The sequence below is a fragment of the Heterodontus francisci genome, chromosome 37 (assembly GCF_036365525.1).
Source record: "Heterodontus francisci isolate sHetFra1 chromosome 37, sHetFra1.hap1, whole genome shotgun sequence".
Taxonomy (NCBI): Eukaryota; Metazoa; Chordata; class Chondrichthyes; order Heterodontiformes; family Heterodontidae; genus Heterodontus; species Heterodontus francisci.
This window is the reverse complement of record NC_090407.1, coordinates 12,446,245-12,734,602: the sequence shown is the minus strand read 5'-3', so window position 1 is coordinate 12,734,602 and position 288,358 is coordinate 12,446,245. Positions and strand designations below refer to the sequence as shown.

The 288,358-nt window shown below is 43.3% G+C and overlaps 2 protein-coding genes across 6 annotated transcripts; both read left to right on the top strand.

Annotated features, from left to right (window-relative positions):
• Positions 1 to 78,320: 78,320 nt before the first annotated feature.
• On the top strand, positions 78,321 to 182,784 carry ttc34 (tetratricopeptide repeat domain 34). The gene is made up of 8 exons (XM_068016761.1): positions 78,321 to 78,511; positions 92,536 to 94,182; positions 95,891 to 96,116; positions 108,846 to 109,038; positions 141,718 to 141,884; positions 161,301 to 161,571; positions 162,037 to 162,251; positions 181,499 to 182,784. The coding sequence occupies exons 2-8, from the start codon at positions 92,591 to 92,593 to the stop codon at positions 182,018 to 182,020; spliced, it is 3,186 nt and encodes a 1,061-aa protein (XP_067872862.1). The 5' UTR covers positions 78,321 to 78,511; positions 92,536 to 92,590; the 3' UTR covers positions 182,021 to 182,784.
• A 6,921-nt stretch (positions 182,785 to 189,705) lies between these two features.
• On the top strand, positions 189,706 to 286,535 carry mmel1 (membrane metallo-endopeptidase-like 1). Of its 5 annotated transcripts, XM_068017128.1 has the most exons (25): positions 189,706 to 189,881; positions 190,035 to 190,199; positions 205,987 to 206,263; positions 226,645 to 226,808; positions 239,912 to 239,971; positions 243,694 to 243,855; positions 244,348 to 244,428; positions 248,080 to 248,175; positions 250,252 to 250,370; positions 254,945 to 255,010; positions 257,578 to 257,712; positions 260,127 to 260,216; positions 260,781 to 260,917; positions 263,446 to 263,539; positions 270,574 to 270,702; positions 271,833 to 271,931; positions 272,461 to 272,544; positions 274,474 to 274,577; positions 276,199 to 276,257; positions 277,742 to 277,861; positions 278,742 to 278,875; positions 281,657 to 281,722; positions 282,714 to 282,809; positions 283,566 to 283,642; positions 285,509 to 286,534. In XM_068017128.1, exons 4-25 carry the CDS (start codon positions 226,655 to 226,657, stop codon positions 285,606 to 285,608), a joined length of 2,262 nt encoding a protein of 753 aa, XP_067873229.1. In that variant the 5' UTR covers positions 189,706 to 189,881; positions 190,035 to 190,199; positions 205,987 to 206,263; positions 226,645 to 226,654; the 3' UTR covers positions 285,609 to 286,534. The 5 variants fall into 5 exon arrangements, with proteins under 5 accessions (XP_067873229.1, XP_067873226.1, XP_067873228.1 ...); XM_068017125.1 differs by lacking the exon at positions 205,987 to 206,263 and having other exon boundaries at positions 190,035 to 190,222; positions 285,509 to 286,535; XM_068017127.1 differs by lacking the exon at positions 205,987 to 206,263.
• The last annotated feature ends 1,823 nt before the right edge of the window (positions 286,536 to 288,358 follow it).

Here is a 288,358-nt window from a genome sequence, read left to right as displayed (position 1 = left end):
CTTCTACACTGGAGGCCCTTGTTTCTTTTTCAGCTCACTACTGAAACTGAATGGCCTTATCACTTCCTGAATGAGACTGGCAGTGATTTCATACACACCGATACTGATACAAGCGAAAATTAAAGTAGTGGGATTCCTGAAACATGCCAAGTCAGGTTTTCGTGATTCTTCCACTAAATAATCAGTTATTTAAAATAAACAGGGCAGCAAGATAGAGGAGCCAGGATATAATATGACAGACAGGTGGTTTATATTTAGTGGTATGAATACTAGGTTTGAAAGAAGTGTAAAAAGTAAAATTAGCATTTCTCCTTGGTATGTTTCCAAGTTCAATTTACTTGCCATACTGTCTAAACAGTAAACACTAAAATTAGGTACTATGTGGCGTATAAAATACAATTACCAGATGTGCAATACTGGTGGATTTGTGTGCAGTACAATAAATTTAAAATGCTAGAAATATTATTAGCTAGTAATTGAGGCATGTGGCAGCTTTGTAGAAAAGGGATAGTAAAGGTTCAACACTGAGTGCCATTGGACAGGGGTCAATCCAGATGTTGAGTCCTGTTCCATTGAGTTCCTACTGAGATTTGTGTTAGGCAAAGAGCCGCCAAGCAGACCATGCGTCCTTTTCCAGTATGGTTACCACTTCTCAAATGTTACCCTCCTGTTTAAATTGTCCAGTTGCTCATTGCCCAGGATTAGGTCAAGAATGTGGAACAGTATCTCAGCATGAGTCTATGCCCTCAGGACAGGCAGAAAAGAATGAGTGATGGGGGAGGGGGAAAATTAAGACATAATGAATAACATTGTTGATCGGAGACATCTGCATGCCTGTTTTCCCTAATTTTGATGGTTATAATCTTTGATCAATGGTCGTGCCAACTTGATTATCCTAATTCTAATTCCTAAATTGATTTGAGTTTGGATCGAAGCCTGTTAAAGTGTCAGGGATAGTTTTCTAACTTTACACCAATTTTGACCTTTTGAAGGTCATGAAATGTGTGGGCAGCGCATGTCCGAATCTTTGAAATGCGCTGCTGATGGATGAGGCTCCTCATCAGCAGCACGTACTAGCCGAGATCTCTGTGCTCCTCCAATTCTGGCACAGCAATGATTTCTTTTGCTGTACCATTGACAGCCATGCCTTCAGCTGCCAAGGCCCTAAGTTATGGAATTCTCTCCCTAAACCTCTCCATCTCACTACCTCTCTCTCCTCCTTTAAGATGCTCCTTAAAACGTACCTCTTTGACCAAGCTTTTTGGTAGCCTGTCCTAATATTTCTTTATGTGGCTCAGTGTCACATTTTGCTTGATTATGCTCCTGTGAAACACCTTGGGACATTTTAAGTGCTATATAAATGCAAGTTGCTGTTATTAAGATGGTATCCCTGACATCCTATATGCCTATCCAGCTATCTCATGCATTTCGTCCCATGCCAGTATGAAAAGGTTCTAAACTGAAGAGAAAATGCCAATGTTAATTTTCATCTCAGTGTTACGTGTACATAATCCAATGATCTGGTTTGATACAACTTATGCATTTGGGTCATTGGGATGAGTCATGCAATACTCTTCCTTAGTTCTCTATTTTAACAGCATTACTTCCCCATTACTTTAAGCAGGTTAACACTTTTATTGATTATATTATAGGAATTTCATAATGATGGCCGGCACGGACATGATGGGCCGAAGGGCCTGTTTCTGTGCTGTATGACTCTATAATATGCTTATGTGCTTTTTTCTGGTTTTGCACAATGTAATTTCAACCCATCTATGGTTTGTAAACAATTTTTAAAAATTATTTGTCTTTTTTTATAAAAGTAATGTTCCTTTCACAGGTTTTAGGTACAGGTTTTCACACAGTGAGTAGTGTGGTGTACTTTATTATGTATATGATTAGCCAGAACCTCTAGTCTAAACAGTGACTTTAAAATACCAAGTTTTTATTCTATATTCACTAGGAAACAAGAGTAGATTTCCATCCATTTAAGGTCAATGGATAGAAAACCCAACTTCAGAGATACAGCAGACTAGGCAGGAGGATATGTAAACCAACTGCATTGTTTTTACATGATCCAAATCTGTCATCTGTTCACATTTAATGCTTAATCTTTGTTGTTACACCCTGATATTGTTATTTGTGACTTGTTTGTGTTTCTACCCTTCCCTGAGGAATATCTCAATGTTCCCCTAAAGACTGAGTTAGGCCATAGATCAGACGCCCATGTATTTGATAATTGGATCCATCTTTCATACATCTCTTGCAATGGTGTTAGCCGAATACAGTAGTCATGGTGATGACCTAGGCACCTGGCCACTATGCTGAGCATGCAGTCTTTGGCATCACATACTACCATGAACATTGATATTATGAAGTAGTTTCCTATTACTGGAAGGCAGCTTCACGCTTTGCAGCAATGCCAATGTGAGTACACTTCAGGACAAACAGAATGTGTGGCATTTCACTGAGGTAAAAACAAAATCCTGTGTTGTTGTTGCACAAGATTAGACAGGGAGAGACGTCGGCTTTGTGCTTAACCAATGGACATTACAGAACTCTGAAATCTGCATTGAGATAGGTAACTGACAGACTTTTGCTACATCATATGGAGATATATAAAGAAGCCTGGCCTCCTGAGTGCTGACATCAGGTTGACGTCAGTTACCTGTCTGTTCTGATGCCAATTTATTGAAAAGCCTGATATTGATTTCATGTATTTTTCTGATGCCAATTTCATGTGAAATCTGATGTCAATTTCTTACACAGATTCCAGGGATTACTCTTTAAAGATAAACCCTTCCAAAAACTCATTGGCAGGATTGTACCTTCATAAAATCTCCAACCTCCCCAGAATCATTTTCCAAAAGTATGTATCAAAACCCTTTACTTTCATATTCCTGGGTCAAGACAACAAGTTACACTTTCCCCAAAAGAATAAGTTGTTACTTACACATAATGTTACTTACAAAGTATTGTTTACTTTCTACTACTCCAAACTTTCTGCTCCATTTTCTAAACATTAAGTCATGTTTCCACTTTCTAGAAAATCTATTTTATGCAAAGACTCTCCGCTCCCCTCCTCTGCACTTGTGTGCATAAAGCTGATTTCCACACATCACTCCCTACATCACTGTTAGGCAGATCAGAAGCTTGCTAGAGATAGTTGGCCACCACTGAGCACCTGCGAGAAACATTCCCAACTGTCAGGTAAGTGTGTCAGGGAGGTCTGGAGTCAATTGCAGTCGGGGGAGGGAATCCCAGAGCATGGGAGCGGGGGACACTAGTTTCCTTTGTGGGACCTGAAGGAGAATTTAAAAAAAATTAAAAGCCACATTCTCAAGCCTCTTCTGCGCCTACTCCTCTTTGGCAGCAGATTTCCCTGGCAAGGGTGGCACAGCACCAAATGTGCAACTGATGATTAAATTTGTATTTGGGTCTGAAGGGTGTCATGAGACCACAAAACCTAATTATTGATGAATGTTACAACCTCAGTCAAGATCGTGAACTTTAAAACAAGAAATATGGGACTGCATTTTATTCCTGCAACGGAGATCCCGGCAGCGAACCGGAAGCCGGGCAAAGACCCCACCTTGGCACTTCATCTGTCCCTGAAGCGAGCAGGCAATTAAAGGGACAAGCTCCTGCCTCCAGAGCTACCGGCCAATTGGAAGGCAGGCAGCTCCGGAGTACCAGCGGCACCACTGGGAGCAGTGCTGATTGCCGGTATTGCAGGAGACCCTGCAACACTGAAGAAGAAGGAGACCCTGGGAAAGGTGAGTGGGGTCGGAGTCGCCGGGGCTTTTCAGGCAGGCCCTACTGAGGGGGTTGGTGTTGGTGAGGGTGGGGGGTGTCTTCCCAGGGGGTTAGCAATTGCCGCTTGGGGGGCCCCTCCAAGGGCCCTGGATTGTCCCTAAAGGAGGGACCACCCCGAGCTTGCTAGGAGGTCGCCAGGTTTTACCTGACGGGGTCTCCCGGCAGCGGTGGGCCCCTTCGCCTTCCTCAAAATTGAGATTGAGATGGGAAGAGGCCATTAATTCTGCCCATGAACACCCCAGACCAATTAAGGAATTACATGAACAAGATTTCATGTTTTAAGACTTACTATAATGTTATGACCGAGGTGGGAGGAGTGCACTGTTTTTTCTAATTCCACTTCTTCACAGGTCACAACATATATTTAAATGTTTACCCAGTTACCAGTCAATCATAGACTCTATTTTTATCTCAGAATAACATACATCAACCAGGTTTCTTTAATAAATAACAAAATTATCAGTTTATTATAAAACAAGACTTAACCAGTAATGAAGCAAAGCATTAACACACAGATTGAAATTGAAGGTTCCTTTTATCTTGGCCCTTCACACACATGCACTGGTTAACCGAAAAATAAAGAGATTTTCTCTTTAGAGCTCTGTTACAAAAAAAAGACAAAAAAGAATACTTCAGCCAAATATTTGCTAAGTCTTGAAGAAGAAAGAGAAGATATGGAAAGATGTCAGTTGTCCCTTTTTGATTTGGCATCCCAAATGCACGTAGACAGCTGTCATTGGGAACTTTCTGTTCTATTCAAATGATATTGAAGATCAGTTTGACAGGCTTTCCAGAAGAAATATGGGATCAGGGTTTCTGGCAGGCTTTGCAGGAGAAATGCAGTATCAGTTACTCTATTCTCAGGAAGTTCTCAAAGAGATGGAAGAGGGTGCCAATGGTGACTACTGTCTTGGTTGGTTTTCTCCAACTGCCTTCAAATCAGTTCATACCCCAACACACTGTCCAAAGCAAAACCAAAAACAATATCTCATGAGTCAAGCCTCCTGACCCTTATAAATCTTGACTGTCACTTCTCTGTAAACATCTCCCCCAAGTCAAAAAGCCCCTGCTGAGTATTTATCTGAAGGCAGGTGACTTCCAGTAAATGTTGTTTTCAAACAAGACCTCTCAGTGTCCTTTCAATGACCCCAGTGAAAAAACATACATGGAATCCTTTCCCATTTTACCAAATAAAACAATATCCATCATTCTAAAATACATGAGTCCTCATAAAAACTTAACAAAAAATGTAGAAACACCATCATAACAATAACAACCAAACTAAAAATCAACATTAACTAAAGAGCACTTAGTAGGTGGCTAATACACTAAATTATGGACAAAGGTATTTTTCATTAACTTATTAACACACTTGAAAACCCCACACCACATTTATATGTTACACAGTGTCCTCAGCAAAAAAGGTATCCTTTTGGTTAAAGGTCCCAAACTCCTCTCAGTTACAATGGGTTGGATCTCCCAGTCCTTCTTAAAGCCAATGCCCTCTTCACTTACTTCTTCCGATTACATTTGACCTGGACTTCTGTTAATAAGGTAATCTCTGGTGACCCCGTTGGTCTTTTCACCTCCACAAACCTTAAGGGATGAATTTTACCTTAGGTGGTTGGGAATTCGCCACCAACGTGCAAGTCGGTGGCGAACCCGCTTCTGCCTAGCCTGGGGATCTGTCCCGTATTTTATGGGTCCCCAGGCTTTAATTGTCCCGAGGCGGGACCTCCACCCACTTGAGGGAGGAGGTCCCACTTCAGTGAGCTGCCGGCCAATCAGCGGGCCGGCAGCTCTTAGTCCCAGCAGTGCCACCGGGAGCAGTGGCCACTGCTGGGACTGCAGCCCAGCCGCCGCCATGGACCCTGGAGAGTGAGTGAGTTGGACATGCCTTACCATGGATCAGTCCTTCCCTGGTGAGGCTGGAGTGGTAGTTTGGGGTGGGGGCCGTCTTGGGTCCCGTGGGTGGGTTGGGAGGTGGGGGTGGCCCTCAATCGGGCACCCTGTGCCCGACGGCCATGCCCCCCCAGGGCGCAGAAAGGCCGGCAGCTATCACTGGGCGGCCTTTCACATCCATAGCACGCCCGCTTGCCATGGGTAAAATAACCATGGAGGCGGGCGAGGGCTGTTACGTAGCCGTAAGTGGCCACTTAAGGGCCTTGATTGGCCTCGGGGGGGGGGGGGGGGTGGGCCGTTTTCCCCACACCCAACCGCCATAAAATTGACCGGAGGTGGGAGCGGGACGGGTAGGCCTCCCGCTCAATTTTACGCCGCCCCCACACCACCAACTGACCGGCTGGGGTGGCGTAAAATTCAGCCCTAACTTTCGAATCAGGTTTAAGTCTTAGCTTTTGCTGTATTGATGATCTGACAGCAGCTGTTTCTCACTCTGTCTCACTTCTGAGGCTGCCGCTAACCTCTTCCTGGTCTTCCTGTCTTCTTTACAGCCTGTCAGACTTAGGAAAGCCTGTTGAATTTATCCAGAACAAAAAGTTAATAGTCATTTGCCTTTTACAATCCTCAGAGTCCATGGCCGAAATTTTACTCTCCTCCCAACCCCCCCCCCAACCCAGCCCCACAGGAGCAGGTTGATGGGGTGGGTGCGTAAAATTGAGTGGGAAGTTGCAGTGTCTGTTCCCGATGTTTTCCCGCCCCTGTTGCAATTTTACCAGGGGCGGCGGCAGTGAGAAATGGCCTGCCCACCCTAGGCCACTAAAATAAACACCTCCCCCACCCAACTGACACCCGACCCCCACCCCCCCCCGCTGCCTTGCCTCAATGGGGCCTGGCCGATTATCCCCAGCGAGGCCCCAAAACTTACCTTCCTTCCGGCGCCGGCATCCCTCAAGCTGCCGATGCTTTTTTTAAATTTCCAAAATATACTTTATTCATAAAAATCTGTGAAAAATACATGACAAAACAGTCCTAAACAGCAACACGTCAAAAAATACAAACAGTGCAAAGGAGATCAGTTTCCTTCAATACAGGAGTGAGTTGCCTCACAACCCTTCCTTTTCATTTCTCATGCCATATACATTTTACAGCAAACAAATATTTTCCGGATACAGTTCGAGGGGTTTCCCATGGATCCAGCCCCTCAGTTCAGCTTGGTGGGGGGCCCTTACATTGTGGTCTTTCCCCATTGAGCCTTTGCTGCGGCTGCCCCAAGCTTTAGTGCATCCCTCAGCACGTAGTCCTGGATCTTGGAATGTGCCAGTCTGCAACATTCGGTGGTGGACAACTCTTTGCGCTGGAAGACCAGCAAATTTCGGACAGACCAAAGGGCGTCTTTCACCGAATTGATAGTCCTCCAGCAGCAGTTGATGTTGATCTCAGTATGCGTCCCTGGGAACAGCCCGTCGAGCACAGACTCCTGTGTTACAGAGCTGCTTGGGATGAACCTCGACAAAAAACCACTGCATCTCTTTCCACACCTGCTTTGCAAAGACACATTCCAGAAGGAGGTGGGCAACCATCTCTTCCCCACCACAGCCACCTCGAGGGCATTGTGAGGAGGGGGTGAGACTTCAGGCGTGCAGGAAGGCTCTGACAGGGAGGGCTCTTCTCACCACCAGCCAAGCTACATCTTGGTGCTTGTTTGAAAGTTCTGGTGATGAAGCATTCCACCAAATGACTTTGGCGGTCTGCTCGGGGAACCATCCGACAGGATCCACCATCTCCTTTTCCCGTAGGGCCTTGAGGACATTCCGTGCAGACCACTGCCTGATGGATTGGTGGTCAAAGGTGTTTTTCCGCAGAAACTGTTCCATGAAGGATAGATGGTATGGCACAGTCCAACTGGATGGAGCGTTCCACGGCAATGTGACCAGGCCCATCCTTCGCAACACCGGGGACAGATAGAACCTCAGCACATAGTGACACTTGGAGTTTGCGTACTGGAGGTCTACACACAGCTTGATGCAGCTGCACACGAAGGTTATCATCAGGATGAGGGCGATGTTGGGTACATTTTTCCCACCCTTATCCAGAGGTTTGAACATCATGTCCCTCCGGACCCTGTCCATTTTGGATCCCCAGATGAAGCAGAAAATGGCTTGGGTGACCGCCACAGCGCAGGAGTGGGGTATGGGCCAGACCTGTGCCACGTACAGCAACAACGTGAGCGCCTCGCACCTGATGACCAGATTCTTACTCATAATGGAGAGAGTTCGCTGCTCCCACATGCTCAGCATGTGTTGTACCCTGGCTACTCGCTCCTTCCAGGTTTTGGTGCACGCCCCGGCCCTTCCGAACCATATCCCCAGCACCTTCAGGTAGTCTGACCTGACGGTGAAGGGGACAATGGATCGGTCAGCCCAGTTCCCGATGCTGCCGATGCTGGGTGCAGTCCCAGCAGTGGCCACTGCTCCTGGTAGCACTGCTGGGGCTAAGAGCTGCCGGCCCACTGATTGGCCCTTATCTGCCTTATGGTAGCCAAACCTGCAGGATTTCCCAGGAGTCTTCAGGAATTGAAGATTGATCCCCAGAATAATGCTGCAAGGAATTATGAAGAAAAATCATTGGGACATTAAAAAAATCATGTGGTTTGTTTTATTTTCTTTGAACACTTTTGCTTAGTAATTATAAAAACAATTGAAGATGGGAAAAAGTTTAACTGAAATTGAGAAAAATCCAGTTGAGTAATGAAGACTTTGCTGACTTCTCAATTGCCTCTGGGAAGGCGCTGTGAGGATGAGTGTGTTGGTAGATCAAAGGCTGGGGCAAGGCTATTGGAGGCAGGAGGTTATTTAATGAAACCTCCTGGAATACATCCAACCAGAGTTGGTAAACCTAGCCTGGCTCCGATGAGGGTCTCACATTCTGTCCCAAATGGTCCTGTAAAAATGCGTGTGGAGGGAAGGGCATTTCGTCTATTTTAAAACCCTCACAATTGACAGGTGCAAGGCCTAAAATCAAGTGTTACATTTTCCTTCACTTCATGGGGTGGCTTGGTAAGGGGTGCGGCACATGGGCGATGCAAGGGAAAAAAGACAGAGGTGATGCTTAAATAAAACCTGAAATAGCTGGAAATGCACAGCACGTCAGTATCTGAGAAAGGATACAAGGCTCCGGGCCAAGTGCTGGAAAATGGGACTAGAATAGTTAGGTGCTTGATGGCTGGCACAGACACGATGGGCCAAATGGCCTGTTTCTGTGCTGTATAACTCTATGACTCTATGATAAACTCACCTACAGCAAAGGGAAGCAGGTACGTCTGAGAATTTTTCCACTCTGTGACCAAGGGCATGCTAAGGCTAATTGCAGTGTCCCCCTTAACCCTACCCAGCTGAGATTCACCAACTCAGCACAGACTGAACCTGGAGCCTTACTGATCTTTATGGCTCAGTTCCACATTGAATGGCTCACGCACCAACCAGTCTTTGCGGTGGATCAGGGAATCTTTCATTTCCATTTCAGTTGATCTGTTGAAGTATATACTTTCTAAATTTATGGGGCGAAGTTCATTAAAATGATATTAGTAGCACAAATGTCCTTTATTATCAGCAATATAGAAAATCCTCTATGGAGAGACGCAGATCTTGAGTACATTTTTGTTGCTCAACAGTCGCATATTTGCATAATTTATTCAGGATTAATTTCCTTCCCCACTTGATGCCTAGAATTGGCCTATGTTATTTTAATAATTTGTCTCAGCTTGAGCCTGAATTTCTGTCTCTGTAGCTCATTGGCATTGTAAATATTTTAAGACAGCAATTTGGGAAATAAGTGAAAGAGTGGCCAAGTTACCAGTGGTTAGTGCTATGGCTGCCTGTCAACAGCAGTAAGGTGTGTTTATGCCAATAAAAAAAAGACTGTGAGAGCTGGAAACTTAAAGGGACATTGTCCTGGTCAGGACTGAGGAACAACATAAAAGCAAAAGAGCAAGTTTGTTCACACTCATTCCTGGTTGCTGCATTGAATGACTGGCACGTGTTCTTACCTATCAATCACTGCCAGAGGTTGCCAACTCTGGTTGGATGTATTCATGGACATTTCATCATGATGTGTCAGCTCCATCCAACTCACCCACTCAAACAGCCCTTTTTTCCTATTTCCAATATTTTTATAACCAATAAACTGGTGTTCAATGAAAATGAAAATAAATGCACTATTGTTAACACCCCTGTAATTTTGCTCCAGGGGCTGCTCACAATAGCATCCAGAAGATTAACTTTTAATTCTATGAGATGCCAGGACAATCCTGGTGGCCTGCAACCCTTGCACTATGCTCCAGAAAAAAAGTATTATGCATTATGGGATATTTTGAGGCACTTTGGGATATTGTGTTCCCCTATGGGATGGTTTGATGAACTACAGAAGTGATGGTGTATTCTGTTGCTCCAAGTGGGAGTGGCACCCCCATTGAGCATGGAGGAATTCACAGGTTGTACCTCCACAATTTCCCAAGATGCATCCCCTTATGGTACTGTTTCCTGGTGAGAGTACTGGTCCTATGGTGTGTAGTTTTTGTTGCAATAATGTCACTTGTAAGCAATTCACTAGAATGATAACGGGGCTAAAAGGGTTAGAATATGAGGACAGGTTGCAAAGAGTAAATTATATTTCTTAGCATATAGAAGATGAAGGGGTAATTTAATTAAGGTGTTTACAATTATTAAAGGATTTGATAGGGTAGATAGAGAGAACATGTTTCCTTACGTGGGTGAGTCCAGAACAAAGGGGCATAACCTTAAAATTAGAGCTAGGCCCTTCAGGGGTGATGTTAGGAAACACTTCTTCATACAGATGGTAGTGAAAATCTGCAACTTCCTTCCCCAAAAAGCTGTTGAGGCTAGGCAAATTAGAAATTTCAGAACTGAGATTGATAGATTTATGTTAGGTAAGGGTATTCAGGGTTATGGAACCAAGGCAGATAGATGGAGTTAAAATACAGGTCAGCCACAATCTAATTGAGTGGTGAAACAGGCTCAAAAGGCGGAATGACCCATTCCTGTTCCTATATATTTATGCAAAGACCTTTTTCTTTCAATCCCCAACCCTTCTCTACTGATGGTTTGTACTTATGTTTGGATAATGTGGTATATTATTGATAGCATTTAAGATGCTTGGTTGAGCTTTGATTACAGAAATCTCAGAGTCTGTGCAGGTCTAAATAATAACTCGTTTATTGCATTTACACAGCAATATACACTCTCCTTAAGTATGTCTCGCTAGCACTTCTCATAATGCTTCTTGCTTCTTCCAAGCCTATTACCCATGTGACTACTACATCACCCTACTGTGGGAGAGGTTACTCTCACTGTCTCAAACATTAACCCTTTCAGACCCTTATACTGCAGGTACTCTTCCACAAGAACCAGGTGTCATTCTTTACCTTCCTCAAACAGTCATATTTCATGTCATAATATATTGAAAGTTGACACAAAGTCTATAACCAGGAGGTTTGGGCTCAAACTTAAATGATGGAATGTGCACAGACACTTTAGATTTAGAATCACCGAACCTTTTAGCACAGTAGGAGGCCATTCAGCCCACTGTGACTGTGTCTGCCCTTTGGAAGAGCTATCCAGTTAGTCCTACTCGCCCACTCTTTTTCCATAGTCCAGTTCAATCTGGGCCCATAACTCACATCATTGGTAGCTATCCTTAAGGAGGTCACAAGGATGGCTAGTGTGAGAAATGGAGCATCTAAGATTGGGGTTGGAACATTAGACAAGAAAGCAGGAAATTCTGCTTTTCTTTGAATAGTGCCCTGGGATCTGTTCATCCATCTTGAAAGATGGCAGCTCTGACAGTGCAGAACCCCCTCAATCCTGTACTGAAGTGGCTAGCTTGGATTGACTTGTTCTATAGAGTGGTTTCAGCCTGTGTCTTTCTAATTCAAAGGTGAGAATGCTACGAACAAGTTAAGTTAAACTAGAAGAGTGTGTACCTGCATTTAACCCAAGACTGTACCTGACTTGGGTTGTTTTGTAGAGCACTGTAGTGGAAGCTTTATTCTGCATTAACTCTTTGATATAGGTGATCCAGGAATACTTGATGGGAGCTTTACTTTGAACCTAAACCATTCTGGACCTCATTTGGGAGTACTTGATGAGACAATGCTGAGGGGCTTTACTTTGCATCTAATGTGTAGTGTACCTAGCCTGGGAGTGTCTGACCCTGACACTGGGTGCAAAAAGTGGAAAACTTCACTCTGCTTGATGGTGAAACACCCTCACTTTGATCTGCCTAAAACTCACATAAAAGAAAATTAAAGCTCACAGGAACTTTAAACTGCATTTCTTTATGTAATGGACTGAGTCCACATCTGCTCAGTCTTTGCATTAGATAGAAATCTACTAAATATACAATTTCAAAATAAAGACTATAAGAATGTTATTGTACTGTATCAGATGAATTGGGAGTTATATTTATAAATCAGTTTCATATCATGTGATTAATATTACAAAAATAACAAATTTAATATGACTAAAGTTTAAGCAGATGATAATTACATTAAAAGGAGAGCAGAAAGGACAGACCCAGCAGACTGACTGGATGGCATTCATCCCAGCTAAACAGGTTTGATGAGCTCTATAGCTGTCTTCCTCCATTCTGTGTAAATTTATATTCCTCGTCCAAAACCTTTAGCTCAAAATATGAGATACCATTTCAGTCTGATGAGGAACACTGCTGTGAATGTTTTCATTCAGTTTAATCCATTAAGCAGTGACATCATATCTGACACCAGGCCCTTTATGCATTTCATTCACTTTGATGGTATCGCTGCCTCTATGCTTAACTGTTGTGGGGCATTAAATTTTGAAGTAATTCATAAAACAGGATAAGGAAGGATGGTAAATGAGAGACAGAATGGGGAATGAAATCTCTCACAGATACATATACATGAGTGTGCATGCCTTACCAACTAAATTAAGACAAAAATAGGAGGATTTCTCCATTTGCTCGATTTGTGGGATATCAACATGAGTATGAAGCGGACAAAGCCATTCTATACTCTTCAATTTTTTTGTTGTTAGTTAGTGTAAGGAAAATGCACCCTTATAAGTATACTATAAAGTATATCTTGTGATTACATGACCAACGTGGGAGCAAACAAACAGCAAATCATAGTCCATGTGAACATGATTTCCCAATGAACTGGACATTTCATGAGCAATGTGCGATCAGATCATTTACCTTTAGATATTGTTCAACTGAGTAGTATCTTTCTTTAAATGTTTCCCTCGTATTTTATTCTTCCTCTGCCCTCTATTCCTGAAAATGCTAGCTCATTTAGGAACCATTTCAGGACACTAGGGGCAGGATTTTATATGAGAAGGTGGTGGCGCAGAGGTAATGTCACTAGATGGGCAATCTAGGGCCCAGGCTAATGCCCTGGGGACATGGGTTTGAATCCCACTATGGCAGATGGTGAAATTTGAATTCAATTAATAAACGTGGAATTAAAAGCTAGCTTAATGGTAACCATGAAATCATTGTTGCTTGTTTGTAAAAACCCATCTGCTTCACTAATGTCCTTTAGGGAAGGAAATCTGCCATCCTTACCTGGTCTCCATGTCACTCCAGACCCAATGTGGTTGACTCTTAAAAAGTGGCCTAACAAGCCCCTCACTTCAAGGGTGATTAGGGATGGGCAATAAATGCTGGCCAAGCCAGTGATGCCCACATCCCACAAAATGAATTTTTAAAAATTCGGAGACAGAACCCTGACCTCAGGATCAAATGCAGGTCCTGACCCTGCACTGTGTTGGGAATAATCACCTGATAATGCTTTTTGCAAGATTGGCCAATTAATGGCTAGACCGCGTGCTCGCCATCCAATTAAGGATGCAGGTGGACTCCGAAGGCTGGAGGGCTAATAGGATGCCCTCCAGTGATGACATATCAGCAGCCACACCAGCCAAAGTAGAAACTGCCGATTTCTACATAGAGACAGGGTCACTCAAGATGCAGGTGCCTTCTGAAGATCAGATAATAAAATTTAAATTAAAAAAGACCACAGCTGCCTGGTGTGATCATGGAGGGGCAATCCCTCCACTGGATGGCCAGTGGCCACAGCTGTGACCAAACAGCCATGACGGATGCGAGGGAGAAGCTGAGCAGGGTGAAGTGCGTCCCACAAGCCCCGCCAGGAGGCCGCCTCGTTTAACTGGCTGTGTTTCACCTGCAGTGTGCAGCCAGTCTGCAACTGGAAAATTCCAGTCAGAGCAGGAAAGAGGCCTTAATATGCCCCTTAATTACCTCAATTGGCTACTGGCTGCTTATGGTCGGGTAGCTGTTTTGCATTCAACTCAGCCTTCTCGAAAATGGCTCTAGGATGGGTACAACCCAGTGGCTGACGACAGGAAACTCCGGTCCCGTGCCATCGGGCTTTGAAAATCCTGCCCTAGGAGTCCTTCAGTACCTCACCACCTAAGTGGCCACGCCTTGGACTGAATTTAATCATGCCAGTGGGGCTCCCAGCGTAATTCAACGGCACTTAAGTGCCCGGTGCCAGGATCCCCGTCCCCTTAAGAACAGGGATCCCACCTCTAAGAGATGCCGGCCAATCAGAGGGCCAGCAGCTCCAGAGTATCGGCAGCACCACCTGGAGCAGTGGCCAGTGCCAGTACTACAGGAGGCCTGGGACCAGGACCATCACTGGAGGCCCAGACCAGAGGTGAGGAAGACGGGTTGCTGGGGCCAGTCCAGCAGGCCCAAGTGATTGGTCGGGGGGTGGGGGGGGGCAATAAAAACGGGCATCGTTACCAGAGGTGCGGCTTTTTCCACCAGGGGCCCTCTGTGGGCCACAGAGTACCCACGGAGGAGACCCCCACCACCCCCCTAAGCATGCAGGGAGGCTGCTTTGTTTTACTGGGCAACCTTGCTGCATGATGGAGGCCCCTCCCCACCACCACCGCTGGTTTAATTACAGCAATGGCGGGAATAGGCCTTTAAGTGGCTACTAATTGTACATTTATGGGCTTCAATTGGCTCTGGGTGGGAAGGCCATCTTTAGCCTTTCCTGACCTGACTTAATTGCAGCACAGCAAGAAGGTGACAGGCCCTCCGCACATCCCCCCACCCGCCGTCTTCCATTGCATTTCCATGGGCTCCCCACTTCCTTGCCCCCGTCTCTGGTGGGGGTGTGGGGGGAAGGCCATTAAATTCCCCCCCTCATGTGCAAGTCTCCACAATGAATGGTTGCCTTCACAGCCCAGCTCAGTGTCTCTTACACATAGGGGGAGTTATGGCTTTGGGTGATGGTGTGAAATGGGCAATATCCAATTTCTATAATTTCCATGGAACTGCAAATAGGGAGAGATATACAATGGGCGGCTGGTTCAATATCACCCATTTTACATGATCTGCCCGATGCACTTTCCAGCAGAAAGCAATGAGTAGCATCAGTTAACTTTAATGAGGTCAGCTGTGCCTCACAAACTCCTCGCCATAGTTTTTAAAAAGGTGAATAAGTATCTGAAAAAGAAACATTTACAAGGATATAGGGAAAGGGTAGTGGAGTGGAATTGTGGGCAACTTTCAGAGAGCTGGAGCAGGTGCAAAAGATTGAATGGCTTCCTATTGTATTGTACAATTCGATGATTCTATTCTATGAACCTGTAACTTTGAAGAAATTTATCACATGCTACACGTGCTCAGAGAGATCTGGCTGGGTTTGAAATTTCCTATGGAGGCTCTTTTAATACCTCTCTACAAGAAAAAACTTGTTAATTGTTAAAATGATCCTTCTATTGTCTCCAACTTCTAACCTCTCTTTATATCGGAACCTCCTGGGACTATCATTTTATATTTTATCAGTGCTCTGTTTATTGCTACTCAGAACTGTTCCTCATGTTGCTCTTAGGTTTCATCCTACATATTCTTCCTCCCCTCATTATCTTCATTGTGTTGAAGTCAAGACTCATCACACAATCTCCTACTCTAGCTGGTTGTTTCCAGGAAGCTGAAAACTGTGGATTTCCTCAGCTCCCTCATTCATCTTCCCTTCCCCTGAAAATCTAGAGGTGTACGGGACCCAAGCTTGGTGTCATTTAACCAGTACTGTTTCATCTTCTTAGACTTTCTGTTTGTATCAGCCTTGATGAGATCTTGCCCTGTGGACCTTGTCTCATTGTTCATGTTTCTCACTAGAAAGTAAAAGTACATTAGGTGAGCACTGGATCCAGGTTGATAAAGAAGGAACACAGGAACAGGAGTAGGCCATTCAGCCTCTCAAGCCTATTCTACCATTCAAGTAGATCATGGCTGATCCGTATCTTAACTCCATCTACCTTTAATGGTTCCATAACCCTGCTTTCTTTGTTTAACAAAAACTATCAATCTCAGTTTTGAAATTTTCAATTGACTCCTAGTTTCAGCAGCTTTTTGGGGAGAGAGTTCCAGATTTTCACTACCCTTTGTGTGAAGAAGTGCCTCCTGACATGAATGGCCTAACTCTAATTTTTAGGTTATGGCCCCTTATTCTGGATTTCCTCACCAGAGGATATAGTTTCTCTCTATCTACCGTAACAACTGTTTTAATCATCTTAAACTCCTCAACATGGAGCGCTCAGTTAAATGTAGAGTAAGTTAATTGGGTAAAAGGAAGCCTTTGTAGGTTAAAGCGGAAAAAACAAAACTCTTAAAGACAGATTTACAGTCATATGTCAGCGTCCTTGTGCATGCAAATCCCATGCTCTTCATTGACTGGAACCATATGTGAGGTTCATATACCAATAGTATGCTGGTCTATGCTCAAACATCAGACATCAAGAAATATTTTAGAGTTAAAGTATAGCATTTCTATGCTTGGAGTTATTGTTCTGGCCTACCTCTTAGAGAATGTATCTGACGTCTAATCATGAATTTCCTGTTAAAAGAGTGTAATTGTTCAGCCCTACATCCTGTACTGTAAATGTGTTACCCAGGTTATTTTCTTGAAGGGAAATTGCTTTTATGTGCATAGTTGTGACCTTTGTAGAAATTTATGAGTACTGCCCATTCAAACAGTAGCCATTGTACTGAACAGGCCAACCTGGCTATTGGACAATGTTCCGATTATTCCCCATCACTTCAAATTAAATATTGTCAATGCCATTGGTATCAGTCCTGGAATAGGCCACATTACATGGGCTTGCAGGAGTTTTTACCAGTGTTTTCAGGATCATTTTCCACAGTTTTAGGCATGTGCAATTAAGTACAGTGAGTGAAAAAGTAAAATTCCACATTATTTTTTACATGGGATTCTAGCATTTCTACCAGTTTTTTGAGGATTACATTCCATAACTTTTCCCATGAGTAAACGCATGAGCCTTTGGCCTTGAATAGAGTACCTGAAGAATGGTATATAGTCCATCCTACAGTTAACTAGGCCCTAAGCAGTGGAATTCCCTCCCAAAACCTATTCACTTCTGTACTTCTCTCTGCTCCTTTATGACCCGGCTTCTAACCTATTCTTTGATCAAATTTTAAGTCACCTGTACTAACTTCTTTGGCTCGGTGCCAATTTTTGTCTGATTATATACCTGTGAAGCATCTTGAGACATGTTGGGGGTTAAATTGGATAGCCCCCAAAAACGGGCACGGGGATTGCGATGCACGATTAACCCATGCCCGTTCAGTGTAATGCAGGCAGCATGTCACCTTTGTGCTGCCTGCTCATTATGATTTCTGAATTCAACCAGCACTAACCAGATGTATATTGGCTTCTCACATTAGCGGGGGGCTCAATATCGTCAGTAACTTGCACTACTTAAAGCAACCCTGCACTGCTTAAAGTCAGCCTGTACTGCTTAAAGCTAGCCTGCACCTCTTAGAGGGGAGGTGTGTTGTGGGTGGAACAGGTGCTGGGAGTCATTCTGCAACTGATCATTTCCTGATGACTCAGTGTAAACCCAAACCCCACGGGCCAAAAACCTCAGACTGGGTGAACTGTCTGAGCCAGGCTAATGGCAGAGGGAAAGTACAATTGTCCTCAATATTCTATATCCAAGAACCTACACAGTGCATATTGGCAAGCAATTTGAACGTGAGGAAGGGGGTCTAAACTTGTTTTCACTGAAACATGTGTACAGCTCTGAATGGTAATCACTGTGTCCTTTGTACCAGCCTCTTCCAGTTAAAAGGCCTGCCACATATTTGAAGCCTTCACTGTGGACAGATCAAGGCTACATGATTCGCCTTTGAGATTCTGTAAGAACAAAGAGAAAACCAATTCTCACATTCACTTAAATATAAGTTTTTAAAATTAATTGCCTTATAATACAGTTGGTCAAATCATCAATCGATTGTCCAGAAATTCCTTCCCCTCACCCACACCACCCCCACCGCCTCCATCCTGCATACCTTCCCTTCCCCAAACACATAGGGAACCTCATATATCACTGCATGAGGCTCTGGGCTATGGAGAGAAAAATCAGCCAGAGATCCCCTTGCTAGGAAGCATCTGTTGGTAAAGAAAGGATAAGGCCACAGGTAAATAGCCTGATAACACTCACTGAAGAATAGACACTTTAATGAGGTTCTGGTAGGCATCCATGAAGCCATATCTCAGCATGGATCAACACCATTAAGAGAGTGTGGGAGAGAAACAGGGCAATATAACTAAACAGGGGAAAGTATCCTTTATAATATGTAATGTGGCTTAACTTAGGCTTATAGATAAAACATTACTTCGGTTGCTTTACTCTTTATAACTCTGTTCTTCAAAAGGCAGTGGAAGCAGAGTCTTTAAATATTTTTAAGGCAGAGATAGATAGATTCTTGATAAGCAAGGGGATGAAAGGTTATTGGGGGTAGGCAGGAATGTGGAGTCAAGGTTACAATCAAATCAGCCATGATCTTATTGAATGGCGGAGCAGGCTCAAAGGGGCCGAGTGGCCTACTCCTGCTCCAAATTCGAATGTTCGTATGTAACCTTGGAATGCTTTAAAGAACAACTGCTTACCTCTTACACCAGCTACATCTCATTTTAATGAGCAGCCTAATATAAAACCCAAGCCGAATGGGACAACATCACAGACACCAGTTTCTTTAAATGGGTTGAGTTCTCTGAGACCATTTTCAGTACAATGAACAACACTTACTCTGTAGTCCATGTGTCTTAGTGGCCAAACCACTTCTCCCAGAAACAATGTGTTGCACATCTGCCTTTGATTGCCTCAAGAGCTCTGAGCCAGACCATAGTTTGTAACATGTGCATCCCATTGCCAGAGAATCACAACACATGGCCTGTATGTGTAGGCACAGTCTACAAGCAATTAAACAAACACTAAGGTGAATCTGAGCAAGACACTAGTTCTCCCTAATCCATGTCATATCCGTTTACTCTCGTTTGATTTTTAACTTTGGCTGAGTGTTGACCCTGTCTGTAATACACTAACATGGCATGGTAAGGGAACCTATGGTTTTGATGTGAAATATCCAACGCCACAGGCTATTTGATTTGATGTGCAAACTTTAACCAAACAGGTTCTCCATGCATGTAGTGCTGGGTTAAGGTGCTGCAAGGTATACCACTGTGACCTTTGCACCAGCCTCTTCCAGTTAAAGTGGGTCACATATTTTAGACCTTCACTGTAGAGACATCAAGGCTACATGATTCGCCTTTGTGATTCTGCAAGAACAAAGAGAAAACCAATGCCACATTCACTTAAATATAAAGATTTTTTCAATATTCAAAGTGGAAGACATTAGAAAAAAGATCACATTTTAGCCAAGGTACATTCAAAATGTGTGAAGCTCAACAGGCCTTCAGAAATCCACAGAATATTTTAGTAAGTGAGACTCATAAACTCATTACTGCCAATGACAATATACTGGTCAATGAGACTTGCTAAGCCTGCCAGTATCGATGACAATAGACTGGTCAATGATTCTGCTCAAGCTTGCATATTTCAATGGCAATATATAGGGCAGTGAAAGTAGGTAGATCTGCCAAGATGTCAAATATTTCACTATGTTAGACTCAAAGCCTCACAATGACAGTCACAATATATTGGTCACTAAGACTTACCAAATCTGCCAGCCCAAAGATAATATATTGGTCAGTGAAACACCTTAAGCTTGCAAGTACTAATATATTGATGAGTGAAAAGTGACAAAACTGCCAATATCTTTGCTAATTTACTTGTAAGTTAGTCTTGTCAAGCCTTCCAGTACCAATGACAGTACTTTGGTGGTTGAAATTTGCCAGCCCTGCCGAGACCCATACCAAGTTATTGATGACCAAGACTTGTCAGGACAGATGGTGGGTAAATGTTCAATATGTCACCCAGGAATAAAACTGGCATTGAGGAATTGCCACCTATTAAAGAAACTATCACAAGTTTTACAACTTGGCAAGTTGCTAGTCTACCTCATAGTATTCATGCTAGTAAGTTGGAGACCGTAGACAAGGCAGATTAATGGGTCAGTAGGTAATTCTGGTGTTTATTGGTTTCAATTTAAAATTTTGTAGCTTGTGTCATAAGCATTCACAGCCATCTCACTCCAGGAATATAGATGGAGTACTTTATACATAGGAAATAACATAACAAAATATACACAATTAAAAATACTTGCGATAGAACCACTGGAATGGGTTGAAGTTGAAACTGAAATGAAATGTGTGATTGACCTTTCTCACTTGTCACACCAAACGTGAGGGGTTAAGTGGAGATAATAAAGCAACTGGTGATGCTAGTTTTAGTTGTAGAAAGATGAGAAGGTTTGATATAGGGGCAGTAAGTCCCACCCTGTAAACCTGTGAGACTCACTGCTACTGTTTTCAATCCAACTCCACCCTGTCCATGTCTGGGACTCTGTCCCTGTTATCCACCTTATTTTTATTAGTTGCTGGGATGTGGGCATCGCTGACTAGGCCAGCATATATTGCCCATCTCAAGGGCAATTAGGGATGAGCAGGTTATTGATGAGTAAGTGCCACTTGATAGCAATATTGATGACCCCTTCCATCACTTTGTTGATGATTGAGAGTAGACTGATAGGGTGGTAATTGGCCAGATTGGATTTGTCCTGCTTTTTGTGGAAAGGATATATCTGGGCAATATTTCACTTTGTTGGGTAGATACCAGTGTTATAATTGTACTGAAAAAGCTTGGCTAGAAGCATGGCTAGTTCTGGAGCACAAATCTTTAGCACTGCAGCCAGGATGGTGTCAGGGCCCATAGTTTTTGCTGTATCCAGTGGACTCAGCTATTTCTTAATATCACATGCAGTGGATTGAATTGGCTGAAGACTGGCTTCTGTGATGGTCAGAACCTCAGGAGGAGGCTGAGATGGATTATCCGCTTGGCACTTCTGGCTGAAGATGGTTGCAAATGCTTTAGCCTTGTCACTTCCACTCGCGTGCTGGGCTCTGCCATCATTGAGGATGGCAATGTTCATGCAACCTCTTCCTCCTGTTAGTTGTTTACATGTCCACCACCATTCACAACTGGACATGGCAGGACTGCAGAGCTTTGATTTTACCATAGGTTGTGGGATCACTTAGCTCTGTCCATAGCTTGCTTTTAGCCTGAGCTGTACTTCTTCAGGTTGGGACTTCATTTTTAGATATGGCAGGTGCTGCACCTGGCATGTTCTTCTATATATCTCAATGAACGAGGGTTGATCCCCTGAACTGTTGGTAATGGTAGAGAGAGGGATATGCTGGCCAATGAAGTTACAAAGTGTAGTGGAATACTATTCTGCTGCTGCTGATGGTCGCAGTGCCTCATGGATGCCCATTTTTGAGCTGCGAGATCTGTTCTGAATCTATCCCATTTAGCACAGTGGTAGCCCCATACAACATGATAGAGTGTGGCCTCAGTATGAAAATGGGACTGTGTGGTGATCATTCCACCAATACTGTCATGGACAGATGTATCTGTGTCAGGTAGATTGGTGAGGATGAGGTCAAGTAGGTTTTTCCCTCATGTTGTTTCTCTCATCCGCTGCCACAGGCCCAGTTTTGTCCTTCAGGATGCAGCCACCTCAGTCAGTAGTAGTGTTAACAAGCCACTCTTGATGATGGACATGGAATGTGGGCGAATCTGGCTAGGACATTGAAATCACCCACCCAGAGTACATTCTGTGCCCTTACGACCCTCAGTGCTTCTTCCAAGTGGTGTTCAACATGGAGTATTGATTCATCTGCTGTGGGAGGGCAGTAGGTGATTATCAGGAGGGGAATTTTCTTCCCTGTGTTTGACCTGATGCCATGAGACATCATGGAGTCCAGAATCAATTCTGAGGATTCTCAGGGCCATTATTCCCTTCCAACTGTAAACCATTGTCCTCTGGTGGGTCTGCCCTGCCAGTGAGAAAGGATGGTGATGGAGGAATCTGGACTTTGACTGAAAGGTATAATTCTGTGAGTATATCTATGTCAGGCTGTGCTTGACTATTTTGTGGGACAGCTCTCCCATTTTAGCAGGTCCCCAGATATTACTGAGGAACTTTACAGGGTTAACTGGGCTGGGTGTGCCTTTGTTGTGTCTAGTGCCAGATCAATGCTGGAGGATCCGTCACGTATTTTTTTTAAATTATTCATTTATGGGTTGTGAGCATCGCTGGCAATACCAGCATTTTTGCCCAACCCTAATTGCCCTTGAAAATGTCGTGGTGGGCTGCCCTTTTTAACCACTGACCCAGTTATAGTGAATTAACAATTAGATAGTTCCAAGTCAGGATGTTGTGTGACTTGGTGGGGAACCTGCAGGTGGTGGTGCTTCCATGCATTTGCTGTCCATGAACTTCTAGGTGGTAGACTTTGTGGGTTTGGAAGGTGCTGTCAACAGAGGCTTGGTGAGTTGCTGCAGTGCATCCTGTAGATGGTACACACTGCTGCCACTGTGTGCTGATGGTGGAGGGAGTGAATGCTTAAGGTGGTGGATGGGGTGCTGATCAATCAGGCTGCTTTGTCTTGGATGGTGTTGAGCTTCTTGAGTGTTGTTGGAGCTGCACTCATCCAGGCAAGTGATAAAAGGGGCATTTTCAAGTTGGCCAGCAGGGAATAGTGGTGTGCCGTGAGGATCAGTGCTGGGGCCTCAGCTATTTACAATCTATATTAATGACTTAGATGAAGCGATAGAGAGTAATGTATCTAAGTTTGCTGATGATATAAAGGCAGGTGGAAAGGTAAACTGTGGGGAGGACACAGAGGCTGCAAAGAGATATAGGCAGGTTAAGTGAATGGGCAACAAGATGGCAGATGGAGAATAATGTAGGGAAGTGTGAAGTTATTCACTTTGGTCCTAATAGAAAGGCAGAATATTTTTTTAAAAATGTGAAACTTGTAAGTGTTGATGTTCAAAGAGACTTGGGTGTTCTTGTACAAGGAACGCAGAAAGTTAGCATGCAGGTACAGCAAGCAATTAGGTAGGCAAATGGCGTGTTGGCCTTTATTGCAAGGGGATTAGAGTACAGGAATAAAGAAATCTTGCTACAGTTGTACAGGGTTTTGGTGAGACCACATCTGGAGTACTTGCATTTGAGGCAGTACAGCGAAGGTTTACTAAATTGGTCCCTGGGATGAAGGGGTTGTCCTATGATGAGAGGCTGAGAAAATCCAGTCTATATTCTCTGGAGTTTAGAAGAATGAGAGGTGATCTCATTGAAAATACAAGATTCTGAAGGGGCTATATAGCGTAGACAGTGAGATTGTTTCAGCTGCTGTAGGAATCTAAAACACGGGGGCACAGTCTCAGGATAAGGGGCTGATCATTTAGGACTGAGGTGAGGATAAATTACTTCACTCAACGGGTTGTGAATCTTTGGAATTCTCTACCCCAGAGGGTTGTGAATGCTCCATCATTGAATACATTTAAGGTTGGGATAGACAGAATTTTGGTCTCTCAGGAAATCAAGGGATATAGCGAGCAGGTGGAAAAGTGGAGTTGAAGCCTAAGATCAGCCATGATCATATTGAATATGTTACAACCAAGGTGGGAGGAGTGCACTGTCTTTTCTAGTTCCACTTCACCACAGGTCAGAACATATATTTAAATGTTTACCCAGTTACCAATGCTATCAATCATATACTCTACTCTTTATCCCAGAATACAATACACCAACCTGGTTTATTTAATAAACAACAAAATTATCAGTTTATTATAAAACAAGACTTATCCAGGAATGAAACAAAGCATTAACACACAGCTTGAAATATGGAAGTTCCCTTTTTAAATTCCCCTCACATACACTCAGACACACACTGAAAAAAATACAGAAATTCTCTCTGTAGAGGTCTGTTACAAAAAAAAGACTAAAAAAAGAATACCTTGGCCAAATAATTGCTTGCTAATTCTTGAAGGAAAAAAAGATATGGAAGGAAGGCAGTTGTCCCTTTTGCTCTGGCGTCTGGGTCTATGGAGATGGGTCACTGGTTTTTCACTTTTCAGAAGCGATTCATTCTGGAGATGCCAAGAAATCGTCTGGTAGGCTTTCCAGGACATGTGGCATCAGGAGTTTCAGCCAACACATTCTTGAATCGCAGGGATTTTCCAAAGACAGGAGAAAAGAGGAGCTGACACACTGGCTTTCTCAGGGTCTCTTAGAGAGGTGCAGGCAAACTGAGCTGGGGTTTCTTTTTTCTTGGCAGGCAAAACACCAATTGTCATCAAAACAGTTCATACCCCAACTGACTTGAAAACAATATCCAAACCCAAACAGAAAGGCAACTGCCTGACTTCTGGTTGGGTACAGCTGTAGGACTTGCTTTCCTGGCAGCTGCCATGATTCCTTCATTCTCCTCCAGTCCAGGCTGCTGCAGAATTCCACTTCAACCCCCAAAGTGTGTGGATGGAGTTAGGAGACAAGGGATATCCCTTGAAGAGATGGCTACTGACTGCTGTAAAGTAGCCCCAGACAGGGGCACTGAGGCAGTACAACCAATGCTACCCGCTCACTAGGTCAATCATTGAGCAGGCCATTGGGCTTCTGAAGATGTGATTCCGGAGCCTGGGCCAGTCGGTTGGTGCCCTGCAATAACCTCCTGCAAGGGTCTCAGTCATTGTGGTGGTCTGCTGCTTTCTCCATAACATGGCCCTCCAGGGAGGTGTAGACCTTGAGGATGGTGAGGCCCTGGAAGGAGACAGCTCACTGGGGGATGAGCAGGAGCAGGAGGTGAGCGAGGGTGAGGAAATGGATGTGGAGGAAGATGCTGCTGCATAGAGAGGTGCCCCAGCTGCACAAAGAGGTAACCGGGCATGGCTCGGGGCACAAAGGGCTCATCAGCATGGGCTGCATAATTAGAGATATTGAGTACAAAAGCAGAAAAGTTATGCTGAACCTTTCTAAAGCTCTGGTTAGGCCACAACTGGAGTATTGCATCCAGTTTTGGTCACCATACTTCAGGAAGGATGTGAGGGTCCTTGAGAGGGTGCAGAGGGTATTTTACCAGAGTTGTTCCAGGGATGAGGATTTTTAGCTACAAGGTTAGGTTGGAAAAGGTGGGGTTGTTCTCCTTGGAGCAAAGGAAATTGAGGGGAGATTTGATAGAGGTGTACAGGATTATGACCGGTTTAGATAAGATAGGCAAAGAAAAGCTGTTCCCATTAGCTGATGGTACAAGGACTAGGTGACACAGATTTAAGGCTTTAGGCAAGAGATGCAGGGGGAATTTGAGGAAGAACATTTTTATGCAGCGAGTGGTAATGACCTGGAACTCGCTGCCTACAAGGGTGGTGGAAGCAGAAACTATGAATAATTTCAAAAGGAAGTTGGATGGGCACTTGAGGGAAATAAACTTGCAGTTGTACAGGGATAGAGCGGGAGAATGGGACTAACTGGATTGCTGTATGGAGAGTCGGCATGGACTCGTTGGACCGAATGGTCTCCTTCTGTGTCGTAATGACTCTGACTCCATGAACTGTATGAATGTCAGGGATTATCTCATCTCAGGAGCGTTTCACTTGGGTCCTTCTGACACAGGTTAAGGGTTGTGGCATGGAAATGAGTCTGAGATACTTGTGCTAACACATCCATGCAAGATGCAGCCTGAAACATCTAATCACTTACTGCTAATGACGGAAGCACATCTGCCCAGAGACTTTGCTGTCACTGTGGACTGAGACTTTGCTGTCGTTATCTCCATCACCACCTCATACTGCCTTTCCTGTCACAGCAGCAATAAAACGAGTCCCCGACTAGTGGCATAAAGTGTCGTCATTTACACAGTGAAAACAGTGGAAAGAAGTGGACAGACAGTAAGAATACACCCCAGTGACCCTCTTAGTGTTCCGCGCAATGTGGTGGCCTCAGCACTCGGCCACTTCTACACAGTGCTCCCCTTGTGGCCTCGGAGGAAGTGAAAGCTGCCTGATCACTCATCTCGGCTTGTGGCAGTCTTCCTCGTCGTGGAGGTGCCTGTGGGGGGATCTCCAGAAGCTGCTGCACCTGCAGCATTGCAGGGGCAGCCTTTGACACTTGGCCTTGCTGTACAGATGGTCCCTCAGTGGAGCCAAGTACACCGAGGAAAATGAGGGCGCCCTGTGAGGGGTGGCACCCTCATCCTCCTCTGTGACATCCTCAGGTGCTCTGGATGCCTGGAGAACAGCACCAGCTGGGGCAGAGCTGGTATCCCCTCCAAAGATCTCTGCACCACCAGCACCACTGACCAGTCCATGCGACACGGCGTCTCATGCACCCTGTGGACGTCAGTACACCGTTCCCGCATTCACTCCAAGTGCTGCTGCATATGGCTCTCCAAGAGGCTGACCATTCTCTCTATGGAGGAGTTCCTGCACCCATAGCTCTGAGCCATGGTGGCACACATGAGCTGGATGGACTCATACATCCTCTGCCCAAGACCCCGCACTGCTTCAGGGAACTCCAACATATGGGAGCACATCTCCTGCTGCTGCTCAAGGTAGAGGATTATTTCATGTGACTCCTGAGGCTATGTACATGGCTGTCTCCTCCATTGGGGTAATGTGGTAGAAAAATGGCACCCCTCCTCCCATCTGGGCCCTTTCTTGGGCATTGGGACAGATTTTATCCCAGCGACAGGGGATCCCAGTGGGAGCCAGAAGGCAAGGGGCAATGCCCTCTGTGAAAATCCACAGCAGGCAGCCAATTTACGACTTGCTGTCGGGAATGCCATGCCTTTAAGGGACAAGCTCCCGCCTCCGATTAGCCAGCAGCTCTGCAGTACCAGCAGTGCCACTGGGGGGGTGGCCACTGCTGGTACTGCAGGAAGACTGCTTTGGCGAAGATGTTGGAGACTCCAGGAGGCAGTTAAGTGGGTTTAGGGTCACTGGGGCCAGTCAGGGCAGGCCCCAGTGAGAGGTGGGAAGGTGTTTGGTTTGGGTGGGAGGGCAGTCTTGCCATGGGAGCAGTTATCACCACCAGGGGTCCATGCATGGGCCATGGGTTGCCCCAAAGAAGGGAACCTCCCCCCCCCCCACCCGGAGCCCACTAGGAGGCCGCCAGTTCTCACCTGGTGGCATCTCCATGCGGTGGCCCCTCCAGTATTGGTAAAATCAAAATGGAGCCGGGAAGTTGACCTTAAGTGGCCCAATTGGCCTTCGGCGGGAGGCCCATCCTCCAACATCCCTGCCATGCACAAAATGGCATGGGAGCAGGACGACATCGGGCACGCTGCCCAACACCACTCCTTGCCATTTTGTGTGGCCCCCCCACCTTCATTCCCGTCTCCAAAGGCAGGATAAAATCCTGCCCATTATGTGCCTGTTTCTCCTGCAAGGACAAAAGGGAGCGAGATAAGGCACTGCTGTCCTGTATCTACTGTCATGTGCCTCAATTCATTAGAAGGTGCACATATCAGTGGTTACAGGTCCTCAGCAGCACTATGGCTCTGAGCCATTCTGAGAGGTGAGTGAGTGCCCTGGGCACACACCCCTCCCATGTCCAGGAGCAGCATGCACCATGATATTCCTCAGGTGAATACAGGGGAGACGGTGGCACACTGGTATTGTCACTGGACTAACACCCCAGGGTATTGCTCTGGGGACATGGGATTGAATTCCACCACAGCAGAAGGTGGAATTTGAATTCAATTAATAAATCTGGGATTTTAAAAAAAAGCTAGTCTAATGATGGCCATGCAACCAATGTTGTAAAAAAACCATCTGGTTTATTAATGCCCTCTAGGGAAAGAAATCTGTTGTCCTTACCTCGGCTGGACTACATGTGACTCCAGACCCACAGCAATGTGGTCGACTCTTACATGTACTCTGAAATGGGTAAGCCACTTAGCTGCATCTAACTGCTATGAAGTCAATAAAAAAAAGAATGAAACCGGATGGACCACACAGCATCGACCCTAGGCACAGGAAATGACAGTGGCAAATCCAGCCCTGTCAACCCTGCAAAATCCTCCTTACTAACATCTGGGACTTGTGCCAAAGTTGGAAGAGCTGTCCCACAGACTAGTCAAGCAACAGCCTGCCATAGACATACATACGGAATCATACCTGACAGACAATGTCCCAGACACTGCCATCACCATCCCCGGATATGTCCTGTCCCACTAGCAGGACAGAGGTGGTGGCACAGTTGTATACAGGCGGGAGGGAGTTGCCCTGGTTGTCCTCAACATCGACTTCATACCCCATGAAGTCTCATGGCATCAGGCCAAACATGGGCAAGGAAACCTCCTGCTAATTCCAAGTACTGCCCTCTCTCAGCTGATGAGTCAGTATTCCTCCATGGTGAACACCAAGGGTGCAGAATGTATTCTGGGTGGGGGACTTCAATGTCCATTACCAAGAGTGGCTCGATAGTACTACTACAGACCAAGCTGGCCGAGTCCTAAAGGACATAGGTGCTAGACCAGGTATGCGGCAGTTGGTGAGGGAAAAACATACTTAACCTCATCCTCACCAATCTGCCTGCTGTGGATGCATCTGTCCATGACAGTAGTGGTAGGAATGACCACCGCACAGTCCTTGTGAAGACCCTCCATCATGATGTGTGGCACTACCACTGTGCTAAATGGGATAGATTTCGAACAGATCTAGCAATGCAAAACAGGGCATCCATGAGGCGCTGTGGGCCATCAGCAGCAGCAGAATTGTACTCAAACACAATCTAACCTCATGGCCTGGCATATTCCCCACTCTACCATTACCATCAAGCCAGGGGACCAACCCTGGTTCAATGAAGAGTGAAGGAGGGCATGCCAGCAGCAGCAGCAGGCATACCTCAAAATGAGGTGTCAACCTGGTGAAGCTACAACACAGGACTACTTGCGTGCCAAACTGCGTAAGCAGCATGCGATAGACAGAGCTAAGCGATCCCATAACCAACGGATCAGATCTAAGCTTTGCAGTCCTGCCACATCCAGTCATGACTGATGGTGGACAATTAAACAACTAACTGGAGGAGGTGGCTCCACAAATATCCCTATCCTCAATGATGGGGGAGCCCAGCACATCAGTGCAAAAGATACGGCAGAAGCATTTGCAACAATCTTCAGCCAGAACTGCCAAGTTGATGATTCATCTCGGCCTCATCCTGAAGTCCCCTGCATCATAGATGCCAGACCTCAGCCAATTCGATTCACTCTGCGTGATATCAAGAAATGACTGAAGGCACTGGATACTGCAAAAGCTATGTGCCCTGACAACATTTCTGCAATAGTACTGAAGACCTGTACTCCAGAACTTGCTGCGCCCCTAGCCAAGCTGTTCCAGTACAGCTACAACAGCGGCATCTCTCCGGCAATATGGAAAATTGCCCAGGTATGTCCTGTACACAAAAAGCAGGACAAGTCCAACCCAGCCAACTATTGTCCCATCAGTCCACTGCCAATCATCAGTAAAGTGATGGAAGGTGTCATTAACAGTGCCATCAAGCAGCACTTGCTTAACAATAACCTGCTCAGCGATGCTTAGTTTGGGTTCTGCCAGGGCCACTCAGCTCCTGACCTCATTATAGCCTTGGTTCAGACATGGACAAAAGAGCTGAACTCGAGGTGAGGTGCGAGTGACATTAAGGCAGCATTTGACTGAGTATGGCATCAAGGAGCCCCAGCAAAACTCAAGTCAATGGGAATCGGGGGGAAAACTCTTCGCTGGTTGGAGTCATACCTAGTGCAAAGGAAGATGGTTGTGGTTGTTGGAGGTCAATCAACTCAGCTCCAGGACATCACTGCAGGAGTTCCTCAGGGTAGTGTCCTAGGCCCAACCATCTTGAGCTGCTTCATCAATGACCTTCCTTCAATCATAAGGTCAGAAGTGGGGATGTTCGCTGATGATTGCACAATGTTCAGCACCATTTGTGACTCCTCAGATACTGAAGCAGTCCGTGTAGAAATGCAGCAAGACTTGGACAATATCCAGGCTTGGGCTGATAAATGGCAATTAACATTTGCGCCACACAAGTGCCAGGCAATGACCATCTCCAACAAGAGGGAATCTAACCATCTGCCCTTGACATTCAATGGCATTACCATCGCTGAATCCCCCACTATCAACATCCTAGGGGCTACCATTGTCCAGAAACTGAATTGTAGCCATATAAAAATACTGTAGCTACAAGAGCAGGTTTTGACTAGGAATCCTGCTGTGAGTAACTCACCTCCTGACTCCCCACAGCCTGCCACAATCTACAAGGCACAAGTCAGGAGTGTGATGGAATACTCTCCACTTGCCTGAATGGGTGCATTTCCAAAAACACTCAAGAAGCTCGACACCATCCAGAACAAAGCAGCCCGCTTGATTGCTATCCCATGCACTCACATTCACGCCCTCCACCACCGACGCACAGTGGCAGCAGTGTGTACCATCTACAAGATGCACTTCAGCAACGCACAAAGGCTCCTTAGACAGCACCTTCCAAACCCGCGGGCTCTACCAACTAGAAGGACAAGGGCAGCAAATGCATGGAAACACCACCACCTTCAAGTTCCCTTCCCAATCACACACCATCCTGACGGAACGATATTGCCGTTGCTTCACTGTCGCTGGGTCAAAATCCTGGCACCCTTCCCTACAGCACTGTGGGTGTACCTACCCCACATGGACTGCAGCAGTTCAAGAAGGCAGCTCACCACCACCTACTCAAGGGCAATTAGGGATGGGCAATAAATGCTGGCATAGCCAGCAACGCCCATATCCCATGAATGAATAAAAAAAAACGAGGCCTGTTCTCAGGGTTGGGGATTGCACTCAACGTTGCCAGAGCATATGAAGTCATTGAACCTCTTCTAACCCTGGATCCATGTCCTTCTAGCCATGTTCCAGCTGCCCAGTGTGGCTGCCACCTTCACCCATGTCTCCTTGGTCTGGATGGGTGGCCTCTTCTGGCCTCCCTCCAGGAAGAGGACCTCCCTCCTCTCCATCATGGCCTCGAACATGACCTCCAGGCCCGTATCTAAAAACCTAGGGTCAGTCCTGCGCCCAGCAACCACCCCGCCACCTCCTCGCCTCCCAACTCAGTCAGGCTTCCGGTTTCCCCTTGAAATCTAGCTTGACACCATTGCTGTCCAAGGCTCTGACAATCTATGCAGCGTTCCTCCTTCATTCAAACAACAGCCTCAGTAATAGCTGCTGTAGTGAGTTTAAATTGGGCCCGAACTTCCTCTGACCCACCTCCATTCTCGCCCCTGTGGGCTCCAATTGGACACTAAACCCATCTCCATATAAACAAAGGGGTCACTCCCTTGAAATTGTAAAGTAAATCAGTGTCCCCCAGGGGCAAGTTCAGGACCTGGAAACAGTCCCGTTTCCCACCCCCCGACACGAAAATTCAGCCGAGAGAGTCCCTGATGGCCAAGTAAGCAAGAGACACTCTCATTAGCTTAGTTTGTCTCCAAAAGGAGGGTGTGGGGGGAAAATCCCTTGGTTGCTATCTAATGGATTACTAATACTATATTTGCATGGATGGCAGGTGAGGGCTGGATTAGGCTCTGCCTTCCAGAGCCAAATTGCCTGCTCACACTCACTGCCTGGGCTCATATATTAGGAATGGCTACTTGAATGAGGTCTTGAAGGGATGAATTCCCTGGTGGAACCAGGCACAAAAATCACAGGAGAAGAAAGCCTTAGGGGCTGAAATTCATCTTGGGTAGTAGCATTGACCAATAGAAAAGGAAATTGGGACGAATATTAGATAGGCATCTGGCGTCCTACCACCTGAGCTGAGATCAGCTAACTCAACACAGTCCAAGGATTGGATCTGGCATCTATACCACTTTGAGCTGTGCATTTACCAACTGGCCTATCAGGGCTACGTATCCGTAGAGTGTTTTTATTTTATTGTACTAGTCCCACTGACACCTTTGCACGGTTAGCACAAAGGAGTGATGCAGATGCTGGGAAAAAGAATATTTTAAACATGCTTTTCTCTCCCTCACTGAAACTTACAACCCACTATTAATAGGATCTGTTTGCATAGCAAGCTGTTTCTCATTCCTGCCTGTCATTCTCTATATGAATCAGACTAGAAAACATAAACCATTTTGACATTGTATGCAGCAGATAGTTTCTCTTGCCTAGTTCATTAAGGAACATTTACTTATGGGGGCTGCTGTTTGAGTTAAACTCATCATTCAGTCTCTTGTATTGTATTTGAAGACACACATGGTTTTCCCTCTTCTGCCTGTTGCCTATCAACAGAAAAGGCAGGCATTGTCCCCAATCAGCTGCCTATTCAGATTGGGGTGGATGCAGATATGCACAAGTCATAACCGTTGCACTTTTAGTCTGTCACTGAAGCCATAGGGATTCTCTTAGGCCTCTGCATCTTACTAGTTCTGTTTAACATTTTCCCTCCACCAGCACAATGATCAGACACTCTGCAAGTACTGAAATGTACACCGTGTAATTTATTCTCATTACGTTCTAGGTCTAGCCTTTCAACAGCCATTCTTTGCTACCTTGTATTGAAATTGTTGGTATTTGGGTGCAATCTGCCTTAATGGATGGTCTGTAGACTGAGGAGAGTAGGTGGTTGTCACTAGTTCTACTGGTGGGGGAATGAGACTGATAAACATTTAACATCAAGTTATAGATCCTGGGTCTGCTAAATTTGATGTTCTCCAGAGTCAAATAGCTGGTTTTCTAGGTTAGCACATCAAGGCCAATTGGATGAAACTGGTGGATGGTGAATGTTGCTGTGGGGCCTACCTTCAGGACAAAAGGAGGAAAACAAAGAAAATTCCCAGGAGGCTGATTCTTAACTTTCTGAAATTCCATTTAACGGGGCAGTAAAGGCCTCAAAATGGGGTGGGTAGACTTAGCACCCAGTTAATGCCAGTGCTACAGTCATAGAACTCTTTTAAAAATGACAATCACTGGGCAGCCAAACGACCCACAATGGCCCCTTCTAGTATGCAAATTTTAGTATGCAAAGATTGCTATTTTAGGATAGAACTGGTCAGGACATGTTTTCCAGCCAGTTTTAATGGTGATAGAGCTATTCTTGATACATGAGCAACATTGGCAAGGCAGTTTTTATTGCCATTTCTAATTGTCCTGCAGGTAGTAGAAATCAGTCACACACTGGGACTGGAGTTACATGGAGGCCAGACCAGAGGTAAAGGTAGGAGATTCTAAATCCAACCCAATTTTTCTGATGCCAGTCCAATTTCAAAAATTGTTATGATCGGACATTTTTACTAGTTCAGTATCATAATCATTAGGCTACTACCTGTTGTTTCCTTGCTGCTCCTTGTCTTTTCCTTAGTTTATTCCTATACTGCTACCTGACTTCCATTATCCCTCTCTCATTTTCTATTAAAGCCAATGGAAAAGAAAATCAGGCAGGATGTGAAACTGTCGATTTATGATCACCCATTTTGTACTACCTCCCCATCCGGCGATGAATTTCACCCCAATTTGTCCTGAGACTGAGCAGAGAATTGCACTTGCAGCCATGGTTTTTATTGCAACATTGTCATTTTATTATATTATTGGTAGAGGAAACCACAAAATAAATTCACTTGTAGTAAAGTGCAGAATGTCCCTATTTTCCCCGTAGGAGCAAATACAGGAATTGCCAGACCTGAAAAAGAGAAACAGCCTTCGTTACTTTTGAGTGAACCTCAGAGCTTCTCATTAGTACTGGCAGTTAGTGAGCATGGAGCTACATGTGGCATTAATAAGGTTCATTATTTTTCATATGAGGTTTCATGCATCTCCATTTTTACCAGCTCACTTACTGCCCTACTTCCCAGAACACCCAGCCAAAATTAATTGAAGATGAGCTGATCAACCTGTTTAAAAAGGAGCTAGAAAGAGGTCTGATTGGAAACAGGCTGGGGGACATGTCGACTGGGACAATTCAACATGTCAAGGAATATGCTGGGCAGGGAGGAGTGGAGGGTAAGGATAATGCAGAGAATGGTTACGTGGGAAATACATCAGGGTTGAAAAAAAATGGATGAATACCCTGGAGTTTTGCTTGATTACTTTTGTAGGTCAGGGAGTATTTATATAGAATGTTCCCTCAGGAGACTGAATGCTTCCATGGTTTTGTGGAAGTAGTAAGCTCAATAGGTTGAATGGTCTCTCCCCATTCTGCTAGTTCATCTTCATGCAAGTGATCCATTCAGTTTAAATTGAGCCTTTTAATTTATGCAACCGCTCCTTTAACTTTGCCAAGCTGCTTTGTGTGACAAGTGCCCAACAAAAATACACAACTTGAATTGCTTTGTATAGGATTGCTTCATCTGTGTGTCTTTCAATTCCAAGGCTGCATGAGCTCATTTGAGACGCTGGGCTGGATTTTAACTACCAGGTGACTGACCAGCACTGTCGATGGAAGTCCTGGTCCATTTGGCTGTCTGGTCTCATTAGAATAATGCCAGTGGACTGATAGCAGAAATGGAGCACCCCAGGGCAGCCCATCAGTTCTGGGCCTGAAGCAGGCAGGTTGAGAGGTTGCGCAATCCTCTTTGGCAGGACCATCAGCTGATACTGGGGGGGAGCATGTTCTACCCAGTAAAAAGGAAGAAGACTTGCATTTTCATAGTGCCTTTCCTGAGCTCGAGACATTTCAAAGCACTTTACAACCATTGATTTAAAAGTGTAGTCACTGTTGTAGTGCAGGATATGAGGCAACATCAGCAAGCTCCCACAAAAATCTGATAATGAGCAGATAATCTCGTTTGGTGAAAAATATTGGCCAGGACACAGAGGAGAACTTACTTGCTCGGCTTAGTCACAAGGGATCTTTCACAATCACCTGAGAGAGCAGCAAGGGTCTTGGGTGTCAGCTGTGGCTTGGTTGGTGGCATTCTTACCTGTGAGTCAGAAGGTTATGCGTTCACTCCACGACATAAGTACAAAAATCAAGGTTAATGCTCTAGTAGACTACTGAGAGGCAACTGCACTATCAGAGGCAAAAACAAAAAGTGCTGGAAATACTCAGCAGGCCTGGCAGCATCTGTGAGGTCACAGGCCCGAAACATTAACTTTGCTTCTCTCTCCACAGATGCTGCCAGACCTGCTGAGTATTTCCAGCACTTTTTGTTTTTGTTTCAGATTTCCAGCATCTGCAGTATTTTACTTTTATATTATTGCACTATCAGAGGTGCTGTTTTTCAGGTGAGATATTAAACCAAGACCCTGTCTGTATTCTCAAGTAGACATAAGATCCCATGGCACTGTTTTGAAGAAGAGTAGGGGAGTTATCCCTGGTGTTCTGGTCAATATTTATCCCTCAATCAACATCACAAAAAATACAGTTTGTCTGGTCAGTATTACATTATTGTTTGTGGGCCCTTGCTGTGCATAAATTGGCTGTCATGTTTCCTACATTATAACAGTGACTACACTTCAAATGCTTTGGGATATTCTATGCTCATGAATGGTGCTACATAAATGCAAGTTTTTTTTAAATTTAATGTCGCTTTTGAAATACTGCACCTCTGACAGTGCAGCACTGCCTCAGTGTTGCAAAGAAGTACCAACCTAGGCTATGTGCTCAAGTCCTTGAAATGGGACTCGAAACCACAACTTTCTGACTCGAGTGATAACACTGAACCAAGTACTCTCCTAAAATGGCTCCCAGGGTCCGATGTACATCAGTTGTATTTCATATGGATCTACTGCCTGAGTTGGAGGGAGGGGGTGCTCCAGCCACCCACAGTTGGCCCAGTGGTGAGGAGGAGGGGGGCAGAATTGCCACATGTTTAGGGTCAATGGTACCAAAGCGGTAAGTACTGCCCCAACATTTAAGCCAGCAAGAAGGCCTCAAAATAAACTCCTTTACATGTATTTGCTGTCTCATTTAGTAATCAGCTATTTTTATCAAAAAAAAAGTTTCAGGACCACTATAATCCTTTCTCAATATGTTTTCTGCCAAGCTGACTGTAATTCATAACTACGGAAGTAAATTAAGACAAAATGGTTTCCTTTCAATTAAGTGTGCAGTAGCCTCAAGTAACCAGCTGTAATTCTATTTAATGAAAAAATTAAATTATTCTCTCCACTTCATTGCCTTTTGTGACAGACACAGAGCGTGTGTTCATTAAATGGAGTGGATTTATTTAATCCCCCCGAAAAAGCTTATTTGGCTGATAAAAGAAAGGGACTGGTAATTAATTGAATGTACAGTTGATTACTTCTGGTGGATAATCAAGTGCGTTTATAAAAGTATTGATCCAACAGTTGGCAGGCAGATTTATAAAATGAATCGTTAACATTAAAATTTGTGTCAGTGCAGCAAATCTTTTATAAAGTAATTATATATTGGGGGGAAATGTATATATGTGCTGATGAGTAAATTGTATGTCTTAGTCTTGGCTACGGGTTCTCTTCTTAACCAAGCACAGAAAATGTATTGTTGAGAGTTTGAGCCCAATATCTGGCTGCACTGAGGGCCAATCTTTATATCTTCCATATTGGTCTCAGTAGAAATGTGGTGAAGTGAAAGGGCAAAGTTAAGCCTGGAGAATCAAGCTATGAGGTACCAAAGATGTACAGAGTCTTCAAGAAGACTGAATAAACCTCTGTACCCTCATTCTTGTGGAAAATGTAGATTTTAAATTTGAAGGATTGCAATGTGTGTCTTTTAGAGAGTTTGCATGTTGTCAAGGTTGAAGCTATTATTTTCTGCAAACCCTGTACAGCTACTTTCAACAAGTCCTCCGTCTCAGAGGGCAGTTAAGAGTCAACCACATTGCTGTGGGCCCTGGAGCCACATGTAGTTCAGACCAGGTAAGGACACTAGATTTCCTTCCCTACAGAACATTAGTGAACCAAATGGAATTTTACAACAATCTAGTAGCTTTATGTTCATCATTTCTGAGACTGGCTTTTATTCCCGATGTATTTAATTAATTGAATTTAAATTCCCTTGTTGCCATGGTAGGATTTGAACTTATGAGTTCAGTAACATAACCACTTTACTACCACACTCTATTAACCAAAGCACACAGATTACCTATATAGCAGCTAAACAGGATGTAATGATCTCAGAACATCCTTAAAGGAACAGAAATAATATACTGGACACTATAAGAACAAGGATGTTGAAAGGAGAGTGGAACATAATAGACTTTGTACAAGAAAGATCAGTCTCAAGTGTTAAAAGAAATATAACATTGGAAAATCCTACTGATTGCAATGGGTTAAAAGTTATATTGTTGGGAAGAGAAGAGTTGAATGTTTAGAAGCTGAGTATAATATTGCACATAATGACCTGTTGTGTGTCACATCCTACTAAGGCTAAAATCCACTGGAGTTGGGATGTTGAGTCTCAGCGGTAAAACCCAACAATCTCCATGATGAGTTAATGGATAAGTGGCTATTACTTTGGCATTGGGATATTTCAGGCTAGATTGGAAAGACCCCACAATTACTACAGTGAAAGGAACACTGAAAAAGCAAGAGGTTAGTCACTGGGGAGGAGCTAGCTGAAACAGGCTGGTTGACAGGCTGATTGGATAAAGAGATGGTCTCTCTGTTTGAAAATAGTGCATAAAAGCTGGGTTAAGTTGATGGACCAATTCCATACATAGCTCTTTCCATTTCAACTGTGTCCAGGAGAGAAACCAAATTTTCTTCAAATTGGTTCCAAAACCAATTTTCCTCAGCTTGCTGGTGACCTTTGGAGAAAATGGGGGACTATATTCTTTTGGCATCTGGTGTAGCTTCTGTCATGTAACAGCCCATTCATCCAAACGGTCTTGGTTAATTGTACATGGAACTTGGTTTGCTGAGACAAGATTATGTGTATTGTTGATTGTGATTCCAACATTGCATATGCTGTGGTTCTGATGACTGCCAGACTGTGACATTGCAACAAACTGCTTTTGTTTCATTCAACGGTCCAGCACTTCATACAAATTTGATCAAAGAGAAGACTGTCAATATTTACATTAAGAGTTGGATTATGAAACCACAAAGACCACTGTTAGAAATATAAAGAAGCTATTGGCTGAGTGTTGGCTCCTGTCCTTGTTCAGATATGTTCCCATGGTCCAATTTTCTTTTAAAATTGTTTTTGGCACTATGGGATAATTGAGGTAAAATACCAATCTGTCCCAAAACTCAGGGGCCTCAGAAATTTAGTGAGTTAATTCACCATTCGATATGCTACTGAGCAATGGAAGCCTGAAGGAATCCCCAGATTTGATCGCTGATCTTTGACAAATTAACTGGCCTATTTGAGGGTGGCATTTGGGGTCCTGCACCACTTCTAGGCTAGGCAACAGAAAAATCAAGTGGGCTTTTTAGAGAAGTGCATGTGCAGGGCCATCAGGTCGACAATGGATTAAGTTCAGCGCCAGCTGAATATCCTACAAACTCGTGAATAATGGGCACTTATGTGAGATATCAAAGAACTGCTGGCATCTGTTGAATTATACAGAGTCAGTGCCTAGAGCAGGGGAGAATATTAGGGAATGGCATCAAGATTTGATCAATTTAGAACATGTTGTCAATTTATTGTAGAAGAATAAAACTGCACATACATTCCTTATGGTTCCCACTGCCTTTTCCAATGTACAGTGGGCTGGAAAGAGCTGGTTTGATAGGATTTGGCTGAACTCATTTACTTGCAGGTGTAGTGTTGGGCACTGGGTGGTGCAATGAATTACAACAGTATTAGAACGTTACCCTAGGAGTTTGAATTTCCTCAGGGCCTCTCCTGTTCTACCATCATAACTTTGAGGGAAATCCCTTTACAAGTGTAAATAGGGGGCTGAATTTTTGTCATGGAGGTGGGAAATAGGAGCTGTGTTTGTATTTGGTCAGAAACCGCCTCAAGTGGGAAACTGATTAAAATTCAGATTTTTGTGTGGGAAAGCCCTTAATTAGTATGGAGACAGGTTTCCTGTCCACTTAGAGCCACTGGAGTGGGATCGGAGGCAGGTAAGATGAAGTGTGGGACTCATTTAGATTCCCATGGCAGTCATCACTGAGGCTGCTGGTTGTCCTGAGGGAGAGATCTGTGGTTTGTGCCAAAGTCTTCCACTGCACCAGAGGAAAGTGAGATGTCACAGGGGAGGAGGAGGCCTGGCACCTGGGGCAGGGCAGCCCTTTGCTTCATTGATGCCAACCTGGATCTAATGCTGGAGGGCATGAGGCAGAGGTCCTCTTCCCCGAAGGTGGCAGGAGGAGACCACCTCATCATGCAGCATGGGCACCTCTCTGCAGGGATCGGCACTAACATGTTGCACCACAGACACTTACCAAAATTATTGACTCAGCCACAGACATGGGGGCAATTAATCTGTATATAAAGTGATAGCCAACTTAATGCCATCAAAACACAGTCCAATTTAAAACACATTTGTCCCTATAAATAAAGTAGCTAAGCATACAAACATCAATGGAGAGCAGCACAACTGTATTAGCTAGCTAGCAAGCAAAACAGTATGTAATGCCAATGCGAATTATTTTGTAGATAGTATAGAGCTAGCTACACCATGTGCTAATGCTGTGTTAGCATGTAGCCAACTAGCTAAACCATTACATGATAAAAACCAGAACTGAGAAGTGACTTTCTGTCATTCAAACAGTAAAACAGCAAATAATTTTCCACACTGGAAAAAGCGATTGGATAGCTGTCCTAGTCAGCTAGCAAGCTAATAATAATAAATTCAAGTCGCTCTAATGTTTTCGAAAGTACCTCGCTGTCACAGCTACAAAACAAATTCTCTTTCCCAAACTTTATATGAATTCGACGCCATGTTTTTTTCCCACGGATAAGAAAAAAACACGAAAAATGCAAACATAACTAACACTTTGTCTGATTGGATAACAAAGCTTCTTTGGTTCAGTGTCATCAAGATTCTACAGTAACTATTGTTACTGTTAACTGTTGTTACCGTAGAATCTTTGTGTCATTGTCAGTTTGCGGGTGAAGCAGAAGCCAAATTTGGCCCATCTGCATCACAATTGCAATATGTGCAAAGACAAATTATGTCTTTTATCGACAGTTTATAAGTCATAAGTTTTTGAATAAATTACCACAGATCTCAATTTTTACTACGGACACCGGTGTCCATATATGGACATGTTGCCAACCCCTACCTCTCTATTCAGCGTCATCTCCCTCTGCTTCTTCCTCCTCTCGCATCTCCTCCTCCTGCACAGATGAACTGACTCCTTCCAAGGCCTCATTGTCCTCAAGTCCACACATCTCTGGAGAGCCATGTTATGGAGAGCACAGCAGACCACCACAATGACCGAAACCCTTGCAGGAGGATATTGGAGGGCATCACTTGACCAGTTCAGGCACTGGAATCGCATTTTCAGAAGCCCGATGGCCAGCTCAATGGTTGTCCTACTGACAGGTGGCATTGGTTGTATCGCCTCTGTGCCTCTATCTGGGGCTCCTGCAGAGGGGTCAGTAGCCATCTCTTCAAGAGATATCCCTTGTCCTCTAGGATCCATACATGCACTTTGGGAGTTGGACTGAAGATCTGCAGCAGCTTGGACTGGCACAGGATGAAGGTGTCATGGCAGCTGCCAGGAAAGTGAACACACACGGCGGAAGCTCTTGTTGTGGTCACAGACCAGTTGGATGTTGAGGGAGTGGAAGCCCTTCCTGTTGATGGATCTGATTGGCTGTTCATTGGGTACCTTGATGGCCACATGGGTGCAATTGATGATGCTCTGCACCTGGGAGAATCCAGTGATGGAGGCAATACCTCTATCGCTGTGAAGCTCGGTGTTGTCACTAAATGAATGTGCTGTCCAGCTCTGGCAAAGAGGGCATCAGTGACCAGAGAGATGCAGTGGAGTGCAGCCATTTGCGAGATGCCACTAAGGTCTGCAACTGATCCTTGGAAGGAGCCAGAAGCAAAGAAGTTCAAGGCCACAGTGAATTTGACGGCCACTGGCAGGGCATGGCGACCAGTGCTGTGAGGTGCGAAGTCTTTGGCAATGAGGGCACAGATGTCTGTGGCCATCTGCCTGGAGAGTCGCAGTCTCCTGCAGCACTGATTCTCATCCTTCTCCAGGTAGCTCTGTCTTCAGCTGTAGATCCTGTGTTGAGGGTTTGGCCTCCGTTGCCTTCCTGCCCCTCTTTCTTCTCCCAAGCTCTCCTGATACCCAGGGTTCTGCCCTTCCTATGGAGCATGTTGCCTATCATTGCCAGCTGGAGCCTTCCTTCTGGGGAGGCAGCCACACAATTTTCCTTGGCAGCCTTGTCTCCTGCTCTTCTGTCCCTGTAATGTCAGGGGGGTGCTGACCCCATTCAATGCCTGGGTGGTGCATGCCCACTTTCCCTGCCACCTGCACTGTGCCAAAGGCATTCACTTACCAAGAGCTGAGTCCCCCTATGCCTCACTAACCCTCTTTGGGCCAGAGTGATGCCCTGGAGCAGCCATGACTATCTCCACACTCTGTACCTGCCTCCTCTCAGCTGATCTGTTTCAGAAGGGAGTGTTACCTCTCTGCCCCTTGAAAAATTTGAACTTCAATCCTGACAAGCTTTTAATGAGCTTTTCAATACTATTAATTGGCCTCAATTGGGAGGAGAGCAAGATTCCTGCCTTGCCATCCCCCAGCCCCGGTGATTATTGCTGGTGCCGGGATCGGCATCTTGAAATTGACAAGCTGCCCAGCACCAGTCTTTTCGGCCCTCCCAACCACCGCCCCCGCCCCCACCCCACCTCTGTTCCCAACTTCGGGGCCCCAAAATATTCAGGCCGGGTTTCTGACAACGTTCTGCCAAGGTGACATCAGTAGAGAGGGAGAAGCCATGAGGAAATTAATCCCTTCATATTTTGGCCTTTCATTGATGCCTCCTCTCTATGCTGACTATATAAGCTTTTTAGGAGATAGTTATAAGGGCAGTCTCACTCAGTTCTCAGAAATTATGAGCCCACAGCACAAAAGCAACCATAAATTCATGAATTGGCCATTTTACTCATTTGGACTCTGTGAGCTGATGCTCTGCTGAGGTTTGTGTGAAGGCACGTATCGTGACAGTAGAAGAAGCTTTAGTTTGCAATTGGTCATTCTGTTACTCAACTGTGAATGCCCAAATTCTGACACTGAGTGGAAAAAGGTCTCCTAATTCCCAGCCCTGACATCCTCCACCTTGATAGGAACATTTTTTAGAATGTCACTGGTTGGGCTAAAACTTGAAGAGACCTAGCTCCTCCCAAAGAAAATGAGGTTATGGCAATGTTAGGTTTCTGAAACACTGCAACAGTTAAGTGCACACTCCAGTCAATGTGCTTGTTATGCCTGTAAAGTTAGTCCCTTTTCAAGTGTGTAATCCCCTTTCCATGGATTTTTATGCACTTATCAGGAACATATGTATAAGATAATTCCTTCTGAAGTATTAAAAGGTATTACGTACTAATAGTACCAGTGTAACAAAATATATAGGGAGCCTCACAACTACGACACATTGCTTGATAACTAACAGACCTCCAGGGCCTGCATCTATGCTTATTATGTTAAAGTTTAAAATTAAAATACATATTCTGATACCATGATCTTTCTGAGAGATTTTTGTGAAACCATTGTCTTTCTGTTAGCTATTAAATTCTATAAATGTGTGGTTTGTTTTAAAATGGAACTGACCTGGTGGTGAGTTGGATTAGCACTCTGACCTTCCCTGCCTGAGTTGTGTCATGGACTGCAAAGTGACCTGCAAACTAACTCATCCACAGACACAACACCTAACTCCTAATGCAACTGGATCATTGCAAGGCATCGATCTAGAGTGGATAGATGTATCAAATAAGTGATGGATACCTCATTTACTCAAGAAAATAATTTAATCTCCTCCTATGGAAAACTGGCAGCAGCATCAGAGAATTTTACAGTAACCTATAGTCAAGAGTTTATAGATTGTACCCATGTGGCACAATCTGTTGCACAAATTGTACATGACCGAGATAACTCACAAATTATCCTACTCCCTGAATGTTTAGCTTGTTTGCAGCCATCCTCACAGGATTATGTAAACCAATATATTGTCTCAGGTAGATCTCACAGTGCTTTCATTTTAAGGCCATCCATCATCCCAACAAAGTTAACCCACAAAGACAAGTGGCAGGGTAGCTACTGGGTGATCATGACATCTTTGCAACATCCAAGATCACCAATTAAAACTGTTCTAATTAGGTGCTGGCACCCATCAGTGTAGTTACAGAGCACACCACTGACATGCTGAAACAGGGCTTCAGGTACTTGGATAAGTCTGGATTATTATCCCAGGAGTTTAACCACGACAATACCATATCAGTTGGTTATAGAACCACAGAATATTGCAGCTCAGAGACAAGCCAGTGGGCCCATCGAGTTTGTACAGAGGTTTTTCTCTCCATGAGTCAACTATTCTGATCCCATTATTCTGTTTGATCCCCACACCCTGTAATATTCCCACTTTTCAAGCAATTATCTAATTCTCTTTTAAAGGAATTTACAGCCCTCCATGTAAGGTTTTTCTTTCTAACCTGTCCTTTAATTCTTTTTATGATTATTTGAAATGTGTGCCCTCTTATTACTGTCTAGCTGACCATTGGAAACACTATCATTATTTATCCTAACAGGGCCTCTATTAGGTCTCCCCTCCCTGAAAATCGCTGACTTCTCAAGTGACTCTTAATAAATGTAGCCTCCCTCATTCCTGGTAGCCTCCTGGTAAATGTACTCCACACCTTTCCCATTGCATTTACATCCTTCCTTGGATAGAATTACAAAATTTATCATTTCACCTGTAACATTTTCCAGTTCTGACAAAAGGTCACGGACCTGAAATGTTAACTGTTTCTCCCTCCACACGGGCTGCCAGACCTGCTGGTTATTTCCTGCATTTTCTGTTTATATTTAAGATTTCCAACATCCACACTATTTTGTCTTTGCCAAAATCTATCATTATTTTCCTCCATATAAAAAAAGTAACTTTAATAAAGAATTTCAGTAACTACTTGCTAATGAATGAATCACTTTTTTTTTGTCTGTTACATGTTACATTGCAGTTGATCCAACCCAAGTCTCCAACCAAAAAAAGCACTAACATTGTCCCACTTGTTGCAACCAACCTCAATGCACCAGCACCCTCTGCAGGAAAATTACAAGATTACCTATTATTTCAAATGAGAGCCCACAACCCCAGTTCAAGGCTGCTGCAGCAAAGTGTCTTGTTTAATAAATTGGCTTCCAGTAAAGAGCCTTTCAGGAGCTGGTTTGCTCAGTTGGGTAGAGTGTGATGTGGATTAACACCAACAACATGAGTTCAATCCCTGTACTGGCTGAGTTCTTGGGGCCTACCTTCTCGCCTTGCCCCATAGTGATATATGCTACATAGAGAGAGAGGAAGAGCCTTTCACCAATCATAGGCAGCAAGATTTGGTAAAACGGGGATGGATCTTTCCTGGAGTGCTTTCTTAGATTATCTTATGTTTTCTACAAAACTGAAGTATTCTGTTGATTTGAACATGAAAATATGACAATGGTGAATTTCCTCGGAACTTCTCCTGTTCCACTCCCATACATTTGGAGGAAAGTTCTAAGGCAACTTTCAACATTGGTGGGGGACTAAAAACTGGCGCTATCAGATTGGTTGCCTGTTTGTACAGCCTGCTCGATTTTTCTGTTCTGTTGAAGCCAATTGAATAGTAAATCAAGCAGGATGAATAATGAGCAGCCAATTTGATGCTGCCAGTCTAAGTGAAAGCTACCCATGGGGCTTCAGTGCAGTTTCCAGTGGGAGAACGGGGAAAGCCCTGAGAAAATTTCTAGCATAACAGTCTTTCCAATGCAGTGACTCACACATCTTTCACTGCCGCACTTGCTTCATAGGTTCACAGAAGGAGGCCATTTACCCATCATGCTTGTAGCAATCCTGGCTCTTCAAGAGGCGCTGCCCACTCTAAATCCACTCACTGCCTTTTCCCCATATCAGTGATCAAATGTTTTTTTGAATCTCCCTCAATCGGCATTTCTAAGGGCAAAATTACTTTGAACCTTGGTGCTATTTGAGGATGTGATCTGGTTCACATCTTCATTGATCTAAGGGCTGGTAAAAAGAACTTGCATTTACTTAGTGCCTTTCATGTCCTCAGGTTGTCCAAAGTGCTTCACAGCCAATGAAGTGCAGTGCTTAATTTAAAATATACTCACTGTTGTAATATAGAAAAACGCAGCAGTCAATTGGCCCACAGTATGATACCACATACAACAAAGAGATAAATAACCAGATAATCTGTTCTTAGTGTTATTTGAGAGATAATTGTTGGCCAAAATTTCAGTAGAACGCTCTTTTTTTTATTGTGCCATGGGATCTTTTATGTATACCTAAGGCAACCTTGGTTTAGCAAGTCCAAAACCTGTCATCTCCAGCTGGAGTGTCAGCCTGGATTAAATGACAGGTTGTTAATTGATGACCCTGCACAGGAACAGATTAAACTCTGTTCAAATTAACACTTTGACATTTTTATGAACTTGAAGATCCTTATGAACAGGTAAAGGCCATAGCTCAACAAGCCCATTCCCTTTCAGGGACCAACCTCAGTGACCCACCTGCTTATTATATCCCACAATCCTTTATGTTCCCTTGCCTTAATGAAGTAGAACAAAGAAGCAAGTTGACTACATTCAAGTGAGTTAAATACTGAGGATATTTGCAGCAGAATGATATGTCAGGGTTTGAAATCCAGATGAACTTTCTTCCCTAAAGTTTTACATATATTTTTGGCTTTGGACATTATTCTCCTCAGTTGTTTCTCTTGGATTCCTGGAGACTTTCTTCCATTTCAAGAAAAGTGGACAGCTGAGAAACAAGAGCGGTATGGACCTGACTATTTTATGTAGGATAGCCAGCTTTGCACATTTGGTTGCCAGGATCAGGCAGTGGGGTCTTCATCTGGGCCTTTCCTTTTTCAGCTCTGTAGTTTTGCATTGAACCACATTAGAAATTAAAACACATTTTCTAATTTTGGAGTATTTCACTTATTTTGAGAATATGTAGCTCTCTGTTTCCTTCTAAATTAGCCCCCCACCTCTTCTACTCTTCCTAGGATGGGTACCAATCACTGTCAGTAGGTCAGACAAGCTACGTGAATCCAGGATTCCACTAATGTCATCCTTCAGAAAATACACAAAAGTAGCAGATATCATATAAAGCATTATTTCAAAAAGAGCAGGGGAGTCCTGTCCAATATTTATCCCTCAATCCAATATCACAAAAACAGATAATCTGGTGATTATCACATTGCTGTTTGTGGGTGTTTGCTGTGTGCAAATTGGCTGCTGCATTTCCTACATTACAACAGTGACTACACTTCAAAAATAATTCATTGGCTGTAAAGCACTTTGAGATGTCTGGTGGTCATGAGATGCACTATATAAATGCAAGTATTTTTTTATTTTTATGTACAGATTTTTAGTTAAATAAACTCCCAATCTAATCCCATTCTGTTCTATGCTTTATTAGTCTCCTATATTTATGCATAATCTTCATTTTCATGAAGTATTAAAATAATTTAGTTTATTTTGAATGTGTTTATTGGAACATATATATTAAACAACTGCCATTAATTTATATTTCTTTCTACCACAACTCCTTGCTTTTTAAGTCAACCTAGAAATCAAAGCACATAAGTGTTCATTATCTTATTTTAAATTAAATCCCAGGGAACTGTAATTACAACTTTTCTGATGACATTTTGCGATAATGTGGGAGGGAGGGGGCAACAACTGTCTTTGCCAAGTGTCTGGCCCCTAACCTCCCATCCTAGATATCAGATCTATTGTATGATTGTAATTTAGTTTGGAATTTGCTCTTGGGCAGTATGGGAATTTGCACCAGAATTTACTCCTTTTAAAGCTTAGTGATATTGAAGCTTTGAGCAACCAATTATGAAAAGTCTTCATTATGGCCAATTGCATAGAGCTGGCAGGGAATTGAGCTTACTTTGCATGATATGCTTGTGGCCTGACATGTTATAGAGCAGTGAATTCTGAACAAATAAAACCATTGTATTTACATCCACCTTTTACTGTATAAAAGAGGCTGGCTCCCTTAATTAGGCTGAATAATATCCCTTTGATTGCTGCCAAGATTGCCTCACTCAAACCTGAAAGACAGCCTGTCCATTTTACTCAGAACTGGAGGCATCCTGTCCCTTCTGTTACTCATTATGATTAAATACTTACTGATACACAGAGTGCCTGTTTGGTGCACAGAGGAAGGGTTAATCTTAGTTGTAGCAGTATTTGAAATAAATAGCTTAGTGCAAAATCTACTTTGGTGTAATGTTATCAAAAAAGATCATGAAACAGTAAAAGGGAGGCTGTCTGGACAGCTTAAAACTATTTACTGGCTCCTACAGGATAATACTGGTAATGTAGAAATCCAGCCAGAGGTAAGCACTCTGAGTAAATGCCAGAGCAGAGTTTAGAGGGTGGAAATGAGATAGTGCTGTCCTGCCAATACTAACTGGGAACACAGAACAATCTCTGCATTAGAACAAGCAGGCCCAACTGAAATTGGGTTTCAGGCCTCGTTTAAATTAGATCAGGAGATGTAGATGCATACTTAGCACCTCCAGGCATCTTGTCAGTAAACCATAACTTTCAGGCCAACAGCAAACCACAGTTAAGTCCCAGGAGTGGGGTTGGAATGGGCTATGCCGAGGAATAGGTTGGATGTGGTGACTGCGATTAAACTCATCTTCAGTTGATGGTCACAGGGGGCACTGATGAAGCCTGTCCTGATGTCTGTCCTGCTCATCAAAATCAAATTTCTCCAAGAAGTCCTTCAACTGGCATTGGGCCTCCAATTAACATATTCAAGAGGCCTAATGCTTGTTTTAGGCATCTGCCTGGGCTGCCTAAAAATAGGCCCCTCGCCATTCCATTTAGGCACATTGTGTGTCCCTTGTCTTTTCTGGATTTCTGGCCCCTTCTGCTGACAGCTTCCAATTGAAACTTGAATTCCTTTGAAGGAATTTTCTTTTAGTATTTATTCACAAGATAGGAAGAGACATTTGGAAAAGGGTGTGGGGGGGAGGGGGGGAAGAGGTTGAGAAATGAGTGCCTGTTTTTTTTTTTCTTAGCCTATTTGTCAGGCAAATCTGAACCTGCAGTTCCTTAGATTTTTTGCAGATAGTGCATTAGAAGTGATAGAATCATCACAGCACAGAAGGAGGCCATTTGGCCCAATGAGTCCATGCTGGTTCTCTGTAGAGCAATCCAGTCAGTCCCACTCCCCTGCCCCAGCCCTGTAGCCCTGCAAGTTATTTCCCTCAAGTGCCCATCCATTTTCCTTTTGAAGGGTAGGAATGCTGTAAAATATTTTAACATTACACAGAGGGGTTTACTGTGATTGGTATGTGTAGTGATGTCATAAAGGGCGGCGCAGTGGTTAGCACCGCAGCCTCACAGCTCCAGGGACCTGGGTTCAATTCTGGGTACTGCCTGTGTGGAGTTTGCAAGTTCTCCCTGTGTCTGCGTGGGTTTCCTCTGGGTGCTCCGGTTTCCTCCCACATGCCAAAGACTTGCAGGTTGATAGGTAAATTGGCCATTATAAATTGCCCCTAGTATAGGTAGGTGGTAGGGAAATATAGGGACAGATGGGGATGTGGTAGGAATATGGAATTAGTATAGGATTAGTATAAATGGGTGGTTGATGGTCGGCACAGACTCGGTGGGCCAAAGGGCCTGTTTCAGTGCTGTATCTCTAAATCAAATCAAATCAAATCTAGCAGTGGGACCAACACCTGTATAGGTGCTAAATTGGTACATTTTGTGCCCGGAAAATGGGTGCAATGTATACCAATTTCTCCCCCTATTTCTCCTCAGCACCCCTAAATGGTTTCAATTAGAAATGGCAAAGCCTGTCTCAGATATGGTAGATGGTTCAGAGTTCAGCCACTACCAACCGGGGATTGCACAGGAATTTTATTTTGACTGCGAAACCAAGGCCTTCACTATATAGGTTGAAAACAAGAAAAAGGCACAATTTCTGTAAGGGAGGAAACCAAGATGCTTAGGAACAGTGTTATCAGTGGAGGGGATTGGTATTGTGTCAATGTTGAAAAGAAGCTGAAGGTGGAGTATCCTAACTGGCACCAAGTCCCATTCACCCTTTGTGCTCGCTGACTTACATTGACTCCTGGTCTATTAACACCTCGATTTTAAAATTCTCATCCTCATGTTCAAATCCTCCCATGGCCTCACACCTCCCTACCTCTGTAAACTCCTCCAGCCCTACAACCTTCCGAGTTTGATCTCTTGTGTATCTCGCTCTTCCTTTGCACCACTATTGGCAGTTGTGCCTTCAGCCATCAGGGCCTAAGCTCTTAAATTCCCTCCCTAAACTTCTCTGTCTCTCCACTGCTCTCTTCCTTTAAGCTGCTTCTTACAACCTTCCTCTTTCACCCAAGCTTTTGATTACCTGTTATAATTGTCTCTGTCTTTGGTTCTGTGTTAATTTATTGCTAATTACCCTCCTGTGAGGCTCCTTGGGACATTTTATTGCGTTAAAGATGCTACATAAATGCAAGTTGTTATTGTTGGAATTACATCTTAGGTTTTTCATTACAAGATGCTGACATCTTTTGACTCTTTTATAACCCTCTTCCCCAGCAGATCCTGAATGTTAACAAGACCAAGCAATAGAGTATGGAAGGAACACAAATGTGCTTTTAGTCAACATCAACAGGTGTGTAGAGGTTTAACCTCGTATCTGTCACATCCTCAGAAAGATTGAGAAGAAAAATTAAAAACACTGAGGTTAGACATTACTGAAAACATCGCCAAGATCCTTCTGTACATATAGAAAGATGATTTGCAATATCGAAACCAGGTTATCAATCACAAGGAAATTCACTTGAGGGTTGTACCAAATCCACCTTGTTCATTACACACAGACCTCAATACAACAGACACCACACCAGGTTATTCATTAGACAGGGGCTTCCCACAAGAATTAGCTTGTTTGTTAATTGCAGGCCTCACTGTAAACTATTACTTGTTGTATGTTGCCATACACTTTATAATGGCTTGAAGATGATATTGCTAATATTGCAATACAACCCAAAAGATGCATTTATAAAAGGCTTTTGTCAAACTTTACGATCTCAGGTAGGGTTGCCACCTTTGTCAAGCCCAAATCTGGACAGGAAGCAGGACAGCGGTAAAGTAAGTTGAGGGGTTGTGTGGGGTGGTGTGGGGGTGGGGGGGGGGGGGATGTGGGGGGTGGTGGTAGTTATGGCTTGTATTGTGATATTTGTTTTAATGGTATAAATGAATGGAACATCATTAAATAAATAACATCTCCACATCAGAAGATATAAGTGGAATAAAAGGGATTTAGCGGTAGAAATGCATCTGATTTTTAATACTGATTACCGATATTTAATTCCATTGACTGCAATAGAGCTGAGTGTCAGGCATTGTGTTTAATGGGCAGCCGATCCAATACCATCCTTAGTCAAATTTTTACCCCTTAAAGTTTAGATATCAGACCTTGGGAAGAACTTACATTTATATGGGAAGTTTGTAGAAGGAAGTACCCTGAAGAGAAAGTCGCAATTGCTAAGACAGCAGGAAGGTGAACCATATCAATCTACAGTCAGTAACAGCTTCAGAGATTTGCTATGTTTTTAAATATCAGTGACTTTGCAATCAGTGAATTACTATTGAAATTTAGTCTTTTGTTATTAAGCCAGCAAACACAGCAGTCAACAGCACACAGCAAGGTTCATAGGCAGCAAGCAAGATGAATGATGAGTAAATCTGCTTATTTTTGGTCCTGTCAGTTAAGGTTGGAATATTATTTAAAACACCAGGAGAATCTCAAAATTATGGAATCTTTTATAATCACCTAAACATGGAGATAGGCCTTTGTTAGACAGCACTAAGCTCTAGATCAAACTCGAAGCTTTTGTGACTGCTTTTTAAAGAATTTTTTGGTCAGCTCAGTCAAGATGCAAATTGTTCAGTTCAAAACTGTGATGGAAAAAGACCACTCAGTTCCTAATCTACTTTAGTGTCCACTCCTGATAAATCAACGGCATTTTTTGTGCTAAACATTTTTGAATTATCAACGTTTATAACGCGATGAAATAAGAATTTCGTGGTAGAAAATTGAATCAATTAAATTAAGAGACTTCAAACAAAGAGGAGTAAACTGTATCAGGATTTCTGCATTGAATGTTTTTTGTAATGAACTTGTTTCATTTAACCCTTGGATTTAGTGATCTCTAAGCATTTCCCTCAATTGTACAACTGTGCCAGGATGATACATGGGCACCATGCCTGCAGCCAATGCATAAAACTTCTAATTATCTGCTAAAATGTAGGATTCTGAGATTATTATTTAAATGGTCTTTCAGCAAAAGCTTTGTAAGATGGGGGCTTAGTCAGCCATCTTGTCACCTCAGCTCTGTGTTGAAGATTTAACATGAGCATCCATGCTGATCTGGTTTAATTTTATGCATACTAATGTATCACGGTGCTTTGCAATTTCTTGTAAAAATGATTAAGCTGCTAATTAAAGCTGTTTATAACCTGTTTCTCTCGATCTAAGCCAACAGCCGCCATGATAATTAACATGCAAATTACCTCAGGGGAACAAAGTCACAGGGGTCCTCCGCTCTCAAACGTCTGCAAACTGATTTAATTAGTGCCTGAATACCAAAACATCACAATTATGAATGGTGGCATTTGTTTTAATGGGCAATCAGATAATTATCCAAATGACATTTTGGGAAAAAAAAACTTTTTTAGTTTAATTTTTATAGCTAGTGGCTAAGATAATGAAGTTACATCAAACATTTTGATGTGCAATTTACTTTATCCAATGATGATAAACTCTGTGGTATAATAATTGGGCTTCAGATAACATCCAAGGGGCACATCTTGATTGAGATTAAAGACATTGCAGCTACATTTGGAATGAAGGGCACTTAAACACTCCAGCATACACAGGCAGAAGGAAACTACTAAAGGTTGAGGGTTTGATGATGAACTCCATAAAAGTGGTGATGGTGAACCTTGTAAATAATTGTGGCTTGTGATTTAGATTGACTGTTTTTTAAGTCTCTTTTTTCTTGCGTCTGAGTAACGTACAAAGTAAAAAAAACTAATTATCTCTGAATTGATCCCAGGTTTTTGGGGTCGATTTTTCCTCAGTTATTTTCTCCTATTTTTACACTTAAGGGCAATTAGGGATTCTCAGTATCATCTTAATAGCAGGCAATAGACTTGGTATCTCTTCAATAGATTTTCCCATGACTTGTTTAACTATCGTGGCTATTGTAGAGGTTACAGGATGGGAGGGTAACTGGTCTGAACTAGAATCTGGGCCCAAACTAGTCAAAAGCATGAGGTGATAGCCAAAGTTCTAAGTTCTGCATTCCATACACCATCAACATTCTATATTAGCAATCTTTCGAGGTTGTAATTATGCTGAAGTTTTTACTTTTCATTATAAATACTGGCCTTGCCAGTGACACCTACACCCCATAAATAAAAAGAAAACTAAAAACAAAATGTGAAAAAACTCTAAAAATTAGGCACAAAAACTGAATGAACATTGTATGTTTGCCTCCTTAATTTACATTTAAATTTGTATCAAAGTTGTACAAATAATTTTCATGTCAAACTGGAAAAAATTGAAAACCCATAATCCAGAGAAAGACCCAATGCAACCTCAGTAAATCCACAGATAGATCAACCCACAACCAAACTCAAGAGTCAGATACAACTCAACTCATCAAACTCAGAGAAATCTAAAATCTCCAAACCCAGACATAAATCCAGCAACAAGCTGGCCCAAGGTTAGTAAAGTGAAAGATAGAGCTGACCTGAGGTTATCAGCTAATGCAAAGATAAAACCAACCCGGGTTCAACAGGCTCAGAGTCAATCTCACCATAATCATTGTTTATCTGAGTAGTTTGAGATAACCTGAAATGAGGCTCTGGAACTGCTAAATTGTTATTTATTTGGGAGATAAGTACACATAATTATATAGAATTTACAGCACAGAACACAACTCAAGCAGTCTCTGTCCATTCTCATTCATCCTTCCAATGCCATAGCGCCCAATGCAAGAGGGCCATGAGTCATGGTCAGCCCCAACCCTGGCATAAAAGTCCCCCAGCAGGAAAAGGTGTTCGGTGTTGAGGATGCTACTAATGATATTATGGAGTTCCTCATAGAACTGGTCTTTAGCGTCAGGTGGGGAGCAGAGTGTTGGTGCATAGATGCTGAGTAGGTGTACTAGACCAGAGGCGGTGAACAGTCGGATGGACAGTATGCGTTCCCAGCCATTTGAGGGTGGCTCTATCATGCTGAGCAAAGAGTTTCTGATGGCGAAGCCCACTCCGTGCTGTCTTGGTTCTTCAGGATCCCTACCCTGCCAGAAGAAGGTGTAGTCTTGCTCTCTTAGAGATCCGCTTACAGGGAGGCGTGTCTCCTGAAGTGCCGCAATGTCCACATTGAGTCTACTGAGCTCGTTGTTGATGATGGCGGTCTTCCGAGAATCGTTGATTTGTGTAAAGTCTTCCGACAGGCCAGGACACATGGTTCTGACGTTCCAGCTTGCAAAACGAAGGGCTGGTACCTTCTTTCCTTTTTTGGTCGTGCTGTTTGGTGCGGTGTTACAGTCCACTTGTCGGGCAATGACCCTGAGCTCCAAGACCCATTGAAGCAGGTGGACTGTGGCGGGACAGAACCTTACTGACCAGGGGCTGCCCGGTTTGAGGCGGGCGGTAGCTGTCCAGTGAGATGCGATGACCTCTCCCACCGTCAAAGGCCAATCTCTACGCCAATTGAGCTGGACTTATAACCCGTAACTGCTGCCTTCCGTGTTGATTTGGTCGCTGTGAGGCGACTATGGAGTGACCTCTCCATGGCACATGCCTGGGCGGATGTATGGAGGTTGTGAGTTGCCCAAGTGACAAAACTCCTCTCTCGGCCTTCCTGGTGGGGTCCAAAGGAGTGCAAAGCACGACGTTTGGCACCAGTGTGGCTGCAGGAACTGCTGGAAACATGCCAAAGGTGACACATGACCGCCTTTGGGGTTCCGCTCCGGATTTTCTGTTAGGGTTGACTCCCTTAGCCTTGGTCTCTCCCGCGACACCCACTAGGCAGTGGGGTTGATGGGGCCCCTACACAGGAGTAGGTGGATGCCGGTGGGAGGAGGTGGAGGGAAGGGGGTGGCGGGGGGGGGTGCGAGGAGGAGGAGTGCGGTGGGAAGGGGTGGAGGGAAGTGGGTGCAGGGGGAGCTGAGAGGGGGGCTGCAGGGGGTAGGGGAGAGGGGTGCGGGGGAAAGATGGTGCAAGGGGGGAGCTGGGAAGGGGGTGCGAGGGGGGTAGGGGGAAAGGGGTGCGAGGGGGTGAGCTGGGAGCAGGGGGTGCAGGTAATAAAACATTGCATCAGCTCCCACCATTGTCCTTTTCACAATGGTGCTCATCGTAGAAATGCTATATTCATCAGCTTCCATTCCCCTTTCCAGCCGCCCATGCTTTTAAATAACGAGTGATGCAGGCAGAACAGTTAATATTCTCTACAGTGCAATATAGAGTCCACAGCGTTACTCGTTCTTAAATGTCCAATATAATTGAAATTGATTGACGAGTCGCCGAGTGAGCGGGAGCTGCTGCCGGGACCATGTGGCCGCTCCTCCTCCTGATCGTCGCCATGGACGGGCTCCCCGAACACAACCAAGTGGCCTTCCAAGCTTGGCCACAACTGGCAGGGTCTTCATCAGCAGTCCTTACCCGGATTGCCAGCCGTTCACCCTCTCTCTGCGGTGAGTTCCTCTCCCGGCCTTACTCGACCACCGTCCTGGACGTCGCCATCTTATTTGCCTGTACCTTTTGATCAACTTCACTATCCAATTCGCTGTCTGAGCTCATAGAAACAACTTCCCTTGACTTAGGCATGTTGATAAGAGGTTTTTCTCGCCAGCAGTTTCAGTGCTCACTCACACACAGACGCGCACACACACGCTTCTTGAGTTGTGTACCTATCATAACCTCTGCATCACCAACTCATTCTTTCACACTAAACCCTGTCACCAGGTTTCTTGGAGGCACCCAAGATCATGTCGTTGGCACCAGCCGATCCTCATCATCACAAGGCGAGCCTCTTTAAACAGTGTTCAAGTCACACGCAGCTTCCACAGTGTGGGCTGCGACACCGACCATCCCCTGGTGTGCAGCAAGGTTAGCCTCAAACCAAAGAAGCTGCATCACTCCAAGCAGAAGGGCCGCCCACGCATCAACACTAGCAGAATTTCTCATCCACAGCTGTCACGCAAGTTTCTAAATTCACTTGAAAAAGCCCTTCAAAACACTCCCACAGGGGATGCAGAGACCAAGTGGGCCCACATTAGAGACGCCATCTATGACTCAGCAATGACCACCTATGGAAATTGTGTGAAGCGGAATGCAGTCTGGTTTCAATCTCACATTGAAGAGCTGGAACCTGTCATAGCCGCTAAGCGCATCGCACTGCTGAACTACAAGAAAGCCCCCAGAGAGTTAACATCCGTAGCACTTAAATTAGCCAGAAGCACTGCACAAAGAACAGCCAGGCGCTGCGCAAATGACTACTGGCAACACCTATGCAGTCATATTCAGCTGGCCTCTGACACAGGAAATATCAGAGGGATGTATGATGGCATTAAGAGAGCTTTTGGGCTGACCATCAAGAAGATCGCCCCCCTCAAATCTAAATTAGGGGACACAATCACTGACCAACGCAAGCAAATGGACCGCTGGGTGGAGCACTACCTAGAACTGTACTCCAGGGAAAATGTTGTCACTGAGACCGCCCTCAATGCAGCCCAGTCTCTGCCAGTCATGGATGAGCTGGACATACAGCCAACAAAATCGGAACTCAGTGATGCCATTGATTCTCTAGCCAGTGGAAAAGCCCCTGGGAAGGACAGCATTACCCCTGAAATCATCAAGAGTGCCAAGCCTGCTATACGTTCAGCACTCTACGAACTGCTTTGCCTGTGCTGGGATGAGGGAGCAGTACCACAGGACATGCGCGATGCCAATATCATCACCCTCTATAAGAACAAGGGTGACCGCGGTGACTGCAACAACTACCGTGGAATCTCCCTGCTCAGCATAGTGGGGTAAGTCTTCGCTCGTGTCGCTTTAAACAGGCTCCAGAAGCTGGCTGAGTGTGTCTACCCTGAGGCACAGTGTGGCTTTCCTGCAGAGAGATCCACCATTGACATGCTGTTCTCCCTTCGCCAGCTACAGGAGAAATGCCGTGAACAACAGATGCCCCTCTATGTTGCTTTCATTGATCTCACCAAAGCCTTTGACCTCGTCAGCAGAAGTGGTCTCTTCAGACTACTAGAAAAGATCAGATGTCCATCAAAGCTACTAAGTATCATCACCTCATTCCATGACAATATGAAAGGCACAATTCAGCATAGCAGCGCCTCATCAGACCCCTTTCCAATCCTGAGCGGCGTGAAACAGGGCTGTGTTCTTGCACCTACACTGTTTGGGATCTTCTTCTCCTTGCTGCTCTCACATGCATTTAAGTCCTCAGAAGAAGGAATTTTCCTCCACACAAGATCAGGTGGCAGGTTGCTCAACCTTGCCCGTCTAAAAGCGAAGACCAAAGTCCTCATCAGGGAACTCCTCTTTGCTGACGATGCTGCATTAACATCTCACACTGAAGAGTGTCTGCAGAGACACATCGACAGGTTTGCGGCTGCCTGCAATGAATTTGGCCTAACCATCAGCCTCAAGAAAATGAACATCATGGGACAGGACGTCAGAAATGCCCCATCTATCAATATCGGCAACCACACTCTGGAAGTGGTTCAAGAGTTCACCTACCTAGGCTCAACTATCACCAGTAACCTGTCTCTCGATGCAGAATTAAACAAGCGCATGGGAAAGGCTTCCTCTGCTATGTCCAGACTGGCCAAGAGAGTGTGGAAAAATGGCGCACTGACACAGAACACAAAAGTCCAAGTGTATCAAGCCTGTGTCCTCAGTACCTTGCTCTACAGCAGCGAGGCCTGGATAACGTACATCAGCCAAGAGCGACGTCCCAATTCATTCCTTCTTCGCTGCCTCTGGAGAATCCTTGGCATCAGGTGGCAGGACCGTACTACCAACACAGAAGTCCTCGAGGCGGCCAACATCCCCAGCATATACACCCTACTAAGCCAGCGGCACCTGAGATGGCTTGGCCATGTGAGCCGCATGGAAGATGGCAGGATCCCCAAGGACACATTGTACAGCGAGCTCGTCACTGGTACCAGACCCACCGGCCATCCATGGCTCCGCTTTAAAGACGTCTGCAAACATGACATGAAGTCCTGTGACATTGATCACAAGTCGTGGGAGTCAGTTGCCAGCGATCGCCAGAGCTGGCGGGCAACCATAAAGGTGGGGCTAAAGCGTGGCGAGTCGAAGAGACTTAGCAGTTGGCAGGAAAAAAGACAGAAGCGCAAGGAGAGAGCCAACTGTGTAACAGCCCCGACAACCAATTGTATCTGCAGCACCTGTGGAAGAGTCTGTCACTCTAGAATTGGCCTTTATAGCCACTCCAGGCGCTGCTGCACAAACCACTGACCACCTCCAGGTGCTTACCCATTGTCTCTCGGGACAAGGAGGCCAAAGAAGAAGAAGACAGCACAGAAACAGACCATTCAGCCTATGGCCATTCAGGTCCACGTTGCTGTTTATGCTCCACATGAGCGTCCTCCCACCTCCCTTCATTTAACCCCATCAGCATATCCTTCTAGTCCTTTCTCCTGTACTTATCTAGTTTCCCTTTAAATGCATCTATGCTATCTATGCACCTCAACTACTCCATGTGATAGTGAGTTATACATTCGTACCACTCCTTGGGGAAAGAAGTATTGAATTCTTCATTAGATTTATTGGTGGCTATCTTGTATTTAAGGCTCCAATTTTGATATTCCTTATAAGTGGAAACCATCTTCTCTACTTACACTTTATCAAATCCCTTCATAATTTTAAAGACCTCTAATAGGTCACCCCCAGCCTTCTCTTTTCTCGAGAAAAGAGCCCCACCCTGTTCAGCCTATCCTGATAAGTATATCCTCTCAGTTCTGGTATCATCCAAAAACACAACAGGTAACAAAAGATGCAAAATGATGAACTAGCTAAACTTCTAATTTACACCAGTCAAACAACATATGAAGTTTAGTCATTGGGCTAGCTTTCTTCATTATTTATCATTTATTTTTCTGAAAGGCTCCCCTCTTGTCCTTCCTCTTATTTGACCGCAACAGGGTTTATTCCTTTTTCAACAGTGGATGTGCTTACCACTTCAGTGAGTGTTTTACTTTTTACCATTGTTGTAATCATAAAAGACAGGTTTTCTTTAGTTTAAACAAGAAAGAGGTGAGTTTATTATACATAAAAATCTAAACCCGATCTAAATAAAAATAATAAAATTAAATTACACTTTCACACACACGCACACGAGAATCACACTTGCACAAATAGAGTACAGAATGATGAGGAATAGATTTGTGTTGGATTAAAGTCCAGAACAAATAAAAATAATACAGTCTGTGTTGTCTGGTGACTTTAGTGGTCTTCTGGTTGAACTCATGGTCCTAAAATTCTGCATTGATGTCATCCTTGGAGACAGTTGAGCAGAGAGCTTCCTTCTCAGTGTCTTTGTCTTGGATCTAGCAGCTGGCAGCTTGGCTTTGCATGCCCCACCAGGTCTTCTGGAGAGAGAGACAGGGAGAGAGATAGAGAGAGAGAGAGAGAGAGAGAGAGAGAAATAGCCCTTCTGGCTTCTGCACAGATTGAGTCACTGGCTTGTCTGCTTGTCCAAGGGAAACTCTCCACTTTCACAGAGATGGACATAACTGTCTCAGTGTATTCTCTGGTACCTTCTAATAAGATTCAAGTTTAGGAATTTCCATCTCTCAAGCCTCATGGTGCCAATATTTTCCATTGGGGGTTCGCCCTTTCAATGTTAATGTCCCAGGATGGCTTTGAATGTCTTGCTAATGAAAGCAATCTCAGGTAGATCAATCAGTAGGGCAAGCCATTGTTTCGGGTACAGGCTAATCAGACATGTGTCTCCGCTTTTGAAGCCTTGGAATGTGCAAGGTTTTCAAATGCAAATGGTGGCAGCCATTTTTAGCTGTGGCAAAGTCTTTGTAAAAGTTGTCTGTAATATACCAGGTTTCCTTTTTAAGTTTAATGTAAGTGTCCAACTGATGAATTAAAATTCCACATTTGGCATAGCATGTTTTCTTGACACTTTGCATTTAAATTTGACCGTAACAACAAAAATTGCTGGAATGTGGGATCAGGATTGGCAGTGCCAGTGGAAATGCAGTGAGGGAAATATCTTACTGAAAATCACAATAACTTTCAGATCAGGTATTGTGTGCCTTTGTCATATTGAAATTGGTCCATGGCTTTTTCTTCTGCTTAAACTAAGGTTTGCCAAACACTGATCAAGTCATCAACCTTTTAAACTGTGTATTTTCAACCTGTTTGATAATAGCTGTATAACTTAATACTACTGATTTTAATTGTTCTTCTATTGGTTGTAACTATATTAAGAATCAGTTGCAGATTCTATGAACATATGAACATACAAATTAGGAGCAGGAGTACACCATTTGGCCCCTTGAGCCTGCTCCGCCATTCAACAAGATCATGGTTGATTTGATTGTAACCTCAACTCCACGTTCCTGCCTACCGCCAATAACCATACAACCACCTTCCTTATCAAGAATCTATTACCCCTGCCTTAAAAATGTTCAAAGATTTTTTATCCCCAATTTTCTCACCTCTCAAAGACACTGACCTTCACTGCAGGACAGTGTAATTTTTCGTCTGATATCTCAAATAGGCATTCTTCATGTGTGAGTCCAGACAGTGAGTAGATGGCTATTACATGATGATGGGGCAGGAAGAGTGGGCAGGGGGGAGGGAGGGATGCTGTGGTGGCATGGGTGGACAACAAAGCTAAGTCCAAGCCTATCCTCACCTGATGTCCACACAGGCACAACTCCTGCAGGGTGGCGATTTGGAGAATGATTCCCAGGTGAATATTTATTTTCCCTTCTTGCTCGGGGGAAATTAGGCAAATTGTTGTTCCCTCATTGCCACCCTGGCTGAGATCAACTAACTCAGCACAAATCAGGACTTGAATTTCAGACCTGTGGTTGTTCATTGCCTTTACCAACTGAGCAATTGGACAAGCTTGTGAGAATCTATTTAATTAGATGATAAATCCTTCATCTCTGATCAAAACCCATAGCATAAAGGAGTTGCAAGCTCAATGTAGATAATAATGAAGGGTATGGGTTCCTGTCTCTGGCCGACTATAGATTTCTCTGGTACTGTGATGCCACATAAAGAAGCCTATGATGTCATCAAGCAAAAGGATTTGGTTCCAATGATGAAACAATCTTACACCGCGACATCATGAAAATATATCAACTGAGATTTTATGTTGTGAGTCACTGCAATTTCCTTTTATTGTACCAGCTCAATGTGATTGTTCTTAGATTTTGGGAAAGGCAGGGGAGTGGGACTAGATGAGTTGCTGTTGCAGAGAGCTGGCACAAACATGATGAGCTGAATGGCCTCCTTCTGTGCTCTAGCATTCCATGATTCTATATAGATCCATTTCATCAGGTGAGATGAATACCTAACATGGGTAGTGGCGTGTTTAAAGAAATTCACAGTGTTAACTAGATCAGATCATAGCGGCAAAGCTTGGCAACTATTTTTATCTAAAGGGAAAAATCACAGTGGGTTGAGAGAGATATTGGAGTGGTCAACAATGAAGCTCTATCCAAAATGTAATTCCTACGTAGACATCAACCCAAAAAGCTGCTAACACTAGAGCCAATTCAGAACAATTTAAGATGCTTTAAAAGTTGTTACATTTTTAAAGGGGCATGAAATAAATATTTGGCAATTTTTTTTGTGCATGGTGTCGAAGAAGAGCCATTGGTCCTTTTGTTCACAATGACATCATGCAGAATTGTGTAATGTTTCAATATGTCTTCAGGCTACGTGTCATATGCGTGATTAGAGAAGGTTTGTCAAACTATTTCTATTTAGGTGGTGCACCCTTTTACTACCTGCAAGAGCTACACAATTTCATTGTGAATTTCAATTCACAGCAGAGATCTATGGGACAAATTCACCCATTTAGCACTCTCAGCACAGAATGTCACATGGCAGGAGCACAAATCGGAATAATGAGCCCAGAGATTGCTGCTCCCAATTCACAGCCTGCCTGACTTTCCATCCAATTCATTTTAAGGGGTGAAATATGAAGTAGGGTCAAATTCTTCACCTGCATGCTAATATTCCAATTAGTGCTTTTATCACATAGCTCTCCAAGCCTGGAATGTGAAATGGTAAAATCTACCCCAGAGAATCTGGTTGAAGAGTACTGCAGGATATGGTGATTGGGAGTAAACCGATTTAAAATGAAGCAAATCTGTTAGAGTGCATTGAAATTAGAGTGCAGCCTTTATAAAACCTGTTCTGACTAAAGATTACAGCAGCAGGCTGGGGCTGGGTGGGAGCAGTAGATAAAAAGGAACAATTTATCAGAGGATGATGATGATCAAGAGGAGAGACACAACTACCTCCGTGTGAACTATGATGATAATGAGGAACGCAAGAAGAAAGATGATGAACAGGAAAGTGAAGAAGGAAAATTTAGACTGGAGCCCACCCGTGAGTTCCTGCAACCCCCTCCACTGTGTTCCTCTGCCTCGACACCCTTCAAATTCATACCTTGCATCACTTGTTTCTTCACTTCCATGCACCAACTCAAATACTTTCTCCTGGGGTGGAAATTAGATAGGGTTTAGTGTGGATGTGGTACCAGGGGATTCACAAAGCATGAGGAGGGTGTAGAACATAGTTCAATATGTGCCATTTTACCATGGGAGGCTGCGGGAATAGGCTGTGGCACTCAAAGAATTTAAATATTAGGCACAGAGATGAGGAATTTGTGACCTACTTGATATTTCTTGGGGAGACATGGGAACTTACCTAAAATGGATATCAATGGACTGGTCAGGTGGACAGAAAAGTGAAAAATGGAATCCAACTCAGAGAAGTGTGAGGTGATGCACTGGGGGAGGTTAAACAAAGCAAAGGAATACACTGAGAGGTGTAGAGGAAGTGAGGGACCTTGAAGTGAATGTCCACAGATCCCTGAAGGTAGCAGGACAGGTCGGTAAGGTGGTTAAGAAGGCATTTGGAATCCTTTTCTTTATTAGCCGAGGTATAGAATACAAGAGCAGGGAGGCTATGCTGGAACTGTATAATCATTAGTTAGGCCACAACTTGAGTACTGTGTGCAGTTCTGGTCACCTCATTACAGAAAGGATGTAATTGCACTAGAGAGGATACAGAGATTTACAAGGATGTTGCCAGGACTGGAAAAAGGCAGCTTTGAGGAAAGATTGGATAGGCTGGGGTTGTTCTCCTTGGAACAGAGGACGCTGAGGGGAGATTAGATTGAGATTTACAAAATTGTGAGGGGCCTGGATAGAGTGGATGGGAAGGACCTATTTACCTTAATAAAGATGTCAGTGACTAGGGGGCATAGATTTAAAGTGATTCATAGAAGATTAGAGGGGAGATGAGGAAACGTTTTTCACCCAGAGGGTGGTACTCACTGCCTGAACGGGTAGTAAAGGCAGAAACCCTCAACTCATTTTAAAGGAGTCTGGATATGCAGCTCAAGTGCCGTAATCTGCAGGGCTACGGACCAAATGCTGGAAGGTGGGATTAGGCTGGGTGGCTCGTTTTTCAGCCGGCTCAGAGACAATGGGCCAAGTGACCTCTTTCTGTGCTGTAAACTTTCTATGATTCTATGAGAGATTCAGCAATAGTAGTCAGGTCTTCAACTGCCTAGGCCCTAAGCTTTGGAATTTCCTCCCTAAACCTCTCCATCTCTATCTTCCTTTAAAATACTTCTTAAAACTAACTCTTTGACCAAGCTTCTGGTCACCTGTTCTAATATCTCCTTATGTGGCTCAGTGTCAAATTTTGTTTGGTAATGCTCCTATGAAATACCGTGGGATGTTTTACTACATTAAAAGCGCTAGATAAATGCAAGTTTCTGTTGTCACTGTTTGATGAACATTGTAGCTACAGGCAGATTTTGAGGTCAGTTTCTGAGGAAGCACAGCAACAACTTAAGTGCCCAACTTCTCATTTGGGGCAACATCTGGAAAGCTTTTACTTTTATCACTGTAGACATCAGTGGAATCTGCAGCAGGTGATCAAATCTGATAGGTGGTCAAGGACCTGTCAGTACCTACAACTCCATGGAAATACAGATCACAGCTCTGTTGGAATAGGGAAGAGAATAGTCATCATGATAACCATGGTGGCCACAATGCATGCTACTGTCTCTCAGGTATTTCAAGATCTGAGAACAGTCGTTCCAATGATCAGTGAAGACACAGATCCAGGAGCTACTGGAATGGTAATGGCTGGACTCCACATGCCCGATACTGTCAACTCTTCAGAGAGCAGTACATGTCAGGCCTCTGGCTTTCCCTCAGAGCACACCACCCGTGGAATATGAGAGGTAACATCAGGCTGGTCATGCATAAATTCCAGAGATATAGCTGGCATCAGCACCCTGCCAGGAGTAAGCTGCCACAAGAAGAGTTCCATAGTGCTTTTGTACAAAATGAGCAACCTAGGAGAAGCACTAGATTAGGTGAAAGAAAGAGACATATAGACACCCAAGGGAAGCATGATGTTAGGAAAAAATAGATTGGCTTGTGTTCACTTCAGACATTCTTGTATTAAAATAGAAGCTGCACTTATGTTGTACAAGATGGTTAGTTGTACAGGAAAGGGTGCAATTATTGATGCTGACTTATTCAATCGGGTAATGATTATTGGCATGTTCATGGAGGAACATAGATGGCTGACTTATGATTATGTTTGAGACTACCTACTCGATTTTGGATTTTTCCTTTATTTGAAGATGAAGAAGAAGGAAGTGATGCACTGGGGTTAAAGATGAACAGTGTTAAACGGAAGAGTTCAGTGATGAGACATGTTCTGATGCTTCTTGCAGCAAGTCACTGAGGAAAGCTCTCTGTGAAGGTCATGGTGATGCTCTCCTCCATGTACTTCTGCCTCCAAAGCAGCTAAGGGCAGATCCCAAGCACTGTCCCTGTGCAGGTCTTTTTATGTAGCAACATTGTGCAGGACGTAGCAGGCTTCACCTTTGCAGGACACATAAACTGTAGCATATTGCAGAGGCCCTTCTGACTTAGCAAGGTAGCAAAAACACCCTTTGCAGACCCTAATGATCGTCTCATTGACCATTCTTGGCGTAATGCTCCTCTGCTACTGTTCAGGCTACTCTGAGTGGGCCATCCATCTTGTGGATGAAATTTTTAACCAACATTCTGTTTGCCTTCTCAGACAGATGTAAATGATTTCGTGGCACTATTCCAGGAAGAGCCAGGGGAGTTCTTCTCCGTGTCCTGGCCAACATTTTTCCATCAACCTTCTTCTTCTTTAGCCTCCTTGTCTCGGGAGACAATGGGTAAGCGCCTGGAGGTGGTCAGTGGTTTGTGGAGCAGTGCCTGGAGTGGTTATAAAGGCCAATTTTAGTGACAGGCTCTTCCACAGGTGCTGCAGATAAAATTGGTTGTCGGGGTTGTTACACAGTTGGCTCTCCCCTTGCGCTTCTGTCTTTTTTCCTGCCAACTGCTAAGTCTCTTCCACTCGCCACACTTTAGCCCCGCCTTTATGGCTGCCCGCCAGCTCTGGTGATCGCTGGCAACTGACTCCCACGACTTGTGATCAATATCACAGGACTTCATGTCGCGTTCGCAGACGTCTTTAAAGCGGAGGCATGGACGGCCGGTGGGTCTGATACCAGTGACGAGCTCGCTGTACAATGTGTCCTTGGGGATCCTGCCATCTTCCATGCGGCTCACATGGCCAAGCCATCTCAAGCACCGTTGGCTCAGTAGGGTGTATAAGCTGGGGATGTTAGCCGCCTCGAGGACTTCTGTGTTGGAGATACAGTCCTGCCACCTGATGCCAAGGATTCTCCGGAGGCAGCGAAGATGGAATGAATTGAGACATCGCTCTTGGCTGACATATGTTGTCCAGACCTCGCTGCCGTAGAGCAAGGTACTGAGGACACAGGCAACCATCAGAAAAACATGTATTCTCGTCATTAATATTTATCTATCTATGTATCGCTCTCTCTCTCACATCACTCAATTACTGGAGTTATTTTTTTGATTGTGTTGCTTGGAGGTTGGGGGGTGTCTCAAGGAGTGAGGGACAGACCCCTTGATCGTAGATAGATCATCTTGGAAATTAGGACAGGATTTCCCACGCATTAAAGTCAATCCTTTCATAATCATAGGCACCGCGAGAGGTGATCTCATTGAAACATACAAGATTCTGAAGTGGCTTGATAGGGTAGATGCTGAAAGATTGCTTCTGCTGGTCGGGGAATCTAAAACATGGAGGCACAGTCTCAGGATAAGGGGCTGATCATTTAGGACTGAGATGAGGAGAAATTACTTCACTCAAAGGATTGTGAATCTTTGGAATTCTCTACCCCAGAGGGTTGTGGATGCTCCATCATTGAATATATTTAAGGTTGGGTTTTTTGGTCTCTCAGGGAATCAAAGGAGGGCAGGCGGGAAAGTGGAGTTGAAGCCCAAAGATCAGCCATGATCCTATGGAATGGCGGAGGAGGCTTGACAGTCCATACGGTCTACTCCCACTCCTATTTCTTGTGTTCCTGTGAATTTCTTACGTACATTGCTGGCATGTGAAGTTCATGCTGGCAATACAAAGTTGGAATGTTACACCCAGTGCTTCTGATTTGTTAATTAGATTTCACTAGCACAGGCGTGATGAGCCAAATGGCCCCCCTCTGCGTTATATGATTCTATGTGGAGTTGAAGTTATTTTTATGTTTTTTGCTGTGGTTTAGTTTCTCCTCTCTTCTCCGGAAGGAGCAGTATAGCTCATAGGCGTTAGCAACACTTCAGTGCCTCGCTCAAGTGGCCATTCCCTATGTATGAGCCAGGACACTGAGTGCCACGATGCTATTTGATCTGGGTGGGTATCACAGTCGAACCTAATTCTGTCCTGACCCAATATCATGGCTGAGATTTTACAGGCCCCCCTGAGGAAGGGTTGGAGGTGGGGAGCACGGCGAGTCGGGACAGGTAGCACGGTGGGGGGCGGGGGGGTGGAGGGGTGGTTGCAGGAGGTTGCAGGCCTGTCACCTCCTGTTGCCCAGTGATCTTCCCAAGGGCAGATAAGCCAATGACAGCCTTCCCGCCCAGAGGCCAATTGATGCTCTTAAGTGGCCTATTAAGTCTCTACCCGCCTCGGCTGGGATCTTGCCAGCAGTGGGGGGTCCTCTGCCGCACAGGGAGGATGTGCAATTTGTGGCTGCGAAAGACCACCACTGGAAACAACTTTATCCCCTAGGACCCCCCTCCCCCTGGACTGAACAACCACCCTTCCATCCCACCTCGCCTGGGCCTTCCAGACTGACCCTGGCGACCACGCCTCACCTACCTCTATTCCTGGGTTCCACCCCTGGGCCTGGAGCCAAGGGCTTTGCAGGACCAGCAGTGGCCACTGCTGTGGTGGCGCTGCCAATACTGATTGGCCAGTAGCTCTTGGAGGCAGGATTCCCATCTCTTTAAAATCTTTAAAGGAATGGAGATCACACCTCCTAAAACTTTGATTCAAAACGGCCAGAGGATCACTCTGGGGGGCACAAAAAAGCAGACGCAGGGCTCCCCCCCATCTTTTCGGCCCGGTGCGGGAGCCCCGTCTCCAGCACAAAATCCAGCCCCATGTGTACACGGTTCTTAGATAGTGATCAGGAGTGAGATTGCTGACTGAATTTTCCTCTTTGCTTCCCTAGTCCAGGGACTGAGGCTAATTATAGTTCAATAACTATTGGCCTGAGTGAGATCAATTTTCAAAAATAGTTCTTTTCATTCTATTTTTTCTCAATGTTAACCATTCACCATGATTACATAATGGAGAACATGTAAAACACCAGCAAGTACATATCATGGCTCACTTAGTAGCACTGTTGCTTCTGACTTTAAAAGTTGTGGGTTCAAATCCCAATTGAACACAAAAAACAAGACTAATGCCCTAGTGTGGTACTGGTGGCAGTGCCAACCTTTGGTTATGACCTTAAACTGAGGCCCTGTCTTCTTTCTCAGGATCCCATAGTCTCATTTTGAAGAAGAGTAGGGGAGTTATCCTCAGTGTCCTGGCCAATATTTATCCTCAATTGACATCACAAAAACAGATTATCTGGTCATTCTTACATTGGTATTTGTAAGAGCTTGCTGTGCGCAAATTGGCTTCCTATGTTACAACAATCACCAGGGAAGTGGTACCGAGCAAATTGTTGGAGCTGTGGGCTAACAAGTCCCTGGTTCCTGATGGGCTTCATCCTAGGGTCTTAAAAGAAATGGCTTGTGAGATAGTTGATCCGTTGGTTTCAATTTTCCAAAATTCCCTAGACTCCAAATGTTCCATTAGATTGGAAAATAGTGAATATAACTCCTTTATTCAAAAAGGGAGGGAGACAGAAAGCAGGAAACTACAGGCCAGTTAGCTTAACATCTGTCATAGGGAAAATGTTAGAAGCTGTTGTTAAAGATGTTATAGCAGGGCACTGTGAAAAATTCAAGGTAATCAGGCAGAGTCAATGTGGATTTGTGAAAGGGAAATCATGTTTAACCAATTTATTTGAGTTCCTTGAAGAAGTAATATGTGCTGTGGATAAAGGAGAACCAGTCAATGTACTGTACTTAGATTTCCGAAAGGCATTTGATAAGGTGCCACATCAAAGGTTAATGCAGAAAATAAAAGCTCATGGTGTTGGGGGTAATATATTGGCATGCATAGAAGATTGGCTAGCTAACAGGAAAAAGAGAGTAGGCATAAATGGATCGTTTTTTGGTTGGCAAGATGTAACGAATGATGTGCCACAGGGATCTGTGCTGGGGCCTCAACATTTTACAATTTATATAACTGACTTGGATGAAGGGATCGAAGGTATGGTTGCTACATTTGCTGATGACACAAAGATAGGTCATAAATTGCTGAAAATAGAGACATGTTGTCAAAGCTTTTCGTCTTGCACTCATCAGGACACTACGCAGGAATAACCAATGTAAGATAAATCAACAACTTATACTGCACGAGAAGAGAGTGTTGATTGGTTGGCAAGTGAACTCTGATTGGTAGAGGTGCTGCCATGGAGAATGCACCAGTTTACAGTGACTGACAGTTAACTGTCAAGCTTTGTTTGAAATTTAAGCCAGGCAGCTTGACTCTAATTGGTCAAGGCAAAGGGATATAGTTAGCTAAGTGAGTAGGCAAAAATCTGACAAATGGAGTATAATGTGGGAAAATGTGAAGTTGCCCATTTTGGCAGGAAGAATAAAAAAGCATATTATCTAAATGGTGAGTGATTGCAGAGCTTTGAGATGCAGGGGGATCTGAGTGTCCTAGTGCATGAATCGCGAAAGGTTAGAATGCAGGTATATAAGTAATTAGGAAAGCTAATGGAGTGTTATCGTTTATTGAAAGGGAATTGAATACAAAAGTAGGGAGGTTATGCTACAGTTATATAGGGCATTGGTGAGACCACACCTGGAGTACAGTGTACAGTATTTGTGTCCTTATTTAAGGAAGGATGTAAATGCATTGGAAGCAGTTCAGAGAAGGTTTACTAGACTAATACCTGGAATGGACGGGCTGTCTTATGAGGAAAGGTTGGACAGGCTAGGCTTGCATCTGCTGGGGTTTGGAAGAGTAAGAGGTGACTTGATTGCAACATAGAAGATCCTGAGGGGTCTTGACAGAGTGGATGTGGAAAAGATGTTTCCTCTGTGTGAGAATCTAGAATTAGGGTCACTGTTTAAAAATAAGGGGTCACCCATTTAAGACAGAAATGAGGAGAAACTTTTTCTCTCGGAGGGCCTTGAGTCTTTGGAACTCTCTTCCTCAAAAGGCGGTGGAAGCAGAGTCTTTGAATATTTTTAAGGCAGAGGTGGATAGATTCTTGATAAGCAAGGAGGTGAAAGGTTATCGGGGCTAGACCGGAAATCAGATCAGCCATGATCTTATTGAATAGTGGAGCAGGCTCGAGGGGCCGAGTGGCCTATTCCTGCTCTTAATTCATATGTTTGTATGACTACACTTCAAAGTACTTTGTTGGCTGTAAAGCATTTTGGGTTGTCCTACAGTTGTGAAAGGTGCTATATAAATGCAAGTATTTTTTGATCATTAGTTTGAGATTGGCCCTTAATGGCAGGGTATACTGTTCAGTGCATTTTCATCTAAAACCTAAGTGATCAGTAAGTGCTATGTGTAAGCATTCCTGTGATCATCTAACGATGCAAACATTTCAGTGGAACACCTGTCGCGGAGCAACTTGGTGGAGAAGGGGGACCTTTAAAGGGGGCAAGATTTCAGAAAAATTTTAATTCAAGATCTCAAACTGGAAGGAGGCCTTTCAAGCAAAGAGGGCTGGGAGTCATTGTAGAAGGAGAGATTATCACTACTAGGCCCTACCTCTTCTATCGTTAGACCAGCAACCACTGCCTCAGCATGTGCCCCCACTTTTTGGTGATCCTTTGGGTCAGTGGTTGGAGAGATGGGAAATAAGGTGGTCAGCTGGTTTGCCTAGCCCAGCCCACTCCACTGCTTTTAAAATTCAGTGGGACAGTATGGGGTCAAGAAGCAGAATGGAGTGAATGTTTTTTTGTTCGGTAGCATTGTGGAGTGGTGGGGTGGGGGGTGGGGGTGGAATTGTTGGCTGGATGATAGCAGACCAAGATTAGGTTTTAGGTATGTAAGGGTGATGAATATTCTGGATTTTGTTCAATTACCATTGAGGATCAAGGATTATGTTTGAAGAAGTATCGCTCAGGGAGATTACATGCATCGTGCTGAATCCATGTTTGGGTAGATTGTCCATGGCATGTGGAAGTAGTTTGATGGGTCCAAAAGCCTTTCCTTGTTGCATCTTTTTATATTCTAGATAGGGTAGTGTACATATCATATTCCTTTTAACCCAATGTATATGACAAAAGAACATATTTCCCCTGACAACTATGTTTATTTTCAGGTGAATGGTGGAAAACATGGGAACTTAAAATCCAGGTGGTGGACATAATCATTGAAGCCACAACTATCAACAGGATCATGAGACTGCTTCCAATTTTCTACCTACATGCTTTGTATCTGTTGCTGCGGTTCCAAAGCACAAGAGTGGAAAGGTTAAAGAATCCGACTATGATTAGCCATAAATCAGTTGTAGGAGTACAGGAAGGTCACCAATTTACAGCACTGTGCAGTTTAAGTGAGACAGTATCAGAATCAGGCACCTTTGATATTGAGTGGGAACGAACCACAGATGACCACACCTTGGAGAGAGTGCTCCATCACTCATTCAGTCCCAATGAGGAAGTAGTCCAATATCTGTCTGAAAGGCTCAAAGCAAGAGTGCGTGGCAGCTATCTCAATGCAAGTTTATCCATCTTGAACATTAACCCAACAATACTTGAGGACAGTGGAGATTATTTTTGTTATGTTAATGGGATCAAGAGCCTCGCTGTTACTCTCTTTATTTGTATACCATTCAAGGACATTTTTGTAGACTATGAACCCAAAGAAGTAGTGGAAGGAGACAAAGTATCAATAAACTGTGCGGCTAAGGAAGGGTTTCCTGAGCCTCTTGTTCAGTGGATTGCTGCAGGTGATGACATTACACAAGAGGCAAACACTGTTACGGAAAAACAACGCAACGAAACATATGACGTAAAAAGTTCTCTTGTGGTCAGGGTCAAGAAGGGAGTAAAGTACATCTGCAGTGTTTGGAATCAATACATTGAAAACTTCTTGGTAGATTCAGTGTTGCCTTTGCCAAGTGTCACAGTCTCTACACCATATAAGGATATAGTGGGAATAGTTGGAAGTAATGTTGAACTAATATGTGATGTTTCTATTCCGGCGAGCGATCCGGTCACCATTGCTGAATTGGGTTTCTACTGGGTCAACAAGGATTCAAATAGCAAGGAGTATTTGGTCTATTCTTTCATAAATGAAGAGGAAAATCTAGTTGATCAAAATCCAAGATATGTGAACCGGGCTTTCCTGTACTGGGAGGACTTTTTGCATGGATCTCCAAACTTGAAGATAAAAAACATCTCAATTGAGGACATGGGAGAGTATATCTGTAGGGTTAAAAAAAAAGAGAAGTTAATTGGTGAAGCTCTTTTGGAACTTCGAGTAGCAGCACCCTATAGTAATCCAGTAATCACATATGGAAAACACTCTCCCAACTTCCGCAATGTGTTTCTCATCTGCCACACTGAAGGAGGGTTTCCCCTCGGAAGCATCAGTTGGCTAGCAGATAATGGCAAAGACATCACCTCTCGCTCAAAAACAGTCATGAAGTTGACAGATGAATATTTCAATTTCAGAAGTGGCCTCTATGTTTCAGTGGCTGAGGGAACTCGGTTCACCTGTGTCATATCTAACCCTTGGCTGCCAGACAAATCAAGCTCAACAGTAACTTTTATTAGTCAATAGATAGCAACTGCATCTATATTTACTAGGTTGTGGAATATGTGTTTGGAAAAATATTGTATGATTTGTTAATAAATGATTGAAAATGCTGTCCCTTGTAGAATAAGAGCATTAGCTGCCATGGTTCATTGATTCTTCCATTCACATTGCATTCCTTCAGTGGACACAGCCACAGATTCTCATGCAATGTACTGGCTGAATCACCACACTTTGATCCTACTAATGCCCTTCAATGGACAATGAAAATCATGTTCAATCCTCCACAGAGGTATATTTTCAACTTGCCACCTAGGCATGAAACTGGCACTGCAGACAGCCGCCTGTTATAGCAACCACCCATTTCCATTGATTGGAAATGACAGTTGGATAGTTTCTATAATATGCAGCCAATCCACCTCATCAGTTTCACTTCCAGGCAGCAAGTTGAAAATCTAGCTCAGTTTCTTTGCATCTCTCCAAGTCTAATCATCATTCCCACGTGGTTCCACTTTTCATCATTCTCCAGTTATTGATATTTTTGGCCTCACTATGTCCTCTAACTTCACCTCCTCCATTGGTAAAGCTTGATTTCCTCTTTTCCCCTCAACATCGCTTAACCCTCTATAAAACCCAAACCTTAATACTTTTGCCATACACGGAAAGGTGTTTCTAACATCTATCTCACACTATGGGATACAATCAAAATCTTGTCTTCTGATAGATGATCCCTTTCTCATCTCCCCCACCCACCCTCAACCTCTTACTCTCTATTGCAACCTATTCTATTAATATCACTGGTTAATGGTCTTCTGAATTTCTTCTATTGTTCTTCCTAATCTGCAAATACACGATTCCTCCTTTGAACATTTTGTGTAAGAAAACCCTGCACATATACAGCACCTTTCATGACTTCAAGACATGCCAACGTGCTTTACCAGCCAATGCAGTACTTTTCAAGTATAGTCACTGTTGTAATACAGGAATTAATCTTTTCGATATTCTCATTGTATTGACATGAAGACTCATCTCACCACCTCCTAGTCTAACAGTTTTTTCCAGCACCGCAAAATGGTAGAACCTCTAACCTCCTTGAGTCTGCTTTTCCTCCTACAACCATCAGGTTTTAAAATAAAAGTTTATGATGGCATCATCACTGGGTGTGCATTTATCTCATCATTTCCTTCACTCCTCAATGTTGATGATGTACTTGGACATTCAACCAGGTTTCTCATAATGATAATAAAGAATTATGACTGAAAGAATTTCCATTATAAACATTTGTGACATAAAATGGAACCAAGGAACTAACCTAAAATGAAAGTAGCAATAAAAGAGTGGATAATTAGCAGCAACAGAATGATCATGAGGAAATGATAACAATAGCTGATAGCAAATATTGTCAATAGGAATTGAGAACAGGAAGGAACAAGAGAGGACAGAGAGCAGGAAGTGATAACAGAAAAATTTTTAGGTAGTAGTGATAATGATAGAGTGGATAGGAAATAACTTTAAAAGGGTGACGGTAAGAGGGATGACCCCATTTTTATAGGAAATAATCCTCAACCCTTCTGAGAATTTACCAGTTTCTCAGAAGTCTAATATACTGTAATAGTTTATTTGCAAATCTTTCATGACCACTCTGTAACCTCTTCCAAATCTATGTCCCAGTTCTCACTAGCTAGTCTTTCAACTCTGGTCCCTTTTCCATACTACCACTGGCAGAACCTTCGCTTATCATAACTCTGAAATTCACTTCCTAAATCTTTCCACCTTGCTACATTTTTCCATAACTTCATAAATCTCCTCCAAATCTCCCTCTCTGACCTAGCCTTTGGTCTTTGCTTCTAACTCCTGCGTGGTATCTGTTTTTTCCACCTTTGAGTGAAGCATCTCAGCATATTTTCGCCAGATTAAACATACAAGTTGTTGAAAGGTCGTGGTAGAACCAGAACACGGATATCCTGGAAATATCAACAAGGTGATACTTTAAGTGCCATGTCTGTTATTTATTTTTTAGAAGAAGTCTGGTTCTGGCTATGTTGTAAACATTGATTCCACAGGCTCCTACTTTACTGAATGGGGGGAAAACAAAAGAATCAGCTGATTGGTGCACTACATTCTTAGTTGTGCTAGGGCATACATTTCATGGTCTGTATGAAAAATGCAAGGGCTGAGTGGCCAGCATTGACACCAGTAAATCCAATTTAAAAGCATTAAGTTACAAGGGTAGCTTGCATGAATTTTTCAGTGGAATAAATCACAGAGGAATGACATTATAAGATATGGTTGCATATGTATTCCAGTACATGTAACTGAGCATTCTCAATACTTTGAAAAGAGGTAACCTTAAGATTACTTAATTGATGTTTTCAAGGTCATATAAAGAAAATCTGCAAATGTTTTGATATAGTAAAGGGTTTTGAAAAACAATTGAAAATGAGGATATTATGAGTGAGAGGGGATGTTACGTCAGGTCAGTTGTTTTACCAAGGGGTAATAGATTTGTCGAGTAAGTTACAAGGGAAGTGAACAATATAAGTGGTTGTGTTTCTGGCGAGAGGGGATTGAGGGATACAGTAAGAAGAGTAGATTGAGTCAATCTAAGAAAAATGCCTAATGGTCTTTAAGTTCTTGTGGACTCACATGCCATAACCAGATAGGGCAGGTAAACCCTCACAACCCAAAGAGATGAGGTCAATATAATGATTAACAGGAGTTGTAACAGAGTTACATCCACAAGGTTGCTAACTACAGACAGGCAAGTTGGAGAACCTCCTCATAGGTCTGCTCCTGGGACTAGATAAGGCGGCCATCTACAGATCCAGGATGGACACGGCCCATGGGAGTGGCTACTCTGGCTGTCTGCTTCTTGTCTGTATCTGGGTCGACGTGGAGAAGGAGAATGCAGTGCCCTTGAGGCCTTCCACAACAGGTGGACACTGCAGGGACTGCAGTGTATACTGAACACTGGAAATACTATTTAACTTTATAAGTTTCCTTTGTTTTATGATTTTGTTCCTTGTTAGTTGTGCCCCTCTAAAAAGGGAACACTTTTGTTTGATGACACTGGGCAATCCAATGCCTCCGTATTGGTTTATTTAGAATTCTGTCTTTCCCACAATGACCAGTATCTGTTTCTTTTTTCATTTCATCACATCTTTAATATGCAAATATAACCAACACTTTGTATTATCAGATGACAGATTGTTTCATACAATTCAAAGCTGAAAGTTTTATTTCAAGCCAGACAAAGATAGTGATGTCATTTGTTTGATCTTCAGGACATTTTTATGCAGAAAAGCAATTGAGAGCCAAAAGTCTGTAGTGACACAGCCTGGGAGAAGGTTGATCTCTCAATCTCTGCCTGCTTTCTCAGCCAAATGAACCTCTGTTTGCATGTTTGACTCTGTTTCTGGCTCCAACTGAATCCTCAGCATTGCAACTCGCTCCAAGTAAATGACAGTTAGCTTGGTTCAGGGTGACAGAAGTATGGTGGAGTCTGTGAGAGCCTCGTAGGAGACCTCCTGTAGCACTAAAAGAATCCCACCAAACTGTAACTATAGGAAACTGCCGGCAGACCTAGACATCCACTGCAGCTCCCTGCAGTGTTGAATCTGCATGATCACAGTGAGAAACTGTTTAAATTATAAATAGTTTTCTGTTATTATCTTGACTTTACTTCACTGTGCTGGGAAGAATATTAAACAACCTTAAAGTGATATTGTCATCTTTATAAAATGGCTTGCATGCCATTCTTTCAGGGTTGTAACAAGTAATGCAATGCCATCATCGTAAAGCCAATCATTTTTTCCATTAAACATTTTGCAGTTTTCCCCTTTCCCAGTTTCTTGGCATTCCTCTCCTAAAGGCACTGGTTCCTGTTGAGATATGCTTGTACTCGAGTTGGCTATTGTGCCACACCTCAACTAAGTAGTTAGTCTTCTCTTGTGAGCTTAGACGGTGAGTGTGGTGGGGTATTTAAATATGGAGCGCATCACAATCAAGCCCAATTCTGTCCTCATCTGCCACAGTGCAACTTTTGTCCACTGAGTGCTAAGAATTAAAGGGATACTGTCTTCATTGAAAAGGTTTTTTTCTGGCAAAAACTGTAATGTGATGATGCAGTTACCTACAAATATTTCACTGTGGCTCAGAGATTAGTGTATCAGTTGGGGCATGATCCCCTTGCAACACAAATGATATAAAGTGGCTTAAGCTCCACTCTCTTAGTTCACAAAGAATAGTGCCCCTTTAATGATGTGTTACATTGCCCCTATAATGTGATATGCTGCCCCTTTAATATCATGTTACATTATCCCTTTAATGTGTTACACTGTCCCTTTAACATCACAAGCAAAATACTGTGGATGCTGGAAATCTGAAATAAAAACAGTAAATGCCAGAAATGTTCTACAGGTCAGGCAGCATCTGTGGAGAGAGAAACAGAGTTAACATTTCAATGACCTTTGGTCAGAACTCTATTGTTACATTACTCTGCCATCTTAATGCCATGTAAATCCTACATTAAATTATAAGCTTCAAATTCACTTTGGATATTTATAATACAAAAATGTATTTTGCTTGGTTGTCACATCATTGTAGTAGGTTTATATTAATGTACCGTGGATTACAGAGAAGCATACACAGCATTGCAATAAAATCTGTTGTGTGATATATGAGAATGGCACTTGTGTCTATGTTTTTAAAATGCAGTTTAGTTTCCCTCTTTTCCCCTCCCAAACCCACCCCAAAGAGTCATATTGTTTCACAGTACCACAGATATTCTCCATTTGCCCTTTCCCAACTGTACCTGTGAATCTAGACAGCGAATGCTAGCACACTGTGCCTATATAAAGTACCTGTTATAAAAACAAGAAATGCTGGAACCACTCAGCAGGTCTGGCAGCATCTGTGGAAAGAGAAGCAGAGTTAACGTTTCGGGTCAGTGACCCTTCTTTTCCATGCATGGAAGCTCATCTTGTGGTCAAATAGGACATCAAGATTGGGAACAGTCTGATTCAGCCTCAGACAGCTGCCAGGAAGAAGGATAGTGTCAGTGGCGAGGGAGTGGATTTTGAGGCAGGAACTGAATAGCTTCGGTCTTCCCAATTGGAGGAAATTTCTGATCATCCAATACTGGATGTGAGATAAGAAGTCTGGCAATTTAGAGACAGTGCAGGGGTCAAGAGAGGTGGCAGTGATGTAGAGCTGGATGTCATCAGCCTATACATGGAAACTGGTGTTGTGTTTTTGAATGATGTTGCCAAAGAGCAGCATGTAGATGTGAAATAGAAGGGGGCCAAGGATAGGTTGTTGAGGGACATCAGAGGTAATTGTGGGAGTGGGAAGAGAATCTATTGCAGCTGATTCTTTGGGTATGATTAGATAGATAAGAATGGAACCACGTGAGTGTAGTTCCACCCAGATGGAAGACAGTGCAGAGGTGTTGGAGGAGGATGGATGGTCAACCTTGTCAAAGGCTGCAGACAGGTCACGAAAGATGAAGAGGGTAGCTTACCTTTCTCAGAGTCGCATAGGATGTCATTTGTGACTTTGATAAGAACAGTTTCGGTACTGTGGCCGTGTGGAAACCTGATTGGAGTTCCAGGAAAGATTGGCACAAATTTGGGAGGATTTTAGAAAGCAAAGGGAGTTTGGAGATGTGGCAGTAGTTTTCAAGGACGCATGTCTGATGGGAACTTGGAAGAGATACTGGAAGGAAGGCTTCTATGGAACTTGTATCCAATGAGTCAGCACTTTCAGGAGGCCATGGGAAGGCAATAACTGTCATTTTTCATTTTTTTAAAACCAAGCTGTGGTTCAGTTTGTAGCACACTTGACTCTGAGCCAGAAAGTTGTGAATGTGGCTTACTCCAAGGCTCCAAGGATTTGAGCACGAAGTATAGCCTGACACTCCAGTGCAGTGTTGAGGGAGTGCTGCACTGTCAGAGGTGCCATATTTTGGATTGGACGTTAAATGAAAGCCCCATCTGCCGTCTTAAATGGTCGTAAAATATTCTGTGCCACTATTCGAAGAGCAGGGGAGCTCTCCCCTGTGACCTGGCCAATATTTATCCCTCACCCAACATCACTGAAACAAGTACAAGAAATGCTGGAATCACTCAGCAGGTCTGGCAGCATCTGTGGAAAGAGAAGCAGAGTTAACGTTTCGGGTCAGTGACCCTTCTTCGGAACAATTACCTGGTCATTATCAAATTGCTATTTGTGAGACCTTGCTGTGTGCAAAATGGCTGCCAGGTTTCCTACATTAGAAGTGACTACATTTCAAAAATATTTCAAGGACTGCAAAGTGCTTTGGGATGTCCTGAGGTTGTGAAGGGCGCTATATTTATTCATCCCTGTTCTTTTCTTTCATCGACCAATGTAACTATAGAGGAAGATGAGTTGTCATTATTTAATTATAGAGACTATGATCTTGTTCCATTAGGATTCTGATGGCAGACCCTCAACTTGGCTCAGCCAGGAAAGCCAGCGCAGCTTTGTGTTTATTTGTAGCCAAGGCAACGACAGGCACGTGGTGCTGAAATCGATCAGCTGGCTGGTTGCAATTATGTATCGGAGCGAAAGGGGTTACAACGCGCGACAGGGAAAACCCCCGGTAGCAAGGCACCTTACATCGGATTAGCTCCGGAATCGAGTCCGAAGTCTGCAATTTAAAAAAAACAAAAACACGTTGCACGCAGCTTCAAAAGATAAAGGCGGAGCCTGTCCAGGAAAGCCTCATGTCGATGGAATTTAAACACCCTCAGCTGATCTGATCCAAAGAGGTAAGTATTTATTTTTTTAAAAACTTAGCAACTGCAATTGGACTGCAGAAACGACACCCTGTTCAAATGGAGATAACGTCAAATCAAACAATCCCATTGACATACTATTCATTGATACAAGTTCTAATCAGAAACCGGTTACCCAGACATAACGGATATAAATGGGGAGTTACTAATTTGCTTAGTGTAGGCAAGGGAGCAATGGAATAACAGGCAATGTATTAGCACTACTGCTGCTCGGTGAATATTCTGCTTTAAGGAGGGTGGCCATTAGACCGTGTAATGCTCATTATTGTACTGTTCAGCTGGAGCTGTGTGAAATCTGGTCTGTCCCTTTAACCCGATAAGGTTCTCCTGCTTTGAATAGACACATCTTGACATCAACTAGCGATTATGCAAATTGAGGGCAATTGTGCGTCTCTCCAGATCGTCCGGTGTTTAAATACCCAGCTGCTCCTCAAAGTTAGAAAAACCAGCAGGGCATACACATACATACACTTGATATGACAGCTAGCTAAAATTCAAATATTTTACAGTATGTCTAATTTAGTAAATATTTTACAAACTTTGCCCATGAGCAACATAATGGGAGGTGAACGCAGTAATTCTGTGATCCCGTGCGCCCCTGGCAAAGAGCCGCTCTCCAGTATCGATGCTGTTAAAAGCATGAATGCTGCTTATTTAATTTCTGTGTAACAGTTTAAAAGATTTATCAATCATATGACAACCATTCTGTGCTTATAAAGGGATTTTATGTAATGCTGCTTTTTGTAAATACTCATTAAAATGGATGAGTTGCAAAGTGGCTTCTGACTTGGAGCCAATTTGTAATTTCTCATATTTATGTGAATTGGCTGTATTTAATTAGCCCGATTAGGCACTTCGAACACACAGGGGCCTACGTAGCTGGTGAAGAGTGTACAATGCTCGAAAGCTTGAATATAAACTATTTAATTATATCAGCAACTTTCTGCACCCAAATACAAATCACCCTTTAGAATTAAGCACCTCTGTCGTATCCTAACAGTGTAAAAAACGAATAGGGATACATATGCATGAGGTACAATCTAGTGAGATTGGACAAAGGCCGTCGTTTACTGCCCACCCTTTCACCAGTCCCCAGGTAAATTTCCTCTAATGATCATCCCCCGAGTCCTCGCTCTCAAAATTCCTCACCCCGATCCTTGCCGAGCTTTATTTGTCCTCCAAGCCCTTGACTTCAAATTTCCCCCATCTCGCTAAACACTGCTTGAGTGCCGTCGACCCAACCTTCAACTCCACCCTGGGTTACTACTTCCTCCTCTTCACTATTAATAGCCAATACTAGTAACTCTACCCGTGCTCTTTTGAATTCCCTGCTAAAAACTACGTTGCCCCCTTTCCCTCCATCAAAAGCCTTTAAAACCTATCTCAACCACATTAAAAGGTGAGATATAGACTCAAGAGTGCAACAGGTCATCCTATTGTAATAATGAGGTTTCACCCCTTCCCCCTCCCTCCCAGAACTGCGACATTGTTCACCTTGTCTTCACTTTCCACCCACCAGCCTCCATGCCAAAAGATCATCTGCCACGACCAAACACATCTTCCCCTCCCGTTCTTGCTATAGAGGGAGTGCAGTGAAGGTTTGCCAGACTGATTCCTAGGATGGTGGGACAGACATATGAGGAGAGATTGAGTCGGTTAGGATTATATTCGCTGGAGTTCAGAAGAGTGAAGGGGGAATCTCATAGAAACCTATAAAATTCTGATGACTTGACAGGGTAGATGCAGGAGGATGTTCCCGAATGTGGGGGAGTCCAGAACCAGGGGTCATAGTCTAAGGATACAAGGTAAACCTTTCAGGACTGAGATGAGGAGAAATTTCTTCACCCAGAGTGGTGAGCCTGTGGAATTCACTACCACAGAAAGCAGTTGAGGCCAAAACATTGTATGTTTTCAAGGAGTGAGATATAGCTCTTGGATCTAAAGAGATCAAAGGGTATGGGGTGAAAGCGGGAACAGGCTACTGAGTTGGATGATCAGCCATGATCATAATGAATGGCAGAGGAGGCTCAAAGGGCCTACTCCTGCTCTTAATTTCTGTGTGAGCATTCCAAAAGTGTGTGTCCCTCCGCGACACCCCAATCCACTCCTCCATCACCCTGACACCTCTTCCCTTTCCCACAGCACCTTCCCATGCAATCATAGGAGGTGTAATACCTGTCCTTTTACCTTCTCTTCTACCATCCAAGGCCCCAAACACTCCTTCCAGGTAAAGCAATGATTTACTTCTACTTCTTTCAATTTAGTATATTGTATTTGCTGCTCACAATGCAGTCTCCTCTATATTGGGGAGACCAAACACAGATTGGGTGACTGCTTTACAGAACACCTTCGCTTGGTCTGCAAGCATGATCCCAAGCTTCTAGTTGCTTGCCATTTTAATTTTCCACCTTGTTCCTATGTCCACATTTCTGTCCTCGGCCTGCTGCACTGTTCCAGTGACCATCAATGCAAGCTTGAGGAACAGCACCTAATTTTCCCATTGGGCACTCTACATCCGTCAGAACTCACTATTGAGTTCAACAATTTCAGACCATGAGCACCATTATTTTTTGTTTATTATTTTTATTTACATATAAATTTTCAAATTTTATTTTTAAACCATGTGCTAGTCTTAAACTTATTTTTAGTGTTTTTACTTTCATACAGACCTGTTCATTATTCTGCCATTATTACTCTCTCTGGACTTATCTTTGTCTTTTGCTACAACTATTTAGCACTCCATTTGCATTCTGTTTCATAACATCTGTTAGAACAGAAACCACACCTGCCAAATGGAAACATTAATTTTGGCATATGGAACACGATTTGAACTTGTACTGGACATTGAACATAACTTGTTTTAAAATAGCTGAAAACATGGCTGCACATTTGCATTCTGAGGGACAGTTGCCTAGAGAGACAATAAGAGTGCTCCCTGATTCAATTAGCCAGATGGGTTTTGTCAATATTGATGATCAAACGACATTGAGAGTCACTGTCCATGTAAGAGCCAGCACCACACCAACCCCCCTCCCCGCAAGTGTGTCTAGTAAGCTTTGATGAACAACTCTTGGAGGTGATACTGGGTTAAACAAAGAGCTAGTCACATGACTAACCTGCTGGCCAACCTGGGAATTGACTGAATTGTGCATCACAAAAAAGTTGAGACAGACTGCAATTTTAAAGATCAAAGAGAATCAAGGTCTCTCTCTCTCCCTCTGTCTCTTACTCTCATGCAAAGTTCCAGGGACCCATGGAAGTAACTTAAGCCTCAAGACAGAAGACCCCGTCTGGGCGTCACAGTGGCGCAGTGGTTAGCACCGCAGCCTCACAGCTCCAGCGACCCGGGTTCAATTCTGGGTACTGCCTGTGTGGAGTTTGCAAGTTCTCCCTGTGTCTGCGTGGGTTTCCTCCGGGTGCTCCGGTTTCCTCCCACATGCCTAAAGATTTGCAAGTTGATAGGTAAATTGGCCATTAGCAATTGCCCCTAGTATAGGTAGGTGGTAGGGAAATATAGGGACAGGTGGGGATGTGGTAGGAATATGGAATTTAGTGTAGGATTAGTATAAATGGGTGGTTGATGGTCGGCACAGACTCAGTGGGCCGAAGGGCCTGTTTCAGTGCTGTATCTCTAAACTAAACTAAACCCTGCAGCCTTCTGGTACCAGCGAAGCACGTTTGAAAGTGTGCACTGGGCCCCAATGAGAGCTGTAAGACTGAACTTCAATCAAAGATTTCACAGCAAAACTAAAGAAACAGTAACTGAATTCCATCTACTAGTTCAAACCTTCCCCCGTTAATTCTTTCTCCTCCTCTGTATCTATTTGTGTTTATCGCGTATGCATGTTAGTATTGTTGCATAGCATATTTTAGAGTGTTAAGGTTAATAAGCTTACAACTTTCTTGTATAAACCTGAGAAAGCCTGTCTCATTGGTTCCTTTACAATTAGAGAGCAGTGAGCAAGGACTCACTGAGGGGATGCTAAAAGCAGTCTTTTTAAAAGTTAAACCCTGTAACAGCCATACCAGAGGGCAGCCAGAGATCCCTTCCTCACCTGGTCGTAACACTGCCATTTAACCTCCCTCCCCTCCGCTCTATCACAGTCCTTACTTCTTGTTCTACTTACCCCCTCTCACTTGCTTAAAGACTGCTGCGTTTCTAACTTTTGCCTAACCTGAAACGTTAACTCTGTTTCTCTCTCCACAGATGCTGCCAGACCTGCTGAGTATTTTCAGCACTTTCTGTTCTCCTTTTCATTAACCTTGTTTAAAATGAAGCGAGGGAGATTTTTTTTTCTGCAGTTAATGTTACAAGCCCCTCCACCTGCATTAAAATCAGCTGATTCAAATTACTCGTATTCTGCAACATGGCTCCATGAGGTTGAGAGCAATCTTGAATCTCTGATTTCAATGGGTGAGCTCACTGGTTTTGTTAACTGACGCCCTGTCACCTAAGAATCCTACGTTCCCTGCCAATGCAAAAGATAGAACTCTCCCTCAAACAGTAAATTCAAATTATGCAAAGCATCCCGGTCAACTCCTTTCACTCAGAGAAAAAATATCAAGAATGTTACCTTCATATACATCCAAGTTTATGTGCAGAAAAGAGGGAGGAGGGATTGGGGGTGGGGTAGAGTGGTGGTCACTGCTCTGTAAGTTAACGGTTGGTAAGTTAATTACTGTTGTGAGAATCTGCGCATAATTCCATCATATTGTAGAATGTGCTATTCAAGTGCTAATGTCTGCATTAAAAAGGGAATGAAAAAATGATAGCATCTGAACAGACATTACTTATAGACTCAGAGTTATACAGCACAGAAACAGGCCCTTCGTGTCTGTGCCGGCCATCAAGCACCTAACTATTCTAATCCCATTTCCCAGCACTTGGTCCGTAGCCTTGTATGCTATGGCGTTTCAAATGCTCATCTAAATACTTCTTAAATGTTGTGAGGGTTCATGCCTCTACCACCTCTTCAGGCAGTGCATTCCAGATTCCAACCACTCTCTGGGTGAAATTTTTTTTCCTCAAATCCCCTCTAAACCTCCTGCACCTTACCTTAAATCTATTGACCCCCTCCACTAAGGGAAAAAGTTACTTCCTATCTAACCTATCAATGCCCCTCATAATTTTGTATACCTCAATCATATCTCCCCTCAGCCTTCTCTGCTCTAAGGAAAACAACCCCAGCCTTTTCCGTCTCTCTTCATAGCTGAAATGCTCCAGCCCAGGCAACATCCCAGTGAATCTCCTCTGCACCCTCTCCAGTGAAATCACATCCTTCCTATAGTGGTGCCCAGAACTCTACACAGTACTCCAGCTGTGGCCTAACTAGTGTTTTATACTGCTCCATCATAACCTCCCTGCTCTTACCCTCATTATTTGAACTTTACAGTGAAGGGCATATACATTTATATACAAGTTTCACACCCCATCAAGGCCCAACATATATTTATGAACAAACTCGCTATTTTATGTCAAATGTGATTTTATTTTTATATTTAGTTAAATATTTAGCATGTATGCCTTGCATTGGATGGGGTTGGTGAAAGTTTGGAATAAGTTGGTAGCGTTAACTTTAACACTGATTAAGACTGGCTTGCTATTTATAATTGGTTCGGGTTCCATCACATGATCAGGATCAGCCTGATGGGAATAAAGCACAGACAGTAATAAGACTAGGTATGCAGTAAACAGGAGCGGATCCTCTGTGGAAATGGGGACGGGGCCTCAGTCGGTGAGAATGGAAGAGAAAACAGCATTTTGAATGACTTTTCCTTTGATAATCGTGCTACTTGGGGGGGGGGGGGGAAAGAGAGATAAAATTATACTATTGTTAAAAGGAGACAACTTGAACATTTTTCACATGACAGCAGAGTAAGAACTTGCCGTAATCACTGCAGTTTCCTCTTTCTCCCACCCTCCCAAGTGTCAGTTTAGCTCTGATTAGTAGCACTACAACCTCCAAGTTAGAAGTTTCTGGATTCTAAACACCATTCCTGATTTGAGCTTGTAATTTCGGCTGATATTTTGGTGTAGCTTTGTTGGATATACTGCCTTTCAGATTAGAGATTAAATTGGTACTGTCTGCTGGTTTTGGTGGATGTTAAAAATCCCGTGACACAATTTGAACAGGGTTCTCCTGGTAGCCAAGTCTAATAATCGAGGAGGATATTGAGCAAATTAACCACCAGCACTCGCCCCCCCACCCCCCCCGAAAAACAGATTAACTAATCTTTCAGTGACGCTTCAAAAATTTGTTCATTGTGTAGTGACTGAAATGTTTTGGTGGCGTGATTAGGTGGCTAAATAGATTCAAATATTTCATTATAATCGGCCTCATCACTTCTCGTTTCTCTTGTTAGCTCAAGAACATTCCCCTCCCCTCACACATACACACCAATCCCTCCAACTAATTGTGAAAAAGTATACTGATGGTATGGCTCAAACTCTTTCAGCGTGCAATCAGGAGTACAAACTCAGAAACCTACGTGATACAGCATCATCGAAATATCCACTTGTTTGAACTGGGGCATCATCTCACCCCACTCGTATACCTTGCTGACCAGCCTGATCTGTTGTTACAACCAAGGCAGGAGTAATGCACTGTTCAGTCCCACTGCTCCACAGGTCACAGCATATTAGTAAATTTCCCACCTACTGAAAAAAAAAATTAAACGCTTTATTTATCCCCAGAATAAAGCACATCAAACCAAGTTTCTTTAAACAAAATTAATTAATAAACTAAGTTTTAAACAAGAATGAGAAATCTATATGTATGAAAAGATTTTATAACTCCTTATTCTCCTAACCCTCTTACACACACATACATTCAAAAACCAATAGTTAACCGGTTTTAAAATACAACTGTTTCTTAGGAATAATAAAATAATTAGTTGTCATAGTCTGGTAGGAGATTTCTGGATCGGTGAGGTGTCCCTGAGTCAAATAGTCGGATGCCACTTAGTCTCTCCAGGTGACATTAATGAACAGTCTGTGATGAGTAGGTGTTCAAGGCAATCCGTCTGCAGCAGGCATCACAGATCTTTCAGCAAAAATGTGTAAAACAGGTCAACTTGGAATTCTAAGTAGCAGTCTAACAGTTGAAACTGAGATTTCAGGATCTCCCATAAACACAAAGTAACAGGACTCACTCTTGAGACAGGGATTCTTGAGACTGGAGGCAACAGCAATCTGCCACACCCGAAACACAAGGCTGCCTTTCTCCAAAGCTGTGTTCCTCCACAGAGTGTAGCAACTCTTCTTTTCTTGGGTCCTTTCTCTTCAGGCAGGTCAAAACCACACCTCAAATGTAGTATTTCATTCTAAGAGATGAAAAGCTTCTGTTGCAGAGAGAGTAGGTCTTTTCTCTAGTCTATTAGAAAATCACAGCCACAGTACCCTGCCAGCTGCTCCCAGCTCCCTGGTCTGTTTCACACTGCAAAACTGAAACCTTGCAACAATCAAGTCACAAGACAGTCATAAATCTTCCTGTTTCTTGAATACAAGTTTTACAGCCTGCACACTTCAAACACAAAGTCAGCATTCAGTGTTCACAAAGTCCTTTTTTCTCAGTCTGAAAGGCACACAGACCTCTTAGATTTAAAAAAGCAAAACACTTGACATTGTCATACCCTAAAAAAAAAATCACTTCAGCACGATAATCTAGATATAACACAACTGTAAAAGTTAACTAGTACAATTTAACCATGGCGATTCAGAAGGTGAATTGTTCCATTTATTGACCTGTTACTGTTTGTTGACACAGATGTTGCTTGACTAAGTCTTTTCAGTATTTTTTCCAGATTTCCAGCATCTGCAGTGTTTTGCTTTTGTTATAGTTGTTTGAAGATGTATATTGTGATTGGAGGTACTCATTTAACATATGAGCACATTAAATAAACAATTGGAAACAGGGTCCTGCTAATGGGCAAATGGCTAAATATAGTGTTGTACTAGGTCAGACACAATTGGTAGGAGATCTGACCTCGTTCATTGAAGCAGTTAGAGAGCTAGATCTGGGACTACATGCCCTCAGTTAGTTGGTCACTATCTGTGGTCCTGGTCCTTATCCAGACTCCTTATTCCACTGGCTGGAAAGCAAATGCAAACATCAATTGTGAACAGGATTAAGTTGAGCTGTGATCGTCTCCACAGTTGAATAGTCTGCCCATATTCACTTTCTAGTCCCTTGCATGATGAGCAATCACTTGAGATTCTGGAGACTGGTGGATGAAGAACCATTCCCCAAGTTGGCAGTCCATGCTACTGGGAAAAGAATGGAAAAAATTGAGAAAGAAGAAAGCATTTTTTTCCTAGTTGGCCATCCAGGAGCTAAGACACAAGGCCTTAAAGTTTTCTTAAACTAGATTATTAGTTCCAGTTTTCTTTGAGGGAGGTCTTAAAATATAAGAATGCATTTGGGGGCATTGTCTTTACAAAACATCTGGCAAACTGATTTTAATTGGAGGTGGAGATTAACTGAAAGAAGGTCCATATGTATCAGCACAGTAATAGCAAGCAAAATTTAAAGTGATAGTGTCTGAGAAAGTGTAACAAACTTTCTCGACATACTGAATGACACGAATGGCTGCTTTTTTGGCTCTTCCTCAGTGAACAAATTTGTCAAACACTTTTTCATGAAAATGTGCCCCATATTAATTATAATATTTGATAATTTAAGAAAATGCTTGTGATTTTATCTTTAATTGAAGGATCTGGCTCCTTTTTAACTCAAAGATTCTTTGGTGTTTGTCCAAATTTTATTGTTTCCCTACCATGGCTATGAAGGTTAGTGAAAATGATGTGCTATTGTACACACAAGTGGACAATACTGTTACTGACTTGAGGTTTATTCTTTGCTCTTACACTGTATTTAGTCGCAGCATCAGGACTTTGCAGATAAGGTCAGGCAAATGTGCCTCAGGAGGTCACTCCCTGCACCAGCGTGATGTTTTTTGTTGCTGCATCTCCAATAGCCTAAGATTCTTGGAGCGCTGAACTAGGACAGCTTTAAGCTGCAGGTACAAATCTGCTTGTCAACTGCATTGAGGGTGCTCTGAATTTAACTCCAGATGTAACTATTCCAACTCCCCTGACTGAACTTTCATCTTCCACCCTCTGTAAACTCAAGCTCTTCCAAAACTCTGTTGCCCATATCCTAACTTGCGCCAAGTCTTGTTATTCCCATTACCCTGTACTTTCTGATCCAGCAACGCCTCAATTAAATTTCTCAATATGTTCAAATCCCTCCATGGCCTTGCATTCCTTATCTTTGTAACCCTACAACCCTCCAAAAATATTGCATATCTCCAATTCTGGCACTTCCTCAATCACATCACTGGCAACTGTCTGGGACCCAAGCACTGGAATTCCCTCCCTAAATTTCTCTGCCTCACTCTTTAAGACATTCCTTAAAAGCTACCTCTTTGATCAAATTTCTGGTTATCTGTCCTAATGTCTGTTTATGTGGCTTGGTGTTATATTAAATCTAATAACCTCCTATGAAATGTCTCGGGGTGTTTTAATACGGTAAATGCATTATATAAGTAAGTTTTTTTAAATAAGTAACATTGCATTTGAAGTTCCCGTTTCAGTGCCATTTAAACCAGAACAGCAGACAAGATGACTGGATTAAGCTGCTGTGAAAATTTATCTAATTGTTTGTCTTGGAAAGAACATTTGTGTCAGTGTCAGGAGCTGTCAGTGTGTTGCTGGGTGGCGTTGCTGTGTAGACAGACTGTATTGTATACGCTGTTTATTGTATGATATAGGTCAGATATTTTAACTTTGCAAACTCCTTATTTTTTAACATATGCATAAACATAACACTAAGACAAGTGTCTGAGACACAGAGGGGTCTGGGTGTCCTACATGAATTGCAGGAGGTTAGTATTCAGGTTCAGCAAGTAATTAGGAAAGCTAAGAGAACATTATCGTTTATTGCGCGGGGAATTGAATACAAAAGTGGGGAGGTCACGCTTCAGTTATACAGGGCATTGGTGAGACCACATCTGGAGTACTGTGTACAGTATTAGTCTCCTTATTTAGGGAAGGATGTAAATGTGTTGGAAGCAGTTCAGAGAAGGTTTATTAGACTAATACCTGGGTGGGTTGTCTCAGGAAAGGTTGGACAGACTAGGTTTGTATCCGCTGGAGTTTAGAAGAGTAAGAGGCGGCTTGATTGAAACATGTAAGATCCTGAGTGGTCTTGACAGGGTGGATGTGAAAAGGATGTTTCCTCCTGTGGGAGAATCTAGAATTAGGGGTCACGATTTAAAAATAAGGGGTCGACCATATAAGACAAAGGTGAGAAATTGTTTCTCAGAGAATCATGAGTATTTGGAATGCTCCTCCTCAAAAGACAGTAGAAGCAGACTCTTTAAATATTTTTAAAGCAGAGTTAGATAGATTCTTGATAAGCAAGGAGCTGAAAGATTATTGGGGGTAGGCAGGAATTTGGAGTCGAGGTTACAACCAGATTAGCCATGATCTTATTGAATGGCGGAGCAGGCCTGAGGGCCTACCCCTGCTCCTAATTCGTGTGTTTGTATGTTTTGATTTATGTGATCTCCTGGACTGGTTTCAATCACATGAAGGAGTCAGACAGGAATCTGAGTTTTCTTTGCCTCTCCTAGCAGTATTGCTGGTTTGGGGGGGGGGAAAGAGAAAGAGGGGCATGTTCGCCATGATGGTTGAGGCATCACAGTGTGGAGTAGGCTTGATGGACAAGCTGGTCCTTTCCTGCTCATCAATTTCATATGTTTGTAATACAACAAGGATGGGAAGCAAACAGAATTCAGTGTCCACAAGTTATGATGTTACTGAAGTTTAAAAATTTGCATTTATATAGTGCTTTTCATGATCTCAATCCCAAAGCTCTTCACAGTCAATTACATAGTTCTGAAGTCTAGACAGTTGTAGGAAATGTAACATTGCACACAAGGTCCCCAACAAAACAATACAGAGACCAGATAATCAGTTTAACCAATGTTGGTTGAGGGGTAAATATTGGTTAAGACATCAGGGAGAACATCCCTGCTTTCATCGATATAGTACCATGTGATCTTTTCCAACCACCTAAGGGAGCAGATAGGGCCTCTGTTTAAATGTCTTACCTGAAAGACTGCTACTGTTGACACCTACTTCCTCAAAGATCAATTGATTTATTTAGTTCGATTGAATTATTAAATGATTTCAAATAGAGCAAGTTTATGTTTATCAGTTAATTAGTGACCGTTGGTACTAGAAGCTTGGACAAGTCCATATTTCAAATTTATATGGAGGTTGCAACCCCTCTTTGAATATTTAAGGACGCTGCTCAAGTCTTAGCTGCACTTCAGCCCCACATTCCTGATCTTTGGACACCCAGTGTGGAGGGGAGGGGGAGCGGGACAGGGATCTCCTTGTCAGTCTGCTCCTGGGCCTGACCAAGGTGGCAATTCACTGGTCCAGGCAGCAAGCCATCAGGGTGTGTTCACCCTGACTGACTGCCCTTCTAATGAGGTTACGTTCATGCCTGGGTGTCCCTTGAGAGGGAGCATGTGGTATCTGCCAGTTCACTTGAGGCCTTCCATAATCAATGGGCGCTACAGGGGTGGAAAATTGAATTTTAACTTAAGTTTTATTTCTTGGTTTTATTTAAAATACACATAAAAGGGGACCTGGGGGAATAAAGGCTCCCTCAACAAAATAAAAAGGCCTGGGGTACAAAGGCCAAAAAAAGTACTAGAAGCATTCTGCTGTTTCCACACAAAATGTGATCGGGATATGACGTGCATTACTACCAGTGCCCAATTCAGTCGAATCAATCATTCAATATAGCTTCAGTTTTAAAGGGAACAGGCAAAGAGATTTGAATTAATATCTGCAATGTGGAGTTAGCACCAACACAGGCATAACCAGCTGAATGGCCACCTCCTATATGGAAATGTCTAAATTTATGAAACCCCTTTAGTTTCTCCCATTATCCTGTCTTCCAGAGATTGCCCATCTCTTACAATAAAGAGGCAGGCTAACTACGGGACTAGCAAACTAGAGGTCTTGAGTTTAAAATCCCACAATTTGAGAGACTGCATTCAGTATATTTGGTAAATTGTTATTTTTCATCCTGTCAGCCCACAATTTAAAGCTGCCAGATTGTCATTTAAACTCAAACCAGTTCACTAACATCCTTCAGGGAGGCCACCTCTATTGCATGCCATGCTCTTAATGCCCTCTGAAGTAGCCTAGCAAGCTGCTACTCAGTTGTAGAATTGTTTTTCAAGATGAAGGCTTATTACCACCCTCTTGGGGCACCTAGGGCCAATAAACATGGCTTTGCCAGCTTCACCTACATACCAACAGTAGATTAAATTAAAAATGCCCAATATAAAATGTACTGGTTGGGAGCTACGATCGTGCTTGGAAAATACATATTGTTTGCTGGCCTTTTATACAAATGACTCTGATACACTGACTTTGGTTAGTATTTGTCCTTTTGAAGTTTAACCTTGTCTGCTATCATTCACGAAGAAGGGTCACTGACCCGAAATGTTAACTCTGCTTCTCTTTCCACAGATGCTGCCAGACCTGCTGAGTATTTCCAACATTTCTTGTTTTTATTTCTGCTATCATTCACCTTGTTTTGTAAATGTAGAGTTTGCAGAGGAGGAGCAGCACCAGTTGTCTATTTTAAATAAACCAAAAGGGTTGACACAGAGGTGCTCCAGTGTCACTAAAAGAGGTAACTCACAAGTGCTTCCTTCAAATGGAGTTGGCACCACTAATATAATTAACCAAGACATAATTACTGTTGTGGGTATTTCAGTTCTCTTTGCTAGCTTTTAGTTTAAACTCAGCCAAGACCTCAAGTCTGGCTTGTAAAGATGGGTGAAAGTGCGAAGTTGGGAGTGATTCTACTGTGGAAGGTAGGAAGATTACAGCAATACTGTCTCTCGCCTGTAATGTGTGACTTGCAAAGCTCCAGTGGTGTTTTGGTGATACCGTTATCATGTGTCATCTGGAGACAGTTCCGTTCTCAGTCATTAATTCCCACATATGATTGCTACACAAGTCTTGAAGGCAACACTGTCTTTCACTACCTGACTAATGCCGATAGACGGTAGATCTTGTAAATGCTTCAGGCTTGCAATCCTGTGATAAAATTACCACTATCCAGAATCAAGGCGCTCTTCTGATGCTCAGTTATAAAGGCCACTGCCTCATGAGAAATTGAGCCAGAGAAGGAACGTCTCTGTTTCCATGTCGGATCTGTTCAAAATTAGGTACCCCGTCAGAATTCAGGCTCCCAACCCATCCCATGGAAGCTGTGGTAGTGACCCGGAGTTCAGCTCAGAGAACTCTGGTCTACATTTAGCTCTATAGCTCAACTGGCCATGTGAACAGCTTCAGAGGGCATTAAGGCTTCCTCATTTAAAAAGTTTGTTTAATAGCCGATTTCCCCCTCTTATCTCTAGCCTCCAATCTCACTCTGCTGTAAAACTTTGTCTCCGTTATGGTCAATGCTGTAAACTGTGATCTCCTGTCCCTTCTAATCGCCAAATAAAGTGCTTTGCATTCCTCCTCCTCACTGTATTGAAATTCAGAATCTTCAAAAGTTTCATATTCTAAGTCCGTTCTTTCTCAGGATCCCAACCTAGTCCTCCTACAATCTACAGTTGTTTTTTTTTTAAAAAGGGCGTCCCTTGATTCCCGCTCACTGGGATCTTTCCTATTCTGCAGTGCTGTGGTGTTATGCACTACGGGTCTTGCAAATACGGTATCTTTCCATAAACTAAACTTGCTGAATCAGTAATCAATCTCACTCACGGGCTGGGAAACTGTCGCGCGATCGAGTGGAAAGCCGCTTTTTGGGTCGCCCACGACTTCAAAGTACACAAAATTTGAGCGGATCATAGTCGATCCTGTTAGTTGGTCGAGCAGCGGATTAGGTTAAAATTGCTCCGTGGTTGATGTCTCTACCGATCTAATCTCCAAATTTTGCATTTTTCTTTTCCAGGTATGGATTAACTTGCACACATGTAAATCACTGGGATGCCAGCTCAGTCGCGGTGATGTCTGAACAGGAACAACCCGCTCAGCTCTGCACCAAGGGGGACCAGTACCTTGCCACCGGTTGTCTGGCCGAAGCCACCGCCTGTTATACCACAGCTTTCAGCCAGAGCGCCGAGGCGACCGTCCAGCATGTCAAATCCTTGGGGGAGAGCGGCGTGAGCGACGTGGTGACCGTGTTGGAGGGCTGGTGCGCCAGCCAGAGCTGGGTTCCGACCCAGGCCGGCGGCGAGCCCACGGGCAAGGCGCCCGTCAGCGTGGGGGTGGCCGCTGTGTTCCTCTCGACGTTAAGCCCCAGCAACCTGACGGCCTCGGTGCTGAAGATGGAGGCGCTGCTGAGGAGCGGACGGTACGAGGAGGCGGTAAGCCGCTGTAACGCCTTACTCAACGCGCACCCAAGGCACTCGCTGGGCCTGCTGCTTACCAGGGCTCTGGCGTGGATCCTGTCCGAAACACACTCGGGCAACGGAGTGGTGGACTACCTGCAGGCATTCGTCAAGCGGCAGGAGGAAACCGTGGCATTCGTGACCACCCGGCAGAAGAAAGACTTGCCCCAGATTATCAGAGCCTTCGGTGACTACATGTGGCTGCACGAACTGGGGCAACAAAATGGCGGCGTTGACGGCCGGCTGAGCGATTGCCGCCGTTTCCTCTCGCTCGTGGCGCCTCATGACGTCAGCGCGTATCGCACATGCGCCACGCGTCTTTTCGAAAAGCGGCGGTTTGAGGAAAGCGCGGGAAGCTGCAGGGCGGCGCTCGAGCTGCTGTCGGGGCATGATGAGGAGGAGGTTTCGCTCCTCGTCGGCCGGGCTGCTGCCCACTTCGTCATGGGCAACCGCAACAGGGAGGTGATTCATGACTTGGCGTCGGCCTTTGAAAGCAGCCCGGAGCTTGCCAGGAAACATTTCGAACAGCTCTTCCTGCCGCACAGCGTCGTGGAGCGGGCCAAGCAGTTTATCGAGGCCCAGTTCTCCGAGTACAAGGAGGCGGTACGCTGCCGGGCTGAGCTGCGGTCTGATGGGGGAGCCGAGCTCCTTTGGTCCGTCCTCGAAGCACTCCAGCTGGTGACCCATATCGAGCCCGAGGCCAAGCGGGACCTGAAGATCCGACTGGCCGAGTGCAAGCTCCTCTGCGGGGACGCCGAGGGCTCTCTCCGGCTGTGCCAACGCCTGGTCGCTTCCGATCCGAATACCTACCACAACACCATACTGGTCCTCCGCGGCTTCTGCCACCTGCACGCTGGCAACCTCACAGAAGCCCTCGAGGACTTCCAGTCCATCCTGGAGCACGACCTGCCACACCCCGGGAGCTGTGTCAAGGCCCTGTGCGGCCGAGGCCTGGTGCGAATGTTGGCCGGGAGCCCTTACCTGACGGCCCTAGACTACATCACCGCCAGTAGGCTGCGGCTGGACGAAGCGGCGCTATTTGTCAAGTCGTATGTCCCCTGGAACCAGCGAGGCCTCCTGTATAAAGTGCTGCAGGAAGAAGGACAAAAAATCATTCAGAAAAATCCCTCCAGCCCCTCAGCCAGTGAAGTGTTAAGGAAGAAGAAAAATGCAGAGCATGGAAACCAAGGCTATTTTTTCAAAGAAGGGTACAGCCTCGTAATAAAAAAAATCAATACATTATCATTTAAACCTGTATCATTCAAGTTGGATTTCTTGCAGTAAATAACATGTTGGGATGTAGGGTATGAGTAATTTTGAGACATGACGTGGTAGGTGTAACATGTTTAGGTCTGAAGTCGCCTTACCTGTCCAGTGGTTCCCAAAGCTTTCCATCACTGGGGGTTCCTTGTTACCATGTCTCGGTCTGTTGTAGACTAATTAATACAAATTGGGTGGCATTGTGACTAAATTCCCAACAAATTGTGAAACTGCTTCTCGTGGCACATGATCCTATAATGTGAACTGATTTCTCGCGTTCCAAATTTACTCCATTTTATTGCAGAGTGGATTCGGAAATTGGCTGCAACATCCAAATTACTATTTAGGTATGGTTGGTACAAAATTGCACCTTTACCATTCTGCCAGTGGATCTTCCTCAATGCTAGGCATAGTCCTGCAGGCTACTAATCTGAAAATCACATTGTTGGCCTGTATGAACCCCATGGCACTGCCTAGATAAGCAGGGAGTTCTCCCATCAAAAACAGATTAACCGTTCATGCACCTGATTGCTCTTAGTGCAATTATGCTGCGTGCTAAATAATTGCTGTGTTTGCCCACGCACCAACAGTGATAGAGAGATACAGCACCAAAACAGGCCCTTCGGCCCAACGAATCCACGCCGACCATCAATCACCCATTTATACTAACCCTACATTAACACCATTTCCCTCTCACATCCCCACAATTCTCATAGCACCTACCTACACTAGGGGCAATTTACAATGGCCAATTTACCTATCAACCCACAAGTCTTTAGCATGAGGGAGGAAACTAGAGCACCCGGAGGAAACCCACGCAGTCACAGGGAGAACTTGCAAACTCCACACAGGCAGTACCCAGAACCAAACCCGGGTCACTGGAGCTGTGAGGCCGTCAGCGCACTTCAGAGTAATTCCTTGCAATTTTTATTGAATGTATTTATTTAGAACTTAGAAACATGAAACATCTGAAAGCAGGAAGAGACTTACTCTAATTCACCTTGCTTGTTCGTAACAAATGTTTCTCTTCAAGGTACTTGACCAATTTGATCTTTGTAGAGTGTCAACTATGGCTTAGTTGGTAGCACTCTCGTTTGAGTCAGAAGGTTATGGGTTCAAGCCCCACTCCACGACTGGAGCACGCAAATCTAGGCTGACACGCCGGTGCAGTACTGGTAGAGTGCCACATTGTCAGAGGTGCTGTCTTACAGAAGAGACCTTGAACCGAGGCCCCATGCAGCTCTAAGGTGGATGCAAAGATCCTGTGGCGCTATTTTGAAGAAGACTATGGGGAGTTATCCCCAGTTGTAGAATGAATAATAGCTGTTTGCCATTGGTTGCTGAAATCAGTGATCGAGACTATCTCGCAATAGTGTTCCATGCCTCTGGGGGTATATTCAATGTCTCCTTTATATGCACCATTGCCTCTCTGGCAGCACTGTAATGGAAAGTGTTTCCCTGGCATAGAGCCTTGTCTGCTGGGAGCATACTGTACAATAGCATGTGCTGGTTACACTTAAAGTGTCCGTTACAAATATTGGACTTTTATACTTGATCCAAGGCCCATACAAAAAACAAGTTCTGATCTGACATTTGATGAGTTTTAAAGGGAAAAGGCCTTGATTATTAAGTCTGAACACATTTGTTTTCCCTTAGAGATGCTTTGGGTGTTCACTACTTGGCCTTATTGCTGCTGGAGCTGGAGCCATCAGATGAGGTTTCCCGAATTCTGTCTGCAGATGCCCTCTACCAACTTGGCCGAATGGAAGAGGCTCACAAGACATTGCTGGTATCTCTTGGCAAGAACTCTCAGCATTCCTCAGTCCTGGCTCGGCTTGCCCTGCTTCAGCTGAAGAAAGGCTTTCTACATGATGCCAACCAGGTATGATAATTGGGGTGCTGTAAGAAGATGGAATCAAGGTGGTTAGCATAAGGTGTCCGGCTTGGTATTCCCTGGTATCAGTGATTTGTTGTTGGGAAAGAGGGAATGCTTCAGAGATGACCTAATCAAAATTTTAAGCAAATTGTTGATGCACAAATCTGTAGATATTTACAGTACAGAAGGTGTTCATTCATTCCATTGTATTTGTGTTGGTTCTTTTCTAGAGCAATCCAAAAGTAATTGCACTACCTCACTCTCCGTATGTCCCTGTAGCCTCCTCTGCTTCAAATGTTTATTTGCTCTTTAACAATGCTATCTGCCTTTACCACTCTTTATGATCTTCAACTAATGAAAATATGAAAGATTTTCCTAACCCCTCTTAGTCTTTCAGATTAAAATAAGATGTTCAAATCATAAAAACACAAATTAAAACTCTTAAAATTTGTGCAAATATTGGAAGTTGGGGAGGGGGCTGTTGCTTTTTCACCCAAAAGGCAATCAAGTCCTAGAATTGAAGGAGATTGAAGCAAATGATATAAATGTGGATAGAGATGATTTGATGTGTTTGTGGAGAAACAAGGGATTGATGGACATGATGAGAAGAGAGGGGTAGGTGGAGTTTGACCTGCAAACATTAAACAGTCTCATTTGAGCCTCATGATCTTTCCCTTATTCTAAAGTTTCTCATGATTTTACCTTTGCAAAGCTGCTAGTTTGGAGATTTTATGAGGAGGAAATTGTGGAATGGTATCTCCAAAGCTCTGTTTAAAATCTTGGAATTGCACGTGATAAACATAGGTAGTGATTTATTCATTTATGATGCATTAATAGCTTTGGGGAGATGAACCTGAATCTTTTTAACCACACGGTGGCAGCAAACATCAGGTTATTTCGGCAGCCAAAAATAGATTTTTTTCTTAATTGTTTGAACTTGTATATTTAAATAATCAATTCTGATCTTTATCAATAATGCAATATTCAAAGTTTTTGGAAGACTTTGACTGTGAAATAGGTTAACTGGAGGGGAGGCTCATTGGCGAAGTGGGTATAGATTGCAGATTTTCGTCAGTATAGCATGCAGGTAGTTGGCCTTCTGACTGAAGGTATGAACACCCATCAATGGTATTGAGGGGAGTATACAGTATAGGAGCTATGGGCCCTGCAGCGGTGGTACTGAGGAGTGGGTACAATATAGGACAAGAATGACTTGTACCTTTCATGACCTCTGAACATCCCAAAATGCTTTAAAGCCGATGAAAAGTGTTTGAAGTGTTGCACTGTTGTACAGGCATGCATAGAATTGTACTGAGGGGTGTGTAAAATGAGTATGGACACCTGTGGAAATGGCACTGTGGGGTGAATTGTACGTTCCCCGTCACTTCCAGCTGGAAATCTGAGATGGTGGAGGGCAGCAGGGAGCCAGCAGAGTGACTCCTGTAGAATTTTCAGCCCAGTTATGTGCAGCTCAGGCCACCGACTCCAAGGCTCCACATTGGTCATACTGAAGCTCCCCACGTTATTGGCTCAGCAACATTAAGTCTTCAATGGACTGCTCAGGCTGTACCTGTTGATGTGCAGCTTTGGTGTTCTGCTTGGCAGTAACTTACCATCTACCCCATGTAAGGATAGTCTGTTCTTACACCTCCATTACTTTGCTTGTATCTGTCTCTAACTGTTTCTCTCTACTGGTGAAAATCTAACCAATACTTTCACTTCCAGGGCTTGGGCACAAGAATCGAGGCTGACACGCCAGTGCTGTACTGTTGGAGGTCAGATGAGATGTTAAAACCAAGGTCCCATCTGCCTGCTTGAGTATATGTAAAAGATGCTATGGCACTATTTCAAAGAAGAGTTCTCCCCAGTGTCCTGGCTGATATTTATCCCTCAATCAACAACATAAACAGATTATCTGGTCATTATCATATAGTTGTTTATGGGCGTTTGCTGTGCTCAAATTGGCTGCCGCATCTCCTACATTATGACAGTGACTGCACTTCAATAATGAATTGCTTTGGGAAATCCAGTGGTTGTGAAAAGCGGCATATAAATGCAAGTCTTTTTTTCTTTTTCATTCGCACTCCTCTGGCCTCCTTCCTCCATCTCCTAGAATTCTCATTTGCACCAAGTACCAAAATCACATAACTTCGATCCTGTACTTGGCATTCCTGTACCAAAGATTTTTATCCAATCTTTTGAGTTGCTTTACTACCTAGCTGCATCTAATCTGAAGGATCATCTCCATTGAAAGACCAAGCCTGACCCTTTACTCTGCATTACTATTTTTCCCCCTTTAAAGTCATAAACCTGCATGCTTTGTAGCATCTCCAGTCAGCCCTGTGCCCTCTGTCTTCTCTTCCCTGTTTCAAACACCTTCTTTAAAAAAAACTCATCCCTGCAACCAGACATTCACTTTCATCTCACCATAAACCTTTGTTATGTGCCCCCTGTCCCCAACCATCACTTGTATGGTCTTCCTGAGACATCCTTTGACGTGAGGGAAACCGTACAGACTGATTTGGGTGCGCCCTGCTGGAAAACCTGTGCAAGTGAACAATCTGTATGATGTTACACTTTATAGTCACAAGAGGGCTCTCTAACCATATCACTGCATTCAGTGCTGGTGCCAAACTAAAATTGCTCGGACATCAAAGCAAGCTGCCTAAGTCTTGCTGACCTGGCTAAACTGTCTGTGGCTCATTGCTATGAATGTGCAGACATGGTGGCTCTTTCCCCACACAATGGCCGGAATTTTACTGTTATCTGTGGCTCCGGGGCAGATGCGTCTGAAGCGGATGAGGGCTCCGATCCTGCTCTGCATCTCCTGGCCACCGGCATCACATGCCAATTAGCGGCCCCGCAGCGTATCTGAAGTGAAAGGGCGCGCACAGACGGGATGATATTCAGCATTGGGGGTGGGGCCACATCCGGGAAAGGCTGATGTAAGCCCTTGAAAAAGGTTTACTGCAATGAAAGACGTTAAGACATCAGTGTCATTAGGTCTGGAGTATTAAAGGGCTCTACATCTGCAAGGAGAGAAGGACTGACACAGTACAGGAGAAGTACAAGAAGTGATGGAGGGGAGAAGCATTCGCTCAGCCCCCCGATTTTCAGATGATTCACTGCAGGTCCTCCTTCAGGCGGTTGAGGAGAGGCGGGAGATCCTCTTCAATCCAAATGGTAGAAGGCAACCCTCCCAAGTGACCAAGAGGGCCTGGCTGGAGGTCGCGGAGGCTGTCAGCAACCGTGGTGTTGTAAGGCGCACATGGATCCAGTGCCGCAAGCGCCTCAATGACCTGCTTCACTCTGCCTGGGTAAGGGGCATTCCTCATTGATCTAATCATTAATGTGTCAAGGGAGGGTATATGTGTACTCATGATGCAATGTGGAAGCCCTGTATGATCATTGCTTGGCTGCTGCCTTGCATTGGGATGCAAGATGGGCAAGTCTGAGATGAACGGTGATGCGGAGGTGTTCAAAACACGCTCAGCACTGGCACAGCAGTGAAATGCAACATCAACCCCTTTGGGTGACTGCGTGATACGCCAATAAATATGTTTAAATAGAGTCATGGAGTCGTACAGCACAGAAACAGGCCCTTCGGCCCACCGCGTCCATGCCGACCACAATGCCTATCTATACTAATCCAACCCGCCTGCATTAATTCCATATCCCTCTGTGCCTTGCTCATTCAAGTACCTGTCCAGATGCCTCTTAAATGTTGCTACTGTTCCTGCCTCCACCACCTCCTCTGGCAGCTCATTCCAGATACCCACTATTCTTTGTGTGAAACGTTTACCCCTTTGATCCCCTTTAAACCTCCCTCTCACCTTAAATCTATACCCTCTAGTTTTAGTCACCCCTCCCTTGGGAAACAGACTCTGGCTATCTACCCTATCTATGCCTCTCATAATTTTATATGCCTCTATCATGTCCCCTCTCAGCCTCCTTCGCTCCAAGGAAAACAGACCCAGCCTATCCAATCTCTCTATAACTCAAGCCCTCCAAACCAGGCAACATCCTTGTGAATCTTTTCTGCACCCTCTCTAGCTTAATCACACCTTTCCTAAAGTGCGGTGACCAGAACTGCACACAGTATTCCAAATGCGGCCTCACCAACGTTATGTACAACTGTAACGTGACATCCCAACTCTTGTACCCAGTGCCTCGGCCGATGAAGGCAAGCATGCCATATGCCTTCTTCACCACCCTGTCTACCTGTGTTGACATTTTCAGGGAACTATGTACTTGCACCCCAAGGTCTCTCTGTTCAAGAACACTCCCCAGGGCACTGCCATTCACTGTATATGTTCTGCCCTGGTATAACTTCCCAAAACACATCACTTCACACTTGTCTGCGTTAAATTCCATTTGCCAATCCCTTGCCTACTTTCCCAGTTTATCTATATCCTGTTGTAACCTTAGACAACCTTCTTCACTGTCCACTATACCACCAATTTTGGTATCATCTGCAAACTTACTAATCATGCCCCTGACATTCACATCCAAGTCATTTAATATATATGACAAACAACAGAGGGCCCAGCATCAATCCCTGCGGCACACCGCTGGTCACCGGCCTCCAATCTGAAAAACAACCCTCCACTACCACCCTCTGTCTCCTATCACTGAGCCAATTTTGTATCCAATTGGCTAGCTCACCCCGGATCCCATGTATTCGAACCTTCTGGACCAGCCTACCATGCGGGACCTTGTCAAAGGCCTTGCTAAAGTCCATGTAGACAACGTCCATCACCCTGCCCTCGTCAATCTTCTTGGTCACCTCCTCAAAAAACTCAGTCAAATTCGTGAGACATGATTTCCCACGCACAAAGCCATGCTGACTATCCCTAATCTGACCTTGCCTTTCCAAATGCATATAAATCCTGTCTCTCAGAATCCCTTCCAATAACTTTCCCACCATTGATGTAAGGCTCACTGGCCTGTAGTTCTCTGGCTTATCCCAGCTGCCCTTCTCAAATAAAGGCACAACATTAGCTATCCTCCAGTCTTCCGGTACCTCACCCATACAAAAATCTCTGCCAGGGCCCCAGCAATCTCGTCCCTTGTTTCCCATAGCATCCTAGGATACACCTGGTCAGGCCCTGGGGATTAATTCACCTTAATGCGCTTCAAAACCTCCAACACCTCCTCCTTTGTAATGTTGATATGCTCCAGGATATCTGTGTTCCCTCCCTAGAACTCACTAGCTTGCATGACCTTCTCCACGGTAAATACAGACGAGAAGTATTCATTTAAGATCTCGCCCATTTCTTGTGGCTCCACACATAGATTCCCACACTGATGCTTAAGGGGACCTGCTCTCTCCCTAGCTACCCTTTTACTCTTAATATACATAGAATCTTTTACGATTCTCCTTTTATCTTATCTGCCAGGGAAATCACATGGTCCCTTTACGCCCTCCTAATTTCCTTCTTAAGTGTACTCCTACATCCCCTATACTCCTTCAGGGATTCGCTTGATCCCAGCTGCCTATACCTGACATATGCCTCCTTCTTTGTCCTGACCAGACCCTCAATATCCCTCGTCAACCAAGGTTCCCTAAACTTGCCAGCCTTGCCCTTCCATCTAACAGGAACGTACCGGCCCTGAACTCTTCTTATCTCACTTTTAAAAGCCTCCCACTTGCCAGACGTCCCTTTACCTGTAAACAGCCTCTCCCATTCAACTTTTGAGAGTTTCTGTCTGATGCCTTCGAAATTAGCCTTCCCCCAATTTAGGACTTCAACCTGAGGACCAGTCCTATCCTTTTCCATAACTATCTTGAAGCTAATAGAGTTATGGTCACTGGTCCCAAAGTGCTCCCCTACTGACAATCAACCACCTGCCCATCCTCATTTCCTAAGAGGAGGTCAAGTATAGCCCCTTCTCTAGTAGGGCCATCCACATACTGCTTCAGAAAACTATCCTGGACACACTTAACAAATTCTTCCCCATCTGATCCCTTAGCACTAAGGCAGTCCCAGTCAATATTAGGGAAGTTAAAATCACCTACTATTACAACTCTATAATTCCTACACCTATCTGTGATTTCCTTACACATATGCTCCTACAATTCCCTCTGACTATTGGGGGGCCTATAGTATAATCCCATCAAAGTGATCACCCCTTTCTTATTTCTAAGTTCTACCCATATGGCCTCGCTGGACGTTCCCCTCGGGATATCCTCTCTAAGTGCTGCTGTGATGTCCTCCCTAATCAAGAGTGCAACTCCCCCTCCTCTCTTACCTCCACCTCTGTCATGCCTGAAGCATCGGTACCCTGGAACAGTGAACTGCCAGTCCTGCCCATCCCTCAACCACGTGTCCGCAAAAGCTATAATATCACAATCCCATGTACCGATCCATGCTCTGAGTTCATCTGCCTTCCCTGTAAGGCTTCTTGCATTAAAGTAAATGCAGTTTAGCCTACCAGACCTTCCACGCTCCCTATCCTGCCCCTGCCCGGCCTGTCTACTGGACTTGCTTGCTTTAACCTCCACATTTGCCTCAACTGTCTCATCGGAGAGACTACTACTTTGGGTCCCACCCCACTGCGAGACCAGTTTAAACCCTCCTGAGTAGTACTAGCAAACCTCCCCGCAAGGATAGTGGTCCCCTTCAGTTCAGATGCAACCCGTCCCTCTTGTATAGGTCACCTCTGCACCAGAAGAGATCCCAATGATCCAAGTAGCTGAAGCCCTCCTGCCTACACCAGCCACGTATTCATTTGCCTTATCCTCCTATTCCTACCCTCACTAGCACATGGCACAGGGAGTAATCCTGAGATTACAACCCTAGAGGTCTTGCTTTTTAAACTTCTGCCTAACTCCCTATATTCACTTTGTAGGACCTCATCTCTCTTCCTGCCTATGTCATTAGTACCAATATGGACCACGACCTCTGACTGCTCACCCTCCCCTTTCAGAATGTCCTGCAGCCGCTCCGAGATATCCTTGACCCTAGCACCAGGGAGGCAACATACCATTCTGGAGTCTTGTTTGCGGCCACAGAAACGCCTATCTGCACCCCTTACGATAGAATCCTCTATCACTATAGCTCTTCCACCCCTTTTCCTTCCCTGCTGTGCAGCAGAGCCCTCCGTGGTGTCACGAGCTTGGCTGTTGCTGCTTTTCCCTGAGAGGTCATCTCCCCCCCCCCAACTGTATCCAAAGCGGTATATCTGTTTGAGAGGGGGATGGCCACAAGGGGACTCCTGCACGACCTGCCTGCACCTACTACTCTAGGGGCCTTGTTCTACCCACTCCAATCTAAAGTCCTTAATAAGCTACACTGAATTTTAAAAAAGCACTTTAGTAGTACTCACCTTGTAAGTACTTAAAAACTAAGTATTTTCGTTTAATTAGTAAAAGAGGGTACACAATGCCCGAGAGAGGTCCCGTACAGGTGGTGGCGTGGCCAGTCAGGCATACCTGAGTAGAATGGAGGAAGATGCTTTGACGATAGCAGGGGAGGAAGGAGGACACGTCTTTGCAAATGGCGAGGCCGGTGGACCTGGCTGTGAGAGTGAGTGATCTAGAATGTGGTGTAAGAGTGTATGTGGGGGGGATAGGGGAGCGGTGGTGGGCCAATGGTGTGGTGATTGTCTGAGGCACTGAATTGTGCCCTCAAATGTTAATCACAGAGATGTGACCTTAATGGAGTCAAAAACGTGCTTAAGTCTGGATTGCTGATCAATATGATTTTCTCAACAGGTTAAACACAGCATGAGCCAGGAAGCGTCTCCGTTGCCCGACCATCCACCTCTGAGGTGGAGGGGGGCACCTCAGAGGGTGCACCGTCACATCCTCACAACGCACCAAGTACCAGCACAGATACTTACACCACGGTAGGGATTAGCGTGTCTGGGGAGTCAAATTCACATACAGGTGTGAGCACAGCACAGCTGCCGGGCCAGCCACCAGAGGCAGAATCGGCCGACACCTCACACACTCGGAGGAGTGTGGGATGCCAGGCCAGTGCAGAGCCGCAAGCTGATGACGTGCCTCTGAGAACATCTATTCGTCGGGAGATGTTGCAGGTGCAACAAGCGGTGCCTGGAAGTCTGGCGGAGTTGCCTGAGGCGCTCATAACTATGATACATACTCTGGAGACATCCATCCAGAGTATGAGTTCAGCAAACTTTCAGGCATTTGAACATCTGGCTTCCCCCTTTGAAAGACTGGCGGTTGCAGTGGAAGGGCCAGTTCTGGATGCAATTTGTGACCTCAGAGCAAGTGTGGCCTCCCTGGACTAGAGCACCAGAGAGCAGAATATGATGCGCTGGCGACAGGTCGAGGCCGCTCATTCCTCTGTCACCATTGAGGACCAGCCGAACCTCAGGAGGGCACGGGCAGCAGATCGCATATGGGAGCTCCTCTCGGCGCATCCTGCAGCTCCTTGCTCCTTCTGCCAGGGACATGTGAACCGCGAAATCCCAGGGTGTTAGAGGGTGCTGATGATATTTATCATGAGAACCCTGAGATGCCATGGCCCTCACGGCCGCGGACGTCCGCCAAAGTCATCACAAGCAGGGCGGCAACCTGATCAGCCACCTGCCTCTGGTGATTCTGGTGGCGAGGGATCATCCACCCGCATGAGCACTCGCATACGAAATAAGAAATCACTTTAACATCACTACTGGTTCACTGGGTTACTTGTAAGTTATTTATTTGATTTGTATAAGAAAAATTTGTAACAAATTTTGTGTCTTGACTATTTGACATGTCATTCCTGAAGTCACACCCAACATCGTTGCTCAACACAAGTAGTTTTAAATGTGAGGTCAAACACTTCGGTTGCGTTCCTCATGATGTGAAAGATTGCATCGTCACATTATCTTTCCCCCTGAAGGTGAGTGAATTTGCCCTCTCAGATCCTCACAATGACTCACAAAATTGATATTGCCGTATGGGGAGGCGGTGGCATAGTGGTATTATCACTGGACTAGTAACCCAGAGACCCAGGGTATTGCTCTGGGGACATGGGTTCAAATCCCACCACAGCAGAAGGTGGAATTTGAATTCAATTAATAAATCTGGAATTAAAAAGCTAGTCTAATGATGGCCATGAAACCATTGTCAAATGTTGTAAAAACCCATCTGGTTCACTAATGTCCTTTAGGGAGGGAAATCTGCTGTCCTTACTGGTCTGGCCTACATGTGACTCCAGACCCACAGCAATGTGGTTGACTCTTACATGCCCTCTGAAATGGCCTAGCAAGCCACTCAGTTAGGGCCATTAGGGATGGGCAATAAAATGCTGGCCTAGCCAGCAACGCCCACATCCCATGAATGAATAAATTTTAAAAAAAGATGAAAATTTATATCCTCTCAATGGAAACACCTGCCTATTAGAGACTCCCTGGTGTCTCCAGCACTTAGAGCCAAATTACATTCAGCTTCCGCTTCCTGATCATCATGTGACTGATGCCCAGCTTCCTCATCAGAAATGTCATCATCAACTGATGACGCATCACGCTGACTTTGATCAACCTCCAGGGCCTCTCCATTTTCAATCACCAGGTTATGCAAGGCACAGCAGACGACAATGATTCTTGAAACCCTCGATGGTACGTACTGCAGTGCCCCACCAGAGCAGTCAAGACACCTAAATCTCATCTTTAGTAGGCCTATAGTTTGTTCGATTGTCACTCTGGTGGCCGCATGGCTTTCATTGTATCGTTCCTCCGCATTACCCCTTGGGTTCCTCACTGGTGTTATAAGCCGTGTCTTCAGAGAATAACCCCTGTCACCAAGTATCCATCCCTCCATTCTGTCAGGAGGACTGAAAAGTACAGGCAGCTGGGAGTTTTGGTGAATGAAAGCATCACGACAACTCCCAGGGTAGCGTGCGCACACCTGCATGATTCTCTTCCAATGATCAAAGATGATCTAAATTTCATTGAATGGAATCCCTTGCGGTTCATGAATGCCCCCGACTGACCTGCTGGTGCTCTAAGGGCCACATGAGTACAGTCTATCTCGCCCTGTACCATTGGGAACCCAGATATAGTGCTGAAGCCTCTGGCTCTCTCAACCTGACTAGTGTTGTCTGTCTTGAACGTGATGAAATGGTTAGCACGTTGGAACAATGCACCAGTCACAACCTTTATGCAGTGGTGCGCTGCTGCTTGTGAGACACCGCACAAGTCTGCTGCTGAGGCTTGGAACGAGCCACACGCATAGAAGTTAAGAGCTATTGTAGCTTTAGAGTGAACGGCATTGGATGGCCAGCGATACAGTTTGAGGCAACATCCACTGCCAGCATCTCACAAAGAGATGAGACAGTCCAACGTGACAGCCGTAGTCGTCTTCTGCACTGGCATTCTGACAGCTGCAGGTAGCTCAAGGCGCGGTCGGTATGCCCTTCCTGCTGGGTAGGCACGTTTCCTGACATGCGTTTGTTCCCAGGCGACTCTGCCACCTGATCTCAACATTACGAGGATGCACTGGGCCAGCTGGTTGCACGTTCCCCTGCCCATTTGTTCTCTGCCCCTCATTGGGGCACAGTCCTCCTCATCTGATGATCCACCTCCAGATTGAACAATTCCCACTGTTGTACAGCAGACCAGATGCAATGACCACAGGTATTAGCTTCCATCTGTTAGGACCGGCTCATGAAAGCCTTTCACACAATAACTCAGAGCAAATGGGGCCCGAGCATCAGTGAATAACATTTAGATGAACCCTTCTGCACAAGCTGCAAGTAACACCCCTTGTTAGGACACACAAATAACGTCAGAATTAATAAAGAGCAAAAATAAAATTTGCACCTCCAACTCCTTCATGAATCAATGTCTGCCGCCCTTTTAAACCTGCCGGGTTCCCGAGATGCTCCACGACCTTCGATTTATGGCCGTAAAATCAGACGGCGCACGTAAAATTGCTGTCAACTGCTTCTTCAAGTACTTTAATGAGCTTTCAATTGCTTATCGTCGGGCAGCGAGTGCAGACTCGATCTCACTCGACTTCCTACGTTGGTTAAATGGTGTCTGCGCGTAATGATGCTGGGGACCTGGCCCGACGTCATCGTGCTCCATTTTACCTTCAGGATGCCCCCGATGGGACCCAATTCCTGAAGGTAAAATTCCGGCCAATGGGTAAGGGATTGTCAGAAGGCATCTGGAGTGCCCATTGTATGTAGTTTTATAACTGCAACATTGCAGTAAAGACATAAAAAAAAACTTTAAGCTCTTTACATTTAGTCACACTCAACCCATTGCTTAAAATTCTCTTCTTCCCACTTTCTTATATACTTTTACTTTCCTTCTGAAAGTAATGTAATCAATTGATTCTTGCCCCCTTCTCTTTTTAAAAAAAAATTGAAGTGGAATTGCTGGAGTAGATTTTCCAGTGCTGTTTCTGTACAAGGATTTAACACATCTGCACTAAATGTTTCTCAATGTTCTTGTTAAAAAGAAATTAAACTGACTTTGGGATTTATAAGTACATCATACATTCTTTAAAAAACAGCACAAGTCAAAATATATCCTGTCGGTTAAATCTTTTTAAGGATGAACTGAATAGGCCACTTGTAGAAATTGAATGCTATGAAGAAAAATGCACTTGTCTAGCACCTTCGAAACCTTTGGGATGTCCTAACGTGCCTTATTTTTATTATGTGGACAAACAGTAACCAAATTTGTGCAAAGCAAGATCCCCAAGGAGCGATGAGAAAAATGAGCAGTTAATCTGTTTTGGTGATGTTAGTTGAGGATGGACGCTGAAAGATCCCTGCTCTTCTGCCAAAAATTGATTTTTTTTTATGACCACCTGAAGAGGCAGACAAGGTCCCGATTTAACACCTTATCTGAAACTGAATGCATCACTCCCTCAGGACTTTACTGTCTGGAGTAGGGGTTTAATATGGGAATATGAATGAATACAGAGGCTGTCTGGCTCGAGTCTTGCTAAGACCATGGGAATGTCACCTTTAGAACACAACTGGTTGGACTTGCACAGTATTATATTTATAGTTTTATGTCTTTTGGAAATCTAGGAAAAAATCCAGCTTTTTGAGGGAGAATTATTTTATGGCTTGTGGTCATTCATCCCTTTTAGGATTTTACATAAATTACAAAAGGATTGGATAAGTAATAAACATATTGCTATGGATTTGTTTTTCTCACTGTTTTAAGGATAGTATTAACCTATTTATTTTAATTAGCTGACATAGGGAATTGATCAGAAGAATTATTACAGCATGATTTCAATCCAGAACTCGTAAGAGTTATTTATAAATCTGGGACATTTCAAAGGGATTGGAGTTGCATGTAGACTAGAGCAGGTAAGAGTGGCAGATTCTTTTCCATCCCTGAAGGTCATTCAGTGAAGTGGTTGGGTTTTTGCTAGTTTTATACTGTTGCTCATTGGGATGGGATTTGAACACTCAGTCCTGGGGTTTTAAGAGAAGCTGTACACTATTTAGAGAACTGTGTATTACAATTTTCAGAGAGTGGATATAGTATGGAAAGAACATACAAAAAGCTCCCACTGCCTCCTTTGGATCAGCAAATTCAGGAAAATTGGATAAGTATTTGGAGGAAAGATTTGATAGAATGGTACAAGAGGGATTGTGAGGTAAAATATTTACTGGATGCTGGGACTGGCCAGATGGTCTTTGGTGTATGTTCCGGTAATTAATCTGTGCTATTTTGGTGAGAAAGTGTCATTGAATGAAAGGGCCTGCACCCAGATCTTGAAGTCTCACAAAATGTTTCTCTCTTTTGTAGCTAATTAAGAAAGTTATTGAGATCGGTGATACCTCCTGCCTCCTACCCATAATGGACATCTTTAAGTCAGAAGATCGAGATCTAATGCAGAAACACTGTCACTCCAGTGCCATGTCAATCCTACAAAATAAAGAAGGTGATACATATGTAAAGGAAGCAGTGGCCTTTCTTTCTCTGGCCATCATTTCATCAGGTTAGTGGCCGTGGTCTCATTTTTAGACTCGACTCAGTGAGATGAAATTTGGAGCATTAGCTGAATCCTGATCCAAGAATGACTGTCAATGGAGGTGGGGGAAAATGAGGAATCTAAAAATTCTTCTTCTTTTTCTAAGAAGAATAGATTCAAGAAGTTCAAAAACAGTCCATTGTGGCAAATTTAACAACAGTTCTTAGGCAAAAAGGTATTCTTACTATTCTTTCTTGGGCACTGTAAATTGATCAAAAATGTAAGTATAGTAATAGAATATTCACCCCTCAGGCCTGAATTGCCATTCAATTAGATCATGGTTGATTTGTGCCTCTACTCCATAACCCTTGATACCATTAGCTAACAAAAGTTTATCGATCTCAGTCTCCAATTTTCCTAGTATTCATAGCCTTTAAGGTGGGAAGGAGAAGGAAAAGGAAGAACATTCCAGATTTCTACTACTCTTTGTGTGGAAACAGTACTTCCTCATTTCCCTCCTAAATGGCTTAATTTTAAGATTATGACTCTTGATTCCCCCACCAGAGGAAATAGTTTCTCTGCATCTACCCTATCAAATCTTTTTTTTAACATTTTAAACTCCTTTATGGAGATAAGAAATGGTTGTGAGCCATTTGTAGTAATCTAGAGAGAAAAGAGTTCAGTGAAAGGATCACCTAAACTTTCATTCTATATCTTAAAATTTTAAAGAGGAAATGAGCCATCCAAACCTGCACGGACCCAGATGTATTTCCTGGGCTATGCTGAGTTAGATGCCCTAAGCTGGGGAAGTGGTAGGGGATCTACCATTGACTTTGGTGCCCCCTGGCCATGGTAGAGGAAGAAAATTTACTAAGAGCTCTCAAAGTGTATGTGCTTTTTGGGCAAGAACGATTGGACTTGGTTGGCATGCTTTCATGTCCTCCCAACCCATAAACTAATAACTGCTAGAATTTCCATGTAGCCTGGCACATGAAGAGTAGCAGAACAAAGTACCAGAGCTAGAGCTGTACCCCACGAGGGTCACTGTTCAGAGTTTTAAGATTTCATGTTTTTGTTTAAGGTCTTAAATAATAATAGAATTACAGTTGAGGCCTGAAATAGCTAATTTAATTTTGAACACTCTTTCAGCTGTTATTATGTTATTATTTGCTTTGCGTAATGGATTTGCATATGATTCCACGTTATCTGTCATATGATCATTAAGATTACATTTACAGATGGTAAATGCAGTGTTTACTACCAAGACCACCAGTGAAACTGTCGTCTTCCACCTCTGAAACATTGCTATTCTTAGCCCCATGCTGCTAAAACTCTCATCCATGCTCCTGTCACCTCTAGCCTCTTCCAACCTCATCCTTTCCACTTCTAAGTTCTACCCTACTGCAACTCTTAACTACAAAGGACCTCTACTGTCTACACCTTGTCTTGTTCATCTATTGCCACACTTTTTGCCTACCTTCACTGGGACCTCATTCCTCATTGGCTTATACTCCTCTTCAAATCCATTTAGAAAATTTGCATCTTCAGTAGAGAAGGTAAATTCTGTTTTTGTATGGGGGTATAAAATGATAAATTTTTTTAGAATCATAGAATGCTTACAGGACAGAATGAGGCCATTTGGCCAGAAGAGTCCATGCCAGCTATCTGTAAGAGCATCCGGCTGGTCCCACTCCCCTGCCCTTTCCCTGTAGCCCTGCAATTTTCTCCCCTTCAAGCACTCATCTAATTCCCTTTTGAAAGCCACGATTGAATCTCCCTCCTCCACCTTTCAGGCAGTGCATTCTAGATCATAATTACTCACTGCATTAAAAAGTTTTTCCTTGTGTCATGCGTGGTTCTTTTGCCAATCACCTTAAATCAGTGTCCTCTGGTTCTAGACCCTTCCACTGATGGGAACAGTTTCTTTCGATCTACTCTGTCTAGACCCCTCATGATTTTGAACACCTTTTATCAAATCTTCTCTCAACTTTCACTTCTCTAAGAACAACCCCAGCTTCTCCAATCTATACACGTAATTGAAGTCCCTTCTCCCTGGAACATAGTAAATATTTTCTGCATCCTCTCTAACACCTTCATATCCTTTCTAAAGTTTGGTGCCTAGAATTGGACACAATGCTCCAATTGTGGCCAAACCAGTGTTTTATAAAGGCTCACCGTAACCTTGCTTTTGTACTCAATGCTATTTAAAAAGCTCAGAATCCTGTATGTCTTTTTAACTGTTCTCTCAATCTGCCTTGCCACCTTCAATGATTTGTGAACATATATCTACAGGTCTCTCTGTTCCTGCACCCCCTTTAGTTTATATTGCCTCTCCTCTTTCTCCCTAACAAATTTCATCTGCCACGTGTCCACCCGTTTCACCAGCTGCCTGTGTCCTCTTGATATCTATTTCCATCCTCCTCACTGTTCACAACATTCCAAGTTTTGTGTCACCTGCAAATTTTGAAATTGTGACCAAATCCAAGTCATTACTATATAACATGAAAAGCAGTAGTCCTAGCGATGACACCTGGGGAACCCCAATGTATACCTTCCTCCAGTCCAAAAAACAACCGTTCACCACCACTCTGTTTCCTGTCCTTTAGCCAATTTTGTATCCATGCTGCCATTGCTGCTTTTATTCTATGGGCTACAATTTTGCTGATAGACTCATTATGCCCTTGCCTTTTGGAAGTCCATATATACCATATCAACTGCATTGCCTTCATCAGTCCTCTCGGTTACCTCATCAAAAAACTCAACCAAGTTAGTTAAACTCAATTTGCCCTTAACACATCATGCTGGCTTTCCTTAATTAATCTACACTTATCCAAACGACTTGTTAATTTTTTTCCCACATTTATGTTTCTAAAAGCTTCCCCACCACCGAGGTTAAACTGGCCTATATTTGCTGGTTTTATCCTTACACCCTTTTTGAATAAGGGTGTAACAATTGCAATCGCCAGTCCTCTGGCATCACCCCCATATTTCAGATCATCGAAGATTATGGCCAGTACCTCTGCAATTTCCACCCTTATTTCCCTCAGCCTCCGAGGATGCATCCCATCTGGACCTAATAATTTATCTGCGATAAGTACAGCCAGCCTTTTCAAATTTTACCCATCCAGTATCTCAACTACCTCTTTTTACTATTTAATATGGAAGAAGTTTTCTTCGCCACAGTGAGTATTTGTTACTTAATTTCCTTAGTGAGAGCAGAAAAAATATGCAGAAGATATTCCAAAATACAATGTGGTCACATAAAACATCTCTGCTTGTAGCAGGGCTATGATAAATGGAGAGTGTCTATTCTATTATTGTTGGATACAATGAAGATCTGCTTGCCAGGACTCTAGAGCGAAACAAGCTTTCATTTGTAACCAAGAGTTTGGGTATTCCAGTGTCATAAAGCATGTCTGCTGGTTATTTTGAACAAATGTTTTCCTCTTTCTATGTTCCACTCTGTGTTGCACGTGAAAATGTTTCTCTGTAGCTTTCTTTAAAGGCCGCCCTGTGTCTTACTTAAAAGACGCTGCATTTTATTAATAAACCATGAAGATTTTTGTTTTTAAAGAAACCTATTTTATTTTTTTATTTTATTTAGAGATACAGCACTGAAACAGGCCCTTCGGCCCACAGAGTCTGTGCCGACCAACAACCACCCATTTATACGAACGCTACAGTAATCCCATATTCCCTATCACCTCCCTACACTAGGGGCAATTTACAACGGCCAATTTACTTATCACCTGCAAGTCTTTGGATGTGGGAGGAAACCGGAGCACCGGCGAAAACCCACGCAGACACAGGGAGAACTTGTAAACTCCGCACAGGCAGTACCCAGAATCGAACCCGGGTCCCTGGAACTATGAGGCTGCGGTGCTAACCACTGCGCCACTGTCCCGTCCAAAAAAACCTAGTTGAAGAACTATGACTGATTATTGCCAGATTGCATCGAAGTTGAAAAGAGTAGGAGAAAAGATGGGACAAATCTGGAAGTAGCATTTAAATGATGCCCAGCTTGGGTTTTATCCAAAAGGATAGGTGAGGGGGAGGAAAGAAAGAAAAGATAAAACTTCAGAGTGATTATCAAAATGAGACATGGGGAGGGAAGGTTTAAAATAGTGTTTGGCCACTACCATACCTGACAGACAATGTCCCAGACACTGCCATCACGATCCCTGGGTATGTTCTGTCCCACCGGCAGGACAGACCCTGCAGAAGTGGTGGCACAGTGGTATATAGTAGGGAGGGAGTTGCCCTGGGAGTCCTCAACAACGACTCCGGACCCCATGAAGTCTCATGGCATCAGGTCAAATATGGGCAAGGTAACCTCCTACTGATTACCACCTACCGCCCTTCCTCAGCTGATGACTCAGTACTCCACCATGTTAAACACCACTTGGAGGAAGCACTGAGGGTGGCAAGGGCACAAAATGTACTCTGGGTGGGGGACTTCAATGTCCATCACCAAGAGTGGCTCGGTTGCACCACTACTGACCGAGCTGGCCAAGTCCTAAAGGACATAGCTGCTAGACTAGGTCTGCGGCAGGTGGTGAGGGAACCAACACGAGGGAAAAACATACTTGACCTTGTCCTCACCAGTCTGCCTGCTGCAGATGCTTCTGACCATGACTGTATTGGTAGGAGTGACCACCGCACAGTCCTTGTGGAGACGAAGTCCCGCCTTCACATTGAGGATACCGTCCATCGTGTTGTGTGGCACTATCACCGTTCTAAATGGGATAGATTTCGAACAGATCTAACAATGCAAAACTGGGCATCCATGAGGCACTGTGGGCCATCAGCAGCAGCAGAATTGTACTCAACCACAATCTGTAACCTCATGGCTCGGCATATTCCCCACTCTACCATTACCATCAAGCCAGGAGAGCAACGCTGGTTCAATGAAGAGTGCAGGATGCCATGCCAGGAGCAGCACCAGGCATACCTCAAAATGAGGTGTCAACCTGGTGAAGCTACAACATAGGACTATCTGCGTGCCAAACTGCATAAGCGGCATACGATAGACAGAGCTAAGCGATCCCATAACCAACGGATCAGATCTAAGCTCTGCAGTCCTGCCACTTCCAGCCATGAATGGTGGTGGACAATTAAACAACTAACTGGAGGAGGTGTCTCCACAAATATCCCCATCCTCAATGATGGGGTAGCCCCGCACATCAGTGCGAAAGATAAGGTTGAAGCATTCGCAACAATCATCAGCCAGAAGTGCCGAGTTGATGATCCATCTCGGACTCCTCCTGAAGTCCCCAGCATCACAGATTCCAGACTTCAGCCAATTCGATTCACTCCGCATGATATCAAGAACCAACTGAAGGCACTGGATACTGCAAAAGCTATGGGCCCTGACAATATTCCGGCAATAGTACTGAAGACCTGTGCTCCAGAACTTGCCGTGCCCCTAGCCAAGTTGTTCCAGTACAGCTACAACACTGGCATCTACCCTGCAATGTAGAAAATTGCCCAGGTATGTCCTGTACACAAAAAGCAGGATAACTCCAACCCGGCCAATTACCGTCCCATCAGTCTACTCTCTATCATCAGTAAAGTGATGGAAGGTGTCATCAACAGTGCCATCAAGCGGCACTTGCTTAGCAATAACCTGCTCAGTGACGCTCAGTTTGGGTTCCGCCAGGGCCACTCAGCTCCTGACCTAATTACAGCCTTGGTTCAAACATGGACAAAAGGGCTGAACTCAAGAGGTGAGGTGAGAGTGACTGTCCTTGACATCAAGGCAGCATTTGACCGAGTATGTCATCAAGGATCCCTAGCAAAACTGTGGTCAATGGGAATCAGGGGGAAAACCCTCAGCTGGCTGGAATCATACCTAGCGCAAAGGAAGATGGTTGTGGTTGTTGGAGGTCAATCATCTGAGCTCCAGGACATCACTGCAGGAGTTCCTCAGGGTAGTGTCCTAGGCCCAACCATCTTCAGCTGCTTCATCAATGACCTTCCTTCAATCATAAGGTCAGAAGTGGGGATGTTCACGGATGGTTGCACAATGTTCAGCACCATTTGTGACTCCTCAGATACTGAAGCAGTCCGTGTAGAAATGCAGCAAGACCTGGACAATATCCAGGCTTGGGCTGATAAGCGGCAAGTAACATTCGCGCCACACAAGTGCCAGACAATGATCATCTCCAACAAGAGAGAATCTAACCATCTCCCCTTGACATTCAACAGCATTACCATCGCTGAATCCCCCACTATCAACATCCTAGGGGCTAACATTGACCAGAAACGGAACTGGAGTTGCCATATAAATACCGTGGCTACAAGAGCAGGTCAGAGGCTAGGAATCCTGTGGCGAGTAACTCACCATCTGACTCCCCAAAGCCTGTCCACCATCTACAAGGCACAAGTCAGGAGTGTGATGGAATACTCTCCACTTGCCCGGATGGGTGCAGCTCCAACAACACTCAAGAAACTCGACACCATCCAGGACAAAGCAGCCTGCTTGATTGGCACCCCATCTACAAACATTCACTCCCTCCACCACCGACGCACAGTGGCAACAGTGTGTACCATCTACAAGATGCACTGCAGCAACACACCAAGGCTTCTTAGATGGCATCTTCCAAACCCGCGACCTCTACCAACTAGAAGGAGAAGGGCAGCAAATGGTTGGGAACACCACCACCTGCAAGTTCCCGTCCAAGTCACACACCATCCTGACTTGGAACTATATCGCCGTTCCTTCACTGTTGCTGGTTCAAAATCCTGGAACTCCCTTCCTAACAGCACTGGGTGTACCTACCCCACATGGACTGCAGCGGTTCAAGAAGGCAGCTCACCACCACCTTCTCGAGGGCAATTAGGGATGGGCAATAAATGCTGGCCTGGCCAGTGACGCCCACGTCCCATGAATGAATAAAAAAAAAACTACAGGCCATAAACGTCCTCTGAAAATTAGTGCCTGAGGTCGTCTTTTATATTCATGGGTAGATCTGCTTGAATCAAAGGTATAGAACCTCCTTAACATCTGACTCTAAAAGTAACTGCTTCTCCTTCCTATAGTGCATTTTACGTTGTATGCAAGGATAAGTTTTGCAACGGTATGCTACCAGTGTACCCCCTCATCTGCTGGGAGTATTTTCTGGGGAATCGTGCATCCCCCCCCCCATCCCATCCATTTTAACGGCTGAAAAATCTTGAGAGGTGAAAAGATGGGGAGATTCCCATTCTGACTCCTGGATGGTGCGGTTATACACTGGGTGTGAATTAGTAATCAGCTTCTGTGACTGATAATTGCCTTTTGCTGCAGACACACCAGCTCATCTCATCCAGAATATTGACAGTGGATTGTGTTTGTCTGAACTGTTAGTTTGAAAGAGCAATATTGCAATTTTCCAAGCTTCAAGGAAAATGAACGTACTCTACAATAATACCCACGGAAGTGAGACTGCCCCAACAGATGGGAAACCAATCCCATCCGATTGAATGAGACATTGATTCACTGATTGGGCAGGAACACACTCATAGCCCTTACTTAATTTAAATAAACAAATGCCATTTGCTATTTGTTTTTAAATTAGGAAACTGAAGCGAAGGTTCAAGTCCATATTTCAGGATGCCACCAAGGTTCCAAAGATAGACATGAGGTGAATCAAGGAGATCGTGATTAGATGATAGCGCAATAACCCATTCACAGAGCACTAAGGGTTAAATTGCATGTATACTAAAATCCCCACCTCACTCAAGCCTTGAGTGGCACTGAGTGCGCAGCCTGTTTTCAAGAATTCACATTGGTATTTGTCAGCCTGACCTCTTGTTTCATAACTAAGGCCCTACCAAATTCATGGTCAAATTTCACAGTCACAGCATTTTAAGAATCATGAATTTCATAATTTCATGTATTTATATCGGAAATTTCACTTCGCAACAAACCATGAAAATGATCTATTTAAAACAAAAAAAAGACAAGGAAGGTTTCTGGTTTCCAATGTCATTTATTGTATACTGAAAGACTGTTGTAAAAAGCTGATTATAAACTGGTCACATTACTTTCTGAAGTCAGTGGTTGAATGTGAGCATGGAGCAACCTGCAACTGTCTTTTTCTTCATTCTCTGTCTCTGTGCTGTGAACACCTGTCTGTGTTTAGACACAGCTCTCGCCATGTCCTCAATTGGTTGGAATTGTCAGACAGTGCTGTGCTAACCTTGCAAGTTGGGAATTCTGCATTCCACAGAGTTCCAAAACTGCAGCATAGGTAAAGTACAATCTGCTTCTTTTGTAATGTTTATATAAGTAGGAATCTCCAGCCTACAGATCTTATCAAAGCCAGGAATCATGTCAAACGAGTTTAAATCCACCATCAACAAGTGTATTTGTGCATAGTCAAAAATATGCACAGTTTTCAGGAATGCCGCTGAGGTTGTTGAAACCTCTGAGATGATTTTTCTTCACTGCTTGACTCTTCTCATTAAGCTGAGTAGCATTTAGAAGGGTTATAATATCTGTTAAAATCTGTGTTTTCTGTCGCAGTGTGAGCTCTTCTGAGACAAAGCCTCAATAGTATTTCATGTGAGCTGCATGATACTGTGCTGCCTGAAATCAAGAATTCCAACATGTAATTACTGGCTCTAGAGGAAGGGCAATGTCTTGTTCCCCAATTTCAGCGGCATTTGCAATGTGTTGCCTGTATCGAAGCTTTTGGCTAGGGCAGTGTTTGAAGATCTTTTGAATGTAGCTGACCAGTTTGTCAACTGTACCAAACACGCTTTTCCACAGCTCACTGACCAGAAAAATATGTGCATTACATGTAATATGGGCAGCATTAGATATTACACCTTGGAGCTCAGATTTGAAAGACTTTGCCATGTACGTTGCATTGTCACCAATGAAAGCAGACACTTTGTTGAAATCTGCACCAGAGTTTAAAACAGTTATGATTATCACTTGGGAAACTGGTGTAATTAAGAGCTTCTAAGTCGAAGTAGTCTGCGAGTGCTGTTAGTTTTCCTGACTACATCTTCGGCCTTACTAGACATAAAATCAAACAAACATACAGCACATAGTTGTCTTGCTCATCGGTGGGCTCATCACAAATAATTGCAAAAGACTCACATGTGTTAATCTGAGACTTCATCTCACAATGTGTTGCAAAAACCTTCAATAGATAGTGCTGTCGTAGTTTATTTGCACTTGGCAAGCAACCACCATTGTGCACATTACGTTGAATGAATACCTGCAGCTTTGAGCGATCAAGTTTTTCCAATAGTAGGTTGATGCTTGCAAAAGCATTCACAACTGTAACCAACTTCTTCTGAGCTCTCTGTCAATTTATTGAAAAGAAATGAAATTGTTGCGTGTTCGTTTTCCAGCAGTGCAGTGTCGGATGCTCTCTTTCTGCTACAGTGGCTTTCGGACTCTAAATGGTGTTGAACCATTGCCCGCCGTGTGTGATCCAATGAAACGCTGCAGCTTGCATTGCAACATTGGCATGTAGAATTTGGCTTCCATTTTCTTTCACTCAAGGTGCTGCTGTAATGGTTGTGGCTGTTTTTTGATTTGCTTATTCTGGCATTCTCACTTGCCTACTAATACTTGAGCCTGATCTCGCAAAACTGCACCTGAAGCCCTCCCTTGTCTACCAATCAGTGAGTTGAGTCTTGTGTCAATGGCTAAAATGCATGATTTTCACAACATGCCCAGCAATCAGCGAGGTGAGCCTTGTGTCAACCACTAAAATGCATGATTTCACAGAGGACCTGAGATTTCATGGTCCATGATGCATTTTTCAGCCAGCATGCTATTCAACCATGAGAATGACAACAACCAAGCTAAATTCTGCCCTTACTCAATGTCCTTATGGTAATAGTAATTCTGTGCTCCTGGCATGGTGTTGTGCTGACAGTGAGTGCAGTTCAGAGAATCGACTGCTGTGTTGTAGCCCTCCCTCTGATCTTTGTTACATGTGAGTATAGCTCCCACTTCTAGAGCAGGATCAGGGAATGTCCCTATTGTTTCTGATTAGTTGCTGGGTAGTTATCAGAAGCAGGGCACAGATGTTTTTTTAATCCTGTTCTGTCTAGGGGGCTGAGACTAATTATATAGCCATCAACATTGCTCCTCTGGTTTTGGTTAGGAAATTCCAGAGACAAAGCATTGAATCTAGGACCTCCTTAGAGTGCATGTTCTCCAGTGAATTTGCCAAGTGAACCTAGTTCAATATAAACGTATGTCTTGTTTATAATTTCTCCCAACCCATTTTCGCTGAGACCTTGTGTGTGTGCCCCTAACTAGTTAAAATTTAGTGCCGAGTCATACTGTTTAATCAATCATACTATTACATCTGCAAAATAGCTGTGTTGTTATAACTGACCTGTTTGATCTGGAAGATTGCTGGACTAATTTAATCCCTTTCTAATTGATGTGTTTATATAAATATAAAGGCAACGACTGAATTCTAAATAGATAAGTGAAGATTAACGTTGGCACCCTCAATACTAGAGGTAGGCAGGAAAGTGAAAGCTGTCAGCATTTGTTTAAAACAAATGATGGACGCAAATGGAAAGAGGTCCTTTGTTATATCCTTATATATATCCTATGCAAACCTGGTCTAGAGATTGTAGTGTTACGCCAGTGTGCTTTGTTTAATGATAATTTTCTTTAATCCACTGACTGGAAATCTGAATTTATATTTTTTTTAAAGACTAGCTAAATGGATGACTTGCTGGCAGCTTAAGATGATCACCTAATTTGCAACACTGTATCCTATGTTGCAAAGGACTGTGAGGAGGGAAATGAAATGGTTGCTTTTCCCAGCAAGAAGTAAGACCAGGAAGTTTAAGGGAACTGCATTTTCTTTTTCTTCTTTGCTATGTTTTGAATCACTGAATGACTATCGTGACAAGCCCAACTTGAAAGCTTTCAAATCCTGCCTGTTGACTTGACCACCTTTGCATGCTCCAGTTACAGTCAGAAACCCTGTTGGAGGAAATCATTCGCATCGCTGTCTCCAAGAGCCCAACCAAACCAGTCATCTACCTCTTCAAACTAAAAGCCTCAGGACCACTGAATTCAGCTAGAAGCCAACCGAATCATCAAACACCAGAGACTGCATGCCCCTTTTTTCTATGGACTCTAACTCAATCAATCTACCGTTCCCCACTTTGTAACCCATTTGTGTGTGTGAGCGAAGTTGGTGCGCCGTTTATTATTTTATTAGTTCGGTTTAGGTAAATTTAATTAAGCTCTTTGTTAACTCAAGAGAACCTGCCCAATTGGTTCTTGTTATGATCATAGTTTCATGCAGGCCCCCACCTGCCAAGACTGAGGCACACATTATTTTGCCCGATGAACATTAAAACTTAAAATTGTGGCTGGGAAGAAAAGAGGGCCTATCACAAGGAATTGCCAAGCTCCTGACTGGAAAGACATTTGCATGCTGGCAGACAGCATTGGAACAAGGGACCCAGTCCTTGCTTCCTCAATACACAGAAGTGGTCAGACCTGTTTTAGTCACATGACTAACTGACTGTTGGAGTTTTTTGAATTTGAACTTGCTGAGAAAAAAAAACTCAGAAAGCTGTTCACTCCTGGACTGGAAAAGGCCTCTCTCCTGTCTCCTCTCATCATGTTCTCACCAGCTTCGGAAACCACTGAAGACACGTAAACTCAAAGAGAGAAAAGTCTCCTACTTGAACAAGGTTTAAGAAGAATACTGGGCCCCAATGAAAAGTAAGAGCTGTCTACAATCAAAGACTCTACGGCGAGCTGGAAACACAGAAACAGTAACAGGAAACCCCCTTCAGAGACTGCCTCAAACCTCTATACTTAATTTTTCTTTTCTGTCCCTATTTGCATGTGTGTATCATGTGTGCATGCCAGTGTGGGTGTATCGTATATCCGTAGGCGTGAACCGAATTAGAGTTTAAGTTTAAGGTTTAATAAATTTCACTTTTCTTCTTTAAACCTAAGAAAACCTGGTGTGTTCATTTCTTCGCTTTATAATTGGAAAGTGGTGAACAAGGAGGGGGAGCTCGAAACACAGTGTGTTTAAAAATCAAACCCTGTTACAATAAGACCAGAAGACAGTAAAAGACCCCGAGATATATTTCTCACCTGGTCGTAACAATGGTAAGTAAGTAATCAAACGCCTGCTGAATTGGCCAGTACATCCACTTTAAGAAAGAATTAAACTTGTTGTGGTCAAACAAGGAGAGGGAAAAGAGGGAAGCCCTTCGACCCCTTTGCTTTACACTAAAGGATTGTGAGAATGATGAATGCACAGCCTCAAGTTACCAGATGCAGAATCAATTGAGATGTTTAAAAGAGAAATGAACAATTGCTTTGGAAGTAAAGGTTTTAGGGGATCGAGAAAGAGAGTGGGAACTGGGACTATCCAATAAATAGATGCATGTTTGGAGGGCAATAGAAGTTTATAATACAGAATGTGATCTTTTGTCCTCTTATTGTTGTATCAACTGTTTTTAAGAGTAATTTAGAACTAATCCATTGGCCTGATTTTCCTCTGCTTCAAATATTCAGTTATTTTCTTAAATGGTGTCTGCCTCCCTGTAGCAAAACATTCCATGTTCCAGCAGCCTTCTGTATAAGAAACAATTCCCTTAACCTCTCCTCACTCCCTTAATGCTTTAAAATTGATTTCCACTTGCCACTGTTTCCCCAACTAGAGGAAGTAGTTTTTCCCTATTCACCCTTTAAAAAGCTTTCATTTAATTCATAAAACCTCTTAAACCTCCTCTTGGCCTTCTTTGCTCCAATGCAAATAGTTCCAGCATCTCAATAGCTATTATCTCTGATCCCTTATATCATCCTGGTAAGCCTTCATTGTCTGCTGCCTTGAATGGTCGATTTGTCAATGTCTGGGCTCACACAGAAAACATACCCACTTTGGAGAGGGACAGGAAGGCAATCAGTTTCCTGGGGAGCCATCCTCCAGGATATTGGATTTGTTCTCTGGATGTGGGTGCTGCTGGCAAGACTATTTATTGTCCATCCCTAGTTACCCTGATGTAGTATTGGGCCTTCTTTAACGCCGCCCTCCTTGCGTTCATGGTGAACAGTGTTTGGGTAGTGAATATCAGAATTTTGACTATGTGATAAAGGAATGACAGATACATGTTTAAGCCAGAATGGTGTGTAACTTGAGCAGGAAGTTGGCAGGTGATCGTATTATAGAATGACTTAAAAAAAATCAGGAGGGAGAAACTAGAGCATGAGAAAGCTAGCTAGAAATATAAAAACAGATGGTAAGCGTTTCTACAAGCATTTAAAAAGGAAAAGAATAACTCAAGTGAGTGTTGGCCCTCTGGAGTGAGTGTCTGGGGAATTAATGATGGGTAACAAGAAAATGGTGGAAGTGTTGAACAGGTATTTTGTGTTGGTCTTCACTGTAGAAGACACAAAAAACATGAAAGGTACTTGGTAAAACAAGAGGTAAAAGGGAGGGAAGAACTTAAAACAATCTCAATTACCAGGGGAAAGGTACTGGGAAAACTATTAGAACTAAAGGCTGACAAGTCCCCAGGACCTGATGGTCTGCATCTTAGGGTCTTAAAGTGGCTGCAGAGATAGTAGATGCCATTAGTTGTGATCTTCCACAATTCCTGAGATTCCGGAAAGGTCCCAGCAAATTGGAAAATAACTAATGTAACACCTCTATTCAAGAAAGGAGGGAGGTAGAAAGCAGGAAACTATAGGCCAGATTTCAGATTTCCAACATCCACGGTGTTTTGCTTTTAGTTAAGTTGGTATGCAGGTACAGTAAGTGATTAGGAAGGCAAATGGAATGTTGTCATTTATTGTAAGGGGAATAGAATATAGAAGTAGAGAAGTTTTGCTGCAGCTGTACAGGGCCTTAGTGAGACTACATCTGGAGTACTGTGTACAGTTTTGGTCTCCTTACTTAAGAAAGAATAAAATTGCATTGGAAGCAGTTCAGAGAAGGTCCACTCAACTGATTCCTGGGATAAAGGGGTTATCTTATGAGGAAAGGTTGAACAGTTTGGGCCTAATATCGTTGGAATTTAGAATGAAAGGTGATCTGATTGAAACGTACAAGATCCTGAGGAGACTTGACAGGGTGGATGCTGGATGGATGTTTCCACTTATGGGAAAGAGTAGAACTAGGGGACGGTTTAAAAAATAAGGGGTTTCCCATTTAGAAGGAGATGAGAATTTTTTTCGTTTGAGGGTTGTTAGTCTGTGGAATCCACTTCCTCAGAGAACAGTAGAGGCTAGGTTATTGAATATATTCAAGGTTGAGTTAGATAGATTCTTGATAGACAAGGGAGTCAAGTGTTATGGGGGGCAGACAGGAAAGGGAAGTTGAGGCCAAATTCAGATCAGCCATGATCTTATCAAGTGGCAGAGCAGAATCGAGGGGCCTTACTCCTGCTCCTAATTCGTATGTTCATGACGTTGATATTTAGTGGAGGTCTTGGAGCTACGAGGTGCTGTTTAAGTTAGTGAGTTGCTTTGTATCCTGGAGGGACTGTGTGGTGGAAGTTGAGTTAGTTGCTGTAGAAACCGATCAGATTATTTGACCTGGATGGTGTCAAGCTTCTCGAGTATTCCTGAGTCTGCGCCAAATGAGTTCATGCCTTTAAGAGAAATGGGAAGAAGAATTGAGCTGAAAAAACCTTTTATATAATGAAGTATGAATAGAATATATGATGGGCAACAGAGAGTTAGTCAAAATTTCTATGATCAGCTAGCCATAACTTAATTGTACTTTTATCGCTGGTATGTAATGCAGCCAGACTTCCTTGTGGAGGTATGTATTGCATCTTAGTATGTTTAACTTTCCTTTTTTTTAAAAAAAGAACGAATGACCTCATCAAATTGAGGAATGTTGATGCTAGGAAATGAAACACTTTTTCCTATTTCAGGTGCCCAATTTCATCAAGGACTGCCAGGTCACCTCCTTGAAGCAATTCTCATTGTGTTAAAAGTTAAAACTTATTGCACCATTCTTTCCCAGGACGTCAAAACTGTGGATCTTCTCTTCCATCTATAGTCTACACACTTCTTGAAGCCAAGCTTCTTGTCATCTGACTACTATTACTTGATTTGTCTTGACTTCTCTCCAACTCTTTTCAACTGTGTGGTGCCTACACTACTTTTTAAATAACACATATTCCAAGCAGCTACAAAGTAAAGTTCCCACTGTTTTGTCCCAGTCTGATAAAAGCACCCCCACTTCACCAGTGTGAAGTGTCCACTGAGTTCACTGAAAGTGCGAAACAGCAAGAGAGGAGCAGGACATAAAGAGCCCGGAAGAGAGAAAGAGAGTGCACTGAGAGCGGGAAACAGCGAGAGAGGAGAGGGGCTAGCCACCGCCGCCGCCACCACCAGGTGCTCAGCAAGACAAATCAAGGTGTGACATCACAGGAAAGTCTGTAGGTAATTGGTGAGTATTTCTTGGTTATCTAAACCAGGAAATAAACTGATGTCATTTTTTTAGGTAAGGTTTATTACTACTAATAAATCCTACTAATACTTAATAAACCTTATTAATACCCTTATCTGTATTAACAGTAGTAAGATTTATTAACAAGGTTTATTAGTATTGTTAAAGGTTTATTAGCAGTAGCAAGGTTATTAACTAATAGATAAAGGAATTGCAGGGCTGCTCCAAACTCTAGAGTGCACATCCTGTGCTATGTGGCAACTCCAGGATTCTTCTCGTATCCTGGATAACCATATGTGCAGCAAGTGTCGTCAGTTGCAGCAACTTGAGATCCAGGTTTCGGAACTTGAGCAGCAGCTGGCATAACTGCGGTGCATCCGTGAGGTTGAGAGCTTCATTGATAGCACGTTTATAGATGTGGTCATCCTGCAACTTAAGAGTATGCAGGGAGAGACTGAATAGGTGACTGCCAAACAGTCAAGAAGAAGCAGGCAGGTAGTGCAGGAGACTCCTGAGTGCAACTCACTCTCCCAACAGGTATTCAATTCTGAATACTAGGAAAGTGATGATTTATCTGGGGAATGCAGCCAGAGCCAAGTCTATGGCACCATGGGTGGCTCAGCTGTACAGGGAGGCACAAGGAAGACTGGAAGAGCGATAATGGTAGGAGATTCGATAGTCAAGGGAACAGACAGGCATTTCTGTGGCCACAGACATGAATCCAGGATGGTGTATTGCTTCTCTGGTGCCAGGGTCAAGGATGTCACTGTATAGCTGCAGAGCACCCTGAGTGAGGAGGGTGAATAGTCAGCAGTCGGGGTCCACATTGGTACCAATGACGTAGGTAGAAAGAGGAATATGCTCCTGCAGAAAGAGTTTAGTGAGCTAGGTAAGAAATTAGCAAGCAGGACCTCAAAAATAGTAATCTCTGGATTATTCCTAGTACCACGCAAGTGAGTATAGAAATATGATGGTGCAGATGAATGCGTGGCTGGAAAGATGGTGCAGGAGGGAGGGTTTTAGATTACTGCAACACTGGGACCAGTTCTGGAGAACGTGGGACCTGTACAGGCTGGACTGGTTGCACCTCAACAAAGCTGGGACAAATTTCCTTGCAGGGCGATTTACTGGTGCTATTGGGGAGGGTTTAAACTAACATGGCAGGGGTGTGGAAACCAGGAGGAAATGTCATAGAGAAATAACAAGGTGCACAGAATACTGGGCGAGATAGATAGCAGTAGAATAGTAAGTTATTAGGTGGGGTCAGAGAAAGGGAGAAAATAATAAAGTCTAAACCAGGGTTAATCTGCATGTATATGAATGCAGGGAGTGTTGTTAATAAGATTGGTGAATTGCAGGTGCAGACTGCCACGTGGAAATATGATGATGTGGCTATAACAGAGACCTGGCTCAAAGAAGAGCAAGACTGGGTATTAAATATTCCTGGGTGCAAGATGTTCAGGAAAGGGAAAAAAGGGGGAGGGGTGATGGTATTGATTAAAGAGAGCATTGCAATGCTGGAGAAAAAGGATGTCCCAGAGAGGTCGAGGGCAGAATCTGTGTTGTGTGGCACTATCACCGTGCTAAATGGGATAGATTTCGAACAGATCTAGCAATGCAAAACTGGACATCCATGAGGCGCTGTGGGCCATCAGCAGCAGCAGAATTGTACTCAGCCACAATCTGTAACCTCATGGTCCGGCATATCCCCCACTCTACCATTACCATCAAGCCAGGAGACCAACCCTGGTTCAATGAAGAGTGCAGGATGGCATTCCAGGAGCAGCACCAGGCATACCTCAATGAGGTGTCAACCTGATGAAGCTACAACACAGGACTAATTGTATGCCAAATTGCTTAAGCAGCATGCAATAGACAGAGCTAAGTGATCCTGTAACCAACGGATCAGATCTAAGCTCTGCAGTCCTACCACATCCAGCCGTGAATGGTGGTGGACAATTAAACAACTAACTGGAGGAGGTGGCTCCACAAATATCCTCATCCTCAATGATGGGGGAGCCCAGCACATCAGTGCGAAAGATAAGGCAGAAGCATTTCCAGCAATCTTCAGCCAGAAGTGCCAAGTTGATAATCCATCTCGGCCCCCTCCTGAAGTCCCCAGCATCACAAATGCCAGTCCTCAGCCAATTCGATTCACTCTGCGTGATATCAAGAAACGACTGAAGGCACTGGATACTGCAAAGGCAATGGGTCCTGCCAATATTCCGGCAAGAGTACTGAAGACCTGTGCTCCAGAACTTGCCGGCCCCCTAGCCAAGCTGTTTCAGTATAGCTACAACGTTGGTATCTACCCAGCAATGTGGAAAATTGCCCAGGTATGTCCTGTTCACAAAAGGCAGGACAAGTCCAACCCGGCCAATTACCGCCCAATCAGTCTACTCTCAATCATCAGCAAAGTGATGGAAGGTGTCATCAACAGTGCCATCAAGCAGCACTTGCTTAGCAATAACCTGCTCAGTGATGCCAAGTTTGGGTTCCGACAGGGCCGCTCAGCACCTGACCTAATTACAGCCTTGGTTCAACATGGACAAAAGAGCTGAACTCGAGGTGAGGTAAGAGTGACTGTCCTTGACATCAAGGCAGCATTTGACCGAGTATGGCATCAAGGAGCCCTAACAAAACTGAGGTCAATGGGAATTGGGGAAAACTCTCTGCTAGCTGGAGTCATACCTAGCGCAAAGGAAGATGGTTGTGATTGTTAGAGGTCAATCATCTGAGCTCCAGGACATCACTGCAGGAGTTCCTCAGGGTAGTGTCCTAGGCCAAACCATCTTCAGCTGCTTCATCAATGACCTTCCTTCAATCATAAGGTCAGAAGTGGGGATGTTCAGCACCATCTGCGACTCCTCAAATACTGAAGCAGTCAGAGTAGAAATGAGACCTGGACAATATCCAGGCTTGGGCTGATAAGTGGCAAGTAACATTGCTGCCACACAAGTGCCAGGCAATGACCATCTCCAACAAGAGAGAATCTAACCATCTCCCCTTGACATAAAATGGCATTACCATTGCTGAATCCCCCACTATCAACATCCTAGGGGCTAGCATTGACCTGAAACTGAACTGGAGTAGCCATATAAATACTGTGGCTACAAGAGCAGGTCAGAGGCTAGGAATCCTGCGGCGAGTAACTCACCTCTTGACTCCCCAGAGCCTGTTCACCATCTACAAGGCACAAGTCAGGAGTGTGATGGAATACTCTCCACTTGCCTGGATGGGTGCAGCTCCAACAACACTCAAGAAGCTCAACATCCAGGACAAAGCAGCCCGCTTGATTGGCACCCCATTCACAAACGTTCACTCCCTCCACCACCGACGCACAGTAGCAGCAGTGTGTACTATCTACAAGACGCACCAAGGCTCCTTAGACAGCACCTTCCAAACCCGCGACCACAACCACTTCGAAGGACAAGAGCAGCAGATGCATGGGAACAGCACCACCTGCAAGTTGCCATCCAAGTCATACACCATCCTGACTTGGAACTATATCGCTGTTCCTTCATTGTCGCTGGGTCAAAATCCTGGAACTCCTTTCCCAACAGCACTGTGGGTATACCTACCTCACATGGATTGCAGCGGTTCGAGAAGGCAGCTCACCACCACCTTCTCAAGGGCAATTAGGGATGGGCAATAAATGCTGGCATAGCAAGCGACGCCCACATCCCATGAATGAATAAAACAAAATCTATTTAGCTAGAGCTAAGGAACAAAAAAGTTGCAGTTACATTGCTCGGTATTGTCTATAGGCCACCAACTGGTGAGAAGGATGTAGAGGAACAAATTTGCAAGTAAGTTGCAGAGGTGCAAAAATTATGGGTAGTTACTGGAATAGTAATAATGTAAAGGGCAGTGAGAGGGGTGGGAGTAAAAGAGGAGGTGGCATTACACTGTTGATTAAAGGGATGATATCTTGGAAGGTTCCTCTAATGAGGCCATATGGGTAGAACTTAAAAATAAAAAGGGGGCTATTACTTGGCTGGGAGTGTACTACAGGCCGCCAAATGGTCAGGGAGAGAGAGAGAGGAGCAGATATGTAGGCAAATCTCAGAGAGGTGCAATAATAATAGGGTAATAATAGTAGGGGATTTCAACTTCCCCTATATTAGAGGGGATAATATTAGTGCAAAAAGCTTAAAGGGGGCAGAATTCTTCAAGTGCAGATTTTTCCTTTTCAAGTTTCTATCCAATTCCGTTCTGAAAGTTACTATTGAATCAGCTTCCATCAACTTAAAGGCAGTATGTTCCAGATAATCATAACTTAGAATCATAGAATGGCACAGAAGGAGGCCATTTGGCCTGTCATCTCCATACTGGCTCTCTGCAAGAGCAACTCACCTAGTCCCACTCCACCACATTTTTCCCATAGCCCTGCAAATTTTTTCTCTTTATATAGTTATCCAGTTCTCTTTTGAAAGTCTCAATTGAATGTGCCTCCACCACACTATAAGGCAGTGCATTCCAGATCCTAATGACACTCTGTGTAAAAAAGAAAAAAGGGTTTTCCTCATGTCGCCATTGCTTCTTTTGCCGATCACCTTAAATCGGTGCCCTCTGAATCTGGATTCTTTGGCCAATGGGAACAGTTTCCCCCCCCCCCCCTTCTATTCTGTCCAGACCCCTCATAAATTTGAACACCTCTATCAAATCTCCTCTTAATCGTCTCTTCTCCAAGGAGAACAGATCCAGCTTCTCCAACCTATCCACATAACTGAAATTCCTCATCCCTGGAACAATTCTTGTTAATCTTTTCCATACCCTCTCTATCCAATGACTTAACATTGTCATGCCACTTACTTTGTTGAATAATGAATTTCTTTAATCCACTGACTGGAAGATCTGAATTTATATTTTTTGAAGAAATTTTAAAAGAACAGATAAAAAAAGATGACTTTGCTTGCAGGTTAAGATGGCCACCTAATTTACAACACTACATTGCATGGCCTGTGAGTAGGGAGACTAAATGTCTGCTCATTCCCCAGCAAGAAGCAAGACCCAGGAAGTTTAAGGGAACTACCTGTTCTTTTAGCAAGAAGAAATACTGCTTACTGCTATGTTTGAATCAGAGTGACTGTCATCTGACAAGCCCCTCCCCATCTGTGGTTTTAAGCCTGTGTTTCTCTGCAGCAGAGGGGAAGCTTCAGGATTCTGACATGTGCAGACCCAAGTGGAGGTCTCTCTCTCTCTCTCTCTCCCCATTTCAACTTACAAACTTCACTTTGTGTCTGATTAAAGCATAGCTACCCAACCCGAACCCAAGCAGACTCGACGACGTGTCGGGTTTGGGTCGGGTCTCTCTTCCGGGTCCAGCATTTGGACTCTGGTCGGGTCAGGCTGGACGTGGACATTGCTGCCTTTCTCGGGGAAGTAATCTTCAAATGAACGTTCAGGACATCAAGACGGGAAATGTGCAGTCTGGACTCTGTACTCTGCAGTAAAGCCTAGCTTACCTGACCAAACCTGACTACATGTGTCTGGGTCAGGTCGGGTATTTAAAAAAATTAAAGGACTCCGGGTCGGGTTCGGGTTGGCTATTGTCGGGTTTTAATTTTAAACCCGAGCCAGGCTTTAGGTCTGACCCCCTTTGCATGCTGCGACTAGAATCAGAAACTCCGTTGGAAGAAATCATCCACATTGTTGTCTCCAAGACCCACCGAATTAGTCATCTACCTCTTCAAACTAAAAGCCTCAGGACCACTGAATTCAGCTAGAAGCCAGCTGAATCACCACAGACAGTATACCCCTTTTTTATCCTTTGGACTCTAACTCAACCAATCTACCTTTCCTCACTTTGTAACCTATTTGTGTGTGTGTGTGAGTGAAAGCTGGCATGCAGTTTATTATTTTCATTAGTTTGGTTTAGGTACAATAAAGTTAACCTCTTTCTTAATTAAACTCCAGAAAACCTGTCCGATTGGTTCTTATGATCATAGCAAGTAAGTAAACAAACACCTACTGAATTTGTTAGTACAACCACTTTAAGAAAGAATTAATCCTGTTGTGGTCAAACAAGGACAGGGAAAGGACCCCTCCTCACTTGACCGTAACAACATCCTTCTGAAAGCGTGGTGCCCAGAACTGGACACCATACTGCAGTTGTGTCCAAACCAGTGTTTTATGCAGGTTCAACATAACTTCCTTGTTTTTGTACTCTGTGCCCCTATTTAAAAAGCCCAGGATTTCATATGCTTTATTAACTGCTTTCCCAACCTGCCCTGCAACCTTAAATGATCTGTGCACATATACCCCTAGGTCCGTCTGCTCCTGCACCTCCTTTAGAATTGTACCCTTTAATTTATATTGCCGCTTGTTCTTCCTACCAAAATGAATTACTTCACACTTCTCTGCATTAAATTTCATCTGTCACCTGTCTATCCATTCTACCAGCCTGTCTATGTCCTCTTAAACTTGTTGCAATAAAAATAAAGTTTATCCTCCTCTCCCTTCTGGTTCTTTTACCAATTATCTTAAGTCTGTATCTGCCAGTGGAAACAGTTTCTCCTTATTTACTCATACACCGAGATTATAAATATTGATAACACGCATGGGAAGCAGGTGTCACAACAACAACAACTTGTATAGTGGCTTTTATATACAAAACATTTCTTATTCAAAAAAAGGTGTAAATAAGCCCAATTGAGGCCAGTCAGTTTAACCTTGGTGGTGGGAAAGCTTTCAGTACTGATAATCTGGGACAAAATTAACAGTCGCTTCGACAAGTATGGATTAATTAGGGAAATCCAGCATGGATTCGTTAAAGGCAAATCGGTGTTCAACTAACTTGATTAAGTTTTTTTTTTGATGCAGTAACAGATGGTTGATGAGGGTAATGTAGTTGATGTGATGAATTTGGACTTACAAAGGTCGTTTGATAAAGTGCTACATAGACTTGCTAGGAAAATTGATGCCCATGGAATAAAAGGGAAAGCAGCAGCATGGAAATGAAGTTGGCTGAGTGACAGGGAACAGGGTAGTGGTGAAAAGTTGTTTTTTGGACTGACGGAAGGTATACAATGGGGTTCCCTGAGGTTCAGTACTAGGACCACTGCTTTTCTTGATATATATTTATGACCTAGACTTGGGTGTGCAGAGCAAAATTTCAACATTTGCAGATGACACAAAACTTGGAGTTATTATGAACTGTGAGAGGGATGGTGATAGAGTTCAAGAGGACATAGGCTGGTGGAATGGGGGGACTTGTGGCAGATGAAACTTAATGCAGAAACGTGTGAAGTGGTATAGTAGCAGGAAGGATGAGGAGAGGCAATATAAAATAAAGGATACAGTTCTAAAGGGAGTGCAGGGACAGAAAGTCCTAGGGGTATATGTGTACAAATCATTGAAGTGGGCAATAAAAACGAAGTACTGGAAATACTGAGCAGGTTTGGCAGCATCTGTGGAGAGAGAAACAGAGTTAAGGTTTCAGGTCTGTATTCTTTTATCAGAACTCAGGTGACAAGGTGGGTTGAGAAAGTATTTAAAAAGGTGTACAGGATCCAGGGCTTTATAAATAGAGGTATAGAGTACAAAAGCAAGGAAATTATGGTGAACCTTTATAAGACTCTAGTTCAGCTTCAACTAGAGTTTTGTGTGCAATGCTGGTAGTATTCCTGAAATGTTAACTCTTATTTCGTAGATTCAAAAAGTTTACAGCACAGAAAGAGACCACCTGGCCCATGGTGCCTGCGCCAGCTGAAAAACAAGCCACCCAGCCTAATCCCACTTTCCAGCAATTGGTCCGTAGCCCTGCAGGTTACGGCACTCAAGGTACATATCCAGACACCTTTTAAATGAGTTGAGGGTTTCTGTCTCTACTACCCTAAAAGACAGTGATTTCCAGACCCCTACCACCCTCTGAGTGAGAAACTTTTCCTCATCCCTCCTCTAATCTTTCTACCAATCACTTTAAATCTATGTCCCTAGTCACTGACCTCTCTGCTAAGGTAAATAGGCCCTTCCCATTCACTGTATCCGGGCCCCTCACAATTTTGTACATCTCAATCAAATCTTCCCTCAGCCTCCTCTGTTCCAAGGAGAACAACCCCAGCCTATCCAATCTTTCCTCATAGCTGCATTTTTCCAGTCCTGGCAACATCCTCATAAATCACCAACCCTCTCGACTGCAGTTACATCCTTTCTGTAATGAGGTGACCAGAACTGCACACAGTACTCAAGTTGTGGCCTAACTAATGATTTATACAGTTCCAGCATAGCCTCCCTGCTCTTGTATTCTATACCTTGGCTAATAAAGGAAAGGATTTTATGTGCCTTCTTAACCACCTTATTGACCTTTCCTGCTACTATCAGGAATCTGTGGACATTCACTCCAGGTCCTTCACTTTCTCTACACCTCTCAGTATTCTCCATTAATTGTGTATTCCTTTGCTTTGTTTGACCTCCCAAATGCATCACCTCACACTTCACTGAGTTGAATTCCATTTGCCACTTTTCTGCCCACCTGTCCAGTCTGTTGATATCTTCCTGCAGTCTACAGCTATCCTCCACGCTATCAACCACAGCCAATTTTTGTGTCATCTGCAAACTTCTTGGTCATGCCCCCTACATTTATGTCCAAATTGTTAATATATATCATAAAAGGCAGGGGACCTAGTAAAGGCCTGCTACCGGACCCAACGACGTGTCAGGGTCGGGTCGGGTTGCACTTCCGGGTCCAGCATTCGGGTCGGGTTGGACACGCTCTATCATAGGTAAGTGGCTCCACTGTTAATATAATTTTTTGACTAGGAAGATGGTTTTGCTACAGTTATTTTAAGCTTGTGCAGATCAGCAACAAGGGAAAAATGGAAGGTAAGTTAACTGATGGTTGGGTCGGTTTAGGCGCGGGAAAAAATGGAAGGACTCGGGCTGGGTTGGGCTCAGGTCGGATGTGGTTCTGTCGGGCTCAGGTCGGGTTTTTTTTTTTGCAGACCCAAGCAGGCCTTTAGGACCTAGTACTGAGCCCTGCGCAACGCCACTGGGAACAGCCTTCCAGTCGTAAAAACATCAGTCAGCAATTACCCTTTGTTTCCTGCCACTGAGTCAATTTTGTATCAAGCTTACTACATTTCGCTGGATCCCATGGGCTTTTTTTTTTAACCAGTCTACCATGTGGGACCTTGTCAAAAGCCTTGCTAAAATCTATGTCGACCACATCAACTGCACTACCCTCATCAATCCTTCTTGTTACTTCTTCAAAATATTCAATCATGTTAGTCAGACACGATCTTCATTTAACAAATCTATGCTGACTATCCTTGATTAATCTGTGCCTTTCCAAGTGACAGTTTATCCTGTCTTGCAAAATTGATTCCAATAATTTGCCCACTGCCGAGGTTAGACTAGCCTGTAATTATCCAGTCTATCCCTCACACCCTTTTTAAACAAAGGTACAATGTTTGCAGTCCTCTAATCCTCTGGCACCACACCTGTATCCAGTGAGGATTGGAAAATGATGGTCAGACCTTCCACTATTGCCTCCCTGGCTTCTTTTAACAGCCTGGGGTACATTTCATCTGGCCCTGGTGATTTATCCATTTTCAAGGTTTCTCCATGGATGCTGCCAGATCTGCTATTTCTGGCATTTACTGTCTTTATTGCATATTGGAAATCTGACACAACAGAGGCAATGGAAAAAGATAACACTGGGTATCATCAGCATAGGTGTGAATGTTGACCCCCATGCCTATAGGTAATGTCGCTGGGGCAGCATGTAAATGGGGAAAGGGCCCAGGACATGGAGGTGATGGAAAAGCACTTGCTGTTTTTAGTTAAGTAAAATTATAATCATGCATGGAATTACCATATTGTTTGGTGAGGGCAGGTGTTCGAAAAGGCATGGTGAACAGTGTCAAACACTGCAGAGATAGAGTTACAGGGGATATAATTTCTGATTGTGGCCATAATCATTTCAGTACAGAGAAGGCTGAAAGCCAGAATGGTGCGATTTAAAGAGGATTTCAGAAGAAATGGTCATAGACTTGGGAGGTGACAACGCATTAAAGACGAAAGTGAGATCCGAGAGTTGATGGTATTTTAGTAAGGATAAGTTGGTCAAAGGTTTTTTTTTAAAGAGGGACATGCCTGAGGAAAGGGAGCCATTGGCAGTGTCCGCTACCATAGGGCGCAGCAAGAGAAACTAAGGGTGGAGTTTTATGCTCTTCCCCCGTGGCGGGTTTGGAAGCAGGGAGAGTATAAAATTGGGTGGGTGGTGAAATTTAGTCCGTGGCAGGAGGGCTTCCCACAGAGGCCTGCTCAGGTCGGGAAAAGGGAACCCGACCGAACTACAGCGGATCCGAGCCTGACCCGGCCCGAGTCCTTCCGATTTTACCCCGAGCCCGACCTGACCTGACCCCGCCCCGACTCAACCTGACCCAAGCCCAACCCGACCATCCGTTTACTTACCTTCCTGACACCGAACCTGCAAGAAGCTGCAGCGCATGTGTGATGTCACTCGCTCACTGCGCAGACTCAGTTTCGTCCCGGACTCCCAGCTCAGGTAAGTTTTTTAATTTCAGTACTTACCAACAGAGCACTTACCGTGTGTGTCTGGCCCGACCCAACTCAACCTGGACTCAGCCCTACCCGACCCAAGCCCGAAAGCCAGATCTGGAAGATGGGCCCGACCCGACCCAAACCTGACACATGTCGTCGTGTCCCTTCAGGTTCAGGTCAGGTAGCAGGCCTCTACTTCCCACTCCGCCACCAATTGAGGCCCTTAACAGGGTAATTAACCCCTAATTAAGGGCCTCTTCCCGCCACAGCTGCAATTACCCGTGCAGCGAGCGGCCCTTCGCCGCACGGGAAACACAGCACGACAAACTGCGGGCCGCTTCCCGGCTTTGTTGTGGGGGGTAGGGGTAGCGGGCAGAGGTAGGTCCTCATCCTAAGGCACTTAGTGCATGAACAAGGGACCCAGCATTGGGAAGAGGGGGCCTGCTGAGGGCCACCGCACTGCCCTTGCTTCCGATTACCCCTTCTGCCCCGACCTACCTTGTGCCTGGTTCCAGGACTGCTCCTCGGTGTCTGGTCATTGCAGCAGCAGCCACCATCTCTGCGGTGGCATTACAGCTGCTGGCTTCTGATTGGCCAGCAATTTTGCAAGGTTGGGACTGTCACATCAAGGTCCTAAATCGTACGGAATGTCAACCGCTGTCCAGTTAAGTGCCTGATTGGCACTAAATTTGGCGGGCCTTCCGTACAAGAACCAACGCGGGGATCTCGGTGTCTGTTTCCCTCGACGTCGAGACACCTGCCATCAGCACAAAATTACGCCCTAAGTGTACCGAAGTTGAGTGAGGAGGTGACCCAGGCAGCAGAAGATGGATTGCATGGACATGATAACCCATCTCTGCCCTTGCTGTTTCAAAGCTTAAATGATTAAAGACATGGAAGACCCTGAGCTAAAGTGAGTGGAAGATTGATGAAGATGGAAGTGATGGTATTGGAAAGGAAACAGGTGTGCAGATTGTCTCAGTCTTGGATATACACGAGTTTAGCAGCTCCTCACATTGAAGGTTGAGTTGAGAATAGAGGTGGGTGAGGTAAAGGGCTTGGAAGAGATAGTTTGTTATTGAAAAAATTAACCTAGATGGTCCTACAATCCAGTTCAGCAGAATGAAGCATGGTAGTGCTTGAACAGGCATATTTAGTTTTTGTCCATTTAACTTGGAAACAATGATAGGGGCTCTAACAAGAGTGGAAGATGGTGACTAATTTGCTGGGGACAAGAGCACCGAAGGAAGAAGTGATAGTGCAATTAAGCAGGCCAACAGCAGCAGAGATGTCATGGCAAGTTAAGGCCAAAGGCAAGGGAGTTAGGAATATGAGGGAGCTGGAGGGGAGTCTTTTCCATGTGTGAATGCTGAGAATAATGGTTATTGGAGCAGTATCAGTGGAGAAAAAGTATTGGAGAAACTTCAAGGACTAAAATCTGACAAATCCCCAGGACCTGATGGCCTACATTCTAGAGTTGTAAAAGAGGCAGCTGCAAAGATGATGGATGCGCTGGCTATGATTTTTCCAAAATTCCCTGGATTCTGAAACAGTCCCAGCAGATGGAAAGTTATTCAAGAAAGGAGGAAGAGTGAAAACAGGAAAAAACAGGCCAGTTGACCTGACATCAGTCGTTGAGAAAGTGGTGGAATCTATTTTTGAGGAAATCTTAATGTGCTTAGAAAATCATAGTATGATCAGGCAAAGTCAACATGGTTTTATGAAAGGAAAATCGTGTTTGACAAATTTATTGGAGTTTTTGAGGATGTAACTAGTCGGGTAGATAAAGGGGAACCATTAGATGTAGTGTACCTGGATTTCCAAAAAGGTATTTGATAAGGTACCACACAAAGGGTTAATAGCCAAGATAAAGGCTCATGGAGTTGGGAGTAATATATTACCATGGATAGAAGGTTGATTAATGGACCGGAAGCAAAGAGTAGGTATAAATGGGGCATTTATGGCAGGCTGTGACTAGTGGAATGCCGTAAGGATCTGTGCTGGGGCCTCAGCTATTTACAATCTATATTAATGACTGAAACAAAGAGACAGAAAATAATGTATCTGCCTTTTGCTGATGATACAAAGGTAGGTGCAAATGCAAGCTGTGAGGAGGTCACAAAGGCTGCAAAAAGATATAGACAGGTTAAGTGAATGGTCAACAAGGTGGCAGATGAAGGATAGGGCTGGATCTTGTTCTCCCCCAGGCGTCAGGCTCCAAGGTGGAGGGGGGGTCCTGAAGATGGCTCCGGATGAGGCCCACCACAGACCTCGACGCCCTGAGGGCCCAGCCTGATCCTTTCTGCCGTGGCGAGGCTCCATGGCGGCCCCCCTGCTTCTGCGCAACTGGACCACAATTAAAGTATTCAAATCAATAAAATGAATGAATTAACATACACTTACCTGTGATCTTGAGGGCCTACTGTGAGTTACGGCGTGGCAGCCAGCACTCCTGTGCCTTCAAATCCCCATCTGGGGAAAGGCAGCACCACACTGGTGGGACTTTGTGATTTGAGATATAAATTGAGATTACAGAGGACACTGCAGAGTAAAGGGCTGCTCAGGCCACGAAAAAAACCCAACCCGAACCTGACAGAACCACATTGGACCTGGCCCGAGTCCTTCCATTTTTCCCGACCCGACCACTGGAATGTTCCCTTTACCTACCTTGCAATTCCCAATCTGCAGGCAGCTGCAGCATGAACGTGATGACGTCATAGAGATGCTCACTGTGCAGACTCAGAGTTTCCTTCTTTGACATCCCGGACTCCCAGCTCAGGTAGGTTCTTTACTTTTAGCACATTGCTGTGTGTGTCCGACCCGAGCCCGAAAGCTGGACCCGGAAGAGCGACCCAACCCAAACCCAACACGTCATCGAGTCCCGTTGGGTTCGGGTCGGGTAGCAGGCCTTTACTGCTGAGGCTGATGAAAGGTGAGTAGAATGAGTTAAGATACAACAGGCTTGAGAGTCTGTATGGCCTACTACTGTTCCTAAGAGAGGAGGGAGAACAGCTCAGTATTTGGATTGAGGATAGTAACTCAATGAGGATTTAAGAGGCCTGAAGGATGGAAGAGTGAGGAGTTGAAAGAACGCGCAAAAGGAGTCGGTGTACAGGCCAAGGTGAGATCAAGTGATGAAGGCCATGCTGTCGCCATGATAGTTTGGGTGGTGCTGGTTGTGACTATCAATGCAATTGAGGGGCTTCTATAGAGATGAAGAAGCTCCTAGTAAGGAGCCACATTTTTTTCTGAACTTGTCTTTTCTTTGCAAAATGCATATCGGGATTCAGCATCAATGCCAAAACAGCCATAAGAGCAAGGCTGTTGAACAATGGTACTCTACAATTGTGGCAGTAATTAAAATAAATACATGCTCTTAACCTTCCTGGTTTCCAACCTGTTCTCAGTAGTGTTTCCTGTCAATCAGTCTATTATAGCCATGTTGAGAGTGGATTTTATCACCAGATTTCTGAGTACCTGATCCAGTCACCCATTTTCCCCCATCTCCCCCATCCCTGAGGTAGAAGAGGCTGAGAGGGAAAGGAGCTTTTGTTGCATCTATTGCCATCGACCAAGCTTAGTGCAAGTGTACAGGACATTGGTTTCTCACTGACCTCTGGCCTTGGTGCCATATAAATGATGTGCCAATGGATATGAAGGTCATTGTGCCAGAGACAAGCTGCTCATCACATACAACAGTTAACAACCTATTTCTATAAAGCAAGTTATCTGTCCATAAACTTAATGATTTGTGAAAATTAAAGTACATGCCTTGAATAAGCAAAAGATAATGTCAGTCATGGTTTTGTTGTCAGTAGAGGCCAGATATTCACAGGTGACTGTCAATCCTTATCCTTATCAGCTTTCCCACATGTTCTTCCAACAGCAAAATATAATCAACTGTACCAGAATATTTTTGTTGTTGAAAGAATAGCTTTTATTTTTGTCAGATTTGCAAGTCCCCTTGGATAACAGGATTTGATTGTGCTAAATCGGTGAGATTCCATATTTATTCAAATTAAATTTAAATATGGCTTTTTGCCAAGGGCAGGCATGCAGGTTTCGATATCCTCTTGGAGGTTTATAGGAGGACTGCATGACAAATTAAGTCAATGTTTAAAATTAGAAATTGGATCCTAGTATAGCAATAAGAAGGAAAAAAATTCTAAGTGACCTCAGTTGTGGCGAAGCTTGGTTGGGAGGTACTTGAGATACTTGCTTTACACAGTTAACACTTGTAATTATCTATTCAGCTCGCTGGGCTGTAGATGTCTTCACTACTCCTGATAATATTGCTGCATGTGTTGTATTCAAATAGGGAAGGGAAAAATGTTGGAAATCGGGCTTTCCACTACAAGCCAAGCATTTCACAATTATTTTTGCTTTCATCTTGGTATGGCAGCATAAGTGTATGTATGTGTGTCTCTCTCGCTCTCTATCTATTGTTTGTGTGTTTCCACCTAGCTTTACTTATTTTTTTCTTCTATCTCCTCTTTCTACACTGTATTTCGAGAGTCAGGCACAATGATCAGTCTGTTGTCACTTTAAATGGGGCCGACTGCTGGGTGGCCAAGGCTCTTGCCTGTTCGAAGATGCACCATGCACACTCTGGCTCTGACGCCAATGAAACTGGGCACAGAAGAACTAGGAAAGTAGGTTTTAAATTTTTGGGGGGCTTGGTGGAGTGGAACTGAATTCCAAAGCTTGGAGCATAGAAGACTGAAGGCACAGCTGCCAATCATGGGGTGAAGGAACTGGGGCATGCAGAAGGGGCTGTTGTATGACTGCCTTTAAGAGTAATGTCCCTTTAAGATCTTAGTATGCTAGTGAATAAAGTAACCAGATATCGTCTTGTGACTACAAGCCAGAGTCACTCTGCAACTGTAACACCTAGAGGCAGGTTCTGAAAATAGTTTGCTCTGTACTGTATATAATAGTTTAGTTGTAATAATCCTGTTTGAGTTCTTCAGCATAACTGGACTCCACGCATCTCATTTATGTTGCATCAGACAACATAACACATTACAGAGGCAGGAGTTGGAGAATTCTCAGAAAGTAGTAGGACTGAAGGAGGTTAAAGACAAGAAGGATGAGGTGAGAGGCCATGAAGGGATTTGAACACAAGGATAAGCATTTAAAAATTGAAGTATTAGTGTACTGGGAGCCAGTGTTGGTTAGCGAGCACAGGAGTGATTAGTGAATGAGTCTTGGTGGGAGTTGGGATATTTTTAGCAGAATTCTGGATGACGTCAAGTTTATAAAGTCATAAAGTTATTTACGGCACAGAAGGAGCCATTTGGGCCATCAAGTCCATTTTGGCTCTCCACAGAACTATCCAGTCATTCCCACTGTGCAGGACGAAAGATGTGAGGCCAGCTAGGGGAGCATTGGAATAGTCAAGTCACCATCCCTCAATGCTCTAATCAACTAGAGCAATAAATTGCCCAATCTCTAGTGGCTGGGCCACAATCTGTCTGCTGGCTGAACATAGCAATTGAATTGAAAACATTTAAACAAAACAGAAGCAGCATTATGGAAATAGAAATGTTCTCTTATCTGCCAATGCCAGTCATTATGGCCTTGTTTCAGTTTGAGTAATTTTAAAAGCTGGCTGTTGGGATAGATGCCTTAGTTTTTCGAATTGCATCTCAGCTGTCTTGAAAACTTACGAATGCTGATGAATGCAATAAATTTGCTGCATTGAATTATGGAAATACCAAACTAACAATTTCTGTATAGCTCTAGGCTTGATGAGCTTAATTTTGGTGTAAATACATGATTAACTCTCTAGTATTCGGTCCATTATCTTTGGTAATTCAAATCTTTTTATAATGGATCTTGTGTTGCTAAAATGAAGATTCAGAAGTTGGCATTCTGAAATTCACTGAATCTTTACTGTTCCATTGTATAAATTAACCGCGTGATGACAATGTGGATGGGCCATATCATTTGGTAGTTCTTAACTCAAACTGTATCCATTTAACACAATGACTGATGGTTAATTCAGAATGCTACATCAAATTAAACTAAAACAGTACAACATGTCACAGGTTCAAACTGGTGTCAGTAATTTGTTCTCGAGGTAGATTGTAGAGGCACAGATTAGATTAGTTAGACCCTTACTATCTTGTAATATGTCTTTCTGCTTCAAGTGTGGGCCCATTGAATTGATCCTACAGTATTCAGTTATAAGCGCACTATCTTCAAAGGAACATTGTATTGGAAATGGTTGAAAGCAGAGCTAAAAGGAACATGAGATTCAAACACAGCATACTTTTGGGAGACTGATTAAAATCTTCATTTTTGCAGTGGAAACAAATTGAAGGTTGCAGTCTTTTAAACTGATGAAAAAATATAGATGTAGCTGTAAGCAGGTCATTAAGCAAACTCACCACAGACCAGGTAAAGACAAAAATGGCAAGTCTGAAGTGATGTTGAACAATACAGTCTTATCAAAAATAATGAATGTCATGTAAGGTCCAGTGGTCATTCAGATGCATGTTTAATGATTCCATGGCACTCTTCAAAGAAGAGCAAAGTGCCCCCACCAGTGTCCTCACCAATTACATAAAAAAAAAATTAATTGCTCATGCTTTTTGCACCACCTTAAGCATCCATTTTCTCCACCACCGACGTACCGTGGCTGCAATTGTAATATCCACTGGTTGCAATTTGTAAAGGTTGTTCAACGGCCTTGCTCATGATGCCCATATCCTGAGAATGAATTTTAAAAAGTAATTCATAGTGTAAAGCTCTTTGAAGTGTTTTTGATATATATTTATTATCATTCTAGGAGGCACTGATGAAGCCTCGCTCCTCACTAGAGCTCGATGTTATGCACATCTTAATCAGAAGAAAACCGCCATCTTTGATTTTACCACCATTTTAAAGGCAAGACCAGCACATGTACAGGCACGATGTGGACGAGCCTTCATGTATGTGGTCCTTAATAAACAAAAGGTAAATTTGTGTTCTCTTGTCATTGGTGACTGCATTGCCTGTATTATTCCTAGGGATGAGAATAATCCCAACCCATTGAAACAGTTCATGTTTCCTAAGGCTTGTGTCATAGTTCCTAACAGCCAATTTGAAATTGAGATCTTGAGGTGCAGTGTAGAGTTAACAATCCATGTCTCCAAGCAACTACTTGCATCATATTTCTGCCAGCATTATTTTAGAGCACACTGACTAATTGAGCTCCAGGCTTGTAAATGTTATACTTGTGCCCTCCATTCCAATGCTATTCCAAATTGCTTAGGTTAAATAGCTTGCTTGCACTTCATTTGTATCTTTCGTTATTTTAGAAACCTGTATCATTTCTTCCCTCTGTATTTCCTTCAGGGAAAATAAGTTTAGTTGCTTGAGTCTTTCTTCATAACTGAAGTCTCCAAAAACCTGTAATCATTTCTGTTCCCTGGCCTTGCTGCTGCATTTACATCCTTTTTTGCCTAGGGGGAACAAACTGCATGCCACGCACCAGAACTGATCTCATCAAAGAGCACAAACATACACAATCTTAACAGTATACACATAAAGACTGCATATACCTCTGATATAACCATCGAGGACTGTGAATAATTTGCAGTATAACCAATATACACATAACAGACTGCATATACAAATACACACACCCTTTATTCATCCAATTTTTAATGCAGCTGATCAGAGCTACTGATGGCTGTTTATAAATTGGATGGACTGTTTATACCTGTTATAAATCAATATACACAAAAAACTCAATATACTTGCAGCCTAAATGAGATGCAGATCACGTATGGTGTATACTTATTCTGCAAATAGTATACACCATGGATTGCCCACCCTTTTTAATTAAATATATTTACTTGGTACTGACTGATTTATATTTGTTGTATAAATATGCATATTGGGGACCTGCATAACCTATAATGCATATGGTTTGCACATCAGGGAGTGGTATATATTAGTTCCCCCTTAGTGAATCCTTGTTCACCACTTTTCAGTTATAAGGCAAAGAAACCAGCACAAACAGGCTTTCTTAGGTTCAGAGAAGAAAAGTTTAAATTGATTTAAACTTGAGCTTAAATTCTATTTCAGCTAACGCCTATGGATACACGACACACCCACGCTAGCATGCATACGTTATACACAACTACAGGTAAAAACAGAACAGAAGAAATGAAGTGGAAAAGTTTGAGGTAACCTCTGAAGAGGATCTTTGAGCTCAGAGTAGGGCCCTTTGTAGGTAGAACTTGCTTTTCGCTGGGGCCCAGTATTCTTCTTAAACCTTGTTCGCTGTAGGAGACCTTTCTCTCTGGTGTTCACGTGTCTTCAGTTGATTCAGAGGCTTGTGAGAAAGAAATGAGAGCAGACAGGAGAGATCTTCTCAGTCCAAGAGCAAACAAACACTCAGTTCAAACTGTACAATTCAGAAAACCCCAGGTTGCCTAGCAGGATAGTCATGTGAGGAACTGGTCTGACCACATCTTGGATTGTATCACCTTTAGTCTCTGAAATGCTCCTCTTACACACAATTCCTGGTGATCAAGGTCCATTGTGGGTTGAATGTGTCAGGGAGTGGTCCTGTGTCCTTCCAATCAGCATCTGTTAATATTCAGATGTCTTTTCCAGCCACGGCTGATCTGTTTAACAAGTCCTTTCTTCACCCCAGTAACAGTTTAAAATCAATGTTCATGACAAAATTAATGTGCCACATCTTTGGCAGGTGGGGGCCTAGCATGACATAATGGTAACGGGTTGTTTGCCCAAAAGTCCATGTTGGTGTTTATTCTCTCTCTAAGCAATAGTTCTCATCCCCTGTGCCTGCCTTGTTTACATTTCCTGTTATTCCCCTTTCCTTCAACTACCTACATCATTAACTCTTAATAGTTGGCACAGTCTCTGCTTTACTTATTAAATTCATTCCACAACCTCACAAACCTCTGGTTTTTAAAAAGATGTGGCTTTTCCTGCTCTCTGTCCTATATTTCTTACAGTTAAATCTTTTATCAGTGTCTCTTGTTCTCGACCATATGTTTCTGTCTACACTGCCCTATTCCTTCAGAATTTTAAACACCGTCATCAAATCATCTTTTCTTCTCCTCTGTTCAAACAAAAGCAGTCCCCAATTTTTCAAGTCTTTCTTTGCATTTCTAGTTCCTCATATCAGACACCACCCGAGTGAATCTGCGTTTGCGCTCTCTATTGCCTCAACATTTTTCCTATAGTATGGAGTCCAAAATTGCACACTACTTCAATTGTGGCTTTTTACTAAGTTACATCAGGCTAAACCTGAAAATGGGCAGGGGAATCACAACGCATGATTAACCTACGCCCCTTCAATGTAATGCAGGCAGTATGCCAACTTTGTACTGCCAGCTCATTTGAATGATTACTGTGTGCAGACAGTGGTAACCATGCTGTTCATTGGCTGCAAGCATCAGTAAGAGAGCTGAAATGTTAACTTCCTAGTAGCACTTAAAGCTATCCTGTGCATTTTAAAGGAGACCTATTGTGGCTGGAGCAGGTGCTGGCAAGTGTGCAGGAGGTGAATCTGACCTAGGAAATGGTAAAGAATGGCACAATGTAGAACAGGTTTCAGGGTTTTCGCATGCTGCACTGGAGGCCTTTCTGGAGGAGATGGAATGTAGGAGAGATGTCCTGCATCTGCAGGGGGCCAGGACACCCTCCAAACATAAGCTGAGAAGGAAGTGGGAGCAGATAGCCCTGGAGGTCAATGAGGAGTCAAACCCTGAGGACCTGGATGCAGTGCTGCACGAAGTTCAGTGACCTCACATGAGTGGTCAAGGTCAGCAAATGCTTCAAATGCCATATCCTGCCAACTGCACCACTAACCTCTCACTGCTCAAATCACCACACTCCCAGCACTCACCTACCAACAATCTCTATCAATCAGATCTCATAATTAACATTCATTGTCTTTTACCTCGTTCTGACACACTTATCACTGTTACAAGCCTCACACCACATCTCTCAACTAGCACACATTGCTGGCTATTCAACCACATCAGCCAAGCAGATTGCTCGATGCACAATGACACACTTCCTGTCTTCTGCAGACCAATGTGGTGCACATTCGAAGGCAGCAAGAGCTAACAGGAGGAACAGGCAAGCCTACATGTCCTAACCGCCCCGCCCATGGAGAAGACTGTTAGTCATTGGGGCGGCGCAGTGGTTAACACCGCCTCACAGCTCCAGCGACCTGGGTTCGGTTCTGGGTACTGCCTGTGCAGAGTTTGCAAGTTCTCCTTGTGACCACGTGGGTTTCCGCTGGGTGCTCCCGTTTCCTCCCACAGCCAAAGACTTGTAGGTTGATAGGTAAATTGGCCATTGTAAATTGCCCCTAGTGTAGATAGGTGATAGGAGAATTGAGGGAAGGTGGGGATGTGGTCGGGAATATGGGATTAATGTAGAATTAGTATAAATGGGTGGTTGATGGTCAGCACAGACTCGGTGGGCCGAAGGGCTTGTTTCAGTGCTGTATCTCTCTATGACTCTATAATGTGACTGCTGACAGAACCCAATAATGTACATGATATTTGTGAGATGCTGCCCGTAAACTGTATCCCATGTGCAACTACTTGCATTCCAATGACCAAAAGATCATTATTTATTTATTTATTTATTATGTTCTGTGTAACAAAAAAAATCAAATCGCCAATCTGCTTTTTAAAACACATTGTTGTTTTTGACGCACAGTATTAGGTACAGTAGGAATTATAATCTTTATTGTTTTAAGCCTGCACATCTGACACAGCCTGCACTGGTCCTACATACCAGGCTTTTTCCTTAAACTTCTAATTTTGGTGCAATTTAAGTTTGGACACGATAACTCTCAACTAATCTGTTTCAGTCACTAATTATTCTTCAATGCTTCAAACCTTTCTGAGTACAAATAGCTGTAGTTGCCATGACAAATGTTTCAAAACCCAGACTGCAGCTGGAGCAAATGAGAGAAAAGTGACCATACTGCTAAAGGCATTGATTAACCATTCAGACAAAATAATAGCACTGACACCTTGATGGCTCATTTAATCCACCATCTGAGCCAAGTTCTTTAGTAATCTTTATTTGTAAAGAATAATTGAGAAGGTCTTGAAGACCTGGCTTTTTCTGCACAATTTATTCCCTGTTGATAGAAATGAATGCTTTATTTTGACCTTGTTACTATCTGTTCCCCCACCAATTTACTCCCTTGTTTGTGGGGTACAATTTTACAGACAGCAGACACTGACTGGTGCCTCAGTCAATCTTTTTTTATATGCAGGTCAGCTGGGTTTCTGACATGTACAGACATTTCTAACTGTGCTAAAGAATCCCCAAACCAAGTGAGTTGAGAAATCTAGTTAGTTTCTGTTTGCCTAATATTGAAGGCACCTTTACCCCAAGATGCCAGAAATACACACTTAGCCCAGAGAGCTTAGGCACAAGTTAACAAAACTGGAGGCTTAGGAACTCACAAGTCTACGTAAGTATATTACTGGAGATTAACCAACTAAAACTGCACATTTTACCAGCATGGAGTACTGATAACTTTTCCACTACTGGTCCAGTTGAGATTACCCTACCTCTTCGGACATTGGTCCAAAGGGTTAGCTGGAGCAGAGGGGGAAGAATTCTAGTCCCAATGATTTCTAATCTCAAAGTCTCATTAATGAGTTGGAATGATTGGTCAATAGTTAACAGTACCCTGGAGTACTGTGAACTGCCTGGTTCAAGTATTAGATTGCCATGTATGCTGTAGATTTTTATTTTATTTATTTATTTAGACATACAGCACTGAAAAAGGCCCTTCGGCCCACTGAGTCTGTGCCGACCATCGACCACCCATTTATACTAATCCTACATTAATCCCATATTCCTACCACATCCCCACAATTCCCCTACCTATACTAGGGGCAATTTATAATGGCCAATTTACCTATCAACCTGCTAGTCTTTGGCTGTGGGAGGAAACCAGAGCACCCGGCGAAAACCCACGCGGTCACAGGGAGAACTTGCAAACTCCGCACAGGCAGTACCCAGAATTGAACCCGGGTCGCTGGAGCTGTGAGGCTGCGGTGCTATCCACTGCGCCACCGTGCTGCCCGTTTGACTTTGTTCCCCCCTTCCGTCACTGTCGCCTTGGAGACACTTTGACTCCTACCCTCCCATCTGTAAGGAGGAGAGTCATTAGTTGGTTGTTAAGCAACTAAGAAATGTGAATTTAAGCCCTTGCCTTATGAACAGTGGATTGTTAAGAGCAACATGATGAGCACAATTCGCCATGAACTGCGTCAGTGTATTGTCACCATCATCCTGACTACACATAAGCACGTACTGCAGCCTCACAGCTCCAGCGACCCAGGTTCAATTCATGGTACTGCCTGTGTGGAGTTTGCAAGTTCTCCCTGTGTCTGTGTGGGTTTCCACCGGGTGCTCTGGTTTCCTCCCACATGCCAAAGAGTTGCTGGTTGATAGGTTAATTGGCCATTATAAATTGCCCTTAGTATAGGTAGGTGGTAGGGAAATATAGGGGCAGATGGGGATGTGGTAGGAATATGGAATTAGTGTAGGATTAGTATAAATGGGTGGTTGATGGTCGGCACAGACTTGGTGGGCCAAAGGGCCCTTTTCAGTGCTGTATCTCTAAACTAAACTAAAACTACCTCAATGAACTGTGATTCCACCAGTTGGAGGTGTATTACCTCAGGAGCAAATCAGTTGCCTCTCTGCAACTCATTCATGGTAAATACTAAACCTTGATGTATCTAGCACATGATCTCCTATCCAGTCTCCAGGTAATGTCATCCAGTAGTTTCTTGCCAAATTTCTAGTTTCCTCCTCATCTGAATGTTGGACAGCTGCGTCAGTATAGTGAAAGGACCTATAACCAAGGCAACTCACCAAGGCTCCTTCACCAGCACTTTCCAAACCCGTGAGCTCTGCCACCTAGAAGGACAAGGGCAGAAAAGCATGGAAACACCATTGCCTGCAAGTTCCCCCCCCCCCCCTTCCAAGCCACATACCACCTTGACTGTGAACTATATCATCATTCCTTCACTGTTGCTAGGTCAAAATCCTGGAACTCTCTTCCTAACGGCACTGTTGGTGTACCTACACTTCAAGGACTGCAGAGGTTCAAGAAGGCAGCTCACTACCACCTTCTCAAGGACAGTTAGGAATGGTCAATGCGTGCTGACCTAACCAGCGATGTCCACATCCCATGAACAAAAAAAAAATGCAGGGAAGGTTACAATTTGCAGCCAACTTGATGTACTAAGTCCAGTGTCTCATACCAAGCTTACTTGTCGCCAACTGCTTAAATCAAATCTTTACATGAGAGGCTTTGGCAAAGTGACATGCCTGCTGTGAGGCTTATTCCTCAACACAAGTGACAAATGAGGTCAATTATAACAGCTCCTAGCAGAGGTCTGCTAATTCAGCACACATAGGGCATTACACATGGGCCTACCAAGCCTGTGTAGCTCTGTTCCACACTGAGTCACTGCTAGCACCTACCTCCTTCAGCATGTTTTTCTCCACCATGCTCTCCGATGCCTTCCATGATGGCGATCCTGGTGTTGAAATCAGCTGTCACACAGACGGAAAGCTGCTCAATCTGAGATGACTCTGAACAAAATCCAAGGTCTCCAAGGACATTCTTCGCGATTTCCTGTTTGCTGATGACTGTGCCCGAATTGCCAGTTCAGAGCTGGGCACGCAATATAGCATGGACCTCTTCTCCAATGCTTGCGACAGCTTCCATCTTACGATCAGCGCAAAGAAAACTGAAGTAATGTAACAGGTTGTTCCAGGAAAACTCTGTCTCGAACCCAAGGTTTCAGTGCATGGCCAGAACCTGTCAGCAGCAGATTAGTTCACCTATCTCGGCAGGATGCTCTCAAGTTGTCTACATCAATGACGAGACATGTGCAAGAATTGCCAAAGCAATTGTAGCCTTTGGCAGACTTTTAACATCAGTCTGGGAACAAGCTGCCTACCGAACTGAAAGTCTATAGAGCAATAGATCTGCCCACTCTGCTGTATGCATGCGAGACTTGGACTGTGTACCAGCGTCATGCCAAGAAACTCAACACTTTCACTTGAGCTGCCTTCTGAAGATTAGATGGCAGGACAAAATACCAGACACTGAGGTGCTCAAGCATTCACACCATATTGAGACAGTCACAGCTGAGTTGGGCTGGTCGTATAGCTAGAATGCCTGACACTCGCTTACCGAAGCGAATCTTATATGGAATGCTTGAGTCTGGGCTGTGCTGTCATGGCGGTCAAAGGAAGCACTACAGGGAAACTTTAAAAGTTTCGCTTAGGAGTTTTGATATTGATCCTGAGTCCTAAGAGAAGCTCGCCCAGGATCGCTGCACCTGGCACAACTAGACAAACGGTGCGGCCTCCTATGAAAGCAAGCGAATGTCGGAGGCAGAGAGAAACCACAAGGAGAGGAAATTCCGAGCCAACAGCTTGTCCAAAGCTCAGTCATCTGCAGTATCCTGTCCTATTGGCAGCAGAACGTTCCGGGTCCAGATCGGCCCTAGCGGTCACCTATGTAACCACCGGAACCCTACCAAAGCCCCCCAGATGGTGGACGTGGTCATCTTCGTCTCGAAGGATAAACAACAACAGTTCAGTTCCACACTGCGTCACTGAACATCTGAGTTATCGGAGGGACTCCATTTCCTATTTTAAAGAAAATGTTTGAAGAGGTAGTTGTGAGCATCTGCAGCAAAAATATATGCTGGCATAATGTTAGCTTATTAATTTGCAGACTTAAAAGTAGGACGTGTATCTGAGAAAACAACATATTTGCTGTTTTTAAGCAGCAAGGTAATGCTCAACTTCATAAGTAATGACCTCTAACAATTCTTCACTATCTTTTGTCCTTATCTCGCTTTCTGTAGGATCTAATTAGATGCTCCTTGCTCTCTCGAGCCTGCATTAGCTGAAAGTCTAAGCAGCAAGGGATTGAAATAAAAGCAAATGTTTTTATAAAAAACAAAAACAAGTTCCCCTTTTCTACAGTATTTTATGTTGTTAAGGATCTTTAAGTGGTAACCTTGAGTGCCATCCGAGGTCCAAATCAAAGATGTATTGACTGTTGTTAGGAATGACTGAGTTAATTCAGCTGGTTCAAATTGAATGAGTTTCTCTTAATGACCAGAAATCTTATTTAACAACCTAATAAAAACCAAAGAGGAATTTTAACAAAACCATTTCTCTTTCAAAACATTGACATCTGTTGCTTAATAATTGCAAAGTTGCTGCCCTGAAGTTGCTGGAGGTTATAGTTAATGATAGACTGGTGTGGGTGCCTGTTGAGTGTGCTGATTCAAATACAAAGTAATGAATTGTGATTGTTGTTTTGAACTGTACTTCATGCATATTTGAATTATCAGAAATGATATTCTGATAGAAGAAATCATAGATCATTAAAGTAAGAGTGTTTCAGAAAGTGGTCGGCATCCTTCCATCTGCAAAAGATGATGGACACGCAGCAAACAATCCATTTAATTGGGGTGTCTTCTCTTGGTGCACCTTTGTTGATTGGTGTAAAGGCCAATCCTTGAGAAGCAGGTTCTGTCACAAGTGATGCACGTGAAGCTACTAAGTGACGCTGTGAGTTGTTGTTTTTGACTTTGGTGCCTGTTGCCAAGCTGCTGTAGTAACTGATCATCATGGTAGTACATGCCAGTCCACAGGATGTGTCGCCATTTCCTTCTTTCGCCAGTTAGTGACGCCCAAGTGCAATAGTCAACATTTAGGGTCGTCATGTTACGCTTGCAGGCATCCTCGAAGCAGAGCTTTGGGCACCCCACTGGTCACCTGGCCCCAGCTACCTCACCATACGGATGTCCCTTAGGTATGCAACTGTTTTCCATCCTGCGGACGTTTCTGATCCACCAAAGCCGCCTCTGTTTTATTAGTGCCAACACGCTTGGGAGTGCTGCCTTTGAGAGGACTGCCACATTTGTGATTTTGTCCGGCCAGGATATACCCATAATGTGCCATAGACAGCAAAGTTGGAAATTATTGAGCTCTTTTCCAGGTATCTATAAGTCACCCATGTTTCACAGCCATACAGCAAGGTGCTGAGAACACAGGCCTTATAAACCATCAACTTGGTCCTAAGGGTCAGCTTGGTGTTTTGCAAGTTGTCCACAGGTGGTAGCTGCTTTCCTTATGCGTGTATTGAGTTCTGCATCAAGGGACAGATTGTCCTTAGATCCAAGGTAGCAGAATTTTCTAACCACTTCCAGCGGGGTGTTATTTAGTGTGATCGAGGTGGAGATGCAACACCTTGTTCCATGACCACAGTTTTCTTGATGCTTATAGTTAAGGAGAACAGGTTACAGGCATGGGAGAGACAGTCGTAGCTGAGTTTCCATGTGAGCAGCTAGCACAGCATCATCAGCGTAGAGGAGTTCTCTGATCAAGACGTGATGTGTTTTTGTCTTCACTTTCAGAAGATAGCAACTCATATTAAACTAAACTTGCCTAATGTCCTTATCACTCAAACCCTTCTGTGCATTCAGAAGGAAGAAATTCTGCTCTGTTAACATTTTAATTGAGGTCAGCTAGGTTTAAGAAGTGCCTAGCAGGTTCATTGACAGCCCCTCTACCCAAAATACTTTCCAAATCAGGATTGACGATGCACATGGATTGACACTTCATGTGCTGTTAGATTACTGCTCGATAGAGTGTCAATATGGAGCCAGGTTCACAGCAGGATTTCACAAAGTTGTTACCTGCATAAATGTTGTCAATGTTTACTCAACACTCTTAGTTATTCGGATGTTTGGGAACCCACTAACAAATTGCTCCTAAGTGGTCATTTTCTTCTCAGATTCACACCAGTCTTGTTTTGGTTGATTGACTCAGTTTGTTTTCTTTTTGAATTAGCTGTCTATTTTTATTTTTAATGTGAACTAAGTGGTAATCTTCCACTCTTCCAATTTTGTTGCAGTTTACACTGAAGATGCATTTACATTGCAAGTTTACCATCAGTGCAAAACAATTTTAACTTCACATCAACATTTTCGATTTACAGCATAAATCTGGAGTTGGCACTCAACCTGACTCCAGAGCAAGACTTACTGGAGCTGTCAGTTTAACACCAGATGGAGTATAAAGCCATGTGTGCCATCAAAGCAGGTTTACAAAATACAATGGAAGAGGTTTATTTCAGCTCCTGGACACTTTTTAAACGTATCTGTCCTCAATTGAAATATGTAGACCAGGTATTGTCCCTTCTCTGCTCTCAAGGCATTTAAGCTTCTCGAGAACCTCTCTTCTAAGCAGGACAGTTACAGATATGGTCAAGCAAAAGCCTTGCATTCTTAACATAGTTTTGCCTGGCTGGTATTTGAACTTCAGTTGTTTGTATTTGTTTCATGGGATATGGGCGTTGTTGGCTAGCATTTGTTGCCCATCCTTAATTGCCCTTGAGAAGGTGATGGTGAGTGGCCTTCTTGAACTGCTCCAGTCCATCTGATGGTGCTCCCATAATACTACTGGGGAGGGAGTTCCAGGATTTTGATCCAGCGACAGTGGAGGAACAGTGATATATTTCCAAGTCAGGATGGTGTGTGGCTTGGAGGGGAACTTGAAGATGGTGGTGCTCCCATACGTCTGCTGCCCTTGTCCTTCTAGATGGAAGAGGTCGAGGGTTTGGAAGGTGCTGTTGTCGGAGGTGTGGTGAGTTGCTGCAGTGCATCTTATATATGTTATATACTGCTGCCACTGTACGTTGGTGGAGGAGGGAATATTTAAGGTGTTTGATGGGGTGCCTATCAAGCGGACTGCGCTGTCCTGGATGGTGTCCAGCTTCCTGCATGTTGTTGGACAGGCTTTGGGGAGTCAGGAGGTGGGTTACTTGCTGCAGAATTCCCAGCCTTTGACCTGCTCTTGTAGCCACAGTATTTATGAGGCTGCTCCAGTCAATGATAACCCCCTGGATGTTGATGTTGATTCTGTTACTGATCTCTGATCCAATAGCTGCAGTGTAAATTCACCCTAAAATATAAAGACTGATACCATAGATGCTGAACTGCCCGGGCCTCATCATGAAGATCATTAATTTCTACTTCTTGCTGGTGATAATCAAATATACACGTGTATAATGAAACCAGGCAATGGTTATAATTATTTGCCTTTATATATTTTTAAAGGGTTATTTTCCTAATCCTTATACTGCTCAGCTTTGTCTGGCCCCAGACTGGAGATGGGAGGAAGGGGAAATGGAATGAGTTGGAGAAAAGCAAGGTTGATACCTATACATTTGGACTTGGTTAAAGTGTTAACCACACTTTCCTCCCTTTTCCACATTTCTCCACCTTCACACCCCCACCCTCCCCAACCTCAGTTTGGGATCAGACTCTCCAATGTGAAAAACACACCAGCAGAGACATGGAAACAATGGTTTGTTGGAATTCTGTTGCCTTGGAGGGTTATCCAAAGATTACTGTTCTTCCCAGTATACAGCTTCTTAGCAGATTAACACATCAGAGACAAGGATCAGGAATGCAACTTCAGATTCAACTTCATAAAAAGCCAATACTTACATGTTGGTTCAAGCCAATGGCACCCTTTCTTGAAAAGAAAGCACAGATTTTAAAAGTATTTAGCTGGATTTGCCTTTTGTATTTTTATGAGACATCCTCCCATTCTCTACCTGCATAGGGGACATGCCCTAAGAATTACCTCAAAATGAAGTCAATCGACAAATTCAATGTCAAGTAAGGAAAAAATGCTGATGCGAATGAAGTCATGAAGGCTTATACAAACAAAACATTTAGCATGTGGCGGCACAGTGACGCAGTGGTTAGCACCGCAGCCTCACAGCTCCAGCGACCCGGGTTCAATTCTGGGTACTGCCTGTGCGGAGTTTGCAAGTTCTCCCTGTGACCGTGTGGGTTTCCTCCCACAGCCAAAGACTTGCAGGTTGATAGGTAAATTGGCCATTATAAATTGCCCCTAGTATAGGTAGGTGGTAGGGGAATATAGAGAAGGTGGGGATGTGGTAGGATTAGTGTAGGATTACTATAAATGGGTGGTTGATGGTCGGCACAGACTCAGTGGGCCGAAGGGCCTGTTTCAGTGCTGTATCTCTAAAAATAAAAATGAATAGAAAACAAACTATCAGATCCGCACGGCCTGAAGATGGCTTATTAAGACAGGGCATCTTTATATTTGCCTTATTTGGACATGTGTGAAACCCTTGTTTATCAAAGACTCAAGAACCTAGAGTAAGTACACAATCTGGCATGTCTAAAAAAAAAAAATTTTATTCATGGGATGTAGGTGTCGCTGACTAGGCCAGCATTTATTGTCCATCCTGAATTTCCCTTGAGAAGGTGGTGGTGAACTGCCTTCTTGTACTGCTGCAGTCCATGTGGGGTAGGTACACATACAGTGCTGTTAGGAAGGGAATCAGGATTTTGACTCAGCGACAGTGAAGGAATGGCGATTATAGTTCCAAGTCAGGATAGTGTGTGGCTTAGAGGGGAACCTGTGGTGGTGGTGTTCCCGTGCATCTGCTGCCCTTGTCCTTCTAGGTGGTAGAGGTTGTGGTTTTGGAAGGTGCTGCCTAAAGAGCCTTGGTGCGTTGCTGCAGTGCATCTTGTAGATGGTACGCACTGCTGCCACTGTGCGTCAGTGGTGGAGGGAGTGCAGGTTTGTGGATGGGGTGCCAATCAAGTGGACTGCTTTGTCCTGGATAGTGTCGAGCTTCTTGAGTGTTGTTGGAGCTGCGCTCATCCAGGCAAGTGGAGAGTATTCCATCACACTCCTGACTTGTGCCTTGTAGATGGTGGACAGGCTTTGGGGAGTCAGGAGGTGAGTTATTCGCCGCAGGATTCTGAACCTCTGACCTGCTCTTGTAGTTGGTGCTTCATTGTTTTAGAGGTCACCGAGGCTGTCAGCAGGGCTTTGTGAAGTAATTGACCGCAGAAAGGCTAAACTCCTCTTATGTGTCACTCAGATTGGTCAATAGAACTGAGGATATTTCTTGAGAATTGAAGGCTGTGTTGGATGGTAGGACAGCTTCCTTGAGATGTAGGGAGCTGAAGTTTAGGCCAGCTAGTCCAGATAGAGCTACCAGTGGGATGGTGAATTTACCCAGTAGCAGAGCCTCTAGGAGGATTATATAGCACCTCCTGAGGTGGAGGTTCAGAACTGACATTTAAAAAGGTTTAATACCATTCTCCCAGGGAAGGCAATACAATCAGTTCATCAACACCAGCTCTTAGAGATAAGAATGTATAAATTCTGGAAACATTTCCAGCTACAGTTATATAGACTTTAATTTATTCAATAGACTGGCTGTCTAATGTTGCTGACTGTTGGCTATCTAAAGAGTCTACTTCCAAAGCCGTCTCAATCAGTTTATATCTATCTTTGACACTGATCTCAGCACAAATTTATAATCATGTAGATAATGCTAAATTATTGTGACACAATAGAACTGCCTTTGTAATCTGTGGAGAGAGAAACGGGGTTAACGTTTCAGGTCATTGATTCTTACCTGAAATGGTGGGCTGAACTTTTACTTACGTGACCCACTGGGAGTGGGTAGGTCAGAAAGTAGTGGGAAACTCAGAAATAGTGAATCCTGTCCATGCTGGAGAGTTTTAACTCCACAGCATGAGCATGACGTCATTGATTAGTTCTTCGCCTGGAAGCATAATGGTGGGATTAGGGGATAGGTGGTGGTGGGGGATTGAGGGGAAGGTTGTTGGTGTAGTTTCCCAATCATGGAGACTCCTTGGGCAGGCACCTGGATTCAGGAGGTAGGCGTAAAGGCACTCACAGGTTCTCCGATGCTCAAGAAACCTGGCTGACAAGGGAAAAAGTTGAAAAACTGAATGACAGTGAGGCCTGCAGCTTCATTACCATATTTGAAGTTCCAGCCCATCTCCTTGGAGTGTGTTGGTTATCTGCTCACCTTCCAGTCTCAGTTAAAGCTGGAAATGGATGAGCTGGAGGCAGGTTTGGGTTGGGGAACAGATTTTTCAGACTTTCACCCTCCACCGTTTCAAAGCTGCCCTTGTTTTTAGGTTAAAATTCCCCTTGCTAACTGTTTATCTCTCTAAAATACTGCCTTGTCTCCTGAATATTTCCAGCATCTTCTGTTTTTATTTCATTTCCAGCATCTGCAGTGCTTCGCTTATGCCTGTGTAATCTGCATATTTTTGGTGCCAATCCTAACGCAAGTTGATCGTGTAAATGATAATTTGAAATGGTTGATTTAAGACGGTACTACAAGCCAAATTTAGACGTTATTAACTACCAAGCATAGACTGCATGAAAAACTTCCTACAGTTCCTTAATGAGGAGTTGAGATGTTGGATTAATGAGGAATTTCTTGTCAGGGTTCTGGCACCTAAGTCTTTGATTCCACAGTGTGCATATCGGATGACACACTGTCATCTCTTGGTCAGTTCATGTGAAATTCCTTTATCTTGTTTTTGCAGAATCATTAACCTGTTTATGATAACTCTTAAAATAAGGGCAAAGAAATTTTGAAGAACATAATAGGTGCTTGTATGCTAATATTTTTACATTGTTAGATTTCAGAGTAGATATGAAAAAACAAGAATGCCATGGGATCACGAACTGCTACTAAGGTCAGATATGTGAATGAAAAGCAGTGGTGATACCCCTTTATTCCAGTGTATCTCTTAGGCTTTTCTTAAAACAGGTGGATACACGGATAGGGTTTGATAACGCTATTGGGGAGGGTTTAAACTAACTTGGCAGGGGTGTGGGAACCAGGAGGAAATAGCAGAGAGGAATACCAAAGTGCACAGAATACTGGAGAGATGGATAGCAGTAGAGTAGAGAATAGTAAGTTATTAGGTGGGGTCAGAGTAAGGGAGAAAGTAATAAAGTCTAAATGAGGGTTAATGTGCAAGTATGTGAATGCACGGAGTGTTGCTAATAAGATTGGTGAGTTACAGGCACAGATTGGCATATGGAAATATGATGTTGTGGCTATAACAGAGACCTGGTTCAAAGAAGGGCAGCACTAGGTGTTAAATATTCCTGGATACATGATGTTCAGGAAAAGTAGGAAAGGGAAAAAAGGGAGAGGGGTGGCGGTATTGATTAAGGAGAGCATTGCGGTGCTGGAGAAAAAGGATGTCCCAGAGGGGTAGAGGACAGAATCAATTTGACTAGAGCTTAGGAACAAAAAAAAGGTGTTGTCTATCTGCCACTAACTGGTGGGAAGGATGTAGAGGAACAAATTTGCAAGGAAATTACTGAGAGGTGCAAGAATTATAGAGTAGTTATAATGGGGGACTTTAATTATCCAAATAAAGATTGGGATAGTAGTAGTGTAAAGGGAAGTGAGGGGCAAGAGTTCCTTGAATATGTTCAGGAAAATTTTTGATAGCAGTATGTTTCTTGTCCAACGAGAAAGGGGGCACTGCTGGACTTGGGAATGAGGTGGGCCAAGTGGATCAAGTGTCAGTAGGAGAACATTTATGGGATAGTGATCATTGTATCATAAGGTTTAGGCTGACTATGGAAAAGGACAAAGAACAAGCCATGCTAAGAACAATTAACTGGGGGAAATCCAACTTCAATGGGGTAAGAACGGATCTGGGACGAATAAATTGGAGTTAAAGATTGGCAGGAGAAACGGTAGCTGAAGAATGGGCTACCTTCAAAGAAGAGATAGTTTGGGCACTGTCAAGTTATGTTCCCTTGAAGGGGAAAGGTAGGATAAAGAAATCCAGAGCTCCCTGCGTGACAAAAGAGATAGAGATTAAGATAAAAAAGAAAAAGTGTGCTTATGACAGATGCCAGATAGAAAATACTATTGAGAACCAGGCTGAATATAGAAGGTTCGGAAGGGAAGTGAAAAAGCAAATAAGAGAAGCAAAGAGAGAGTATGAAAAGAGACTGTCAGTTAAATAAAGGGAGGCCCAAAGTTTTCTACAAACATATAAATAGTAAAAGGGTGGTAAAAGGAGGGGCGGAGCCGAGTAGGGACCAAAAGGGGATTTGCACATGGAGGCAGAGGGCATAGCCGAGGTATTAAATGAATACTTTGTATCTGTCTTTACTAATGAAGAAGATGCAACCCAGGCAATGGTGAAAGAGGAGGTAATTCAGACATTAGAAGGGTTTAAAATTGATAAGGAGGAGTTATTGGATAGGCTGTCTTTACTTAAAGTGGATAAAGCACCAGGACCGGATGAGATGCATCCAAGGATACTGAGGGAAGTGAGAGTGGAAATTGCAGAGGCACTGGCTGTAATTTTTCAGTCTTCCTTAGACTCGGGGTTGGTGCCAGAGGACTGGAAAATTGCAAACGTTATGCCCTTGTTCAAAAAAGGGTGTAAAGATAAGTCCAGCAACTACAGGCCAGTCAGTTTAACTTCGGTGGTGGGGAAAATTCTAGAAAGAATAATTCGGGAATAAGGTAACAGGGTTGATGAGGGCAATGCAGTTGATGTGGTGTACGTGAACTTTCAAAAGGTGTTTGATACAGTGCAGCACAACAGACGTGTGAGCAAAGTTATAGCTCGTGGAATAAACGGGACATTAGCAACATAGACACGGAATTGGCTGAGTGACAGGAAACAAAGAGTAGTGGTTAGTGGATGTTTTTTCAGGCTGGAGGAAGGTTTGCAGTGGAGTTCCCCAGGGGTCAGTGTTGGGGCCCTTGCTTTTCCTGATATATATTAATGACCTAGACCTTGGTGTACAGGGCACAATTTGAGAGTTTACTGATGATACAAAACTTGGAAGCGTTGTGAACTGTGAGGAGGATAGTGTAGAACTTCAAAAGGACATAGAAAAGTTGGTAGAATGGGCTGACAGGTGGCAGATGAGGTTCAATGTGGAGAAATGTGAACTGATACATTTTGGTAGGAAGAACATGGGGAGACAATATGAAATAAAGAGTACAATTCTAAAGTGGGTGCAGGAGCAGAGGGACCTGGGCATATATGTGCATAAGTCATTGAAGGTGGCAGGACTGGTTGAGAAAACGGTTAATAAAGCATACAGTATCCTGGGCTTTATTAATAGGAGCATGGAGTACAAGAGCAAAGAGGTTATGTTGAATTTGTCTTAGACACTAGTTCGGCCTCAGCTGGGGTATTGCATCCAGTTCTGGATGCTGTGCTTTAGGAAGGTTGTGAAGGCGTTGAAGAGAGGATGCAGAAATGATTTACGAGAATAATTCTGGGGATTAGGAACGTCAGTTATGAAGATAGATTGGAGAAGTTGGGACTGTTTTCCTTGGAAAAGAGAAGGCTCAGAGGAGATTTGATAGAGGGATTCAAAATCATGAGGAGTCTGGACAGATTGGATAGGGAGAAACTGTTCCCACTTGTGAAAGGATCGAGAACGAGGGGGCACATATTTAAAATAATTGGTAAAAGAAGCAAAATCAACATGAAGAACAACTTTTTCACGCAGCATGTGGTTAAGGTCTAGAATGTACTGCCTGAGTGTGTGTGGAGGCAAGTTCAATTGAAGCATTCAAGAGGGAATTAGACAGTTATATGAAAAGGAAGAATGTGCAGGGTTACGGGGAGAAGGCTGAGGAATGGCACTAGGTGAAATGCTCATTAAGAGAATCAGTGCTGACACGATAGCCCAAATGACCTCCTGTCACAATGACTGCTGTAATAATTCTGTGATGCTGTGGGTGGTTGAGCTTCTGACCGTATACCTACATCCACCTCCCTAACATCACCCAACTCCACTGTTGCTGAAATCTTCCCCCATTCTGTTGTTACATCCAGATTTGACCATTCCAACACACTCCTGGCCAGCCTCCTATCTTCCACCTTCCATAAACTTTAGCTTATCTAAAACTCTGCTGCTCGTATCCTAATTCACACCAAGTTCCGTTTACCCATCACCACTGTGCTCACTGAGCTACATTGGCTCCCAGTCTGGCAGCGTCTCAGTTTTAAAACGTTTCATTCTTGTTTTCAAATCCCTTCATGGCCTCGCCCCTGTATATCTCTGTGACTTCCTCCATCCCTAGAACCCTTCAAGATCTCTGCGCTCCTCCATCTCTGGCCTCTTGAGCATCTCCGATATTAATCGTTCCACCATTAGAATCATAGAATGATCGCAGCACAGAAGGAGGCTGTTCAGCCTGTTCTGTCCATGCCAGCTCTCTGCAAGAGCAACTCACCTAGTCCCACTCCCCTGCCTTTTTCCTGTCGTCCTGCAAATGTTTCCTCTTCAGATAATTATCCAGTTCTCTTATGAAGACCTCGATTGAATCTGCCTCCACCACACTCTCAGACAGTGCATTCCAGATCCTAACCACTCGCTGCATAAAAAAGGTTTTTCCTCATGTTGCTGTTGCTTCTTTTGCCGATCACCTTAAATCAGTGCCCTCTGTTTCTGGATCCTCTGGCTGATGGGAACAGTTTCTCCCCATCTACTCTGTCCAGACTCCTCGTGATTTTGAGCACTTCTATCAAATTTCCTGTTAATCTTGTCTTCTCCAAGGAGAAGAGACTCAGCTTCTCCAACCTATTCACGTAACTGAAGTTCCTCATCCCTGGAACCATTCTTATGAATCTTTTCTGCACCCTCTCTAATGTCTTAACATCTTTCCTGAGGTGTGGTGCCTAAAACGGGACACAATACTCCAGTTGAGGTCGAACCAGTGTTTTGTACAGGTTTATCGTAACTTCCTTGTTTTTGTACTCTATGCCCCTATTTATAAAGCTCAGTATCCCCTATGCTTTATTAACCATTTCTCAAGCTGCTCTGCAACCTTCAATGATTTGTGCACATGTACCCCCCCCCCCCCCCCACCTCCCCCCCGCCCCCAGGTCCCTCTGCTCCTGAATCCCCTTTAGAATTGTACCTTTTAATTTATATTGCCTCTCCTCATTCTTCCTACCAAAACGAATCACCACACTTCTCTGCATTAAATTTCATCTGCCACTAGTCCGCCCTCACAGTTCACAATACTTACAAGTTTTGTCTCATCCGCAGATTTTGAAGTTGTGTCCTGTACACCCAATTCTAGGTCATTAATATAGCAGCTGTGCTTTCATCTGCCTAGGCCCTAAACTCTAAAATTCCCTCCCTTAATCTCTCTGCCTCTCTACCTCTCTCTCCTCCTTTAAGATGCACCTTCAAACCTACCTCTTTGACCAAACTTTTGGTCATCTGCCCAAATATCTCTTAACATTGCTCACTGTCAGATTTTGTTTGATAATGCTCCTGTGAAATCCCTTGGGACAATTTTACATGTTAAAGATGCTATATAAATACAATTTTTGGGGGGGCAGTAATACCAATTGTGAGAAGTCTACATATTAGAGTTTCCATTTCCCAAGCTTTTGGAACTGGTAGATCTATCATTCTGTCCATTTTTTTTGCTAACAGGAAGCAGTACAGGACATTGCATTAGCCCTACAGACAGACCAAAAGTTGGCAATCCAAGAAATCTCATCTCTGAAGCATGATGCTCAAAGTCTAATCAGCCACTGGATGCGTGCTCACTGTGTGAACACTTTAAATGGAATTGCAGAAGCCAAGGAAAAGGTCTTCAGTGACGAACTTGTTAATCTTCCTGCAATTGGTCAATCTCTACACCTGATCAATGAGAGAGATTCAACCTGCCACATCCTATATGTTGATATATTGATTGCAAAAGGTAAAATTCAAATGTTTACGGCAGCTTAATGCTTCACAGAATTGTGGATTCTTTGTTCTCTATACAGTTGGGCACTGATAATATGGCTTATTTATATAAAGACAGAATCGGACTGACAGGGGACCAAACAGACAGAGAGAGAAAACTGCTTTAGAGGTTTTTGTCAATTTTGTGTTTTTCCTCCTCAATGTTCTTGGAAGAAAATTTAACTTGAGCACAAAACTCCCAGTGATGAGAAAATGCTGCGATTAAGCCAAACTAACACAACAGTATACAAATTTAGATTACATCTAATGTACTGCAGATGTTCCCTGGAACTTCTATGATATTTCAAAAATTGTGTTTTGGAACAGGCTATTTTGCAGGAACTAAACCTGATTGGGTTTAAATGCCCTCATTTGGGAATGATGTAAATCATTATCCCAGATTTTGGAAAAAACATCTCATGCCTTGTCCTTTCTGCAGAAATGTATGATGATGCCTTGAAACATCTGCAAGAGATTTTTGGACAAGTTCCTAACGATGTTGCTGCCACGGCCAGGTATGGACTCATTCAGATGAAGAGGAAGAATGTCCAGCTTGCTGTGCAGAATCTGAGCATTCTCGCTGAAGAGAACAACAAAGATTTGGAGTTTCTATTACAGTTCCTGGAAAACAAACCACGCCATCATGTGGCTCAGGTAATGTTTTGTGGTTCAAGAAGGCAGCTCACCACCACCTTCTCAAAAGCAGTTGGGGATGGGCAATAAATGCTGGTCTTGCCAGCGACGTCCACATCCCAATGAACAAATACAAAAAAAAGGAACATAAGAGCAAGGATGCCTTGCTATTATGTAGGGCTTTGAGACCTGTGCACCGTTTTGATCTCCTTACCTAAGGAACAATATACTTGCCTTAGAGGGGTGCAATGAATGTTCACTATATTGATCATTGGAATGAGAGGGCAGTCATGTGAGGGGCGATTAAGTAGAATGGGCCTATATTATCACTAGTTTAAAAGAATGAGGTGATTTCATTGAAATCTATACAATTCTGACAGATGACAGGTAGAAAATACTATTGAGAAACAGGCTGAATATAGAAGGTCCAGAGGGGAAGTGAAAAAGCAAATAAGAGAAGCAAAGAGAGAGCATGAAAAGAAACTGGCAGCTAGCATTAAAGGAAATCTCAAAGTTTTCTATAGGCATATAAATAGTAAACGGGTGATAAAAGTAGAAGTGGGGCCGATTAGGGATCTGAAAGGGGATTTTCACATGGAGGTAGAGGGCACAGCTGGGGTATTAAATGAAGACTTTGCATCTGTCTTTAGCAAGGAAGAAGATGCAACCCAGGCAATGTTGAAAGAGGGGGTAAATCAGACACTAAAAGGGTTTTAAATTGATGAAGAGGAAGTATTAGATAGGCTGCCTGTACTTAAAGTGGATAAAGCATCAGGACCAGATGAGATGCATCCAAGGATACTGAGGGAAGTGAGGGTGGAAATCGCAGAGGCACTGACCATAATTCTTCAGTCTTCCTTAGACTTGGGGGTGGTGCCAGAGGACTGGAGAATTGCAAATGTTACACTCTTATTCAAAAAAGGGTGTTAAGATAAGCCCAGCAACTACAGGCCAGTCAGTTTAACTTTAGTGGTGGGGAAAGGTCTAGAAAAAATAATTTGGGACAAAATCAATAGTCATATGGACAAATGCGAGTTAATTAAGGAAAGCCAGCATGGGTTTCTTAAGGGAAAATCATTTTTAACTAACTTGCTGGAGTTTTTTGAGGAGGTAACAGAGAGGGTTGATGAGGGCAATGCTGTTGATATGGTGTACATGGACTTTCAAAAGGCGTTTGATACAGTACCGCATGGCAGACTTGTGAGCAAACTTGTAGCTCATGGAATAAAAGGGACTGTAGCAACATGGATACGAAATTGGCTGAGTATCAGGAAACAAAGAGTAGTGGTTAATGGATGTTTTTTGGGCTGGAGGAGGGTTTGTGGTAGTGTTCAGTGTTGGGACCCTTGCTTTTCCTAATATATATTAATGACTTAGACCTTGGTGTACAGGGCACAATTTTAAGGTTTGCAGATGATACGAAACTTGGAAGCATTGTGAAATGAGGAAGATAGTGTCGAACTTCAAAAGGACATAGTCAAGTTGGTGGAATGGGCAGATAGGTGGCAGATAAAGTGCAATGCGGAGAAATGTGAAATGATTCATTTTAGGAAGAACATGGAGAGACAATATAGAATAAAGGGTACAATTCTAAAGTGGGTGCAGGAGCAGAGGGACCTAGGTGTATATGTGCATAAGTCATTGAAGGTGGCAGAACAGGTTGAGCGAGCGGTTCATAAAGCATACAGTGTCCTGGGCTTTATTATGAGGGCGTAGAGTACAAGAGCAAGGACGTTATGTTGAAATTGTATGAGACACTAGTTCGGCCTCATCTGGAGTATTGCGTCCAATTCTGGGCGCCGCAATTTAGGAAAGACGTGAGGGTATTGGAGAGAGTACAGAAAAGATTCACAAGAATGGTTCTAAGGATGAGGAATTTCAGTTATGAAGATAGATTGGAGAAGTTAGGACTGTTTTCCTTGAAGAAGAGAAGGCTGAGAGGTGATTTGATGGAGGTATTCAAAATCATGAGGGATCTGGACAGAGTAGATAGAGAGAAACTGTCCACTCATGAAAGGATCAAGAACGAGAGGGCACAGATTTAAAGTATTCGGTAAGAGAAGCTAAAGTGACATGAGGAAAAACTTTCATGCAGCGAGTGGTTGGGGTCTGGAAAGCTCTGCCTGAGTGTGTGGTGGAGGCAAGTTGAATTGAAGCATTCAAAAGGAAATTAGACAGTTATATGAAAAATAAGAATGTGCAGGGTTATGTGGAGAAGGCAGGGGAATGGAACTAAGGGAATTATTCTTTCAGAGAGCCAATGCTGACACGATGGGCCAAATGGCCTCCTTCTGCACTAAGGATTCTGTGAATTCTGAGAGGGCTTGATAGGATAGATGCTGAGATACTGTTTCCTTCAGCTGGAGAATCAAGAACTAGGGTGCAGATTATACGGATAAGGGGTCGGCCATTTCAGACTGAGATGAGGACTCATTTCTTCATTCAGAGGGTTGTGAATCTTTGGAATTCTCTACTCCAGAGAACTGTGCATGCTCAGTCTAGAGCATGGCTACCCAACCAGACCCGACGACATGTGTCGGGTTCAGGTCGGGTCAGGTCTCTCTTCTGGATCCGGCATTCGGGCTCGGGTCGGACACAGTGCTGCCTTTTGGTCAGGGAGGGAAAAGCTTCCAGATTTGAACAGCAGGACATCAAGGCGGAGAACGTGCGTCCAGACTCCGCACTAGGCTGCAGTGAGCGATTCCATCTTTAATATAATCAACTTCATTCCGGTGGACGGGTTGGGCGCGGGAAAAAAATCAAAGGGCTCGGGTCGGATGTGAATCTGTCGGGCTCGGGTCGGGTTTCAGTTGCAGACCTGAGTGGGCCTTTAGCTCAGTCATCAAGTATATTCAAGATTCAGATCAGTAAATTTTTGGGCAGTAAGGGGATTAAGGTATATGGGAATATGGCAGGAAAGTCTGGTTGATGTAAAAGGCCAGGTATGATTTTATTAAATGATGGAGCAGGCTCGAGGGACCTACTCCTCCTACTTCTTATGTTCTTAAAGTCAATAAAATACAAGTGAAGCTACTATTGTTACGTAGGCACATGTAGCCACCAATTTTCACACAGAATGAAGCAAATAATAAGTTAGTCTGTTTTAGTAGGAGTTAGTTAAAGGATGACTGTCAGCCAAAATACCAGAAGAACGCCCTACCATCCTTTGGAAAAAGTGGTGGGATCTTTTGCTTCCATTTTAATATCTTATCCAAAATATGGCAAATCAAACAATGCAGCACGTCCTTACTACTGCATTGAAATATACACCAGGATTATGGGTAGGATTTTTCTGCGGGTTTCTGAATCCCACCACCAGGCTGAAATGGGGGTCAGAAGCCCGTACTGTGTGGGAAACAGTCACTCATCTTTGATTTTTCCCAAATTAGCCAATTAATGGCCAGAGGGCGGGCTCACCATCCAATTAAGGACAGTGGGTGGGCTCTCTAAGCTAGAGGACCAGTAAAAGGCCCTCCAGCTTGAAAACAGCAGCAGCAGGATGCCATGGCAAGTATGTTTGAGAGAGGGAGGACTGCCCAAGATGGCCTTTGCAGCCAGGCCGCTACTGTGGGTGGAGGGTGCCCTCCATAGGGTGGCCTGCTGCTGCTGAACCCAGGCAGGGAGGACCTCTACACCTGCTTGGAGCACTGTCCCTCACCGCCTGCGGGGTTTTAGAGGCCACTGGAGACCTCAGTAGGCCTTTAATTACTTCAGTTGGCTGCCTGCCATTTGTGGGCAGATAGCCCTGCCACCCCACCCTCCTGCCTCTGGGAACACCCTCAACCTTCAGACTCAAGCAGCAGAAGTACTACCAATTGAGTCAAGCTGGCACACAATGTTTGTTTATCCACATCACCAACTCAACATATCCAAACATCGTTGCTGCTTGAAAATGTTATGGCTGGTGATATAGTTTTCCATCAGGAAAAGGTGTCTTTTAGTTCCTATACCTAGACTGTATTTTAACAATTAGTTTACTGAGGTGAAATTGACTTTTCCGGGTAAGGACAAGTTCTCTGAGTTGCCAGCAGGTTTGCTCAGGTGTAGGCAGTTCTTCCTGTTTTAACCTGTTGCATATCAGAGATTGATATGGCAGCATCATTGACTGCAATTACCAGTTTGCTGGGTTTTGATGGACCCAAAAGCAGTTGTATCCATTCTAAGCCCAATTTGTTTCCACTTCCAAACGAGGTAAATAAACGGTTTAAACATTACTTTATAGAATAAAATGGACAAATATAAACAGATGGAGCTAAGTAAATAAAGAAATAAAAATTTGATCCCTAATCTATACTGAGTGGGATGATCTCAGAGTAGCAATGCACAATGATAGGACATTCATGGTTTCAGAAGGAGAAATCAGCCAGGAATCCAAATCACTATCTTGTGACCCCTGCTGGAAACCGGGGCGGTGGGGGAGGATTTTATGTGGGTGACAGGGGTCTCAGCCACCAGCCGATGCGCCAGCTCGAGCCCCTAATTGCCTCCTCTGGGGAAGGCTGGCCGCATTACATGCCAATTAGGCACCTAAGTGGACAGCAGTGGGCTTTCCCCGGATTATGGACACCGGTGACAGAGGTCCCGCTTACTGAGAGCAGCCAGCAGGTCTTTTACTGAGCAGCGCTATCGTGGAGGCGGTGGCTGCTGCCAGTAATGGACCGACTGGAGGTGAGGGACTCAGACCACAGGTAAGGGCTGGAGAAATTTCACGGGGAAGGGGTTACAGGGGGTTTGGCAGCAGGGGCGTGGCTCTCGGTGGCCTCCCCCCAACCTCCCTTGCCAACGCCGGATCCTTCAATCAGGCACTGTGCCTTTTAACAAGGGACCCCCCCCCCCCCCACTTGGAGCTGGCAAGCAATTCGGATGGGTTTGCTTGGCATGCTCCCCGCATAGTGACACGCCTGCTCGCCGCTGGGCTAATAACAGTGGCAGTGGGATGAGGCCCTTGATTGGACATTAATTGCCCACTTAAGGGCCTCTTGGTGGTGGGATGGGACTGGCCTTCCCGCCACTGACTTAATTGGGGTGGAAACGGGAAGATGGCAGGTTCCCCACCTGCCACCATCCACCCGATTAATTGCTCTCCCCACCTCCAAACACGCCACGAAGAGAGCATAATATTTCCCCTTGAGTGTGTGAATGAGGACAAGATTATGCTCTGTTGTTTCCCTAGACCCCCACCCCTGAGCAGTCATCCAATAATCACTGTAAAAGTTCACACATGAATAATGGCCCTTGGCCATGGTGCTGCAAGTAACCTTCACTTATATAATAAGACCCCAGAAAGGATTGAAACCCTCAGAAGACAAGGGAGAAAATTGGTAGAAACAAAGTAGAGCGCGCATAGGAATGGAGAGAGAATGGAATAATGGGTGTAGGGTGCGCAGAAATAAAATGCCAAATGTTCTGTTGTTCAACATTGTGCCTTCGTTTTTTGGTGGGGGGCGTTTTAAGTTTTGTGAATCCAAAGCTCAACTGCCTGCCAGCCCTATCACCTGATCCAACTACTTAGGATACCAGTTATATCCATTGAATGAAGTTATAGCGGATCAGTGTGCTACTCATATGGATAGGGCTGACATATATGGGTGATAAATGTTTGTGACTGGTTTAATCTATATCTAAAAAAAATACAATCAGATGAATGAACCAGTGTTTAGTCTGTTTTTTAACAGACCTTTTTACCAGGCCTTCAGTCATTAGGGGAGGCGGCGGCGTAGTGGTATTGTCACTGGACTAGTAACCCAGAGACCCAGGGTATTGCTCTGGGCACATGATTTCAAATCCCACCACAGCAGAAGGTGGAATTTGAATTCAATTAATTTTTTAAAATCTGGAATTAAAAGCTAGTCTAATGATGGCCATGAAACCATCGTCGATTGTTGTAAAAACCCATCTAGTTCACTAATGTCCTTTAGGGAAGGAAATCTGTTGTCCTTACCTGGTCTGGCCATCATGTGACACCAGACCCACAGCAATGTGGCCCTCTGAAATGGCCGAGCAAACCAATCAGTTGTATCTAACCGCTACGAAGTCAACAAAAAGGAATGAAACTGGACGGACCACCTGGCATCGACCTAGGCACCAGAAACGACAACGGCAAACCCAGCCCTGTCGACCCTGCAACGTCCTTACTAACATCTGGGGGCTTGTGCCAAAGTTGGGAGAGCTGTCCCACAGACTAGTCAAGAAACAGCCTGACATAGTCATACTCACAGAATCATACCTTACAAACAATGTCCCAGACACTGCCATCACCATCCCTGGGTATGGCCTGTCCCACCGGCAGGACAGACCCAGCAGAGGTGGCGGCACAGCGGTATACAGTAGGGAGGGAGTTGCCCTGGGAGTCCTCAACATCGACTCTGGACCCCATGAAGTCTCATGGCATCAGATCAAACATGGACCAGGAAACCTCCTGCTGATTACCACCTACCGCCCTCCCTCATCTGATGAGTCAGTACTCCTCCATGTTGAACAGCACTTGGAGGAAGCACGGAGGGTGGCGAGAGCACAAAATGTACTCTGGGTGGGGGACTTCAATGTCCATCACCAAGAGTGGCTCGGTAGCACCATTACTGACTGAGCTTGCCAAGTACTAAAGGACATATCTGCTAGACTGGGTATGCGGCAGGTGGTGAGGGAACAAACAAGAGGGGAAAACATACTTGACCTCATCCTCACCAATCTGCCTGCCGCAGATGCATCTGTCCATGGCAGTATTGGTAGGAGTGACCACCGCACAGTCCTTGTGGAGACGAAGTCCCGCCGTCACATTGAGGATACTGTCCATCGTGTTGTGTGGCACTATCACCGTGTTAAATGGGATAGATTTCAAACAGATCTTGCAATGCAAAACTGGGCATCCAAGAGGCGCTGTGGGCCATCAGCAGCAGCAGAATTGTACTCAACCACAATCTGTAACCTCATGGCCCGGTATATCCCCCACTCTACCATTACCATCAAGCCAGGAGACCAACGAAGAGTGCAGGAGAGCATGCCAGGAGCAGCACCAGGCATACCTCAAAATGAGGTGTCAAACTGGTGAAGCAACAACACAGGACTATCTGTGTGCCAAACTGCGTAAGCAGCATGCAATACACAGAGCTAAGCGATCCCATAACCAAAGGATCAGATCGAAGATCTGCAGTCTTGCCACATCCAGCCGTGAATGGTGGTGGACAATTAAACAACTAACGGGAGGAGGTGGCTGGACAAATATCCGCATCCTCAATGACGGGGGAACCCAGCACATCAGTGCGAAAGATGAGGGTGAAGCATTTGCAACAATCATCAGCCAGAAGTGCCGAGTTGATGATCCATCTCGGCCTCCTCCTGAAGTCCCCAGCATCAAAGATGCCAGACTTCAGCCAATTTGATTCACTCCGTGTGATATCAAGAAACGACTGAAGGCACTGGATACTGCAAAAGCTATGGGCCCTGACAATATGCCGGCAATAGTACTGAAGACCTGTGCTCCAGAACTTGCCGTGCCCCTAGCCAAGTTGTTCCAGTACAGCTACAACACTGGTATCTACCCTGCAATGTGGAAAATTGCCCAGGTATGTCCTGTACACAAAAAGCAAGACAAGTCCATCCCGGCCAATTACCGCCCCATCAGCCTACTCTCAATCATCAGTAAAGTGATGGAAGGTATCATCAATAGTGCCATCAAGCGGCACTTGCTTAGCAATAACCTGCTCAGTGACGCTCAGTTTGGGTTCCGCCAGGGCCACTCCGCTCCTGACCTCATTACAGCCTTGGTTCAAACATGGACAAAAGCGCTGAACTCAAGAGGTGAGGTGAGAGTGACTGCCCTTGACATCAAGGCAGCATTTGACCGAGTATGGCATCAAGAAGCCCTAGCAAAACTGTCAATGGGAATTAGGGGGAAAACCCTCCACTGGCTGGAATCATACTTAGCGCAAAGGAAGATGGTTGTGGTTGTTGGAGGTCAATCACCTGAGCTCCAGGACATCACTGCAGGAGTTCCTCAGGGTAGTGTCCTCGGCCCAACCATCTTCAGCTGCTTCATCAATGACCTTCCTTCAATCATAAGGTCAGAAGTGGGGATGTTCGCTGATGATTGCACAGTATTCAGTACCATTCGTGACTCCTCAGATACTGAAGCAGTCTGTGTAGAAATGCAGCAAGACCTGGACAATTTCCAGGCTTGGGCTGATAAGTGGCAAGTAACATTCGCGCCACACAAGTGCCAGGCAATGACCATCTCCAACAAGAGAGAATCTAACCATCTCCCCTTGACATTCAACGGCATTACCATCGCTGAATCCCCCACTATCAACATCTTAGGGGCAACCATTGACCAGAAACTGAACTGGAGTAGCCATATAAATACCGTGGTTACAAGAGCAGGTCAGATGCAAGGAATCCTGAGGCGAGTAACTCACCTCCTGACTCCCCAAAGCCTGTCCACCATCTACAAGGCACAAGTCAAGAGTGTGATCGAATACTCTCCACTTGCCTGGATGCGTGCAGCTCCAACAACACTCAAGAAGCTCGACACCATCCAGGACAAAGCAGTCCGCTTGATTGGCACCCCATCTACAAACATTCACTCCCTCCACCATCGACACACAGTGGCAGCAGTGTGTATCATCTACAAGATGCACTGCAGCAACGCACCAAGGCTCCTTAGACAGTATCTTCCAAATCCGCGACCTCTACCAACTAGAAGGACAAGGGCAGCAGCTGCATGGGAACACCACCACCTGCAAATTCCGCTCCAAGCCACACACCATCCTGACTCGGAACTATATTGCCGTTCCTTCACTCACTGGGTCAAATTCCTGGAGCTTCCTTCCTCACAGCACTGTGGGTGTACCTACACCTGTTGGACTGCAGCGATTCAGGAAGGCAGCTCACCACCACCTTCTCAAGGGCAATTAGGGATGGGCAATAAATGCTGGCCTGGCCAGCGACGCCCACATACCAGGAATGAATTTTTAAAAACTTCTTAACAAGCAGGGGGCTTTCCTGCTACTCTCCATGCACACATTGCAGAGTGTAAGAAAAATTGTGACTGATAATAATGGCCAAAAGATCTTGTTGAATTTAATCACTGGTCGATCATATCTATTTCTCCATTACATTTAGCCACCATTGCAAAACATATCCCATGGTTTTCAGTTTTGCTTTCTCTTATGTTAAATGGGAATGCTGTAATCCATTCCAAAACTAAGATTGGCAATGTGGTAAAATTTCCATTTTGCAATCATAAATGTCTTCCAGCAATTTTTCTTTCTATAAACATTTATTTTTTACAAAGATCAGCCCTTTTGTATTGAGTTGGCTAGATAGTCGCATCATGTAATGTTGAATCCTTAAGTCAGTAACCTGCACACAGTCCTATCCTGACATTGAACAAGAACTCACAGAACCACCTATGTGGCCCTCTGCTTAGTCATAACAAAGGCTGAAACTGGTACATTAGCCTTAAACTGATGTGCTTTTGTATTTGCTCCCATCCCAGTGCATCCTGTCAACAGTTTGTAACAAACAGAAATGATGAAAAGTACGTTATCTGGCACAGTGGTTCAGCGCATTAATAGAAAAGCTGACAGAGATTTGGTTTCAATAACTGCGGTAACTCTTAAGAGCTTTGTTCCATTATCAAATCACAACAATTCAGCCACTCCAGCTTTTCCACTGCTGGTTGAAGCTAACTGAGTTAAACTATATTCCAAATTTTCTTTATTCGGCTGGAATGGTGGCTTGCAAGGAGTTGTCTCAATGATGACATCAATGACAGTTGTATTTTGTCTAAGAGGTACTAGCTGTGAAGTATAATGGACTATCGCAGTTTGTCGAAGGTAAGGTGCTATATCCACAATGTGCTTAAGAAATGCATCAGTCATGTACAAGCCAACAGGTTTCATATGTGATTAGTGGAGCTAAATGCTATTTATTTTGCTTCCCTTTCCTTAAATGATTAATTGTGAAGTGAGGGGAGATAAAGAAAGGCTTGAATTTATCTAGAGCCTTACCATTGTCACTTAGAAATGTCTTGTGTTTAAGCTTTGGATGGCTGCTACTTCAGGCAGCAATTCATCTCACTACTTTAGTTGAAGGTTGTTACCTCAGGACTAAGTCATGAAAATGGACTAGATGTAGTCTTGATCGTGGGGAAGAATTTTCACTAACTGTAATATTAAGCAGTAACCCAAAACCCACTCCATCAACTATCAGAGTTTAAAACCTACTGCTTGATCAAGCTTTTGGTCACCTGTTCTCCTAGCTCCTTATGTGGCTCAGTGTCAAATTCTTTTTGATAAAATGTCTGTTCTCTGCCTACATTAAAGATGCTATATAAATGCAAGTTGTATACAGAAGGCTCTAACCCTTAATATCTAAAACAACTTATCTTCTGCTCCTTGGGTGGTGTAAGATGTAAGTTTAGGTGGCGATATGGTGAATTGGCCCTTCTCAGGAAGTATCTCACCAGTAAGGATGGTAGTTCTTGTACTTGGTATTGAACAGCACTGTTGAGACTTGAGGTAAATTAGACTTTTAAGCTATCTGATTCATTTCAAGACTTTGGATATTTTTAAACAATCCTCACAACTCGTGTTCCACATGCTGTGTAACTTACCTTTATATCAGTCCAAGTCATATAAGAGAGAACCTGGCACATAAGCAAGTTCTTAGCTTTGACGTCATGGATACACAGAGGGAGGAATAATAATAGGAAGAAAAATAATTTTAATACTTTGGTCATAATAACAAACTAATTTGGCTCCTATCAAATTATTTGGACAGTCTGGCTCATAGTTGCCCCTAAATATAGTGAGAGGTCCTTAAACTAGAACAAGAGAAGTGATAATGCTGATCAAGATGAGAAAAATGACTGCTCGCATTATTTGGGAGACTAATTGATGCGGGCAAATAAAAGTATAGCAAGATGATGTCATGGAATAGGCAAATATTCATTTGTGAAGAGAACAGAAAGTATTGGGTGTTCAGCTTGCCAACCTTGACAATCGAGTACACGAAAGAGCATGATGGAACATCACAAACTAGATTTTGAGTATTTGGAGACACTTACTATTCACTCACTGCTTTTCTTCCATGATAAACCATGATAATTAATAAAGCAAACTTAAGAAAGTTTACGAGAACATAGCTGTAGTCTCACTACACCTCCATCACTTCAGGTCTTCACATTGCCTCAATCACAACTGAAATCTTTTTTTTTTCTAATGGGACCTATCTAGCATTAGCTCTTCAGTATACAAGTGGAAAGTGAGTGCCAAAAACATGTAGGCCAACTATTTTCTTTACCATAATTTTTCCTATGCCAATGCAGTGTGGAGCCATTTTTTAGCCTCCCTGTTTTAATTTATATAAGGAACCATGTTACAGCAGTTCCTATATTTAAAAAACCTCAGTCAGAGTTGGGACAGGAATTGTAGAATTGTACAGCACAGAAGGAGGCCATTCTGCCCATCAGGTTTGTGTTAGATGTTTCAAAGAGTAAACCACTTAGTCCCACTCTCCCGTTCTTCCTCATGTTCTTGCAATTTTTCCTCCTTCAGTATTTATCCAGTTCCTTTAAAAGGCTACAATTGAATCTGTTCCACCACTCAAAATGATTTTCCTCATATCCCCTTAGGTTCTTTGCCTGTCGCCTTCTGGTTTCTGGTTATAAATCATTCAGCCTTTGGAAATAGTTTCTCTTTATTTACTGTATTTAAATCCTTCATGATTTTAAACACCTCTATCAAATCTCCCTTTAGTCTCTGCTCTAAGGAAAAAGGATGCAATGGATTGGCACAGTCCAGCTCAGGCCTTTCACCCTATGGGTAAAACCACCCTTTGGCAAAGTTTCAACAACAATAGGCAGAAACTTTTAAAAGTAGAGTAGAATTTTCCAGTGCCACCGTAGAATAAGCCAAACATTAAAGATGCCATGGGCATCTGACTCAGTTAATTACACATGCAGCAGTTTTGACTTTGTGTATTTATACAGCAGTTGTATTTTGTCTAAGAGGTACTAGCTGTGAGGTATAATGGACTATTGCAGTTTGTTGAAGGTAAGGTGCTATGTCCACAATGTATTGTGCTCAAGAATTGTATCAGTCATGTCCAAGCCAACAACGACTGGAGTTGGCCTTGAACTCCCTATCTGAGAGATCGTACCAGGACTTTGTCATTGACCTTCGGCTGGAATTTAACAAGAACAGTATGCAACAGCGCATCCGTCTTCCTGAATCTCCCAAGTTCAGTGAACATGGGAAAAGATTACAGGCCTGCATCGTTTCAAGTCTTCACCCTGTGGAAAAGCAAGTTTAACAGAGAACTCTTTTAAATCATCAAACCTAACTCATGCTATCTTTATAATCTCTATCATTTCTTGAATGTGTGTGTATCTGTACGAGTGTGAGAGTGGGTGTTGTGAATATTTTAGGTTTTGTATAATCATTTGTCTTTCTTTTAAACTTACGAGAAAACCTATCATTTGTCTGTTCTTGACAATTAAAGCACTTGGGTTAAAAAACAACTTTTTAAAAAAAACACGCTGTCTCAGTCAGTCGAGAGGTGAAAAGGGAGGAACCATCCCTATCATCTCACGCCTGTCCGTAACAATGAGAATAAAACCATGCACAGTACTTTAGGTGTGATCTCGCCAATGCCCTGTACAGTTGTAGCAAAACTTCCCTATTTTTATACTCCAATACCTTGCAATATAGGACAACATTCCACTTGCCTTCCTAATTACTTGCTGTACCTGCATGCTAACTTTGTGTTTCATGTACAAGGACATCCCTCTGCACCACACCATTCTGTAGTCTCTCTCCAATTTAATAATACTCTGCTTTTCTGTTCTTCCTACCAAAGTGGATAACCTCACATTTTCCCACATTATACTCCATCTGCCAAATATTTGTCCACTCTCTTTAACCTATTTATGTCCTTTTGCAGTTTCTTTGTGTCATCCTCTTAACTTGCTTTTGTCAGCCAATTTGGCTACAATACACTAGGTCCTTTCATCTAAATCATTAATATAGATTGTAAATTTTTGAGGCCTCAGCACTGATTCCTGAGGCACCTCAGTAGTTTACAAACCTGAAAATGACCCATTTATCCCAAGTCTCTTTTCTGTTAGTTACCCAATCCTCTATCCATGCTAATATATTACCTCCTTTACCATGAGCTCTTATTAGTAATCTTTTATTTGGCACCTTATTGAATGCCTTTTGGAAATCCAAATAAAATACATCTACTGATTCCCCTTGTCCATCCTGCTTGTTACATCCTCAAAGAACTCTAATAAATTTGTCAAACACCATTTACCTTTCATAAAACCACGTTGACTTTGATTGATTGTATTATGATTTTTGAAATGTCCTGTTACTACTTCCTTAATAATGGATTCAGCATTTTCCCATTGACAGATATTAGGCTAACTGGCCTACAGTTTCCTGCTTTGTGTCTCCCTCCTTTCTTGAATAGGGGTGTTACATTTGCCATTTTCCAATCTGCTGGGACCTTTCCAGAATTTAGGGAATTTTGGAAGATTACAACCAATGTGTCCACTGCAGGGATAGGCACCAACATATTGCACCACAGACATTTGACAAAATTATTGACTCAGCCACGGAAATGCGTGCAATTAATCTGTGTATAAGGTGTATAGACAACCTAATGTCATCAAAACACAGTCCGATTTAAAACACATTTCTCCCTATTTAGTGAGATACCTGGCATTGTTTTAACTTGTACAAGTAATCAATGTCTTCCCGCACACTTGAGCGATGCAGAGAATTCAGATAGATGTCCATCTGTCAGGAGTGATATTGATCTCTTTTTTCTCTCTCTCTCCATCTCACCTCTCTGTGTTCTCCCTTCTCCTCTCTGTGTCCCCCTCTCTCTCCCTCTGTGTCTCTCTCCTCCCTCCCCTCTATGTCTCTCCCCCTCTCTCTGCCCCCTCCTCCTGCCTCTTTACCCCTCCCTCTCCCCGTCACCCCTCCCTCTCCTGCCTCTTTACCCTACATTCACTTCCCCTCTGTCGCCCCATCCTCTCTCTCTCTCTCTCCGCCCCATCCTCTCTCTCTCTCCTCCCCCCCCCCCCCCCCCCCCACCCCAACACCAATGTACCAGGAACTGAAACACATTGCTGCTCAGCACCGGCCCCACACTCTCAGAGAAACCAGGGTGTTTGGAGAGCTGAGAAAGTGGACTGTCTGCCTAAAAAAAAAACTTGCTGTGTCTCAAAGAAGCATTGCCTTTCCAGTTCAAGCATTGCTTTCCTGTGTGCTATCCTATCTGTTCTACTCTCACCAGCACTCTCCAGGGCTGATTCCGCAAGTCAGACAAGGGCAGGGAGAGCTTGATTGACAACATCAGTCTTTCCAGCGAGTCCCGCCTCCCCTGCACTCTGATTCAACGGAGATCTGCGCGCAGGCAAGCCATTTGAGCTTTTGATTGGCTGGCCAGATACAAAACCTTGACCGGCGGTAGGAACTAGCCCGATGCCCCAATCCTTTTTAATATGTTCGCTCCTGATAATTATAAATGTCTTGCGCTAAGCCCTTAAAATTTTTTTACCACGGACACTGGTGTCCATGTATGGACACGTTGCCGACCCCTGATCCCCTGTCTGCAGCCACTTCTTTTAAGACCCTAGGATGCAGGCCAACAAGTCCAGGGGACTTGTCAGCTTTTAGTTCCATAAGTTTGCCTAGTATTTTTTCTATATGGTAATGGTTGGTTTGTTTTTAATTCCTCCCTCCCTTTGCCTCCTGATTTTCTACTATTAATGGGATGCTTTTAGTGTCTTCTACCGTGAAGACAGCTACAAAATAGTGTTCAAAATCTCTGCCATTTCCTTTTTTCCCATTATTAGTTCCCCAGTCTTATCCTCTAAGGGACCAACTTTACTTTAGTTACTCTCATCCTTTCATATACCTGTAGAAGCTCTTACTGTCTGAGAGTAAATTAGCAAGAAATATAAAAACAATCAGTTTTCTCTTTTTTTAGTCATCCTTTGTTGCTTTCTAAAATTTGCCCAATCTTCTGGCATACCACTAATATTCGCAACATTATATACCTTTTCTTCAATTTGATACCATCTTTAACTTCCTTAGTTAGCCACGAATGGTTCATCCTTCTTGTAAAGTATTTCTTTCTGAATGAAATGTATTTTTTTTGAGAATTATGAAATACCTCCTTAAATGTCTGCTATTGCTTATCTAAAATCTTAACCTTTTAATCTATTTTCTCAGTCCACTTTAGCCAACTCTGCCTTCAGACCTTTGTAATTGCCTCTATTTAAGTTTAAAGACACTAGTTTCAGATCCAAGTTTCTCACCCTCAAATGGAATGTGAAATTCATGTTTTGATCACTCTTCCCTAGAGGATTATTTACTATAAAATAATTAATTAATTTTGCCTCATTACATATTACCAGATCTAAAATAGCTAGGGATAGATCCTCGGAGGAATCTGAATGTTATGATGTAGATATGAGAATAGAAGCCACTGCTGATGATGCTGCTACTACCAGTGTATAGATAAGAAGCGAACCAAGTGAAAGTTATGCAACCAAGATGGACAACCATAGCGAAGGTTGTGTAGTCAACCATGTTGTACGGAGAACAGGGCATCATGGTCACAGTCGATGAGAATTTCATTTGTGACTTTGGTAAGGGCTCTTTAGTGCTGTGGGATGAATGCAAAACTGAAGGGAAACAAACAGGGAGTCGCAGTAGACATATTTACAGGTTTGTGAACCAGTCTCCCTTGACCTGTACTTCCTGTTACAGTCCATAGACTTCGAAAACTCAGCTTGGCTTCATCATAATACCACTAGGGTTAGAAAACTTACTTGATGAAACACTTGAGCCAATTAGCCTCTGTGGTGACAACAGACAAGTCGACGTTTCGGGTATAACCATTCATTAGAAGTTGACCATTTCATTCCATACTAAGGGAATCCTGATAACTTTTTGGCTCTTTCAGTTATTGAGGAGAAAATACTGCTGCAGTTAAACCACACCCACCTCCCCAAAAAAAAATCCCTGGGTTGAATAGTGAAAATTAATCAAGAGATCTTGCCTGTTTGCCACAGTAACTGTCAACCTCTTTTGGACAGTTTTGTCTCCCAAACTTTCTGGTAACTAATCACAGCAATGAATAGTTTGAATACAAGCAATGGTGATTCCCTTATACTATCTCAGCTATGCAAACAATTTTTTTTAAAGCTTCAGTTTCCTGCCCCCACCCCTTGCCCCATCCATCCCCTAAACTGGCATGTATCATTGTCCATTTTGAAGAGCCCAAGCACATTCTATCTTCATTGCCCACTACCCCAAAAGCAAGAACAGGAGTAATCCAGTCCCATTTACAGGTCCTGTTCAGGGCAGCTGGAGGAGGGAACTTGGTGTTGCACATCTGGCAGATTGGCATTTCTGGCTTTCCCCCACCCCACCCCTACTTCTGGAATCACATTACAATTTTTTTATAGTAAACATATGAATGATTTGGGTGACAGCACATACATTTTATTAAATTACACATTAAACAACATATTGAAGAACAGGCCATGGAAGTTTTAATGTGCTGTCAGTATTACATCATTCTCATTTCACAGTCACATTCCAGGCAATAAATATGCTTCAGAGTATTGTAAGAACAAACGTGCTCACCTTATTTAGTGCGATGTGTAAGCCTGTTTGTAGAGGAGCACTGGCTCCATTTCATTTTCATGAATATTTTTCATCTATTTACCGTTGAGACACATACCAGAGAGATTCTTGCGTTGTATACTTGTTCATGCACTTGCTTGCATGCTGGTGTGTGCTTCCTCCACATTTACTGCTCTCCTCTCTCTCTCTCTCAACAATGCCACCTCTTGCTGAAGTTAGGTCTCATGGACACCAAACAACTGTCCAAATTACTATTCTTTGTGTAGGCCAAGACAGTGAGTGAGCAGGCTATTCAAATGTGCAGTGTACACCAGCTGAGTCCCATCTGGTTTTCACATCAAAAGCACACATGTGCAATTTGTTGATGAGCTGCAAGCAAACTTTCTTTTCCCCCAGTAGCATTTCCTTAATTGACTTTGAGAGCAAAGAGTTAGAAGGGTTTTTATACAACTGTTCTGTATCTTTGTCTCAGCACCCTGGGGTTGATGAACCTCTAATTTGCAGTGAGGAATTGTGATCTGGAATACACTGACTGAAAGGGTGATGGAAGCAGATTCAGTAGTAACTTTCAAAAGGGAATTGGATAAATACTTGAAAGGAAAACAATTACAGTACTATGGGGAAAGAGAAGGGGAATGGGATTAATTAGATAGCTCTTGAGTCAGAGATGTTATCCATCCAATGACGGTATTTTTAAAACAAAGGCCGGAATTTTACATTGGGTAGGAGGCCCTGCCCACCAGCTGAAAAGTGGGTGGCAAGCCTGCCAGGTCAGGATTTTTCACTGCCCAGGTCCATAATTGGTCTTGAGTGGGACTTCCACCTCCTTGAGGCAGGAAGTCCCGCCTAATGGAGCTGCATGCCTATCAGCGGGTCAGCAGCTCTTAGTCCCAGCAGTGCCACCGGGAGCAGTGGCCACTGCTGGGACTACACCCAGCCGTTGGAAGCAACGGGAAGGATGGTTCCTGAACTCAGGTAAATTTTTAGGGCCCTACCAGGGATAATTGGCTGGGCCCCAACCAGGCAAGGGGGCTCAATTAGGGTGGGGGAGTTTTGTGCATTGGGGTGGCCTTCTGTGGGGCACAGGGTGCCCAATCAGGAGGGCCATCCCCCCCCAGCCCACAAGAAAGCTGCCTGGTTTTACCAGGCGGGGTTTTTGGGGCCTTTGCTGTCTGAGCACCACGGGTAAAGCACCAGTGGCGGCAGGAGGAGGTTCTTAAGTGGCAGTTAATTGGCCATTTAAGGGTCTTGATTAGCTTGGGGCAGGCAGACCATTTCTTCCCACTGCTGCCCCATGTAAAATTGCAGCGGGGGCGGGAGGGGCTCGGGAACGGCCCACACCAGCCTCTCACTCAATTTTACGCCCCCACTACCAGCCTGCTTGTTGGGGGGCTGTAAAATTTCAGCCATAGTTTTATTGTTATTCTAACCTTGCATTACACTCTTACTGTTGCCATTTCATTTTTATTCGTGCTACTCTTTTTTTTAATGCAGAGGCGCCAGTCATTTACATATTGTTGACAGATACAAAAGATAGATTGTTCCCAGAGCAAAAAACAAAACAAGCTGGGCTGGAAGAGTTATGAAGGCTTCTCCTTGTTTGGAGAAGTTTAAAGTTTATTCTCTTTAATTCTTAAACAGGATGGGATTCTTTGGCAGGAAGATGTGAGACTATTGGATTAATTGCTCCCTAAGCAGTAATTATTGCGATTCTGTGCAATTCGTGATGTGGTAATGGACTGTGGACAATTGTAACTTTTGTAAATATTGGAATAGAACACCAGCTGGGTGCTGTAATTTTGAAAGGTTTATAAATGAGCTGACTATATATAGCACATAATAGGCAGAATTGGTGCTAGTAGTCACACTTCTACATGTTACATAGGCAGCCATTTTTCATCTGAAAGCCTAGGTACATTTGACAGGTGATTCAGTTTGGGTTTTGTCTGATATCCTCTCACTTGCACACCCTTCTCTGCTCCCCTCCTCCACTAGTCTGATACAACTTGAAGGATAAACTTCAGAAGGAGTCTAAAACTGTTACAGTAGAGCAATGGACAACTGAAGATTTTACGCTCCATTAATGATTTTAGGCTTCCAGTCAGATGACCTACTAGCTTTAGCTGCAACCAGCTATCCTGATAACCCAGTAGCTTTAGGGGCAGAGTCATAGAACTGCTGATATTTTTGATTAGAAGTTGATCAGTGTACATCAGGTTTTCACTGAGACGGAGATGGGATTCTAATGGAAAAGTTAAAATCCCAATCTCTAGTATCATTTCAACTTAATTTCTACCTGAACTTAACTGTAGATGAGGCTTTATTTTCATGTTAGACTGCACCATGATGAGTGAAAACTGCCAGGATCATCCATACCTTACAGAAATAGATTTTCTGACAGCTGGCTATAGTGTGAAAACTGTGTCTATGGAGAGGTCCATGTCCTAATCATCCTGATCATAGAAAAGAAAGGTGGGAGGAGTGCAGCAATAGCGTCCCAATGGAAAGGCAGCTGAAGTAAGAATAGTTTTGTCCTTTGTTTCAACAAAAGGTTTCAACAAAATGAACTAATGATGCCTCGTTTGCCATTTTGTTTTATAGGTGGCCTCACAGGAAGCCAGTACTTTGGCTAAAGGGAATCAGCTGGAGAAAGCTCTAAGATACTACACACTGGCTGTCCTTGCAAGTAAAAATAAAGCAAAGTATGTCCGCGCACGTGCAGTGTGTCTGACCAGATTAAAGCAGTACGAGAGGGCACTAAAGGATCTGCGTGAGGTCATCAAAAGGAGCACCTCCAGCAACTCCCCAGAGCTGGTAGAGGATTACTGCTCCACAGGGCATATCCAACTCCTTATCCTGAAGGATGAAGAAGCTTGTAAAGACTATATAAAAGCTCTACAGTTAGACCAGTCTGTGGCACTAACCAACATCTCCAGTAGGCCAGGGCGGCTCAGCTTGTCTCAACACTTCCAGCGAATTGTTCTTCGTTACTTTGAACAGCAGCTTTACGAAGAAGCGTGGCATTTAGCAGAATACGGACTGATAATTGATGAAAGCAATACTGAGTTAAAGAAACTGAGAGCTAGGATCAAACGAGACGCATCGGGGTGTGTTGTTCATTAGCATTGTATGTCACATATGAGTGCTTAAGAAATGCTGTGGACAATATACCTTGCAGTGAAGTTCAGAGGATGAAAACGGAACAACATTGTCTGGCATCATTTTCTGCGTTGCCTAGGACTGACAGCAGTAGAGAGCTAATACTATTTTATTCATTCGTGGGATGTGGGCGTCGCTGGCTAAGCCAGCATTTATTGCCCATTCCTAATTGCCTTTGAGAAATTGGTGGTGAGCTGCCTTTTTAAACTGCTGCAGTCCTTGAGGTGTTAGTACACCAACACTGCTGTTAGGAAGCGAGTTCTAGGATTTTGACCCAGTGACAGTGAAGGAATGGCGATATAGTTCCAAGTCATGATGGTATGGGGCTTGGAAGGGAACTTGCAGATGGTGGTGTTCCCATGCATCTGCTGCCCTTGTTCTTCTAGGTCACAGGTTTCAAATGTGCTGTCGAAGGAACCTTGGTGAGTTGCTGCAGAGTGCATCTTGTATATAGGACACACTGCTGCTTCTGTGGTGTAGGGAGTGAATGTTGAAGGTGGTGGACGGGGTGCCAATCAGGCGGGCTGCTTTGTCCTGGATGGTGTCGAGCTTCTTGAGTTGCACCCATCCAGGCAACTGGAAAATATTCCATCACACTCCTGACTTGTGCCTTGTATATGGTGGACAGGCACTGGGGAGACAGGAGGTGAGTTACTGGCCGCAGAATTACCAGCTTCTGACCTGCTCTTGTACCCACAACATTTATGTGGCTGGTCCAGTTCTCTTTCTGGTCAATGGTGACCACCCCCCCCCCCCCCCCCCCCCCCCGCCAGGATGTTGATAGCGGGGGAGTCGGCAATGGTAATGCCATTGAACATCAAGCGGAGATTGTTAGATTCTCTCCTGTTTGAGATGGTCATTGCCTGGCACTTGTGTCGTGCGAATGTTACTTGCCACTTATCAGCCAAAGCCTGGATGTTGTCCAGGTCTTGCTGCATATGGACATGGTCTGCTTCAGTATCTGAGGAGTCATGAATGGTGCTGAAGATTATGCAGTCATCAGCGAACATTGCCACTCCTGACCTTCTGGTCACACGACTGGATGTGCAGGACTGCAGAACTTTGATCTGTTCCATTGGTTGTGGGATCACTTAGCCCTGTCTATTGCAAGCTGCTTCCGCTGTTTGGCACACAAGTAGTCCTGTGTTGTAGCTTCACCAACCTGACACCTGATTTTAGGTATGCCTGGTGCTGCTCCTGGCATGCCCTCCTACACTCTTCATTGAACCAGGGTTGGTCCCCTAGCTTGATGCGAATGGTAGAGTGGGGGATATGCTGGGCCATGAGGTTATAGATTGTGGTTGAGTACAATTCTGCTGCTGCTGATGGCACATAGCACCTCATGGATGCCCAATTTTGAGTTGCTAGATCTGTTCAAAATCTATCCTATTTAGCATAGTGGTAGTGCCACACAACACGATGGAGGGTATCCTCAATGTGAAGACAGGACTTTGTCTCCACAAGGACTGTGCGGTGATCACTCCTACCAATACTGTCATGGACAGATGCATCTACAACAGGTAGATTGGTGAGGACGAGGTCAGGTAGGTTTTACCGTCCTGTTGGTTCCCTCACCACCTGCAGCAGACCTAGTCTAGCAGCTATGTCCAGTAGTGGTGATACCGAGCCACTCTTGGTGATGGACATTGAAGTTCCCCACCTAGAGTACATTTTGTGCCTTGCTACCCTCAGTGCTTCTTCCAATTAGTGTTCAACCTGGAGAAGCACTAATTCATCAGCCGAGGAGGGGTGGTAGGTGGTAATCAGCAGGAAGCTTCCTTGCCCATGTTTGACCTGATGCCATGAGACTTCATGGAGTCCAGAGTCAATGTTGAGGACTCCCAGGGCTACCCAATCCCAACTGTATACCACTGTGCTGCCAACTCTGGTGGTTCTGTTCTGCCAGTGGGACAAGACATATCAGGGATGGTGATGGTCATAGAGTTATACAGCACAGAAACAGGCCCATCGTGTCTGTGCCAGCCATCAAGCACCTAACTATTCTAATCCCATTTTCCAGCACTTGGCCCATAGCCTTGTATGCTATGGCGTTTCAAGTGCTCATCTAAATACTTAAATGTTTTGAGGGTTCCTGCCTCTACCACCTCTTCAGGCAGTGCGTTCCAGATTCCAATCCCCTCTAAACCTCCTGCACCTTACCTTAAATCTGTGCCCCCTGGTTAATGACCCCTCCTCTAAGGTAAAAAGTTTCTTCCTATCTAACCTATCAATGCCCCTCATAATTTTGTATACCTCAATCATATCTCCCCTCAGCCTTCTCTGCTCTAAGGAAAACAACCCCAGCCTTTTCAGTCTCTCTTCATAGCTGAAATGCTCCAGCTCAGGCAACTTCCTGGTGAATCTCCTCTGCACCCTCTCCAGTGCAATCACATCCTTCCTTTAGTGTGGTGCCCAGAACTGTACACAGTACTCCAGCTGTGGCCTAACTAGCGTTTTATACAGCTCCATCACAACCTCCCTGCTCTTATATTCTGTGCTTCGGCTAATAAAGGCAAGTATCACATATGCTTTCCTAACCACCTTATCTACCTGTGCTGCTGCCTTCAGTGATCTATGGACAAGTACACCAAGGTCCCTCTGTACTTCCTCGGGTCCTACTATCCATTGTATATTCCCTTGCCTTGTTAATCCTCCCAAAATGCATCACCTCACACTTCTCAGGATTAAATTCCATTTGCCATAGCTCCGCTCATCTTACCAGCCCATCTATATCGTCCTGTAATCTAAGGCTTTCCTCCTCACTATTTACGCCACCACCAATTTTCGTGTCATCTGCAAACTTACTGATCATACCTCCTATATTCACAACTAAATCATTAATGTACAGTACAAACAGCAAGGGTCCCAGAACCGATCCCTGCGGTACACCACTGGTCACAGGCTTCCACTCGCAGAAACAACCCTCGACAATTGCCCTCTGCCTCATGCCACTAAGCCAATTTTGGATCCAATTTGCCAAATTGCCCTGGATCCCATGGGCTCTTACCCTCTTAACCAGTCTCCCACGCGGGACCTTATCAAAAGCCTTACTGAAGTCCATATAGACTACATCAACTGCTTTACCCTCATCGATACATTTTGTCACTGCCTCAAAAAATTCAATCACATTAGTCAGACACGATTTCCCCTTGACAAAGCCATGCTGACTATCCCTGATTAATCCCTGCCTCTCCACGTGGAGATTAATCCTGTCCCTCAGAATCTTTTCCAATAGTTTCCCAACCACTGATGTTAGACTCACCGGCCTGTAATTACCTGGTTTATCCCTGCTACCCTTCTTAAATAATGGTACCACATTCGCTGTCCTCCAGTCCTCTGGTACCTCTCCTGTGGCCAGAGGTGGTATTAGAATTAGAACATTACAGGCCCTTCGGCCCTCGATGTTGCGCCGACCTGTGAAACCATCTGACCTACACTATTCCATTTTCATCCATATGTCTATCCAATGACCACTTAAATGCCCTTAAAGTTGGCGAGTCTACTACTGTTGCAGGCAGGGCGTTCCACGCCCCTACTACTCTCTGAGTAAAGAAACTACCTCTGACATCTGTCCTATATCTATCACCCCTCAACTTAAAGCTATGTCCCCTCGTGTTTGCCATCACCATCCGAGGAAAAAGACTCTCACTATCCACCCTATCTAACCCTCTGATTATCTTATATGTCTCTATTAAGTCACCTCTCCTCCTTCTCTCCAACGAAAACAACCTCAAGTCCCTCAGCCTTTCCTCGTAAGACCTTCCCTCCATACCAGGCAACATCCTAGTAAATCTCCTCTGCACCCTTTCCAAAGCTTCCACATCCTTCCTATAATGCGGTGACCAGAACTGCACGCAATACTCCAGGTGCGGTCTCACCAGAGTTTTGTACAGCTGCAGCATGACCTCGTGGCTCCGAAACTCGATCCCCCCTGCTAATAATAGCTAACACACCATCTGCCTTCTTAATAGCCCTATTAACCTGGGTATCAACTTTCAGGGATTTATGTACTTGGACACCAAGATCTCTCTGTTCATCTACACTACCAAGAATCTTCCCATTAGCCCAGTACTCTGCATTCCTGTTACTCCTTCCAAAGTGAATCACCTCACACTTTTCCGCATTAAACTCCATTTACCATCTCAGCCCAGCTCTGCAGTCTATCTATGTCCCTCTGTACCCTACAACATCCTTCGACACTATCCACAACTCCACCGACCTTCGTGTCATCCGCAAATTTACTAACCCACCCTTCTACACCCTCTTCCAGGTGTCTGGGACATTGTCTGCAAGGTATAATTCTGTGAGTATGACTTTGTCAGGCTGTTGCTTGACTAGTCTGTGGGACAGCTCTCCCAATTTTGGCACAAGACCCCAGATGTTAGTAAGGAGGACTTTGCAGGGTCGACGGGGCTGGCTTTGCCTTTGTCGTTTCTGGTGCTAAGGTTGATGGCGGATGATCTATCCAGTTTCATTCCTTTACTTAGATTTTTTCGCGATTTGATATGACTGAATGGCTTGCTAGGCCATTTAAGAGTCAACCACATTGCTGTTGGTTTGGAGTTGCATGTAGGCCATACCAGCTAAGGATGACATTAGTAAAAAGCAAAATACTGCGGATGCTGGTAATCTGAAATAAAAACAGAAACTGCTGGAAATACTCAGCAGGTCTGGCAGCATCTGTGGAGAGAGAAGCAGAGTTAACATTTCAGGTCTTTGACCAATTCTGATTTCTGATGACAGATTTCCTTCCCCAAAGAACATTAGTGAACTTGATGGGTTTTTACAACAATCGAGAATGGTTTTATGATCACCACTGGACTAGCTTTTAGTTCCAGAGTTTATTAATTGAATTCAAATCCCACCATCTACCATGGTGGGATTCGAACCAATGTCCCCAGAGCATTAGCCTGAGGCTCTGGATTACTAGTCTTGAGATATTACCACTACACCACTGCCTCTCCCAAGTACTGGGAATATGGACTGAGGGAAAGAAGAAATCGTTAAAGGAGCAGTGCCTTTGTAAATTGCCTGACAAATTCTTTCTTTTGGTAAACACCCAGAATTTCCGCGGAGCTGTTGCCACTGCTGTATCTGATCCATGTTTCTGCCACAGTTATGGCAGTGGAGCTCCAAGGAAATTTTCCATAATGTTACAACAGACTGACATAATGAGTACAGTTCAGCTTCAAAATGTTTTTAATCTGTATGGCCTTGGTAGTTCTAAATAGCCCAAGGAATATTTGAGGCTGCCTCTCCCACTCAGTAGACCTGCTGCTCTATGTGCCTTTAGGCTGCTAGTCAAAGCCTAAATTGATTGTTAGATATCTGACAAACTGAGATCCAGTGCTGTTGTCCTTTGCTTTGCAGCATAAGTAGGCAAGGGAATGCTATAAGCAGACGGGGCTACACAAGCCTTTGTAGAGTAGATGGAAGTTCCTTTTTATAAATTATTGGTCTTGTAATTTTAATTTTTCCTCTTGTGTTGAAATGTCTGACCTCCACTTTACAAGGGTTCCATTGGTATGATTGAAATCAGGAGACTCTGTGTGGTGAATATGCAGCCTTCTAAGAGAAAGGCTTGAGCAAGTCAGTAGTTGGGATTGCATCCATGACGATATATTGATAAGCAATATTGTATGCAGACAGACTCCTTATTTAAAACTGTTTTCTTCCTGTGTGATTACTGTATGTTTTAATCCTTTGCATGTGGGCCATTTCATAGAAATCCAACTCAGTCACCATCCCTCGCCAACTATTTTTTAGGCTGGGGATGAGATTGTGTATATTACTAATGTATAAAGGCAAGTTCACTTTTTTCTTATTCAGTATGTGGCATTTATTTTGTATTAAATTATAATTTGTACAGGATTTGTAATTGGATTCTGAAATTCACCACAACCAATGAATAAATGTAATTTGGCAAATATTAACCACTGGCAATCAAGTTACTGGAAGTTACAAGTAGTTTAAGTGAAAATTGAGGTGTCAGGATGGCTGATGATTAATCTTGTGCTGGATGTTTAAAAGTGATTTATCATTACCAGAAGCTCCCAGTAATTTTCCATTATCCTCCTTTTAGTTTCCCTCTGTCCTCTCTTCAGTTTACTGAACTTTGGGGTTTAACTCCACAGGTACCAGCAGCACTCAAGATCCTCTACCATGTGGCCATTCTTCATATGTCTGTCCAGATACAGCATTGGCTGGACATTCAGTCATGCAGATATTGCAGCCTGGCTTAGTCCCAGCCTCGCTGAAATGGTCACCTACACATATTTTACAGCAGGGGTCACTGGCCAGCAATCAGTTGCTCAATTAGCAATCTGGAATTTTTATTGACCTTGGCAACAGGGAGAAATTTCAAAGTACTTGACCTTGAAAGATTTATCCACGATTGTTTCCCTCCCTTGAGAGTCCAAATAAATATGATGGAATCCATGTTAGGGAAGATTGTACTGTAAATGGTGAGAAAAAGTGGTCTTAATGGACCTAATAGTTTTTCAGATTGACATTTCCTGCAACCATCTCAACTGTGGTTAACTCTTACATACCCTCTGAAATGGCCTAGCAAGCCACTCAGTTGTACCTAACCGCTACAAAGTCTATAAAAAGGAATGAAACCGGACGGACCACCCAGCATTGACCTAGTGTGAGAGCAGTTTTGCTGAGCTTTTGCTTCTATAACTGTTATTTGAGTAAGTAGATTAATATAATCCTAGTGAATATGTATTCATATATTCTTTCATATATGAGTTGAAAGTATAGCTACAAATTGGTACAAAATGGAGTTTTTGACCGAGGCATTGTGGGACAGATTAGTTAGCTCACAGTTGGAGCTTGGTACAGCATAACACAGACAACGAGAGGGCCCCCCTTATCAGTGTAACTGCAGACTGCACGAAGCACTCAGGAATGCAGGCCCAATTAAAGTGACAGTTGGAAGACTCAAGGATAATTGATAGGGCCTGAGCTCATCAATTGGTGATCAGGGACTGCATGAGCTGATCACGTTGCCACATGATGCCTAATCAGTAATCTAATTGGTACTATGTGTAATGTATGTAATCAATAACCGTTCTGATTGGATTGTGTCCAGCTGGGATGGGCTGAGTAACTGTATATCCGTTGTGGATTTCCTTTGTTCTGTGGAGTGGCACTGGACCGCTTTTAGGTAAGTTGTGCACCCCATGATATCATGAATAAAGTGTTTATTCTCAAAGTCTGAGTCCGGAGAATTTGTTAAATAATTGGGCATAATCTGGATTTTCTCCAACAGTTTGGCGTAGTCGGCAGGATCCCTGAGTTCACGGGATCCAAAAGAACCTAGTGAAGAACTAATAGACAGGATCAGGGGTAAGTCAACTTTTCCGCAACTCTAATGTCTCAATCACCCAGCCTGAGCCGGAATTAAGAGGGCGACTGGGCCCCACGTGAAGGCCAGGGTTAACTGGGAGAGGGGGACTAGAGGGGTCAAGGAAGAATTGGCTGAAATCTGATCAGAAAAGGTCTAAAATTTTCGACGAAATCCAGTAAAATTTGGCGAATTTGGTGTAGTGGTAGTACCAAATTCTGGGAATTTGGTGATCCTAATTTGAGTTTACACAAGCTGTTCCTCCACCGGGTGGAGTAAAGAGGCTGTGGGACAAAAGGAGTTCAGACAACCGTCTGGGACGGTAAACGACTAAGGCTGTAACTAAATTTAATACCAAATTGACCCGACAGGCACATGATCGTTGCTCCTGAGTACACGAGCCGGGATCTGGCCCTAGAGAGAGAGGCTGTGAGACGGAGGGAGAACGAAAGAGCGTTGGCCTGAGATACAGGGGTGAGCCGGTTAGCTGACCTTGAGAATTTAACATTAATTGCGCCTGTTTGTCTCCTTGTGTGTGGTTCGTCCTCCTTTGTTTGTGTTACTGTGTCTATTCGTTTTCTTGTGTCTTGTTCATTTTCTTTTGTTTTAATGCTACTTGATTCATAGAAAAGAACTCGTAAGTGAAGAAGGTTTTTGAGAATGTAGAAGGAAATCTGGACTCAACGGCTTCCAAGAGGGAAGGGTCGCCCCCGGGGACAAGTAATTCGTGTCCTCGGGAGAAAGGCGACCCACGTCCGTTTGCCCCCTCGAAGGAGACGCAGAAGCGCCACGGTAAATATGTGTTTTAAAGATAGGTATGTTTTAGAGTAAAAAACAAGTTACTGTGTCTTTGATTCGACTGTGAGAATGTTGGAAGCTTCCGCGAATGAATTGAATGTCTGGGATGTGCAGCTTGTGTTCTGTACAAATTGTGTTCCGTAGAACTGACTGTCGTTAACTCTTTGTTATCTGGCTTTAAGGTTGAAAGCATGAGTCTATTAAGTTGTTTGGAATTGAATGAGTGTGAAAAGTGATTGTTGAGTGTGTTCATTTCAACTTAGTGTTGTACACCAAGGAATGGGATATAAAATTGATTTATATTTTAAGTTAAAGTTTTATTTTTTTTAATTGGTTTTGCAACTGTGAAAAGGCAATGAATAAGTTTCTAAGAGATAAGCTTCAGCCTTGAAGGTCTGAAGATGTCTGGCAGAAATCCAGTTAAGTTCAAAACATTGCCTTAATTGGAAACTCTGCTATTGTTTTATTTTACAGTCTAAACTTGAAGACATGTTTTACTGACTGTTTTTAAGCAGCAAATGTTAAAAGATTGAATATTGTTTTAAGAGAGAGAAGGAAAAAAAAGGAGATAAAGGGAAAGATTAAAGTTTGTGTAAGGACCTAGTGTTAAATCTTTTGTTGTAAGAATGTTAAATAACTTTTTCTTTAGTTTTTGGTTTTATTACAGCCATTTGAAAGGCGCCTGAAGAACAAGAAAAATGATGTAATTTACCTATCTTTTAAAATAAGCACGTGCTATTCTGTTCTGTGTGTAGTTAATAAGTAGCATAAGTTAATAAGTCTGAATTGAATTAATACTGTTACAGTTAATTGACCTGTTTAAGTTGAAGAACTGGAAATTTCATTTGTTGCCACAATGAACTTTCAAGTTTATTATGTCATGTTTTGGAGGAGTCTTCAGTTCCGGACAGAGGACTCACTCATATAACATTGGCAGTTTTGATTTTTAAATATTATTGCAGTGAATTGGAATTTGGAATAATCTTTGTTTAAAAAAAATAATAATCCTTGGATTAGAAACCTCTTATAAAAGATGAAAAAAAAAGTTTGGAAACAATTGGAGTTTAGTTCTTTTCCATTAAAACAAAAGGGTTACGTAAAGCGACGCAGCGGAGAATGCTTTGCTCCGCCCCCTTGGAGACAAGCAAGAAATTAACCCTGCTGCAACTATCTTTATCAATGAGGCAAAGTGCTTGAGAAGAAGAGATAGTTGCAAGCACTTCTGTCTTTAATGTACAAAAAGTGCAACCAAGTCTGGGCATAAGAAATTGGAATCAATAAACAAAATTTAATTGATCTGGGTGGTTATTTAAAGCACTCAAAGGGAAATTTACTGTTATTTGAATTTGGAATAATGTGAGATGTCGAAAATCCAGTTTAATTTGGCAAGTTATTTAAGGAGTTAAAGTGTCAGCTAAGGTAAAAAAAAAACATAAACAATATACACTAATGTCTGGAATCAAATGGAAATGTTTGATTTCTGTTTTAAGGAATTATGAATATTAATTGTAAAGGTTCTCCAGGGCTCAAAATGAAATAGAATTATAATTAATGGGAATTGGCAATCAGATCTGGCTGATGCAAGCGCTAATAAAGGAATTCTGGGGATAAACAAATAGTGAAATAAACAGCTAATTTCCAAGAAGCCTCGAATTTTCCAGTGAAAGTCAGGAAAGTGTAGATAAGACTAGCAATTGATAGTTTTCTCTTGGAGATATGAGTTTTTAAGAGAGCTACATTTGAAAGTCTGGCCATAACCTGAGATATCAGGACCCTGCAGGGGGAGGTAAGCAAAGATCTCAGATAGACACCACCAGCACCCTCCCTTTTCCTCACCAATGATATTTGATAAGATCACCTGAGAGTTCAGAATATGTGGCATGACAGTGGAATACCAGTGTAAGTGTGCAGGTGTGATTTGTTATTTGGAAAGCAACGGAAGCATTTGTGGCATTTTCAACTTCAAAGGAGAGCAACCCTAAGAATACCAATAGGATTAAAAAAACAAAAAAAGATTAAAATGGAGTGTGGTTTTTTTTCGATCAGAGAAGAAAAAGGTTTTGTAAAGTGACGCAGCTGAGACGATTTTGCTCCGCCCCTTGGAGAAAAAAAAACCCCGCTGCAGCTGCTGTTTTTCCATTTCACCCACCACACAATTTTGCATTGCTGAGAGTAAAACTTATACATATTGGACATTGTTAAATTTTAAATTTCTAAATTGACAGATAGAATTGGACAAATTAACCCATTGGGCTCAGGGGCAGAGCCACAATGGATTCTTTGTGGGGTTTTTTTTAAGCAGGTGACGGCAGGCCATGTGAGAATTGATGCCACAGCAAGAGATCCAGCAGCTTTGAGAATTTAAGACCTTAATTGCAGGCATCAAATATCATAGCATCTTTATCAATGAGACAATTTTCAGCATCTGCAGTATTTTGCTTTTATTTTAGTGGACAATTTAATCTACCAGGTGTGTCAGATTTTGACAGCAAAGGCCCTCCAGGGACCTTTTGTGTCAAAATCATTGGGGGGTGTACAAGGGAAGGAGCCAACAATCAAACCAGCATTCAAAATTTATTAAACGGACAACAAGCTCCAATTACCACGATTACCCCCACATTTTAATTACTAACGAGTAAGGTTACGACCCAACAGCCACAAGTGACTGGTCATGGACTATATGAACTATGGGGCATTGCACAACATGTTGGATGGGAAGTGTGTACAGTGTTCCACAGATGACCGTGCTAACTGCGTGACCAGACGGAAAGGGGAAGGGGTAACTGAGAGCTGTGTCTTTGGAATTGTTTGTGCCCCTCCCGTTGGGCAACAGATGATGAGGAAAGTTGAAAGGAACATGGATGTGTGTGGGTACATCGAGCCCAGGGGAAGCGTTGTATGATAATGTTAAACATGAGATTGTGCCTGTCCTGGTCAATATCTCAGGGATGCAAATGCCGGGATATTGTACGGAACAGGCAAGAAATATGTATAGTGTATTAAGTAAGATTGTAATGCAGCAGGCTGCCGATGCCATGGGTGCCACTAAATTTAGAGGCCAGGATCAGCTTTATAGAACAAAGTAGAAAATATAGGGGTGATGAGGGGAAAAGATTACATAAAATACAATGATATTTTACCCTATGTTATGGAAATGGGAAAAGAGGTAATTGGAACAACATTGTCCATTGTCTGAGGGTAGTCTGGAAAACCAGGTGATCATATGTCCTCATCCTAAATATAAAATGGCAGAATCAAAATGTGGATTTAATGCCACTGTAAATTGCACCATGGAGACTAGGAAAGCATTGTCAGGGTTAACCCATGTGGCCTATATGAGAAAGGGGAGATATTGCTTAACCACCACAGCGAGGGAGTACCAGTATGGACATAAACGGACTTGGCTGGTGAGCAACAGTGCATTTTGGTTCAACCCACAAATACCAACCCGAGTAGGGAAGATGGAGTTGGTATAGATACATAAGCAAAAGACAGAAACGATAACTGTGACAGAAAGTATTAAGGAGGATTTGACAAATTACCTCCAAGAATATGAATATACTATTCAGCCATTGCCCACACGCTTGGGTTAAGATAGACAGCAGCGAGAAGTCATTGCTGTAGTGTACTACAGTTTGGAACAACAGTCGAAGATGCTACAAGATGAGATTGACAAGATAAATGATTCTACCTGGCAGGAGGACTTATGGAACTGGGGGTCAGACGTGCAGATACACCCCTGGTTTAGAATTATCTCCCATGTCCTGATAGTGGTTTTGGGTATCATGGTGTTATATGTGACCTACTTAATTTGGCAACTTTAGAAATTAATTAGGCGATGTAAGAGGATATATGAGCACAGGTTGGACAGCTACCCGAAAAAGCAATTAGTGTTCGAACTTGCTCTGTCAAAGGAGGGACAATTAGTTATGCCATAAAAGGGTAATTGTATAACCTTTTCATATATACTTAAAATGAATTAATGAATGGTCAATGTCCTCTAAGATGTTTGTACAATCGAAATTGTAATTGTATAAGTGTACCACCTTTTATATTGTAAACGAGTAACTGAAGCCCTTGCAAAACCTATGCCTTTACAGAGTTCCCGCAGGCCCCTCTTGTGGCACAAGCAGGCAACGTATTGAGTGCGACCCCTCCGGGTGTTGAAGGCTGTTTCTAGACAAATAGAGACCATTAAAGGCACCTAGGTGGGATCAAGGGAAGGATTCTTGAAAGGGTTTTGAAGAGTCAAGAGGGGGACTGTGGGAACGAAATTTTAGAATTTTAAGAACAGAATTTTATGGGGGCATTTAAGATGAAATAAATTAATCAATCATGTATTGCTAACAGGCTAGCTGCAGGGAGGGACAGCTTATCAGAAATGACTTCATAACTTCAGGGCTGCAGAGGCAACTTGGCCTTGCAGCTGGTAGAGCGCGATGGCAGAAAGAGACATTATGTTTCAGTGGCATTTTAAGCCCCCTACCTCTCCCCTCTGCATACGATGATGTTTTGTTATCATGGTATGATAAAAGGAGGGATTGTGGGAGCAGTTTTGCTGAGCTTTTGCTTCTATAAGTTATTTGAGTAAGTAGATTAATATAATCCTAGTGAATACGTATACATATATTCTTTCATATATGAGTTGAAAGTATAGCTACATATTGGTACAAAATGGAGTTTTTGACCGAGGCATTGTGGGACAGATTAGTTAGCTCACAGTTGGAGCTTGGTACAGCATAACACAGACAACGAGAGGGCCCCTCTTATCAGTGTAACTGCAGACTGCACGAAGCACTCAGGAATGCAGGCCCAATTAAAGTGACAGTTGGAAGACTCAAGGATAATTGATAGGGCCTGAGCTCATCAATTGGTGATCAGGGGCTGCATGAGCTGATCACGTTGCCACATGATGCCTAATCAGTAATCTAATTGGTACTATGTGTAATGTATGTAATCAGTAACCGTTCTGATTGGATTGTGTCCAGCTGGGATGGGCTGAGTAACTGTATATCCGTTGTGGATTTCCTTTGTTCTGTGGAGTGGCACTGGACCGCTTTTAGGTAAGGTGTGCACCCCATGATATCATGAATAAAGTGTTTATTCTCAAAGTCTGAGTCCGGAGAATTTGTTAAATAATTGGGCATAATCTGGATTTTCTCCAACACCTAGGCACCGGAAACAACAACGGCAAACCCAGCCCTGTCGACCCTGCAAAGTCCTCCTTATTAACATCTGGGGGCTTGTGCCAAAGTTAGGACAGCTGTCCCACAGACTAGTCAAGCAACAGCCTGACATAGTCATATTCACAGAATCATACCTTACAGACAATGTCTCAGACACTGCCATCACCATCCCCGGATACGTCCTGTCCCACCGGCAGGACAGACCCAGCAGAGGTGGTGGCACAGTGGTATATAGTAAGGAGGGAGTTGCCCTGGGAGTCCTCAACATCGACTCCCGGTCTCATGGCATCAGGTCAAACATGGGCAAGGTAACCTCCTGCTGATTACCACCTACCGCCCTCCCTCATCTGATGACTCAGTACTCCACCACGTTGAACACCACTTGGAGGAAGCACTGAGGGTGGCAAGGGCACAAGATGTACTCTGGGTGGGGGACTTCAATGTCCATCACCAAGAGTGGCTGGGTAGCACCACTACTGACCAAGCTGGCCGAGTCCTAAAGGACATGGCTGCTAGATTGGGTCTGCGGCAGGTGGTGAGGGAGCCAACACGAGGGAAAAACATACTCAACTTTGTCCTCACCAATCTGCCTGCCGCAGATGCATCTGTCCATGACAGTATTGGTAGGAGTGACCACCGCACAGTCCTTGTGGAGACGAAGTCCCGCCTTCACATTGAGGATATCCTCCATCGGGTTGTGTGGCACTATCACCGTGCTGAATGGGATAGATTTCAAACAGATCTAGCAATGCAAAATAGGGCATCCATGGGCCATCAGCAGCAGCAGAATTGTACTCAATCACAATCTTTAACCTCATGGCCTGGCATATTCCCCACTCTACCATTACCATCAAGCCTGGTTCAATGAAGAGTGCAGGATGCCATGCCAGGAGCAGCACCAGGCATACCTCAAAATAAGGTGTCAACCTGGTGAAGCTACAACCCAGGACTACCTGCGTGCCAAACTGCGTAAACAACATGCGATAGACAGAGCTAAGTGATCCCATAACCAACGGATCAGGTCTAAGCTCTGCAGTCCTGCCACATCCAGCCGAGAATGGTGGTGGACAGTTAAACAACTAACTGGAGGAGGTGGCTCCACAAATATCCCCATCCTCAAAGATGGGGGAGCCCAGCACATCAGTGTGAAAGATAAGGTTGAAGCATTTGCAACAATCTTCAGCCAGAAGTGCTTTCAATCATCAGTATTCCTTTTGTAAGTTGAAAGTCTACCCCCAAAGTTTGTGTCCAAACTTTAATTGTAATTAATAAGTCTACATCTATTAACCAACTGGACCTGGAAAATTGAGTCCTGAAATGTTGATTTTATATGGCTTACAGTAATACACTAGAGATAGGAAATAGGACTAATACAAGAGAAACATAGTTTTGCACATCAAGAAAGATGAGGGCAGCATTGTTGACTTTCAAATGAGCTATTAAAACAAGGATCAAGTGAGGGTAAAAGATGCCATGGCACTATTTTCACAAGACTAGGGCAACAGTGTCCTGGATAATATTTATCCCTCAACCAACACCCCTAAAATAATACCTGGTCATCTATTTCATTGCTGCTTGTGGGACCTTGCTATGTGCAGGTATTCTGACATATTTGCCGAAAACCAGTAAATATATTGTAAAAGTGCTTTGTTGGCTGTGAAAGACATGATATAATACAAGTTCTTTTACTTTGCAATTTAATCTGAAGTAATTTGCTGGATTTGTCTTTTCCATACTGTTTACATTTATAAGATTGCATCTCATTCATTTTTCAAAGCTGAAAAGCCCATCTTTCTCCAGACTTCCTTAATTGTTCAGTCCTCCAATTCTAGGAATTAGCCTTATAGCTCTTCAAGCTGCCTTCAGTATTTTAGTGTTCCTTATTTCTCAGTGGCAAGAACTATCATGGTACTCTGTGGTCTGAGCAGAACGCTAAACAGACTACCTTTGACTTGTACTCTACTGTTTTGATTTTGTGGTTAAACTTTCTACTTGCATTGAATTGAAGTGAGCTAAATGGGTCAGCTACCTGCATCCTTTTGTGACTTTTTGGAAATAAACACCACATTAGCCAGTATCCAATTCACTGATCCTAATCCACCCATCCCTCTCCGCTCCCACCTTCCCCCCAGCAACCCCCATCCCGCAATGTTTAATAGCTCACTCATAATGACCATTACTGTCTCTTAAATTTTCTGTTTTTCTTGGTCCTCTGCGATAGAAATGATTCATCCCAGGGATTCATTTGTTTTGAGCACTTTTGCCTGTCGGGGTCTTCCATCTACTTTATAGCCAAGTTATTAATTCTACTTAGAGAGGGGATGCTGCTTGTGTCTTCCCTTGTGAATACTCAGGAAGCAATCATGCCGGATATTTACTATATTGTCTATTTTGTCCTCGTCCTCTGCTTCAGTCCAGTTTTGCATCTTTTATGGTTTTCACCTCTTCTCTGACTGCTCTTTAAGTAATGGAAGAGTTTTTTATTATGCGTTTGCAGCTGCCCTTTCACGGACTCACTTTGCCCGTCTTACCATCCTTTTTAACATGTTCCTACATTCATCCAGTCAACTGCTTCACTTTCCCCTGCAGGATTTGCAGAGGTTTTCTGTACTTTTTAGGGTACAATTGTTCAGTATATGCATGCTGATTTTAGGTTTATATTCTGCTTTTCAGCATTATGCCTTTAAAGGTTTTTCCACTTATCCTCTAATGATGTGTTGTTGAACAAATCCCTAACCAATTTGCTTCATTGTTTGATTAGCCATTTTAAAATTATATACCTAGCTGCTGGTTCTCAGTGTAATGGAGTTCCAAGTCATTGTTCTGTGATTTCCTCCGGTCAAGGCAACCCAAATTTCTCACACAGTTGCAAGTAATGGCTCCTCTAAACTTCTCTTGGACAACACAATCTAAATGTGCATAGCTTGGACGAGACACTCTTTCAACAGAAATACCATTTAAGTCTATGCTAAAGTTTAAAACCCGACATGATCTATTTATTTCTCTGCTTTCTGGGCTCCTGCTTCTTGTATTTCAGTTTAATTGACTGATAACTGCCAGTCCATTAGGCAGCAACCCCCTCAATCTCCTTTGCTTCAATCATACCTCAGTTGAGGACAGATGTTGGGGTTTGACCTGGTGGTGCAGTAATTATTCAATGACATGCCAGACAAATGAATCATCACTTTCACCGCATAGCACCATCAACGTGGATACTAATAAACAAAGTCAGCCAGAACTGATAGAAATGTGATTTACAGCCCCCATGCAATGACAGCTGTGCAAAACATCTGCCATTTTTCATCTCCCTGATGAAAGGTTTTGATAAACAATAATTTCTCCTTTAAATCAGTTGAACCTCAGAGCTAATGCTGCCCTGTCACAACATTTCCCTGACTGACAGACCAAGCTTAATGAAGTCTAATATGTCAGCTTGGCTCAGTTGGTAATACTTTTGCTTCTGCATCAGTGGTTTGTTGATTTGAGTTCTATTCCAGGACTTGAGTATGTAATCTTCAATGCAGTACTGAGGACATGCTGCATTGTTAAACATCGATCTGATGAGACAACCATCTGCTTGTGCGGGTGGAAAGCATAAGATTCCATGGCACAATTTGAACATCAGCAAGTTTTGCTGTCCTGCCCAATATTCTTCCCTCAACTAACACCACGTAAAAATGGTTACTGCTTGTTCATTCTCTTTTATTGTTTCTGAGATCTTGCTGTGAACAAATTGGCTGCCATATTTACCTACAAAACTGCAGTGCCTGTACTTCAAAAGTAATTCATTGGATGTGACGTATTTTGGGACAAAGTGAGGATGTGATCAGGTGCTATAAAAATAAAAGATCTGTCTTTCTTCCTTAGCCACCAATCAAAACGCAAGTGATTTAAAATTCCTTTATATCCCCATAATTCCGCTAATGCCTCGGCCGGTAAGGAATTATGTAAAGAACCAGAAAGGTCGCAGGTTCAATTCCCTGTTCATGCTGCAGTATGTGATTTCAGCCAGTAAGGATCCTACAACTGGCCTCAAAGGACATGGACTAAATGAAGGAAGCATAAAGAGGGTTTTATTTCCTGATCACCATCTGGTGACTCCTGTTGTCTATATGTGGACTTTAGGATCAGACTTTGTTATGCTAACCCACGCGATAGAGAAGCCTCCAATCACTCAGATTGGGCTTTCTTTTTAATTAATTCTTGGGATCTTGACATCACCACCAAAGCTAGCATATATTGCCCATCCGAGTAGCCCTTGAAAAGATGGTAACAAGCCACCTTGAATTGCTGTAGTCCATCTGGTCTAGGTACTCCCACAGTGCTCTTAGGTAAGGACTTCCAGGATTTTGGCCCAGTGACAATGGAGGACTGGTAATATATGTATAAGTCAGGATGGTCCTGCACCTGCTGCCCTTGTCCTTTTAGGTAGTAGCGGTCATGGGTTTTGGAGGTGCTGTCAAGCCTTGAAGAGTTGTTGCAGTGCATCCTGTAGGTAGTACATATTGCAGCTACCAGACACCAGTGATGGAGGGAGTGGATGTTTAAGGTGATGGATGAGCTGGCGATCAAGCAAACTGTTACATCCTGGATACTTGAGTGTTGCTGCAGCTGCAGACTTCTGTATGAAATGCTGATGAAACAGTATGCTAGAGGCCCTTTCACTGCCTTAGATGGGAGTCTAAGGATTAATATGGAAAGTTAAGTCAACAAATGCAGGCTGCTGGACCAGAAAATCAGCACTGCTAATCTACGTATAATAGGACAGAGAGACATAACTGTTCACAGAAGTCACGACCCGTGACATGAAGAGTTTACTTAATAAAACTACGCATTCTGACTGATCACTAGAATCCACCAATTGTTCTATGAATGATCAGAGCTTTCTAAGCACCTGAAAATCATCTTGCTGTAAGTTTTATAACTTCGTGCTCCTGATGCAGAAATTCATGTAACAGGAGCATGTATTGGGATGTTGGGTCCTGAGGCAAACTTGCCTAGCAAGATTTTGTTTTTGCTAAAATGAATGGAAGGAAAATAAAACAGGTGAGCTGACCTTCATGCCTGAATTCCTGCTGTTTATGCCTGCTGCATAGAGCTCTGCATCTAATTTGTAATGTTTACCCCCATTAACAAAAAAAAAATGACAGAGCACACACGAACAAACTCACAGAGAAGCAAAAATTGGAAACATGCTCTTTGTGAGATTGTAATTTCGTTAGTGGGCTGTTAATTACAGAGAAAAACTGGTCTTCGTTGTTTGGTTGAAAGAGCAATTCTGGACCCTGGACTCATCTGATATTTGAATGTGTTCACTTCCAAAGGTCAGAAACTTGTTACAGTCCTTTCATTCGGAATAGTGGCATTATTATAACCTTACAAGTGAAAATGGACTTGAGAATTGGAAGTACAACATCAAAATTAGCGTACCACATCAGAATTTGCAGACATCAAATTGGGTGGTATAGTAAATACTGAAGAATACTGAAAAAATACAAAAAGAAATTAATAAACTTACAGAATGGGTGTGTAACTGGCAAAGTAATTTAAATATGGCTAAGTGTTATTTTGGTAGGAAGAATGAGGCCACTTTCTACTTGGATAATAGGCTAAATGGGGAGCAAAGGGATCTAGAAGTTCAGATTCGCAAATCAATACAAGTAGCAAAGCAGGTTAATAAGGCCATTTAAAAACAAAGAAAGCACTGGGGTTATTTCTAGAGGGACAGATCAGAGAAATTATGTTAAACTTGTACTGAACCTTGCTTCGATCACACTTATGAATATAGAGGCACTGAAGAAAGTGCAAAAAAGATGAACAAGGATCATAACAGGACTGAGAGGCTGTACCTGTTAGGAAAGCTAAACAGGCTGAAGTCCTATCTCTAGAAAAGAGAATGGTGAAGGGTAGCCTTATAGAGGTCTTTAAAATTATGAAGGTGTTTGATAGATGTAGAGAAGATGTTTCAGTTTGTGGGGAAGACCAAAACTAGGGGCCATAATTATAAAATACAAATCCAGTAGGGAATTCAGGAGAAACTTCGTTACCCAAAAAGAATGGTTTGAATGTTGAACTTGGTAGCACAAGGAGTAGTTGTTGTGAATATTTTAGATAAACACAGAAAGGAATATAAGGTTATTCTTATAGGGGTAGGTGAAGTTGGATGGGAGAAGGCTCGTATGGAACATAAATGCTGGCACAGACCAGTTGGGCCAAATGGCCTGCTTCTGTACTGTAGATTCAATGTCTAATATATGTAAGTATCTGTTTATAAATATATATTTGCACAAAGTATGTGTGTCTATTATTTAAGGCAGAGTGAGTCACATTTACTGAGTCTCTAATTGACCTTGTCTGTGGCTCGCAGGCAGCTGTGGAGCCTCTGTATGGCAATCTAATTACAGTGTGTAGTAAGTGGGGCTAATGAGTTTCATCGCCTCACCACAGGCAGGGAAAAGGACAAATCAGTCACACCGTAGACAGCAGGCATGCTGATATTCTGTTACTTCTCTGTAAGATAGACAGAGAGAGATTGATCTTTGTCCAAAATGAATATACCAAGAGTGCATCCAATGATGCAAAGCTGCAAAGCAGTTTCAGGTGAGCCTCAGATCCCAACCTGATTAGAATATACCAAAGCTATGTATTGTGAGGCAGCCCTCGGGTATATAATCTTGCACTACTTGAGCATGGTCCCAGGTGGAGTAAAACTGCAGTCTGTGGTTAAGGTAGATTTTTTAAATCATATGGCTTATTCCCCAAGCATGGGTTAGATATCATGGACATTTTAATAACTTAATGTAGTGTCTTTTTCCTGGTAGGACTAAGCAAAACTTCTCATCTGCCCACCCTCTCCTAAAAAAACTGAAACAACATCCTCAGGGTTACCATTGACCAGAAACTGAGCTGGAGTAGCCATCTAAACACTGTGGCTGCAGCAGCAGGTCTAAGGCTAGGAATCCTGTGGCGTATAACTCACCTCCTGACTCCCCAAAGCCTGTCCACCATCTACAAGGCACAAGTCAGGAGTAGATTGGACTACTCTCCACTTGTCTGGATGGGTGCAGTTCCAACAACACTCAAAAAACTCGACACCATCCAGGACAAAGCAGCCCACTTGATTGGCACCCCATCCACAAACATTCACTCCCTCCAATACCAACACACAGTGGCAGCAGTGTGTACCATCTACAAGATGCACTGCAGCAACGGACCAAGACTCCTTAGACAGCATCTTCCAAACCCATGACCTCTTTCACCTAGAAGGACAAGGGCAGTAGCTGCATGGGAACACCACCACCTGCAAATTCCCCTCCAAGCCACACACCATCCTGACTCGGAACTATATTGCCGTTCCTTCACTCACTGGGTCAAATTCCTGGAGCTTCCTTCCTTACAGCACTGTGGGTATCCCATCCTCACATGGACAGTATTGGTTCAAGAAGACAGCTCACCAGCACCTTCTCAAGGGCAATTGGGGACGGGCAATAAATGCTGGCTTAGCCAGCGATGCCCACATCCCATGAACCAATAAAAAAACAAACAAAAAGGCACCACGGAGATGGAGTTTTGAATAAATGTGTACACATTCCTGTGCAAAACTCCTTACAGGTGAGTAAAGGAACATTTGTAGTCTGCTATGTACAGCCCCCAACATTTCTACCATGTGTACTTATCATAAGCAGCCACCCATGTTGGACAAATAGCGCTAACCATTTGCCAGTACCCTAGGAGTCAATTATAAAGGTGCCATTTAATATCTGTTAAATGTGTCTGCTATTTTGAGCAGTTTAGTAAATTCTTTGCCCCTTACGAAAGAAACCAAATGATGATGATTATTTACCCAAGAAGTTGCATTTATATAGCACCTTTAACATATAAAGCGTCCCACGACGCTTCACAAGAGCATTATCAAACAAAATTTGGCACTGAACCACATACAGAGATAATAGGGCAGATGACCAAAAGTGTGGTCAAAGAGGTTGGCTTTAAAGAGTGGCTTAGGGCGGCACAGTGGCTAGCACTGCAGCCTCACAGCTCCAGCAACCCGGGTTCAGTTCTGGATACTGCCTGTGCAGAGTTTGCAAGTTTTCCCTGTGATCGTGTGGGGTTTCCGCCGGGTGTTCCGGTTTCCTCCCACAGCCAAAGACTTGCAGGTTGTTAGGTAAATTGACCATTGTAAATTGCCCCTAGTGTAGGCAGGTGGTTAGGAGAGTGGTAGGGAATATGGGATTCATGTAGGATTAGTATAAATGGGTGGATGTTGATCAGCACAGACTTGGTGGGCCGAAGGGCCTGTTTCAGTGCTGTATCTCTAAATAAAATAAGAGAAAAGGGAGGTAGAGATGTTTAGAAAGGGAATGCCACAGCTTAGAGCTGCAGTAGCTAAAGGCATAGCTGTAATAGTGGAGTAATTAAGAAATGGGATGTGCAAGAGGCTTGAATTGGAACAGTGCAGATCTCTTGGAGGGTTGTTGGGCTGGAGGAGGTTACAGAGGTAGGGAGGGCTGAGGCCATGAATGTATTTGAAAACAAAGATGATAATTTTAAAATCAAGGCTTTGCTCAGCCAGGAGCCAATTTCAGAAGGCACAGGGTTTTTTTTTGAGGGGTGATGATGGCAGATTTAAAGGAGAAGGGTATAGTACCTGAGGAATTCATGTGTTAAACCCTTGTACTTACTGTTTTAAAAGCTCTGCTGATTTCAGCTGAAGCCAGGTCTTTAAGCAGCCTCAGTCAACAACACGGTTAACAACAACAGGTTTGCCCATTATGTTTTGTGTTCTTCAGCCACTGATCTGAGAGGGAAGAGCAACATAGGAGAATGTCTGTCAGTTGTACGTGTAAAAGGTTTGCACCCAGCATGTGTCCCCATATTTCAAAGTGTCAAAAGCAGTAGAAAAAAGTCAGTCATTTGTGTTGGTTTCTTCTAACTTGGAGCCAGGTGAGCCTTCTGCCAATCTGCAAATTTTCCCTTGCCAACAGCAATTAACTTTAACCAGCATCAATTTGATGTTTACAGAAATTAGACTTAGAGGTCTTAAAGGGACAAGCTAACTTAAATACAATTGCACCTTAGCAACAGAACAATGTATAGTGTCATTAACACATCTGACATATCATGAATAATGCTAAGGGAGAGCCACAATTATATACATACGAATTAGGAGCAGGAGTAGGCCACTCGACCCCTTAAGCCTGCTCTGCCATTCAATAAGTTCATGGCTGAACTGATTACTCCATATTTCCCCCTACCCCCAATAACCTTCCACCCCCTTGCTTATCAAGAATCTATCTACACCTGCCTTAAAAATATTCAAAGACTCTGCTTCCACTGCCTTTTGAATTAGATTATAAACAGATCATTAGGTTTCCTGTGGGGGGTTTTCCCTCTTCTCCTGGGCCTTGCTGGGGCTGTAGCTCTTTGAGCACCAGCGACAGTCTGATACATGACCTGTTCTAAAAGTGTAAGACAAGTGAATATCAATAGATTACTTGACCATTGCAAGACCACCACTGCTAAGCCCAACTGTTCCCTCACCTGACATCCACAGGTGAGGTAGTTTCACATAGATGTGGCTTTGGGCTTTCTACTGTAAACCTCCCACCTGTGTGAAAAGACTGTAAAAATCTCGAGTCTCATTTTGAAATTCCATCTTTAATCTTTTCAATGATAGCAGAGAGTCAACTGTCCCATTGGTCCATAGCTACAATAAAATTTAAACAATACTTGGATTCTGATAAGTATCTGCATACCTGATCTGTTATTCAGAGAGCGAATGCAGCTGGCAGAAACATGAGTAAATTAGTGTCAGTTTGCTCTAAGCAGGTACTGATCTCAAACTGTCATCTATAGTATAATGAGTCTTTTAAACATTGTAGTACAATATAATTGTGCCAATATTCCTCCGATCCATTGAAACTCTTCTTCAAGAAATGCCCAACAAAATTAAAGGGACCCTCTCCAATTAATTTGGAACGGTTTTCCTTTCTGTTATGTAAACATGTAACACAATGACATGACTTGACGGGTTAATACACCAGCTTAATACTGGTTTAATACTGTGACATACAGACCAAGGAGATCTCATATCCCCAATGTGTCTGTTTAGGTGAACAATTTAGCTGTGGCTGTGATAAGAGCCTCAGTGTATCTGGGCCAAGGAAATAGGCAAAAAAATTAACCCAAATTCTTATTGTTGACCACCACCCAGAACTTCTGTTGGAAAGAGTGCATGTGTATGGATGTTAGGTAAGGATGGGTTTGGACTTGATTATAACTTTCGAATAGGTGGCTAATATTCATTGTCTGCATTCACACATGAAGAATGGTCACTTTGACAGGGATTGCTAGCTTCTATTCAACTAAATCCCAGTTTGAATCAGCCACTTCAGGAGGTAAAATTGGACAGAGGATGAAAAAGGCTAAATAAAGATTCCAAACAATACACAACATAATATTATATTCTCGTATATTTTAACATAAAAAGGGATAAATGAATTTGAAAGTTTAATAGTAAGGCTCTAAGTATGAGCAGGCATGTGTGACAGACACAAAATCACAGGACTCATTACCATATGTATGTATCATTTCAGCCCATCAGCTGAGACCACAGTCATTACACCTAGAGTTCACTTGGCATTCTGATCCACCTGTGTGGAGCTGGCAAATTCCCTCTCTCCTCAGTGATACTTGCTCAAGCAAGGTTGTTGGGGGATTTACATTTCAAGACTTGTGCCTAATTCATCACCATTTGAGAACAGCAAAGCGAACTGGACTGTTGTACTGAACACTCAGAGAGCATTGTGCTGGAACACTAGCCTCCCTCTCCACCTGCAGACTTCTTCTACAGGCAACACAAAGGCAACCCATGTGAGTGCAAAAAAATAAGTTTTTCCCCTCTTGTGGTATCCTCTCTTCCTCCCTCTTTCTCTCTTCCCCCCACTGTTCCCTTTTCTGATCCTTTGCTGTAAATCTATTGAACTGTGCATGCCTTGTTTTCCAGATTGCATTAAACAGCAAGCCTGTACGATCTTATAAAATTTTTCTCAGATGAAGAATGTACAAAACCACGCTCTGCATGGGCTGAACTTGAAAGATGAATTATTAAGTCCCCAGAAGCTGTGTAAAGAAATTGTTGCCATTATACAGGTGGCCCAGAGATAGATTTAAATATAGAGAATGCCATTAATAATAAAAATAGCACAAAACATTTTTAAAAGAAGCAGTAGCAGAAATCTGGTTTATGATGGCACCCATCATTTTGCAGCACAGTTACTCTGACAGTTACAGTAATAGAGCTACAATATTTTATAGTAGGCAGAAGTATATTTAGTATGAATGTGAGAAGATGGTTCATTAAATTGTGGTAGCTCCTATCTGTCATGGTTACAGTTGCTCTCAGCTGCAAAAAAGGATGTAATTTTAACTCTGCGCAGAGGAATGAAAGTGCCCCCTATGATCTTTGCTCTTCACCAGGAGCTGGGATTGTGAAATAAAGAAACAAAGCTGAAAGAAAGATGTACATTTATATAGCACCTTTCATGACCACAGGATGTCTCAAAGTGCTTTGCAGACAATGAAGTACTTTTTGAACTGTAGTCACTGTTGTAGGAAATGTAGCAGTCAATTGCACACAGCAAGATTCCACAAGCAGCAATGTGATAATGAAGAGATAACCTGTTTATAGAAATGTTGGTTGAGGGATAAATATTTGTCAGGGAAAGCTCCACAGCTTTTCTTCAAAATAAGGCAGTAGGATCTTTTTATGTTCACCTGAGAGGGCAGATGGGGCCCTGGTTTAATATCTCAAACGAAAGATGGCACCTCCAACAGTGCAGCTTGGATTTTGTACTCAAGTCTCTGGAATAGGACCTGAACCCACAACCTTCTAACTCAGAGAGGAGAATGCTACCAACTGAACCACAGCTGGCTATTCAGCTCATGGACTCATGGAGAGTGGTCATTTTCTCAGGCGCTGATTTATTTTTGATTTACTGCACTTGGTCCACCCTGTTCCAGTTACTGCAGGAGCCACTATAGCAAATCAGAAGAGGACACTTTGACTGATTTCACTCTTCCTCAGCCCAGGGACATTGAAGCCAATTGCAGCAGTTTTTAAAGGGTGATCCCGTGAGCCGAATAGTCAGCAAGCGGCTAGCAGACAGGCGCGAGTGGCAGTGGCGAAGAGAAGCGCAGTGGCAGGATGGAGCGGGGTACTGTTGGGGGTGGAATGGAGGCGGCAATCGCAGCCACTGTGGCCATTTGGGTTTCATTTTGTTTTTGTGATAAATTGAGCAGCGCCATCTTTACTACTGGCAGCTGCCAAAAACATCACAGACAGTGACGTTTAAGTGTATGAGGCTGCATTTGTGCATATGCAAGTACTACACCACCCAGTGGTTGCATTGTCAGCAAACGTAGCCATGTTTCAATGAGATCACCTCTCATTCTTCTAAACTCCAGAAAATACAGGCCCAATTTACTTAGTCTCTCATCATAGGACAACCCCCTCATCCCAGGGACCAATCTAGTGAACCTTCGATAAGAAAGGATAAGAAAACTCTTCAATCATAATATTCAAAGCAGTGCAGATACTGGTTTATATCCATCTATGGTTAAATGGGACTTTTCTTATCTGAGATATTACAGATCCTGCACTTGAAAACATTGTTATTTTAAACAAACTTTTAGCTCATTTACCTCAGTAGGAAAATGTGTTTAAAGCTGATACAGAAAATGAAAGAAAAAGTATAACAACAGCAAAAACTACTTGCATTTATATGGTACCTTTACATAGTAAAACGTCCCAAGGTATTTCACAGGAATATTATCAAACAAAATTTGACACCAAGCCACATAAATGATATTAGGACATGTGACCAAAACTGGGCCAAGAAGTTCTAAATAGTGCTGCAAAGGGGTGAGAGGCAGAGAGGGTTAAGGAATGGATTACCTTGCTGTAATACCCCTTAAGGACAAATCTACACCCTGCTGAATCAATGAAGAATCCCATATGTTTAAAGATTAAAAGGTAGTAGCAGGAGTTCTGTGCAGTTGCTGTCACCAACTTTAATTCTGTTGTATAGATAGTAATGCAGGAACCAAAAGTCAGTATAATACTGAGCCACAAAGACCAGAAGGTGCCAGCTTCAATTCCTAGTCTTTGCTGAGTTTTCTGTGACAGCACTTGAAGCACAACAATTCGCCTCAGTGCCCCTTGCCTAGGGAGATGGAAAATATCAAAAAAGGGTCTCTCACACAGTTACTATTCACTGACCTCTGATGAAAAATATATGTAGTGCTTATTGACTAAAGATAGCATCGGGGTTTGGTGTGATGGCTTCCATCTAATCATCTGTCAGCATTAGCTCAGTGGGTTGCACTCTCTCAGTCAGAAGCCTGTGGGTTTATAGAGTCATAGAGTCGTACAGCATAGAAACAGGCCCTTCAGCCCACCGAGTCCATGCCGACTATAATGCCTATCTATACTAATCCCACCTGCCTGCATTAATTCCATATTCCTCTGTGCCTTGTTCATTCAAGTACCTGTCCAGATGCCTCTTAAATGTTGCTACTGTTCCTGCCTCCACCACCTCCTCTGGCAGCTCATTCCAGATACCCACTATTCTTCGTGTGAAAAATTTACCCCTTTGATCCCCTTTAAACCTCCTCCCTCTCACCTTAAATCTATGCCCTCTAGTTTTAGTCACCCCCTAACATGGGAAACAGACTCTGGCTATCTACCCTATCTATGCCTCTCATAATTTTATATATCCCCTCTCAGCCTCCTTCGCTCCAGGGAAAACAGACCCAGCCTATCCAATCTCTCTTTATAACTCAAGCCCTCCAAACCAGGCAACATCCTTGTGAAATAAAAACAAGAAAAGCTGGAAATACTCAGCAGGTCTGGCAGCATCTGTGGAGAGACAAGCAGAGTTAACGTTTCGGGTCAGTGACCCTTCTTCAGAACTGGCAAATATTAGAAATGTCAAAGGTTATAAGCAAGTAAAGCGGGGGTGGGGCAAGAGATAACAAAGGAGAAGGTGTAGATTGGACAAGGCCACAGATTAGCTGACCACAAGGTCATGGAACAAAGGCAAACAATATGTTAATGGTGTGTTGAAAGACAAAGCATTAGTGCAGGTAGGGTGTTAATAGACTGAAGATTGAACAGCAGCAAGGACAAACATGAAAAAAAAACAGTGGGTAAGCAAATTTAACAAACTAAGATGAAATAAAATAAACATACAAAAAAAAAATTTTTAAATGTAAAAAAGAAAAAAATAACTAAAAATAAAAGTAAAATGGGGGGCCCGTCATGCTCTGAAATTATTGCACTCAATGTTCAGTCCGGCAGGCTGTAGTGTGCCTAATCGGTAAATGAGATGCTGTTCCTCGAGCTTGCGTTGATGTTCACTGGAACACTGCAGCAAGCCCAGGATAGAGATGTGAGCATGAGAGCAGGGGGAGTGTTGAAATGACAAGCAACCGGAAGCTCAGGGTCCTGCTTGCGGACTGAGCGGAGGTGTTCCGCAAAGCGGTCACCCAGTCTGCGTTTGGTCTCCCCAATGTAGAGGAGACCACATTGTGAGTAGCAAATACAGTATACTACATTGAAAGGGAGAATGCTGTCACTGAGACTGCCCTCAATGCAGCCCAGCCTCTACCAGTCATGGATGAGCTGGACATACAGCCAACCAAATCGGAACTCAGTGATGCCATTGATTCCCTAGCCAGCGGAAAAGCCCCTGGGAAGGACAGCATTACCCCTGAAATAATCAAGAGTGCCAAGCCTGCTATACTCTCAGCACTACATGAACTGCTATGCCTGTGCTGGGACGAGGGAGCAGTACCCCAGGACATGCGCGATGCCAACATCATCACCCTCTATAAAAACAAAGGTGACCGCGGTGACTGCAACAACTACTGTGGAATCTCCCTGCTCAGCATAGTGGGGAAAGTCTTTGCTCGAGTCGCTCTGAACAGGCTCCAGAAGCTGGCCGAGCGCGTCTACCCTGAGGCACAGTGTGGCTTTCGTGCAGAGAGATCGACTATTGACATGCTGTTCTCCCTTCGTCAGATACAGGAGAAATGCCGTGAACAACAGATGCCCCTCTACATTGCTTTCATTGATCTCACCAAAGCCTTTGACCTCGTCAGCAGACGTGGTCTCTTCAGACTACTAGAAAAGATCGGATGTCCACCAAAGCTACTAAGTATCATCACCTCATTCCATGACAATATGAAAGGCACAATTCAACATGGTGGCTCCTCATCAGAGCCCTTTCCTATCCTGAGTGGTGTGAAACAGGGCTGTGTTCTCGCACCCACACTTTTTGGGATTTTCTTCTCCCTGCTGCTTTCACATGCGTTCAAATCCTCTGAAGAAGGAATTTTCCTCCACACAAGATCAGGGGGCAGGTTGTTCAACCTTGCCCGTCTAAGAGCGAAGTCCAAAGTACGGAAAGTCCTCATCAGAGAACTCCTCTTTGCTGACGATGCTGCTTTAACATCTCACACTGAAGAATGCCTGCAGAGTCTCATCGACAGGTTTGCGTCTGCCTGCAATGAATTTGGCCTAACCATCAGCCTCAAGAAAACGAACATCATGGGGCAGGATGTCAGAAATGCTCCATCCATCAATATTGGCGACCACGCTCTGGAAGTGGTTCAAGAGTTCACCTACCTAGGCTCAACTATCACCAGTAACCTGTCTCTAGATGCAGAAATCAACAAGCGCATGGGTAAGGCTTCCACTGCTATGTCCAGACTGGCCAAGAGAGTGTGGGAAAATGGCGCACTGACACGGAACACAAAAGTCCGAGTGTATCAGGCCTGTGTCCTCAGTACCTTGCTCTACGGCAGCGAGGCCTGGACAACGTATGCCAGCCAAGAGCGACGTCTCAATTCATTCCATCTTCGCTGCCTTCGGAGAATACTTGGCATCAGGTGGCAGGACTATATCTCCAACACAGAAGTCCTTGAAGCGGCCAACACCCCCAGCTTATACACACTACTGAGTCAGCGGCACTTGAGATGGCTTGGCCATGTGAGCCGCATGGAAGATGGCAGGATCCCCAAAGACACATTGTACAGCGAGCTCGCCACTGGTATCAGACCCACCGGCCGTCCATGTCTCCGTTATAAAGACGTCTGCAAACGCGACATGAAATCGTGTGACATTGATCACAAGTCGTGGGAGTCAGTTGCCAGCATTCGCCAGAGCTGGCGGGCAGCCATAAAGACAGGGCTAAATTGTGGCGAGTCGAAGAGACTTAGTAGTTGGCAGGAAAAAAGACAGAGGCGCAAGGGGAGAGCCAACTGTGCAACAGCCCCAACAAACAAATTTCTCTGCAGCACCTGTGGAAGAGCCTGTCACTCCAGAATTGGCCTTTATAGCCACTCCAGGCGCTGCTTCACAAACCACTGACCACCTCCAGGCGCGTATCCATTGTCTCTCGAGATAAGGAGGCCCAAAAGAAAGAAGAAAACATTGAAAGAAGTACAAGTAAATCGCTGCTTCACCTGAAAGGAGTGTTTGGGGCCTGGGATAGTGAGGAGAGAGGAGGTAAATGGGCAGGTATTACACCTCCTGTGATTGCAGGGGAAGGTGCAGTGGGAAGGGGACGAGGTGGTGGGGGTAATGGAGGAGTGGACCAGGGTGTCGCGGAGGGAATGGTCCCTTCGGAATGCTGACAGGGAAAGGGAGGGGATGATGCGTTTGGTAGTGGCATCACGCTGGAGGTGGCGGAAATGGCGGAGGATGATCCTTTGGATATGGAGGCTGATGGGGTGGAACGTGAGGACAAGATGAACCCTGTCACGGTTCTGGGAGGGAGGGGAAGGGGTAAGGGTAGAGGTGCGGGAAATGGGCCAGACATGGTTGAGGGCCCTGTCAACAACAGTGGGGGGGAAATCCTTGGTTGAGGAAAAAGGAAGACATATCAGAAGCGCTGTCACGGAAGGTAGCATCATCAGAGCAGATGCGTCGGAGACAGAGAAACTGGGAGAATGGAATGGAGTCCTTATAGGAGGCAGGGTGTGAAGAAGTGTAGTCGAGGTAGCTGTGGGAGTCGGTGGACTTATAATGGATATTAGTAGACAACCTATCCCCAGAGATGGAGACAGAGAAGTCGAGGAAGGGAAGGGAAGTGTCAGAGATGGACCATGTAAAGGTGAGAGAAGGGTGGAAAATGGAAGCAAAGTTGATAAAGTTTTCCAGTTTGGGGCGGGAGCAGGAAACGGCACCGATACAGTCATCAACGTACGGAAAAAGAGTTGGGGGAGGGGGCCTGAGTAGGACTGGAACAAAGAATGCTTGACATATCCCACAAAAAGACAGGCATAACTAGGACCCATGAGGGTACCCATAGCAACACCTTTTACTTGAAGCCTTGTGAAACATCCTTGTGAATCTTTTCTGCACCCTCTCTAGCTTAATCACATCTTTCCTGTAGTGCGGCGACCAGAACTGCACACAGTACTCCAAATGCAGCCTAACCAACGTTATGTACAACTGTAACATGATTGAGCTCCATTCCAGAGACTTAATCAAAAAATCCATGCTGACACTCCCCTGCAGTACTAAAGAAGTTCTGCACTGTTGGAGGTGCCGTCTTTCAGATGAGACGTTAAACAGTCTGCCCTCTCAGGTGGACTATTTGAAGGAGAGCAGGAGAGTTCTCTTTGGTGTTCTGGCCAATAATTATCACTCAACCAACACCACAAAAACAGATTATCTGGTCATTATCACATTGCTGTTTGTGGGACCTTACTGTGCACAAATTGGTTGCCACGTTTCCTTTATTACAACAGTGACTACACTTCAAAAAATACTTTGTTGGCTGTAAAGTGCTTTGGGACATTCTAAGGCTGTGAAAGACATATATAAATGCAAGTCTCTTTCATTTTTCTTACAGGGACTATCATGAACAAATTTGATCCTGTCCTCATTTGCCATCCAGACATGTACTTTCCATCAAGGTCACTGGGTATCATGAAAGAATGGGATCATAAACCCAGGTGTTGCTAAGATCGACACCCCTATAACCTCCCAGTTTGCTTATTTAATTATATTATGATATTAATACATAAATATAAGAGTTAAAGAATGCCAAACTCAAGAATATATACATTTGGTTAATAACGGGTTCTAGGTATCGTTTCTCTCGAAACAAATTTCAAATATTTGTGGCATTGAATTATTTTCAATTAGTTATTTCAACAAAGTGAAAATGAAAAGACTTTCATTTATATTGAACTTTATCACATCTCTTTGAAACATCCCAAATAACTTCAAATACAGCAGATTACTTTGATGTATATGACTGTTGTTATTGCAAATGTGGTGGCCATTTTGCACCAAGGAAAATCCCACTAGCAGCAATGAAATGGATGACCAAACCATATTTTTGGTGATATTGATTGATTGATGAAAGAGCATTGACCAGACAGCTCGCTATCCACCAGCATGTTCAGAGTTTTTAACATCCACCTGAAGAGTCAGGAACTTGGTTTAATATCTTAAGACTGAGATCAATAGATTTTCTGTTCAGTAATGGTATTGAGGGATATGGAGCAAAGATGAGTAATTGGGGTTGTTGTCATAGTATTGAATAATATTTACAGCACATAATCAGGTACAGATCAGCCATGATTAAGTTGAATAGCAGAACAAGCTTGGAGGGCTGAACAGCCTACTCCTGGTCCTATACAAAAGATCCAAAAGTTGGGCATGTGATAATAACAATCAACCAGAGCATCCATCTAGATTGCACAAAAATCTAGGCTGACACTCCAATGCAATACTGAGGGAGTACTGCACTGTCACAGGCGCTGTCTTTCAGATTAGATGTTAAACCAAAGTCCTGTCTGCTCTCTCAGGTGGGCATTAATGATCCCATGGCACTATTTTGAAGTAGAGCAGAGGAGTTCTCCTGGATATTGCTGTTTGTGGGAGCTTGCTGTGTGTAACGTGGCTTCCATGTTTCCTGCATTACCACAGTGACTACACTTCAGTAGTACTTCATTGGCTGTAAAGTGCTTTGGGGCATTCTGAGGGCACAAAAGGCACTATATAAATGCAATTATTTATTTTTCTTTTCAATGCAAAACAGTGAAATTGAATTACAGCAGCATTAAAATGCTTCTAACCGCAAGCTTTCTAGTCAATTAACGAGCTCATCACAGGAGAGGCTGTGCTCCTAATGAACTCCATTTGTAGTAATGATGGGTTATTAGGCAGGAATATAGGATTAAATTTTATCCCTCTTGAAGCAACATTCCTTTTCGGCTCCATTAGAAATGGTAAACATGAGCAAAAATTCATGAGATTCTGCATTACCAGACTCTGAAAAGGAACCCGAATAAATGCTGCATGATATTCATTGCTTAAAATCTGTAATAAATAGTAGGATATTCCTCGTGTTAACATGTTCTTAAGAGGGTTATGAACAAAATGTCAAGTAATATTCCCTAAATATTGGGCATATCCCATACTTGCTATGCTCTGGGAAGGAACCTGAATAAATGCCGTGGTAGTCCCTGTTTATTATCTTTGGGAGGAGCTCTAAGCAGATTTAATATTACCTATTCACTGAGCTCTAAAAAGGGCCCTGAACGCTGAGCTGCACCTTTAATGATGAATAGTTACTCAAACCCCCTTTTCCACAAAACTTCCCACAACGCACAACCGCAGGCAGGGATGTGGCAGCTGAAATATAACCAACATTCCAGTGCCATGTGGTCAGGGATGGCCTTAAGCAGTCGCATTGGAACATATAGGGCAGAAAGTCAAGTGATGTACACCCTCCAGACATCACCTTGTGATTTAATTAATGTTCGGTCAATCTTCGGCACCAAGTCATGTCTCTTTTTGTGTCACAGCATCTATCAGGGCTCTTTGTGAAATATAGGTTTTTCTGGTTCGAGAACGGGAAAGAATTTACTGGAAGCAGTGCAGGGACTACAGGAGCTGGCAGACTGCCATATTTTAAGCCTTCGAGAGGCAGCACTCAGCTAGTCAAGTCTGTTGGGGAGCTGTGTCATCTACATCATGGCCCCTTGACGCAGCTCATGATGTAACTGGGTGGCAGTCATACTTTGCCCAGAGGAAGGTCAAAGTTCACACGAAGTGGCAAGTGCAAATCCACTTAACTGGGCTGCTCAGGCTAAAAGAAAACATGGGCACCTCTACTTGGTGTTGTGCAGCAAATGGGATGAGGAGGCAAATCATGAGCAGCCGAAAAATTATAAAAGGTATGTTTAATGAAGGAAGTCCACCATTCTCATTTTCTCCCCTCCCCCTACAAGATGCCTTGTGACCATTCCTGTAGATGCAAACTCCAGAAGAGTATGCTGTACGTTCAGAGTGCTTTGAGAATTAATGGTGTAACATTGATCATTTACAGTGATTTATCAATGCCTTAACTTTTGCACATCTCTTTGGCTGTCATTTCAGGAGTGCGACCTCCATGTTCCACTTCTGTGCAAAAATAGCTGATGTGTTAGGTTTTTCTATGTTAAGCAGAAAGCCATAGCACAATCATGTGCAGTCAGCTCCCCATGTTTGCATACTGAAACTGATGACCTTAACCACAGAGCACATTCGTATATCACCACATATCAACTCCCCAAACCTCAGCTCCATTAAAGAAAAGGAAGACATGCATTTATATAAATAAACTTGCATTTATAATTGCACATTTTGCAACCGCAGGATGTCCCAAATAGCTTTATAGCCAATTAAGAACTTTTGAAGTGTAGTCACTGTTTTAATGTCGAAAACACAGAAGTCAATTTGTGCACAGCAAGCTCCCACACAGCAGTGACACTAACCAGATCATCTGTTTTCGCGATGTTGGTTAAGGGATAATTATCAGCCAGGACATTGGGAAGAGCTGCTCTGTTCTTCAAGTAGTGCCATGCAATCTTTTACGTCCACCTGAGAGGGCAGACAGGGCAGCACAGTGGCGCAGGAGTTAGCACTGCGGCCTCACAGCTCCAGCGACCCGCGTTCAATTCTGGGTACTGCCTGCGTGGAGTTTGCAAGTTCTCCCTGTGACCGCGTGGGTTTTCGTCGGGTGCTCCGGTTTCCTCCCACAGCCAAAGACTTGCAGGTTGATAGGTAAATTGGCCATTACAAATTGCCCCTAGTATAGGTAGGTGGTAGGGGAAGGTGGGGATGTGGTAGGAGTATGGGATTAGTGTAGGATTAGTATAAATGGGTGGTTGATGGTCGGCACATACTCGGTGGGCCGAAGGGCCTGTTTCAGTGCTGTATCTCCAAATAAAATAAAAAATAAATAAATCTCATCTGAAAGAGTGCACCTCTGACAATGCAGCACTCCCTCAGTACTTCACTGGAACGTCATATTTGAGATAATGTGCTCAAATTTCTAGAGTGTGATGTGAACCAGTGGGACTGTATTTTTCAAGCGCCGCAGAGTGCCGCAATATTTTGCGTAGCAGCTCGTTAACATGGAGGGAGCGGAACGACCGCCTTCAATGATGTAACGGGGGCGGGCACTCCATTACCGGCAATGGCGTCCGGCGCCACTGCGCAGGCACAAGCCACCATTTTTAAAGGGGATTTAAATTTTTAAAGGTCTCTCTGTCCAAAAAAAAATTAAACTTTTAGTTGCACTTCAAGTCCCCTCTCCCACCCTCCCCAATGAGTAATCAAAATATAAATTGCCTTCTCGCCCCCAGAAAAACATTTTTTGCAATCCCAAACTTTCCCTCCCGAACTTCATAAACTTTGACCCTCAACCCCTTCCCACTATCCCTGCAACCAATAGGAACAGTTTTCCCCGCTCCCCCCACTCCCCACCCTGAAAACTTCACTCCTCCCCTCCTGCCCACCAGTATTACCCCTCAGATCTCCGAAGGCGTGGGAGTTCCAGCATCCGGCCGGAATATCGGCATGGGATGGCCATCGGGGCAAGGTAAGTGATTATTCATGCATTAACCTTTATTTGACTATTTAAATTGGTTCCATCGCCACGAGGCCTTGCTACCGCCGGTAAAATGGGGTGGAGCCTTCCCGGCATCGAGGCCCCTGGTGGGCCTCTCCCAGAGGTATTTTCCGCCCCCCACCCCCACCCCACAACCTCTGACATCGGAGGGAGGAGGGGGGGGTGCTGGTAAAATTCAGCCCATGATCTTTTAACTTAGAGGCAAGAATGCTACCCACTGAGGTACAGCTGACAGTTACATTAAGGAGCACAGCAAACCAAGGGGAGACAGCATATGTGCATCTGGCTACAGTGTGAAAGCACCTTAAGCGAGGCAAAACTTTTTTTTATTGGTTCATAGGATGTGGGCATCGCTGGCTAGGCCAGCATTTATTGCCCATCCCTAATTGCCCTCGAGAAGGTGTTGGTGAGCTGCCTTCTTGAACCTCTGCAGAATTTGGGATAAAAGGTACTCAAGTCTCCTTTCAGATTTGCTATCTGTTCTCCCTTTTTGGACTGAGACTATTTTTTCCATCTTGGTTTGCAATCTAAACGGTGAAACAGACAGGCCATCGAATCAGTTGCAAAGTAGATGGTTATCAGTTCAGAACATTTATACATCGGTGAGCAATTTCCTAGTTTTATTTGGACCCCTTCTTCAGAGACTGACTCATCCTGATTTACATGGCCTCATTTGCCCCGTTCACTTCCAACACTCACTGGAAGTATCACCACTGGAATCACAGAGAGGCGATTAAAACCACCTTGTGAACAGTTAGCTGCGAGCATTTTAACTTCGGTCCCACCACAGCTCTCTACTTATCGAACAATTATACTAACGGGTACATCACTTCTCTTTCTGCGAAATTATGTTTTACGAAGGCTCCTAACTGGTTAAAACGGTTCGAAAGCTTTCGAGTTAATTTGCAAAATATAGCCTGCAAACTGCAGTCAGGTTCCACCTCACCACAGTCAATTTCTATTAACGACTTTTTAAATTACAGCATTATGTCTTTCACGGAGCAAGATCGCGGTACCTTGAAAACCAATTTACGCTTCCTACATCCTCTTTAATGAGCTTGGTGAGCAAGCTTTGTAAGAAATAAAAACAAGAAATGCTGGAACCACTCAGCAGTTCTGGCAGCATCTGTGGAAAGAGAAGCAGAGTTAACGTTTTGAGTCAGTGACCCTTCTTCGGAACTAGCAAATATTAGAAATGTCAAAGCTTATAAGCAAGTGAGGTGGGGGTGGGGCAAGAGATAACAAAGGAGAAGGTGTAGATTGGACAAGGCCACATAGCTGACCAAAAGGTCATGCAGCAAAGGCAAACAATATGTGAATGGTGCGTTGAAAGACAAAGCATTAATACAGATAGGGTGTTAACGGACTGAAGGTTGAACAGCAGCAAGTGCAGACATGAAAAAAAACAGTGGGTAAGCAAATGTGGCCTTGTCCAATCTACACCTCCTTTGTTATCTCTTGCCCCACCCCCACCTCACTTGCTTATAACCTTTGACATTTCTAATATTTGCTAGTTCCGAAGAAGGGTCACCACCCGAAACGTTAACTCTGCTTCTCTTTCCACAGATGCTGCCAGACCTGCTGAGTGGTTCCAGCATTTCTTGTTTTGATTTCAGATTTCCAGCATCCGCAGTATTTTGCTTTTATTTAAGCTTTGTAAGAACCCTGGAGGAGTTCTGTGCACCAGGTGATCCTTAAAATCTAGGAGATTGTGAGTATTTGTCGTACTAAAATGCCTTTTAAGAGCAAATTAGTTCAATTTGTATTTTTATAGCGTCCTTTTAGCCAACTTTTAGCGCTCTTCTGCTAAAAGTGCCAACTTTTTGTTGCCGTACCGTTCCACAGCTGCTGCCAGCTGCTGATGTTCACCTCTGGCTATTTTTCACATGTGAATGCCGGCAGGATATTGATGGCCAAGGGTATCACAGTCTACTCGATCTGTTCCCACCCAAATATCCCCACACATCCACTTTCCAACAGGACTCTTCCAGGAGTGGAATCCTGGCTGATGTGGTTTTGACCTCTTGAGTAGCCCCGGATCACTAATTATTCAGTCCTGGATGAAATGCAGACCACCAGTTCTGGTCATCTGGCCTGGGAGACTCCGTTCCTTTTGTACATTCCCTGATTTGCTTGTACATTTTGTGGATATGGAAAATTAGTGAATACATCCTAAATCGGAACACTAGACCTTAATAGGAAATTGATTTACACTTTATATGTGCTCCCGCAAGGCTCTGTGTGGTACAATTAGATGCTTACCAAAGACAAAAGGTTTGTATACTCCCATACTAACGCAATCTGTATTAATTCTGGCTGCACGCTAAAGGCAAAGTTAATATAACTTTAAAACTAAAACAATATACTGTCTAAGCCAATGAAAAACTCATGCACAATAGAAATATTGTTTCAACAGAGCTAAAGTTTTTGCATCCAATGGCAGCTTTCATTTCCTGCTCATTATAACTTTCCCTAAAAAAGTTTCCCAGTTTTTATTTAATTTAAGGCAAATATATTATAAGCCAACTATAGACAAATATGCTGCAGTCCTGCCACATCCAGTCGTGAATGGTCCTGGAGATGAACAATTAAACAACTAACCAGAGGAGGGGTTCCAAAAACATCCCCATCCTCAATGATGGTGGAGCCCAGCATGTCAGTACAAAAGATAAGGCTGAAGCATTTACAACCATCTTCTGCCAGAAGTGCCAAGTGGATGATTCATCTCAACCTCTTTCTGAAGTCCCCAGCATCATAAATGCCTGTCTTCAGCCAATTCAATTCACTCCATGTGATATCAAGAAATGACTGAAGACACTGGATACAGCAAAGGCAATGGGTCTTGACAACATTCTGGCTATACTAATGAAGACGTGCTCCAGAACTAGCCGTGCCCCTAGCCAAGCTGTTCCAGTACTGCTACAACGCTGATATCTATCCAACAATGTGCAAAATTGCCCAGGTATGTTCTGTCCACAAAAAGCAGGCCAAATCCAATCTGGTCAATTATCACCCCATCAGTCTACTCTCAATCATCAGCAAAGTGAGGGAAGGTGTCGTCAACAGTGCCGTCAAGCAGCACTTACTCAGCAATAACCTGCTCACCGATGCTTAGTTTGGGTTCTGCCAGGTCCACTCAGCCCCAGACCTCATTAAAGCCTTGGTCCAAACATGGACAAAAGAGCTGAATTCCAGAGGTGAGGTGAAAATGACTGCCCTTGGCATCATGGCATCATTTAACTGAGTGTGGTATCAACGAGCCCTGGTGAAATTGAAGTCAATGGGAATCAAAAGGAAAACTCTTCACTGGTTGGAGTCATACATAGCATAAAGTAAAATGGTAGTGCTTGTTAGAGACCAATCATCTCAGCCCCAGGACATCGCTGCAGGAGTTCCTCAGGGAAGTGCCCTAGGCTCAACCATCTTCAACTGCTTCATCAATGACCTTCCCACCAACATAAGGTCAGAAGTGGGAATGTCCACTGATGATTGCACAATGTATAGTACCATTTGCAACTCTTCAGATACTGAAGCAGTCTGTGCCCAAATGCAGAAAGTCCTGGACAACATTCAGGCTTGGGCTGATAGGTGGCAAGTAACATTTGCACCTCACAAGTTCCAGGCAATGACCGTCTCCAACAACAGAGAATCCAATCATCTCCCCTTGACATTCAACGTCATTATCATTGCTGAACCTCCACCGTCAACATCCTGGGGGTAACCATTGACCAGAAACTTAACTGGAACAGACATATAAATAATATGCTACAAAAGCAGGTGAGAGGCTGGGAATTCTGCAGCAAGTAACTCGCCTCCTGACTCCCCAAAGCCTGTTCACCATCTGCAAGACACAAGTCAGGATTGTGATGGAATATTCTCCATTTGCCTGAATGAGTGCAGCTCCAACAACACTCAAGAACATCGACACCATTCAAGACAAAGCAGCTCACTTGATCAGCACCCCAACCACAACCTTCAACATTTACTCCCTCCACCACCGGCGCTCACTGGCAGCAGTGTGTACCATCTACAAGATGCACTGCAGCAACTCACCGAGGCTCCTTTGACAGCAACTTCCAAACCTGTGACTTTGAACACCTAGAAGGACAAGGGCAGCAGATGCATGGGAACACCACCACCTGTAAGTTCCTCTCCAACCCACACACCATTTTGACTTGGAACTATATCGCCATTCCTTCACTGTCGCTGGGTCAAAATCCTGGAACTCCCTTCCTAACAGCACTGTGGGTGTACCTACACCAAATGGACTGCAACGGTCAAGAGGGCGGCTCACCACCTCCTCTCAAGTGCAATTAGGAATGTGCAATAAATGCTGATCTTGCCAGTGACGCCCACATCCCAAAAATGATTTTTAACAACTGAGTTGATAAATGCACGTGCTCAATGTGGGGTTGCTGAGTTAGTAGACTACAGCCAAGTTGATGACAGGAACATTACAATTGGCCTCAGTGTGCTGGAGTTGGGCAGGGAGAAAATCAGACTGGGTTTCCAATCTGATTGCTATCACTAACTGTTGCTAGAAGGTTCGGTTGTGTGGATTTCCATCCAGAGATGCGTTGGCCTTGGCTACAATTTCCTGCAATGGTCAAATACCCTGTCAACTCACTATCTAGGTTTCCATATGAAGGATAGACCAGAAGGTGCCCATAAATCTGAGCCTGAGGAAGAGTCAAAAAGAACCAAGGGTTCTAAAATTACATTGTAGGCTCTTGCATATGAACACTGAATACACATATTTGAGATTCCTTCCTCTGCTATATTAGCATTGGCCAGGTTGATATCACGCTGGAAACTGTGACAATAGCATATTATCAACAACTCGTAAATGCACAAATGTTTGTATAACCAGCCCACTTTCTAAAATGTGCCTACAATTGGAAATGGCTGAATGTCTCTAGAAAAGTAGTGGAGGAAGAAATTTAAGACCGTGGTCATAGGCTAATATCTCACAGAATAATTTGAGGACATAGACTTTAATTTTGGGAAACATGACCAGATAGAATTGAATAAGAGCACTTAACATGTTCATGTGGCATCTGTTAGTTATTTCATCATGTGCATTAATAAATTTATTTAAAATGTAAAACATTACCATTAAAATAGATACCTGAGTACGTCACAAGGACTTTACTCTAAATATTGAGCCTTGAGTCACATACGTAACCTTAATTGTAGAATATAGAGACACTTTTTACTTCAGGATATATCTTCATCTCTCGAATCCTTCAAATTTTAATATATCTATACCAGCAGCCTACAAATGCATTCAACATTTAACATGACCTTTTACTTTCTAAAACACGTCTGAAAAAGTTGTAAAACTGCAATGGGATCTTTCCCATCCCAGATGCAGATTTCTTTTATGTTTACTGAGGTCATAAATTATTGCAGTTACAAGCCAATTTAAAGTATCTATAAACATTTTCATTAAACTTCTCGAGGTTAAATTTTAGCTTCTGGAATGGTTTAACAGTGTTGTTTTAATGACTCTTGTCTATATAGCTCTAGCATGGTGACCGAGATCACTTATGCAAATTCATTTAATGTTTGCGTCTGTCTGTCTCCTACACATTTTCCTCCTGACCTGCAGTCTTCTCTATGGAAATAATAACCAAGGGTATAGAATTGCTTCATTCATTGTATGTGCAAATATCCTAAATGTGTTCAAAGAGGACATGTTTACAATGTCACTACACAGAGTGACCAGAGAACCTCTTCCTCATTTGGCCCCCATCTCCTTTCAATGGTCTTCAATGATTTATCAACAGTCCAAAAACTTTAGTCAAATAAAATTACCAGGAAGGTCCCAAACTTAATCCCCAATCTCTGTAGGGTTATTGATAGCCAAATTGGGAGTGTTTCAGGACTATGGAATAGAAAATCAGCTCAGGTATTATTCCTCATCATTAACCAGTGACTGCTATTGGGAATAGTTGCATGTCGACTTCAGGTATCCGTCTCGGCTGCCATACTCATACCCATAATCAAATAACCCACTGATACTCACTGTCTAGCCTCCCATATGAAGAATGGCCATGTGGATGAGGTACTGGAAGCTAGTTATCTGGTGGAATTCCAAACTGAGTTAGAACCTTTGGCAGAGGAGGACAGAGGAAAAAAATAATGTAAATTAATCTTGATTCAGTTATGAAAATTGTTGGTTAAACCCCACTCCAAGATATGAAAACATAATCTGAGTTAATACCTCAGTAAAATATTGAGGAAGTGCTGCATTGTTGGAGGTGCCATCATTCAGATGAGCTGTTAAACCAAGGATCCATCTGTCTGCTCAAGTGGGTATTACAGATAAAACATTAATACAAAAAAAATACTGCAGATGCTGGAAATCTGAAATAAAAACAAAATTTTGGAAATACTCAGCAGGTCTGGCAGCATCTGTGGAGAGAGAAACAGAGTTAACATTTCAGGTCTGTGATGTTAAGGCACTACTTGTAGAGGAGCAGGAAGTTCCTGCAATATGCTGGTCAATAATCGACAACCAAAAACCTAATTCATTTTTATTCATTCACAGGATGTGGATGTTACTGGCAAGACCACTATTTATTGCCCCTGAGAAGGTGGTGGTGAGCCACCTTCCTGAATACAACTGAGTGCTTTCTAGGCCATTTCAGAGGGCAGTTTAGAGTCAATCACATTGCTGTGTGTCTGGAGTCACATATTGTCCAGACCAAGTAAGGATGGCTGATTTCCTTCCCTAAATTCTGTCAGTGAATCATGAATTTTTACACAATCCAGTAGTTTCATGGTCATCATTACTAATACTACCTTTTTAATTCTAAGTTTAGTTTAATTATTTGAATTTAAATTCTCCAGCTGCCATTGCTGGGGTTTGAATTCTTGTCTCTAGATCATTAACCTAGAATTACGAGTCCAGAAAATTAACCACTATCCCTTACTGTTTGTGGGATCTTGCTGCTGCACAGGTTGGCTGCCATGTTTACCTACTTAACATGAATGATTGGATAGCAACAATAATTCATTGATTGTAAAGCATTTTGGATAACCAGGGACATTATAAATGCATGTTATCTCTTTCAAACTGTAAATTAATGTTCAAGGAAATCCTCTTTCCCATATTAGCCAGGCTTATAGACCAAATGTTATAAAGCATTTATTTTGAGAAATTACACCCAAACAAAAATGGACAGTAGTATAAAACATCTGGATTTTCATGCTTTTCTATTATATTTTACATTGTAAGATGTCGCAGTGTGAAATTTGGACCTGTTTCTTCCTGTTCAGTGCCAGTTATGGTTCAATGGTGGCACTCTTGCCTCTGTGTCAGAAGGTTGTGAGTTCAAGTCCCACTCCAGGGATCTCAGCACATAATTTAGGAGGACACTCCAGTCCAACACTGAGGGAATGCTGCACTCTGAGGTGCCACCATTAGGATGAAAGCCCTGTCTCCCATCTCAGGTGGATGTAAATGATCCTATTTCCTATAAAATGCTTCATTGGCTGTAAAGTGCTTCAGGACATCCTGAGGGTGTGAGAGGTGCTATATAAATGCAAGCCTTTCTTTCTGTGACACTATTCAAAGAAGAATAGGGGAGTTCTGCAAGCCAACATTTAACCTTCAACCAACACCTAAAACAGATGAGCTGGTTATTTATTTCATCACTGTTTGTGAGGTCTTGCTGTGCAAATTGGCAGTCATGCTTCCGACATTACACCAGGGAGCTCTACCCTCTTCTTCTCCAAAATAATGGCATGCAATATTTTACATCCAGCTGAGAAGGCTGACGGAATTTCAGTTTAACATATCAGAAAGAAAGCATCTCCCTCAGTACTGCACTGGAGTGTCAGCCCAGATTATGTGCTCAAATCTGGGCAAGCCTAGGAAGACCACTATGGCTGAATAGGTTAGATATCCTCCACCTGGTTGATTTTTTTTCCTGCTCAACCTGGGGACTGGTAGAACTTCTATCACAACTTTGACAGAGGTAAGCTGACAACACAAATCAGGAATTGGGTCCTTCCTGATCTTTGAGGCTCAATAACACATTGAACAAAGAAGTTAACAGCTGAACTACTGGGGGAGCCTTGAGGGTCCAGAGCGAAATGTTTAATTCTAAAAATGGGTTTGGATTTACAATTCCAAGTAGGTCACACATGTTATGAAATGATACTTTGATATTCTTGAGACCATATTTAGCATATTTGTCCATAATATCGCGGTGTCATTTCGAGGTGTAACGGGTTCCTGTAAAATTCCTCTAGCCATCATTTAAACGGAGGGTGAAACCCATTTACTTTCACTTATTTTGGGACTCACGACTGAAATTGACTCCATGTACATGCGCTGCTCACAATTAAGCTGCAAAACTAACAGAACCCGGACAATTGATCAACATTCAAAACTGTATTATCATTTTTATTTTAAAATTCACACCTCGATCCTTCTATAAATTGCCGCAGTTTAGATCGCCTGCTGATTCTCTATTAAAAGTTACTGAAACTGCATTGCAGTGGTCTCTTCGAGCACACGGCAATGGCTCGAGTGCAGCTTGGGAGGTGGGGGGAGATGGTTCAAGATGCTGAATGAATGAAACGGAACTAAAATTGACAAGCGTGGATGCTTGGGGTCAGGGCTGGGGAGTTCACTACTCCATCTCTCTCTCCGTGCTGTCCGGTCGGCCAACAGCTTCTGCTAACTGGTGGCCGAGATTGGATGAAGCTCGAGAAGATCACGGCAAGGGTCCACGGAGCAATTCCTATGTGCTGAATCTATTACATGCTCCCACCCACATTTATTTTTTGCAGGAACAATGTCAGGAATGACTCCTTAGGGGGAGTTTCCGTCATTAGGCTGATAAATATTTGCTAGCCGAAGTATTCTCCTTGATTCCTGTACCCCGAGTCCACCTTCGCTCCCTCTTGCCTTGAGTCACAAAACAGCGACTTTCTAAGACTCCGCTACAGAGTTAAGCCGCTCTGCCCTACTCCCTCACATTCGGTTTGAGAGAATCCAACATTTAATGGCATCTGCAACCCAGTTTTCCATATCCTAGGTTCCGCGGATCAATATATTGCTTTAAGGAAGACCCGGCCCACCGATAAGAAATTGGGGGATTTATCCATAGGACATCCATAAGAGAAGGGGAGATGGAAGATCAGGCGAAAGTGCAGATGTAAAGTAGTTTATTTTCGTTCGGTCCGATCCCAGTTTGTTCTGGTACAGTCGGTGCTTTTTGTGCGTTTCAGTAACAGCACTCGCTATCTTCTCTCGTATAGAGTCACCATAATGGGCAAGTCGGAAAGCCAGATGGACATCGTCGAGAAGTCGACAAAATCAGTCAAGAAAAGTTGGACTTTCATTGAAATTGCATTAACTGTGCTGCTCCTTCTCATGGCATGCGCAGTGGTGGCGTTGGTTGTGTTGTATACAACCCAAAGAGGTAAGATGACCCATTCTAAACAACCTGGTTATTGTACAGCAGACCCTGCCGCCCCCCCCCCCCCAAAGGGCTACACTTGATGATTCAAGTGATAATGGCAGCCTTGTAGCTAAACCATACCTTTTAATTTTATTAAGAATTCTCAGGGTGTGGGCATTGTTGGCAAGACTGGCATTTACTGCCCATCCCAATTTCCCTGAAGGTGGTGGTAGGCCACCTTCTTGAACTGCAGTAATTTTCTTTTTAGCGGTTTGATACAATGGGTGGTTTGCTAGGCCACATCAGAGTGCGGTTAAGAGTGTATTGGTGTGGGACAGGAGGTCCTCAGTGCTGTATAACTCTATGACTCTATGACTATATTTGGTGAACTAACTCCGATTGTGTTAGCACTAGAGGCACTACAATTAGCTTCAAAGCTGGTGTCAATGACTTTTTCTGTAAAGTGTCATGTATAGAGTTTGGACTGCAATAATATAGATTGTGATGTCCCTCTTAGTCAGCTGTGGTTCAGTTGGTAGCACCTCAGCCTCTGATTTAAAAGGTTGTGTTTTCAAGTCCCACTCCAGAGATTTGAGCACAAAAATCTGGGCTGATACTCTCATGCAGTATGGAGGGAGTGCTGCACTGTTAGAGGTGTTGTCTTTCTGATGAGACATTAAATTGAGGCCCTATCTGCTCTTTCAGTTGGATGTAAAAGATCCCATGGGCATTATTTCAAAGAGCAGGATAGGCATTCTTCTTGTTATCACATTGCTGTTTGTGAGATCTTGCCATGTGTGAATTGGCTGTACAATGCTTTGGGATATCTTGAGGTTGTGAATAGTCAATTGAGCAAGGTAGTGGGGTACCTAAGGGTGGCTGGCAGCTGTGGAGCCATAATGCATATTAACTCATCACCGACGTGAGGGGAAGGGGGGGCGGGGGGCGGGGAATGGGCAAAAGTATTAGTCTTGATATGGGCTGTTAATGTTACCCTGGAATGGTTTCAGTGACCAAAGTTTTCCAAGAGCTAGTGATATCACTGCTTCTGGATCAAAGTAAAGTATGTTTGTTTGTGCATCAAAGCAGAAACTCAGACTCTGCAGTCAGAATGGAGATCTAACTATGGGCTGTAGTGAAGCTAGGAGATAGTCTCACCACCTGGGTTTCAGACCTGCTGCAGTTTGGTGCAAAGCTACAGGATTCCCAGGTTTCTCCTCGCTTTGAAATCCAACTGGCATTTTGAAACCTTCGCTCCATTGTTGCTGGGTGAGCACGACAGGAGAACCAACAGTAGCAACTCGGCTTTGCTAATGCCACATTGCACCTGATAAAGATAGTGCTCAAAGACAGTTTCTTGCTGTGTAACTGTATTCCTATTTTCAAATCTAGGTTTCCCAGTTCCAGTTGAAATGTCCCATTCACACCTTTTTGCCAGTGCTCATTAAAAATTATGTTGGACTTAAGATGATATGTTTGGTATTAAGCAGATGTAATTAATTTTGATAAAAGCAAAATACTGCAGATGCTGGAAATCTGAAATAATTAATTTTGACACTTTTACCGAAACCGTGAGTCATCTTTGTTTAAAACTGTCAATGACAGTGTTAGTTGTCGTGTTACTGTAGTGTTAGGGACATTGGCTATGTTACTGAAAAATGGTAGCTTAAGTCACAATGATTGTGGCATTAAGGGTGTAAGTGCAAATTATAGTGTTAGTGATCACATTTGTGTCTGTTTGTTTTAGCCATAATGTTAATTAGCATATCAGTGATAGCTTTAGAAAGGAAAAAGAGAAAAACAGAAGAATGTCCTTCCTAAGGCGGCACAGTGGCGCAGTGGTTAGCACCGCAGCCTCACAGCTCCAGCGACCCGGGTTCAATTCTGGGTACTGTCTGTGTGGAGTTTGCAAGTTCTCCCTGTGTCTGCGTGGGTTTCCTCCGGATGCTCCGGTTTCCTCCCACAAGCCAAAAGACTTGCAGGTTGATAGGTAAATTGGCCATTATAAATTGCCCCTAGTATAGGTAGGGAAATATAGGGACAGGTGGGGGTGTGGTAGGAATATGGGATTAGTGTAGGATTAGTATAAATGGGTGGTTGATGGTCGGCACAGACTTGCTGGGCCGAAGGGCCTGTTTCAGTGCTGTATCACTAAACTAAACTAAAGTCAGGACTGCTGGGTAGTGCACTCCCCCAGCAGGCTGCTTGAAGTCTTCTTGAAGTTAAAATCTACCTCAGTGACTCCAAGTGATATGTGTTTGTCTCTGTGCTAAACTATATTAACACTATGGATGTTTCTGCTACTTTTAGTAATGTTGTTAATGATAACAGTAAGACAATGATTACAGTAGCATCTGTGTTATTCGGAGCTGCAGGTGATATTAAGTTCTTCTTAGCAGTTTTTCAGTTTATATAGTTCATTCTTAATTCAAAGTTGATCAATTCAATTTATCTTGTAAATTAACCTTTTTTGCATTAAGTTTCTACATTTGCTGTGTTAATGACCTGGCTGAATTCAAATGACTTTAATGCAAAATCACTTCAAATGATAAGAAGTAGACTAAAGAACAATAACAAGGAATAGCCTGTAATAAAAACAAGAAATGCTAGCAATACTCAGCAAGTCTGGCTGCACCTGTGGAGAGAGAAACAGAGTTAACGTTTCAGGTCAGTGACCCTTCATCCGAACTGACCTGAAACATTAACTCTGCTTCTCTCTCCACAGGTTCTGCCAGACCTGCTGAGTATTTCCAACATTTCTTGTTTTTATTTCAGATTTCCAGCATCTGCAGTATTTTGCTTTTATTTAAGGAATGGCCTATATTTTGTTACAAGAAATATTGACAAATTTTCTATATTTGAGGTCACTAAAGCTCTAATTTCCACCCCTGCCCCCCCCCTCCCCCCACCTCTGAGTTTCCCAAAGCACTTTTCACTGATGCAACTCTGAGGCATTGATTTAGAAGAGGCTGCAAGTGACACTTCCTCCTGAGTGGGGCAACAGCTAGTCTGCATTCTGTGTCCAAACATTGTGGGCGGCACAGTGGCACAGTGGTTAGCACCGCAGCCTCACAGCTCCAGGGACCCGGGTTCAATTCTGGGTACTGTCTGTGCGGAGTTTGCAAGTTCTCCCTGTGACCACGTGGGTTTTCGCCGGGTGCTCCGGTTTCCTCCCACCACCAAAGACTTGCAGGTGATAGGTAAATTGGCTGTTGTAAATTGCCCCTAGTGTAGGTAGGTGGTAGGGAATATGGGATTACTTGTAGGGTTAGTATAAATGGGTGGTTCTTGGTCAGCACAGACTCGGTGGGCCGAAGGGCCTGTTTCAGTGTTGTATCTCTAAATAAAATGTCAAGGCAGCAATTATGAACTCAGGGAAACTGTATGGTCCAACCCTATAACCCTAGACTCCAAAGTGGAGTATACTAACACTCAAACACACAGTGCCAGCACAATATATGTCAGAAGTGCATTTAATCTATCCCAATTGGAACACTATAATTTAGTTATTATAGTGTTTTCATCCCTCTAAGATTAGGCAGTATTAACAATGAGAGTGTTTTAGGGACCAGTTTGGACTTTCTTCAGTAAGGATACCTTGACCAAGCGTTGAAGTGTTGATAAATTCAAGTTACCCATGCTGCTGACATTTATATCTGGAAGGGATTGCATTAAACTGATCTAAAGCACATTAAAAAAATATAAATGAAAGACCCCCCCCACCAAGAATACAATAAATTGGTCTGATGAAACATGCAATAGAGCTCAAGTGACATTGTACACTAGCACATACAGTTCAGCTTGCATCATTAGGGTGAAGGAATCCTGTGTGCAATGCATTCCTGCTGGGGTGTTGGCCTGCAATGTAATGCACTCCTGCTGGGTTGTTAATTGCATGTGATGCACTCCAGCTGGTGTGCTATCATGCATGCACTCACTGCAACCCTGATGTGAAACTGTGAATAAAGATGGACTCCTCAAACTTTTGCACCAACACAAGTTTTTACAATCTGTTTTACAACGCCGTATAACTGCTTGTTCCACAGGATTTGAGCTTTATAGCATAAATGACTTTATTTGACAGCATTTATATTGGGCAGGCATCTGCACATTGTGCTGTTTTTTCCATTTATGTTTCAAGTACAAAATATTCTGAACACAGTCATGAATATGAAGCACTTTTAGGATGTGAGTGGAGAACAAGCACTGTGCTGCTACTAATCATGTGTGATTTTACCACAGAACTGAAAATCTAACAGGGAAGTGAAAAAGACAGAGAGAGAACCTGGTTTTCAGTGGGCCATTCCAGAAATACAACACATCGCTCATAGGGCACTCACACCCACACTGTCTCAGTGTGTAGAAGAGTGACTGACAGCCCTTTTCTTTCTGCTGGGGTTTTCACACACAGTGCCATGATATTTAAAGGGATTTTTATTTAAAGGACTTAAGTAAACCCTCCCTTCCCACTCTTCTGCTCTTTTTTTTCCTACTCATAAGCAAAACATTCTTCATGCAGGCCACAGGGAAAATTAATTAGTGTCTATTTATCCTGGTGATTCGTAGCATAATTACCTGCTTTTAAAGAGTAATTCTAAGTCCCTACTTTCACTAGAGCCACCTGTTGACACAATGAATTCAGAAACTAGACAGATGTTTCATAAAGTGTGAAATTCCTTCCAGTAGAGCAGCAGCGGGAGGGGCCCCAAACATCTGGTTGGCATTTCCAGTCGGCAGAATGGATCTCCAATATTTCTGACTTTGCCTGTCTTCCTTTCAGAAGAAGGAAATTATTATCCCTTTAAATATATTGTATGTCCCCAAACTCTGGAGGACAATATATCATTAATTCCTTTGCAAGTGCTGTTATTAAAGGGACATGATCTTTTTCCAGAACTCTCTGGTGATTTTTCACTAGGTAAATGTTTTTATACTGAGTCAAACAAACCGGACAATGCCAAGTTTGGTTGCTTGTCAGTGTCAATTTGACAGATACTAGCCAGTTTGAAAATGAAGTTTCTACATTTGGGATAGAGGATGGCCCTGGTTGAGAATGGTACCGAGGTTGATACATTTTTGTTAGGTAAGGGTATCAGGGGATGTGGATCAAAGGCAGTAAGTGAGGTTGAGGTACACATCAGCCATGGTCCAACTGAATGGCGGAACAGATTCGAGGGACTGAATGATCTATACCTGTTTCTATGTCCATGTCAACTGGGATTCCTGCTAGAAAGTCCATGTATATGGACTTTGGGTGAGGATGTCGTTGGCCCTCCATGCTCAAATGTGCTGCCATTGTTGGTAGTCCAAACTCTGTGGTAAAGAATGGCTACTTGAACAAGGTACTGGGGGCGGGGGGAGGGGTGCTTCCAAAGCCCATGGCACTGCACCTCAGTATAATTCAGAAGGAATGGGAAGAATGTAAAGAAAAAAGGCACTTCATTCCATCATAAACACATCATGTCACTTACAATTGACAAAGCAACAAGCAGCTGTTATAAATGTTCCAAATGTGATAATTATTCCCGATCCCTGGTGACAGCCAGCATCATTTTTGAGCAGCAGGATGCTCTTTTGTTTTTTTCCCCCCCTGAGTATATGTTTGTGATGTTTGGGTCAGTTCTGTTTCCTGTCAAATACAATGAGAAACCACATCTTATGCAGTCAGCATTTCAGACTCAGTGCCCACTTCACCACTTTTGCAATTTAAAATCAATGTGGCCACGTAGCCCCTCATCCCTACCTGACACTTTCAGTTCTGGGAGATTGAAATTCTGATGTAAGCAGAAATTTCTAACCTCTCATGTCTATTGCTAGCGTGACTTGGGAAGTAGGAGGAAGAACAAGCTGCTAGTGTGAACTAATATGAGTAAGAGCAGGCAGTGGGGAAAAGGGCCAATGTTAATGGGCTGGGAGATGGATTGAAGAGTGGCGATATGAAGTAGAGGAAGGGGAGAAGAAGAGTGCCTCAGATGGGGTGAGTTGGCGGAGGGGGAATATTGTCACATTGATCTGAAAACAACGATATAAACAATTTAATTACCAAGTGTACCAGTACATATCCTCATAATTTCTGTGCAGGAAATAAGAGAGAATCCCTGCAATTTTCACTGTGATCTTCCGCTATACAAGTGTTGGAATGTTAGGTACGTCTGTGGCATAAGTTGTGATGAGAAATTACCCCACTGCACTTTCATTATAACTATATGTTAAAGGGTGTTTTTGAGGTGTCAGATTTTATTTTGTCTATTAAGTCAATTTTACTCATTTTCTAAGTTGGTGTCAATAGAATAAATAACTATTTGCATGGATTTAGAAAATCTTTCTTTGTATTACCTTCGATTCAATTGGGTGCATTTCCTTTGGATTGAGATATGGCCCGGAATTTGCGGTAGTAATAATGGTGAGCTGTCAGCTCTTGCTGTTGTTATTGTGTAAAACTGACACCAACGCACGCAGTTAAACACGGAAATCCAGATGTTGCTGTCAGTGATAACTTGCTGCTCCACAGGGTGCACTGTTGCAGTCTTTGCAGATTGAATCATTTAGAAATCACTGATTTGTCATGAATTCCAACTGTTTACACACTATTGTCAGGATTTCCATTCTGGGGTTGGGACCCCGATATTGCATTCACTTCTGGGTCCCGACCCTGCACTGTGTCAGCAACGCGCATGCGTTGCGATTTTAATTGGAAAGGTAACTAATTGGCCCTTGATCACTAGGGGAACCACCAGCGGGGGTACAGCTGGTATTCGCTGCCCAATTAGGGGCCCGATTATTGGAGATGTTGGCACAGGGTGAAGCGCGGATCACATCAAAGCAAGAGGATATGGGGGAGGCAGAGTCAGCTGTAGCCATTCCCCCTCGGAGGATGGAGGACAGGTGGAGCCCTGCTCAGCAGGGCGGAGATGCAGAGCCTAGGGAGTCACAAGGCAGGCGCTCTACCTGGAGAACCAGTGTGAGATGAGCGGCCACATGTACCGGCATAGACTTGATGGGCCGAATGGCCTCCTTCTATGCCGTAAATGACTCTGTAACTCCATGTCAGAGTTTCCTGGGGCACTGCCATGCCATGGGATGAGAATGGAGGAGTCCATTCATTACATGTGCTCCATAATGTCTCAGTACTTTTGAGCACATGAGCTCCTCCATTGAGGGAGTGGCCAACCTCATGGAGAGCCATATACAGCATCACTGAGTGGATGCAGGAACAGCACAGTGTTATGGTCAGGTGAGGAGGAGGTCTCAGGTTTCCCTCTCTTGCCCTTCCTGTTATTTGACCGCAACAGGATTTATTCTTTTTTAAACAGTGGTTGTGCTTACCACCTCCGTGAGTGCTTTATCTTTTACCTTTACTGTGATCGTGAAAGAACCAATCAGACAGGTTTTCTTGAACTTAAACAAGAAAGAGGTAAGTTTATTATACTTAACACTCCAACTCTATTTAAAAATACTAAAAAATACACTATGTATTCACCCACTCATTCACATGAGAATCACACAGCCACACATAGATTACAGAGGAAAATATTGATTTGGTGGTTGGATTAAAGTCCAGAATAAATAAAAGTTAAATACACAGTTTGAGGTTGGATGATTCAGTGATTGTCCAACTGGAGTTGTACTCTTTAAGTTCTTGGTTGGTCAAAGTGCACTTTGGTTGGCCTGCTTTGTTCAGGGTTTCCTGAAGACAGAATCTGAAGTTAGCTCTCTTCCCCTTGTCACTGGCTGTAGCAGTCAGTGCGCTTGGAGGATTCCCCCAGTTGCAGACAGTTTTCAGACTTGAAGTTTTCTGGGGAGAGAGAGGGAAAGGGAAGCACTTAGCTTTCTGCTGCTGCACACTCTGTTGCTTCTTGTCCCTTTGTCTCTGTAACAACTCCTAGATTCTTCAGAAATGGACAGATGGTCACATGGTTTGCTCAATCCCGTTTGTTTTTTTTAATGAAGTTTTCTGGAACCTTCTAATGAAATTCAAAGTTCTATATGCCCCAGGATGCCAATTCACACTTGGAGGGGTATTGGCTCTTTCAAAGTCAATGTGTGAGAATCGCCTTGGCCATTTTAGGTAATTCAATCACTTAAAACAAGCCATTGTCCTGGCTGGCTTCTTGTTAAACTTTTTGTCTCCAGTTCAATCTCCTGGTATTTCACATGTAAATTGCAGTGGCCATCTTGGCTGCTAGTTTTTTAAAAAGTTAACTTGTAGGATTTTTCCCATTTAAAAGTCTAAAGTAAGTTTCCAACTGATGAAATTAATATTTCTCATTTGGCATGTAGGTTTCTTGACAGCACTGATATGCACAGAATGCATGCCGCAGACTGTAGCATTGACTAGTCATTGGGGCAAATGGCGCAACAAAGCATGGAGTGAATGCCAACTGCACCCCAGCAGGTGGTTCCCCTAGTGATCAAGAATGCCATGAAAGGGCTGAAGTGGCAACAGATGGTGATGAGGGGACCACCCCTCGTGGGGCTTCATCATCATCATCCGCCTCCGTGGCCGCTCCGATGGATGAAGCATCTGTAGAGTCATGTCCTGTGACAGAGGCTACCCTTGCAGTGATGCCAGTGCAGCAGCCTTTGGAGGTGGCCCCTGGCCCCTTCGTGATGAGGCTGAGCACCACGGTTATCTCCGGCCCAGAGAGGCACTAGCGAGCAGACTGCCTCTACCTCAGTCTCAGCCATAGAGGGAGCACCTCATAAGAGTGGCCATGAGCGCAGGCCACAGTGTCAGTAATGTCACTTGTGAATCACTTGAGTGTTTATGTTGTGTGCGACATCAAACTGTTATTTAATAAAGCACTGGACATGTTTTTACACTAAGGCAGACTTAAGTGTTTTCATTTCTTCATGGCAAAGGGCAGGAGGATGGAGAATAAGGTGTGGCAAAGTGAGTATGTGCATTGTGGAAGAGTGTGTCAGGTGGAGACTCTGGACCCTTGCAGTGTTTGTGCCATTGGAAGGTTGCTGACTTTAGTTCTTAGCAGATGCTTGCTCTCACTCAGATGAAGGAGAATCTCCTCTCCAAATGTCCTGCAGACTGAGTATTGCTCAGGTGAAACATGTCTGGATCAGAGTGGCCCCAGAGCCCCTGCCATCCTGCTCAGTGCTCCAGCTCCTGAACCTACCACGGCGACAACCCTGCAAAGCATGGTGACCATTCTCCAGTTCTCCTTCAGTCTCCTCCTTGTCCTCATCTTCCTCCTCCTCTTCCTTTCCCAATGAGCTGTGCCATTCTAGCACTTCCCTCTCTTCAAGGTCCACACCTCACTAACAGCCATCCACAGATTTCCAATTGCTGCATGAGGAGCTGCGGCACCTGTGATTGCCAAAGGATGAAGGTGGCATGGCAGCTTCCAGGATAGCATGCACACACCTGGATAAAGCACTTGCTGTGGTCACATACCAGCTAGCTGTTTATTGAGTGGAATCTCTTCCTGTTGAGGAATCTCCCTGGCTGGTCTGTCAGTGTCTCAGTGGCCACATGGGTGATCATCCACAATGGATAATCTCCTGCACCTGAGGGAATCGGGCGATAGAGGCAAATCCCATTGCCCTTTGAGCTTGAATGCCGCTATCCACCTGGAATTCAAATTAATTCCCTGCCCTCTTGAATAGAGCATCCATTACCTCCATGATGTAATGATGTGCTGCTGCTTGTGAGATGCCACCAATGTCTACTACTGCTGCTGCTTGGAAGGACCTGGTTACATAAAAAGTGCAAGGCCACTGTGAGTTTTACAGCCATGGGAAGTCAATGGCAACAGTTTCTGTGAGCCATCAGATGACCCTTAACAAAGGCACACAAGTCAGCAACCATCCGCTTGGACAGGCACAGCCTTCTGCAGCACTGACAACTCTGACATGTCCAGGCAGCTTCTCCTTTGGCGGTAGACCCTCTGCTGAATGTATTGCCTTCATGCCCTGCATTCCTTACCCCTACACCCCCTGTTGCCCAAGGGTCTGCCTCTGCTCCTGCAGATGTTGCTCCTCATCAATAATCGATCCTGTCTCAGAGTAGCTTAATCCCATTTCCTGTTATGTCCTTCCTTCCTTTCTATTAGAATGTCTTCCTGAACTCCCCCCTTATGAGCCTGTGAGGCCTGTAAGCCGAGGGACACGTCCACTCACTCAAAGCCAAAAGAGTGAAGAGATATGACAGTAAATCTCCTAACTCTGTACAACTGGTTGATTGTGAATGAGGGCCTTCTCTGAGTTTTGCGTCAGGAAACTGGCATGCCAACCTGAGGGGTGTGTTTAAACAACCTATATCCTTGTTATAAGGAGCGACAATAAAGTTGATAGAAACAGAAAATGCTGGAAATACTCAGCAAGTCTGGCGGTATCTGTGGAGGGAGTTACAGAGTTATCATTTCAGGCCGCTGATCCTTCATCAGAACTGGTATAAGTGAGAAATGTAATAGGTTTTAAGTAGGTCAAATGGGGCAGGGGAAAAAGAACAAAAGGGAAGGTCTGTGATCAGGTGGAAGACTGGCAAACATGAGAAGGGAAATAGAAAGCAATGAAGGTGAACAAGGTAAAAGAGACAAACGGAAATCCTGTTGGAGAGAAGAGCAGATCTTCTTCAAGATGGGCATTCCTGGAAGAGACGTGACAGTGAATTCAATACTAATACAAAAGCAAAATACTGCGGATGCTAGAAATCTGAAATAAAAACAGAAAATGCTGAAAATACTGAGCAGGTCTGGCAGCATTTGTGCAGGGAGAAACAGACTTAACTTTTCAGGAATACTACTAGCATTGTACACAATACTCTAGTTGAAGCTGAACCAGAGTTTTATAAAGGTTCATTATAACTGACTTGCTTTTGTACTCTGTACCTTTTATTTATAAAGCCCAGGATCCCATATGCCTTTTAAACACTTTCTCAACCTGCGTTGCCACTTTCAACGATTTGAACACATATACCCCCAGGTCTCTCTGTTCCTTATGAGCGTTGTTCCCAATTTATTGCCATACAAGGGCAATCTCCCATTTCCCCTTGTTCTGACAGATAAAACAGTAAAGCTAATTAATGTTTTAGAGATACAGCACTGAAACAGGCCCTTCGGCCCACCGAGTCTGTGCTGACCATCAACCACCCATTTATACTAATCCCACACTAATCCCATATTCCTACCACATCCCCACCTGTCCCTATGTATTTCCCTACCACCTACCTATACTAGGGGCAATTTATAATGGCCAATTAACCTATCAACCTGCAAGTCTTTGGCATGTGGGAGGAAACCAGAGCACCCAGAGGAAGCCCACGCAGACACAGGGAGAACTTGCAAACTCCAAACAGGCAGTACCCAGAATTGAACCCGGGTCGCTGGAGCTGTGAGGCTGCGGTGCTAACCACTGCGCCACTGTGCCGCCCTGTACAGACTAATTTCCAAACACTGACTACAGATGAAAAGTCAGCACTTCTATATATTCTGCACTGTGCAGAATTTTCAGTGACATTGAGCGCAGAAGGCATTATTCAAAATCTTGCAGCAATAAGTTAAACTAAATGAACTGGCACAGTAGAGGCCACTTTATCTGCTGACGGGAACTCAGTTGGACAGTAGTAAATTGGATGTCACTATTCATGTGTTGTGTGATCTCGCTGACTAATGAATTTAGTCCCTATAGGATCCTGTTACCAATCTTTCATGGCCAGACACATTTGGCACAGCAGTTGGAAGATTTTTAAACCCACTTTACTCAGTTCTGGTACATTATTTGCATTTTTGATGGCCGTTTATAGGTGGATTTAAAAGATGACCATTAAACCTTTAACAGTTTGTCTTTATATAAAAGTCTTCACATTGTGAGCTACTCAGATGCCTTCTCCAATAACACAGTATTCCCACACTACTGCACTGAAATGTCAATCTAAACTATGTCTCCAGGTCCTAGATGAGAACTTGAGCCCACAACTTTCCAACTCACTTGCCATCAACTAAGCCAAGCTGACACTCAAGGTGTAAGCACCAAAACAAAATCAGCTTGGTTTTAAGGAAACATAGCTGGTATATTGAAGTTCCCAAGGCCATTAAGTGTGGGAAAAAAGGTTTCACATGTTATTAGTTTTGTTAATGTAGAGTATATGAGTAATGTCATATTTGGAACTTCTCTATCGTACATGTTTGCTTAGCATAACATCACAGCATTCATAAAAGCAATTTCATTAATCATATCTAATACTCTAGTTTTCATTTGTGACAGTTTTATTATCTTTGCAACAAGATATGTAATGAAATGATTTGGCCTCATTTCTCTTAGAGCTTGCAGTGCATTTTTAACATATATACGGATAATGCTTTAGATCATTATTGCTTTCGACAAACAATTTAATCTCCAACAGTCAAACAATGGAAGATGTACTCTAGATTTTGATTGCAAGACTGTTCCAGTTGAACATAACATCTGGATCAAAATATACACTCCGCTTCAGCTTCTGACTGCTGAAGTCTTGCTTGTTAAAGCCATGTTGAAAAGCTCAGTATCTTGAGCATTCAACTTGCCCTCTTCACATAATCTAAGCTGACAGATCAGTGCAGTACTGAGAAAGCCTTGCTGTCACTCAGGTGATACTGAATCTTTGAATCCCTGGAAAAGAATGAGCTAGACCAGGAGATGATGCAACAATTCTTGATTTAAACACAGGAAGGGTGGGTGAAGGGAAAGCATGTGGAATGGTGCATTTGAAGCTCAGGAAGAACAACGGAGAGAAGTTCAGAGAAGCAATGACCACAGTAGTATTAATAAAATAGAGTGGAAGGAAGAATTTACATTTATTTAGCACATTTCACATCCTCAACACATCCTGAAGTACTTTTGAAGTCGTCATTTTTGCAAACATGCAGCCAATTTGTGCACAGCAAATAGTGATGAGCTAAATCTGTTTTAGTGATGTTGGTTAAGAAATAAATTTTGGCCCAGGACACCAGAGAGATCTCCATGTTCTACTTGAAAAGGTCTCTTTTCTCACAGAGAAGACAGATAAAGGTACTGGGGTGGAGGTAGAGGGGGTGGTGGGAGAATCATTTATTGTAGCTTGCTTGATGCCTTTTGCCTCTCGTTGGTGAAGTAAAACTAAATGGATGTTTTATTCTGTTCTTGGTCCTCAGACAAACAGTTCTCCAGCAACTTGGACAATGTGTGCATGACCACAGGCTGTGTGGCTGCAGGTGAGTGAGGCTCAGAACCTTCCATTAAATGGAAGAATATTAGTAATAAGTAACCTCATTTGCACTTGAATGGTAAATCCTACTAAAAATTCTAATTCCTTATGGAAATAAGTGGTTGATAAGGTGGCAATAATTATGGACTACATTTTCCTACAATCATTAATTTTAGTGGAAAAGTAGATACAAATGTAAAGCATCTCTATACTCTCATCTCCTTCCTCATGAAGATTAGTTAGTTGAGGAAAATGTGCCCTTAAATGATAAGTAGTAATCCTTAAGTATAACCATCATCTCTTAGAGCCTTACAGCACTAAAGGAGGCCATTCAACTCTTTGAAAGCGAATGGCTGGTTCATTCCTCAGGGCAATGCCTTGACCAATCAGAGTCAAGCTGCCTGGTTTAAATTTCAAGCAAAGCTTGGCAGTTAACTGTCAGTTACTATAAACTGGTGCATTCTCCATGCAATGCCTCTACCAATCAGAGTCCACTTGCCGACCAATCAGCACTGTCTTCTGATACGGTATAAATTTGTTGCTTTCCCTTACATTGGTATTCTTCCAAATTGTCCTGATGAGTGCAAGATGAAAAGCTTTGACAAAATGTCTCTATTTTCAGCAGTACTCAAGTTCTGTACTACCAAATGACAAAATGTTTCTTCTTTATTTGATTTAATTGACACCTTGCAGTTGCTTACATTTGCAAGACCACAAAATTAGTTCAGCTGAAGAAGATCCTTGAGCCTATTTGATTTAATTGTACCACAATATAAACCCCCATAGTTGAATAGCCCACTGACACTGTCTGTCTAGATTCATAGGGGAAAAATGGGTGCATGGGCCAGATAGCAGAAAGTTACCAGTTTTCCTGAAGCTGCAGTCCTGCAACTTAGGAGAGATGGGGAAATAGGAAAGAAAAATTGGCAATTGAAAAGGGAGAGTTGAAAAGAAACACTCAGGAGTAAAACAATGTGTCCTATTCATTTGGAAGAAAGTAGTCCTTTTTGTTTTAGGCTAATTTTGAACTATGCTGTAAGCAGGCAAGAGCCCTACTACCTGGACGAGGCAGTTAGTAGGTGGATACGTTAATTACTGTGTTCGCATTGCAGTGAGATGTTGTGATTGCAGAGGTCTGGGTAGCAGAGGTAACTCTACATGTAGAAATTGCTGAAAAGCAGTTGAGCCATTTGCTTCTGACTGCTGACTAATGGATGCAAGTATTAGATGTGGTCTAAATCCATTGCCAGGAGTGTAACATATTTAGTGCAATCAATTTTAGCTTTCCCTTGGCTGGGCTACTGGACAAAGTTCCCCACTTCAGTCAAAGTGCCGCATCTCAGACTGAGCAAATTATTCTTCAGAAAAATATTGGACATGGCGCTGGTGTTGTTTGAGAAATTGTCCTTGGAGCGCGATGTAGCTGAGCTCAGAAACCATCTCTCCTCTGCAGGAGATGGGGTGAGTTACTGTGCCTCAAAGAGAAACTGGTTAATGCGTGACCATCTAGAGAGGATGATTATGCAGAGTGCCCATACTCCAAGAGAATGAGAGACCTTCTTAGAAGGAGATTGGTTAGGGTGCCTAATCTCAGAATAATAGACAAACGATTGCTTCCCAGAGGATAGTACCTGTCTACATTACATTAGTGATGATATTTCAGAAGAAATTCACTGGCTGTGACTCACTCTGGGACATCCTAAAGATGTGAAAGGCGCTGTGTAATTGAAAGTCCCTTTTGAGTTCTCCTTCCTGCCCAAATTACTAATGCAACTCCAATCCTTCCAGCCATGGTACTGAAAGTTGTCCAGGACCTTTAGCTGGTTCTCTGTCCTGACAGCTGAAGGGAGTTGGAGGGTGGGGGAAAACTCACAGTGCGGGCACAAAGAACAAGACAAGCAAAAATGGAATAAGCCACACAAAAACAACTAATATAAATGCTCGGTACAGAAAATCAAAGAATTTTACAACAGAAGTGGTTGTTTGACGCTTCATGCTGTGCCAACTCTATGAAAGAGCTACCTATTACATACCATTCCCTTGCTCTTTCCCCATTACTTTCAGTTTCCACCCACAAATATTTCCTGCTAAAAGCTTTAGTCCAACCCGACCAATTACCGCCCCATCAGTCTACTCTCAATCATCAGTAAAGTGATGGAAGGTGTCATCAACAGTGCCATCAAGCGGCACTTGCTGAGCAATAACCTGCTCAGTGATGCTCAGTTTGGGTTCCGACAAGGCCACTCAGCTCCTGACCTCATTACAGCCTTGGCTCAAACATGGACAAAAGAGCTGAACTCATGAGGTGAGGTGAGAATGACTGCCCTTGACATCAAGGCAGCATTTGACCGAGTATTGCATCAAGGAGCCCTAGCAAAACTGGAGTCAATGGGAATCAGGGGGAAAACTCACTGCTGGTTGGAGTCATACCTAGCGCAAAGGAAGATGGCTGTGGTCGTCGGAGGTCAATCATCTGAGCTCCAGGACATCACTGCAGGAGTTCCTCAGGGTAGTGTCTTAGGCCCAACCCATCTTCAGCTGCTTCATCAATGACCTTCCTTCAATCATAAGGTCAGAAGTGGGGATGTTCGCTGATGATTGCACAATGTTCAGCACCATTCACGACTCCTCAAATACTGAAGCAGTCCGAGTAGAAATGCAGCAAGACCTGGACAATATCCAGGCTTGGGCTGATAAGTGGCAAGTAACATTTGCGCCACACAAGTGCTAGGCAATGTTCAAATCCAACAAGACAGAATCTAACCATCTCCCCTTGACATTCAATGGCATTACCATCGCTGAATCCCCCACTATCAACATCCTAGGGGTTACCATTGACCAGAAACTGAACTGGAGTAGCCATATAAATACCGTGGCTACAAGAGCAGGTCAGAGGCTAGGAATCCTGTGTCGAGTAACTCACCTCCTGACTCCTCAAAGCCTGTCCACCATCTACAAGGCACAAGTCAGGAGTGTGATCGAATACTCTCCACTTGCCTGGATGGGTGCAGCTCCAACAACACTCAAGAAGCTCGACACCATCCAGGACAAAGCAGCCCACTTGATTGGCACACCATCCACAAACATTCACTCCCTCCACCACCGATGTACAGTGGCAGCAGTGTGTACCATCTACAAGATGCACTGCAGTAACGCACCAAGGCTCCTTTGACAGCACCTTCCAAATCTGCGACCTCTACCACCTCGAAGGACAAGAGCAGCAGATGCATGGGAACATCACCACCTGCAAGTTCCCTTCCGAGTCACACACCATCCTGACTTGGAACTATATCGCCATTCCTTCACTGTCGCTGGGTCAAAATCCTGGAACTCCCTTCCTAACAGCACTGTGGGTGTACCTACCCCACATGGACTCCAGTGGTTCAAGAAGGCAGCTCACCACCACCTTCTCAAGGGCAATTAGGGATGGGCAATAAATGCTGGCCTAGTCAGTGACACCCACATCCCATGAATGAAATAAAAAAAATTCTCCCAATACGCTTTCTAGTTGGGAAATCCATGTACTAACAACCCTCTGCATAAATATTCCATTCTCTTTCGCTAATCTATTGGTGATGATTTTACATTTATGCTCTCTAGCTACCAACTCATTCACCAGTGGAACTGATTTATCCCTGTTTATCTTATCAAAATCCTTCATCACTTTGAAATACATGTTGAAACATAGTCCTAGGGAACTGGATAAAATGTATTTTTTTTTCTATTAAGCTGCACGGATAATTCAGAATATGGATCCATCTGCCTCACCATGTGAAGATTTTTACAGATATGCCTGTGGGGGTTGGCTGAATAGGCACATCATACCAGAGACCAGCTCTAGATACAGTATATTTGATATTCTGAGAGATGAACTGGAAATCATTCTAAAAGGTAAAAGTCCAACACTAACCAAGCTGGTACACAGATTAAAAATCCATAGATTGGGTAAAAGTTACACACAAGGTTTTTCTATTCCACATCGATGTGTTTTAGTGTGTAAAGCACGTTCTCCGAGGATTACAATGTGTATTTTCCGATATTTAAATGCACTCAGCAATTGTGCAACCAATATACAGGGAGAGATCCAGTGATTATTCTACATGTAAAAGTCTTCAGAAATCCTGCTATGAAAACACTATAAATTTACCCAGATATATCAGTAGCACAAAACAGGGCAAGCTGACCTAACTTTACCTTGTAACCTCTTACCCTGTCTCATTTAAAGCAGACAGATGTCCTTCTCTATCCAGCAATTGGTTTTGATTTGTGAGATACACTGGTGTCGTTCTGGAAGAGAGACTTGGTGCTTTATAGACCATTTAGATCCTTTGATTAAAGAGTTGTATTTAACCTAGTTCTTGCTCTGCTTTCATGCCCTTTTAGGTGTTTTAGAGAGACCTGATGATGGAGACCGTGATGCTTTTAAGAAAGCTAAGCAGCTGTATAAATCCTGCATAAATGATGGTAAGTTCAGTTAAAATCATTTGCTTTTTAAAAGATATATTTATGTCCAGAATTCCTCCAGTGTCAAAATGAGAAAATGAATTGTCACATGTGGAACTGAGGCACACAGACCTGGAAGGTCAAATCTTCAGTCTCTACTGAGCTGAACAGAGGTGATATGGAACCATTAAGATTGGCCTCTGCATCCTTGGACTGAGGTGGAACTGGAGGCTGGGATGAGCCATGGTTTTTGCTGCTCTTTCATTAATTAGTAGCACCTGCTGAAACTTTTATGCTGCACAGAGAGAGGAGCAAGCTTGGCCATGCTGCCTTCCACAGCCAAATAGTCTACAAAAACTTACAATCTAGTTTCATAGCGGGGAATTTTATGCTCTCCCCTGTGTCGGGTTCAGAGGCGGGGAGAGCATATAATCAGGCGGGATGGTGGGGAGGGGGGCCTGCCACTTTCCCACCTCTATCCAAATTAAGTCCAGGGCGGAAAGGCCAGTGAACAGCCTTCCCACCCCATCACCAATTGAAACCCTTAAGTGGTCAATTAATGCGCAATTAAGGGCCTCCTCATGCCACCGGCAGAATTAGCCCAGCAGTAGGTGGGCCTGTCGCCACACGTGGAGCACGCCAAGCAAACCGCCCCCCCTTCGTCCTTGCTGCTGACCCCTCATACACCCCCTCCCCCGTGACCCACAACTCACAAAACCCCTGACTTACCCTGTGGTCTGGTTTCAGGGCCTTGGTTGAGTGCTCTGACTGGCCAACAGCTCTCAGTGGGTGGGACATCATCGGGATCCTTGATCCTGGGGAAGGCCCACCGCTGTCCACTTAAGTGTCTAATGGGCACTTGATTTGGCAGGCCTTCCCCAAATGAGGCGATGTGGGGCTCTCGCCGGTACTTTTGCTGGTGGTTAAGAGCCCCGTCGCCAAGACATAGTAGAATGTGCAGCACAGAAACAGGTCAATGTAATTCTATCAGCACAACTGATCGTTACCAGTGTTTACACTCCACCCGTGCCTTCAGCTGCCCTGCTTCATCTAACTCTATCAACATATCATTGTATTCCTTTCTCCCTCATTTTTAATCTAGCTTCTCCTTAAATGCATCAACTTCCCCTTAAATGCATACTTGAAGAATGGCTACATGGGTGAGAAAGCAGTCAGTGCTTGTGAAGCAGTCCATAGCACACATACCTTCTGGAGAGCTGAGGAAAGGACTGGAGAAAGAATGAGTAGCTAGTTTTAATCTTCTAGTTACCCTTTCTCACTTTATGGCCCTTTTCTGTGATTTGCTGCTGTGGTCACAGGACTGGAGAGGGAAGATGATCTGCCCTTAATCTGACCATCAATGAACAACACCCTTTCACATGACTTTCATGTTTTTGCTGTGAAATTTTGTAGTTTAGTTTTAATTATAGAATCATTACATCTCAGAAGAAAGCCATTTGGCCCATCAAGTCCGCACCAGCTCTCTGCAAGAGCAATTCAGCTAGTTCCACACCCCCGCCCCTTCCCAATAACCCTGCAAATTCTTCATCTTCAGGTGCTTATCCAATTCCCTTTTGAAAACCACAATGGAATCTGCCTCCAACATCCTCTCGGGCAGCGCATTCTAGATCCTAACCACTCGCTGCACAAAAAAAAAAATTCCTCATGTCACCGTTGGCTCTTTTGCCAATCACCTTCAATTCATACCATCAGGTTCTCAACCTCTCCACCAATGGGAACAGTTTCTCCTAATACTCTGTCCAGACCCCTCATGATTTTCAACACCCCTATCAAATCTCCTGTCAATCTTCTTTTCTTTAGGAGAACAGCTCCAGCTTCTCCAGACGATCCTCGTAACTGAAGTCCCTCATCCCTGGACCAATTCTCATAAATCTTTTCTGCACCCTCTCCAAAGCCTTCACATCCTTCCTAAAGTGCAGTGCCCAGAATTGGACACAATACTCCAGTTGAGGCTGAACCAGTGTTTTATAAAGTTTCATCATAACTTCATTGCTTTTGTACTCTGTGCCTCTATTTATAAAGCCCAGGATTCCGTTTACCTTTTTAACCATTTTTAATGATACAGAATTGAGATGTTCTTGGTCTTAAGAGGCATCTTGACAAATACATGAATAGTATGGGAATAGAGGGATACAGACCCCGGAAGTGCAGAAGGTTTTAGTTTAGACAGGCATCAAGATTGGCGCAGGCTTGGAGGGCCGAATGGCCTGTTCCTGTGCTGTACTGTTCTTTGTTCTTTGTTCATAGGCTCCGTATCTCCCAGCGCATTGATTTCTAAATCCCCATCTTTCTTCACAAATTCCTCCATGACATTTGTCCACAATGCCTCTGCAGCCTGTTCCAGCTCTGTGTCCCAACTCTCAACTTCCACTTTCCAAATGTGTATTCCTCCTCTCTCTCAGGCTCATCCGAACCTTTAATGACTACATCTCCACACTTCCTTCCGAGAACCCTCCATCTCACTAATTCCCACTCCTCCTCAAAACCAACCTCCCCTCATTTACCTTCTCCCTAAATTGTTCTCCCAATTCCTGCTTTATATCTAATTTCCCCCTCCACCCCACATAGCCCTCCTTTTTGTGAGGTGCAAGTACAAGTTGTCCTTGTTGACATTTGAGTGCTTTTTATTATGTTAATATTAATTTCAATGACATGGTGGCTGAGCTGAAAACAAATAAAATTGGTTGGCCAAGGGAAACAAGAAATTTCTACAAGCCTGCAGCAAGTCAAAGAGTTGTAAAGGTTTTGGGGTTGAAATTTGACCTCAGTGTGGGCACAAAACAGGTAACAGTGGATCAGCCCCCCACTATACGCCCCATGAAAAGAAAAATCAGGCGGGTGTGTAACATGTAGTTAATTCAATACTGCTCGATTTTTGTGCCTGCTCTAAAGTTGGATTTCACCCCATGTGAGTGAGACCCCATCAGTCTTGTTTAGAAAAGGAAAAGTCACTGGTACAAACCACATCCCATATAGAAGGATGTCAAAATAAACTATATGGTGGGAGAAGAGTTTAATTTCTTCAGGAAGGCATGGAGTTTTGGAATACTCGCCACTAAACTGAAGTTAAGTAGTCACAAGGCAGATAAAATGTGTTGTTATAGAGCATGGTCATTTCTCAGGTTGGTGAAGACTTTTGCAAAGACAAAGGTTATTGGCTTCCAATGAAGCATTGGACTTAGTGATGTTTATCACAGTTTCATTGCAATGAGATTCTAACAACAATTCATGCAGTTCACTGCAAATTACTGAGACCTTTTGTGCACAAAGATTCATTTAGTAGAGCTTTCAAACCTCTTTCCACCCCCCCCCCCCAACCACTCACCACCATGCAAAAAAAACATTAAAATAATACAGTGATCATGCCTCTTGAAATATAGCAAAATGTTTTAGGCTCGTTCGTGAATTTTAAACTCTCTCTGGCATAAAGTGTGAATGGAGGTGCCAATCCCTTAATAAAATATTAATCAGAAGGGGGGAAAAATAGTGATTGAAAGAAATATTCGCTATCTTTTTTCCTTGCTTCTGGGTGTATTCTGATACCGTTATAGAAACTTCACTTCAAAAGTACTTCATTGACTGTAAAGCACTTTGGACATCCCAAAGTTGTGAAAGGCACAATATAAATGCTAGTCTTTTCTTGTATTGCAGCTTTAATAGAGGAAAGGGACTCTGAGCCACTCTTAAATCTTTTGGATGTAATTGGAGAATGGCCAGTTGCCACATCTGATTGGAATGTCACAAAAGGTATGCGACAGTTTTAGAATAAGTCTCCAACCTTGATAGTTATAAACTTTTTTTTAAATCACTTCTGAGAAAAATTGAGGCTCTTAGGAGCTATCTGTTTCTGTTATTACTGCATGAGTGCTTAATTGGGTGATTCTGGAATCCAGCTGCCCCAGCAGGGAACTGCACATCCCAAGATGCAAGTTCTTTCTTTCTCACATTTTCAGCAGGTAAGGTACTGTACATGTGGACCCATTTGACCACAAAGACATATACAAAGCCATTTCTCACTGGAACGACCTCTGGGATATTGAAGCAACATTTTTAATGTTTAGAGAGGACCTTGCAATTCTCCTCAAGAACACGTTGACTGAGTAAAGGCGATGTATGTGACATACACTTGGACCCTGGATTTTGAACATGTGTTACAGCAATATATGGAAGAGGAGGAGGGTTCAAAGATACGATCTTCAGCAGAGATAATGACTGTGTTTTTAATTCATTAAAGACATTGCCCTTTCAACAGACCATTCAGTTACCATTCCCTCTATCAGTGCTGTTATTGATTGCCATTTCCCTAGGGATCATTATCATTGTACCATGTATACTTGTCTATTAGGCTGGGCTCTGTGGTAGCACTTTTGTCTGTGATTCAGAAAATTGTGGGTTTGAGCCCCACTCCAGAGACTTCAGGTATAGTTCAGACTGCCATATCAGTGTGGTACTAAGAGAGTGCTGCAATGCTGGAGGTGTCGTCCTTCTGATGAAACATTAAAGTAAGGCCATGTCTGTCATCTCAGGTGGATTGCCAGGTCCCTTACAGGAATCTTCATTTTAATCAGCATGCCATTGCTCCTTCCTCAACCTGCCAACAAACCATGGAAGTACAGGCTGGGAGTTGGTTATTTCCAAATCAATTTAAAAGGACACGCATCTGCTCTCAGCTAAACTGCTGCAAAGTTTTGGGAGACATTTTGCTGTGATTTTATAGTGCTCTTAGGATACTTAGACCGCTCTCAACCCTTCCACTGCCTCTAATTTGTCATGCAGCCAACATCCAGTACTGAATGAACAGCAACATCCTCCAACTAAATATTGGGAAGACCTAAGCCATTGACTTTGGTCCCTGCTAAAAGGAACATAGGAACAGGAGTAGGTCATTTAGTCTCTGGAGCCCATTCCACCATTCCATGAGATCATGGCTGATCTGTGACTTAGCTCCCTCTACTCGTCTTTATCCTATGACCCTTAATACCTTTTGCTTAACAGGAATCTATCAATCTCTGATTTAAAGTTAATGATTATCAGATGCTGAAACCCTCATCTATGCCTGCATTACCTCTAGACTTGCCTATTCCAATAGTTTCTAGCAGGCCTCTAAAAACTTGAGTTCATCCAAAACTCTGTTGCCCATATCCCAATGTGCAACAAGTCCCATTCACCCTTACTTTGGCTCCCAGTCCTGCAGCATCTCAATTTTAAAATTTTCATCCTTGTTTGCAAATCCTTCCATGACCTCACCCCGCGTTATCTGTAACTTCCTCCAGCCCTACAATCCTCCAAGATATCTATGCTCCTCTACTTCTGGCCTCTTGCACATCCTCATTTTGAATCTGTCCACCATTAGTGGTCATGCCTTCAGCTCCTTTGGCCCTAAGCTCTGAAATTCCCTTCCTAAACTGCTCTGTCTTTTTCTACTTCTAACTCCTCCTTTAAGAAACTCCTTAAAACATAATTCTTTGACAAAGCTTTTTGTCACCTGTCTTTTAATGTATCTTGATGTCAAGTTTTGTTTGATAACGCTCCTGTGCAGGACCTTGGGACGTTTTGTTATGTTAAAAGCACAAATTGTTGTTGCTGTTTGCCATAGATGTCATCAGAATGGCATTTCTGTTGTCCGGATTTGCCACCTTTGCATCCTGTGATAACCTTGCTACTGAAAACAATGTCACTTAAGAAGGTAGGTACATGAATTTTGCTCTGCTGATTTATGCCCAGGATGGTGAATTGGACTCTGGCGACGTCCACCATGCATTCTGCACTGTGTAATAACTTTTTGCCAAAGCTATAGGTGTTGTTTTCATTCTGTTTCTCCAGAGCCTGACTGGAGTTTGGAGACCATCCTACCACAGCTCAATGCCAATTACAATAAGAGAGTTCTTATGGACATGTTTGTTTGGACTGATGACAGGAACTCAAGTAGACACATCATTTGTGTAAGTAAAATCTCATTCATTCATTTTTTAAAAATTCTTTCAAGTAATGTGAGCATCACTGGCAAGACCTGCATTCATTGCCCATTCCTACTTACCCTTGAGAAAGTGGTGGTGAGCTGCCTTCTTGAACCACTGCAGTCCATGTGGCGTAGGTACACCCACAATGCTGTTAGCAAGGGAGTTCCAGGATTTTGGCCCAGTGACAGTGAAGGAATGGCGATTATAGTTCCAAGTTAGGATAGCGTGTGGCTTGGAGAGGAACTTCCAGGTGGTGGTTTTCCCATGCGTCTGTTGTCTTTGTCCATCTAGGTGGTAGAGGCCATGGGTTTAGAAGTTGCTGTCGAAGGAGACTTGGCGAGGTGCTGCAGTACATCTTGTAAATGGTGCACACTGCTGCCACTGTGTGTTGGTGATGGATGGGGTGCCAATCAAGCGGCTGCTTTGTCCTGGATTTTAACTGAGCTTCTTGAGTGTTGTTGGAGCTGCACTGATCCAGGAAAGTGGAGAGTATTCCATCACACTCCTGACTTGTGCCTTTTTGATGGTGGACAGTCTTTGGGAAGTCAGGAGATGAGTTACTCACCACAAAATTCCCAGCCTCTGACCTGCTGTTGTAGCCACAGTATTTCTATGGCTGGTCCAGTTCAGTTTCTGATCAATGGTAATCCCCAGGAGGCTGATATTGGGGGTTTCGATGATGGTAATGCCATTGAATGTCAAGGGGAGATGGTTAGATTCTCTCATTAGAGAAAGTCATTGCCTGGCACTTATGTTGTTTGAATGCAACTTGCCACTTATCAGCTCATGCCTGAATGTTGCCCAGCTCTGCTTCAGTATCTGAGGAGTTGTGAAACGTACTGAACATTGTGCAATCATTAGCGAGCATCCCCACTTCTGACCTTATGCTGGAGGGAAGGTCATTGATGAAGCAGCTGAAGATGGTTGGATGTAGGACACTACACTGTGGAACTCTTGCAGCGATGTCCTGAGGCTGAGATGATTGACCTCCAACATCCACAACTATCTTCCTTTGTGCTGCTATGATTCCAACCACTGGAGAGTTTTCTCCCTGATTCCCATTGACTTCAATTTTGTTAGGGCTCCTTGATGCCACACTCGGTCAAATTCTGCCTTGATACCAAGGGCAGTCACTCTCACCTCACCTCTGGAATTTGGCTCTTTTGTCCATGTTTGGACCAAGGCTGTAATGAGGTCTGGAGCTGAGAGCCCCTGGTTGAACCCAAACTGAGCATCAGTGAGCAGGTCAGTGCTGAGTAAGTGTTGCTTGATAGCACTGTCAACAACACCCTCCATCACCTTGCTGATGATTGAGAGTAGACTGAAGGGGCGGTAATTGGCCGGATTGGATTTCGCCTGCATTTTGTGGACAGGACATAACTGGGCAATCTTCCATATTGTCAGATCGATGTCAGTGTTGTAACTGTACTGGAACAGCCTGGCTCGGGGCACAGCTAGTTCTGGAGCACAAGTCTTCATTAGTGCAGCCAGGATGTTGTCAGGGCCCATGGCCTTTGCTGTATCCAGTACCTTCAGCCATGACTTGATATCATGTGGAGTGAATCGAATTAGCTGAAGACTGGCATCTATGATGCTGTGGACCTCTGGAGGAGGTTGAGATGGATCATGCACTCGGCACTTCTGGCTGAAGATTTTTGCAAATGCTACAGGCTTGTCTTTTGCACTGACATGCTGAGTTCCCCCATCATTGAGTATGGGGGTGTTTTTGGAGCCACCTCCTGTTATTTGTTTAATTGTCCACCAAAATTCATGAATGCATTTTTTTTTTATCCTTTCATAGGATGTGAACATCGCTGACAAGGCCAGCATTTGTTACCCACCCCTAGTTGAAAAGGCGGTGGCAAGCCACCTTCTTGAACCGCTGCAGTCCATGTGGTGTAGGTACACCCACAGTGCTGTTAGGAAAGGAGTTTCAGGTTTTTGAACCAGCGACAGTGAAGGAACGGCAATATAGTTCCAAATCAGGATGGTGTGTGGCTTGTAGAGGAACTTGCAGGACTGCAGAGCTTTGATCTGATCCGCTGGTTGTGGGATCGCTTAGCCATGTCTATCACATGTTACTTCCACTGTATTGTAGCTTCACCAGGTTGGCGCCTCATTTTTAGGTATGCCTGGTGCTGCTCCTGGCACGCTGTCCTGCACTCCTTATTGAACCAGGGTTGATCCCCGGTTTGATGGCAATGGTAGAGTGAGGGATATGCCAGGCCATGAGGCTACAAATTATGGATGAATACAATTCTGCTGATGATGATAGCCCAGAGCATCTCATGGATGCCCAGTTTGGAGCTGCTGTTCTGAATCTATCCCATTTAGCATAGTGGTAGTGCCACACAACACGATAGAGGGTATCTTCAGTGTGAAGATGGGACTTTGTCGCCACAAGGGGTGCGTGGTGGTCACTCCTACCAATACTGTCATGAACAGATGCATCTGCGACAGATTGGTAAGGGTGAGGTCAAGTAGGTTTTTCCCTCTTGTTGGTTCTCTCACCATCTGCAACAGGCCCAGTCTGACAGGCATGTCCTTCAGGACTTGGCCAGCTCAGTCAGTAGTGGTGCTACCAAGCCATTCTTGGTTTTGGACATTGAAGTCCCCCACCCAGAGTACATTCAGTGCCCGTGCTCCCTCAGTGCTTCTTCCAAGAGGTGTTCAACAGGGAGGGCAGTAGGTGATAATCAGTAGGAAGTTTCCTTGCCCAGGTTTGACCTAATGTCATGAGACTTCATGGGGTCCAGAGTCAATGTTGAGGACTCCCAGGGCTACTCCCTCCCAACTGTATATCACTGTGCTGCCACCTCTGATGGGCCTGTCCTGCCAGTGATACAGGACATACCGAGGGATGGTGATGGAGGAGTCTGGGACATTGGCTGTAAGGTATGATTCAGTGAGTATGACTATGTTAGGCTGTTGCTTGACTAGTCTTAGATTTGCATTTTAAGTCGTTGTTTTGGACACTCTTTAACTGCCTGAGTGGGAAGGTAATTTCTGCGACATTGTGGAATGATCCTGGCATGTAAGGAGTTCTCTGTTTGCATACATTGGCTCCATGAAGTTACCACCTGAGGATTACAAATGTACAAAAACATTTAGAGCCTTTCTTTGCAATGACATATAAATATGTAATGATTACACTGTATCTAATGTGCAGGCACTTCCAACAAAGCAACTTAATATTTTAAAGCCAGAAATGAGTGACTGTCACTCCAAATGATTGAGAATTGATGCACCTGGTTTCCTTTATCAGTTGCTTATAGAAACTTCAAGTATCTGTTGTAATATTTGAAATTGTGACAAATTCTTGAATATATAAATTTCAGCAAGACCACCTGTTGCTTGATGTGTTATTTTTTGATCTTATGCTTCTGATGAAGAATGTTGGATATTGAGGCAGAATTTCCAGGTCCGCCGAGACTGAGAATGGAGGCGGACGGGGCCCAAAAAATGCTGTCACTGGCCGGTGTGCCCGTTTCCTGACTCAGTTCTCAGCAATAGCCAGCAGAACTATCCGCCCCCATGAGGCAGGCAGCCAATTAGACGCATAAAGAGTCCTGTTAAAGGGATTTTCCAGTCAGCCTCCAGTTTTCCAACACAACAGGGGCAGTTTAATTGCCTAGAGATGGACACCCGGTGGCAGGCAGGGATGCCCATCTCCAGGCATGTCTGCAGACCTTCCCTGCCTGCCTGGGTGGAGGTACAACTAAAGGTCACCCTGTAGAGGTGCTTGCCAACCCCCACAGTGATGGCCTGGCTGCTTTTTCTATTTCTTAATTGAAGTTTTAAAAAATTTGCTGAGAGGGCACCTTCATGTTGAAGCGCCCTCTGAGTTATTTACCTTCCATTGCAGCCAAGTGCTCCTCTGAAGCTAGAAGGCATCTGATTGGCCCTCCAGCTTCGAGAGCCCACCCACCACCCTTAATCGGACAGGGAACCTGGTCAAAAATTGCAACAAGTGACTGCTTCCCCCCAGGGCATGGTCGGGACCTGGAAACAGCCCCGGCTCCTGTTGCCCACTTCTAAAGCAAAAGTTCAGCCATAGGAGTCTATATTTTGCACGCACTGCGCAAAATTTTTTTCAAGCATTTTAGGTAGACAGGGATCACATATTTACAGTTGTTGATGAGGTAGAGGACTGTGAATTTGTCAGTCTAACACCTGAACTACAGACCACCAGGGTTGTACTGCAGCATGCAAGCTGGAAAATGCATTTGAAACCCTTCCAATTGCCTCCAATGCACAATGCAGTCAGATTGCTGATCTCACTTGAGAGCTATACACTGTCATTTTACAAGTCTGTGCTGCCAACTGGGAGCTTTACTCGCTGGCATCACCAGTCAGAAAGCCGGGAATGCATTCCCAACAAATGTCCAATCATTAGCAAGAATGATTGGAGAAATCACTTGCAATTTACATGGGAGATGCCCATACCCTTGTCTTTGAATCACTGAGGAGCAGAAATTGAGAGACAGAAAGAGGTTGCTGAGTCAGTGTTCTGTTCTTGTGCCTTTTGCTTAATGTGCTGTCCGTAACTCTTGTAGGTTGATCAGCCCAGCCTGGGGATGCCTTCCAGAGATTATTACTTCAGAGATGGAAACTACAAGAGGGTGAGCATTGAAACTGACTACACAGAAAATATTATGGATTCTGATGCACTCTATTATCTAGTTCCTTTCAATTCTTGAGTTTCGCATTGTCCCTTTTTCTTCCCTTTAAGGGCACCTATTACTGTTTTGTTTCAACAGAGACTGTGCAGTTGTCTTATAACCATTTTTAAAAGTGTACCGATTTTTCAATCTGGTGGTTGCAGAAGACCTATCAAGGGAAAACACCAACATTATTTTCCAACTAATAAAACTAACAGAGTGTTTATTGACACCGCTGTGCCAGCCAGTGAGTTGGAGGTGGGGCAGGACTTTGCCAAACAGTCTAGCTTAAACTAAACCAAGTCTATTTACTCAGCCATTAGAGTCTATTTAAATAGAGTCTCGATGAACAGCAACAAACTGAACTTGCAACCAAAGCTACAGCAAAGTCTCCCAATTTAACAAATGAGGGGTTATTTTGCCAGCAAAATGCAATGAGTGGAGGGGAGTTCCATCAATCCCAGTCATTTACAGCAGTGTGATCTCCAGGCATGATTGAGGGGGGAATTACCCAATTATCTCCATTCTGGCCAGCAAGAGCAGTGTCACTATATGCAACCTAAAAATTAATGAACTAGAAATATGGGCTGCACACCGTGATTTCCCAAAATGCACAGACTACGAGCACTGCTTTGTGGGGATCACCCATTATTGCATTACGATTGAAAAGCTGTATGTTCATTTTATAGTTTATCGGCCCTTCCCTGAGTTGATAATAGTCTACTTTTATATTGAAAACCCCAGGTGTAGAGCCAAAGAGCCAAAGCCCATCATGCAGGAGAGCAGAGGAATTGACAAGAGTGGCAGAGATGATTAGTTAAGATATGGTAGTTAGATGATAATGAGTTGGGTTTGATAAGCCTGTAGATCTTAAGTGGAAGCAAAGACTCTTTGGCATCTCAATCACATTTTTCAGTTGAAAACAAAGCTCTCATTCACCTCTTCCGTTTGCTAGCTGATGTTTAAGGGTAAATTTTCATGTTTAATGTTCATGACACAGAGCTATGCCTGTTGCAAGTACATACTGGAACTCAAGAACACATTTGTTTTGTGGTTCTATTATTAACTGTATGTTGTGTTCAATATGGAGTTGAATATTGTACCTGTGCCTAATGTCCCAATATACTGGCTACAGTAACCCAATGGTTATGGTACTGGATCAGTAATCCAGAGATTATGGCCAGAATTTTACCAGAATGCCATGGGTCCCACCACTGTACCAAATGTGGGTCCCAAGCAGATGAACGGCAGGATAGTAGAGGTGATTTTACCGGCAGCAGCTAATTAAGAGGCTACTGCCAGGACCACTATCCAATTAAGAATGGCAGCCTGCCTCGTCGAGCTGCCAGCCCAATCAGAGGGCTGGCAGCTCTGCAGCCTTGGAGTGCCACTGATAGAGGTCGCTGCTGCTGTGGCTGCAAGAGGAAAGAGAGGGCGCATCCAAATTGAGGTGCCCTCACAGTTATGTGAAATTTTTTTTTATCGGCCAGGCAGGCAGGCCCAATGATCGGAGGGGTGAATCCTCCAGTGGTGGTATCGGTGCCACAGGGGTGGCCATTGTCGCTGGTGGGCCCCTCCATGGATAATAGAACCTCCAAAAAGGAAGGTGCCCACCACCCCCACCCCAGATGCTGCTGAGAGGCTGCATCAAATGCAGCTGGCAGACTCACCATGCATTGGGGTCCATTGCAAGGCACATAAAATCCAGGAAGGATTATAAATTGGCTGTCAATAGGCCAATTAATTACCTTAATTGGCCACCTGCCTTTGGTTATTGGGCGGCCAAGCCGCAACTATTCCCGACTTTGATAATATCCATGGCGGCAGGAATATATCAGGGTCCCCTCCTGACGTCTTCTGCCACCATTTTACCATCGCTCCAACCTCCCAGTCAATCACCAGAGGGCTGGTCAAATTGAGCCCCAAGAGTTTTACTCTCTCTTTAGCAAGTTGTGGAACTGAATTCAAAACATCTGCTAGTTTTTGGACTGACGCCAGAAAATTAGCATGAAATTGTCATAAAAACTTTAGTAATTCACTAACCTCCCAACCTTACCTGGAGTAACCTACTTGGGACTCAAGTTCCACATTGTGACTGACTGTAAATGCCCTCAGGGTACATACAGATGGGTAATAAACACTGCCTTGCCAGTGTTGCCCACATCCCAAGAATAAATAAAAGATAAATACATTGCCAGTTCACAAAGCTTGTGTTGAGAATGTGCAAGACAACAGCTTACCCCCACACTATAAGGGTGTACAAATGTAAAATAAAAACAAGAAACACTGGAAATACTCAGCAGGTCTGGCAGCATCTGTGGAGAGAGAAGCAGAGTTAACGTTTCAGATCAGTGACCCTTCATCAGAACTGGCAAATATTAGAAATGCAATAGGTTTTAAGCAAATAAAGTGGGGGTGGGGCAAGAGATAACAAAAGAGGTGTAAAGACATCTACATTTGCATCTGTCATATAAATTGCTCCCTGAATTTATCATTCCCTGAATTTAATGGTGTTACTCTTCTTGAAGGTGCGTGAAGCTTATTTGCAGTTTATGATTATAATTGCTAAGATGATCAGGGAAGACAGAAACCTGACAAAAAATGACACCTTTGTTGAAGAGGAGATGACAAAAGTCCTGGAGCTTGAAATCGAAATGGCAAATGTAAGTATTTGAATGATATTTCTGTATTCTTTCCATGGAGGCAGTGTGGTGAACAGAAGGCACAGCACACGATTGCATTTTAAGAGTTGAAGTATGTTGCACCATCCTCCTTAGGCATTTGGTCTTAGCTCATGCTGTCCCTGAACACATGGCCATCCCTCCATTGTGTTCTGCCTTCATGCCAGCTCATGTTGGCCACTTAATGCCACTTACCCTGCTGAATTCTCACCCCACATTAAATGGGGCTATCAGTCACCTCCAGGGTTGGCTGGAGCAGGGCTCAAACACTCTGCCTTTGCACCCAGAGGCAGCAATGCTACCAGGAAGCCAAAGGCTCAGATCGTGAACATGGGGTCTCAAATCGATATTTCAGAAAATATGCAATGGATTGATCACAAAACATAGTGGATTCATTGAAAAGTAAGGATTGGATATATGTAACAGGGTTATGAGAAGCAGTTTGTCTTTACAAAATGTTGAACTGTTGGAAACTGTTTCCATGCCATCAATACACACTTATACTGCTTAATTATTTTCCTATTGTTTATGCAATTAAGCAGCTGCATCTGGATTCACAAATATTTTAGTGACCCATTAATTTGACAGTTAAATGATACATGTTTAAATGTATCATAAATATTTGAATAAGATTCAAGTGCTCAGATGGTCAAGTTCCATATTTTGATGGTTTAATGAATTGTGGAGGTTTGGTCAGTCCAGCTGTATCATGCTCTGAAATATCCTGCCTCTTTACATAAACTCAGAAATAAATTGGCTAATATTCCCATAAATTCATAAATAAAACTAAAAGCATCTCTGTAGATTTAAAGGTCAAACTGTTACTGTTTTGTTTCTCATTTTTCTTCCCCCCTCCATCCCTCTCCTGAAGGTGTTCTGTCTCGATGGAGGACAGTCTCATAGTCAGCATTAGTCCAATGGCAAATCACCATTCCCCAGCTGCAAGCCTAGCCAGTGAGTGTCAGCAGGCTATTTGTGGGCGTCATAATTGAGCCGAATTCTGGCCTCACCTGAGGAAGGTCACGGATAGCAAGAAGCTTGGCTGATGTTTTCCACTCTGTAGCCAGGGGTTACTGAGGCTGATTATAGAGATTCTCCTGTCATGTCAGTTGGGATCAGCTAATTTGGGATCTAGGCCTAGGCTCAGATATAAGCTCTGATTGGCTCCATTTATTTTGTATCCATTTATTTCTTGCACTTGGATTGGATGCTTTTTGATGATAAATGGGCCAACACCAAACTGTCATTAATGCCTCCCCTTTGATCAGCACTAGGAGATGCAAGTTACTTAGCAAACCGGGCAGCCCACTCCAACTTTCCATCACTCCTGGTCAGAAATGCTAGTGTCCATTCGGAGTGGCTGAGGTTGCAGGCCTGAGAGGAGGCAAGGGCTTGAACCTGGCTCCCCACTTCATACCACTGAGTCTCAGTGCTCCAACACTCAACAACAGCTGATATTTATGCAGCTCTCTTCACATTGAGGAATATTACAAAGTAATTACAGCACAGAAACAGGCCATTCGTCCATTAGATCCATGCCGGTGTTTATGCTTCACACAAGCCTTCTCCCATCCTTCTTCATCAAACCCCATCAACATATCCCTTCTATTCCTTTCCCCCTCAGTCTAAGAGATAAAAATTGCCTGGGGTGGAAGGGATTGAGCAGCAATCGCAAGTAAGAGAAATGAATGGTGGGGGTTAGTGTTGTGACAGGTGACTGAGGATTTCCCTCAAGCATGTCAAGATTTGAGAGCAAGTGTGAGGATGTAGAAGTCACTTTGTGCAGGAACCCAGTAGAGCTGGGTGAGGATGGGACAGCATTACTAGAATTACATAGAAATGACAGCATAGAAAGAGGCCATTCAAACCAACTGGCCTCTACAGCTGTTTATGCTCCACATGAGCCTCATCCCCCTTCTTCATCTTGTCCCATCTGCGTATCCTTCCATTCCTTTCTCCCTCAGGTTCCCCGAGCATCTATGTTATTAACCTCAAATACTACATGTGGTAGCGAGTTCCACATTCAAACCACTCTTTGGGTAAAGAAGTTTCTCCTGAATTCTTTATTGAATTTATTAGTGAATATCTTATATTTAGGAACCCTAGTTTTGAACAGCCCCCACCAGTGGAAACATCTACACTATCAATCCCCTTCATAATTTTAAATATCTCTACTCAGCTGCCTAAGGTTGTCACCATAGGATAAATTGCCTGATTCCTACACTCCCGTCAGGGAGACACACGGAGGAAGCTATAACTTTGCAACTCCAATTCTCCGACCATGCTCCCCAGTGGCAGCATGAGGTTGTGACATCTGCCACTACATGGCTGTATATTTACAGACAGCTGCTGCTACCTCCACTTACTATTAAGTAAAGCTGTATCTCTCTCCATAGGCCACTGCACCACCAGAGGAAAGGCATGATATTACACAGCTCTACAACAAAATGACACTTTCTCAGCTTCAAGTGAAGTTTGATCTCAATGTGAGTAATTTTCTTTTGGTGATTGCTTTCTGTAGGTACACACTGTACTTTAGACTTCAGGCATGATATTTTGGCTAATGCTAAGGAAAGATGTAATGTTTCCCATACTTTCCAGTTTTAAAATTTTCAATAGTATTCAGATTGGTTCCTTTGGCTCTGGCAGGCCCTCCTTGTACATCTATCTCCCATCTCTATACTTTAAGACCAGATAGCGCTCTATATAGATATAAGTCACTGTACTCTTCAGTATTGTACTGTTACCCACTCCACCAAATGTTGGGTGTTAACCATTACACCTTTGGGTGCATTATACTTCCCTGTTATCTGTGCCTTTTTTGACACTCAGAGCGTGAGGATATTGGCTTTTTCTAAGAATATTGAGTAGCTTAACTTGTACTTACATTGTTAGTGCTGCTGCCTTCTATACAGCTTCTGGCAAATATGCTTATTGGTACCTGAACCCAGTTTGTACCATTTTAATATCTAGTCCCATCTTTGGTTTTATTGAACATAACGATAAGGGTTAATTGCTTAAATTCATTGATTTTATGTTTATGCCTCCAGGGATTTAACTGGATGCAGTTCATTCAAGGGGTCATGTCTAGTGTTGACATTCAAGTCTATCCAGAAGAAGAAGTTGTGGTCTATGGTACTGGATATCTTCAGAAACTTAAGTATATCCTCCCCAGATACTCCAAGCGGTAAAGTTATTTTATATTGGGTTGTGCTGCATGTTTTGTTTATTTTAGGAATTGAGGAAAGTCCATATTCCATACTGGTGGACAAACCCAACATTCCATTGCAATGAACACACTTGCCTCTTCCCTTAATGGACATCACCAAAATAGCTTTAGAGGGAAGGAGATTCAAAATGATGAGTGTACATTGTGGCACAAATGAAACAGTGTTTTAACAAAGAATATATTATTTTCAGACTGAGCTGACCGAGTATGTTGATCAGGACCTACTGCCCCTGGACCACAAGGGAATCCCACTGGTGAAGTCATCAGATTTTTGTCCAAATGCCAGTGAAATTTATCAGGTAGTGATGGCGGCGGTTGTGCCAGAATCGCACTTGATGGTGCCAATGATATCCACCAGACCTCATTGAGTCAGCAAGAGGGAACCTCACTCGCACGGGACAGGCTGGCAGGAGAGCAACTTCAGGTGCATCTGCGGCAGCATCCCACAGAAGTGATGGTGGGAGACTGGCCCAACTCTCCCCTACCTTCCTTGAGATTTCAAGGCCGGTGTCAAAATAATGTTCCCTCCGTTTTTTTTGTATTTGTCACGAGCACGTTATTTCCTTTGCTTGTACACTAATAAAAAAGGTTTTCTGCAGTGGCTATTGTCACCGCCTAACAAATGTTAATATGGGAGTCCATGGAGAGGGTCTCAATATTTTCAGGGAGTCACCCATCCAGAAAGGTTTGACAATCTTAACCCTTTTATTTTTCTGTCACGTTTGCAACTCACAACAAACAAATCACACACTCAGCTCACAATTGCGTACATAATGCTGGTCAATCTTTATAAAATACATACATATAACAAATGCATATAATCACAGGAGTCAAAATGGGATTTAAATTTATAGGAATTATGTTTCGATTCATCCTGTAATGCATTACTTCAGGGACTGACATTCAAATGGAACTTAGGAAATTTCAGCAAATGATTTTCCGCTCAACAAGCCTTCCATGTTTTCATTGATCTTTAACCCTACCCTTGTGTCTTCTAACTATATCCCCAACCCCCTCAGAATTCATGGACTATGTTTCCTCTGGCTGCTGTGTGTTAGGAATACTGTAAACACAGTGCAATGGTATCCTTTGTTATTTAAGCTAATTAATAAATGCAATCAGAGGAGATCTTCGCACAATATTTATAAAGTTATAAACACCAAAGGAAATTTTGCCTTCCCCTTTTTTCACCTAGTTGTGACTGGAACCTATTTATACCATTTACTAGTTATTTGATGTGCCTTTTGGGTTGCTACCACACTGCAAATGCATTATTATGTTGGTATGAAATTCTGTTATCCATTATTTTGATTGTTTATATACAAACATACAAGTTGATGGGCAGGCAATTAACAGCTGGTCAATAAAGTCGGTCCCACACCAAGATGGTCACAGCAATTTGTCTAAACACTTCAACCCTCCCTCCTGTAGCCATCTCTCCTGGGAGAGAGAATTTTTGTTTTTAAATTCCCAGGACCAATAAGGGAAAAAAATTCTTAGTTTTTTTTTAGTTTTAGAGATACAGCACTGAAACAGGCCCTTTGAGTCTATGCCGACCATCAACCACCCATTTATACTAATCCTACACTAATCCCATATTCCTACCACATCCCCACCTGTCCCTATATTTCCCTACCACCTACCTATACTAGGGGCAATTTATAATGGCCAATTTACCTACCAACCTGCAAGTCTTTTGGCTTGTGGGAGGAAACCGGAGCACCCGGAGAAAACCCACGCAGACACAGGGAGAACTTGCAAACTCCACACAGGCAGTACCCAGAATTGAACCTGGGTCGCTGGAGCTGTGAGGCTGCGGTGCTAACCACTGCGCCACTGTGCCGCCCCTGTCTCTGGACAATTCCTCTCTGACCCCCTCAGGCCAATCCAAGAGATAACACGGACCAAGTATTATCTTCTATTAAGACACCTCCATGGTGCGATACTTGCTCCAGTCAAGAACTGTGGGATATGCTGCAGACTCAGTCTGTAGAGAAGGCTTGGAGGTTGGATGGCTCCAAATCAGTTTGATGCTGACAAAATACTTTCAATCACCATGGAGGTAAATGGTGCCTTTTTGGCCTGTTAAATGAATTGGCACCTTTGATAAAATAGTGGACAAAAGAACTTCATGCAAACATATTATCATGTTTGTCACTAGCATCACACAGGGCATTATCAAGCCACTTGTGCGAGCTAGTCTTGCCTGAACTCCCTGCTGGCCTGTAATTTTTAAATGAAGCCCCTTTGTTTTTGAACCATTTGACTGTGAACCCTTTTTCAGGACCAAGATTACCAAACTCTTTCACATGTTTCGATAAGCTTCTCTTTTTATAAGGCCCAATTCCTGTAACATTTCCTTATAAAGCTATACAATGCCTGGGGAAAGGTATATGGAGTGGCATTTTAACAGCCAGTTTCTATGCCTTGTCTGTATTGGATTTCTACAACTGAACCTTACGACTTTATCTCTCTCCCATTTTTAGCACTCTTCAGAACTACCTGGCTTGGCGGCTGGTTGTAGATCGTGTTAGAAACTTAAGCAGACATTTTAAAGACGCCCGAGCCAACTACCGAAAGGTACGGGAGCATTTCAAGAACTTGATTTGGTTTTGCTTTGCTGAGTTATTTATCAGTACAATATTCACTGCTTCATTTCTTAATTTATTTTCATTCCTACATGTCCTAATCATAATTGCAAAAGACGTAGATGATATTTGTGTGCATCTTGTATATGAATTTCAAATGTTGTGGGTTGATATTCCATTTCGAACTTGTAAGAAAGTAATGGGTTCAAATTTTGCTAAGATTTCTACTCTGTCGCAACCTCAGGTCCTAGCCCTCCAATCTCCCTCTAATTGCTCCATTAATCCTTCCTGGACCACAGAACCTGTTCCCCTCTCGCTCCTAGGCCACAGGTGCTCTTGTGTTGGTTAGGCTTTTCGCAAGTGATAAAGTGACTGACACCTGGAAGAAGAGTCAGTGTTTTGCAACCAGGGAGGCATTTTTATCTGTACCAAGGAGAGATGAGAAGAAAAGGAGAAAAAGAGACAGAGAGGATATAAAAGAGAGATGTATACACAGGACGAGAGATATACAGAGATGAAATGTGTGAGACATACAGAGTGGGATAAATGTAGAATGAGAGACACTTAGAGGTTTCATTTCTCTGGTAATGGGTTATTGGATTCATTTAAAATTCCATAGAAACATTAATGTACATGATACACAATGCCATTTGTTCCAACATGTCTGTACTGATTCTTTAATAGAACAATTCAGAATTTATCCCACCGCCCTAATGTCTGCCTGTAGTCTTGTATTTTCCTCTTCAGATATTTAGTCAATTTTCTCTTGAAAGATGCAATCATCTTTGCCTCAACCAATCCCTGTGGCAAAGCATTCCACACTCCAAACAACCTGCTGCGTAAAAAAAACTTAACAGATGTGTTAACCTGTTGGAAATGTTGTCAAACCCATTGAAAATATGTGAGTAATATAAAGAGTGTCAGACCTACACAGTAATTTCTAGAGCATTCTGTCATAGTAAAAGCAGTTTACCACTATCCTTACAAATGTGGCCATCTGGTAGACTTCAACTGTTAATAATAATTAGGGTATTTCCTCTGAGTCAAAATATTGTATTAGTTTTAATCTTGTAGAATGTTCAACTTTTAAATGTAATGTATTAACATGTGTTTTCACTCAGCACCAACATCCCCTCCCCATACTCAATAAATTCCGCAAACTAAGACCTCATGTAATATGTGTAGGAATGCTTTATCATTCTGGCTTTCCTCCTCTTTCATGCCACTTGGTTTAATTGCTTGCTGAGCTGCTTCCCTCTGTCTGGCTAGTAGTTTATTTATTTAGTTCATCTCTGTTCCTTCTCTTCCGACCTGCTATGTTTCAATTGACTGTTCTTTTGCACACAGCTTTGTAGTCTTTAGAATCATTGGATACTGTAATGGGTGGTGGGATGGGGAACATTGATTTTTAAATCAATCAGTGCGCCCCCAAGTACTACCCCCACCTCCACTTTCTCAATATAGAGGGGTGCCAACTCAAGTGTACATAGCACACCCCTGACCTAGTCACCAATCACGAGATCTGGCTTGACTATGCCATAACCACTACATTACTGTACTTCTATAAAATCACCTACTCTGAGCCTTCCCGCTAGGATGAAAAGACCAATCTTTTCTCATAACTTTGACAGGAGGAATCAGCCTTGTAGCCCTGCCCTGCTTTTAGAGTATTAATGTGTCCCAATGACTGAAACTGGGTCCAGTTACTGAAGGTATGATCTGACTGGATGACTGTATGGTTTGATCGTTACCATCTCTGACTTGTATTCTAATGTCTCGGCTATGTAGTTTGGCGTTCTATTGGCTTTGTTAATTGTTGCTCTGCACTGCTAAGTGTTGAGTCCATTAGCACTCCTTAGTCTAGTTCAACTCCACCCTAATCTATTGCAACATCATTTGTAAAGCACTTTTTTTCCTACCGAAGTGCTTGTTTGCATTAAATTTCATCTGCCATTGCTCTGCTCGCTTACATATTTTATCCAGTTCATTCTGTAGTTTCTATGTTTCCTCCTTCAATTTCATTGTCCCTTCCTAGCCACCTACAAATTTATCATTTTGTATTGAATTTCTGAATCCATGTTATTTATGTAAATTGGAAAGAGTAGTGGTCCCAACTGAATGCTGGAGCACCCCATTCAGTAATTTCTTCCAAAACTCCTTTAACAAGTATTCATTCTTTTCTACTCTTCAGCAATCTTTTTTTTCCATTCCCAGGGTATAACTTGAATTCCCATAGCGTTTTGTTTAACTGAAAGCCTTTCAGGTGGAACTTTGTCGAATGGCTTTTGAAAATTGAGGTGCACTACAAAGACTTCAGGATTTCTACAGTCAGTTTACGTCATCACTTCCTTACAGATGCACTAAGCATATGTCATTGATCAAGTTGTTCAATTTCCACAAACTCCACTTTTTTTTAATCTACTTTATCGCTGAAATTAGCAAAGACAAGAGTCAACAAAGACAAGCCCTGGAGATTGGTGCTTCGTATCTGTAATATGTCAGCAAAGCTGATTAAAAGCTCCTTTTAAAAGGTTTCTCGACTTCTCTTGGACTGTCTTCATCCTTGGGATATCCTGAACCATGGGCCTTGCCCCTTCCTGTAGCTTCCTCAACGAAAGAAGGCATAGGCATAAATTAGGCACTTAGCGAGGTTGGCCCCTCATCATCTCTGGATTAGTGCCATTAAAAAGCCTCCATTGTCCACTTAAATTGTTAATTGGATCATAAAATGCTCGGTCACATTCCTAAAGCAAAATATAAATGCATTCCAAAAGCATAAATTGTTCTGTCAGAGCAGCAGCTGCGGCAATATTAGTTGTTGCTGTTTCTACCATCAGTTAACATCCTTACTGCTGGCTAACTCCTGGAGCCAGCACCCCACGCCCACCTGGGCATCAATATGTTTCTGCCTGAGTGATGCTGCGAAATTTGTTTGTAGGAGATTTCAGCTTTAAGAATTCTTTGGTAGATAACTTCCTTTTGTCATTAGATTTTTTTAAAACTCATTCTTGGGATATAGGGAGTTAGGTCACAGATCAGCAATAAAAGAAAACTTACATTTTTTATGTAGCACTTTATAACCACCCATCTCAAAGTGTTTACAACCAATGAAGTATTTTTGAAGTGTAGTCACTGTTGTAATGTAGGAAACGTGGCAGCCAATTTGCACACAGCAAGCTCCCACAAACAACAATATGAGAATGACCAGGTATTCTGGTTTTGTGATGTTGATTTGAGGGATAAATATTGGCAGGACACTCCTCTGTTTTTATTCAAAATGGTGCCAATGATATTTTACATCCACCTGAGAGGGCAGACCAGGCTCTTCCAAAAGACAGTACCTCCAACGGTACTGCACTAGAGTGTCATCCTAGATTTGTGTGCTCAAGTCCTGGAATGGGACTTGAACCCAGAACCTTGTGACTCAGGAAAGAGTGCTACTAGCTTAAGCCACAGCTGACATAATCCCATTGATAATCTCACTGGCTGAACAGGCTTGAAGGACTAACTAGCCTACTCCTGTTCCCATATGGGCATTGCTAGCAAGGCCAACATTTGTTGACTATACTTGTTTTCCCTTGAGAAGGTGATGACAATTTGCCTCTTGTGGTGAAGCAACTCCAACAATTAGGCAGAGAGTTCCAGGATTTTGGTCCAGTAATGATGAACAGTGATATATGTCCAAGTTGAGATGGTGTGTACTTGGCAGTGAAGTTCTTCCCATGCACTTGCTGTCCTTGTCCTTTTAGGTAGTAGAGGTCACGGGTTTGTGAAGTGTTGTCAAAGAAGCTTTGGTGAGTTGCTGCAGTACATCCTATTGATAGGACACACTGCAGCCATGGTGCACCAGTGGTGAAGGGAGTGAATGTTTAAGATGGTGGATGGGCAACTGATTCAGTGGACTGCTTTGTCCTGCATGGTGTCGAACTTCTTGTGTGTTGTTGCAGCTGAACCCACTTAGACAAGTGGAGCCTATTCTATCACACTCCTGACTTTGAGTCTTGTAGGTGATGGAAAGGTTTTGGGGATACCCAGCGTCTGACCCACTATAGTGGCCATGGCATTTATGTAACTGTTCTAGTTGAATTTCTGGTCATAGCTATGTTTACTATGTTGCTAACACAGGAAGCAGGGTGAATTGTCTCTGATTATTTCTTTATAGAATAAATCCAAAGACTAAGGAATAACTTTCAGTGTAGCACAGTTTCACAGCTAAACCATTTTACTGAGATCAACTCTCAGTTCTTGATTAACTAGAATAACTCAGTAACACAGTAAAGGCTGTAACAAGATCAGAAATATGCAACAGATTTGCCAGTTTCTGTAAAAGACAAGTTAACATTTCAGAGATAATCCTTTGTCAGAACACAATGTTTTAAGCTGTTATCAGAATCAGACACTCAACGTTATCCAGTTTAATTGGCAGGTTTTCTGCCTTTTAATAAATTGTTATAACTCTGAAGGTTTTTACAAATGTATTTCTTGTGTATGTAAAGGACACCCTGCAGCTTCATCAGACTTTTAGACTTTATGTCTTAAATCAGAATATGAATAAGGAGACTAAAGGGCATTGTTAAACCTATAGTCGAATAACTTAAGCTCCATTATGTACTGTTTATTTACATGACCACAGACACTAGTAAACATTATTAGAAATTTTGCATAAGATGTGTATTTCCTGTCAAAAAACATTGGCCCAGAATTAGGTGCTAGTTTAATGCACACACTGTTATTAGTGAGTTAAAACAAAACAACTTGCGGCAAGGAAGAGACACCCCATGTGTTGCGAGTCACTACAAATTGCTGGACGATTTGCACTGATTTGCCCCAATAGCCTTGTATATTTCTGATCTGGCTGCCTGTAAGTTTCACGAAATTGCTGCACTTCCACTGTTAAAATGAATTAGACTTGCCACAGAAAATTAGAGCTGGTATTTAATGACCTGAGGACCCTTTTAATGATGATATATATATTCCGGCAATGCCACTCAACCTCCGAGGTCCAGAAGGAGAACAATTCAGACTGTAGAATCCCATTCCTGCAGGTAATAAAATGTTCCTCATGGTTTTTTAAAATATAAATTATGTTTACTATTTCTCACTTTTCCTTTCTGTCACTTTTCTCTCTCTCTCAATCTTTCTTTCCCTCTTTATTTCTCTTTCTACATCTAATTTGATTCTAATTATGCCCCATTTCCTTCTCTTTCCTTCCACTCTGTTTCTATCAAATTTCATTGGTTAAAGAGGTAGGTTGTTGATCCCATCATTCACCAAGGTCCCAGAGGCTGCATTGCCCTCTTTACCAGCTCGCACTTCCAGCAATTTATGGTGCCAAAGATTTTTTGAGCTAAAGGGTGAAGGAAAAGAAATTCAACTTGTGATGCACACCATGAGATGACCCACTCAAGCAAATTCTGGCTTACTACTCCTTGTTGTAAGACTTTTGGTTTGGCTTTTGTGTCCACATTTGCCATTGTAAATTGTTATGTCAACATTTCCTATTCAATTTTGGTATGTCAACCATCACAATGTAGCTGCAAACCTTGGCACTAGGTGGAGCAAGATTCAGAAGTCTTTTTTCCAACTGTCTTTACCTTGTATGTTTAAAAAATATGATATTCATCATCAGCCTATGGGTAACACCACAGGCAATTTACTAATAATAAAAAAAATCCTGAAATTTTATGAACTGTGATCCTAATTCTTATCCCTGCCAGAATTTGCAGGAGGGCTCTTCATCTGCATGGAGGAGGTTTCCAGGCCTATCTGCACCATGTGGTATATGTAACAGTCGCTCACCTGTAAGTGGGAGGGGGTTAGCCTCCAGCTCTGTCTCTGTCTGCACTCCAGTTGACCCCAAGCAAGAAAGACAATCAAAGAATTCTTTAATAATACATCCCTTTCTGGTGTCTGAGTTGTTTGCCAGTTCGAATCCCACTGATAGTGCCCAAATGTGCTCTTGTGGAGACCGGTACACCTCATCTTCCTTGTTGTACGTACTGCTACTAATACACTGGATCCCCACCCAACGCCAGGAATTTAAACCCCCAACTCGAGAAGTCCCAGGGCACAATTCATCATTTGCTCTGGAAGAGAGAACTGAAGTTCGAGCCTCTCCAGGTCAAACAAGTTTGCAGTAATAGTGGAGACTCATTGTAACCAAGTCACCCCTGTTTCTTTGGGGATTACTATAGTTTCCCATCAAAGTTATGGCAGAGGACTGGTAGAAATCCTGTGGAATTTTGGGGTCAATAATTATTTGGCCTAGAAAAATAACTCTTGGTGATATCAATAGGTGAATGTTTAACACGGTTATGTGATGTTTCTCTGTCCACTATTTTAGTGGAGGTTTCAATCACTTTTAAATAATGAGGCCAGTGATTACATTTTAAAATAATGGAAAGAGGAACATCATCTGAAGCCCTCGTCGACTAATATCAATAACAACCATTCCTGGACTATAATAATTGCATATTATCATGTTGAAATATGTCAAAATACTTAAATAATTAAACATTTCACCCAGTCTGCACCTGAAATGTTTCACAGGGATAATGAACAACGTATAAGTTTTCTGGGGCATTCGTTAAGGCCAGGATACTGAGAGAATTCTACTTCAAATAGCAACATGGGATCTTTAACACCCACCCAAATAAGGCTCTTGTTTAATACCTCATCTAAAAAATGGCACCTCTGACAATGCAGCACACTCTCAGTACTTTGCTGTAGTGACACCTTATATAACCCTCTCAAATGCTTGTGCAGTTCTGAACCCATGTTCTTCTGACTCAGAAGCAAGCATGCTAACAAATGAGCCCTTTGTGTACACAAGAATAGCACTTGCATTTCAGAGTTACAATTGTTAGTAGTCATAAATTTTAATAACTAAATTGGGTAAGATCGATTGTTTAATCCTGATGATGGATTCTTTTCCAACCACTTCACACTTCATAATGCAGTGATCAATCTTTGTGAACATAACTGTTACACTTATAACTAACCTATAATTAACCTTCATTACTGCAGGCACTTTATGGTACCACTGTGGAAGAAGCTCGTTGGCGAGAATGTGCCAGCTACATCAACGGCAACATGGAAAATGCAGTAGGAGCACTTTATGTAAGGGAGGCATTTGCTGGCGAGAGCAAGAGAATGGTATGTAGTTCAGAAATCAGTGTCAGTCACTAGCTTTGTTTGGTGAAGACCACCATCTCAACCAAGGTTCTGCTCGAGAGCCTCTCAAGAATGCTGCAAACTGTGTCAAATTTCTCAACTGTCCTATTTAAATTGGTATATATTCCAACAGCACAAAACACCACTGAATATAACAGCAGTGGCATGTATGACTCCCAAGTCATTAATTTCAAATTGCTGCACACAATGACATGCAATGACCATTATGGAGACCAATGTGGCAGCTGAGCCAAATCCATCAGACAAATCTTCAAGTAGTGCCTTGAGGTCCTTCAGTATGGGCAGAACTGGCAGACAGGGCATCAATTTAAGGACTCATCCAAAAGCCGACACCTCTGGCAATGCAGCATTCCCTTAGTACTGCATTGGAACGTCAACCTAAGTTCAAACATTGCTGTGTGGCTTCGACTCGCAGCTTTCTGGCCCAAAGATGTGACTGTTATCAACTATGCTGACACATAAACGTGCTCCAAAGGTCAGATTTTCAGCCACTCAAAACTTTAAAGTTTGATCTGGTCATGTGGTGGTAACAAGGTTAATCTCCTGAAGCTTTCTTTTTAGATTTTATAAAAGGAAAGAGAGATTTACATTGATATAGTGCCTTGCAGCCAATGAAGTACTTTTTGAAGTATGGTCACTGTTGAAATACAGGAAAAGTTTCCGCCAATTTTTATACAACAAGGCAGTGAGATAATGCCCAGATAATCTGTTTCAGTGATGTTGTTTAAAGGATAAATATTGACCAGGACACGAGGAGAACTCCCCTGCTCTTCTTGCAAAAGTACCTTTGGCTATTTTACGTCCACCTGAGAGGGCAGATGGGACCTTAGTTTAACATCTCATCCAAAAGATGGCACCTCCAACACTGCAGCATTCCCCCACTACTGGCACTGGAGGTCAGCCTGAATTTTGCACTTAAAAATCTCTGGAGTGGGAGTTGAACCCACAACCTGCTGAATTAGAGGTGCAAATGCTATCACCTGAGCCACAGCTGACATTTATACAGCTACTGGATGAGATAATTATTGTCCAAGGGATTGAGTTGTTAACTTATTGTTAGTATCTTTCATTGAATATTTTTCCCTTTTCAGGTAAAGGACTTAATTGATAAAATCCGAGAAGTGTTTATTGAAACATTGGATGAACTGGAGTGGATGGATGCAGCTTCTAAGCAGAAAGCACAGGAAAAGGTCAGTTTCTATTAATGATACTTGTACATGGCTAAAAGTTATTAAGGGGGGGCGCGGTGGGGATGGGGTGGGCATGATATAAACCTTTAGGTATTTTCCATTCAGTGAAACACTGAAAGTAGGGTGGCAGTTGGGTTGTAACAAGTTGCCTAAGCACCCCTATCAGAGTGGGGAAAAAATCAACCAGGGTGATCCTTCTTTCCTTTTCCACTTCCCTCTGTTCTTGAAGGCAGTAACTCTTGATGAGCTTCAATTCTATGGCCTTGTGGGACCTCAGATAGTGAGAGGTGTTGGGCTACTCTTGAATGGAGAGTATTGCAGCTGGAACCTGTCCTCACCCACTATTCATACCAGAAATCACTCGATAGTGATCAGCATTGGGAAGCCTGTTCCAGGGTACTGAGGCCAATTGTACAATCCTAATCCTAATTATAAAAATATCAGTATGCTGGGGGTGTAATGAGCAAAGTTTCTAGCCCCAGAATTTTGCTAATTATTTTGACCATCTGTTTGTACTTGTTTATCTCAGACTCTGGCAATAAAAGAGCAAATTGGATACCCAGACTACATACTGGACAATGACAATCCCAGGCTGGATCAGGAATACGAACATGTGAGTACGATAGATTATGGGCTGGAACTACAATGGACGTAATCTTGTGTTCACCTGCTAAAATCTACTCTTTATGAAATCCAGTGACATTTGATAAAAGTTAAGGGGTCAAAATTACAGCATCCCTGTTTCACTGTCAGAGGTGCACTGAGGCAGGACTCCCAAGAGTCTGCAGGTACAGATGTTGTCCCATCCCAAATTGTGCAGGGCGGGTCCTTTGCTAGGACCTCCATGAGGATCTCGGAAGGAGCCCACAGTAAATTTTCTGCTCGAGTCTTCAGCTCCAACTCTTAAATACAGTCAATGGTCATCTAGCTGTGATCAATCGTCACTTTTTCTCCAAACCAGGTTTAGTAGGCTTCTTTTAGTTAAACTGATTTCACCTCCCTTATCTTCAAATCGGTTTTATGCCACTGGCTTGTATACCTTCAAATTTTGGGCATTTGATTTCTTGGCCTTTGGCAGTGATCTGTCCATTGTTACAGCCAGGTGAGAAAGGGGTCTAGGGTTCCCTTTCAGCCTTCACCTGGTCTTACCGTAACAGGGTTTTTGGCTCCCCCTTGATGAATCCTTGTTCACCACTTTCCAATTATAAGGCAAAGAAACCAGCACAAACAGGCTTTCTTAGGTTTAAAGAAGATAAGTTGAAATTTATTAAACTTGGACTCTAATTCGGTTAACGCCTATGGATACACAATGCACTCACGCTAGCATGCATACACGATACATACATGCAAATAGAGACAGAAAAGAGCAGAAGAAAAATAAAGTGGAAAAGTTTGAGGCAATATCTGAAGAGTTGTTGTTACGGTTCTTTGAGCTCACTGTAGAGTTCTTGATTGTAGGTAGATCTTGCTTTTTGTTGGACCCAATATTCTTCTTAAACCTTGTTCACTGTAGGAGACCTTTCTCTCTTGGGGTACATATGTCTTCAGTGGATTCAGAGGCTTGTGAGAAAGAGATGGGAGCAGGCAGGAGAGATCTTCTCAGTTCAGGAGCAAACAGATTTTTGCTCAAACTGTTTGTACAAATTCAAAAAATTCAGGTTAATCATGTGACTAGCTGGTTTGACCATTTCCATTTGTGTATTCAGCCTTTTAGCAGTCAACCTGGAATGCGAGCTCCCCCACCTTCAACGTCTGGTGATCAAAAGTCCATTGTGGGTTGAATGTGTCAGGGAATGGCTGCTTTGTCCTTCCAAACACTATCTGTTAATATGCAAATGTCTTTTCCAGCCACGGCTAATCTATTTAACAAGTCTTTTCTTCACTCCAGTAACAGTTTAAAATCAATGTTCATGACAAAATTAATGTGCCTCATTCTCGGCAGTTGGAGGCCTAGCATGACACCATGTTGACTGTGTATTCTGGGAAACCAAGAAATGCTTTGCACTGTTGGAAAAATCTCTTGGAGTGAGAGAATTAAACTGATGTAAATAGGGAATAATAGATTAAATAGCTATTACAAGATAGTAATCTCAATAAGTGATAAAGGTAATGGCATAACTCAGGCAGTTGAAAAGATTACCCAAACAAAGAGGTGAGATCATTGACTTGTAACTATTCCAATATATTCATTATCTTTCATAATATATATACTACTAGAGCTACAAAAATTGTTATCCTATTTATAATCTTTTCCTTCTCTTCTTGCTGGCAATAGGTGCCATAACAACCACCAAGTGCCCGTGTATTTCATGCAGTTTTTGTATGAATACACCAATACTGAAGGATTAATAATTGGGACCAACTGTATGGAGTGAAAATCCACAATGAATTTCAAAGCACTAGCACTGTCCTTATAGGTTGTACTTCGTTAATGCCAACTGAATTGTCTCTAGCATGCACATCAGAGTTCAAACTACAGATTAATAGACACCTTAATAGAAGTCGCAAAATGTGGCATTGATAATTGTTGCACTTTATCCAGTTAAACTTCAGTGAAAACAAATACTTTGAAAACGTCCTTGAAAATCTGAAGGCAGGAGCACAGAAAAGTCTGAGGAAACTACGGGAGCAAGTGGATCAAGATGTGTAAGTATCTAATGAATAGTAATCCTTATGTTCAAATCCCTCCATGGAATCATCCCTCACTGTCTCTAACCTCCTCCAGCGCTACAACTCTGAGATCTCTGTGCTTCTCCAATTCCAGCCTCTGCGCATCTCAGTTTCCTTTACTCTACCATTAGCAGCTGACCTTCAGCTGCCTAGGCCCTAAGCTTTGGAATTCCATCCCTAAACCTATACAATTCTCCCCCTCTCTTTCCTCATTTAAGATGCTCTTTAAAACCTACTTCTTTGACCAAGCTTTTGGTCAACTGCCCTAATATCTCTTTATGTGGATTGGTTTCAAAGTTTGTCTGACTATGCTCCAGTGAAGGGCCTTGGGGTCTTTTACTATATTAAATATGCTATATACATCTTTGTAGCAGCAGGCTGGTTCAGAGTCTGCATAATTGGAAATTTTAGCATGAGTTTACCCATTGGTCTTTTGGGTAAAGGTACTGCCCAGGGTAGCACCAAGCCTACAGCCAAGAAAGTTTCCTGGTCTGCGCTGAGTTACTTGTTCTCAGCTTGGATAATAGTTGAAGTTCAAGAATTAGCTTTAATAGCGGTGAGCTAGCAAGAGGGAAAGAAACGACCTGTGCTGGTGCTCCTGATCACTATCCATTGACACTTGCTGGAAAGTGCAGATATGTAAATGTCAGTTGATGATGACATTGGGCTGAATTATGATGTCTTTTATAATTGCTTATTGCTTTGCCTGACAAGACTACAGTCTTGGCTCAAACATGAATGATGGGTAGGGTACTGAAGGGCAGGCCCTACCACAGGAGGACTGAGCACCTTCAGGAGAAAATTGAAGTGGGATAAAGGAATCTTACCAAGCATTGCAGCTAATAACACTGCTTTTTGAGCCATGGTGAAGATACCAAGAATTATTGTACACCTATACATAAGAATGCAAAAGGCCATTTGACTCAATAAGCCCATTCTCTCCAATGTACTCCAACCAACTCAATCCAATTCTTGAGAAAGACAATGTTTATCTAGCAAATTTCCTCTGAACATTCCTGTCATGTATAAAATAGCATATCACTGTGTTCCCAAACTATATAATCACCTGAGCCTAAATGGATTCCTATAACCTTCATTCCATTTCCTGCTAATCTTCCAACTTTGTGTTGAAGCAACTCATTGACAGACTCTGATGTATGGCTATTCCACCCATTGCAATCATTATGAGAAAAGAAATTCCGAGTGGAGCCTCATGTGGGCTGAATTTTCCTAGCTAGAATCTTTGATCCTCTCGCCTCGTGAACTTAAGTGAAGTCAAAAAAGCGACTTGCCACTAGATCTTTAGTTCCTTATATTATTTTAAAGACTTGCAAGGTAAAGCTGCCTTGCTGACAGGGAGCCACAATTACAGGCAACGTGAGTCAGAGGAGTTACACAGTTGTAACTCCGGTTTTCTGCTCCCTCCCAGCACAGCTTCCCACTGGTAGCATAAGGTCATGATCTTAACCACTTTGAACCATGTCCACTTTCAATCTTTATGCGGCAAATTTTTACACTATGAAGGCAAGTAAAATATGGAGGAATTGTAAAACCTGGCATATATTTCTGACCTCACATTACTTCTGCTTTATTTTAGATGGATTATTGGAGCTGCAGTTGTAAATGCTTTTTATTCACCTAATCGAAACCAGATAGGTATGTCATAATTATGTACATTGCTGTTAAATTAATATTGGTTGCACTGTGGAAATAAATGTTAAGGTTCCCCTCATGGTTATGTCATTTAAGGTAGTGAATAGCAAGAGCCATGTAGACAAAGAAGGTCTCAAGTTCATGACTCATTGAATGCTTTACTTAGCTGATCTCAACTAGCTCAGTAGTGGAGGCACTACAATTGGCTTCTACCTCCAAATGCTATGAAGGGGTAAATCAGCTAGGGGCTCTGTTGCTGATCAATATCCAGAAACCGCTGTTGGAAGACTGACCTGGAAATGCGGCCGCACAGTGCCCATTTTTCAGGTGGTAGACAGGCTCCTAAGTCTTAAATATGGCAGACAGGAAGCATATGCTCATCACAAACGGCCTGAAACAGGCATTAGGCCTTTTGTACATGCAAATAAGGGGCCTAACACCTCTTTGAAGCCTTCTCTGTAATACCAGAACCAACAAGGCAAGATTTTAAAATATGCTTATAATTCGTAGAGCCAACCCCACATTCAATGCTACTGGCCACTGCTCCCCCACCCCCTCCCCAGCCTGATCATTGTCAACTCCTACTCTCCTGACCCCATCACCCTTCCCAACCTGGTCACCTCCCCTCCTTTCAATTCACCCACCCCCATCTCCCACTTCCCACCCCCACCTCCCACTCCCCACTCCTTGGTCCCCTTTAAACTCTTAGCTGATGGCAGTGACCTCGTTTATCATTCCTCTTTATTGGTGAGCTGCCTTTGATCACCTATTAGGTGTCTGCCGTTTACTGGCTTGATGGTAATGAGGCCCAATATCAGGTGCTCTTTGGGCGAATCAAGTGCAGGAATTGCTTCCAAAAATGGGAATATTTGAATTTCTAGACTACTGTGACATGGGCCGAGGATAAGATTAGGTTCAACTAGATGCTCCTCATGCCTTGGAGGGACTGTAAATCCATAGTTACTTTGCTTTGAGTTGTGTTCAGATAGGGCTGGACCTGGTTTGAGTTGAGACCATATTAATTTGGATTTATATTGACTTGAGTTTGCATGGACCTTTGTTCACACTGATTTGGAGACTGAATTGAGTTGAGTTTGGGTTTAGTTAGATTTCCATTGAGTCGTGTTTCATATGGAGTTGGTTTAATTTGGGTTGGTTTCACTGAGTTAGATCAGATTTGGGTATGCATTAAAATGACCTTCATACAGCTGTGATTCATACAGAGCTGAGTTTACATTTTGTTGGGTAACCATTAGGTTGCATTCAATTAACATCTCCCTATTTACTCTATCAAAACTGGTCCAGAATTAGGCACAAACTGAGCTGGATTTTTTATTTTTATAGTATTTCACCTGTCATTTCTTATTTTTCCTTCCTTATTTCCTATCATTTCTAGTATGTGTAGTATTTTACAAAACCACTTCTCAGGAATGTATATTCCAAATTATGGATCGTTAATACTTGAACAGGTTGTTTATTTCTTGCAGTATTTCCAGCTGGGATTCTACAGCCCCCGTTCTTCAGTAAACACCAGCTTCAAGCATTAAACTTTGGAGGAATTGGCATGGTGATCGGCCATGAAATAACACATGGATTTGATGACAATGGTGGGCATAAATAGACTGGTTTTCTGACTGAGATATAGGTTCAAAGATATCACTGGTGTGCCACTCAGCTACTTTTCCATGTTGCTTCATTGTATCTCTTATCCTGACATTAAAGAGTGCAACGGAGTTTTGAAAAAAAAGTTGCTTGCCTGACTTCCAAACTTCCAAAATCAGTTGATTTAGAGACCGGCAGTCCTGTCCCTGGGGCTGACCGCACTCCCACTGACCTTTTGATAGGTTGCAGTTTGAGAGTTGCAGTCTGAGTTGTCCTGATTTAAGCAGGCAGATTTTCTGAATGTGCACACCCAGGGAGAACTTTTGCCAACTGACTGTCCTACGAACCAGGAAATGGCTAATGCCCTACAATTTCCTAATAATTGCAGCTGACGGGAAAGGCTCCCTACTGGAAAATCCCCCCCTTAATGTGGAAGTAGAGAACCAACCAGAGCAGAAGAATAACTCTTAATTTGCAACACCTCTCACTTTATTGCACTGACATTTTGTAATCATTTCAATCTAGTTGAAATATCCTTTAGGACCAAACTATTATCCACAATCTCGATCATCCAGCAAACTTTTCATTGGACTAAACATCCAGCAAGTCATCCCTTTGTTACACAGCTTCTTTTGTTAATTGCATTTTGTTTTTCTATTGGTGAATAAAACTACATAATGTTTCCTTTGTTATCAAATCTATGTTAGTTTTCATTGCTGTGCCTAGGGTATTGCTGCAGCATGCATGTAAGACCAATATTTGGAGATATGGGATTATCTGCCAATTTACAATGTCCAATATGGTTGATAACGGAGGCTTCATTTTAATTTGGCTTTGGTTTCTATAAAAAAAACAACTTTCTTCATCACATTTTGTAATCTCTAGGAAGAAATTTTGATAAAGATGGGAACTTGTATGACTGGTGGAGCAATTTCTCAGCCACACATTTCAATGACCAGTCCCGTTGCATTGCACATCAGTACGGAAACTACATGTGGGATTTAGCTGGAGGACAGAATGTGAGTATTCTCGTTCTCCTTTTTATTCTTTCTCAAGTGAGAGCAAATAGCAACAAATGTGGTGGAATTCCTGCCCAGCTGAGAGAGAGGGACAGTGTTCCTAGTCAGAAAGTAGCAGTGAGACATCAGCAAAACAGGCAAACTTGTCATTTATCTCATTGCTGATAGTGAGACCTTGCTGTGAGTAAAGGCCTGCTCAGGTCTGCAAAAAAAAAACCCGACCCGAGCCCCACCCAGCCCGAGTCCTTCCATTTTTTCACGCGCCCGTCCCGACCCAACCATCAGTTAACTTGCCTTCCATTTTTCACTTTCTTGCTGATCTGCACAAGCATAAAATAACTGTAACAAAACCACCTTTCTAGCCCAAAAATTAAATTAACAGTGGAGCCACTTACCAGTGATAGAGCGTGTCCGACCCGGCCTGACCCGAGCCTGAATGCCGGACCCAGAAGCGCAACCCGACTCAACCCGAACGCGACTCATGTCGTCGGGTCCCGTCGGGTTTGGGTCGGGTAGCAGGCCTTTAGCTGTGAGTACATTGGCTGCTATGAGCCCCTACATTGCAGTGGCAACTGCATTACTGAAGGAATTGACTGGCTACGAAGTGCTTTAGACCATCTTGAGGATGGGAAAGGCACTATATGAATGCAAGTTTTGCTTTTTTTTCACCTCCAGTCTAAAGTGGCTTTCTCATTTTGTGAATAATTTTCGTTTGACCTTTTTGAGAAAAAAACATTTCTCTTTTTTTTAAACCTTGAGTTTCATCCATGCATGTTTTGTCTCAGATTCTGAGATCATTATTATCCCTGTTACAGCCAAGTTGGGAGGAGTGCACTGTCTTTTCTAGTTCCCCTTTTCCACAGGTCACAACATATATTTAAATGTTTACCCAATTACCAATACGGTCAATCATAGACTATTTATTCCCCAGAATAAAATACACCAACCAGGTTTCTTTAATAAACAACAACATTATCAGTTTATTATTTAAAAAAACATAACCAGTAATGAAGCAAAGCATTAACACACAGAGTGAAATATGAAAGTTCCTTTTTACCTCAGCCCCTCACACATACACAGGTTAACTGAAAAAAAGAGATTTTCTTTAGAGAACTGTTACAAAAAAAGACAATAAAGAATACTTTGGCCAAATACTTGCTAATTCTTGAAGAAAAAAAGAGAAGATATGGAAAGATGCCAGTTGTCCCTTTTTTGGTTTGGCGTCCCAAATATCCGTAGACGGCTGTCACGGGGATCTTTCTCTGGAGCAATTTATTCAGGCTGCGTCAAGGATTTATCTGGCAGGTTTTTCCAGCGTCTCAGGAGAAATGTGGCAACAGGGGTTTCAAGCAGGCCTTTCAGGATGAATGTAGCATCAATTTCTCTATTTCTTACACTCACTTCCAAGAGCTTCTCACAGAGATGGAAAAGCTGGCAGGCTTTTCAAAGAGATGGAAAAGGCTGAGCTGGGGTGACCGCTCTCTTTGCTGGTTTTTTAAAACTCCAACACACTGTTCAAAGCGAAACCAAAAACAATATCTCAAGAGTCAAGCCTCCAGACCCCTATAAATCTTGACCTTTCATTTCTCTGTAAACATCCTCCCCAGGTCAAAAAGCCCCTGCTGGGTAATTAGTTGAAGACAGGTGATTTCCAGTAAGGGTTGTTTACAAACCAAGTCCAAAAGACCTTACGATGGCCTCTTTTTAAAAAAACACAAAGTCCAGCATCTACAAAATCCTGTTTTCAGTTTTAAAACACAAGTCCTCAAAATTTAACAAAAAATGGAAGTACTTTTGTAACACTCCACTCAAAGCCAAATGTGTCAGTGATACTGCTTTACTAACATGAGCTTCTGGGATTTTCCTCCTTGTGTTGGTGCTCTGATGGGGATTCATCCCAACTCAACCCTTTTTCCCCTTCAGGAGACCTTCACTAGGCACAGACAGCCCCTGGCGGAATTCCAATTCCGTGCAATGAGAGGAATTAAGAAGTCTACCCCCCTTACCTACAAGGCGTACAAATCCTCTCCAACTATATACTTTTCAAATATGGACTATACCTTTGTATAGCAAATAAATTGGCTGTTCCTCTGTCACCCAACCCTCCTTTCGAATGCCCTGATGTAGACCTGTCACTTCACACTTATTTTCTAAGTCTCATTTGCAATTTTGGCTTAAAGATGTACCCTTGCAAATAAACACAATTCCAGAGGCTGTGGTCCAAATCCATGAGCTAACACCATCACCGCAAGGAGTGCAGTGGTTCAAGAAGGCCTACCACTCCCTTCTCAGGGCAATGCGAGATGGGCAATAATCGGTGGCCTTGTTCGCATCGCTTACAGCCTGACAACAAGCAAAAGAAACAACCGAGCTAGAAATGACTGCCCGCCCATAGAATCAGGCAATGCTTGTTGCATTCAGATTACATTCCCATGTCTGCCATTTTAATGAAGGCAACCCATTTATTTTAAAGTTAGTATCTCCATTAAAAGTATTAGCCAGAGAAATGTCATTGTGCAGATGTGCACAATGTGCTTGTCCTCTATTATTGACATCAATCATTTTTAGCTTCACCAATTACACTCTTTTTGATCATAAATCTTGTTCCTATCAGTTCCCTGATCTGGAGAGTGATGCTGTGCATGTCTTTCAGAGACAATATAATGGAAAACAGAATTCAAGATATCTCATTCTTTTTGTCCCCAGCTGCCAGTAACAGTTTGTTTTTCCCATGTAAGTCTTGCAATGTTTCACTTCATTCTGGCATTTCTTTTGACACAGGTGAGCGGGATCACTACTTTGGGTGAAAATATTGCAGACAATGGAGGTGTCAGACAGGCATACAAGGTACGGCACTGAAATTTGCCTGAGTACTTCATATTCACAAGCCAGTGATATTCTACAGAGAAAAAACATCCCATAGGAGCAATCCCCAGCAGTAGAAATAATTGACGGAAAAATCACAGGTTACATGCCCACAATCTCCTGTGAGTGCCAATCCCGTTGGCTATACCAAATTGCAAGATCATGGCTTGTCCATTTAACACAATTGTGAAATCCCGTGCTTGATTGTGTCTGCTTTAACAAGTATTATTGTGTTTGCTACATTGAATGTTTGCAATATCATAGAATAATACAGCACAGATGGAGGCTATTTGACCCATAGTGCCCATGACGATTCTTTGAAAGAGCTATCCAATCAGTCCTGCTGGTTCCCCATAGCCCTGCAAGTTTTTCCCCTTCAAGTATTTATTCAATTCCCCTTTGAAAGTTACTATTGAATCAGTTTTCACTACCCCGATGCCATATTGACGACAAAGAACTCCAGTACTTAATGAGTTAGCTCATCTCAGCCAGGGTAGATATGGACATCCTACAATTGTTCTCACCATGTGTAGACTAAGTTTAAAAGAAAATCAGTCATGGTACCCTGAATGCCATCCAGCTGCCCGAACAATGGATGAGAACTGTATCACTGTTGGTTGTGATGCTAACTCCACCCAACTCCCTCCTGGTCAGGTAGCCTGCTACTCTTTACTAACTATTCACTCATTGTACCACAAGGATACCAGTGCTATGAAGCTGCATGCTAGTATAAATCAACAGCTTCAGGAGAGGAGAGGCAACAGAAGGAAATGCAGGAAATTCAGTGGCTTGCTGTAGTGACCATGTGATTGCAGATTAGTGTCGCTGTTTGGGGGGGGCAATTTGGCAGGACATTGTACGCAGAGGAATATTTTTGAATTTTGAGAGATCACAGCCGAGTTCTTTTCTACCCATTTACCTTCTGAGTCAGTTTGGATGATTGGTTTTCTTACCTTCATCATGTATTTTCCAGGCTTATTTAAAGTGGGTGAAGAAAGAAGGAGAAGAAGTGAAACTGCCCGGCTTGGATCTTACGCACAAACAACTTTTCTTCCTTAATTTTGCACAGGTAATATGGAGACAGCCACTCAGTGCGTTATAGTGTAGAATGGGACAAGGGGAAGGGGGTGACCACTTTATATATAGTACAGTAAAGGGGCAAAGTGAAGGGACTTTAAGAGATGGCTCCTACCTTAGCTATCACTGTATATGTAGTACAGTAAAGTGGGTAATTACGAGGTAACTTTTGGATTTCTTACCAAGTCCTTCATTTTCTATATAATAGAGTAATGTTGAACCTAATTAAGGAGCTGTCCAACTATCTCAACCAGATAAGGGCTTGTCTCATCCAAACTGACTTACCCTAGGAACCCAAATGCAAACCTGAACCAATTGCATTTCTGAGTCAGTGAAAACTTTCAAGGGTAAATTGATCTGATATTTCAGGACTCATTTCCCCTGCTGTTGGGGGAGCCTTGCTCAATACAGCGAGCTGGGAGCAGTATGCCCATAATGTCCAATTATGTGTAGCCAAGATTTGAGGCTCCTGACTCAGTCAATGAGCAAGGTTTCCCCAACAATAGCACGAATTTCAAGCATTATCCTTAATCCAAATGCAAACCCATCTGCCTCAAACACCCAAGAGTTTCTGGTGCGATAACTTGTCAGGATAGAACATTCATCTCAATCCCTGCTTGGTATAAAGCTATAATTATGTTTGCAAGATGCCTACATTCACTTGTTTAGTCCATTTGATTCCATATCTATGTATACAAACTGCTGCTTCATTTTCAGTCCCTGGTTAACAATTACTTACATTCTCCAGGTGTGGTGTGGATCATATAGGCCTGAGTATGCCAGTCAGTCAATTAAAACTGACGTTCACAGCCCGCTGAAGTTCAGGTATGTAACCACTGTCCACAAAGCCATGAGATTCATGTTGGACATTAACAGTGCAACGTGCAATTTAACCAATTTCTTATCTTGTTTACGTTTTACTTCAGTCACAGAGAAAATGCTTTCTGCTATCTGTGTACATCACCTTATTGGGCACTGTATATGATTTAATACAGTTATTATCTGACTGAGGGAAGAATAGTATCTGCTTCTTCCACCTTCGAACAGCAATCTCTTATCTCGTAGCATAACTTTTCTACTCTTCATAGTCTTAATCCTGGGCTAGTTCGAACTCAGACTGATGAATTGGGTGTTGGGTAGCTTTACTGTATGGACACTAATCAACCAGAACGTCGACAGAGACTGTGGACACACACTGACTTGAGGTTAAACAGATATTGTGGGCACACGTCCACTAGGAATTCAATAGGAATGTGGACTGCTGCCCACCAGGAATTCTTTCCCTGTTCTGAAACTGTTCACTTGTGTGACGGACAACATTGAGGCTGAAAAAAGTAAGGGAGACAATTAGATGCTTCTAGGAAAGAAAAAGCTGAGCAGTGACCTAATCGAGGTCTTTAAAATTATGAAGGGGTTTGATAGGGTAGACATAGTGAAGTTTCCACTTATGGGGGAATCCAAAACTAGGAGCCATAAATAAAAGATAGTCACTAATAAATCCAATAAGGAATTCAGGAGAAACTTCTTGACCCAGAGAGTGGTGAGAATGTGGAACTTGCTGCCACAGGGAGTAGTTGAAGTGAATAGCATAGATGCATTTAATGGGAAACTAGATAAGTATCTGAGGGAGAAAGAAATTGTGTGGTTAGATGGAGTAGGGTGGGAGGAGGCTTGTGTGGAGAATAAACACTGGTATAGACTACAGAATAGCCTGTTTCTGTGCTGTAGATTCATCAAGATATAATGGTCAGAGATGTCAAGTTTGAGTTTTTACAGCTTGCAGACTGAGGGAGTCATGTCAACAGGGCTTGTGCCCACAACTCTGGAAATGGTATAACTCTAACCACCCCACAAAAATATGCCCGTGGGATGACCCAGTATCATAGTATACTGGATATACCTATAGTGACCTTGTGAGCTGGCCCAGTATGTAGGATTTGACCAACTGACAGTCACAATAAATCTCTGGTGTAGATGTAAACTGTACTGCTGCTTAGCACAAATCTACCCACCTTGAGATGAATTTTATCACTTACTAATTCTCTACTGGTAGGTGCCATATGCGATGGCTTTGTTGTTTCTTGTCAGAAAAAGTGCATAATGCAAAGACCATCGCCTCCCACCAGAAACATCAATAGAGCACCATTCTTGTTATAAGCTTACATTGGTTGGTTTCCCAAAAACAGAGATGTGCAAAATGTCACCCTTACCTCAGTATCCATTGAATCATGAATTATCTCCTTCACATTGCTTTTCCAGCTGTGATTCAGTGGAGCTCTCTCGCTTCTCAGTCAAAAGGTTGCGGGTCCACGTTCCACTTGAGACCGACACTCAGTGCCGTGCTGAGAAAATGCTGCACAGTTAGAAGTGACGTCCTTCTGATGAAATGTTAAAACTCTGCCTGCCTTATCAGATGGATGTAAAAGATCCCATGGCTCTATTTCTTAAGAAGAGCAGGGGATTCTCCCCAGTGTCCTGGCCAATATTTACCCATCAGCCAGCATCACTAAAACAGATTATCTGGTCAAATATCACACTGCCGTTTGTGGAAGCTTCCTATGCTCAAACTGGTTTCCTACCTTACATACGTTACAAATAAAATGCAAAACTTAATTAGCTGCAAAGCATTTTGGGACATCCTGAGGCCATGAAAGGCGCTATATAAATGCAAGTTCTTTTTCTTCCCTGCAGAGTCATCGGTTCCCTCCAGAACTTTGAAGCTTTTGCTGAGGCCTACCAGTGTAAAAGAGGCAACGTGATGCACCCAGCCAAGAAGTGCCGAGTTTGGTAACCAAAGACCAACAGCACGGTTAGTTCACACCATTGAAACCTTCAATATCATTGGGTTACATGAACACTAAAGATGGTTGACAGAAGCCAATAGATGTGCCTAATAATCCTTCTCCAATCAATCACAGCCAAGGTTATTGCTCTCGTTCTCTGCTGCTCCATGTGTGTACAAACAGAGGGGATAAATAGCGGGGAGTTGGTTGTTAGGCTGGTTAAGCAAGTGCTTTAAACACTGACTGTTTTATACCTTAACCTGACTGTTAACTAATACTTGTATTCAATAATAACATCAGGGTGCTTTAGCCTGCCAAGAGTTCCTTGTTTGAGAAGGTAAAGCAATGTGTTCATGAGTTGTAGCTCCAAGAGTTTGCACAAATTACAAACTCTTATGATTTGGTTTAAGAACAGGGGCACAGTTTTGCAGAAGGTACAGTAAGATTAGCTGGGGCTGTTGTTGCACACTGACTCGAGTCTGTCTCAAGAGCAAGACTTAATGAATGTCCAATTTCTGCATGCCAAGGCTATGACTTGTTAAAATGATGTGTCCCAGCTGCATATAACTGTTTCAACTACTTTATGTCCCAAAGTACTCATAGCTCAAGACATACTGTGTGAAGTGCTGTATCATTTTGGTTAATATTTCATAAGAAGAAAATTTCTCCAGTGCTGCTCTACAATATAAATTTCAATAAGTGGTATTTGAAAATCTTTTATAATAGTATTCAGTTCAATGTGCTTTGGTCTAAGTGTGAAGTCTTTTATCAGCTGCACCTTATTTGTAATATATTTAAACATATATATCTATGATTTATACTGTATTGTTTATATCCAGAAAAAATATTTGGCAAATCGTCTTTTATCGCTCTATTTAATCTTGGTGCAATGTGTCAATTTTAATATATTCCTGTTCTGTCAGTATTTTCAAATAAATACTTTATGACCATTACACATTGTTGCTGCTTTCTGTGAGAGAAGTTGAACCAGGTTAAACTGGGTTCCTGACGTTATTTGCCACCTTTTCATCACTATCACCTCGGTAACACTGCACACGACTGATGCCAGACCAGAAACGGCATCCAGTGTTGCTAGGAGAGGAACAATGCCTGCTAAGAGACCAAAGCAGGATAGGTAATCAATGAAGCCTACAGCAGTTGAATAGTCTATTGAATTTACTATCTGGGCTCAACTTGTGGTGGTTAATGGGCAAGGAATCAATACCTTCAGGAGGGAGACAACACTTTGTCATCTCTTATTTCTATTGTCCTATTGACTCCTAATTTTCTTATGTCCCCTAATTTTCTGAAACCTTCACCAGTGTGAACAATATGTTGACTTCACTTATGAGTCCCCTTATATTTTAGAATTTTTAAAATCACAATTTGATATTTTTCTCTCTTTGACTTTATTAACAGCATTACCATTTCTGGTTGAGACCAACTAACCTGGTAAAGACCAGGATTTGGCCCTTAGGCCTTCCTGACATTTATTGCACAATTCAGACAGGGCACATAACAATTGCCCCGACAGAGATCTGCAAAAACTATCAATGCGAGAACATTAATCTCTATAAACCACATGTAGAAAGAGTTGTACAGTGAAATTCTTGGGATTATTTCTTCCAATATTATTGCAGTCTTACACTGAGAGCCACAAAAAAATTGCAACATTTATTTTCAGGGACAATGACAAGTTTAAGCACAAGTTTAAGTTCAGTTTTTATAAAGTTGTGTTTATTTTCTTGCATCTGTGGGAAAAACATTTGTGCAATATCTTTTCCCAATGACACGACCTTTCAAGAACTGAAGGATCAGTGTTGTTTCTCTCCGAGATTGGGGGAGTTTGGTATTTCACACATATTTAACATTTTCTTTAAACCCCGCCTCCCCCATACAAGGAAATGGAGTTTTTTAAATAAAATTCCTCTTGATTATATTTCTGCCCATGTGTGGTTTGAGAAAATTCTACTCTAGATTGGGTAGTTTAGGGAGTGACATTGATCTTGGGCAGTAGTGCGAAAGGTACAATAGTGAATCAGTCACTTGTTTTACTTCAAGGGTATTAAGAGTTACAGAACCAAGACTGGTAGATGGGGTTAAGATACAGATCAGCCATGATCTAACTGAATGGCAAAATACTCCTATTCCTAGAGAAAAGAAAATCGGATGGGATGTAAAAGGGCAACGATTTGCAGTGACCTGTTTTGTGTTACTTCCCAGGATGAATTCTGCCCCATATATTCTTATCTTCAATGTTCAACAATGCTGACTTAAGAAAGTGTTAATAAATCATTTCTGGCTTGAGTTTAGACTATTGATGAACATAGTAATGCAATAGAGACAGGACAAGTAAGGTTGAATAGTTAGGGTGAGTGTGATCTGTCATGCACCACGGTCTGCAGTACTGTATCCAGTTCTGAACACCGCACTTTAGGAAATGTTACGACCAGGTGAGAAAGGTGTCTACGGGTCCCTCTCAGCCTTCACCTGGTCTTACTGTAACGGGGTTTAATTTGAAACACACTGTGTTTTTAGCTACCCCTTGGTGAATCCTTGTTCACCGATTTCCAATTATAAGGCAAAGAAACCAGCACAAACAGGCTTTCTTAGATTTAAAGAATAAAAGTTTAAATTTATTAAACTTGAACTTAAACCTAATTCGGTTGACGCCTATGGATACACAACGTGCCCACGCTAGCATGCACACGCGATACACGTATGCAAATAGAGACAGAAAAGAGCAGAACAAAAATAT

Coding starts and splice junctions, on each gene's coding strand:
- ttc34 (XM_068016761.1), top strand. CDS start 92,591: ATGTCTGAACAGGAACAACCCGCTCAGCTCTGCACCAAGGGGGACCAG. Junction 94,183..95,890: donor GGCTATTTTTTCAAAGAAGG/GTACAGCCTCGT, acceptor GTTTTCCCTTAG/AGATGCTTTGGGTGTTCACT. Junction 109,039..141,717: donor TCTGGCCATCATTTCATCAG/GTTAGTGGCCGT, acceptor TTATCATTCTAG/GAGGCACTGATGAAGCCTCG.
- mmel1 (XM_068017124.1), top strand. CDS start 226,516: ATGGAAGATCAGGCGAAAGTGCAGAT. Junction 239,972..243,693: donor CACAGGCTGTGTGGCTGCAG/GTGAGTGAGGCT, acceptor TTTTCTATTAAG/CTGCACGGATAATTCAGAAT. Junction 276,258..277,741: donor ACCTAATCGAAACCAGATAG/GTATGTCATAAT, acceptor TATTTCTTGCAG/TATTTCCAGCTGGGATTCTA.